Here is a 288,358-nt window from a genome sequence, read left to right as displayed (position 1 = left end):
CAGGATTCGCCCATGGGGGTGAATCCGTGAGGGATTGCATTCGCCAATACTGTAGAGATGGTTCTCAGCCGAACAGGGAAGGTAAGATCAGTATTCGAGATGTCACTGACTGGTCCTTGAGGACTATCTTATTCACCTTTGCTAGATTGGCTGGAAGCATGACTCTTCACTTGGCCAACATGTCCTATATGCAGTATGCCTTGGAATGCCTTGAACCAAAGGTATTCAACTGGTGTGATGCAGTACTTCCGGTGATTAAAGAACAACTTACCGAGGTGAAGAACAAAAGGTATAAGAACTTTGGTTATGGTTCTATTCTGACCACTTTCACCTTCGAGAGGATCCCACTAATGTAGCCACAGTACATTTCACTCAGAGTGCCAACACCGAAAGAACCACAGATGTAGAGATGGGTTGATCTTATGGCCAGACATGCTGGTCAGTCATAGATTTCATTCTTTGATTCCTTCTTTGAGTGGTTCAACCGTCAGCAGATGGTTTATGCCGAGTATCCATATGTTGGGATGGATTTCCGGGGTGACCCAGATTTGGTGCTGTCGACTAGTGAGCAGTGGGGTATTATAGGTAAAAAGATTTGACTATATCTCTGTTTATTGTTTTTATAATGTTCTTATGTTTTTTACATGTTATCAAGACTAATTAAACTCATATATTCGTGTAGATATTGGACCAGTGCAACCAGCAGTGCGCCCGAGGGTAGCAACTGTCGCTCCAGCAGGAGAGGCTGTAGGGAAGGCTTTCCTTCGCGATCTGGATGTAGCTAAGACCCTTGCAATATTGCAGGATCAGATTGACGGCCTCACCCTTGGTATTCCAGATGTGAGGATTGATGAGTTACCTCTAAGATTACAGCGCCATACCACTGGTGTGTCGAGTCGATGGACTAGGCTCTTACATATGATCACACAGTCGGTGACTTGTTATCACCAACACCATTAGTCTAGGGTGATTTCTTGCATTTCTGAGTTTTTGGGTGATATGACTGATTTTGTCCTAGACACGGAACATTTTGTAAACACTATAAACAGTTGTATATATTTTTTATTTTCAAAGCTTTATTTTGGTTAAGTTATATGATCCTGATGCAAATGTTGATGCTTTTTCTTTGATAAATGCTGCAAATGTCTATCTAACGCATAATTTTCTAATAAATCAGTTAATGTGTTTAAGTTTCTGGAAAGATGTTGATATTGAATAGAATCAAACTACCTTTCCAAAATCCTGACCCTTAGGAACATACGATAGATAGCCGCATTCCGAGTGGAATAGATGCCAGTAAGTTGTAGGATGACGAGTTGTGAGTCTAGTCTGACAACAAGTTGGCGTATGCCATGTGCGATGGCTTCAGAGAGAAGTTCTATCAATGCGCTATATTTAGTGATGTTTCTTGTTGACCGACCGATACATACCCCTATGAAACTCATTAATTCACCACTTGCATCAAAAATGGCCCAGGCTGCACAAGATAGGTTCCACGTACTACGACTAGCTCCGTCGGCATATCCAATGAATGATTCCAATAGGTTTGACATCTGCAACAAATGAAAAAGTGGATTAACTAACCAAAATGATCACTCTTGACAAAAAAAAGCCGGAACAAAAGCATATGAGGAGATTACTACACTTAGTCAAGCATAGTAACGTTTAAGATACAACTCGTTTCAGGGTTGCGACAGTGGAATCCCATCGTAATCTACTAGCTCATAGGCTCCTTTTGATAATACACGCTTAACAATGTAGGGCCCCGTCCACAATGATTGGAACTTACCTACTCCCAATTTATCAGATTCCTGATCGTAGAGTAAGACCAGGTCACCTTCTGAGAAGACAGGGGGCTTCACATTCTTGTCAAATTGCACCTTGACTCATTTCTTATGAGCTTCGTTAGCCAAGGTGGCATAACGACAGGTTTCATCCAGTTGGATTAATTCCAAGAAACGAGCCTCTTCCTCTGAAGTTCCGGGGAGAAGGTCGACTGCGAGCTTGAGAGATGAAATTTCACACTGAACCGGCAAGACTGCCTCCAGGCCATACACCAACTGAAAGGGTGTAAATCCGGTTGCATTTCTTACCGATGTCCAGTATGCCCATAAGGTTGAGTATAGGATTAGGTGCAAACTCCATTTGTGGACTCCAATCATCCTTTTTAGCATGTGCTTCAGGACTTTGTTGATGGCTTCGACTTGTCCGTTAGCTTGCAGATAATATGGAGTAGAACTATCGTGGGACAGTCCTAACTTGGTAGCCAATTCAACCATCATGTGATTGCAAAAATTTGATCCATGATCTATGACTATAGCATGTGGAACACCGAATCTAGAGACTACATGATTGAAAAAGAAAAGAACAACCATTTCACCATTGTTGTTTAATGTAGGCATCACCTCGGCCCATTTTGTAAAATAGTCAACTGCGACTATGATATACCCTTGTCCCCTAGCCGAGTTGGGGTTACATGTCATGAAATGTATGCCCCATTTGGTGAATGACTCAATAAAAACTATTGGATGCAGAGGTGCGGGTGGTATTTTGGTTTTGTAGTCAAAGATTTGACAAGCATGGAAACTTCTCACTGCGATTATGCAATCTTTGAACATTGTTGGCCAAAAGTAACCTGCTCGTAAGATCTTTTGTGTCGTAGCATAACATGATTGATTCCCCCCACACGCACCTGAATGGTAATAATTCAGGACTTTTTCGGCCTCCTCATGGGTGAGGCACCTTCACAGAACTATATCGATACTGCGACGGTAAAGTGTATCACCGACGATCATGTAGTCTTTTGCTTGGTATCGAGTACGCTGTTTTTCTGAGCAAGAGGTATTAGGCCTATATGTTTGGGTTTGGAGATAGATGATTATATGATTCTCCATACCACAGATCGCTTGACAATATCAAAAACAAAGATTCATCCATGTTTGATGCTTTAGAAGTTGAATCGTTGGACGACAATGGGAAGTTACATAGTAACTCTGCGAAAACTAGGGATTTCTTTGATTTGGATTTTACGAATTCCATATCAAACTCTGGAAAAATGGCTATCCATTTCAAATATTTTCCCCCAAGTAACTAACGTAACAAAATGTAAGTCATAGGGTTGCAATCTGACAAAATGGTAGTTTTGCGAAAGAGGATATAGTGTCGAAATCTTTGTACTACATGAACAACTGCAAGAGCTAGCTTTTCAACATAGGAGTACTTGCTTTCTGTACCATTTAAGTTTCGACTTACATAATAGACAGGATGTTCAATTCCTTTGTCTTCTTGAACTAAAAGCATTGCGATGATCATATCTGCTGCAGCTAGATACAGGTTAAAGTGTTTTTGATAGTCAGGAGAATACATTAATGATGCTTTTGTTAGGTATTCCTTTAGAGCATCAAAGGAAGCTTGCACAACTTGATCCCAGTTAAAGGGCACTTCCTTTTTCAAAAGATGCGTATAACCTTTACCAAGTTCGGCATAATTTGGAATGAACCTCCCCAAAAAGTTTGCTTTCCCTGTGAGTTTCTGAATCTGAAGTAAATTTGAAGGCGGAGGCATATCTATGATTACCTAAACCTTACATGGGTCAAGCAAAATCCCATCCTTAAAGAGTACGAAACCATGTAAACGACCAGAACTGACACAAAACACACACTTTTGTGGATTGAGTCATATCTTGTAGTGTCAGCAACGTAGAAATATAGCTCTCAAATGCTGCAAATGATCAGTTCACTTTCGCTAATGAGACGGTAGATCGTCGAAATATGGTTGAACGATGTTCTTGATGTCATGGAAGGCATAATTCGTAGCCGTCTGAAAAGTTTCCCCTACGTTCTTTAAACTGAAAGGTAGTTTACATACTCGAATGTGCCCCACGGACATATAAATGCAGTCTTCGACTAGTCCTATGGGTGGATATTTATTTGATTATACCCAGAAAATCCATCCATGAATGAAAAGATTTCGCATCTGGCATATTCGTCAATTATCTAGTCAATTAAGGGTGTAGGATAGTTGTCCTTTGAACAAGATTGATTTACATCCCTGTAATCAACGCACAGTCTAATCGTTCCTTGCTTTTTCATCATAGGAACAATATTCAATATCCAATCACTTAGAGGAACCGGGTAAATGAAACCAGCATGTAAAATTTTTTCAACTTCTACCTTGATGGCAATGGTTTTCTTCAGGTGTACCTGTCGAAGCTATTGTCGTACCAGTTTGACATCTGGATACATCTTCATTTCATGTTCAACTATGCTTGAGTTAATGCCTTGCATTTCTTCATATGAACATGCAAAGACATCTCTGAATTCGCGAAAGAGAGCGCAATATATTTCCAGTTCTGAAGAAGAACAAGATTTGCTGACATGAATATTCTCTACAACATTAGGTTTGGTCAAGATATTTATGGCGATAGTTTCTTCAATATTGGATAGATTTCACTCGAAATCCATCGTATTTACAGTATCTGATAGAAAATAAAAAACTGAAGGAGGATTAAGGTCACTGGAATAATCTTCGTGGTAATTCGGAAGATGGGAACGATGGTGGTAATCTTCCCATGGTGCTTCTCCTATCATCATTGGTTGAATGATTCCTTCATCTGTAGAATGTACATGCGACCATGGATCTGAAGAGGTGCCATATTCCTTAGACCTATCTATCCAAAGAATCGATGAAAGTTGATTTGGGTTTTCCCCCCAGGCCAAGAAACGTGATTGCTACAATATTTCTATTGGGCTTGGAGGCAATACCTGGCGATGATCCATGCTAAGAAAATTTTTGGGAATCTTCTAAATTCTTGTAGATATACAAGATATCATATTGCAGACTTCCACCGAGGCCACTTCTGGCAAATTACTTGGAGGCGGTAGGGCAAAAGTACCCATTAAGGTAGGGTTTTTTAGGAGGTCTACTCCGATATTTTGAAGCAATTGAGAGCTTCCATGGATCATTGGAATACTTACCGTAACTTTTGAACCATTTGGGAGGAAGGTTTGTTGGTCAATGATTGTAATTCCTCCTTGGAAGGGAAATTCAATATTTCTAAAATAAGTTGACTCAATAGCAGCCATATCATAAATCTAGGGCCTTCCTAGTAGGATATTGTAATCGAGGTTTCCATCGATAACTTCGACATCAATTTCTACTGTCTTCCCCCCCAGTTCAACTTAGAAGTTACTTAAAATCCCGTACGGGGTGTATGTTCATCCATTGAATGCTTTTAATGTCATTGATGATCTTGACAAGGCTGGTGAGCATAAAGTTTTCTAGTAACTCATTGACATAATGCAGGTAGATGCTCCCTCATCAATAATTGTTCGATGAACAGTTTTTGTCAGGCTAGGGTAACTCCAATACATACGCAGAAAAGACTAATTGATTATTTCATTAGATAACTATTGTTTATATACATAAATGAGACGGATCAGTTCATCTTCTTGATGACTGTTCACGTTCCAGTTTACCCAACCGCTGAGGATTAGGTGTGAACATTCCCCCCTTAATCTGAAGGGATGTTTGTGAGTCCAAGCATCGTTCTGAATCTTTCAAGCTTTTCTCTTCCAAGCGCTTTGGTGAAGATGCCTGCAATTTGCTCATTTGTGGAACAATGACGGAGATGGATTGTTTTGGCCTCAACATGATGTCGGATCAAATGATATTTAGTATTGATGTGCTTAGTACGATCATGGAACTTTGGGTTCTTGGCCAACTTTATTGTAGAGGTGTTATCAATCATGAGTGGAGTTGATTGTACTTGTTTTACCTGCAAATCTTCAAGAATTTTCCTGAGCCACACAATTTCTTTCGTTGCTTCAGCTGCTGTCACGTATCCTGCTTCTGTTTTGGAATCTGATGGAACTGATTGTTTGTGTGATCTCCAGGAGACAGCTCCTGATCCAAGACTCATAGCATATCCTGAAGTAGATACCCTAGTTTCTTTGTCTCCATCGAAGTCTGAATCAGAGTATCCAATCAAGATGAAGTCGTCCACCTGTGTATACTTGATTCCAAGGTCTTGAGTTCCCTTAAAGTACCTTAGAACTCTTTTTGCAGTAGACCAATGTCCCTCACAAGGCTTTTGCATAAACCTGTAGAGGATTCCAACAGCAAATGAAATGTCTGGTCTGGTAGTAGTGAGGTAGATGCGACTTCCTACAAGCTGTCTATACTTTATTGCATCCTCAAATTCCTTTCCTTCAATAGATGTGAGCTTCAAGTTTTGTTCCATTGGAGTAGAAAGAGGATTGCACTCTGTCATGCCAAATCTGTTTAACAAATCTCCAATGTATTTCTTTTGAGAAAGAAATATGGATTTTGGATGTCGGGTTACTTTAATGCCAAGATAGTAATGAACATAGCCCAAATCAGTCATTTCAAAACTTTTTTCTAATTCTTTCTTTATGGATGCAATATAGCTTTCATTGTTCCCTGTCATTAAAAGATCATCTACATATACCACAAGATATACAACTGTTTTGCCAACTTTCTTGACAAATAAAGTTGCATCATCAAGATCAAAATGATTGAAGTTGAGTTTCAGAAGATGCTCAGTTAGTTTTTCATACTAGGCTCGTGGTGCTTGTTTGAGGCCATACAAGGACTTCACAAGTTTGCATACTTTATGTTCATGTCATTTCACAGAAAATCCTTCAGGCTGGGACATAAAAAAATTCTCTTTTAGATCTCCATTCAAGAATGCAGTTTTTACATCCATTTGATGGACTTTCCAACCATTCTGAGCAGCTAGTGCAAAGAGTGTCCGGATGGTGGCCCATTTTGTTGTGGGGGCAAAAGTTTCCTCATAATCGACCCCTTCCTTCTGTGCAAAACCTTTTGCCACAAGCCTAGCTTTGTGCTTGTCAAGTGAGCCATCAACTTTGTATTTGTTCTTGTAGACCCACTTGCAGCCAATTGGTTTGGTTCCAAATGGAGGATCAGCCAGCTTCCAAGTTGCATTCTTTATGAGGGCATCATACTCCTTCTGCATCGCTTCTTTCCATTCATCATGCGAAGCAGCTTCTTTGAAGGAAGTTGGTTCAAAATCTGTAGACAAGTTCAATTCACAATCATAAGTAACATCCATATCAACAGGTGAATTAGAGTTATCTACATCACCTCCATCTTGTTGGTTTGTATTTCTGGTTCCTGTTTTTCCAATTTCATCAGGATGAACACTTTCAAGTGTCTTTGTCAGCCACTTTGGGGGACCTTTCTGAGATGGTCCAGGCTGCTCTGTTGATTGAGTTGGGTCTGAATCAAGATTGAGTCTCCCAATTCTATCAATTACATCACTTAAAGGATCATCTGGTGTTGGAGTTTCATGCAAGGGAGATTGTTCTTCAGAAGAAGATTCCACATGTTGATCTAGTATAGGAATCCCCCCTTCAAGATGTGGAATATGATTATCAAACTCTTGAAATGATTTCGTTTTTGTGAATCTATCCAAGCGATCAAGTTGCCGCTCAACAACACTGTCAGATTTGGATGATTCAAGAAAAATGACATCTCTAGATACAACAAACTTTTTATTTACTTCATCATAGAGATGGTATGCTTTAGAGGTGTTTGAATACCCCAGGAAGATACACTTACGACTTCTAGCACCAAGTTTTTTTCTATGTACCTTTGGTATTAAAGCATAACAGGTGGAACCAAAAATCCTGAGATGTTTTACCGAAGGAACATGTCCATACCACAATTCATAAGGAGTCTTGTTTCTTATAGCACTAGATGGAAATCTATTCTTTATATATGCAGCACATAGAACAACATCAACCCAAAACATTATCTTTACATTTTTGAAGAAAAGCATGGATCGTACCATATTCAAAATTGTTCTATTAATTCTTTCAGCTACACCATTCTGTTGGGGATTATAAGGCACAATTGTTTGATGTTTGATCCCATGTTGGCGAAGATAGTTTTCAAATTCATTTGATGTATATTCTTTTCCATTATCAGTGCGAATAGACTCAATATGAGATTGTGCATCATTTTCAATCCACTTATGAAAATTCTTGAATGTTTGAAAAGCATCAGATTTGTTCTTCAATAAATAAACCCAACACATTCTGGTGTAATCATCAATAAATGTCATGATATATTTATTTCCATTTGCAGAAGGAACAGGCATTGGACCACATAAATCTGAATGAATGAGTTCAAGCTTCCTATGTGCTCTTGAATGTGAATCATGAAAAGACTGTTTGCTATGCTTTCCTAGAATGCAAGCATCACATTGCTTATGTTTTCTAGGAATTGTAGGCAAACCAGCAACACCATTTTTCTTTAATAAGCGAAGACTGTCATAGTTTAAATGTCCAAATCTAGCATGCCATAATAAACTTGATGGAAGTGTACCTTCTTCATGATGAGAAATATATGAGAAATGTTGTGCATGAGAAGAGGTTCCTTGCAGTTTAAGAAGTCTTTCTTCTTCTATTCCCCTCATGACAAGTGAGTGGTCAGATGCCTTTCTTACCTCAAGCTTTCCATCAAAAATATGAATGGAGTGACCTTGCTCGTGGATGTGGACCAAGGACAACAAGTTTCTCTTGAGCTGTGGGAGATATAGAACATGATCCAGAAGAAAGTCTGGAAGACCAGGCAGTTTAAGCCTGATTGTGCCAAACCCTGATGGCTTGATTTTTGACTGATCTGCAAAGTATACTACTCCATCAAAATTGTGAGTGAAATCTTCAAAAAAATCTTTCCTATGAGTCATATGACAGGTTGCTCCTGAATCAAGCAACCAATCATTTTTCGAAGAAGCAAGTGAAGCATTAAACAAATCTTCATTTACTCCAATGTTACATTGTGCCTCAATATAGTGAGCGGATTTAGGTGCTTTACCCTTGTCTGTATCATCAATTTTACCTTTCTGCTGGTTTCTTCTCTGCTCAATTTTGTCCCATGGTAGCTTACATGTAGAAGCATCATGTGATCCATTTCGTTTGCAGCAAATGCAATGCAGATCTTCCTTTTCTCCTTGAGAATGTCTGCCCCCCTGCCTCTGAAGTATCTTCCTCTTCCTCTTCGTCCACCTCTTCCTCTTGTAGAATCTTGAGCAGGATGCTTTTCTTTATGAGCAAGGCAAACAGTCTCTTCAGAAGATTCAGGGACTGTCTTCTTTCCAAAGGCTTTCTCTCTTTCAGCAAACTTTTTCACAAGGGAGTCAAAGGTTATATCTTTAAGATTTCCATTTGCTTGTAATGACTCAAGATAATTGGAGTAAGTAGGATAGAGTGCCTTGAGAAAAGCAGTAAGAGGGATATCCAGCTCAACCTTAGTGGATTTAATATCATGCATTATAGACTTTACTTCAGATGCAAGAGCAAGAGGATCATTATTTTTCAGTTCAAGAGTGAAGAGTTTAATCATGAGCTGAACAACTTCAAGTGCAGAATGTGAGTCATAGAGTTCTTTCAGCTTTTGTAAAGCTTCAAAGGCAGTGGAATAAGATGAAATATGACGACTTAATTCTTCATTTACAGATGCTACGATCATTGCATAGGCTTTGCTGTTCTTTTTTTCCCAAATGACAAGTTCTTTATCTGATGTAGGCTACAGAGGGTCTTTGTCTTCTTCTCCGACACACACTCCTTTCCACAACTCATTGTAGATGAGGGTGTGTTTTACCATCCGGGACCATTCAGGATAGTTCTCCTTTCCAGTGAGAACTATTCCTACCATAGAGACGATTGAATGCATTCTGTAAAAAATTACTTCTGCTGATAAAAAATCCTTACGTTACAACCTTCAAATCCCTCTAATATTTGCTAAAGGCATCAGCATTTCATTGTACATATCACTGCAATACTACTATGTTTTGAAAAAAATTCGCAAGGGATCACTTCAATCACTTCAATATATCAATATATCATGCAATACTACAGATTCTTTGATATATAAAATACTCTGAAAACACCGCAATACTTGAATGATATATAAACGCTTTGAATCAAATAAACTGCGTAATACCATGAATTCAACAAATGTTTATACTTTGACTCGACTGCTCAACACTATACCAAAACTGCTATCAGAAATATACACTGAAGAACTGCTCAACACTATACCAAAACTGCTATCATAAATATACACTGAAGTTAAAATCATCTGTGCAACACTATACCAGAACCGCCATACTGAAGTTAAAATCATCTCTCTTGTCATATATCGGCATTCTCAAACTTAAGGGACACGTTATACCTCCTCGTAGAAGACAAATGCAAGCCTTTTCATGTGGAGTCTCTGCCTTGTCGAGTGCTAAAGTCCAGGCAAAAATGGTATGGCATCGGTCTCACATCTCAGTCTTGGGATACCACAGTTCAGTTGTGCACCACGGTCTCACATCTCAGTCGTATGCGGAGTCGCCAGCGTTCTTGGGATTCCACAGTTCAGCTGCGCACCAATGCTTCACACAACATATGTGGAGTGGCCAGCACACAGCGTATGCGGAGTGACGCATAATTTTCAGTGAACAAAATGGATAATTCTGAAGTTAGATTGTTTCCCTTAGTACTCTAGAAAGGATGCTTGGCAAATATATCATAATTGAGAACTTTGAACTGAAACAGTATTCTAATAGCAGATTCTCAGGTTTTCAAATGTGCATTCGAGAATATAGATTTCTATTGCATCAAGAGCAAGTGAGATGCATTCACAATGCTGGTAGGAGTCAGCGTGGGTTCCTATACAGACAAGCACAAAAAAAAATGAAGGATGAGCAATGGCTCTCGGGCTCAGAAAATGAGTAATGGCTCTCGGGCTAGGGCGCGAATACTGTGATGGTTTAATGCATGTACAGTAAACGGTAAAAACAAAGAGATCAGTGCTAAAGCATTGATATTCAATGGGCATGCAAAGAGTTATCATGCAGAGGGCATTGAAGCCGTTGAGACAGAAGAAATCGGCCTGCGTAGGAGCTAATTCAAAATGTGAATGAACCTCTCACCGTCTCTGTCGATTCTGACAACGGAATCCTTATCATCTTTGGGAAAATGGCGGAGCACCTAGGTCAGTGAGCATGGAGTCTTTATGCACGCACAGAGTCAAACGTTCAGGCAGAGGCGTTATGGACAGACAAACGTTCAGGCAGAGGCGTTATGGACAGAGGAGTTACAAGGAATCTGGGACCTGCGCTCTGATACCATGTCAGGCCAGGGTAACTCCAATACTTACGCAGAAAAGACTGATTGATTATTTCATTAGATAACTATTGTTTATATACATAAATGAGACGGATCAGTTCATATTATTGATGACTTTTCACGTTCCAGTTTACCCAACCGCTGAGGATTAGGTGTGAACAGTTTTTGCTGATAATAGAGGCTGCTTTTGGGAGGGGCAATTTTGCAGTACTTCAAGCATCAACATAGCGGATGGAAATTGGGCTAGATCCTCTACTATATTGTAATTCTGTGCTGCTTGAGAACGAGGATTAAATGTCGATTTGTGTAATACTCCCTTTTGGCAGCTTTATTGTTAGTTTAGGAATGATGGGTGGCACAACTTCGGTTGAAGTTGTTGTCGAACTACTAGGTTGATTTGCAGCCTTGTTGTTCAACATTTGTGGATTCCCATAATCTTTATTCCTTGTCGATATCAAAGCATCATTTTTATGCTTCAAAATGGACAACATAAGCACTTGGGACAGGGAAGCATTGTCGCTAGCAACCAGATTGGTTTCTGGGTTTGGAAACAGATCAGTCAATATCGTTGAGGTTTTTGAACTCTTAAAGAACTTCTTAATCTCAACTTTATGCAGACAATCTCTCCTCCAATGGTCCTCATCACATATGAGACATGGATAATTAGGTTTCTTTTGCCCAGAAGGGTTCTTAGAAGATTCTTCAAGACATGAATCATCCTGTTTCTTCTTTTTGCTTTTCCCTTTCTTCTTGCCCCTTGGTTGCTTCGGTTCTTTGCCTTTGTCATTTGACATGGCATTAACCTCCGAGGCAGGAAGTTTGTCATTTGGATTTTTACTAGAAACTGCAAGGGCTTTACCAAATGGGGCCTTTGCGGTTTGCATACTTGAGGTGACAATCACACAGTCGGTGGCATGAGAGTCCCTGTTTGATTTAGGAGGAGGAGGAATGAAAAACTCTGGTCTAGGAGCATCAGGAATTTTGTTGTAGAGCATGCCAGACTGAGTACAGATCAAGTCTAAATATTGCACACGAGCAATGACTTGCTCTTCAGTGACAACTCCTCCATTGGCCGGATCTTCTGTAATAGAAGGTAACAATGACTTAATAAACCATTCAGCTAGGAGTTGATCAGGAACATATATCTTTACCATTCAACAACGACACCGCCACTCATGAATATGATTATATATGTGAGTGGCTATCATCTACTTAAAATTGGTAAGAAGCTCCATTCCTATTTCATACCTTATGGGTAACTGAAAATGGGTTAAAAAGATGGTGGAGAGGGCGCTGAAGTTATCGAATGAAGCTCTAGGCAATTCGATGTACCATTTCACTACTGGACCAGTTAACATTCTCTGAAAAAGGCAAAGCCTAATCCAATCATCATTGAGGGTGTTGGACGAACACCATAGATGAAAGGTCATCACATGATTCAATAGATCCTCACCTGTATTTCCATTGAATTTAGGAATATCTGACGGAAGTTTATGAGGAATCACCAGCCACCAAAGGGAATAAGCAATTGGATCATTTGTTATTCGATTCAGATCTGGTAATTCTAAAATTTCTACAAAAGGCAACTGTTGATTCAAGTTTGGCAAAGCATACCCAGGATAAGACGGGATCGCCTGAGCAGTGGGTCTTTGTGTACCAACATAATATATTTGATGTTGATAACTTTGATAAGGTTGATGGGCATAACCATTATAATATGATTCTTGATAACCATTTTGAATGTATGGCTGCCTATTACCCGCAAAGCTTTGTTGCTCAGGTCCTCGGTAAGCTTGCTGGAATTGCAGTTCTTGATATTGCACTAGCCATCGCTGTGAGACCATTTGCTATTGTCCAATACTGGATGTTTGACCAAGATGAGGGGTGATTGTACCTATTTGAACCTGACTCGCTTCAGTCAAGGAGCCATTAATCGGTGGTTGTGACTGAGCCGCTGAGACAAGAGGCTGTTGTATTACGACCTGAGATACTTGAGGTTGACATACAACCGGTAACGCTTGTACTTGCGACACCATCACAATAGTCGGTGTAGTGGGGATGTTAGACACAGGTTGATTTTTTTTGCATTGAATATACAACTCTTGGCTGTTGAGGCAGTATTGGCACCCAACCACTAGATGCAATTCCAACTTGACCTGAATTTTGTTGTGAACTCTCATATGGTTGCTCTCCTGGAGGGAACAATGAAAAGGCATACTGCCCACCATATGGCGGAAATCCAATGTTCAAAGGGTAAAATGGTCTTTGGAGACTGGATTGCCCAAATTGATGTTGTTTTGAAGGATCAATTTGCTGAGACTCAACATAAGATATTCCAAATAAGATTCCAGATGAAAAAATAGGAATAGACCATGCCATCAAAACAGTCCCTGGGTGGACTCCATCTAGCGACTGAGAGCTAGTTGGGACAGATGGTATACCAGTGAAAATTATCAGAGTAGTAGTAGGAAGTTCTACTACTGCTATATCAAATGACACAGTCCTAGATGTCGATGGTTGTTCAGACATATCGAGTCTATCCAAAAGATTTCCGAGTGATTCTACAGGAACTTGTGGTGAAGGGTGACTAAAGTAGAAGGATATAGGTGGATCCTAGTTCCTAAATGAAATGGGGTACTATATGGAAGCTCCTCCACAATCTCTTCTATCATAATCAGTCCAGGTGGAAGAGGTAGACCGTCAGGTCCGTAAAATATTTCTAGTGTCGAAGAAGGTATAGACTCTGCAGCGACAGATGTTGGAGGGGTGACACCTTCCGAATCAGTCCTAGACGGAGATGGTTCAGGAATAGAAGTGTTTACCATTACACTAGGATCGATTCTAATGTCCTATTGTAACTGTGGAACTTCTTCTGTAGAGGCAGGGGTTGCAGAAATATTTGGAGTAACTGGAGTCTCTCATGATGTTGAAACACAAGTTTCAAATAAACCAGGAGACTTTGACCCAGTTCAACAAGATCGCTTGGCCTGAAATGGTTTTGTTTCCAGAGTCAAAGATGGTTGACTCATTAGTCTCCGTGAATGATAGGGTTTTGATTGACTTTCTTCCACGATTGCGGATTACTTGATCAACTCAAAGTAAAAAGGGGAAAATGTTATTCTGTTTTAGATGAATTTTATGACGCTTTGACACAACTTGCTTTTTCAATTTTTAAGAGTCGAGAAAAAGCTAAAGATGACTCTAGTTGCCTTCGATTTTTAATGAGCCTAAAGCAACAAGTGCTCAGATGGACCTTTTCTCTTAAGGAGTCTGAAAAGGAACGAAAGTGACTTCTCTAGAAATCTAGACAGAGGGATTACCAAACCAATCACAAAATTGCAATATACTTTTACATATGGCAGTCAATCTTCCTGAATGTTGTGTTTAGTGCATTGTGATCTATAGGGCAGTAGACATGGCTTCCTAAGGATAAATGATATAGCTTATTGTGGTCTCCCAACATATACTCGATGGTACGTGGGAGCACAAGTCTGTACTGGTACTTGTCATTCAAAGAGGAGGAATCACCCAACCTACGATGAAAACGATAGTTACCAGGCTTTACGACGCTGGAATATGTCTCTAGCCTAGACTTCTAGATGTTGTGCGTTAGGTTCCAAAGCATTTTTATGTTTATTGAGGTCTATTTTACAGTTGATCTTTCTTAAGAAGTTTACCTTTCAAGGTTCACCGCGTGATGTAGATATACAATTCCTAAAGATGCAATCTAAGATGATAAACATTCATTTATTTTCTTTTAGCAGTGAAAATCCTAGCTACTAAGGAAAGAAGAGTAAAATTCTTTCAACATAGAGCAGAGAGCACACACTAAATGCACTTTTCCTAAATCAATTTCCACATGCAGTCTAAATGCAATTGCACATGCATGTATTTGTTTTTCCATTTCCTTAATGTGAGAACGACAAAAAGAAAATTAAGTATAGATCTTAATTAATTTTCTTCAAAGTGACACTTTAGCAATTTCTTTTCAATAACGAAAGGAAGACTATGACGACACTTTCAATTTCGAAAGGAAAATTGTTTTCAACACTTCGAAGGATTGATGACTCAAATCAAATACAATGGCAAAAGTGTAATCAACTATCTAAAAGAGGAAGATATTACGACACTCTTTTTCTTGACTGAAAACGACAGTTGCGACACTTTCAAATCAAAAGATGACAGTTTGATTAAGCTACTATTTGCACAGGAGGGTTGTAAATGATGAAAAATACATAAAAACACATTTACAATTCCTTATCAATGGAGGCTGAATAATGTAAAGGAAGAAGGTTTCAACAGTGATATATTGATCATAGACAACAAAACTACTGAATAGAGCTGAAAACAATGAAGAAAAAACCAAAATCTGGAGGCAGAAACAGTCTCACTCAATCATCACACCTATCCTTAAGGGAAATAGGGATGCATCTCACCTGTATCACATGGGAGTTGCGATGCATCTAGACTACCAATGAGAGATACTACGATGGTCCAGGACGAGACTGAGCTCGATTTTTACTCGTAATTTGCAGCTAAGTTCAGGGGTTTAGGCTGAGCTTATGATAGGTAGTAAACACAAAGTATAAGGGCTGATCTAATGAGGTTATTGAGCTACCACTAGGGCTCTTAGGATGTTTGCAAGTCAGATGTTCAGTTCATAAACTAACCTGGAGATTGACTGAAGCAGCGTTGATCTACTTTGCAGTTACATAGAAAAAGCAGTTCGAAGGCTAGCTAGCTTAACTTCAAGCTTTGTCTCTAGTTTATAAAGCAAACAACAATGACAAACAAACAAACTATTCACTCCCATTGTGGTCAACATTTTGTTTCCGGGAAAACTAGTGTCCATTTAGAGCTGCTAGTCCCACTAAGACGGGTAGTGATCTTAGAAACAAACAATTCGAAGTTACTTGTGTTTTCCTTTATGAGAGATAGATGAGAGAGAAGCAGAGAGTACCAAACTCAATCCTTTTCTTGGCTCCTTGCTTGTTTCCTCCCTCCCTTGATAGAGCTTTCGCCACTCCTTTCTCACTTGTCCCACTTCAAAGAACACCTGTAGAGTCAAAGTAGTAAAATACCATCAAAGCATAAAGATCTATAACCATAAACAATATAGGATCAGATGTACATTAACCATACACATGCATAAACAAATAGAAGATTCAGAGATATACAAGAATATGGAGGAAAAATCAAATAGATTTATTGATAGAAGTAGTAGAAGAGAGGATTAAAACTTGACTGTCTGTTCCAATGCCATCCTCCTAGCATGAAAGCCCTCTTCACCTCATGAAAATACTAGATCACCCAACAATACAGTGTTTCATAGAGAAACCAACAACACTTCCTTACAAATTACAAAATTACAGCCTCTGGATCTCTAGGATGAGGGATCCATATATAGAAATTTGTAGGGCGGTGAGTCAGCTTCTGGGATTTTGATTAGTGTCATTTCTCTCATATTTCTTGGTTCCACTTAGAGATTTCATGATATCTTACTCATCCCTGGGTGAATTCAGAGAGGCAAGTGTCAAATGAGCAATTTCTAGAAGATTCTTTGGGTTTCCACCTAGCAAACCGCCTCTGCCATTTGTCTGCTCTCGCTCATTGTACCCTACAGAAATGATTTTCAATATGCATCGCACCTTCTATGTGTAACAGGTGAAATGCATTGCACCCTCACCATGGAGCAGTCTATATGGTCTAGTTTTGACCAGTTCTGAGCAGTTTTTCAGGGAGAACTTCTAGGAAATGATGTAATCAATTGACCTTGTTCCTTTAGGGTATGAAACAACACTTTTAGGGGTTTAGAGGCCCTTGGTTTATGGACATATTTGATTGGGGTTGCAGTGCCCAAATATGTCTATAACAAACTCCTCATGCATGCAGCTGCTCAACTACTTGAGAAAAATGTGCATTTCTCGTTGGGAGCTGGGCAGATTTCCCAAGAGGTTTGCACAATTTCTTGGTACATCAACTGACTGTTGCCAAGATTTGTGAACATTCTTGGGTGAGAAACGTTGCTGGGGAAATTTACACAATTTCTTCAGGGAGTGTTGGCTGGCAGAATTGCAAAATCTAGGAGCCCAACAGGCTACCATATAGAATTGCGCAATTTCTTGAGGGAAGGTTGGTTGCACTCTAGAAATGCGCAATTTTCTTGGAGAATCTACTCAACCTGCTACTAGACCATGTCCAGGTGAAAAACCTGTGAGGGAAGTGGATCATGCTGTGATCGATAGGCTACCTTTGTGCATGAAAAACAATGAAGCTCGTGTACTTGACATAGCAAGAGAAAGTGCTGTGAAAGGTTGGTAGGGAGGCTCCTAAACAGACTAAGGAAAAATCTTGGATGGTGGTTGTAGCCACTACAATAGGTCTCATAGTCCCTCCAATATGATTTCCCTCGCCTTGGCAACACACTTCTTCCATTATGCTAGATCCTTAACATCAAATGTTGTTGGTTTTATAATATCATTATCAATGAATTCTTTCAACCCATTATCCTCCAATACTACCTCCTTGTAGTCCTTCCTTACACCATAATTCAAGCTTCCCTCAAGGGCATACTCGAGGCTTATTCTATTGAAATCTATCTTCTCACCCCTGAATAAAACCTACAACCCTAATCTTCAAATTCGAACCTCCTCTAATAACAAATTTGAAATATCTACTCTATAGTGATTCCAAATATGATACCATGTAGAAATTAATGTGTATATTCAATACTTCTCATTAAATTTACTAAATCACAATACTTGAAGCTACTCTACTAATGTGTGGAAAGTAATTGATCATCTAGAATAAGAACCATAGACATGCAAAAGGAAACATTACACATCCACATGGATTTATCTAGGAGAAAGCAACTACTCAAAACCCCTTATTATATATCTTGCATTTATTAGAGAATAAAGATTAAATACATATTCTTGGTCAATCTCGAAACTTGCAGCTTTTCTCATCCTCCATGTGATCAACAATCTTCCTCTTCCCTTTGTCAATCATTCCTATGCTTGGCTTTGCTACCATTGCTACTACTACTGGTGCTCCATGTGATGTTTCTTCACGCTACTTTGGTAACCATTCCACAACGAATCTAACTAGTTTATTGGGTCTAGAGAAACTGTAGCAATATCTCCATCGGTCCTCCTCAGCCCAATGAAATTCCCTGTAGATCCATTGGGACTAAACTCTCATGCAGTGATCCTTCACAATGTAATGTGGGTCATATGGATTGTAGCTTCGAAGGTCGAATGGCTACTTCTTCATCATTTCTACTTTGAAATCCACTTGCTTGATACTTTGGATATCATATAACCCAATCTGCAATAGAAGAGTGGGCCAAGGTGCCTTCTTCTTCTACTACAATCTAGTTGTAAGTCCTACCATGATTGTATATGCTACTTCCTGGATGACAAGTATGTCCAAGGCAAACTCTGGCAGAACATGCAGAGGCTTCTACGCACTGAACATTCGGATGAAAGTACCAGACAGTGAGGCATACCAATCTGCAATGCCTATCAATGCCTCCATTACTTCCTTTGAGATGCAGGGTGGATCGTGTTCGAATATCGTCTTGTACAAAGGGACAAAAAAATGACTCGACAGTCGTGTGATTACTCCTTTGAAGGTGCATTAGGAGAACAACTTGAACTATGTGTTCACAACAGTCTTCGTCGGTGACCGTCCCCACTCCATTCTTGGGAACTCCTGGCGGGCATAGACTGCATCTAGGATGTAGGTGGACATGTAAATCTCTGCATGCATTCTTCCAGGTGACTTTCAAGCCTTTATGACTTGCTCCTTCGGTTGATGAGCTAGTATGCCAAACCAGTTACATGGTTTTCCTTCTCTATCCACATGGTCTAGTGCAACTACCCAAATTTATGGGAAGGTTTCTGTGCTTGCTTGACCATATAGTCAACAAAAAAATATGATCAAGTATTGGTATGACTTCCTTAGTATCCTTGTCTTGTAGACCTAGTTGGGTTTCATCCTGAAACGAGCTAGCTCCTTTACCCAATCCTTTAGAATGTCTTTGGAGTTAGCACTGCTATTGGGTAAGCTGAATGGGGTCTCCATGACAGTCACGGGCTTCCACATCTGATACATCTCATTATAATCCTATTCCCATAAGGTTGTAAGATCCATCCCACTAACATCGCTCAAGGTCATTGTCGCGGGATTTGTGTGAGAGACGATCCAGTGTATCATGTCCATGCATGGGAACACAGGATATCTGCATGCAATTTGGTACAAGCTGGACTTGTGAATGTTCATGTACACCTGATAGTCTTCGAGATGTTACCCAAAAGTGCCTGAAAATGTTTCATTCGCTTCTTGCAACTTCAGTTTAATGGTCTTATCTAGATACAATTTTGTATCTTCATAGATCAGCAGACTAGAAGACACTTGTTCAGCTGCTTCTCCAGTTGAATTTCCATAAGTGTCCTGAGATCCTATTCTCTTAGAAGTCATTGAGATAGATGAACACCTAAGAGAGCTGGAGACAAGCAATATGCATGGCAAGAAATCTATCAGCGAAAATAAAGAAAATTCTTGGGAGTGACACAACACATACCTGGGAAATGGATGAGCAAGATTGCGTAATTTCTTCTAGGAGGTTGGGTGATTGGCTGCTAGAACTACACAAAAGGTAGTATGGGCTATCTAGGAGGTAGGACTGGCTACTGGATCTGTAGAATGCACAATCCAAACTCACTGTTGGTTGCTGGTACTGCGCAATGTGCAATTCCAGTTTGGAAGGACTGTAGGCCTAGGAACTGAATTGCGCAATGTCCTAGGCTAGCAGTCACTGTCCTCTATAAATGTGCAAAATATTCCTAGAGGCGAGTGCTGTGAAAAGATGCACATTTTTGGAGAGGAAGTTAGAGCCTTCCTCCCCCAAATTGTGCAATGCAACCTTAGTGAAGCAGAATCTAGGCGAAGGTTGGCCTGACTTGCCGACAGGAAACTACAAGAAAATAAGACAGTGACTGCATGGCAACACTAATTGAGAGCAAAAGTTATTGACAGTGCATGCAAAACATTAATGAAAGATTCAACAATTAGATCAACATGCATGTTGGTGAAGCAATTCAATGGTTCGGCGAACATTTGTGCAAAACAGTTTCATGCATGCAACAACAGTGAGATAGCAACAAAAACTAAAATAGAGCTATGAAAAGATAGTATACATGTAAAAGATTGTAAGCATCCAAAGAAATGAAGAAAACATCACTCACACAAGTGAATACACAAAAAGCAACAAAAATGCTTAAAAGACAAGTTGAGGCCACTTACACAAGAATAATTGAGTTGGATGCGTCAAAGAGTCCTCGATGCACTATGGGCTATCAGAGCTCCAAGATCGATGTGAAAGAATGACCTCTGATGCATCGAATAAATAATTTTGGGCTCATGACACGCATGCCGTAAATCAAGGAAAAAGAGACATTTGGAGGGAAAATTCTAAAATAACTTTGCATGTAACCTCCGGCTACTAAAAATAGCTACCTGAACCATGGGATGCCTTTGCATTTTTCCTTTTTCTATTCTGGGAAGAACAAGTCATGCATGCATACAAGTCAAGTTTCCTTGATCCTGGGTAGAACTGGTCAACTTGAATGCTCATGCATGCAGCTACTCAACTGCCTGAGCAAAATGTGCATTTCTCATTGGGAGTTGGGCTAACTACACAAGAGGTTTGCACAATTTCTGGGCAAAGCAACTGACTACTACCAAGATTTGCACAAATTCTTGGCTGAGAAACCTTGCTGGGGAAATTTGCGCAATTTCTGCAGGGAGTGTTGGCTGGCAGATTTGCAAAATCTAGGAGCCCAGCAGACTACCATATAGAATTGCGCAATTTCTTGAGGGAAGGTTGGTTGTGCTCCAGAAATGCACAATTTTCTTGGGGAATTTGCTTAGCCTACTGCTAGACCAAGTCCAGGTGAACAACGTGTGAGGGAAGTGGATCAAGTTGTGCTCAACAGGCTGCCTTTATGCATGAAAAACATTAAATCTTATGTACTTGATGAAGCAAGACAAAGTGCTGTGAAAGTTTGGTAGGGAGGCTACAAAATAGGCTAAGGAAAAATTTTGGAGGGTGGTTGAGGCCGCTACAACAGGTCTCATACTCCCCCAAATATGATTCCCCTTGCCTTGGAAACACACTTCTTCCATTATGCTAGATCCTTAACATCAGATGCTCTTGGTTTTATAATAGCATTATTAATGAATTCCTTCAACCCATTATCCTCCAGTACTTCCTCGTTGCAGCCCTTCCATACAACATAATTCAAGCTTCCCTCAAGGGCATATTCGAGCCTTATTCTATTGAAATCTATCTTCTTAGCCCTGAATAAAACCTACAACGTTGATCTTCAAATTCAAACCTCCTACAATAAGAACTTTGAAATCTCTTCTCTACAGTGATTACAACTATGATACCATGTATAAATTAATTTGTATATTAAATACTTCTCATTGAATTTACTAAATCACAATACTTGAAGCTACTCTACTAATGTGCGGAAAGTAATTGACCATCTAGAATAAGAATCATAGACATGCAAATGGAAACATCACACATCCACATGGATTTATCTATGGGAAAGAAATTGCTTAAAACCCCTTACTATATATATATATATATATATATATATATATATATATATATATATATATATATATATATATATGCATTTATTAGAGAATAAAGATTAAATACATATGCTTGGTCAAACTTGAGCACACCCTGCAAGTGTATAGTCTATCCCTATGCCTAACTGACTGACTCTGTCGAACACTTAGCCAATTTTAAAGCCCTCCAATCTCCTATTTCCTTGTGATGTTTCCTTGGGAAATTGGCCCCTATTATTTAGGAATTTCCCACTATTGAATTGCACAATTCACTAGGGTCCTTCCTCTGACTCAATGCACCACCTGTACACATTGGAATATGCTACAACTGATAGTGCATTGCCTTGGATTCTCCATCTCAACTCGGTAAATCAAATTGTATGCATGAAACAATTATTTTGGGTTGATTGATCAATTAACTGGTTGATCACTAAGTGTGGTTGAATTTCTACTTCCACATCTTGACCTCCACTAGTTCTTCTGACAGTTAGAACTAGTTAAACTAACAATAACTCAACTTAACTAAAATAAGTAGCTACAAATTAGCAATCCAACATGCTGAACTAAACTCAAGCTTCCCCAACTCGAATTAAATGAGTTCACTGAGTGAAAAGATCCATGTGACCTTAGTTAACTATCTCCAATATTTCTATTGAAATAGAAATTCAAATTTTCTCTAGTTTGACCAAGGCAAAGTCAAACTGAGACTTTCTTGCTGCATTTTCAACATAGATGGATGCCCTATCCCACATGTTTAAGATAACTAGAGACAACAATTCCACTACCCTCCCACTTGATAACTCGCCATACGCGGTGCACACCCTCATGAGGGACATCCTCTCTTAACTATCCAATTCTTATTAATGTGGTTTCCATTCGTCCTAGTTATTGTCTAGTCAAGGAGAGGAAATATATAAAGTGGTCTTAGAGGATTTCACATTAGCTGACATATAAACAATTTTCTTTCCAATGCATCTCACATGAGAGGGAATGATAACAGAAATTTAGTATAACCGACTATTGATATGGGAGACATAGTTTTCTGATCTCCACATCTCCTATCCACTAGAGCACTTTCAATAACATGGCGAAGACTATCCTTCCACCACTACTTAATTGTATGTATTCTTTATGGCTATGTGGAGGCCATTTTCCATAGTATTTTTTTTTCTTTACTATTAATTGCCATGTATCTAATGAATAAGGATTGAGTTTTTATTGGGTCATCTTGGAATTATGATGTTATTACTTTCCACAGTTTCTTATGGTGAATCCTAGATGATGCATGGTGAAGTATGTTAGTTTATTTTCATCATCTTGGTATAATATTTTGTTACATGAATGTTGATGTGTTAAGTTAGTTTATTTTTTAGTTTTTACATTGTTCTTTTTAAACTAAACCCTTCCTCAAAGAATTAAAGGGACAAAGACACATTTGTCTTTCCCTTAATCATCTTGAGAATTTAAGAACCATGATTTCACATTGTAGGGTGAGTTTGTTTATTTTTCCTAGCTTGTTTGGATCTTGTTATCATTTCCAAGGAAACCCTAGAATAGTTTAAATCCTACACTCTATATGCCATAGAGAGAGAAGTCCCTAGTACATATCTCATGAAATTCATTTTAATTCATAGAAACATTTTTTTATTTTTTTTGCTGCGTGGTAAATTAGGGATAACTTACAACAAAATTTCATATTTTCAACATTTAATGAATTATTCATCCATGTCTTGAGGTAAAATATTGTTGAAAAGCTTATTGGGTAAGTGAAATTATTGTGTTAGATGCATTTTCAACCATTCTCTAATGTTGACCTCAACTTTTATGTGATTTTATATTTCTTACTATCAAAATTTGTTCTAACCTAGTTCCTAGTTTCCTCTCCAATTTATCCTTCACTTTAATTTTCTTGTTCATAAATTATGGGATATATTTATTGCTATATAGACAATTATATTGCTACAAATCGCCAAAGTGAAACCATATTTTATAGCAAATTTGATTTTTTTCCTTATTTGGTGTGTTTGGGAAGCCTCTTTGAGCTTCTTTAGGTCAACCATGGCCTCTATATTGAACGATACTTACCGTGAACCCAAATATAAAATTTCTACTTCATTCTCATCAAAACATAAATCTATATAGTTATATGTGGTGGATTCTCATTCGAGGAGCCCTAGGGGACCATTAGCTTACTATCCTTGGTTATATGATATTAGGCCCTACTAGTGAAGCCTACATTGGGTTATATTGTGTTTATCACTAAAATGAGGGGAATAATTATTGACATGATAGTGGTTACACTTCCAAGTGTTACTCATTGTCTAGATTTCTAAGTGAGGATATATTCCCCACAAGTCCATGTGGTAACCACATGAATGATTCATCTAAAGTTATTAATGTATCAAATTTAAACAGATACTTATATAAGCATCATGAGAATACAAAAGATTAATATTATTAACTAAGATGCAATATATTCACTCATTGAACTAATGGCATAGCCATTCATTTATGGAATATTAAAGAATACCAATAATTTCAATAGATATTGATAAATACCTCTTAGGATACCTTTATTGGAAACCATCCTAATTTCTCTCTAATAATAAAACTCTTTACTTCTACTATATACCAGTTTTTACACCCCCAAATATCTATAAATGCCCTCACATCCCAAACCCCCTTACTTATACCTACAATACACTGCCTTTATTTTTCACAATTAAAACCCCGTTTATGAATGGACATGAGAAGCTATTATTCAACAAGATGAAGCCCATGTGGAATAGGAAAGATTATTAAAAATTGAAACAAAAGGATGAAAAATGGTTCAACTCCTATTATAGTGACTTTATGTTCTATAAAAGAGGATCCACCAAGAAAAGGAGAGAGATATATGAATGGTTGAAAAAATAATAAGTAGGGAACTATACAAAATTGTAGTGTCTATAGTTATACAATTAATTTAATGAACAATACAAATTTCCTTGTTCTCTCCTTTTGTTAAGAATAAAGGTATAGTCCTACACATTTTTGTAGGGTTTTATCACATAATTTTTCAAGGTAAATGGTGTGGTGATGTAGTCCAATCTACTTTTTTAGTATGTAGTTAAAAAGTTTAACTGGTCCATCTATTTGTAGGCAAGGATGAAATATTCCTCTCGCTCACAAAAAGAGTTCATGTCACAAGATGGATTTATATTTGAGTGGGGTGGACTATTGGTTTTAACCCTATAAAATTCATTGTTGGAAATAGAATCTTAATGAAATATAAAAGATATAATGACAAACATGCAAGATAAAAAAAACGATTCTAAAGTAGTTATCCATGTGGCACAAAGGCTACAATAATACCATTAGAGTTATGATCCATTCAAATATTTGATTTTTTTTTGTTAAGCTTGCCTCGACCTTTCATTTTCTATTTATACTTGGCAAATTTACACCACATAGGTTGGATAGGTTGCCTCAACTTGCCCAATGGGAAACCAAGTTTGTTGGCCACATATCCTCATTGTAAGCCATCCAAAAACAATAAAGTTTCAATCTCTCTAACCAAGCTAAGTATGTATATGTTTCATGACCAGACTCTATATGTCTAGCTATCCTTAAACATATTATGTAAAGTAAATTCTAACCGCATATAAAACAAAAGAAAAAAGGTAAAGTGATTAACCCTTCTGCTCTTCCGATGTTGAATCTATTAGTGTCAGATCCTTGACAGTTTCTATAGGCATCTCAGCCAATTATATGATGCATGGGATGTGCCTTTGAATTTTATCCAATCTCGTGTACTTCTTATGGTGTTGAAACTAGATTCTCTATAGATCTTGCTTGTAATTCGACATGCCTTGGAGAGAGAGAGCCATCCCCACTAAGATCTATTCCATGGCCTTCCCCAACATGATTTTCATTAACCATTAGAGGTATAAAGTCTACTTGAATTGGGTTCTCCTTCCTATGGTATTCCTAGGGTCCAAGACCAATGTCCTCCAATTCTTGATCTCCTACTCTGTCTCACTGCCCTGATTGATTTCTTCCTCCCATTCTTCTAACAAATTATGAATGTGTTCATCTGTTCGTTCCCAGTATGTCGCAACTACATCAATGATAAGATGCTTTACTGATTTTCTTCCTCTGCGGGGTTCTGACGTGCCCGGGTCCTTAGCCTTTCCAAGCTCCCAACCTCATCTTCCACCACCCCATCCTCTTGCTGGTAAAACCATATTCACAAGGTTCGATACCTGTTCATAAGAAAGACATGTTATCCACAAGCATTGTAGCACATTACTATCTTGGTTGGAATTTTCCATGCCGACATTCTCCTCATTCTTTGTCTTGTCCCGTTTATGAGTAGAACAAGGGCATGATGGGCATATGTCGATCTTGAGACATGATCGGTCTCCATACACCTTCTAGCTTTTCACTCCTCCCTCTTCATTGCCTCACATACCCAGTATGGTTGACAGGCCCCTACCGAGGCTATGAAAATGGGCTTAGCTTTAGCCCGACAATGTTCTTCCATCGTATGCCATCACATCCCCCTTTGCCCAGTGACCCACAACCATTCCTTGGCCCTTATCATCCCTGTCCTCCCCCTTACATATCCTAGCTGGTTTCTTAGGGTAGTTATTACTCTTAGTTCCCCATAGCTTGTGGTAGTTGTAACCATTGGTCCATCTGCCTACCCAACATGTTAACTACTCTTTGCTACCCTCAGCCTCCAATGTTGAGCGGCTACCTACCCATCACCAACAACCAGCCTCTCTCATCCCACAGAATGTGAAGCCTGGGCTCCCAATGCCACCCATAGAAAGGTCTGCACAACCGCAGGCCAAAGCAAATCCTAGCAGGCTCAAAATAAAGACGCAAATCCAAACTAGTACAACACGATGTCTTCGCCAATTTCCCCTACATTTTCCCTAATTTCCCTTTCCAGGTATCTCCCTCCCCCCCTAGAAAGAATTAAACTAGGTCAACATTGCAAAGGAGGCGAAGAGCCAAGATACATTGCCATTTCCGCTCCAAGGTTGTTGTTGCTGCTGCACCGCCTTCCTTCTCTGTTGTTCTAGCTCCTTACTACACAAACCGTATTACAATGCTTATGCGCCTGTCTTAGATTAATTACTATGCATCTCACCTCCCCCCTCCTATCTCTGCCCCCTTTCCCACCACCCTTCCATGTACTCATGTGAAGGGCCACAACACCCATCGCTTTGAGCATGTGGGGGGAGGTGGGACATACCTCTCCTCTACTCGTCATTATTATTTGCATGCACTACCATCCTCTGGCACACACCCTGATTGGGTTTTTGGAAAATAAATTTTTTTATAATATTGAAAATAAATATTTTTTTTTCAAAATTTAACACTAAACTAATAATAGTCAAAAAGAAAATATATTGCTAGAGTCCTTCCATGAAAAAGATTAATAATACAAACATAATAAAATTATACTATACATATTAATGTATTATAAATTTTTTAATTTTTATATCAATTGATTTCTATTCTCAATTTATATTATAACTTATTAATATATCTATATATGTGATTTTTAAATATTAAAAAACACACTTGTATTTTGATTAATTTTATTTGAATAATTTATTCACCAAACATATAAATATGGCTTATTTTTCCATTATAAAATATTTTAATAAATTTTATTTTAAGCCAAAAAAACATATTTACCCAACACCATATCTAATTACAAAAATTTAATTCAAAATAATTCGATGAAAAAATTCTTTTATTTAAATCCCATGCTAAAAGAGCTAATAATTTCCCGCACATTAATCCAATATGAAAGATGAAAATATGCTCTGCCTTTATTAGGATTAATAACAAAGTAAATTATAGATATAAATTTTATATAATATGATTATAATATAAATTTATAATATAGAAAATAAGCTATGCCTTTCTTAGAGTTAATAAAAAATAAACTATACATATAAATTTTATATAAAAATGATTATAATATAAATTTATAATATAATATAATTAATTAATATTATCAAAAAATAGTAAGTCATAAATTTATTTAAAAATAAATAAATTAAAAAAAATTGTATGACAAACCAATAACATAAATATTATCAATATTTATGATTACCTCATCAATTAATGAGTGACAGGGATATGTAATACATGGTTGTTTCTTTTATTTACCAGAATATAAAGTTATTAAAGAAAAGGTACAGGTGATCTCCACTTTTGTTCAGGTACTTGTAATATTTTTTATTTATTTTTTAATCAATTTCATTTGTAATATAAAAACATAATTATGAAATGCATTCTAATATTATGTTTTGTTAAATTGGTGCTTTGGTATTTTGAGTTGGACTTTCTTCTCTCATGTGTAGAAAGAGCATATGTATTTGAAGATTTTAATGAAACTATCTTGACAAAACTTATTTTACTCAGAGAGAAATAATAAATGCATTAATTTTGGGCATTTTATATTTATCTCGAGTTGCAAGTCTAACTATATGAAATGTAGAAACACATAATAAAATATTCGGGACTTAATTTAGACAAAATAGAAAGGATCAATTGACTTTCCTGCTTGGATTTATTGATCCTGCGATCTTGTAATTGAAAAAGAGATGATTTGAATTTCATAAATAAATATTGAATGTTCTCAAAGTTGTTTGGATCTAAGGAATTTAGCTCACTTTCGAGAATATGAGCCCGCATCTATCCCACTTTCCCAATAAATTCTCCAAGGTTTTGCAAACTTGATTCAAAGCGCTGCATATGTCCATATGGAAACGAATTGTTGGAGATATGGTCAACATAGAAGACCAAAAGCCTCATCCAAGTAGTTCAAGTATTTGGATTTTTCAATGGCAAAATTGGGTTCAATTTTCATATCCATAACTATCTGATATAAGCCTTTTCCTTTGAGGTGAAGCAAAATGTTTGGCTTCTATTGGAAGTAGTTATACAGAGTGAGAAGAGCTAAATATGGGAACTCAATTATTTTACTTTGCGGCTATAGCGACAATTGCGACAAATCAAATATACCAACAATTTCCAATTCTTTGATCTTAAAAACTGCAAAAGAAATTTCATGCACCTTTTCGAGGCCCTTGTAACTATCGTACCATATAAAATTATTATAGCACAAATAAGGATCTAACTGAAGAATAAACTTGCAAGAACTTAAAAGAAATTTTGGAACAGAGAATGAATTTAATTACACAATATTGATTTGAAAATCAATTCATAAAGAAACTAAGTTAACCTTAACTGTATGCAAACACTAAGACTAATTAAAGATAACTAAAGCTAAGTGTGATTTATGTTATGTTAATCATGCAAGCACTAGAGTTAAGTATCTAAAGCCAAGTGCACACCACATGTAAGCACTAGAGTTTAAGCAAAGCTAATTAAGGCTAAGTGCATGTACACCAACAATAACAATGGGAGAAATTGAGCCCCCTCCACCTTAGCTAATGAAGCATAAAATATTTTTGGCATGCTTGGAGTTGTAGTTTTTTATATATATATCAATACTCAGATTGCAAGATATATGGATAGGACATGAAGCACATTTGTGAGGGTTTTGTCTCTAGAAGGGTTCATTATTGGAAATATTTGAAAGCTATACATGATGCCAAAGCTATGTGGAATCAATTTGTTTGAATGAGAAGCTTCAAGATTACTTAAGGAAATGATGATAGAGATGTGGAAATTATACTTGGTGGTGACAAGTAGAGCTTCGATCTATCATATTTGAGTACATACAAGGAGTTGCTCCAAGAATTTAAAGTGACAACAAGTATAAGAGAAGGCCGCCATGAGTATATTTAGGATTTTGAGTAACGACAATAAGATACAAAAATCACAACAATGCCAAGAATATGAGTGTGTGTAGAATGAAGAGACTGAGAGTACATGGAGAAACAACAATATTGATTAGAACAACACACAAAAAAGAGTGTGGAGGGAATGAAGAGATCTAAGAATGATCTTTATCTAAGCCCTTAGAGTGGACCATGCTTATGGACCATCAGATTAGATTCTGGAGGTCACGGAGACGATATGAAAACATTACATATGTGCAAATTATGCAACGATATGGTAGCCATGATAAAAGACAATGGTGATAACTAGATTGATAAAAGGTTTCCTTATGAGAGATTTGTGAACCAAGCGAGTGCAAGTTATTGAAAGAAGGACATATTCACTTAGTTTACAACATCTAGAATGATTAAGCAAGGAATGAGGTATGTTAATGATTGCATCAATCATCAACATCTTAAGGGAGTTTATAAGATTGATTGTTTTTGTGGGAGAAGTTATAATGGAGAGATAGGACACTCTTTAGAAACAAGACTAAAAGAGCACGAAGTGGAAATTAAGAATGGAATATCATGCACCTCGGCCCTTGTTGAACACTCCTCAAAGACCAAGCATCATGTTTGTCTAGAATATTTCAAAATTATCTCTAGGGAGGAGCACTATCAAAGGAGGAAAATTAGAGAAGTCTGTGAAATTATGAAATATCCACACAATCTAAACAAAGATGGTGGGAGTGAGATCAGTGGAAATTGGTTTCCCCTCATTAGACATATCATCTCCTTAAGGTCTATTTTAGAGATATAATATCCCATGTATAACTTTCTTTCCTTTCCTTATCTTGAATTTCTTAAATATTTTGCTTCTTCATTAACATTTTTTATTTAATAAAAAATTAGGTTTAGTTTCTTATTAATTTATTAGCTAGTTGTTTATTTATTTCATTTATAGTTAATAATTATTTATTCATAATAATAATAATTTTTATCTATTATAAATAAATAAAAAATTATTATTAATGGGTGAATTAGGTAATTATTAATGATATGTTATTATTTGTTTATATTTCTGGTTTATTGTTTAGGATCTTTTAACCTTTCTTTTTTTATTAGATGTTTTATTAGTAAATTGGTTAACTAATTAATTATTATTTATTTATAATAATATTTATTTATTTATTTCCATAAATAAATGAATAAATTATTATTCATAAATAAATAAATCAATTAATAATAATTAATTATTATTATTTATTTATTGGTTATTACTAAGGCATTTATTTCATTTGTAATGGATTACTTTAGTTTTTTCTAATTTTAACAGTTTAGTTGGTCTTTTTTAATTTTTGTTCGTTCATTATTTATTCACCTTCTCTGGCTGGTTTGACCGTTCTTACAATCAATCGCTCAATCACTCATTTGTGTCCTAAAGATGGATCCCCTCTAGGGTTCGAAACGTTGACAAGATGTATAAAATATTGTGGATAATCCAAACTATATTTTTCCAAAAGAAAGCCACAAAAAGCTTAAAATCTAACACATTGAATTATTTTTAGTTATTTATAGGGCAAGATAAATAGGTTGATAGAGTGGTCGTATGGATGAAAAGAACAGAGACAGAGTAAATGGTGTCGATGTTTAGTGAAGGAGTTGATGTGTGTTGTGTGTAACACCCTATGGGTTTTAGTCCCAGGCATTTCCCTAGGAAGTTGTATGACATGATGCTCAGGAAGATAAGTTTCCTGGGAACACTCATAGTTATAAGGCCTTAAGAGCTTACTTAGGCATACATGCAGTTTAGTGGTGCATGGAGTCATCAAGTTCTGCAATGGACCACTTGGAGAGGTATGAGGGAGGTAGGTGTACTGGTATCCTAGCTTGAGGGTGGGAATGTGAGATCTGAGATGTGATATGGTTAAAGAATAGGATAAGGTCAATCTCTCGTATTCAAGTTTAAGGGGGTGATTGTTAGGGTTGTTCAAGCAAACTTGACCTACTCAAGTTACCGGTGGTTTCAAGCTTGAGGTATACGAGCACCCATGGTTTTTCCTATGGTATTAATCTTTGATGCAACCCATATAAAGGTCAAATAAAATCATTATTATTTGTCTCAATGGTTAGTGAGATCAAGCAGTGAAGTCTTTAGATACCACCATCTCTATCGGTTCTATGTGAGTTGAACAAGGTTACAGGTGTTAAGCTTCAGGATTTTGGGTGCCCCTAGGGTTCTTTATGGTGTTGAATCCACTTTCCCCATTAAAAAATTGATTAAACACTCCCACAATAGGATTTCTTGTAAAAAAATCACCAGATTTGGACAAGAAATTTTTCGTCTCAGTAAAATTGTGGCCTCTTTAGATAATTCCCTTATGGTGTAAAATAATTTGGGATTTAAAATTTTCATGAATGAAAAGGATATACAACATAAATAAAGGAATAATTAAAGAATTAGGTTACCTTATTCTTGTTTACGTTAAATGGACAATTAAAGAATTATTTCTGGTCGCTTTTTTGGAATGTTATATTCTCTTATACTTTAAATCATGAGGGTATGATTGGGGGATAGAAAAGAAGTTATGTCAAATATATTGCTATAGTTTTTACTCTCTGTATGGTACTAGGATTTTTTCCAAGATTTTAGGTCGACACTCCATCCATTCTCAGTGACCAAGCTAAGCTAAATTATTAGAAAATAGTACAGATCAAATTATATATGTGTTAGGAGGAAGGACTATTAGAGGTAAAATGCCAAACTAATCAATGAAAACTATTGGATGGAAATGAAAACTAGATTTAAATTTAAATGATTATAAATTTGAATTTTCCAATTTAAAGAGTGGGCATAGGACTCTTAGAGGTCAAATGTTTAAAAATGGGGTTAGGGGACATTCAGACAAGCGAAGGGAAATTCCTAGATATTAGGAGAGAGAGAAAGAGTTGCGGGGGGAGGGGGTGAAAGAAAACAACCACACACGGTAAAAGGAAAAATAAAATGAAAATATTTATGATGATAAGGAGGAATATAGGTTTAAAAATAAATCTTAATTGATTAAAGGAATTTAGACATAGAAAAAGAACAAGAAAAGTTGGCGCAGGGAGGAAGACTTAGAGATTCAAGTTTTGAATGAGAGGTTTCTATAAATGGCTTAACAACTTGAAGTCATCTTCACAATTAAAATTATTTTGGTGCTTTTCGATTTCAATGGCTTCTCGAATAATCCAAGTGGAATAGAAGGGAGAGGGGGCAAGGATTTTTTTTTGATTAAAGCATATAAGGTTCTTAGACTTATAGGAGTGTTTAACAAGGGCTGATTTTGAAAAACTATTATGATGCATATTGACTATGTGTTCTTTTGTTTGGGTTTTAATGGATCTACCAATTTTTCCTATACACAAATATCCATAAGAGCATGAAATTTCATAGACCTCAAGACCTTCCAATGGATCCAATTGATCTTTGGGATATTTGTGTATTTGCATCAATATCCTGCAGGTTTGAAAAGGGATTTACTGTTTTTCTTGGCTAAAATTCTAAAAGTGTGGTCTATGTTCCCTCTTAAATAGGGAGGTGAAACCATAGCTCTAATGGGGAGGGTTGCATTTTATTTAGAGGAATGGAATTTAGCAACTAGAAAATCCTTTTTGATTTGCCTAGAGAAATGACCATTTCCTTTAAGGGATTTCATAAGACGGGATTTTTCTTTGTAGAGGAACTAAGGATCATAAATGTGAATAGCCTTGGTAAAGTCGGTCTTTAAAACAACAACTTTCTAGGGTTAATGGTGATAGGATTAGGCATGTAGGTATTTGTTAGTGTGGTCTTATTTATGGAACACTTGATGGAAAGGTAAACCATCAGGACGAAAAGAGACAAATACATCTAGAAATGCAAAAGAGGAGTTTTGTTCTAATTCCATAGTAAATTGGATGTGAAGGGACATGATGTTTAGGTGGTTCAGGAAGCCATGAAGAGTAGGAATCGTGTTGGGCTAGATAACAAAGGAATTATCCACAAATCACAACCAACATTTAAGATTTAGGTGTCAATATTTGATGGCTTTAACTTCAAAATGTTCCATAAATATATTTGTGATCACTAGAGATAGTGATGATCCCATTGCAATCCCTTCGTGTTCCTCGTCATATGTTCCATGGAAGGAAATGAAGATGGATTTGAGGCATATTTTAATGAGATTTAGGGTTTCAGGATAAAAACGATTTGTGATTAAGAGATAAATAATACTTGTTTCAGGCCTTTCGCCCCATTCTCTCTTTCATGTTCTTCTTTTCTTCCGCTTCCAAAGCTCTAATATCCTAACTACTTCAATTGTCCCCAACTGTTTTTTTCAAAATTAGCTTCGATGGAGCATCAAAGGTGACTTCAGGGTTGTTTCATAGGAGTATTTTGATATGAGTTAAGAAATATTTAATTGATCAGGGAAAATTTTAGGGGCTAATATTTGCATATGGGCTAATTTTCCATGCTTTTTCCAAAAAAAAGATTCGTCAATTTCCATTTTTTTTCTAAAATAATTCTCCCAAATTTTATAGTACACCATTATTTTACATTTAAAATCGCCAAACTATTATCAACTAATATAAAATCATTGGAAATCTAAATATTTCTACAAAAATATCACCGAAAATTTCCAATCGAAATCCTATTCGAAATCCTTTAAATTTAAAAGGAGGTACATGTAAATATTTTGGAGGAAAAAGAAGAAAACCTAATTTTTTTCTAAATTATATTTTTGGCTTATCTCATCAAAGATTTACTCAAATTTTAAGTGTAAACACTTTTATGCATACTTTTGAGGAGATCCAAATTGATAAAAAAATGAAGATACAATGAAACAATGTGTTTCAACACACTTTTCCAATGTATCTTCACTTTTTATCAATTTGGGTCTCCTAAAAAGTATGCATAATGGGTACTTGTTGGATGTGGAATTTAATTCCACATCTAATGATGTATACACTTGAAATTTTAGTAAACATATAGGGAGATAAGCCAAAAATACAATTAAAAAAAAAATATCCTTTTACCTCCAAAATTCATAACTCTTATTTTATTATTTTTCCTTATGAGGCCAATTTTAGACTGAAATTTCCTCTAACGTGGAATTCACTACTATGGAAAATGACTTGTGCATAGCCGTAAAGACTATATATAATAGAGTAATGATGGAAGGAGATTCATAGTTAGCAATCCACACCGTTTGCCAACTTATTTAAAGTGCTCCAATGGACAAGATATGTGAAAATTGGAGATTGGAAAACTAAATCTCCGATATCAGTAAACTTCTAAACTTAATTTCATTTATAATCCCCTTGCATATCAGACTCACTAGCAACAAAATTGTCAATATGCTAGCTAATGTTGGATGCTTTATGACCACTTTATATATCACCTCTCCTTGGCTAGATAATAGCTAGGAGGAATAGAAACTATAACTGGAAGATTTGGAAAGTTAGAACAGTATATCCTTGATGGGGTGCGGATGATGAATGATGTGATGCCAAGTCAGAGGGTGGTGGTATTGCCGCCTCATGGTGGATTAAACATGTGGGATATGACATCCGCCTACCCTCATTTGCAATCTTCTATGTTTTATTATGTTTGCATTGATCACATGCGTGCAGGGAAACTTCTAGTTTAGTGCAACCTTAATAAAGTTATTGTCATCACCTAAACCTCAAGCAACCAATTTGTTTTTGAAGAAATTGGGTAATATATAATGTAAGTTAAAAGGAAAGTTCATTGGGGGTTAGAAGTGATGCCCCACTAGCCTACAACTGCGTGAACTCTAAAAGAAAGGTCCAAGTTGCCTGAACATAGACCTCACCCTCACACTTAGTCTTTTATGCTAGCATTTTGATATCATGTATTTTCTTTTGAGATTGGAAATCATTTATGTGCATGCTTCCCCCAAGGTATTCTTTTGGGTTCTCCTATTTCACTTTAGTATATATTTTGTTTCTTTTTCCAAGTGAAGGATTAGTGGTTTGTATAATTCATATGATACACATGCAAGATACCGTGACCCTTCGTATTCTCTAGTTTAGCATACTTCCTTCCTTATTCAATTCGATCATGGAGTTGATTCTTCCTCGACATAGGATTCTTCAATTCCTCACAGTTTTGCTTCAAGTGGTATGTGAATAAGCTACTATTGTTGGTCCATTCTCTCTTTGACTTTTTGGGTATGCTCCCACTCTCTTGTGAAATCCATGATTGGTTTTACTATTGTCATAATTACTCAGGTGATTTCAATGTTGTCGATATTTTTGGGGTTGTTTTAGGGAAGTGAAAATTTCTCATGTTGTTTTAGTGTTGGTGGAATTACTCTAACTTACTTGCATTCTCTATCGAATAGTATCGCCATGCATAGACATATAATGCATCTCAACTGAGGCACAAGAAACCAAGTGTCTAAGGGGAACTCCAAAACAATTGAGGAGGACACACATGCAACAACCCAAGAAATCATGTAGGGAAAAAATCCCTCTCTGATTCTAAAGTCAATGCTACCACTATGAGTTGGCTTTTAGTTGTAGGTCACATTAGATTTAAAATAAACTAGTATCTATAGGAAATTTGGTTTTATTGGCACACAAAAACCTTGATAGGAAGAGTGATGCATGACAAAGGAAAGAAGCATGCAAAGGTGGACTCCATGCTAGAGGATATCCATCAAGAATTCAAGCACTTGCACACTCACCTCATGAGCATGAGCTTGAGGATTTCTCACCTATAAGTACAACTTAATTGCAAAAAGTCTAAGAGTGCAAATTCCACTAACCCTGGTACTCTTCATATCGAAATATCTAGTTCTTCATGATGATGTAGAATCTTTTTATGTTATATTTTTCCTAGTGTTTTTATTTTTCATCATATATTTTATCTGAAGGAAGTCCTATATTAACACACTATATCTATTTTTTGGACATTAACTATTTTCTTAGAATATTGACATATTCTTGATCTCCCTTGATGAACTAGTCTAACTGAGATCCAAATGGAGATATGACCATTACTAGCCACTTGATTCTCTTTGGGTTTCCTTTCTAAAAGAGGGAAATAAAGGTGAGTTTGGTATCTATGTAATTTTGTGTTTTGGTGATCCATTCTTATGGAAAATGGATGTGACTTTCTATATGAGAGAAAAATGGTATGAGTTGGTTACAAGTAGTCAATCCTACATCATTTAAGCACATAGAAAGAAATAAAAAGCATCACTAGTGTAAACGGAACAAGGGAAGGTTAGTAGCTCAAATAAAACAAACAAGCAATAATTATCCTTCATAATTAATAGCCTAATGGAATTGGAGAAATGAGAGGAACCATGAATTGATATGGTGGCATAACAATATGAAGAAGGAAGAGAATTAGAGTTAGGAAGGTGAATACGGGTGCTTGTCCTTTTAACTGATCTAAGTAAAGAATTCTCAAATGCATAAAACTATTATAAGTAGATAGTAAGAATATGCATGATTGAGTCACGAATAGAGTGCTTGTGTACAATATTACAAGAAATATAATAACTCAAATAGTCTTAGACATAAATGAATCATAAATAGAAATAAGAGAAAAGGAATCATAAATATTCTTATGAATAAGTAAAGATGCCTTATGAAGACAAATAATTGGATTCCAATCCACTAGTGCAATTCATTATTATAATTTTTGCATTCTAAAACTTTTAACATAATTTACAATTCCAAAACAATTTTGAAATTTGTAAAAAAATGATTGACAAAATAACATTTATCAAATTTGTAATGAAGTGCAAAGGACTATAAAAAGAGCATTTACTATGTTGTTATTGACTGCATGTAGTAACATGTGCCAAATAAATAGTGTAAAAAACATTATCAAAATTTGTTATAAACAATAACTTTATAACATACAATCAACGGCCTCAAATTTAACATAAGTCCATGTTAAATTGTTATACATATTAGATAACTCATCATATAGTACTTTGTCTTTTATGTAAGAAACGCACACAATAAAAATTCTATATAATTGCGGATACCATTTACATAGTATTTCTTTTTTAAAAACTAATTTATCTAAACTTAAATTTAATATAAAATACATCATCACTATTCTTAATCTCAAAAATTAATAGAAAGATAATCACCATTATTCTGAATAACAAAACAAATTAACATTCAATTGCGAAATGTAATATTATAAAATTTAATCATCATTGCTTTTATTAATATTACTAATAAATAGAAAAACGCCACATATCATAAAACCATCACCACGTTAAAAAATATAAATATATAGAGAGGTTTAAAAACATAAATATATCTAAATTGTTTTTTTTATATTTTTATAGTTAAAAAATTTGAATTCAATAATAACACATTACAAATATTGATACCCGGTATTGATCTACAACTTATAAATATCACTTATTAATCTATAGAATCTATATAGAATCTATATTTATATCATTGCCTTCTAGAATTCAAGACACTCTATAAATACTATTCTCAAAATAATCTTGAGTATGATTTCCCTTATCCTTTTATTCCCTTCAATAAACTATTTAAAAAAATTAATAAACTATTTAAAAAAATTAATTTATATCAGTATATACAAAGGGAAAAAAATATTTTCTTAAAAAACTTCCATAATTCACTTTCCAAATTTCAATACCATATTTGACTTAATTAACTTGTATCAATACAAGAAAAAGAAGAAAACCAACATTAATTATCTACACCATAATCATAAATATTTAAATTAAATAAAAACAAAAAATTTTAAATTTATTTAAAAATATACCAGTTTGCGCATTTCATCTCTCAGTGTGAACTTATAATCCCCCACCCCAAGCCCATGCCTGTTAAGAAACTCCGTTGTCAGCATGAGAAAGAAATGATCAAGATGAAAAGGAAATGATCGGAGCCTAAAGTAAAATGTCTATATATTATTACATTTCAATAGAGTTACAACTTACAGGTATTTTCCAATACGTACATTTTGCTCTTGCTATTAGTTCAATATCTGCAATCATAATATTTGATATTTCATTTCAAATAAAGAAAAAATCACATGATTTACGGCTAAGTTGAGGAATATATACGGATAGGTGCAGCTGAAAAGTAACATATGAATGTTATCCTTTAGTAAGACATACCTGAAGGGATGATCATCAACTTTTGATTTGATTTCCATTTTTCCACTTACACAGCTCCGTGATGCTCATGCTTATCTATTCCAGCATTGAAATCTAGATTAAGTTGAAGGTTGTTGGCAGGCCTCATGCAGCTGTATTCCTGAACAATATCGGTGCTTTGGGTAAAAAGCAGAGGTCTTGACTCTTGACCAATTATCATAGAGTGAAATATCACAACCACCTTCTTATCTACATCGGTGCTTTAGGTAAAACGTTCAAGGTGAAGTTGGTGCCTAGAGCTTGCCCAAGAATGGTTAGCACCTTCTGATCTTGTTGTCCATGTTGTAATTGTTGAATGAACAGGCTAGAGCTTCCATTTCCGGTTACTCTGTTTCTTTCATACAGAGACAGTAAGCTTGCTACCATAGCATATTCCTCCTGCATGGCCATAAGCAGTTTTTGCAGTTGTTCACAAACCTTAGGAAGTTATACCTATTTCCAACTACTGCACTCAAGACCCATAGAGTTGACACGTCTACGTTGTCATGATTGTAATCTGCAAACATATATCTGGTTCCATTCCTTCTAATGTTTCAGAAGATGCTTGGTGGCCTTACTTTCCAAAGCAAAAGCTGGAAAGCCAGCTTCATCTCTTTCTCTATGGTCCCATGAAGCCAATTGTAATTGTTGAATGAACAGGTTGAAGCTTCCATTCCTGATTGCCCTGTTTCTTTCACTCATAGACAGTAATCTCGCTGCCATCACATATTCCTCCGACGAAGGCTATCAACAGATTTTGCAGTTGTTTACAAGCCTTGGGCAGTTGTACCTATTTCAACATCTGCACTCAAGGTCCATTGAATTGACTTCTCTGCCTTCTCATGATTGTAATCTTCTAATGTATATCTCGTTCCATTTCTCTCCCCATGTTTCAGAGCATGCTTGGTGGCCTTGTTGTCCAAAGCAAAAGCTAGGAAGCCAGCTTCATCCCTTTCTTTGTGGTCCCATCAATCTGCTTTGTTCCATTACTAACGGGCTTATTGGATTTCCCAGTACAATCACTGCAACACTGCCCTGGGTAACTAATATAAATTCTAGGTTGGCCTCACAATATATCCTAAACATGAGTCCTTGTAGGCTTGTCATTAACTTGATGGAAGGAGGAAATCTACTTATCCCGTGGTGGATAGGATCCATTTGAAGCACCCAGTAATGGGATGATCATCAACTTTTGATTTGATTTCCATTTTTCCACTTACACAGCTCCGTGATGCTCATGCTTATCTATTCCAGCATTGAAATCTAGATTAAGTTGAAGGTTGTTGGCAGGCCTCATACAGCTGTATTCCTGAGCAATATCGGTGCTTTGGGTAAAAAGCAGAGGTCTTGACTCTTGACCAATTATCATAGAGTGAAATATCACAACCACCTTCTTATCTACATTGGTGCTTTAGGTAAAACGTTCAAGGTGAATTTGGTGCCTAGAGCTTGCCCAAGATCATTATAAGCAGTGTTGTGAAAGATGTTAACAACTTCAACAACTAATCACTTTAAAAGTGACTGGACATATAAGCTAAATCCAACATCCAATAAAAACACACTCACCCTGCTGGGTCATGGTGAAGTTTGAGTCCAAGACACCAAAGCTCTGGTCCATGTTTTGAATTTGTAACCAATTACCACTATAAGCAGTCTTTCAAAAGATCATGACCAACTGCGCTGGTAAAACATTTTAAAAGAAACTTGATGGCAGCAGGGTAAATCCAACACCTGGAGTCTGGAGACACCCCCCCGAATGCCCTGCAGGTGAAAGTTCTTCCTCAGTGTGTGAACTAGTAACCATTTATCATTACAAACAGTGTTGTTAGAAATCATAACCAATTCCATAGATAAATCATTTTGAAAATGACTCAATGACAGCAGGTTAAGTCGAATATCCAGTAGACACACGGACCCGTAATCAATTACCATTATAAGCAGTGTTGGGTTAAATATTATAACCACCTCCACCAGCGAATCACTTTAAGGATGACGACAGGCTAAGTCTAACACCCAATGGACGCAGGCATCCAGCTGGCTCACGATGAAGCTGGTAGCAAGGAGGTCGAAGGTCCTGCTCAGTCTTTGCACAGTTTTTGCATAGCATCATAGCAACTATCTTTTACATGGTAAAAAAGTTTGGCTGAATCAAGGAAAACATTCGAAAATCTGGAAGAACTTTGGTACAGCCAAATAATTCGGTTCAGTTGGGATTCGTATAGTCAATCTGTTGTTTGTCCAAAACTGAACCAAACCAAATCCAATTTTAACCCAAAAAAATCATCTTCCCAAGAAACCCTAAAGAATTCTTAAGAAAATGCATTTTAACTTTCAAGCCACCAATGAATATGATATTTGCCCATTTCTTCTCCCTGTCCTATCAATGCCTGTCACTACTCCCTCATTTAGGAAATAGCCATGGGAGATTTCAGGAGACTATGTTGCTGCTGATGCCTAGAGAGGTTTGTCTATTCTGTTCATGTGTGAAGTCTCGAGGAGACTGCATTTGTAGTTGGCAAACTGTTACCTGCACCTTAAAGGCCTGCTTAGACCTTCATAAACAAAGTTACACTCAAATGAAGCATGCCAACCGAGCCAACATACTAAATAAGTAGATTCCACTAGCTATTTAGTCATATATTCTCTGTTTGCTATGTGCTTATTTAATTTTTATTTTTCAACTTGAAAGGGTGTACCTAATGTCTGTGCATATCCTTCTTACTTCCAAAGCACCTAGAACAGGTTACATGACCTGCATTATCAAAAGTAGAATCACAACACACGCAAACAAATACATACGCCCACCAAGCACAAGAAAATAGTGTGATGGCTATCAACTTTTAAAAATCAAACTTGTAATAATCTCAATAATAAATCTAATGTTCTTTAGAGAAGACCTGCTACTTTTTGCTGGGTTTCGTACAGTTTATTGTGTATGATAAGGAAATACATTTTCTTGAAGGGATTGCATCAGAAGGCTCAACGGACCTTTGAGCATTTTTGTAGGGGTTTATGTTATCCAATCATTAAAATTTTTGATCAAATTAGTCTGGACTATCCACATACCTATTTTTTTCAATAAATTTGAAGAAGTTCATGTTTTTGCTTTAATAATATGTATACTCTTGAATTTTCTGAACTCTAGTTCTGTGGGCCAATTGTTTTCTGTATTGTATGGTATCCACATTTTAATTTAGATTCTATCTTGATAACTATCATTTCTTAGTATGTTTTTATGAATATATTGCATTGTAAGTGTTCTTTCTCTTCTTACATTGGACAAGAGAATACGACTGTCTTTGACAATGTGAAGTTGTTGAAGATGCAAAAATTCCCTTGCTTTACATGAGCCAACTTGACCTTCAATAGAAACGTTGCTAAACACAATGAGAAGTTTCATGTTTCTTTAGAGAGCATCCCGAAAGGCTTGTGTAATTCCTGCATTGTTTTGGTTGATGCCTTGCTGAGGAATCATTGAGACTTGTCATGGTTTTGTGGTCCAATCAGAACCTATTCAATACTCACCTTCATTGACTATATTAGTTGGACACAAACCCTGTCAAAACTCTCAAGCCAGTAGGGCTCGGGCACAATGTTAGTTCCTCAATACGGTGATCAAAGTCTGTCTTCAACATTACAATTGTCTTCACGCATCCTTTTTCTAAATAAATCTATATTACATGCGCTTGAAGGACTAGCTTTGAAGTCTCTATTCTCCGGCAATGTTCAGGGCTAAGTTCATGTAGGCAATTCTATGTTGAAATTATACTTGCATACCGGAATCTTATATTGGCAATGTTCAGAGCTAAGTTCATGTAGGCAATTCTATGTTGAAATTATACTTGCATACCGGAATCTTATATTGGCGGAAGACCGTTACTCAAATGTCTGCCAAAAAGAGCACCCATTCTGACACACCACCTATGCAAAGGAAGAAGCCTCACAAGTGTTTGGGCTCCTTTTCTCTATCATGGTTGGGGAAGTAGCCAAGAGTAAATATCTCTGCAGGCATGAAGTCCAATAAAAATAATGTATAAGACATATTTGACAACCAAACAATTGCATCTAAAATGAAAAATATGTTCCCGGCCTTTCAGAAAATGTGGAGTCTAGCAGAATGTGAGGCCAACACTATCATCGAAATTCCAACCAGATATGAATCTTTCAGTCTTATGGTATTATGGGACAATAACATCACTGATATATGAACTATATATCAAGCTTTCAATCCCAAAATATAAGTGTTGGATGCTTCACTGCAAAGCCGAGAAGCCTTCTTTCAAATGTAACAACTGGATGATGCACAAAAGTTGATGCTAGTAGAAGTCCGTATGGAGCGACCAACCCTTAACATGGTGGTGGGCTCTTGTACGAGAAGCCTTCTTTCAAATTTAATAACTGAATGATGCACAGAAGTTGATGCTAAAAGAAGTCAGTATGGAGCGACCAACCCTTAACACGGCGGTGGGCTCTTGTACGAGACTTAGTCAACTCAAATTCACCTCCTACACAAACTTTGATATGGTTCAAGCAAGAAATGCAAGATAGGTTATACCTGAAGGGGAAAGCAGAGGAAATCATGAAGCAATGGATTCACGTAAGGCAAGTACGTGGTCAAAGGCATCAAACAATATTTTTGATGGCTTCAAGTCCATGGTGATGAACTTGGAAGTTCCTCGACTCACTTCTCAGAGGACTCTCAACCAAAATATCCAAAGAAAAATGGACCTGCTTAGTATAAATGCTTTGGAGAATTCTTTACAAGTAGCTTTCGAGTTTGAGGCCAAAGCTTCAGAAGAAAATGTACTAAGCCTCCACCAACTAAAGCAAGGTTCTCGAAGCCTTATCTTTTAGAACTGTCTCTATTAGTAACTCAAAGCAGCCTTTAATTCAGGGAAATGATTACACAATAGATAAAATTGGCCAGCACTTATCAAAAATTCCATCCAGCCAGATAGTCGATGCTCAATCCTACTTTATATTTTCTAAGGACAACCAATAACTCCACGAGGATAACATGATCCCTATTTAGCAAATACACCTGCTGCCCGCTCAAATGGCTGGTACCTATAATCATAGCCCTGTATGGATAAAAACTGATGACTACGAGTTACATTGGCTCTATATATTGATGATAGTTTCTTTAGCTTTGCCAACAATCATTGTACTCTAGTATAGACTAAATGGACACTGGAATTTCCATTATCCAGAAGATGGAATCTTACCCAAGGCATTCACAAAAGTTGTTGCCAACCCACAACTGGTTGAAAATAATCTCCATCATCATAATAAACTTTATGCCCATAATATGCACAAATGGTAACACATGATACATCTCCCAAACCAATGGAGTCCAACTAAAGTCTAATCCGAGATCCTCCATTCTCAACACCTTCAGCAGGGAAGTGTGTTGAGAACCCCATGGTTTCTTTTGGATAGCCTTGTCAATCTTCTCACTTTATACATAAAAAAACTTGTATGTAATCGGCCTCTCTTTGCACTTTTTGGGGCAATTGCTAGTTATATTAAGTTACTTGAAAAATCGGTCTCCTACAATGTATTTTAAGTATCAGAGGAGGGAAACGGTTATTTCCATTGATTGAGGAATCATTTAGGCAATTTCAGTCTTGTAGAAAAGATTTGTGTTGGTTCAGCCTGGGCTCGAAACTTTTTCGTTGTCATCTAATTAATGAATGCATTAGGTTGACCATAACAAAATATCCATTTTCAGAATACATATTATCGTCCACCCTTGCTTTCAACAATGCCCATTCACATGTCGTTATTCTTCCTCACTCTATGCCTTACCACTCTATGCCTTACGGCGTTTCCTTTGCAACATAAGGTGCAAATGCTAGTTGATATTTCATTTCAAATAAAGAAAAAATCACATGATTTACGGCTAAGTTGAGGAATATATACGGATAGGTGCAGCTGAAAAGTAACATATGAATGTTATCCTTTAGTAAGACATACCTTAATCTGAAGCGCCACACTTGAGGCAGCGTCATGTCCTCTACTTCCATTATGATACTGTCTCTAATATCATCCAGGGAGGGAAGATGAGCGTCTGCGTCTTTCTGAGCATCATAGTAATATTTGAATATTCAAACCAATTTCTCAAATGGAGAGATAGATACAGTGCAAAAAAAGAAGTGGTGCAACAAGCTCTTCTAAATATTTTAAATATTTATTAGTTATGAGCAATGTGAAATGGTGTTGATTTTATTGTGACTTTTCGGAATTTCAAAATCTGCCATTTAAATAAAAACAAAAAAATATTATTATATTTCAAAATTTGTTGATAGTCAAAATATTCTGATATTCCAAGCAGATTCAAAATTTATGAAATGTTCTAGAATTTAGGGTTAACATAAAAATACTCCCATATCTACCTATATTCCAAAATGATTATACAGTTTGAGATAAAGATGGGCAGTATAGTATAAAGAGGTGTGTACCTTGGGAAGAACCATTCTTCCTAAGCTACCTACATCGTTGTACCGAAGCTGCTTCCGTAGTACTATGTCAAAAATCTTGTCACACTTATCTTCCTGCATAAATAACCTTATGTTCGGTTGTGTTGAAAAAGCTACTAAAAGTGAAAGGCATGGGATAATTAAATAATTAACACACCTTATTCTTGATTGTGTAATGTGAAATTTTCTCATGCTTTCGAATTCAATTGAGTGGTTTGTTTGGAGGAAGAGGTGGGTGGGTCATAGATTTTGACTGCTTCCACTCTTTCACAATATTTAGCTTTTTACTGTGAACTTCTTTGGCAAATTCGACAAGTTAGCCTATAGTTTTGGTTGCTTCTCACCCAGACATGATAGTCTATTTATCATAGATTTCCATTGAATTGAGTGGAAAAATAGTTGGGCCAAGTCAAATTAGATGCGACATACAACGTGGGACCAATGCGTCGCTTTGAATTCACACATAAAACATGAGCTGCTATTCTTCTATTGGTCACACAAAACATGATACATAAAATCAACCCAGTGAAAGGTATTTAACCTTTTCCAACTAGCGACTTGCCTAAAATAACTTGACATGCATCCACATGCAACCACACACTAAAATTCGTCTATGACTTGACTTGACTCGACACTCAAACACTCAATCACCCAGTCGCTCAGTTAAATAACTCTCTATGTTTAGCCAACTCCACATGCGGGAGTAATTATAGTTTCTAACACCCCCCTTAATTACGACTGTATGACTCAACATGAATCGACATGACTTAACTATCACATAAACATGCTTGCTAGTCTATATCTCAGTTAGGCTTTTAATGACTCAAGAATTTTACAATTTTGCATTTTATTTTCTCTACTTCGAAATTGCTTCATTCTCTATTGAACTTTTTTGTTGTAGGATTTATTGACTTGTTGTTTCTTCAATTTTTCTTTGACTTGTCTTGAACTTGTTCTGAAAGACAATTGGATCATGTCTACTACATCATCTTCTTCAAAAATTCATTCAACCATGAATTGTTTCCATAACATTACATCTTCAAAAATGGTTTCAATGCATTCATCTTTGTCTTTCATATCATTCTGTTCACTTTCATCATCACGTACTACTGCTTTTTCCTATAATCTGCACATTCAACATCAATATTCACCATTTCATTCAATTCTTTTATTCCAATTGCTTCTTTAAGACTCACATCAATTTGTTCTATTGTTTTTTGAATCCATTCTTCAATGAGCTTCAAATCTACATCAATTTTATTAACAACCTTGCTTTCAACTTCTGCTCCCATGCTATTTTGAACACCTACATATTCAATAACAATGTTAAAAACATCTTTCATGTAACTCTCTTTAGTGAGGGCTTCCTGCTCTACATCTACCTTCTTTTCAACTACATGGAGGTTATCTTCCACTATTATGTTCTTAGTGGATATTCTCATTGAAAACTCTTCAATCACTTTATCATGATCTTCATCATCAACTGCTACTAGATGACATACTACTTCATGAGCAGTTCCAATTGCTTCATATCTTGCTGCTATAGTGGCAGCTTCAACCTTCAATATTTCCTAAAAATTGTTCTTACCATATTGTCACAATTAATACATGTTTCAAAAAAAAGAAACCACACATATCATCAATATAATGTTCATCTACACTATGGTGGGATATCTGAGCCTGCATGTGTCCATTGTCCATTTCATTGACAATTTCAACTTCACCAAATCCATCATTTGCGGCTAGATTCACCAATTCACATATAACTTTATAGTCATCATCCACATGTGGCTCATCATAGTGGGATTCACAATCATGTGCATCATCCACGTTACAGTGGAGTCCTTCAGAATTTATTTTTTCTTTCTCTATTTCACACATAGAGGCTACTCCTTCTCTCTCTACAATCTTTGTTGCATATTCTTCATCAATATGCATGCTTGCATAATGGATTTCAATTTTATGGTCTTGACAACCATCATCCACTTTTCAGTGGGGTTCTCCAAGCTCTGCTTTCCTCTCAGAGTCTTGGTCATCTACTCTCATATCTCCAACTGACTTCTTTTCATGTAACATAGCCTGCTGTTGCATGTCACTCCCCCTTGCACCAAACTTTGCTTCTAGGAATTTCCATGCTTCCTTGGAAGTTGTAGCTTTTGCTACCCTGCACAAACACTTCTCATCCAATGTTTGTTTTATAAAATTCAATGCTAAAACATCACATAGTGCATCATATCGGTTATTAGATTCATACTCAATTAACTCTTTAGCTCTAAGACAAGCTAACATCTTGATAACCCAATGATCAAAATATGTACGTGTAAAACATAGGATGTGGTAGTAGATTAAAGCTACACCAATCACCCTCGATTTCTTCTTTGTCTTATGCTAGACTTCGCAGTTTCTCGGTTATGGCTTGAACCTCTCTAACCATGGCTATGATATGTACCTCTTCCTTTTTATTCATTTTCTTAGTCTTCTTCAGTCGCGCTTTACGACCCATGATGTTGTCTTTCTTTTTCTTATAGCTTCTTTTTTGATTTCATGAGGTTGTCTTCCATATCACCCCCGAAAAAAAATATAATTTTCAATATGCACCCTCGTAAGGCACAACCTTCACCCAAAACACTGTCATGCTTGACAAAAAAACCAAATAATTTTGTAGATGGACAAACTTTTGCAAAAGACCTAAACTCTCTTGTTGAATAAAATTTCCAAAAAATGTATTATCCCCAGAAAATTCTGTCGCAATACCCTTTAAACATAAACCTCTCATTATAACATGCCCTTTTGGTTTAAAAAAATCCTTTAATATGCCTCCTTAAACCTCTTATTATACCATGCACTTTGGGTTAATAAAAAATCTTTAATATGGCTCCTTAATAAACAACCCTTATAAAAATTTATAACCTCGTAAAAAATCTTTTTCAAAAATAAATTCACCCGAATTAAAAAAGAAAGCTCAAAAATGCTTTAAACTTACTCTTTACTTTTCGAAACAGCGGGCATATTTTGTTTTGTTGACTTTTCTTGGAGTCCGTGGCAACTATCGAGGCCTTATCGATTCTCTGAGGACTTGGTGACAGTTGCTGTCAGCAGACACCGGGTGGAAATTCTTTTTTGTGACTTCTCTTCTCACACACATCTCCTTGAATATTTTACCACACACTTTAAAACTTTGAGGACTTGGTGACAGTTGCTGTCAGCAGACACCGGGTGGAAATTCTTTTTTGTGACTTCTCTTCTCACACACATCTTCTTGAATATTTTACCACACACTTTAAAACTTTAGCCAAGCTCTCTTCACATTGGCTACGGACGATTCACAATAGCAATAGATCACAACAAATAAATGACCCTGTAAAGGATGGCTACCTGCGACTCTGCTTTTCTGCGGTTTTTTCTTTTCACAAAATAATCTACTTAATTGGATCAGCGGCAAGCTTCCACTTGATAGCACCAAATGGTGGTTGACTGCAGCTGCGGCTGCTCACAGTTCCTCCATAGATAATAAACATATAATTTTCTCTGCAAGTTGTCGCTGCAGTTCAGGGTTTGAAACTTTTGGTTTAACCTGGCTTTGATACCAATTTGTTGAAAAGGAAGAGGAGACAAAGCATGCATTCACACATAAAACGCTCTGATACCAATTTGATGAAAAAGCAGAGGAGACAAAGCATGAATTCATACATAAAACACTAGTTGATGCTCTTCTATTGATCACACAAAACATGATACATACAATCAACCGAGTGAAGGGTATTTAACCTTTTCCAACTAGCAACTTGGCTAAAATAACTTGACATGCATCCACATGCAACCACACGCTAAAAGTCATCTATCACTTAACTTCACTTGATTCAACACTCAATCACTTAGTTAACTAACTCTCTATGTTTAGCCAACTTCACAAAATAATCTACTTAATTGAATCAGCAGCAAGCTTCCACTTGATAGCACCAAATGGTGGTTGACTGTAGCTGCGGCTGCTCACAGTTCCTCCAATAGATGATAAACAAGTAATTTTCTCTGCAAGTTTTCGCTGCAGCTCAGGGTTTGAAACTTTTGGCTTAACCTGGCTTTGATACCAATTTCTTGAAAAGGCAGAGGAGACAAAGCATGCATCCACACATAAAACTCTCTGATACCAATTTGATGAAAAAGTAGAGGAGACAAAGCATGAATCCATACATAAAGCACTAGTTACTGCTCTTCTATTGATCACATAAAACATGATACATACAATCAACCCAGTGAAGGGTATTTAACCTTTTCCAAATAGCAACTTGCCTAAAATAACTTGACATGCATCCACATGCAACCACATGCTTAAAGTCATCTATCACTTAACTTGACTTGATTCAACACTCAAACACTCAATCACTTAGTTAACTAACTCTCCATGTTTAGCCAACTCCACAAATTAATCTACTTAATTGAGTCAGTGGCAAGCTTCCACTTGATAGAACTAAATGGTGGTTGACTACAACTACGGCTGCTCACAGTTCCTCAAATAGATAATAGACAAGTAATTTTCTCTGCAAGTTGTCGCTGCAGCTTAGGGTTTGAAACTTTTGGTTTAACCTGGCTTTGATACCAATTTCTTGAAAAGGCAGAGGAGACAAAGCATGCATTCACACATAAAATGCTCTGATACCAATTTGTTGAAAAAGTAGAGGAGACAAAGCATGAATTCATAAATAAAACACTAGTTGCTGCTCTTCTATTGATCATACAAAACATGATACATACAATCAACCGAGTGAAGGGTATTTAACCTTTTCCAACTAGCAACTTGCCTAAAATAACTTGACATGCATCCACATGCAACCACACGCTAAAAGTCATCTATCACTTGACTTGATTCAACACTCAAACACTCAATCACTTAGTTAACTAACTCTCTATGCTTAGCCAACTCCACATGTGGGACTAATTACATTTTCTAACAGGAAAGGAGTTGGTAAAGAAGTAGGGCATTGAAAAGACTGGATGCCACTGAGTAGTTTAATATTTTCATTACATAAGTGAAGAATTATAATTAAAATCCACCTACATTGGGGATTGATGAGGATGAGTTCCATTCCATCTCTTGACACAATAGGATGATGACCTCCATCTCCATTGCTAGCTGGCATAACAATCAAATCAAAGGCAATAGGCCACTTCGGTGTCGGTGCATCGTTAGGAGGGAAAGGGGCTGGTAAAGAAATGGGGCATTGAAAAGACTGGATATCACTGAGTTGTTCAGTATTTTCATTACATGGCAAAAAGGAAGAATTAGAAGAACCCATTGAGTTGTATTATTAAGTTGTTATTTTACTCAATGGGTAATGGAGGTGAAACTTATGATGTTGTGACAACTCAAAACTTTAATGCACTCTAAAATGCAAAAGGAATTTTCAATTTTCAATGAAATTATATTTAGAGAGAAGAAAGAGTTTTATTTGAGTTTTTAGAAATAAAAGGCAACGAATCACAACTTTTCAACTCTTCCAAAACAACCAATTTGACTATTTTGTAATGAAAAATGCAGCCAACAAACTGATTTCTAGATTTCCCTAATTGTCAAAATAAACTAACAAACTCTTTTCTTCTAATCACTTGAAACTTTCAAGCACACAGAAATCAATCAATAAGATGGCGAAAAGGCATATTATCCTATGAATGCTTTTGATTCTATGATAATAACAATGCAATCGCAGAAATTTTTCCAAGATGAAAGCAACAACTTCTTTTATCAAGCAAAAATAACTATGACTCTTTGAAAAATCACAAGGTCTTTAGAAACCCTAACTTGTAATCCAAAGTAATTTTTACTACAAATAAATAATTTTTAAAGCTTAACCATTGAATTTGACAGAACAAAATAAGAATATCAATGAAAAATACATTCAAACTTGTTTTGATCAATCAACAAATCAACCAATCAAAACCCTAGGGTATTCTTCCAAAAAGACCCAATCTTCAGAAAATCATCAACAAAGCAATCAAATGAGTTTAGAAAAGACAACACAGTCTAAACAAATAGAATGACACTTTTAGAAAGGCAAATTCAGGTCTCGGTTGAAGCTATAATGAAATTTTCTAAAAAAATTCAAGGACTATGTGGGTTTCCAGTAGGCAACAATGCGCATGCATTCAGTTTATACAGAAAAAAGGGCATGGATCTGCACTTTGTGTACAAACAAAAATGATGCAAGGAAGAAAAATTAAAGAAAAAATAAAAAAACTCAAAAGTCAACCAATCGAATCTAAAAGGCCATTAATTTATGCAGACTTAGGGTTGGATAAATCAGAAAAAATCAGAAAGCGAAGCTAAGGAAAAAGACGAGAACAAAGGCGTTCCCTAGTATGATCGCCAGTTTGTTACACCAAAAAATCCCTCTTGCAGATAAGAGCGATCTCCCTAGATCCTAAATGGAGACTAGAAACAATCATGACAAATGAACTGACCCTTTCCCTAAGCTATATTTAATCGAGTTACAAGCAACCTAATTGTTGTTGGGAAAAGTATCCAATACGGAATGACCCTATCCCACTCTAAGGGTGATAGTACCTCAGCAACAACTGAATGTAAAGCTATCCAAGATTACTTCTTTATGAGATGAGAGAGAGAAGAGAAGGATGGTCTACTAACCGTTATCTTGCGCTTAATAGTCGATCCAGTCTTCACTCCTTGCAGCTTGCTCCTAGCTCCTTGCTCTTTCACCGGCCCAGCTACACAAAGATCCTGTAAAAGCACAAGAAAAGGAAACTACAAGAAGCATACATCCATAATCGATTCAGGGATTAGCATAAATCAAATATACAAGCATCTATTCACCATAAAGACACATGCATATAGAAGAACCTCAAATACTTTATTAATAGAAGAAGTAAAGTTCCGAGAGAGTTACAACCATAATAGGCCCAATCCAGCAACACCTCCCAACAGAAAGAAATCTCCTCTTCACCTCCTTCAAGCAATCACCCAATAGTTCTATACACAAACCAACAACACTTCCTTACTTGCACAAAATTCCAGCCCCCCTAGACCTCATGAGAGAGCTCTATATATAGGAGATTTGGAGAAAGGATGAGTCAGCTTGAGGCTGGCATGAAGCTGACTAGTGTCCTCTCCCACTTTAGTTAATCTTCAGTTCTTGAGTCCACTTGGATATTCTTGCTTCCACTTGGAGATCAAGACCCTCTTACTCATCACAAGGCGAATTCCTTGACCCAAGTGTCAGTTTGGAAGCTTCCTGGGCAGTTGACACCTTGCAGAATGACTGTGCCACTTGGCCAATCTCGCCCAGCGCAGGTAGCCTTCATTAGTTTTGACATTCAGCGCAGGTACAGAGTGGATCAGTTGACATTCAGCGCAGATGCTCAGTGGAGCAGCTGACATGATCCAGAAACTGCTTGTTTTTGAGTGTTTTCAGGTGGAGAACTGATTTTCAGTGCTGTGGTTTGCTGACCTTGTTCCTCTAGGGGTAAGAACAACATGTTTAGGGACTTTGAATCCCTCAGATTATTGACATTTCATGCTTCATGCTGTTAGGCACAAAAATGTCTATAACAGTTGCCCCCTAAAGTATGAGGTCGTTTATCGGGTGAAATGCTTTATAAGGAGGATCCGAAGTTCATTCAATCGCTGAGAGGTGCCCTGTAATAAAATACAATACAATACATTATTTTTCATTCTGCTTTCATGATCTAGCTGAGGCAGGCATTCCCATGCTCAGCTTTATAAATTCATTTTGGTACATAGAACAGACGATCGTCTGATGGTAGACTGATAATTCTCTGCTGAAATTATCATCCTTGGAGTAGGATGATCATCTGCTGCAATGATGTACATAACAAATGTCTTTATATTTCGTGAATATATATCGCAGCCCGGATGGATGAAACTAGATCCGGGGTCTTCAAACTCGTTCGATCTTCACTCTAAGTACAAGTCGATCCATGTGAGAATTTCGCTGAAGTCGAACATGGAAAGACATCGCTTGATTACCGGTCAATAATGTAAACCGTTAACAAGCGCGAGAGGAATCACCAATAATGACAATGACCCTCAAGGTACTGCAGTACAATTCACGTGGTGTGAATAAAGGACTTGGTGTCGAACACCACGCAAAATCTTCTGGTCGAAGGTCATTGATGTATACCTGTCGCCGGAAGTGAGAAACTTGCCATTGAGGCATGCAAGCTTCAAAGTACTGGGGGGTTTGTTCCTAGATCAACTTCTTGGATAATGAGCTGAAGTCGACAAGAAGCGATCCGTCAAGGAGGGCCTTAATGAATCCCACATCGATGACACAGAACGGAGCTAATGATTTTAGTGGAGGCGAAAACAATCTATGAAATATGATTCAGGGTGGCGATCATGGGTGGATGAAGGATAATGTATGGCAGTGGATGGGACACGGTTGACTCTTTCTGAACAACATCTCTTGAACATATAACGACACATATGTGATGGATCGGTAGCATTACCCCAAATGTGGATGGTTTGGCGGGGACCATGGTGATGAGACCGGTGAATGAAACAACCCAACTCGATGTGATACGGAGGACAAAGTGTCATGTTCAAGAGCGACTTGCTACCATTAAAGCTTCGAGGTTCTCCCAATTTTTCCCCAGTCATTTCTGACCAGTACCTCTTTATTTTTGTCAAGCTTGAGGAGGATAACATATGCTTGTTCTATAACCTGCCCTTCGGGCAAGCCCATCGCTATGTTTTAACGAGCCTAGCGATAGGGAAACTCGTTCTCGTCTAAAGACAAGTTTGTCGCTATTTAATCATTTTAACGAGTTTAACGACAAGGAAAACTCAGTCCTTTTCATTTTTAGAGAGTCTGAAAAGGTACAGAAAGTTAACTCCAAAATTCATTTTTCGTCATCTAATCCCTTAAGTCCGAAAAAGTATAAAACAATACAGAAGGGATGAGTTTTCGATAATTTTAACGAGCCGAATAAAACAAGCGCTCGACCTTTTTGTGTAATAATCCCTCAGGTCCAAAAAGATTAAAATCTAGAGGAGGGATAGCTCTTCCGGTCACTTTTAACGAGCTGGAAGGCCAAAACTCGGCAAACTTTTCATATTTTACGAGTCAGGAGAAAAGAGCTCAAAGAAGACTCGTCTTTTGAGGAACGAGTGATAAACAGGGATAGCAGCAGATTCTAGGTACAGGTTGGAATTTCCAATCACGGCAGTGTCACAAGGATGGCTAAGTGAAATCACTCTTCGCAGCTATTCCTCAAAATGGGTAAACAATCATATGGAGGTGAACGATAGGCCAAATGAAATGGAGGTGGCGGGTGCAAACACGACCAAGGCTTTTATGGCTAATAAATTTACGATCACAATGGTTATTTACTGGGAAGTCCTTGCTCAAAAGCTTATGTTTATTTTTTAACGAGCATGAACTATGACGCTAAAACTGCTCGGTTCTCGCTTTTCTATTTTTTAACGAGCATAAATTCCGCGGTAAAACTGCTCGATATACCAGTCATAAGATAAGAAATGTCTTCCTGCAAGATTCCAATTTTTATAGAGCTTGCACCTCACATAAGCTATGCTCCAAATTTGGCAATTTTTGACCTTTGCCCCACATCCTTTCTTTATGTAAGTTAGGAAACGATCAATGACCGCTCTTTGCTTACACTCTAAGGTTTGCATGCCCCCAGGTATAAAGTACAATTTAAAGGCTGCCCCTACTTATCCGATAAAACATTTGTTTTAAAGGGTGAGGCTTGCCTCTTTCAGGTTACCCAAAAAATGGTTTTATTTGTTGTCGCAAATGAAACTCTCTCTTCGGCGATGTCTATCATTAGGTTACTCAAAGATGGTTACTATTTGTTGCAGCAAAAGAATCTCTTTCTTTGGAGGTTGCCCCTACTTATCCTCTAAAACATTAGTTTTAATGGGTGAGGCTTGCCTTTTACCCAAAGATGGTTACAATTTGCTGCCGCAAAAGAATCCCTTTCTTTGGTAGCCTACTTATTTAGACAAAGGTGAATGACTAGAAATCATCAAACACATATCTTTGACAAAAGAATCCTGTTCTAGAACAACACCTCTTCCTTCCACGGACGGGGTACGGACTAGTCATATTCTTTCGCGGAAATTCTACTTTATACCCAAGGTTTCCTCTGCCCGAAGCAGACCAGGATGCATGCCCCCTGGGTTCCAGTTCTATCTTTCCGAATCACTCGCATTCATCGGGAAGGAGGACTGGGGGTGGAGACATTTCTTGGGTGAATAGACCATTGAGGGTTGGTATTTGACTATTTGCGATGCGTGATCCCGGTAATGAAAGTTGGTCTACGAGCTTGACCACCCTTCCTTCGTGTGGAAAACACATTACTCTAAAGAGTGAGGAGACTATAGCTCCCATGCAATATATATAGTCTCGTCCAAGGAGTAGGTTATAATCCAAGGGTCCTTGAACGACCATCACGTTCAATGAAACGGTCTTCCCTTTCAATGTAACAGGCACATTGGGGAGGATCCCAAACGGTCGACTGGTTCCTTTATCAAAACCCGAGAGATTCCTCATCTCAGGCAAAAGCGCCGGGGAACCCAGTGCTTTCCAAGCAATAGAGGAAAGGATACTCACAGATGCCCCTTCATCAATGATAGTTCCAGCCATTACCATCCTGTAAATTTGGACGATGATTCTGAATGGTATATTGGCTGGTAACCGGGGTCTGCCTAGTTGGTTCCAATCAAAGGACACAACCAGGTTGCTTGGTGGTGGGACCGAATACACGGCCGGATACGATCCTGACGATGTTCCTTCCTGCGATAAAGAAATGGGCACATTGCCCTGATGCTCATCAGAATCTGTGTTGATGAAAAGAATCTGGATGGTGTCATCCTTATTCTCTTCAGTGAGGGTGTCATTTGAAGATGAATCTTCAGTGACGGTGTCATTTGAGGATGAAACCTCTGAAGGAAGAACCGGGTCAACTGCCGCATCGACCTTTAGACTTTCGTCTGGTCTGGATTCAGTAGGTTCATTTTCAATGACTGACGCTTCAGCTGACCACTTGAGCAGGCCAGCTGTATTTTCAACCAACGAAGGACTTGGCACGAGTTTTTTGTATCCAGGAGGAAGTATTACCGGCGAAACCGGACGATCTTCCAAAACTCTCTTTGCTTCGTCTAAGAAGGGACAACGGTGGATGGCGTGACCGCCTTCACACAGTCTGCAGGGGGACCTTGATCCCCCTCTTCGTCTTGAACCTTCACTTTCGCTGGTTGACGGTAAGCAATCAACATGGCTATTAGAGGTTGATGCTCCCGAATTGTGCAACCGAGGGGACCAGTCCCTTAGTATCCGGGGAATACAGGGACAATCTCTATGGAAGTGGTCCCCTCTACATATGACACATGACGATTTAGGCCCGGTCTGTGCTGTGTGTGGATTTTTGTCAGATGTCTTTTGCTTGCCCCCAGTCGCCTTAGGCTCCTTCTTCTTCTTCTCTTTCTTCTTATTTTCCTTCTTCTCCATGGGAGCTTGGCTTTTGCCAGCCCTACCTTGCGAAGATGGAGGATTAGAGGAAGAGTTATAAGAAGTGGAAGGCTGGTGGGCAGCTCTAGACTGATCTAACAGTTGACTCGACTGTTCAGGAACCATGGTGGTCTGAACTACATTAGTTGAGAATAGCCAAATAGGCAGGCCAATTGTCAGTCCTGGAAGCGACAATGTGGCCATGTGGGGCGCACCAACTTCTCCCCAAGAGGAGAATGGACTAGGATTTCCATCATGTGGAGTTCTTGGTTGGGGCGTTCCATGTTCTCAACTTAAGATCAACGCGGGAATGGGAGGTGATTATGTTCCGTTTAAAATAAATTTTATAACGACGCTTAGACACAACTTGCTTTTTCACTTTTTAAGAGTCGAGAAAAAGCTAAAGATGACTCTAGTCTCCTTCGATGTTTTAACGAGCCCGAAGTGACAAATGCTCGGATGGACTTTCTCAGTTATAGAGTTTGAAAAAGGCCAAAAGAAACTGCTTTGGAGTTCTAGGCAGAGGGTGTGCCAAACTTTTCACAAAACCACAGAATACGTTTTACGGTACGGGTGGTCGATCTTCGTGAATGCTGTGTTCACTGCATTGCGATCAGTAGGGCGGCCGACACGGTTTCCTATTGGATAAAGGCTTTGTTCCTATAGGGGTCTCCCAATATATACGCGACGGTACGTGGGAGCACAAGTCCATATTGATACTTATCGCTTCACCGTGGAGGAATCACCCAACCACTCAACGATAAGATATCACGTTTAATGACGCCGGAACACGTCTCTAGCTTAGACCTCTAGATGTTTGCGTTATGTTTCAATGCGTTGTTATGTAAATTCAATTTATTTTAAGGTTGATCTTGTTTAGCAATTTGCCTTTATGGATCACCATGAGATGTATGATAACACTCCTAAATGCAGCCTAAGATGATAAGCAAGCTTTTCAATCTTTCAACTTTGAAAACCTTAACTACTGAGGGAAAAGGAAGATAACACCTTTTCACACAGATCATAGAGCACACACTAATGCACTTTTTCCTAAATCGACATGCAAACTGTCACGATGTATATGCACAATGCAAGTATTTCTTTTCTCTTTCTTAATGTTGGTGAGATGCAAAAAGAAAGCTGTTGTATAATTTTGAATTCTATTTCAAGTGAAAGCAAACAAGCTTGTCCAAAATCAAAAGACACCTTAAGATTTACTTGTTTCGACACTAGAAATATATAAACTCAAACCAATATGACGAAAGCAAAAGCTCAATCAGCTATGAACAATAAACAAACTAACTCTTAACATCAAAACGACACTTTATCACAGGTCTAGATCTAAGAGGCCACACCAAGACTAGTTTACTTTCGTTATGGGAAACTGTAAATGTATAAGAAATACACAAAGAAAAAACACAGTTTCTTTATACAACCGAGGCGGAATAATGATAAGGAAAGTTGGTTTCAGATAGGCCTACTGACTGGTTACAGACAACAAAAACAAGAGTGAAAACAAGGCAAGACACAGCAGGAAACCCCAGCAGCACAAGGCAGGACTGGTCCAGCGCAGGTGGAACACTGCCTGTTTGACCTTCAGCGCAGGTAGCCCCTTCGGGAACTGTGCTAAAATGCAAACAGCCTTTGTACAGCCTGCACTGAAGAACGAAACTTTCGTTTTTGGTGGTTTCCGGGTCACAGATTGCTAAAAAATTCACAGTTTTTGCTCAAATCAGAAGCCATCAGTCAAGGACACACTAAGGAATGATAAGGAAGATGAAAAGCTATCACTAAGAGCTTATTAGAGTCCTTGTGGATCAGCTCTTCAAATTATAAACTTGCCCAGAAACTGAGCTAGAGTAGCTGCCCTCTACTTTGTATTCGAAAGATTCAAATACAGTTCGATTCGGTACTCCCTTTGTTTATAAAATGAATAGCAAAAAACACAAGTAACCAACAAGATACGATCCCCAGTGGAGTCGCCAATTTGTTGTTGGGAATAGTATCCAATACGGAATGACCCTATCCCAATCTAAGGGTGATAGTACCTCAGAAACAACTGAATGTAAAGCTATTCAAGATTACTTCTTTATGAGATGAGAGAGAGAAGAGAAGGATGGTCTACTAACCGTTATCTTGCGCTTAATAGTCGATCCAGTCTTCACTCCTTGCAGCTTGCTCCTAGCTCCTTGCTCTTTCACCGGCCCAGCTACACAAAAATCTTGTAAAAGCACAAGAAAAGGAAACTACAAGAAGCATACATCCATAATCGATTCAGGGATTAGCATAAATCAAATATACAAGCATCTATTCACCATAAAGACACATGCATATAGAAGAACCTCAAATACTTTATTAATAGAAGAAGTAAAGTTCCGAGAGAGTTACAACCATAATAGGCCCAATCCAGCAACACCTCCCAGCAGAAAGAAATCTCCTCTTCACCTCCTTCAAGCAATCACCCAATAGTTCTATACACAAACCAACAGCACTTCCTTACTTGCACAAAATTCCAGCCCCCCTAGACCTCATGAGAGAGCTCTATATATAGGAGATTTGGAGAAAGGATGAGTCAGCTTGAGGCTGGCATGAAGCTGACTAGTGTCCTCTCCCACTTTAGTTAATCTTCAGTTCTTGAGTCCACTTGGAGATTCTTTCTTCCACTTGGAGATCAAGACCCTCTTACTCATCACAAGGCGAATTCCTTGACCCAAGTGTCAGTTTGGAAGCTTCCTGGGCAGTTGACACCTTGCAGAATGACTGTGCCACTTGGCCAATCTCGCCCAGCGCAGGTAGCCTTCATTAGTTTTGACATTCAGCGCAGGTACAGAGTGGAGCAGTTGACATTCAGCGCAGATGCTCAGTGGAGCAGCTGACATGATCCAGCAAGTGCTTGTTTTTGAGTGTTTTCAGGTGGAGAACTGATTTTCAGTGCTGTGGTTTGCTGACCTTGTTCCTCTAGGGGTAAGAACAACATGTTTAGGGACTTTGGATCCCTCAGATTATTGACATTTCATGCTTCATGCTGTTAGGCACAAAAATGTCTATAACACTAATTGATAGATAGACCTCTTACTGGTTTTATGAAATGCCTGATGAAGATCCCTGGTCGTGACTTGGTGCATCTCTTCAATGCTTAGTATAACCTACAAACATAAACCATAGAAAAGAGAAAAAACACATGTGATATGGTAATTCAAACAACTTAGCCTAATGATCAAGGAAATTAGGGATTGAACTTGCCTTAATGAACATAATAACCAATTGCAAACTATTCATCATTCATAAAAGATAAAAATCAATGGGATAAAGTGCTCATTTGTATTAATCATAAGATAAGAGGATCCTTACAACCTTCTCCTTGATGTCTTGAGGTCCCTCCCAAATGCCTTCAATTTTCTCCTTAGGTAACAAGCTCTCTAATCTCAAACTAGCAGTGTAAGTTTGTATTCTTTGAATTCTGACCTCTTTCATCCCTCAGCCCTCTAGTCCTTTTATAGATCAAAGAGGGGGAAGTTTGAGATCCCTAATAAAAGGATGAACCTCCTTTAGTGAAGGATTAGGTTACCCTGAGAAAAGGGATGAAGATGCATCTTATGAGGGTTATAGTTTGAATAGTCATCACCTCGAAGCTTTTAGTTGGGAAATATTCGACAAAATAGGTTTCTACAATGTACTTTTTATTTTTACTTGCTAGAATTCACCTGCGTGGCTTTATATTTACAAACAAAGTGCAGTTCTACACTGTTCTCAATGTAAATTTCAGAGCATGCGACGGAAACATTAGAAAAATTGGTTTAGGTGGAACTTAACAAGGTGTCAGAGCTATTTGACCCAAATTGCTCATGGACTTTAACATTTTTTTTGAGTTTTTTTGAGTTAAGAATTCCGTTATCCATAATAATTTTAACATCATCTTTTGGAAAGAATCACATAATAGATATTTTGAGTTGTTGGACTTCTGAGGGAGATAGTTTCAACATGTTCACGGATGGTAATAATATCCATAAACGGATCAAGTGTCATGGTAACAAATTGATTTGTAGAAATAATGAGCAATGGAAAAACTCCATATGACAGCAACACTAAAATGCAATACATGGCAAGTGGATCAAAACATATGGCCTCCATGAGCAATGATATAATTTGTCAATGTGTAGTAGCTACAAGAGAGTCACTATCCAAAACATATGCTAGTGCATGGTCACTCAACATCTTGGCCACCACCATCTCAACAATGAAGATCATGCAATAAGATCACGAAGAACACTAGAAAATTCTACCATGCTCCACAAATGCATCAACCATAGCAATATGTCATAGAAGCAACAACATTATAAATCCTCATCATGCAAAAACATCATAGCAGCAATAAACATGTGCTAGTGCATGGCCACTCAACATCTTGGCCATCATCATCTCAATAATGAAGATCCTACAATAAGATCGAGAAGAACACTAGCAAATTATACCATGCTCCACAAATGCATCAACCATAGCAATATGTCATAGAAGCAACAACATTATAAATCCTCATCATGCAAGAACGTCATAGCAACAGTAAATACTTATCCTCATCATAGATGAGCAACATACCATCAATGAGGCATAAGCAATAGATCAGTGAGAAACAAAACATGTATACTCCATGTATGAGTAACAAAATATAAATCATCATGACTACACAACATCTCATCCATCAACATGCATCAAACTATCACAAGAAACAAAAGTCATCTTCCTTTACCATATTTCGTCCATCTAACAATACATAAGCATCACTATGATTTTTCCATTTATGAGCAGCAATATAACTCATCATATCTCAACCATGTAAACGCATACTAGAAGAAGAAACATATTCTCTTCATGTAGCTACAACACATGAATCATCCATCTAGCACATATCACCAACTTGCATGGTTCATCTAGAAATGAAAACATAAGGAATGATGTGCATAATCTAGGTGTACTTTCTCCAACACAACATCAATTTCCCATGGTAGCAATAAGTATAATGAAGCACGACTATGATCTAGAAATGAAAATATTACTAAAAAGCTAAATTTTCCATGCAACCATACTATCTCATCCAACATGCAATGTGTGGCAGCAACAACAAAAATCTAAGTGAAGCAAAATGCCAACACATTCCAAAATAATTTGGAAGCACAAATGCTCCCCCTGAATGTGTGATCCCTCATCACACCTAGAAAATGCACATACAAATAAATATATGGTTTCCATATCAACAAAAACATCATCAAAACTCGAATATGTAGTTGTTACAAGAACCATTAGTAACAACATAGCTGATCCAACTAGTCAGAACAAAATAGATCAGAAATAGAAATGCACTCCCGAACCTTAAGGAATCACTGTGAAAAAGGATCATAAATAGAAATGCACTCGAGAGCCTCAAGAAATCACTGTGAAAGAGGCCTATCCTTAACTGGTTGTGCTAGTGGGACTTGAAAAAAAATCACAACCTATCTATTCAACACTAGACGTAATTATAAATGCACTTGAATCCTAAACTTATTTCTACATCAAATAATTTTTTATTTTTATTTTTTATTTGACCAGAAGGATATAAAATTTGAATAAGATGGATTTACATAATAGTTCGTAACATAGCAATTTCCAATTGAGCTACACTTATAGGCAAAATAAAAACTTGTATTTAAAAAAATGATAATAATTTTGAAAAAGTTATAACGATTCACAATAAAAATTATTAATATATGTTTATTTTTTTGGATATACAAGTGGAATTAACATTATTTATTTTTCTTTGCTTTATTTATCAACAAAATCAATAAGTCAATTGCTACCTCTCCTATCATGGCTCATACTCAAGGGACACATGGTTGATGATTATAACTACCACTATAATCTCATACATACCTGAGTGACACACTAGGGATTACCATAGCTACCATTACAACATCCTAGTATATCCACATGGTTCTACACATGAAGCACCAACTAGTTAAAGTTTAAACATATAAACAAAAGTCTTAATAATGCATGCTATGACAAATTAATTTACACATTTGAAATAACATTATATCTATTTTACATCAAATTAATATTTTATGTTCAATTAAATTGATATACAAGTATATGGCATAAAAAGATATTTAGTTATATTTATATTATCTCAAATAATATTAAAAATTGTTGAAAGAATATTTAAGATTTAAAATTAACTAAATTATTGAGGAAAAATCTATATAATGGAAAATATAATAAGTGGTATCTTTTTTTAACTATTTTATGTAAACTTAAATCTAATATAAAGTACATCACAACTATATATAATCTCAAAAGTTAATATAAAAATAATCAGCATTAATACTACTCATGGCTAGGAAAAAAATTAACATTCAATTGCAACATGTAATAATATAAAAATAAATCATCATTAGCTTTAGTAATATTACTAATAACTAGAAAAATGCCACACATTATAAAATCATCATCATATTTTAAAATATAAATATATCTATATAGCATGTTTTTATTTTTTACTTTTATAGTCAAAACTTTATTTTTAACCATAGTTAATTACAAATATTGACACTCCATAGTGATCTACAACATAAAAATATCACTGGATATATCTATATCATCTATATTTATATCATTGGCTTCTCTAGAAATTTGAGAAGCCATAATTGTTATTCTCAAAATAAGCTTGAGAATGATTTGCCCAGTCCTTTTTCTGGCCAGAAATTTGAGGCATTCCATAAATGCTATTCCCATGATAGCCTTGAGAATGATTTTCCTAGTCCTCTTTCTTGTCAGAAATTTGAGACACTCCATAAATGCTATTCTCAAAATAATCTTGAGAATGATTTGCATGTTTCTCTTTCTTCTCTTCAATAAACTGTTTAAAAAATAATTATTTATATCAGGTTATGAAAAGGAAAAAAAAAAAGTTATTTTCAAAATAAAATTTAAAAGAACTTACCTAGTTCACTTTCTTAGTTTCAATAACCTATTTGCATAAATTAACTCATATTAATACAAGGAAAAGGAATAGAAACCAACATTAATTATCTACACCATAATCATAAATATTTAAATTAAATAAAAATAAAACAAAATTAAATTTATTTAAAAATATACCAATTTCCCGGTTTCATCTTTCAATATTAACATATAATCTCCAACCCCCAGCCCATGCGCTTTAACAAACTCCGCTATCACAGGCATAAGAAAGAAAGGATCAGAGATGGAAACGAAATGATCAGAGCCTCTAAGTAAACTGTCTATGTAGTATTGTATTTAAAATGGCTATGTAATGTTGTATTTAAATAAAGTTACAATTACATGTATTTTCCAATACGTACATTCTGCTCTTGTTATTGGCCCAATATGTGCAGTCATCATATTTTATGTTTGGCCCAATATCTTAAGCACCACATTTGAGGCAACGTCATGTCCTCTACTTCCATCATAATAGTGTGTCTAATATCATCTAGTGAGGGAAGATGAACCTCATATTAGATTCAAACCAATTTCTCAGATGCAGAGATAGATATATGCAGATTGAACTTATATGATACAGTGCAAAAAACGAAAGTGGTGGAGCAAGCTCTTCAGAATATTTTGAATATTTATTACTTATGAGCGATTTGAAATGATGTTGATTTTATTATGAATATCTAGAATTTCAAATTCTGTAATTAAAAAAAAAAATATTATTATATTCCAAAACTGGTTGATAGTCAAATTATTCTGATATTCCAAAAATTACAGAGTTTAAATTTATTAAATATTCTAGAATTTAGGTTTAACATAAAAATACTCCCATATCTACCTATATTCCAAAATGTATATACAGTTAAATGTATATACAGTTTGACATGAAGATGGGAAGTATAGTATAAAGAGGTGCGTACATTGGGAAGCACCATTCTTCCTCAGCTACCTACATCGTTGTACTGAAGCTGCTTCCACTCTTTCACAATATTCACCTTTGTAGTGCTAACTTCTTTAGCAAATTCGACTGGTTGACCTATAGTTCTGGTTGCTTTTGACCCGGACATGATAGTTGATTTATCATAGATCTCCAATAACTTTGTGGAAAAATTGCTTCTGGCCCAGACATGATAGTCAATTTATCATATACTTCCAGTGACTTATTGAGTGGAGAAATAGTTGGGCATTGTGGAAATGGAAGATTACCAATCAAATTAGATGCGATGGGCAAAGTGGGGAGCGGTGCATCGTAAGGAGGGAAAGGGGTTGGTAAAGAAGTAGGGCATTGAAACGACTGGGTGCCACTGAGTTGTTTAATATTTTGATTACAATCCATAAATATTTTAAAATCACATTTGTGATAAACATTGTCTTAATGCCACAATTATTTTGTCAATTTCATGTTACATAACAATGCAATCTATTAAATTTCTCAATGCTATATTGAGGTTTAATGTTAAGGTTTGTAATATTAGGGTTTGTAATATTGAGTTTATAATATTAGAGTTTATAATATCTCTTTTTATAGTCCATTTTTAATATTAGGGTTTAATATTGAGGTTTTAATGTCTCATTTATAATATTGTGTGCAATATTAGGGTTTGTAAGTTTGGATTTTTAATATTGAGGCTTATAATATTGGGTTCAATATTATGATTTAATATTGGATTTTATAATATTAGGGTCTATAGTATTAATGCAAAGGGTTTATATTGGGTTATATAATCTTCGGTTTAGTAATCCTTGGGTTTATAATATTAATCCCTTTGGTTGTTAATATTTAACCCTTGGCTTTCTAATATTAATCTCTTATGTTAATTCATTTTTTGGGTTTATAATATTAATAATATTTTGGGTTTAAAATATTAAGCCATTTAGTTTATAATATTTATCCCTTTGGCTTATTAATCCCTTAGGTTTATAATAATAGGCCCTTGGGTTTCTAATATTCATAATCTCTTAGGTTTATAATACTAATCACTTGGGTTTATTAATCCTTTGTGTTTACAATATTAGTCTTTCGTGTTTGTTAATCCTATGTGTTTATAATATTAGTCCGTTAGGTTTATTAATCCTTTGGGTTTATAATATTAATATTATAATAATTGCACTAAGAGACACTCTATAACCCAATATAGGGTAGATGTGTAGTGGTTACATGTAATGTAAGAAAGATTGTATGTCAAGATTTTAATGTGAGCTATATTATAACTAACAATAACAATAATAATAATATAAAAAAATAACACAATCTTCCATGTTTTCTTTAGTCTTTCTTGAGCCAAGTAATAAACATAATAAATTTAATTTTGCTATATTTAAATTTTGTTTTTATTGATAAAATTACGAAAATTTTTCACATAAAAAAAACATGATACCATGGGCCAATACTAGACTTATCGATACCACATGCCCAAAAAACATAAATTATTTCATAATTAAAATATTTTATAAATATTTTATTTTTAATTTTATTTTATGACATTTTTTAATAAATCTGAAAGGAAAAAAAATTATCAATAGTTTTGATATATATCTAAACAATCCATCCTCACGAATACTAAAAATATTCTCATTGATATTAAATTGAGGTTTTAATAAAATAAAAAATTAGAATACTTTTTATATATACATTTGTGAAATTTATATACTATAAATAATATTATAAAGAACCGTTATAGATGCATATTAACCAAGGATCCAAGCAAAGAGACAAAGGAAAGTGACTATTAAGGATAGAGGAAAGATAGTGCATGATTCTTTTAAGTTTTTTATTATTTTATTTTCTTTGACATGATTGATCCAAAATATACGTTTAATATTTTACAACCAATTACATTTTTTTAATGTAGACACTTTCTTAAATATAGTACAATGGAATCGAACTTAAGAGAGAAAGGGGGGGGAGAGAGACAGAGGTGAGAGAGAGGGAGAGAGATGAAGGAAGAGAGAGAAGAGGGGGGAGAGAAGGAGAGAGGGAGGGAGAGAGAGATGGATTTGGAGGAGGAAAGAGAGATGAAAGAAGAAATAAATTGAGAGATAAAGGTCGAGAGAGAAAGGGAGTGACAAGGGAGAGAAGAAGACGAAATGAGGAAGAGAGGAGACAAGGGAATAGAGAGAAAAGGGGTGGATAGAGATAGGGAAAGAAGGGGAAGAGAGAGAGAGAGAGAGGCGGGGGGGGGGGGGGCATAGCTAAAAGGAGAGAGGGAGGGAGATAGTGATAGAGTTGGAGGGTGGAGAGAGAGTGTGTGATGGGGGAGAGACAAAAGGAGGAGAGAGAGAGAGAGAGAGAGAGAAGGGGAGATAAAGATGGAGTTGGAGGGGGTGAGAGAGGGAGGGAAGAAGAAAGACATAGAGAGAGAAAGGTGGACAACAAGAACTAATACTAATAAAGATGAAAAAACTAATAGGTGTGACAAAAAGGACAATAGAAGAAAATAATTTGAGATTGATCAAAATGAAGATTGTTTGTAATTCACTACATTCTTATTTTTCACATTTTCTATCATTCGACATTGTTACATTATCAATTTGCATTCAAAATATTTATTTCATCATTTTTCGTCATTCAAGCTACTAACAGTATCACATCTCAACAAACTGTAGTAACTAAGAAAATTTAAAATTAAATTGACCACATTAATATTAGAAATATTTAGCATATTTAAAATGAGTGTAATAATTAGATGTCTAACAAATTTTTTATGGCCACAAACAACTAAAACTAGCCTAGATCCATCTTAAACCCACATCTATCAATTGTTGAGAGGGATCAAATCTCTTGAGGTTCAAACCTTTCCTCAAGTTTTGCACTCAAATAAGGGCTTTGCACCTCGAGAGATTTGATCTATCTCGACACTTGATAGATCCAATGTTAAGATGATCAGCTATAATATATAATTCTATTATATTCTAATTTAATACACAATATATTTAATATTATTATAATATTACTATAATATTACTATCATAAAATTATTAATAATACGGTGGGTTTACAATATCAATCCTTTGGCTTTATAAACTAATATTAATATTAAGATGCTCAATCAATATTAATATTAACATTATTAAACCAAGGATTAATATTATAATATTTTAGTTTAATATACAATATTATTTAACATCATTATTATTATTATTATTATTATTATATAGTTAATATTATTATAATATTATCTAACTATATCTAAAACACATGGATAGTTCTATTAATAAATGTATATCAATGATTAATATAATTAATATAATAACGAAGGATAAATAAGTATTATTAAGAATAATTATATGTTATTTTTATATTTTCAAACCATTATGTGTGGTTCATAATAAAGACAAGATGAAGAAGCAAATCATGACACAAGATTAAATAGAGAGTAATGAAGAGACCATTAAAAATGTTAACGAATATTCATAGGTTTTTACTAATTTTTATTATTTTTCATAAAAAAAAATATTGTATTGATTATTTCATTGATTTTTCTTGGATTCGTAATTATTTGTAGGGCCTTAACTCTTTCTTTTTTTTATGTCTGACTTTGTAAATTTTTAATTCAAAAGTTTTTACTAATTTTGAATATTTTTAATTATATTCTTGGAATTTTTATTATTTTGATCATGCCATTGATTTTTGAAAAAAAAAAATTATTATTTATTACTAATGTCTTGAGTCCATTAATTATTTTGAGGGCCTTAGCTCCTTGTTTTAAGTTTGGCTTTGAATTTTTAATTATTTTTAAACTATTTATTCAACTATATACTGGACCATAACTTAATATTAGATTTCATTTAATATAATGTGATCTTAGTAATTGATATTTGATGATATTTATGGGATTGCTGAACTGAGAAACGTGTCGGGGAAAAACGAACAACCAGGGTTTCGACTGGTTGCGGGAATCTTCATCCATGGATGGAGGCAGAGGAGGGAGCTCTTCTCCCTCATACGAGGAGGTCGTGGCCAACAAGGGCAAGAAGCCCCTAGAAAAAGTCAGAAGACTTGTGGAAGAAGGAAGGAGTAACATGGAAAACGAAGCAGAGGAGGTCAAAATAAGGGAGAACAACAGCACTAAAGACAAGGAGGAAGATGACAAAAAACAGGAAGCAAAAGAGAAAAAACAAAAGGGGCCTTGTAAACCCAAAGCGGAAATAACACCCAGAGTAGTTTTAAATGATCCTGCACTGCAAGCACATAGGGAGCACATGCAAAACCTACACAATCATTTGAAAATTCATGGGACTCTGGCCTACAGTAAAAGCTTTACAAACATGGATCAAGTACCACTAGAAACCGAGAGGGAGCATTGATCTACACCTTGGGTCAAAGGGTTTCTTTATCGTGGTGTTCAAAAATATTGAGAATAAAGACAGAGTGTTTTAAGGAGGGCCCTACTTCTATGCAACAACATGTCTCTATATGAGGCCATGGAAAATGAACTTTGTCCTGAAACATGAAACTTTCATATCGGTCCCGGTCTGGGTAAGACTCTATTCTCTACCTCTTGATTATTGGCAACCTGAATCGTTAGCTGCCATAGGCAATAAGTTAGGTAGGTTTCTCAAAGCTTCATACGATACTAGAAAAGGAAAATATACTTCCTTTGCTAGGATATGTGTTGAGATGGATCTATCAGGAGCTCTTCCGGATGAGGTGATAATGGAAGTTTTTGATGAAGAGTGGGTTCAAACGGTGGACTATGAGCATATTCTGTTCAGATGTCATAGATGTCATTAACATAGGCATATTCGCAAAGACTTCCCTCTTGGTAAAATGGAGAATAAAAGCAAAACTAATACAATGAAAGACCTGAAAAGCTTTCACAAGGTGGTCCATAAAGGAAAAGGTGGTAAAAGAGGGCAAAAGCTACAGCAAAAGGAGTGACATCAAGTTAGGCAGAACCAGTTCCAAGTACTGGTAGAGGATGAAGAAAGAATAATAGAAAATCAGGCAAATGAAGGGAGTACCAGAGAGAAGGAGAAAGAAGGAAACCGTGAACAAACACAGTAGAATGATAAGCAAAAAGAAATAACGATGAGTGACATAGAACGAGAGATGGACCAAGAAATGACCCAAAGTGAAATGGAATTGGAAGAAATTGAGCTATAGGAGATTCTAGAAAGAGAAAACCTAGACCTAGAAGGGTTCTTAATTTAGGGAACATCTGGTGGGGTAGAATCGTTACCCGAGGAAGAACTCAATAGAATACAATACTTGTATTTATGGAAAATTCAGGAAAAGGGTTCGATGGGGGAAAAAAACAGGAACAGGCTGAGTAGCGAAGGAGTGAAGACAATAAAATCTACTCCGTGATTAGCACCCAGAAACCCAGGAAAAAAGAGAGGCAGAAGAAAACAGGATGAACTATTGATGGAGTGTGGAAAGCTCATGATAGATTCAAGTAAGATGAAAGATCTTACGAGCCACTCCTTCACAAATATTTAATTATGAAGTTCATTTCTTGGAATATTAGAGGCCTAGGCAGTAAAAGAAAGTAGAGATTGCTAAGCAATAGAATGAATCAAGTTGCTCCGGATATAATTTTTATCCAAGAAATGAAATGTTCCATTCAAAAATTAAGACAACTTCATAGAAAGTGGCTCAATAAATTTGAATATCTAGAAGTTAAAGCAGAGAATATAGCAGGAGGTATTCTCACTCTTTGGAACACCCAAAGAATTCATATAATTGATGCCGAAGCTACAAAGAATTATTTATCAGTAGTGATTCAGCCTATAGGGGATAGGAGTACCTACCTAGTCACGAATGTGTATGGCCCTAAAGGAATAGACGACAAACTGAAGTTTACAGAATCCCTAGCGAATCTCAGGGAGAGACATGCCGGAATACCCTGGATCATGGGAGGGGATTTTAATATGATAAAATCACTTTCTGAAAAAAAGGTGGAACCAGAGCATTCGGTAAAGACTCTTTAGCTTTTCAAATCTTTTCAGATAACATGAAAATAGTGGATGTTGAAACAAATAATGGCCTCTTCACCTAGAACAACAAGAGAGAAGGAGAGTCTCAGGTAGCATCCAAGTTGGATAGATTCATTATCTCGGAGGATCCCATGCTTTTAGATAAGGAAATAATAGCTAGTGTTCTTCCTGTGGGAGGCTCAGATCACTAGCTAATACAAATGGAAATCCAGGGTATAGGCAACCCTCGGAATAGACCTTTCAGATTTGAGAATATTTGGCTTTCACACTCAGATTTCATTAGTAATATTGAAAAATGGTGGGAAGAAGATCTACAGATTCAGGGAACTAGAATGTTCATGCTTCATAAAAGATTAAAGCACATAAAAATAAGGCTCAAAGAATGGAATAAGAAGAAATTTGGCAATATTTTCGTAGAAAAGAAATTGGTGAAAATTAAAATGCAGACACTCAACCAAGCTATGATCTTGGAAGGTTATAATAAAGACAAAAATGATCTAGTGGGGAGATATCATCAAGATTGGGAGAATTGGTGTAAACGAGAGGAATTTTTTTGGAGACAAAAATCTAGAGTCTAATGGCTAAAAGAAGGAGAGTGTAACACTATATTTTTTCACAAATCCACCATGGTGAATAGAGCACACAACATAATATATTCAATAAAAAAGGAGGACGGACAACTTCTTCAATCCCATGAACATATAGAGGCGATGTTGGTTCAACACTTTTGTGAAATAGCCCAGGAAAATAATCCAAAAAGAGAACATTACATCAGGGACCTAACTAAGCATATACCTAAGCTGGTGACCACAGGGGACAATTTCAATCTCAACAGACCAGTGACTGAAGAAGAGGTCAGTCAAGTTCTCAAAGACATGCAGAATGGCAAAGCACCAAGCCCGAATGGCTTCAATGTAGATTTCTTTAAAGCTTGCTGGAATATTGTAAAAAAAGGATATTTTGAATGTTGTGGAAGACTCCACGATGAACAGAACCATGTTGAGAGCGCTCAACACCTCCTTCATCTCCCTGATCGCTAAACAGGAAAATGCACAAACACCATATAGCTATAGACCCATAGCACTTTGCAATCTGGTTTACAAAATAATATCCAAGGTAGTGGCCAACAGACTCAAACCTCTGCTTCCTTCTATGATTTCAGGGGAACAATCAGGTTATGTTGAAGCAGACAAATTCTGGATAACATTATTCAAGCACATGAAGTGGTTCACTCATTAACCAACATAAGGAAAGCGGGTATGATCTTGCAACTGGACATAGAAAAAGCTTATGAAAAAGTCAACTAGACCTATATCAGGAAAATGCTAAAGGCATTTGGTTTTGATCACATCTGGGTAGGATGGGTCATGGCCTTGGTTACCTCTTCCAGCTTTTCAATTTTGGTTAATGGCTCTCCTTCTAAGATTTTTCTTCCTTCCAAAGGGCTAAGGCAGGGGGATCCACTTTCACCCTTTCTCTTCATTCTCGTGATGGAAGGTCTTGGTTGGTCTATCAATCATGCCAGAGTAATGGGTAAAATTCAAGGTCTTACACTGAAGGAGAATGATCAGGATTTGACACATCAACAATTTGTAAATGAAACCATGTTACAAGGTAGCCCCACTGTCAAAGAGGCTCGGGTGTACAAACAAATACTATATGACTTTTCCATGGCCTCAGGTATGGAAGTCAACATCTCCAAATCCAAAATATTTTTCTTTAATACCAATATTGCTATTGAGAGAAATATCTTCAGAATTTTAGGCTTTCGGAGGGATTCACTCCCTTCAAAGTATTTAGGAGTTCTTCTAACTGTGAAACCCTTGCACAAGAGCATTTGGGAACCCTTGATCAACAAAATGCAGGACAAAGTCAGAAAATGGACGAGTAGATCTTTAAATCTGGCAGGAAGACTCGTTTTGACAAAGGCGTGCTCCAATCAATTCCAATTTTGATGTTTTCAGCACTACCTACCCCTATAGGAGTCTTGCAGCAATTCAAAAACATCCAAACAGACTTTCTCTAGCATAGGGAGGAGGCTAGGAAGAAATGGGCCTTGTTGTCTTGGGAAAAGATCTGTAGACCGAAGTATCATGGAGGCCTAGGTTTAGATGACCAGGAGATCCTAAGTAATGTTCTAGGGGCCAAACTCTGGTGGCGTTGGGTTAAAAATCCCAAGGCGCAATGGGCAAGCATATGGAAAGAAAAAAATGCCAGCTCTTGGCATCACACTGATCTCATAAGGATGTCTGGAAATATAAAGGGCTCTGCTATCTAGAACAAAGCCTAGGAGAACAAAGGTTTAGTACAAATAAATAGCTTTTGGGAAATCAGAGAAGGAGACCTGGCTCTTTTCTGCGAGGACAAATGGAAACAAGAACCAAGACTGTTAAAAGAAGATTTTTTTAACCTCAAGCATGAAACTCACACCCAAGGTTTGAAAAGAGTGAAAGATTTTTGGGATTACACCAACAATATTGGAAAATGGAGAATATGGAAGGATATAGATTACACGAATGATAGAATTCTGAAAACAAAAGTAGAGGCTCTTGGAAAAATGTTGGAACAAAGGATGATCTTTGTTTCTGGAGGGTAGGACCAACTTAGATGGGGAAAAAACAATGAAGGCATCTTTAATATCAAGGAAGAAAAAAGTATTCTCCTTGAGCTGGCTTCCCACGCTTCGAACCGAACTTGGCAGAACCTTTGGAGACATCAAGGTTGGATGGAGATCAGACTCTTCATGTGGTTGGTTCATCACAGGAAAATCTTGACTTGGGAAAACATTATAAAGAGGGGCATGCTAGGACCTTCCATCTTCTAGCTCTGTGAAGCCCAAGAGGAAACTATGGAACATCTTCTCAACAGCTATAATTTCACTTCCGGGCTATGGGATGCTTTTTCCGACATTTTTCAACAGTTTGACAGGGACAAATAGAGTATTACCAACACCCTAAATAGATGGAGAAGAAACTTTTCAGATAATGAAGTTCTCAACTAGCTTGGGCTCTCATGCCAAGTTTTATTATTTGGAATATATGGAAAGAAAGGAATAAGAGAAACTTCAAAAATGAAAAGAATCCCACTCTTAGTCTATTTGATCAGATCTTAAAACAGATCATGGAAACGATCAGCTCAACAATCAGGAATCTTCCCAAAAATCCTCCCTTAAGAGCTGACTTACGAACTCTCAGGTTGTTAGGTATGCAAGGGATCATCCTATCTGGCTAGAACAGAACAATAAACAAAAAGGATTCTGGAAAGGAGTATTGACAACCTCCTCCAAGAGGTTTTTTGAAATACAATATATATGGGGCCTCAAAAGGCAACCCCGGTATAGCTGGCTATAGGGGGGTTCTGAGGGATGAAGCAAGTAACATCCTCTCCCTCTTCCATTGTCATTTAGGAAGAGCCACCAATAACATGGCCGAATTAATGGCGATGGAGCAATGCGTAGATTTTTTGAAGCAAGAGAACTGTCACAATGTGATCATTGAAGCTGACTCTGAGTTAGTTATTAACTCGGTAAAAAGAATTAATTGCGGATCAGAGACAGAGAAAGTCTCTCAGCACTGGAAATTAGTCCAGGTTTTCGAGAGAATTCAGGGTCACCTTCAGGGGCTTAACTCAGTCAAGTTCAATCATGTTCGCATAGAGGCTAACAAACTAATGGATTTCTTGGCCAACCAAGGTGTTAGCTGCAAGGAAAGTAGAGCTTCGACAGGGTGGCGAGCAATGCCACAAAGCATTTTGAAAACTCTTAGTCATAACCTAGCGGAAAAGGAAAAAGAGGTGTTTTGGAATAAAATTAAAAAAGACAGGTAACAATGATTAGTTCTTGGCCAGTTTCTCGCATTTGGGTCAAACAAGTGGGAGGCTGGCCCTGGTTGGTAATGGCAGATAGGATTATCTCAACTTCAAAAATCCCCAGTATTTGGTGAAAGTTTTTCTCAGTCCACAGAAAAAATTTGGGGAAAAACTGATGGCAACAAAGAAGGTGGCAACATTATCCAAATTTCTATAGTCCGGTGATAAAATCGTCGGCCGAGTGGTTTTTAGGTGATCGCACCGCTTGAAAGAAAAAAGTGGTTTTGGAGATTGGGCTATGATGCCATACGAAGCCTGACACGTGGAGGAGGGTCGAGACCGAAAACCACCCTCATCGCACATTAAATTTCAAGGGCATCTGGCTGTGCAATATTCAGCTCAATCGTCCATTCTTGTAAGGCCGATCAATGATTTGGATTTATCGTGCGCTTTTTTGGGGTCGGGGGGTTAAACATCATGTATCTTCTAGGAGCGATATGTATCTCCGTCATCAGATTAAGAAAGGAGTATGGAAGGCAACGATCAAAGAGGCAGGTTAAAGGAATGTTTACATGGGAATTTGTTGGGATGACTCACGTGCCTTGCTTTTCCCGTTGCATATTTTTTTGTAAGTACCTTAATGGGTTCGGGTGGTACATTTTCAGGGTGGGTGTGCTTTATTACAGTCAGGAAACTTTCTGTTTTTCCTTAGTCCACAGAGTATGGTGGACATTTGTATATATTGTAAAAATGCCTGATTCAATGAAATAGAAGGTCTGCCTCTTGCTTTAGCGAAAAAAAATATTTGATGATATTTATTAAAATATTAATTTTAAAAAATTAGCAGTTTATTATAGTCGTTAACTTTTTTAATGGTCTTTTCATTTCTCTCTATTTAATCTTCATCTTATAATGACAATGAACCACACTCGATGATTCTAAAGACATCAGCAAAACTTCTCCTATGTGATTAATACAGAAAGTATTTTCTTAATTGTTCAATATGGATCATAAAAGCCAAAATTCAGAAGTTAATATATTAATATAATATTATATAATAACATAATATTGTAATACAATATATGCGTGTGGAGTTATTATTATTTATATAATTATTGATAATCACATATAGTGAATCTTTAATAGTCTTATTTACAGTTCGTACTTGATAATTATTAATGTTTATTTTCTTATAGATTTATATCAACCACATTTATTAATGTAAAAGTGATTTATATAAATCTATTGACTTATATAAATCACATTAGTAAATGTAATTGTTCTAATATAAAATGCATCATCATTATTCTTATTAATTTTACTAATAAATAAAAAAACACATTTCATAAAATTTACATAATATTTAAAAACATAAATATATCCATATAGTATTCTTTTATAATCAGACAACTTTAAATTTAAAAATAATACATTAAACTATTACAATTATTGATACGCTATATTAATCTACAACTTACAAATATCATTTATATTATATTATATTATATTATATTATATTATATAATTAATATATATATAATTTTATTGGTGCAAAAATTTCACACACTCCATATACGTTATTCTCAAAATAAACATGAGAATGGTTTACCCCATTCTCTTTATTGAAGATCGATAAACTGTTTTAAAAAATTAATTTATATCTATACACCAAAAAACAAAAACTAATTTCAAAATAAAATTGAGAAATATGTACCTAGCTCACTTTCCTAGTTTCAATAACCTATTTGAATAAATTAGTTTATATCAATATAAAAAAACTAAAAAACAAAAACATCAATTATATTTGTTCCATTATCTACAGAGTAATCATAAATATTTAAATTAAATAAAAATAAAACAAAATTAAATTTATTTAAAAACATACCATTTTCCCCTTTCGTCTTTCAACATGAACATATAATCTCCCGCCCTAAGCCCATGCCTTTTAACAAATTCCTTTGTGACGAGATGGAAACGAAATGATGAGGATCTCAAGTAATGCCGTAATAATATTTTATATTTCATTTAAAATAATGCAAAGACTACATGATTTATAGATAAGTTAGACTAAAAAAACATATAAAATATAAAGGAATATATAAAGATAGTTTATGCATCTTTTCTGGGACCTACAACTTAGTGTAGAATATATAAGAATATAGCTGAGGAATAATTGCATAAACTTGCAAGAATTGAAAAGAAATTTTGAATAGAGAATGAATTCAATTATACAATATTAATTTGAGAGTAAATACATAAAGAAACTAAGTTAATCTTAATTGTTTGCATATACTAAGCCAATTAAAGATAACTAAAGCTAAGTGTGCTTTATGCTATGTTAATGTGCACATGCTCCACATGCAAGGACTAGAGTTAACTAACTAAAGCCAAGTGCACACCACATGTAAGCACTAGGTTTTAAGCAAATATAATTAAGGCTAACTAAGTGCATGTACACCAACAAGAACAGTGGGAGAAATTAATCCCTCTCCACCACAGTTAATAAAGCTTAACATATTATTGGCACGCTTCGAGTTATAGGTGATTTTTTCATATCAATATTCAGATTGCAAGATATATGGATAAGCCATGAAACCTATTTCTAAGGTTTTTTTTCCTTTGAAGGGTTCATTATTGAGAATATTTGAAGGTTATACCTGATTCCAAAGCTATATGGAATCAATTTTCCTGAACAAGAAGCGTGAAGATTAATTAGGGAAATGACAATAGAGGTGTGGAAATTGTACTTGGTGGTGATGAGTAGAGCTTCAGTGTGTAATATTTGAGTACGTACAATGAATCGATCAAAGAATATAAAGTACAAGACACTACAACAAAACCAACGATTAGCGTCCCTTTTTACTTCTTTTTTTGCATCTAGAGCCCATTTTTGGTGCTATTTGCATCCATTTATCAAATATGGTGCAAAACTTGACACAAAATTTGCATCAAGTTTTGCACCAAATCTTACACCAAGTTTAGCACCAGGTATTGCAATAGGTTTTGCACCAAATTTTATGCCAAGTTTTGTGTCATCCTTTGCACCAGGTTTTGTACCAGGTTTTGCATCAATTTTGGCATCTATTTTTGTTTGACATACTTTTGCATCCTCATTTGCATCCACTTTTTGCACCTACACTTGCATCAACTTTTGCATCGAATTTTGCATCCTTTTTTGCGTCCTTTTTTAAATCATTTTTTGCATCCGTTTTTTCATCCATTTGTGCATCACTTTTGCGCCACGTTTTACATCGAGTTTTGTGTCTAGTTTTGCATATAATTTTGCATCTACTTTTGTTGCATCCACTTTTCCATCTTTCTGGGCATCCATATTTACATCCTCTTTTGCATCTATTATTGTACCCACTATTGCATCTAATATTTTTGTGCCACAATTGGCGCCTAGTTTGGCACCTCCTTTTGCACCCACTTTTGATTATAATTTTGCATCCACGTTTGCATCCTCATTTGCATCTAGGTTTTCATCAACTACTACATCTATTTTTGCATCCCTTTTTGTATCCAATTTTGGACCAGGATTTGCATCGGGTTTTGTGTCTCTTTTTGCATCTACTTTTGCATCGACTTCTATTGCATCCACTTTTGCATACAATTTTGCATCCACTGTTACACCCATTTTAAATTTCACTTTTTGCATCCCTTTTTACATCTTCATTTGCATCATACTTTGATTCTTTTTTTTCATCTATCATTACATCCACTTTTGTTATGCCATAATTTGCACCATGTTTTGCACTCACTATCGTATCCACGTTTGCTTCCAATTTTGCATCCATGTTCACATCCTCTTTTGCATCAAATATTGCATCTATTTTTGCATCCACTTTTGTGTCAGGTTTATGCATTGGGTTTTGCATCTCGTTTTGTATCTACTTTTGCATCTACTTCCATTGTATCCATTTTTTTCATCCAATTTTGTTTTTCCTGTTGTATCAATGTTTGCTTCCACTTTTACATCCATTTTTGCATCTTATTTTGCATATTTTTTGTCTATTGTTACATCCACTTTTGTTGCACCATATCTTGCGCCTACCATTGCAACCACATTTGCTTCCATGTTTGCATCCACATTTGCATCCTCTTTTGTGTTCAAGTTTGCATCAGATATTGTGTATGTTTTTGCATCCTCTATTGTATCCACTTTTGTTTCATCCATTTTTGCATCTACTTTTGTGTTCGTTGTTGCATCCACATTTGTTTCACCACAGTTTGTGCCAAGTTTTACACCTACCATTGGACCCATGTTTGCTTCCATTTTTGCCTTCATGTTTGAATCCAATTTTGCATTGACAACTGCATCTACTTTTGCATCCACTTTTGTGTTAGGTTTTTCATGTTGTTGTGCATCTACTTATGTTGTATCCACTTTTCATCCAATTTTACTTCTATTGTTGCCCCCATTTCTATGTTCGCTTTTGCATCCCTTTTCCAACACTCATAATATTTTCTGCATTGATGATATTCCTTATGGCATTGACAATTATGAACAATTGATGACAATGTCAATAATATTGACAATAATGAAAATGAAGATGATGGCGATGACATGAATTGTGATTATGATGATAAAGACGATAGTGGTTACAATGACATTAATGATGATGATGGCAATGATTATGATGATGACGACGCTAATGACCTTGGCGAATATTCCCAATTTTAGATGTTGTCATTGTCATAATCATAAGCATTATCTTTGGTGTCATCATCATCATTTTCATCTAGGGTCATAATAGGTCTCGGGTGTCCCTTGCAGTTCCTGCTGGTAAGATCTAGGTCCATGCGGCCAACTTTGGTTCATGTAATAGAATGATTCAGTGGCTCCGTTGGCTCTCTGGTATGCAGCTTTGATTCTGGGTAAGGAAGGGCACTGATCTGTAGGATGGTATTCTTCACAGATGAAACACACTTCTAGGGAGTGCATTGGAAATTCGTTCCTAGGATGCTTTCTAGTGCACCTAGGACAAAAAATGACCAAAGCCCTCTTGGCTTCTTCTTGCTTCTTTTGGATCCGCAAGGTATCTAGTTGCATGGATTGAAACTGCCTCATATCACTCTTGAAATCTTTGATCTCATTTTCAAATTCATCTTTCGACAAGATGTTGCTCCCAACATTTCTGGTTGTAGCCATTCGCTTAGAGGAATGTTTTCTTCTTCTTCTCCCCTAGAGGTTCTTTAGATATGTCTTGATGTCCACCCAGGGGTTCTTCTTAGTCACATCCATCGAAGAAGAGAGAACGTTGGCTGTGTGAAGCAAAGGGGGGTGTTGTGCAATCATTTTTCTAACTTATCTCTACTCCTACAAGGCATGAAATGAAATCTTTTTGGTTGATTTTTGTTTTTTTTTTTCTACTTCTACTGCAAAACTGAAATAGATTGAACTGCAACTAACTATCTTGCGAAAATGACAATGCGGAATTGAAATGAAAGCAGGAAATGACTAATCTATTTTGCTCAAATGAAATTGCAGGAATGAAATGTTAGGCTACGCTTGCGAAATTGAAATGCTAATCTACGCTTGCAGAAATGAAATTGCGGAATTGAAATGCTAATCTATGAAAGCGAGAAATGCTAATCTATGAAAGCGGGAAATACTAATCTACTTTTGCATAAACGAAATTGCATAATGGAAATGAAATAAACTACTTAGAAGAAGATTGTAGTGGAAAATAGAAGAAAAGCGACAATCACCAATACTCTGACGCTTCCCCGGCAACGGAGCCAAAAAGATGGTGGACTCCAGTATTGTAGCAATAATGCTACAGCTCCTGGAGCTTCCTTCTTTAATTTTATCAACCTGGTAGTTCGTAACAAACTTGGAAGCGACGGTGCTGTATGCACAAGTACTAGCTCTTGCCGCAACTGTCAGTTGGTCAGCTGGCACAAGTCCGCTAGGAGCTTAAGCCAACTTCTATGAGCTCTTAGAAGAAGATTTTTAATTGATGGATGAAAGCTAACTCAAAGGAAGCTAATCTACTTGCGGAAAGAAACTGAAAGCCAAACAGAAACACAAACCCTAGCAAACCCTAATTCTACCAGCTAGTCCTACCGATGCAAAGGAGAGCATGCAAACTACCGAAAGAGATGCCATTACTTCTAAGAAGGTAAAATGCATGTCTCTAAGTTATCACTATCTGAAGAAAACATCTTTTTGTATTTTTTGTTTAAGTTATTAGAATTATCATGCATGTGCTTTTAACTAGTTTTCCACTGTGCAGGGATGGATCAAGGGATGAAATGCTTTGGGAAAGGTTGGGATGGTACAGAGAGGGTCTAAGGGATCCCTAACATTCTTTCTGAGAGTTTCACAAAGTCTGGATGCCATGCAACCATGTTTATGAACTTCTACAGGAAGTCTGCAAGGGTTTCTACAGGATGTTTTGTAATACTTCTACATGATGTTTCAAAATGGGATGTTTGAGGATGGATGGTTGATGGAGGATGCATGGATGGTTATGGAGGTAGGATGGGGGTCTGAAGTGACCCAGGAACTGATGGATGGAGTGGTGAGATGATGTGGAAGGCTGACTTGCATCAACGAAGGTGTAGGCAATGGAAAAGCAAGAAGGTAGGGTTTCATGGCAAAAGAGCAGATGGGAGATGAGGAAACAGACTTGGTGATGGAGGAGCTGATCTGGACGAGGCTCAGATGATCGAGGAGGTGATGAAGGTGATAGAGATGCCCTGCACAATGCTCATTCAAACGAATCAATGAATCCTTGCAAACAAACCAAGTCCTAGCTAACTTAATCCAACTCTTCAATGAAATGAATAAACAACAGCTTTGTTTGGAAAGAGAACCATGTACATCACGTGAGTAAGAACATTCAAAAAGATATAAATGCATGACAAACTCCTACCAATCGATTCTAACCATATAAAGCTACTTTAACCATCACAAACAACCAAAATAACAAAGCAAGATCTAAGAGCAGATTTCGTTTTAAGAACGCAACAAACACATAAAGATAAGCAAGGGAGGTACTGAGCGCTTGAGATGGGCCCAACCCCAAGAGCTACAGCCTCCCAAGAGGGATTTAGAGCTGGTGCAAAGCTGGATTCATCTTTATTAATCAAGAATGAAGAGTTACATCAAAACTGTCCACAAGGAGAACTTGAAAATGAGCTGACAGCAAAACTAATCTATGGCCTAAAAATCGAACTACAAAATGACTACAACAAGACTATGAAATGACTAACTATTGGCTACAAAAATTACTAACCACTAGCTACAAAAATGACTACCAACTAGCTAACCCAAATGAGGCCCTAATCCTTCTTATTTATACAATTTGAGGACCCAACAGTCCTCCTAAAATTTAGGGACTTGGCTGCCCAAGACTTGTAGTTAACAGCAGTCCTACTTGACTTGCTTGGCTGCCCTTGTGCTCATTGATTTGGTGGACTCAAAGATGATGGACTCAAGATGGTGGACTCAAAGACCTATTTTAGTGATTGATTATTGTTTTCCTGAGCATTTTCTTTTCTAATTAAAACATAAAAAAACACCCCCACCATTCCATGAGGATTCATAATGGGAGAAGAAGGTGAACAAAAAAGCCAATGATGAGGGAGCACAAATCATTCAAGCAGAGGGCAAAACAAAGGCAGAACAGAGAAAAAAGGCCATAGTAGAGAAGGCAGAAGCTAAACAAGATGAGAAGAAAGCCAAAACAGAGCATGAGGAAGCAAGCTAACAGAGGCAGAAAAGACCAAAGAAGAGGAAAAAAGGAGGAAGAGACACACCATGAGAGATCAGTGACAGTAGACTGAAACAGTTTCTACAGGAAGCCAAAAAGTGGCCACTACAGGACTTTCTACAGGAAGTCTGGAAACGGAGCAGCAAAGGGAGAAATCGCCTGAGATTTTGGCCAGGGAGGCGGTAGCAGATCTAGATGCCCTAAGCACATCTCCAAAGCAAAAAGGGAAGCAAAAAAGGAGCCTTCCATGTACTTTAAGGAAATAAGGAGCATGTGGATAAAAGCTGGCAGACCCTAGCCACAGTGAGAGGAGCCAATTACAATTGAGGACACCACAGCTAAACAAAAGGAAGAGTCTCCTTCAAGGAGATCCATCATCTGTGAATGAGGAAGCTAAAAACCTTCACCTAAAGAGAGAAAATCAAGATGATGGACTCAAAGACACTAGCTTTCCTGGAAACAAAATGGCGACTCCACTGGGGAGCGAATAGATGTTTGTGTGTTATTGTTGTTTGCTTCATAAAATATAGATGGAGCCTGAAGTTAGCCAAATAGCCTTCGAACTGCTCTTGCTCTGCAATTGCATAATAGATGAATTTTGCTTCAGTCAATCACCGGTTTAGCTTATGAATTGAACATTTGACTTAAAAGCATTCAAGATGCCCTTTTGGTAGCTCAGTAACCTCCTAAGATCATTCCTCTGTACTTTTCTCTTTACTGTCCACATAGCTCAACTTAACTCACTGAAATCAGCTGCAAATTTGAGCCAAAACCCATCTCAGTTGTGCTCCTTAGCCCATCGCACTGTCTATCACTTCCACCAGTATGCATCGCACTTCCTGAGTGTAGTAGGTGTGATTCATACTTGTTTCTATGAAGCATAGGTGCGATGACTGGCTGAGCCTATTTCCCTTCTTGGAATTCAAGTTTTTTTCCTTGTTTTCAGTTCTGTTTAATTGTTTTGCTGCTTATGAATAGTACATCATTACAGACGCTTGCTTTCTTTACATTTATCAGACTCTATTGATTAGGATTAGTAAATTTTTTTACGTATTTGTCCATCATTTACAATCCTTTCTCGAAACGTTTCCTAAATCGATCTGTTGTTTTGGTACAAAGAGTGTCGTAACTGTCGTTTTGTGTCAAAAAGAGAAGTGTCGTTGAGTCTTCCTTCTCTGAATAGTTGATTTAAATTTTTTTCATGTATTTAATTTTATTTGTTGTTATTAAAAGTGTTGAAATCATTTCCTATTCAAAATTGAAAAGTGTCGTTCAGTATTCCTTTCTATTTTTCAAAAAGAAATTGTTGAAATGTCGCTTTGAGTGAAATGTTTTAGATCTATACTTAGTTCTCTTTTTGGCATTCCTGACATTAAGGGAACAGAAAACAAATACATGCATTTGCATTTGCATTTAGCTTGTGTGTGAAAAAATATTTATGAAAGTGCATTTAGAGTGTTCTCTTTTCTCTTTGTTTGAAAGAATCATAATTTTCTTTCCCTAGTAGCTAGGATTTTCATTGATCAAAATAAACAACGATTGCTTATCATTGTAGATTGAACTTTTAGGAATTTTACATCTACATCATGTGGTGAACCATTGAAAGGAAAAATTGTAAACAAGATCAACTCTAAAATAAATTTCAATGAACTTAACAATGCTTTGGAACCTAATGCAACACATCTAGAGTTCTAGGCTAGAGACGTGTTCTGACGTCATAAAATCTAGTAACTATCGTTTTCATCGAAGGTTGGATGATTCCTCCTCTTTGATACAACAAGTGCTAGCACGGACTTGTGCTCCCCGTATCGTTGCATATATATTGGGAGACCACAATAGGCTTACATCCTTTATCCATAGGAAGTCGTGTCTGTCACCCTATAGATCACAATGCACTGGACACAGCATTCAGGAAGATTTACTGTCGTACATAAGTCCTTGGTAATTTCTCTTTAATTTATCACCAAGGTGTATATTGCAGTGTTGTGATTGGTTTGGTAATCCCTTTGTCTAGATTTCCAGAGTAGTCACCTTCATTCCTTTTCGACTCCTTAAAAGAAAAGGTCCATTTGAGCACTTGTCACTTCAAGGTCATTAAAAGTCGAAGGGGCTTAGAGTCATCTTTAGCTTTTTCTTGACTCTTAAAAATTGAAAAATAAAAGTTATATCAAAACGTCATTAAAATTTATTAAATTAGGAACAACATCCCTATTCCTTTGTTGATCTTAGGTAGAGATATATGGAGACAAATCCGAGAAACACCAATCAAGGAATCCCTCTTGAGGGGAATCCTAGTCCATTTTCTTCTCGGGGAAATATTGGTGCTCCATATATGGCTACATTGTCCCTTCCAGGAGTCACAATTGGCCTGCCAGTATGGCTATTCTCAACCTCGGTCTTTCAAAATACTATGATTCCTTAGCAATCGAATCAGAAGCCAGTTGATACTGAAGTTGACCCTTCGCCTTCTTCTTCATTTGCTTCTCCCTCTCCTCCTTCCTCTCTACTTGGTGAAAGTAGCAATGCTAGTAACTGGGTGACTTAGAAGAAGAAGAAAGGGAACGAGAAGAAGGAGAATTCAGTGAAGCAAGGGGGAAACCATGCAGAATTTGGTGAAAATTCACACAGTAAACTTTCCAAACCTAGACATCCATGCATAATTTGAAAAGGAAACCATTTTCACCTAGAATATCTGTGCATTCCTCAGATCTTGAGAGAATGCTCCCCCCATTCGCACCAAGTGGTGTCGTCAACCTTTGGTGATCATGTTGACAGTACACCATCAACCATTAATAGTGGATAGAAAGGAAGAGTCAAAATTCCATGTAGCTTATGTGAAGGGGACCATACCCTTCCCCATTGTCCTTTTTTGGATGAAGCCAAAAGAGTCTTGCACAACCGTCCTACTTTACCACAACGACTTCCACCTAGATATGGGAAACTATCCCCAAGTCCTTTACTAGTTGAAAATCCGACTGACTTAACCATCGGTCGAAGCACCTACTGCTGAAAGTGAATCTTTTGAGTCCATACCAGACCAAAGTCAACAGGTCAAGATGGTAGTCGACCCAGTTTTACCTTCAGAAGATCCACCTTCAGATGATACCATTCCTAAAGAGAGTGAGAACGATACTATTAAAATTCTTTTTGTTACTTCAGAGTCCAATGAACTTGGGGGAAATCTGCCCATTCCTTCAAAACAGGAAGAGAATCCCCCAGTTCCCGCTACTCAAGGGGTTATTTCAACCATTTATTCGGTACCCCTCCCAAGTAGTCTAGTCACTTCCTTCGATTGGAATCGGCTAACAAGATCATGCCTTCCTTCTAATGTACCATTCCAAATCATAGTACAAGTTTACAAAATGATCGTGTTTGTCACTATCATGGACGAAGGGGCATCAATGAGTATCCTTTCCTCAACTGCTTGGAAAGTGCATAGTTCACCATCGCTTATGCCTATTACTTAGAATTTGTTAGCCTTTAACAAAGGAGCTAGTCGACTGTTAGGGATCCTTCCTAAGTTACTGATTACTTTGAGAAGGAAAAACGTTCACTTGAACGTGATGGTAGTCCAAGGGCCATTAGATTACAATCTATTCCTTGGGTGTGACTATGTTTACAAGATAGAAGCTATTGTCTCAACACTCTTTCAAGTGATGTGTTTCCCACATGAAGGCAAAATTGTCAATATTGACCAGCTTTCATTTCCCAGTTCAAACATAGCTTCAATTCAAACATGATCCCTAAAATATCCTTTTGCATCAAGAATGCCTCTTCAACCTTCATTCCATCCACCTAATTGTTGTGATTAGTCTAGTGAATGTAACAAAGCTTGGGGGCATGCACCCTTGTTTGCTTTGGTGGACAAACCCAGCTGAAAAGATAGGTTTCCCTGTAAGTTATGTGATTGGAAAAGTTATCTCACACCATTCACCTTTGTTGATTTGATGGACAAAGCCAAGAAATTATTTTCTCTAACTGCTAACAAAAAGAATCCTGCTTAACCATAGTGATTTCCATGTGGTTACTGGAGACTCTCCTTTTCTCGATGCCTGCGGGCATGCAAACCTTTTTATGCAAACTAAAAATGAACATTTTAGTTTTTTTAGCTTTTAACTTCTTAGGTTAGTTGATTGGTCTGACACACAATTCACCTTTGTCTATTTGGTGGATGAAGCAAAGGAAGTGTTTTTTTTCTCCGCGGATGAAACCATCCTACCTAACCTCAGTAGTTCGTTAGCTTTCTAGTTTATCTAGCTTTTTAGCTTTTTAGTTTTGTCGTTTCTAGCTTACATAAAAAGAAAACTAAAAACTGAGCAATGTTATCACATGGTTCAAGCTCGTTAAAAAATAAACCTACCTCTGAGCATATTTATCACATGGTTCAAGCTCGTAAAAAAATAAACCTACCTCTGAGCATAGTTCCCCACGGTTCAAGCTCGTTAAAAAATGAACATGCCTTCGGTAAATAACATTTGTGATTGCCATGATATCAACCTTTTGATCCTTGGTTGTGTTCCTGCCATCACCTCCATCCTTTTGGCCGATCATACGCTTCCACTTGATTGTTTACCCTTTTGAGGAATAGTTGTGACAAGTGGTCCTATTAGCTAGCCTCTTCACATCACCTTGTTTTGAGAAGTTCCAAGCTTACCTGGAACCAGTTGCTACCCTAAATATCACTTGTTCCTAAAAAACGAGCCTTCTTTAAAATCTTTTCAGACTCGTTAAATATGAAAAGATTGTCGAGCTACTGGCCTTTCCAGCTCGTTAAAGTAATTGGAAGTGCCATCCCTCCTGTATATTTTAATATTTTTTGGACTTGAGGGATTATCTCATGAAAAAGTTCGAGTGCTTGTCCTTTAGGCTCGCTAAAGTGATTAAAAAGTCATCCCTTTTGTATTATTTTATCCTTTTTCGTACTTAAGGGATTATGCTACGAAAAAGAACTGTTGGAGTTTCCTTTTCATCCCTTTTCAAACTCTCGAAACATGAAAAGGACTAAATTGTCTTTTTTTATAAACTTGTTGAAATGATAGCGACAAACTTGTCCCCTAGATAAGAGCGAGTTTCACTGTCGCTAGACTCGCTAAAACATAGTGACAGGTTTGTCCAAAAGGAAAATTATAGAACAAGCATATGTTATCCTCCTCAAGCTTGAAAAAAATAAAGAGGTACTAGTCAGTAATGACTCGGGAAAAAGGGAAGAAAACTTGAAGAATTTTATGGTAGTAGGTCGCTCTTGAACATCATACTTTCACTCCATCACCATGATTGAGTCAGGTTGGGTTATTCCATTCACCAGTCATATCGACATTGGTCTTCCACGCCATCCATATTTTGTGGTTAACGCTACCAATCCATCTCAGTGTCGCTGATATGTTCAAGAGAAATCATTCAGTTGAGAAACCATGATCCAATTAATGCCTCATCCACTGCAATACCTTCACCCTCCATATTTCATGACTGCCATTCCTGAACCTTCTGTCGCCAAATCATTTTCACCTCCACAAATCATTTGCTTCGTTTTCTGTCATGGACGTGGGATACATTAAGGCCCTCCTACAATGAGTCACTTCTTGTCGACATCAGCTCATTATACAAGAAGTTGACTTAGAAACAACCCTTTCAGTACTTTGAAGCTTGCATGCCTCAATGGCAATTTTCTCACTTCCGATGATATGTTGACATCAATGGCCTTCGACCGAAAGACTTTGCGTGGTGTTCGACATAAGATCATATATTCACACCATGTGAATTGTACTGTAGTACCTTGAGGGTCACCATCATTATCAGTGATTCCTCTCACGTTTGTTAACAGCTCACATTATTGACTCGTAATCAGGCGATGTCTTTCCATGTTCGACTTCAGAACATATATTCACATGGATCGACTTGTACATCGGGCGAATATTGAACAAGTTTGAAGACCCTGGATCTAGTTTCATCCATCCGAGCTACGATATATTCAGGGACATAAAGACATCAACTCTACACAAAAGCTGCACATATAGTCATCTGAGCCAGGGATGATGACTCCACATATAAAGATTCACCAGTCTGCAACTGTAGATGATTATCTGTCTTATGTACATGGAAATGAATTTATAAAGTTGAGCATGGGAATGCTCGCCTCAACTAGATCATGAAAATTATATTATGATTATGATCTATTGTATTGTATCTTATATAGGTCACCTTCTAGTTTCAAAAACCTCGGATCCTCATGACAAAGCATTTTACCCGACATCAAAAGATTTATAAATTCATGCTTTAGGGGGCAACTGTTATAGACATATTTGAGCACTTCAACCCCAATCTTATATGTCAATAAACTAGGACTCTTTAAACCCTAAAAGTTTTGTTTCATACCCTAAAGGATCCTCGTCAACTGATTACATCATTCCCCAAAAGTTCCACCTGAAAAACCATCAAGAACCGGCCAAAACAGGACCATACTGGCTGCTCCACAGTTAGAGTGCGATGCATACTGACTCCTACACTAGCTAGGTGTGATGCATACTGAAGAGGCCTTCTGTAGGGTGCGATAAGCGAGAATGGACAAATGTCTAAGACAGTTTGCTAAGTGGATGCTCATGGAATCTTCTAGAAACTTCTCTTATGACACTTGAGTCTCTGAACTTGCTCAGGGATGATTAAGAGATCAAAGAAATCTCTAAGTGGAACCAAAAACAACAAGTGGAATGACACTAATCAAAAACCCAGAGATGACTCACACCCTTGCACACATCTATAAATGGATCCCTCATCTGAGAGATCTAGAGGCTGGAATTTTGTAATTTGCAAGGAAGTATTGATAGCTTGTGGTTGAGAAAGAGCATTGTATTGTTGATGTGATCTTGCTTTTCATGAGGTGAGGAGGGTTTTGATGTTGGGAGGATGATGCTAGATCAGACAACTAGGTTGTAATTCTCCCTTCTATTTTAATAAAGTTCTTTGATTTTTCCTCCATACAATTATGTATTTGTGAATGCCATTGTATGTTCATTGTATCTCTGATTCTGCAATGCTTATGATATAATAGATTGAGATGCTTTGATGGTATTTTGTTACTTTGTCTCTACAAGTATTCTCTAAGCAGGATAAGTAGGAGGAGAGTTGCAAGCTCTATGGAGGGGGGAGAGAGATCAAGAAAGGAGTCATGCGGAAGATCCAGCTTGGTTCGTTTACCTCTCTCTTATCTATCATACATTGAGGAAGTCCCAAATTGCTTTGATTGTTTGTTTCTAGGATAACTACCAATCCTTGAGGGCTAGAAGATAAAAAAGACACAAGTTTTCCCAGAAACACTTAGCCACAAAATTTGCTACATCCCTCTTTAGTATCGGCCAATAATAGAATTTATTCATTACAATTAATGTCTTCTAGTAGACTGGGTGACCTGAATATTGTTTCATGTGAAACTCCCTCAAGATCACCTTCATGAGCTCACTACTATCTATATCATATATCATGTCCCTAAATCTAACCAATCCATCGGTTGTAAGGCAATAGTCCACATCCTATGCACTTGTACTTGTACCTATACTCTACTGCAACCTATGTACAATCTTCATATACTAGACATCTCACTGACGTGCCTACAATATATTATCATGTAAGTCTGTCTGATAGGAACTCATAATTACTAAGTGATTTACATATACCCACCCACTAAGAGTATCTTCCATCCCATTCTCCTTCCTTTGATGTACCTAATCTCGAAGTCAAACTCATTGATCGTGGACAACCATCTAGCTTGTCAGGTGTTCAGATTTGATTAGTCAAAAAAATACGTCAACCCAATGTGATCACTCATTAGCACAAACCTCCTACCAAAAAGATAGTGCCTCCACATATTCAATGCATGTATAATTTTTGCTAACTCAAGGTCATGTGTCAGGTATTTCTGCTCATTCTCATCTAGATTTTATGACTCATAGCATACCATCTGTCCATCCTACATAAGGACTCCACCAAGCCCTCTTTTCTAAGCATCTGTACATATTACAAACTCTTTTTCTGGATCTACAATCTATAACAATGGTGCATGTGTCAGCAAATTCTTAAGCTACCCAAAACTGGCCTCACACTTCTCTATCCATTCAAACTTCTTACCTCTCCTATGCAATGATGTAATAAGATAAGAAATCTGTGAGAAGTTCCTGATGAGCCTCCCGTAATAACCTATTGATCCCATGAAATATCTCACCTTGCCCACATTCATAGGAGCTACCCACTCCATGATGGCCCTTATATTTTCTATATCCATTGTTATTCCTTCCTTGGAAACATCATGTCCCAAGTAGTGTACCCCAGTCTGAAATAAACTGCACTTCCTAAGCTTAGCATACAACTGATGCTCTCTCAACAACCTCAAAACTATTGCTAAATTCTTAGCTTTCTCTTCCTCATTTATAGAATATACCAATATGTCATCAATTAAAACAATAACAAACTTATTCAAATACAGACACAATGCACTATTCATCAGTTGCAGCATTAGTCAAACTGAATGGAACTAAAAAAAAATCATAATTCCCATACCTGGTTCGGAAAGTTGTCTTGTAAACGTCCTCCTCTTTGATGCACACCTCGTGGTATCTAGATCTTATATCAATCTTTGATAACACTGTTGCTCCCTTCAACTAATTGAACAACTCATCAATCCTCGGTAACAGATACCTGTTCTTGATAGTCACTTTGTTCAACTACCTATTGTCAATTCATAATTTGAAAGTACCATCATTCTTCTTCATAAACAATATTGGTGTGCTCCAGGTGATACACTTGTCATAATGTATCCCTTGTCCAACATTTCCTTCAACTACAACTTCAAATCTACCAACTTGGGTGTGCTCATCCTGTGCGGTGCTTTTGATGTTGGAGGTACCCCTGACACTAACTCAATAGAAAATTCTAGCACTGTATGAGGTGGAACCTCTGAAATTTATTCAGGAAACACATCCTAAAACTACTGTAGAACTGGGTACCTGCTCAAAACATATGCATCCTCAACTTGCTTACCTTTGTCACTAGAAACGTGCATGACAAATAACGCGGGCTCTTTCCTATGACTATGCTTTGTCTGCATAGTTGTCACCATCCTAGCTCATGTGGCTCTCTTATTTCCCTCAAATACTCTTGGTTCCCCATTTTCATACACACACTCAATGGATTTTTCATAGCAATCCACCTTTGTCTAATGAAGGTACAACCACTCCATTTCTAACAACATATTGTATAATCCCAATTGTAATACATTCAGATGTACTGCAATAGGCATACCGTTCAAACCAAATGCATTACTTTATTAAAACCACAGTTATCCACAAATTCAGGTCTAACATAGCTATAATTAGATCTAGGTACAATCAAAATAGAAATAACTTGATCACAAATCTTACCGTCCATCTCAATTATAGATGCATGATGGTCTACCTATTTTTTATCCAATGTTGCATGAATATGAGAAATGTTTTATCCAACATCGCCAACAGTCTATGCCTACTGTGCACTATATATTTGAGGCCTACCACCCTGATTATGTGGACAATCTCGCTTAAGGTACTTCTTACTGTATTTCCAACACTCCAACTGATCAATACCCTTACCTCTATGTTGTTGCTGCAACCCATGTCCCTATCTAGCTCAATTGAACATCTATTGTGGTGCCACCTTTTCTTTTTCTTAGCATTCTAAGGCCTTTTTATTTTTAGCTACCATTTACCTTTACCTTTATCCTTATCCTTCCCTTTCCATCCTTGCTGAGATGCATTATTACACTTTGACTATTCTTAGCAATGCTTTAATTTCCCAATAACTTCTTCAAGTGACTAAGGCTCATCATACTCAACTTGATCTCTAAATTATAATTGAAATCCACAAACAAATCGCTAAAATTTGGCCTTCTCATATTTAAGATATGATACATACCTCAATAGCTCCAGGAACTTAGTCATGTACTCATCATCTATCAATGATCCCATCTTTAGCTCATAAAATTCTTTTTCCTTACTCTCATAGTACCTTTCTGACAAGTACTTCTTCCTGAAAAGCCTCTGGAACTCATGCCAAGTCAAGTCATCTATCCAAATGTTTCTAATCCACTTCACATCTTCCCACCAGGTGTCTTCTTTACCTCTCAGGATGAAGATAGTTGTTTTGGCCTTCATATTATATGTGTCCTCATGTAGCTCAAAGAATTTCTTCATACCAGGTATCCAAGCCTATGCATCTTCTGAATTCTTCACATATCCACTAAAATGAGGTGGCTTTGCTTTCTTAAACCCATGTGGAAAGTATCCTCTATCACTCCTCTTGTACGAATGACAATGACGACAATCATGATGTCTATAAGAACTAGAACTATAATGATTCATGTATCCATCACCTCTCCTATCCGAAGTATCCAAAAATCTACCATCTCTAACAATGTCATCTCTATCCAATATGTCACCACCATGAGACCTACTACCATCTACCCCATTATTGTTTTCCTCTTTTCCATGGCTTATCTGAAGTGGTCGTTGTCACTGCAATTGAGACAAACTTTGAAGGAGTATAGCATTAACCTTTGTTTTTTTCTCTTGTGCCTGCATGATTTTATCATTGTCTACCTTACAACTCCTTATTTATTCCTTCAATATTCTCAATGTGTCTTCCAAATCATAAGACTTCCCAAAAGCATGCTGCTCATTTGATACATAGGGAAAGTCTTTGTAGTGTACAATCTTTCTAGTCATTCGATCTCTTTCTTGCAAGGCATACTATGTCAGCTAAACCAAATCACAAAAAAACAATGTGCCTTAGAATAATTTAGGGAGGATACATCATCTACAATAATAAGCAATAAATGTACTACATGTATAACATATTCATAAGAACATATAGACATATAATATGTAAGCACACAACCATGTAACCTTTAGTCTAGATAGACTCCAATCATCAATGCAGGACCATATAAAATACACATACCATGACCTCATGCATGAAAACACAACCATACCAATGTTTACTAAAAATATGCAAGGATAAACAACATGTAGAAAATCATACACTCATGATGACACACTTTACAACAACAACATTCTTTTTCACATGGCGACATCACTACAACCATTACAGACACCATGCATATGAAACAAGCAAATATATCACAAGAATGTATAACACACATGAAAAAAACATTAATGCATGCCCAACACACCGCCTATAGAGTCGAAGGGCTGAACCATGCTTTGATACCACTCTAGAACACCCTCCTCCCACATCTACCCAAGTAACCGACCAATCGAGGTAAACATATGATGAGATGCTACTATGATTGGATTCAACCTCCTATGTTACCTTAAGGAAGTGATATCAATTGAAACAAAACAAATAAACCTTCCACATCAGCTACAAGACTCCCGGGAACCATCCCAACCACTCAAGTAGCTAGCCTTTGGGTCCCACTGAGGTTTTAGACCACTTGACCTCTAGAGGCTCCCATGTTGTGGGCTTGATAGTGTCTAGGAGCCTCTACTCTCTCATGACAAGGCATGCTAGCATCCAAGGACTATTTCTCTCAGTGTTGTGCTAACGTCCTCTGGATTTGAGCCACTTTTTCAAGCCCAGAGCCTAGGTCACTCCCCAAAATTGAATGACACCTTGAGAAAATAAACATAACAAAGAAACAATGATCCAAATGCAAATACTTGAGCAAGCCCTTAACCAGACCCCTACTAGCCATGACAAAAATGTCGTCAAACATATCACGAATATGTAATCTATAGGTGTAAATAACATATTTAAGCATAAGGGTCTAATACTTATCTGAGAATCACTATGAAGCATTGTTCCCTTATGTCATTTGATGCATTATCATATATTATGTCATATATACATTGTTCATTCATTTACAAATAAAAACATGATGAGATCCATACACAACCACTATCATAAAAAAATACATAATTAGCGTAATAGGAACATAAATACCGAGGGAATCATAGCCATATGATCCACATATAAAACAATATAATACTCATAGAAATACAAGGAGAAATAACCTCATATTGATGATGGAAAATCCAAACCTGGGATGGGACTATCATGTTCCACCTGACTATAGATTGGTTGAGCCAAATTTCTCTTTAGCCATGCACCCCCATGCCATATTCTAAGCATGAATTTGGGACTCAAACCAAAATAACCAACCAGGGAATCCTAAGTCTAAACCACGCCACCCTCATCAATAAAAGCATGGCTTTACCATAATCAATCTCGGATCACTAAGCCAACACAATAAGCATGTAATAATAGGCTTTACCATGATCACCACCATATCCCTAGGAAAAATAAGCATGGATACCACTGAATTTCTCCACCTACATCGTGAGGGATTTTCTAGTATCCTAGCCTCTTAGGCTTTATCACAATCCACAGTCTAGTCCAGGGATCACTAGGCCCTAAACTGAGACCCACTCTCCAGGCTTTACCATATATCCCAACTTGGGATTACTCAGCCAAACAAAGAGAAATCCACCTCTTGGCTTTACCATATATCTTGTCATTCACTAGTAAGGATTCTGAGGCCCACCAAAGAACACAATCTTGGATTTACCGCAACCCAGATTCTAGCTTAGGGGTTACTAGGCCAATGGCTTCACCATGATCCATAGTCTGGTTCAAGGACCATTAGGCCATGTGTTTATAATTCAGAGATCCACCTCACTCAACTTTGAATCCATACAGAAATCTTTCTCAACCAAAACATGAGAACCCCATCACACCATGGCTATCCATAAATTGAAAGGCTATGTTGAAAACACCATCACACTTGAAAAAAATGTATACCATAACAGCAAAAGAACCGCATGCAATACCATGCCTCCCAAAATCTAGCAAGGAAAATAAACATGCAAATCGATACCTACAAATATTACTATTGTAACTGCTTGATCTTGCTCCTCCTTGCTTACTCCTTCCTTTCTCTTGCCTTCTTTCCTTTCTTGATCCAATGCCAAAGTGCTCTAAGAAAACTCTAGGTGTCTAAGAGTGTGAGAGAGAGAGAAAATAATGAGAAAGCTCGAAAGTTGAATTGGAAAAAGGTTATAAATTGATCCTCAGAAGCATTTTTATCAATTAGGCCTCTATTTTCTTCATTTACCATTCTCTTCCTTCATTTTCCTCCTCACATGAAACCTGTGACTTTTCACCTTCCTTTCCTCATAATTTCCATTATTTTCATAAATAAATGTGCCAAAAATGCCATTTTGCCTTTCCAAATCCTTATCCGTTTCCTTTGTCAATTTCCTTAGCCATAATAAACCAAATGAACACCCACTAGGATGTTTTTCCCAACATTCAACATGGAATAAGTGTCACATCAACCATGGTTATTATTTTCTCCTTTATTAACTTTTATTATATGGAATTTTCACCAAGGCTATTACAAGAAGCGATGCCCCACTAGCCTACAACTGTGAGAACTCTATAAGAAAGGTCTAGGTCCCCTAAACATTGACATCACCATCATGCTCAGTCTTTTGCACTAGAATTTTGATATTATGTGGGTTCTTTTAAGACTAGAAATCATTTATGTGCATGCCTCCTCCAAGGTATTCTTTTGTGTTCTCCCATTTCACTTTAGTATATCTTTTGGTTATTTTTCCAAGTGTAGGATTAGTGGTTTCTACAATTCATATGATACACATGAATGAGACCCTCACACTTCATTTTCTCTAGTTTAGCATACTTCCTTCCTTATTCAATTTTCTCCTTCGGTTAATTCTTCCTGGACGTAGGATTCTTCAGTTCCCCACTCGATTGCTTCAAATGGTATGGGAATAAGCTACTAGTGTTGTTGAGTCTCTCTCTATTTTTTTTTCTATGCTCGAACTCTCTTGTGAACTCCCTGATTTGTTTTAGTATTGTCAAAATTACTTAGGTGATTTCATTATTTTCAATATTTTTGGGGTTCTTTCATGGGAGTGAAAAGTTTTTAGTTCGTTTTAGCATTGGTGGAATTACTCCAACTTCCTTGCATTCTCTATTCAGCAATACTACCATTCATAGACATAGAATGAATCTCAAATGAGGCACAAGAAACAAAGTTTCTAAGGGGTACTCCAAAATCACTGAGGAGGACACACATGCAGCAACACAAGCCATGAAAGAAGCCAATAGATTTCATGCAAGCACTCCATCTTACATTAGATTTGAAATTAAATCAACTAAGGAAGAAATCATGTAGAAAATTAGACGCATTTCTGATTCTAAAATCATTACTACTATTGTGAGTTTGGTTTCATTTTTAGGTCACATTAGAGTTAAAATAAATTAGTATCTATAGGAAATTTGGCTTTATTGGCACAAAAAAACCTTGATAGGAAAAGTGATACATAAGGGAGGATAAAAGCATGCAAAGGTGGACTCCATGGTAGAGGATATCCATCAAGAATTCAATGACTTGTACACTCATCTCTTGGGCATTAGCTCAAGGATTTATCCCCTAGAAGCACACCTCAATTGCGAAAAATCTAACAGTGTAAATGCCCCTAACACCAATACTCTCCATATCAAAATATCTAATTCTTCGAGATGATGTAGTATCTTCTTATGCTATATTTTGCCCAATTTTTTTTATTTTTCATTATATAATCTATTTGATGGAAGCCACATACTATTAGACTATATCTCTCTTTTGGAAATTTATTACTTTTTTAGAACCTTGACATATTCTTGATCTCCCTTGATGAACTATTCTAACTAAGATCTAAATGGAGATATTGCAATTACTCACCCCTTGATGCTCTTTGGGTTTCCTTTCTATGGGAGGGAAGTCAAGGTGACTCTAGTATCTATGTAATTTGTGTTTTATATAATGGAAATGTAATTAACCGAAAATAAAATAAACAAACAAACATTGATTATGTTGAAAAAGTAGAATGTGAATTTACATCACTAGAAGCTTATGAAGTGATGTTTGGTGGCCCATTCCTATGGAAAATGGATGTGACTTTCTATATGAGAGAAAAAATAATATGAGTTGGTTATAGATGGTCAATCCTACATCGTTTAAGCACAAATAAAGAAATAAAAAGCATCACTAGCTGAAATGGAACAAGGGAATGCTAGTAGTTTGAATAAGACGAAAAAGAAATAATTATCCTTCATAATTGATAGACTAATGGACTTGGAGAAATGAGAGGAACCATGAATTGATATGGTGGCATAAAAATACAAAGAAGGAAGAGCATTAGAGTTAGAAAGGTGAATACTTTGGGGTGCTGGGTCTTTTAACTAATCTTAGTAATGAATTATAATATGCATAAAATTATTATAAGTAGATATTAAGAATATGCATGATTGGGTCATGAATAAAGTTCATGTGCACAATATTACAAGAAATATAATAGTTCAAATAGTCATAGACATAAATAAATCATAAATAGAAATAGAAGAAAAGGAATCATAAATATGCTTAAGAATAAATAGAGATGCCTTGGGAAGACATAATTAGATTCCAAGAGTTCCGCATGTGCAATTCATTATTAGAATTTTTGCATTCTAAATTTTTTAACCCAATTTACAATTCCAAAGGAATTTTGAAAATTTAATAAATTCAAGTCAAAATACCATTTATCAGATTTGTAATGAAGTGCAAAGAACCATGGGATTTAACGTTTATTATGTTGTTATTGACTTCATGTAATAACATGTGCCAAAGAAATAGTGTAAAAAAATGACCAAAATTTTTATAAACAATAAATTTATAAAATACCATCAACAACCTAAAATTTACCAAAACTCCATGTTAAATTGTCATACATACTAGATAAATTTGTTGGAAACTAGATCACGACTGAGGGCGGTGGGGGTGAATCAGTAGTGTGAGAAATTATACAAATTTTTCTTCAATTATTTAATATTTTAATCCATTCACAGCAGAAACAAAAAACCATAGATTAGAGCATCAAAATAAACATGAAATTAAAAAATCAATCAACACATGGATATTAGTGTTTTTGGTGGAAAACCTATCGCGGGAAAAATTCACCCTACTACTGCTATGCTGCTCAATTCTTTTATTAATTTTTTACAAAGATTATACTTGGATCAAATCACTCTCATGAGATGAAATAATTGAGTTCTTTCATAGTATGTGGGAACTATTAGACAGGAAATTGTTTCTCTCTCATATCTTCAGACTACCATTCGCTAAAGGCTCCCACAATCGTTCAATCCTCACCCGATTACTCTTGAACTAAGAACACAAATCTATAGACTTTGATTTGCTGGTCACCACCATCACCATTGAGCCTCGCCCAGTTTCTTCCAAACTATCCCACCACCATTGGATGGAGAAATTTCTTCCATCTACTAAATCCATCAATCACTACATACATAAAGCCTCCATGCCTTCACTTCCTCCATGTGAGCCTCGCTTCATGTATTTTCAAACTAGAATCTAAAAACTTGCTCAACATTAGCACTACAACAACATAACATTAGAATCTAAATCAAAACTCCAAACACCAATACTACACAAGAAACAATAAAATATCCTTGAAACACTATCCAAACCACACATCAACACCTCAATCACTGCATAATATGATGGGTGAAATAAACTTCAGTTTTCTACTACTACATGTAGCTTATAGGCTCCTCTCGACATACACGCACTCACTCAAACACTAGTGTAATCAACCATACTACCAATGAGTTATCTCCAAATTAAATATTAAGTCAAGTGCTCTATTCAATAATTAATCACAACTACTTTTCTTCACAACTTGGTTTATATGTTAGATTAGATCAGGATTCAAACAGCTCATTGACTCAATTAACCACTAACTCCACTAGACGTTTTTATCTTTTCAACTTTAATCAACTTTTGGAGGTCCCATGAACTTTTCCAACCATATTTCGAAACTTTTTGACTAAGGACGTTGTCATAAACTAAAAATTAGCTCAAAAACACGAGCAATGCATAGAAATGTTAGTGAAAACACCCTATTCGCTCGTCTAACACTATCCTCCAAGCGACTGGAGCTATAAACACCCTCTTGGGCCCACCTCCATGTTAATGGCACTCTCCAACCACTCCCTAAAATCACCAAGAATACAATTGGGGCTTACAATAAGTGAAATCATCTATCCTTTAGTCTAGAACCTATGCCACCTTTTGTACTATCATCCTAAATTATTGAACACTCCTTTGAGCATCTACAATATGTTTTCAAGTGATGAAATAGGCTAAGAATAAGTCAGTGACATGCTAGACCTATTGTGCCAACTTTAGTACCAAGACAAACACCTACAGCTCCTCAAGCAACAATCTCAACATCTCTAACACCTGCAACAACATCTCCATCACCTATAACAGTAACCTCATCACCTACAATATCAATATCATGTCAAACTAACTCCCTCCAACACTAGTGGAAGCACCCCCAACTCAAGCATCCAAAACACAACACCTGAAGAAACAATCGAATTTATCCAAGAAATGTAGGGACATATGAAGCACCAAGAGCATCTCTCTAGCCTCCTACAATAGAAACATCTCCAACAAAATCAACATTATTGGAATCCATCTCCTCAACACCCATAACATCATCTAAACTAGGTCTAGTCATAGGTATGTTGACATCAATTCCAACTAACAAGACCATCAACCAATCATTCATCACCAAGTCCTCATCACTCATACACATGACAAGCATCACCTCCAATCATGTTGACATCAATTCCAACACTGCAATGCAAAAAAACTCCCCCTTTGGAATTGATTTCAATCTCCATCCAACACGTGATGCTGACTCACAAATCCAAAATATTTCCATCTTCCACATAAATGGAAAAGGGCCATATCAAAACTGACGAACACTAATAATGTCGAATAAGAGTAGGCCCCCCCCAGGTCATTAACAATGCCATGCTGATGCAACCCATAAAGTATTCCTAGAAGATAAGCAAAAAAAGAAGGAAACAAGTTTCCAAAACCACTTGCCAATGCAATGTCATCACTAAAGATTGAAACATGCTCCTCATAAGCATGTAATGGAGATGCAATCAACATTCCTCATGTTGAAGCAACACATCTTCCAGCTGCAATAAGCCTTCTTTCAAAGTGCAGGACACTACTCCTCATGGACCATGACTCTAACTAACATTGGACATGATGTACAATACATTACAACATAATACTTCATGGAGAAAATACATGGTTGTGACATATACAAAAGACTCATATGAATCCTCTACACCTATCACCAACCATGACTCTATGGACCCAAGTTTATATCATGCACCAAATATCTGGGGCTACATCAATGATATACAAGATGAAACATGACTTTGACTCCCATTGACCGATACATAGCTAATGACGATACATGTTAAAAACTAAGTGTCTCTCCATGAGAAATGTGCCCAAAAGATGAAACAATGCTAGTATGTGAATTTTTCATATGCACACAATGGTTCGTTCATGAATACATGCCCAAAATAAGAAATATCATTAGTACATGCAAATAATGAGCAATTAATATGCTCCATATGGCAACAACATTACAATTCAATACATGGCAAGTTGATCAAATCATATGGCCTCCATGAGCAATGATATAATATATGAATGTGTAGCAGCTACAAGAGAGGCACTATCCCAACAATATTCTAGTGCTTGTCCACTCAACTTCTTGGCCATCATCATATCAATAATGAAGATCCTGCAATAAGATCATGAAGGACACTAGAAATTACTACCATGCTCCACAAATGCATCAACCATAACAATATGTCATAGAAGCAACAACATTATACATCCTCATCATGCCAAAACATTATAGAAGTAGCAAATACTTATCCTCATCATAGGTGAGGAACATATCATCAATGAGAGGTAAGCAATAGATCAGTGAGAAACAAAACATATATACTCCATGTATGAGTAACAAAATATAAATCATCATGAGTACACAATATCTCATCCATCAGCATGTGTCAAACTATCACGAACAAAAGAAATCATCTTCCTTTCCCGTATTCCATGCACCCAACATTACATAAGCATCAATATGATTTTCCATATATGAGAAGAAATATAACTCATCATCTATCAACTATGTAAATGCATAATATAAGAATAAACATGTTCTCTTCATGCAACTACAACACATTACTCATCCATCTAACACATATCAACAACTTGCATAGCTCATCTAGAAATGAAAATATAAACAATAATATGAATAATATAGATGTAATTTATCCAACACATCATCAATTTCCCATCGCAGCAACAAGTATAATGAAGCATGACTATGATCTAGTAATGATAATATTACTAACAAACGAAATTTTCTGTTATGGAACTAGCTCACAAAAAGATATAAAAGATAGATGAACGTCTTAGAAATAAGCCTCTTCGAGGGGAAAACCTCCTTTACATTACACAAATGAAGAATGCTTGGATGATTCAAATGACAAGACCTTCTTTCTATATATAGGAGTCTAAGGGGTCATAATATAATTAGAGCCAACATAACAATAATAATGTAAGGGCACAATAATAACAATAGTGGGCTTCTATGGGGCACAATGGTAAGAATATGGGGACTACAAGGTACAACAATATATAATAAGCGGGTTGTTATAATAACAATAAGGGGTTATGCTAGAATTAAAGGGGCCTAACATGCCCCTCTCCTTCAAAAAGTGTTGTCCTCAATGCTTGAGTAGTTCTTGATGCTTCTGTATAAAATTCTTGTCCTCCCATGTGCAATAATCAGTTGTTAAGTTCTCCCACTTGATGAGATAATCTAAAATTGATCGATTTCGTAGCTGTCAGGTTCTTGTTTCTGTGACTACTCCAGGTTCCAATATGATTTTTCCTTCCCCTTCAAATTCTAGCAATATTGTTTGAATTTTGATATTCTGCAACTCTTGAATGAGTGGCCACACTTCTCTGTCCTTCTTCCATTCATCCCTTGCCTTGTTTATCCAATCTGGTTGCATAATAGAAATACCAAAAAATAATGCTTACACATCCTCATCCTTTCTTGAGAGTACATTTGCAACAAAATTTTGCTTCCCTTTTCTATAGATGATGTCAAAATCATAACCGAACATATATGTGACCATTTTTTCTATTCTTCTAAAGATAATAGTTGTTCTAAAAAGTATTTAAGACTATCATGATCCATTTTTACCTTGAAGTGTCTTCCCATTCAGTAAGGTTGCCATTTCTTAAGTGTAGGTAGTATTGCCAACATTTCCTTCTCATAAATAGCTTGCTTGAGATGTAGTCGTAAAAATACCCAATCACCTACATCAAATTTTTTTTTACTGCGATGTTGATCTACCTGTTGTTTCATTTGATTCTGCACCAAAGTGGCATTATCCTTTAAAAGTTGGAGAACTTGTTGTTGATGCTCGATGTGATCTTTCACTGCTTGAACCTTTTTCTTCTTGATATGTCCTTTTATCTTGAGAGTTTGAGGAGTGGTAATTTCTTCCAATGCTTTACAAGATATGGTCAGATTCATTTCCTGATGCTCGATGTGACCTTTCACTTCTTGAACATTTTTCTTCTTGATATGTCCTTCTATCTTGATATGCTCTGATACCAAATGTTATGGAACTATCTCACAAAAAGATAGAAAAGATAGATGAACTATAAATAAGCCTCTTCGAGGGAGCAACCTCCTTTACATTACACAAGTGAAAAATTCTTGGATGATTCAAATGACAATACCTAATTTCTATATATAGGAGTCTAAGGGGTCATAATATACTTAGAGCTGACATAACAATAATAATGTAAGGGCACAATAATAACAATAGTGGGCTTCTATGGGGCACAATAGTAACAATATGGGGACTACATGGATACAACAATATAATAAGGGGGTTGTTCTAATAACAATAAAGGGTTACACTAGTAGTATAGGGGCCTAACATTTTCCATGCAACCATACTATCTCATCCAACCTGCAATGTGTGGCTACAACCACAAAATCTCATTGAAACATAGTGCGAACACATTCCAAAACCATTTGGAAGCACAAATTCTCCCCTTGAATGTGTAATCCCTCACCACACCTAGAAAATGCATATAAGAATAACTATATGGTTTTCATATAAAAAAAACACATCATAAAAGATGCAACATGTAGTTTCCCCAAGAACCATTAGTAACAACATAGATGATCCAACTGATAAAATAGATTGGAACAAGATAGTTTAGAAATGAAAATGCACTCCAGAACCTCAAGAACTCCCTTTGAACACATGCATCTCTGAAAATGTAGATTTATATTTTCAAACACTTTCTCATATGGATGCACAATTAGAAATTTCCATGAAACTCATAATGCAATCATATGCTACTCATGAGACCATGCATGCCTCATGTTTTGGTGGGAGGTCCTTGCTGCTCTTTCCTCCTCCCAAATTTCATTTGTTTATCCTTCTTCTTCTTATATGGATGAGCTTTCATAATATCCTCTTTCTAATTGAATCTCCTGAAACACCTAGGAAGTTTTAAATCTTTGGCCTTATGGCTAACATTTTCACATACAAAACATCCAATGTGACTACGGAATCAAGGAATAGCTCGATATCTTCTGTTGATATGAATCTTATTCCTTGCATGTGCCATACAATCAATAGCCATATCGCCAAAATCATTGCATGAGAAAAAATAACCACAAAATGGGCTATTATACCTGACGGATGGATATTCTCTTTGCATGAATGCTTGATGTTGCTTCTCCTTTAGTTGCTCCTTTTGATGAGAGAGACTGATCCATCCATTTTTGCAATTTGTTGTTATGTGTCCACGAACTCCATAATTAAAACACTTTCCAATTATGTTTTTCTTCTTTAGACTCCTCTTATTTTTTTGTTTCTTACATGCCTCATGGATCTAATTATGTTTGTTGCAACTTGGTGCTCCAATGATTTTTAATTTTCTTGTAGACGCTTGAGGACTAATTTTGAGCCTCTCCAATTCGGCCTTCAAACTTTGGCATTCATCCTTCAACTCTTTGAACTTCTTCCTCATTCCATTTTGAATCTTCATTCCTTTTTCGATATGAAATTTTAGATATGAAATTTCTTCTTTGAGTGCACACTCCTTTTCATCACAAATTTACAGCAACATCTGTTGATCTCTATTGGCAGCCTTGAGCCTTTGAATCTTCACTTCTAGTGCCATTATCTTTGATTTCTTGTCATATTTTCAATGGATGCTTGATCTAACACTGCAATCACTAGTTCCTTCATCTTCTTGTGAGGATGATTGATTCTGCAATAAAATTAGAATCCTTTGCATTTTTCTCCATTTCTGAAAAATGCAATTTTTCTCAAGATACAATTCCTACAACCTGTCAAACATTTCTTTGATAGTTTCACAATGCTTCACATACAAATTATTAGATCTTAGAATTCCATGCAAAATACTCTTTAGCTCTTTCATAAAAATATCTCTAACTCCATACTCTACGGACAATAAAATATTTTCATCAAGAGATAGAAAATATGAATCCAACCTTTCTCTCCAAGTTGCAAATTTACTTTCATGAAGCACTGGAATTCCTTACTGATCCATTTCGAAGATAAAAATAAAATAAAAAATAAAAAATCTGCCAAAATCTCTAAGATCCACTCTCCAACTATGTAGCTCCACCTGAGAGCCCCACTCTGATACTAATTGTTGGAAACTATATCACTACTGAGAGGGGGTGCATGGGTAAATAAGTGGTGTGAGCACTTACACAAAATTTTCACCAATTATTTATTCTTTTAATCCGTGCAAAACTGAAACACAAAACCATATATCAAAGCATCAAAATAAATATGAAAGAAAAAAATCAATCAACACATGGACACAAGTGTTTCTCGAGGAAAACCCATCCTAGCGAGATAACCACTTTTTTGTTGTTTCACTACTCAATTATTTTATTATTTTTCCTAGAAAATTATACATGGATCAGCTCACTCCCATGAGTCAGAAGACTCAACTTGCTTCACAGTATGCTGACACTATTGTACAGGAAATTGTTTCTCTCTCAGATCTTTGGACTACCATCCACTCAAGGCTCCCACGGTTAATCGATCCTTGCCTGGTTACTCTAGAAATAACAACATGACTCTACAGACTTTGATCTGCTGGTTAGCACCATGAACAATTATCCTTATTCAGTTTCTTTCAAACTATCCAACCACCATTGGATGGAAAAATATCTTCCATATACTACATCAACCAATGATTGTATACTCAAATCCTCCATGCCTTAACTTCCTCCATGTGAACCTCATTTCATATCTTTTCAAACTAGACTCTCAATACTTGCTCAACATGAGTACTCCAACAACATAATATTAAATATCACAAATTTGAATCAAAACTCCAAACATCAATAATCCATAAGAAATAATACAATCTCCTCAAAACACTACTCCAAACCACACAATAACACCTCAATCACTACATAATATAATGGCTAAAATAAACTTTAGCTATCTATAGCTACATTTGCAAATTGCTTCAGAAATTATGCACTAGAGAACACATGCAGCTTACATGCTCTTCTCAACACACACAAACACTCACTCACACACCAACATAATCAACCATACTAACAATGAGTTATCCCCAATATAAATATGAAATCAAGTCCTCAAATCTATAATTACTCGGAACTACTAGCTTCACAACTTTTTTCATATGCTAGATTAGTTCCACATTCATATCATTGACTCAATCAACCATTAACTCCACTAGCCTTTTTGATATTTTCAACTTTAATCAACTTATGAATGTCCCACAAATTTTTCTGACCATATGTCAAAAAGTTCTGATCAAAGAAGTCATCATAAACCAAAAATTAGCTCAACAATGCAAGGAATACAGAGAAATTTTAGTGAAAACACCTTAGTCTCTCCCTTAGAACTATCCTACAAGCGACTGGAGCTATAACTAGTCCCTTGGGCCTTCCTTGATGTGACTAGTGCTCTCCAATCACTCCCTAGACTCAGCAATCATGCGACTGTGGCTTAGGATTAGTGAAATCATCCATCATTCAGTACAAAACCTTTACAACCTATTGGACTATCATCCTCAACTCCTGAACACTCCTCCAAGTGTCTGCAATAGGTATACAACTAATGAAATATGCCAAGAAAAAGTCAGTGACATGCTAGACCTATTCTGCTAACATTAGCACTAAGATCAACACCTCCAAATCCTCAAGGAACAACCTCAACATCTCTGAAACCTACAACAACATCTCCATCACCTATAGCAACAACCACATCACCTACAATATCAAGATCATATCAAACTAATTGTCTCCAACACTGCTGGAAGCACCTCTAATACAAGAAACCACGAAAAAACACATCAAGTAGAAATCCAATGTATCCAATACATGTGGAGACATATGCAGCACCAAGAGAAACTCTCCAACCTCCTATAGTAGCAACATCTCCAACAAACTCAACGTAACTGGAATACATCTCCTCAATAGCCACAACATCATCTTGACTAGGTCTAGTCATAGGTATGTTAACATCAACTCCAAATAACACACCCATCAACCAATCATTCATCACCAAGTGCTCATCACTCATACACATGAAAAACATCACCTCCAGTTATTTTGACATTAATGACAAAACTACAATGCCAAAAAAATCTCATTTTTGCATTGATTTCCACCTCCATCTAATAAGTGAGACTGACTCAACAATCCAAAATATTCCCCCCTTTGACATAAATGGAAAAGGGCCATATCAACAATGAAAAACAATGTTAATAATTTCGAATAATATTAGGTCCCCTTTGTCATGCACAACACCATGTTGATGCAACCTATAAAGTATTTCCTAGAACATAAGCATGAGAAAAAGGAAATGGGTTGTCCAACCACCAACCAATGCAATGCCATCACTGAAGATTGAGAAATTCTCCCCTTAAGCATGTAATGGAGCTACAATCAACGCTGTGCCTATTCACACAACATATCTGCCAACTGAAATAAGCCTTCTTTCCAAGTACAAGAGACTACTCCTCATGGACCACGACCCTAACTGTCTTTGGACATGATATACAATAAATTACAACATATGCTTCATGGAGAAAATACCTTGTTTTGACATATACACAAGACTCACATTTGAATCATTTACACCTATCAACAACCATGACTCTATGGACCCAAGATTACATCATGCACCTAATTTATGGGGCTACATCAAGGATATACAAGATGAAACATGACTTGGACTACCATTCACCCATACATAGCCAATGACAATACATGATAAATACCAAGGGTCTCTCCATGAGAATGTGCCCAAAAGATGAAACAATGATAGTACATGAATGTTTCATATGCACGGAATGGTTCTCTCATCAATACCTACCCAAAAGAAGAAATATCATGATTACATGTCAATAATTGTTACAACAGACAATCCCTCCTGCAGACAAGAGCTATCTCACTAGATCCTAAATAGAAACTAGAAACAATCATGACAAATGAACTAATTCTTTCCCTAAGTTGAATTTAATTTAATTACAAGTAGTCTAACTGATAGATAGACCTCTTATCGATTTCACAAAATGTCTGATTAAGATCCCCAATTGTGGCTTGATGTAGCTCTTCAATGCTTAGTAGAACTTGCAAACATAAACCATAAAAAGGATCCAAACCACATGTGATATAGTAATTCAAACAACTTACCCTAATGATAAAGTAAATTAGGGATTGAACTTTCCTTAATGAACATAATAACCAATTGCAAACTATTCACCATTCGTAAAAGACAAAAATCAATGGGAGAAAGTGTTCATTTATATTAATCAGAAGACAAGAGCAGCCTTATAACCTTCATCTTGAAGTCGTGAGGTCCCTCCCAAATTCCTTCAATCTCCTCCTTAGATAAAAATCTCTCCAATCTCAAACTAGCAGCATAATTTTGTATTCTCTAAATTTTTACCTCTTTCATCCCTCAATCCTCTAGTCCTTTTATAGATCAAAGAGCGGGAAGTTTCAAATCCCTAAGAAAAGGATGCACCTTCTTTAATCAAGGATTAGGTTACTAGGAGAAAAGAGATGGAGATGCATCTTATGAGGGTTATAGTTCGAATACTCATCACCTAGAAGCTTTCAGTTGGGAAATATTCGACCAACTATGTTTCTAGAATATACTTTTTATTTTTACTTTCTAGAGTTCACCTACCCGGGATTATAGGTATAGACAGAGCACAACTTTGCATTGTTCTCAAAGTAAATTTTAGCACATGAATGAGAAACACTAGAGGAATCGATGCAGGTGAAACTCAACAAGGTGTGAGAGCTATTTGTCCCAAATTTCTCATGGAATTTAACATATTTTGAGTTCTTTGACTTCTAAGGGAGATAGTTTCAACATGTTCTTGGATGGTAATTGTTATCACCCCAAGAAACTCTCCTAGGTTGTATATCAGAGATGCTTGGGAACATTACAAACTCAACAAAAATGTTGGAAAAATGGTGGATGAATGAAAGAAATGCTTCATATTCAAGCTAGATAACCACTTCTACTATGCTTGACCCCAGACATGGGTGAACACCCCCAGACTACAAGGCTTTAGACCACCAATTATTCACATTTTAAGGAAAATGTGATGACGGAGAATACTGACCACACCAACAGATGCACATGACCCTGTCATGGCTAGCTGCAACCAGTTAAAAGGTCTGTAAATCTGTTTTCTAATAAACAGATAGGATGACAGTTCTCTGGCATTAAAATAACAGGAACCTGCATACAAATTCAATAATACATGTTAAATCCTAACAAAGAGGTGGGATGACAGCCCCTCTAATGCTAAACATTAACAGCACATGAATAAATGCAAAACAGGCACAGCCTGGAATAAGAAGAAGAAGTGGATAGTGAGCAATTAACAACGAAAGAAGCTTGAATTAGTTGAAAATGAAGACCAGACACTGCAGGTATCACAACAGTTACAATCTCCAGAAGTTGAACCTTACAGCCAAATAACACTCATCAACCATTACATTTGTCTTCTAGATATATATAGAGTCTGTTTACAAAATTGCTCTCCTAGTCTATGCGTGGAGGTGTCTTAACAGACCACCAACCGCATTTACAATCAAATATGGTGCTCTACTGAAATCTAAATGTTTAAATGAACAAAATCGGCCTTTCTGGATATTCTGTTGTCCTTCTCTGATCAGGCAGAGTGAAATATAAATGAAACCCACAATCATTGAATGCTTTGAACTGCTCAAGGTTGTCATGTTTGTCCTTCGGCCATTCTGTTGTTTAATGTGGCTGCTGAGATATTAACTGTGTAGGTACAGGGTGGTTGATCGCTTTCTTTCTCCTTCACGCACATGGGACAGGCCAAAAACACTGAAAAATGCATGGACAATGAACTAGGAGGTGAGAAAGAATGCTAGCCGTCAGATCGCTTAGACGGATGGCCGATATCTGATGGCGGGCAGTGATGGGAAGACACAAAGGCGCGATTAAATATAAGCCGTTGGATCTGTCAAATGAATGGTTGAGATCGTATCAGGAGGAGCTATCGGGAGGCGAGGTGGAAGAGAGCTGTGAGCCGTTGGATCATAAAAAACAACGATGAAGATTTGATTAGAGAGGCTATCGGGAGATGGCGCGAACAGGCGATCGTGGACCGTCAGATCATATGATGGACAATCGGACGGCTATCGCATGAGGAATATGCTTGACAGTTAACGAGCGGAGGATCAGTGGTTTCACGGGCGAGCAGTTTCCCCGCACCGCTTATCCGGTGCAATGGTTTACGTACAGGGTGGAGCAATGCAATCAAACAGTGACACGTGGCTGTAGGGTCTGGCGAGAAACCGCCTTCCCCACGGGCTATCATGTGTGCAACTTGTGGGGAGAAGACTAGCGAACACCGTTGGATGATGAGGTGGGCGCGATCAGACGGTCAAGGTAATAAACTAATGCTCCAGGGTTGATGTGACACGTAAAGGTCTCGGCGGTAGCATTTTTTCGGAGGCCCGTAGTTATATGCGTTAAAACATTAGCGCCTGGGGCTTAAACAAAAAATGTATTAATACGGGGTTTACAGTTATTTAAACAAAAATAACGCATAGGAGTCTTGGGAAAAAGGGCTTATGCGGGGTTTTGTGAAAAATACAAGGATAGAGGGGTTTAACGGAGAATAATGATTCTGAAACAGAAAAGGAAAACAACCTCTGTGAACCTTCATAAAACATGAAACAATGCTGCCACCTCTGCTCTCCATCCATCAAATGTCACAAAATGTAGTAGAGCTAATAGTAATAATATCCATAAATGGGTCAAGTGTAATGGAGACAAATTGATGTGTAACAGATTCCCCCCTAAAGTGAAAAGTGTGAAAATCCATCCATAAAGGAAAAAAATTCATTTCTCACACAGTCGTCAACAATTTGTTCAATGTACGGAGTTGGATAATTGTGCTTGGGACAAGCTTTATTGATATCTCAGTAATCAACGGACACTCGAATGGTTCCTTTCTTTGTATTACTAGGCACATTATTTGATACCCAATCGGTTAAAGAAACATGGTGAATGAATCCTGCTTTCAACCATTTCTCAACCTCAATTTTGATAGCAACATATTTTCACAGATGTATAGGATGTAATCGTTGTCTAACTGGCTTAGCATCCAGATTGGTTTTTATTTCATGTACAAAAATTCTGGGGATGATTCGTGGCATCTCTTCACAGGACCAAGCAAAAATGTCACGGAATTCTTGAATTAGGGATTTGTAAGTTGAAATCTCTTGTAACGAACAAGAGGCTCCTGTATGAATATTTTCAATTATTCTAGGTTTCACTGAGATATCAATAGGTATTGTTGCCAATATGTTGCCTAAATTCTTTTCAGAACTGGAAGAAAGGGTAGATATTTGAATTTGAGGATTGCTAAGGGTCTCAGATGAAAATAATGATGAAAAATTATTCTCAATTTTATCAAAAGATGGTAATAAAGTTGAACAATGATGAGTATCATCCCGTGGCATTTCATCCAAGATCATAACCTCCATAATCCCTTCATCAGTTAAAAATTTGTTGTTAAACGGATCAGGTATAGAGATGAATTCCAAGTGTGACAGATGAAAATATTCATCAATGATCATATTCATTTGATCATCATCAGATGTTGATGGATTTGAAAAATACTGAATGGCCTCATATGCTGTAGAATTTCCTGCAAATTCTCTACAAATCTACCTCTGAGATCTATGTAGAAAATCTGACTATAGATTAACTGGATAATGCAATATACCAAAGCAAAATACTATAATCTACCTCTACTATCAAACTTGTGGAATCTTAAATATCGAGTTGAAACAGAGCTGAACACATATAACCATAAGAAGAAGAATCAATACACATGAAACATATAAAATACTCAGGGGAAAGCCTAAGATAAAAATCCCACTATTTGTATTATCATACAAAGTGGAAATACATGAAGATTATACAAAGCCTTAGCTCTCATAGCTAGCCAACTCTCAGTACAATCCTCCTAGGTGCTGACAGGAAAGCAAATCTTCTCACAAGCCTTCTCCTCTACCCTCCAAGCTCCTATTTCCTTGCGCAGTTACCTCTTGGATGCTCTCCTTCACCTAGTGTAACACTGCTCTCACGCACTACTCTAACACACTGTCAGAACTGCGCAATCCTCAAGGAACCTTTCCTTGACTGCATGGATGAGTTTCCTTTATAGGAAAACACATGGAACCAATAGTAACCTATCCTTGACATTTAGCTCAACTGGGTCTTTCTCAAAATAGACATGAATGAGTTTCTGATGAGAGAATCCTTAGTTATCTGGAGTACACTTGTTGAGTGCATGCTTGCATCGACCAACTCATAACCCACAATTAGTTCCAAGTAAATAGTTTGGAACTAATTTAACTGGACTTAACTCAGTAAATTGAGTTAACTAATTACAACTCAAATATAACTCAATCTTATCTCCTTAATTAAGGGATAATATCCTTAGTTTAAGGGATAATTATTTCATGATTGAAAAAAGGCTTCTGACTTGAATTTCTCCAACTAATTATTCCATAATGAATTAATTAATTAATTTCCAAGCAGCTGGTGAGACTGAATTCGAATTTGATTCACAATATTGATTCAATGACAAATTAAAATTGGAATATTCTGGATTCTATTTTTATCATTTCTTATTGTTATTTCCAACATATGCTAATTTAAAAGGACTACGAGGAATTTCATCACCATATAAGATCATTTATTATTCTGATGGTACTTTCCATGTATCTCCCATTTCAAAAGTACTTGATGTAATCATGTTGATCTGTGCCTCATCTGAAGAAGAATGGGTGGATTGAATGTGAAATCTCCCATCAAAGATGAGTCTTTAACTAGGCGAACACCAACTTCTTCATATGGAGTGGTTTATTTTCCAACAAATGGGATACTATTGGTAGAATTCGGTTAGAGGTATAGTAGGATAATTGATCTAATTTCACAATTATTCCTTTGTGAAGAAAAATAATCATCCTAAAATATGACGAGACTACTGCCGCCATGGAATAAGTCCAACTCCAGCTAAGTAAAAGGTTGTAATAAATTTTAGCATCAACAACCTCAACATCTATTGCAATTTTTTCCCCCTAACTCGATTGGAAAATCATTTAAAAGTCTGTATGGATGAAAACCTTCTTCACTGAAGGCTTTCAAAGTCGAAGGATATTGATTAATTGTTGGAGAACCTAAATCTTTCCAATAGACAATGGACATAATACATGTCAATGCTCCTTCGTCAATCATTTTTTGAAAAACTCATTGAGTTTTGACGTGAACTAATATCCAGAAAGCCAGTTGGTGTGGGAGATTCTAGACATGATTCTTGAGATAAAAAACAATCAAATGGGAGTCTTGAGGATCTACAACTCCTATCACTAGTAATAATAATTTCCTTTACGCTGGACAAGTTTTCCACACTTGAAGGGTAGACATCGCCGAAGGTGACACAACTAGATCTTTAACCATGTTATAATTCTAGGGAGCCATGCATGAGGATTAAAGGCTGACTTACAAAGCATACCCTTCGGAGGTGGACAAATTACCATATCAGGATTTGTGTTTTCAAAGTGTAATGGTTCAGAAGAAGAAGGAGTAGATGTGGAAGTTTGACCAGATGAACTCGAGTCATCTCCATTTTCAACAGGACTCTTTGATGCATAATCTTTGGATATCATTTCTACCATAACTCTGGACGACATCATCATGATATCTGCAGATGAGGATGAGGAGGATTTGTCGTGAGAAACCATTTTACTGTCTTAACGAAAAGGGTACTTCAAAACAGCTAGTGTGGGTGAACTTTTAATGAATTTGGAAACTTAGGCACGATGAGGGCACTCCTTAGTATAACAATCTTTGTCAAAAATCAAGCAAGGATATCGATTTTTCCTCTTTTCATTAGATGGTTCATTCTTTGCTAATTTCTCCTTAGAGCAGTTGTCTTATTTAGTTTTGTGTTTTCCCTTTTTCTTATTTCCCGATGATTTACCTTTTCTGGTAGATGCATCTATGGCGTTGAGTTTGGAAGTAATTCCAAGAGAATCATCTTTGTCAGGTGAATTAGATAGAGCCGAAACTTGAATATTCTTAGAAATTTTCTTTTTGTTCTTAGTCTTCTATTTCACAGAACCAATCATGCAATCTATGGCATGTGATCCTGGAAGAGGTGGATTATTTGGATTAGACCAGGGTAAATAGGGGATATTTTCATACAAAGTATCAGACTGAGTATAAAAAAAATTAAGATATTGAGTGCGAGAAATTACATGCTCTTAAGTTATGACACCCCCTTTGGCCACATCTTTAGTTATTACTAGTAAATGTGATTTTATAAACCATTCAGCTAGAATCTGGTCTATAATGTAAACATTAACCAGGTGACTTCTTTGTCTCCATTCATGAATGTGATATGAGATATGGGTAGACATTGACTTCTTTAAAGAAATCAAAAGTTTAGTTCCACTGTCATACCAAATGGGTAACTGAAAATCAGTCAAAAAGACTGTAGCAAAGGCATTGTACATGTTGAAAGAAGCGTGTGGTAATTCTACATACCATTTGATTGCCGAACTGATTAGGGTTTCGTTGGAAAAGTCTTAATCTAATAGAATTAACATTTAATGAGTTGGATGCGCACTAAATATGGTAGGTCATGACATGGTTAGACGGATGTTCACCCGATCTACCTTCAAACTTAAGAATATCACTGGGAAACATAGTAGGAATAGTCAACCAATATGGTAAATAAAGAAGTGGATCATTTGTTAAATGAGAGAGGTTAGGAAAATCCAAAGTTGCAATGAAATGCAACTAGTAATTGGGGTTCTACGATGGATATTGATAACCCTGAGGGGCGATTCCCGTACCGAAAGAAGGATATCGAGGATATCATGGGATAGTCTGAGCAGTTGGGATTTTCATACCTCTTGAATATCGAGGATAAGTCATACCATATTGTGGTTGAATCGTTTGCTGAAATGTATGATCTGGGTACGGTTGATTCTGGAAGGTGAGATTCTGACCCATTTTACCTTGAACAAACTGTCCTTGAAAGGGTTTGCTTTGAAAGAGTTGACCTTGAAGAAATTGATTTTCAAAAGGTGTCGCTTAAACAAAATGACTTTGGGGTATACCCTAGAAAGATAGCCCTTGAAAAGGTTCTTGCATATATGGAACAATAGGTTGAACAACAGGTATTTGAGGTGCTGATGCAATCATAGGAATGGATTGAACATAAGATGCCTGAGGTAAAGACTGAACAAGAGGTTGCATAGTAACCTGTGACGTAAGCGTTACAGTTATTTGCGATACTCCTGGAATTGGCATTCTAGGTGAACTTAAACCTAGGTTCTGAATAGACATTTCCATAGTAGACTTCCCTATAGTTTGATGAGTACTTTGGGTGAGCTACTAATGCGATTATTGGGCAAGTGTCGATGAGGTAGCGTGAATGACTGGTTGAACTTGAGAAGACATACCTTCAAAAGGAATTTGATGCATAGCTTGTTCAAGAGGTTGGCTAGGTTGATACAAAAGCACTTGAGAAGAAACAAGAATTGACTATTGAGAAGGGTTCCAGATTGTATTCAATCCATGGTAAGGAATTCCATAGGTGGATTGAGGCACAAGAGGTTGACAAAAACTGGTTTGAGGCATTTGAGCTTAGTTAAAGTAGTTTTCGGTGGGGGGTTGGCCCCCAGATGTAGAGTAAGGTCCACCAAAAGGTTGTTCTCTAGGTGGAGGATATGATGGTTGCTCCCCAAGTGGATAATAACCACATGTTAGGTTAGCTTGTGGATTACCAACAATAATAGAAATCATATTAATGGCTTGCTCAGATTCCAAACCTTCATTAGTAGGGTTAATTACACCAGTTGACATGTTTGAAGATGGGTTCAAGGAAGAAGCTCCCAAATAAGCTCATGCAAGAGAGTGATATCTAGGTGGTAAAAGACCACCATACAATGTGGACTCCAGAGAAGTGGAATACATGGATGTATCTGGCACAACGCTTCTAGGAATCATTGTGGACCAGTCAAAACTAGGTACGGTAGGATAAGGAGTCATGTAACACAGAATCCCTTGCTCGAAAAAGTTCAAGGGTGTAAAATACTGAGGGTCAATGTGAAGAGATCAAAACAAAAGCTTTGAGATATATGTAGGCTCACTGGTAGAATCTAGAGGTTCTTCCTCCTAGTTTGAAACAAGTTCTTTGATGATAATAAGACAAGGAGGAATACTATCAATAATGATAAGTTTCACACGCGGTGAAAGTGGAGAATATGCAATATCTATTGTAGCAGGTGTATGAATTTCAGGCTCATAAATATCAGACTCAGGTTCGTCAATATCTGGTTCAAAAATGAGATTTCTATTATAAGATTCAACAGTATCTGATTTAGTTTGAACAATTTCAGTCATTTGTAAATCATTTGTTGCTAAGTGTGATGTTAAATTCTCATTTTGATCAAATTCAGTGTTTGTTACTTCAATGCCTAAAATAGTAGATTTAATAGGTTGATTAACTTCAGTTCCTCTTACATCAGAATCTATAATAGTAGAAGTTACAGTTTCTATTGGATTTAAAGTTTCAGATGATTTAGATTTTCCCGCTTTAATGTTTTCTAATTGACTCGGTGTATACTCAAAGGGATCCCTAAGTATCCTACGTGATTTTCTTGGTAGTTCTCCCACAACGAAAAATATTTAAATTATTAATCACCGAATATCTAAATTACACCTAAAGTCTCTAAAAAGTAAAAAAAAAAACAAGAAAGTAACACGCGCTAAAAATCTAGGAGTTGAAACCACACAAACTTACTCTTTATAGAAATCAATATATATTAGTTGGCGATGAAATCCAACATCGAAGAGATCAAGGTGAAAAGTTTTATAGAAAATGAATATTTGTAACAGTTACCCTAACAATCTACCTAATCAAATGGTCTGGTGTAAGTAACTCTGTTATAAAACATCCCAAGCAATGATTACCATTCAAAGAGTCCAAGTGATTCTAGCCAACATCTGTTACAGGTACAACAAGACCTTCCCTTTGCCATCACCTTATGTAGAGCCCTAGGATTACAGTCATTATGTTCACCAAATACAAAAATTTTACATGAGGGGACAGTCGTAGATCAGATGTACACGCAAGGATAGAGTACCAAGCTCAATCCCCTTGAAGGCTTCTCCACATAATCAATTGGAGGTTTACTTTCAAGTGACCCAAAGTACCTTTTGACATCATTGTAAAACGTGTAAATCACTATATCTAAGCCAATGAACTGGGTTGAATCACTTCACCAGAGTTGACACAACATCGTGCTTAACTCAGTATAAGAAGAGCTTCACAGAACAAAACATAAATACTTGGATTTTCTCTCCCTACCTCAAGATTATATTGTTTGTTTGTAGCTTTGGAAATTTTACTTCCTTCCCTATTCCAAAGCCCTGCACTTAAGCTAACGTAGGTGAAAAGGTCCCTAAAAAATATAAAATTCTAAGTGAATTTTAATTAGCATTGTATTATTAAGCTGTCCTTTTACTCAATGGGTAATGGAGGTGAAACTTATGATGTTTTGACAACTCAAAATCTCAATGCACTCTAAAATGAAAAAGCAACTTTCAATTTTCAATGAAATTCTATTTGGAGAAAAGAAAGATGTTTCTTTGATTTTTGAGAAATAAATGCAACAAATCACAACTTTTCAACTTTTCCAAAACAACCAAGCTCACTATTTTGTAACGAAAAATGCATCCAACAAACTAATTTCTAGATTTCCCTAATTGTCAAAATAAACTAACAAAATATTTTCTTGTAATCACTTCAAACTTTCAAGCACACAAAAATCAATCAAGAAGATGAAGAAAAGACATATTCTCATATGAATACTTTTGATTCAATGATAATAGCATTGCAATCGTGAAAATTTTTCCAAGATGAAAGCAAGAACTTTTTTTTATCAAGAAAAAATAACTATGATTCTTTCACAGAAGCACAAGGTCTTTACAAACCCTAACTTGTATTTCAAAGTAATTTTGACTACAAATAAATCAGTTTTGAAGCTTAACTAGTGTATTTGATAGAACAAAATAAGAATATCAATGACAAAAATACATTCAAACTTGTTTCTATCAATCAACAAATAAACCAGTCAAAAACATAGAGTATTCTTCCAATAAGACCTAATATTCAGAAAATCATCAACAAAGAAATTAAAGGAGTTTAGAAAAGACAATGCATAGTCTAAACAAATACAATGACACTTTTAGAAAGAGAAATTCAGGTCTAGGTTGAATCTATAATGAAATATTCAAAAACAAATCAAGGACTGAGCGAGCTTCCAGTAGGAAATAGTGTGCATGTGCTCAGTTTCTAAAGAGAAAATGGCACATGTCTTCACTCCTTCTACAAACAGAAACAACATAGGAAAGAAAAATTAAAGAAGAAAGAAAAAAATAAAAAATCAACCAATCAGATCTAAAACGAAATTAATTTATGAAGACTCAGGGCTGGATAAATCAGAAAAAATCAGAAAGCGAGTCTAAGGAAAAAGACGAGAACACAAACGTTTCCTAGTATGGTATCTATTTTGTTACAGTGGACAATCCCTCTTGCGGGCAAGAGAAATCTCACTAGATACTAAATGGAAACTAGAAACAATCATGACAAATGAACTGACTCTTTTCCTAAGTTGAATTTAATTGAATTACAAGTAGTATAACTAATATATAGAACTCTTACCGGTTTCATGGAATGCCTGATGAAGATTCTCGATTGTGACTTGATGCATCTCTTCAATGCTGAGTAGAACCTACAAACATAAACCATAAAAAAAATCAAAATCACATGTTATATAGTAATTCAAACAACTTAGCCTCATGATCAAGGGAATTAGGGATTGAACTTGCCTTGATGAACATAATAACCCATTGCAAACTAACCATCATTCATAAAAGAGAAAAATCAATGGGATAAAGTGCTCATTTGTATTAATCGGAAGATAGGAGGAGCCTTACAACCTTTTCCTTGATGTTGCGAAGTTCCTCCCAAATGCCTTCAATCTTCTCCTTAGATAACAAGCTCTCTAATCTCAAACTAGCAACATAGGTTTGTGCTTTTTGAATTCTGGTCTCTTTCAATCCTCAACCCTCTAGTCCTTTTACAAATCAAAGAGGGAGGAGTTTTAGATCCCTAAGAAAAGGATGGACTTCCTTTACAGAAGGATTAGGTTACCTTGAGAAAATTGATGGAGATGCATCTTATGAGGGTTACAGTTTGAATAATCATCACCTCGAAGCTTTGAGTTGGGAAATATTCGACCAACTAGGTTACTAAAATGTACTTTTTATTTTTACTTTCTAGAATTCACTTGCGCGGGTTTACATTTACAGATAGAGCATAGTTGTGCATTGTTCTAAAAGTAAATTTCAATTCATGCACAAGAAACACTAGAGAAATTGATGCAGATGAAACTTAACAAGGTGTGAGAGCTATTTGACACAATTTTCTCATGGATTTAACATATTTTGAGTTGTTGGACTTCTAAGGGAGATAGGTTCAACATGTTCACAGATGGTAATAATATCCATAAACGGATCAAGAGTCATGGAAAAAAAATTGATATGCAATAATAATGACCAATGAAAACGCTCCATATGACATCAACAATAAAATGCAATACATGGCAAGTGGATCAAAAAATATTGCTTCCATGAGCAATGATATAATCTATCAATGTGTAACAACTACAAGAGAGCCACTACCCAAACCATATGCTAATGCATGGCCACTCAACATCTTGGCCATCATCATCCCATGAACAATGCCATGGGACGATGATGAAATCAAGTGCTCAACTCGATAATTACTCAAAACTACTGAGTTCACAACTTTGTTCATATGTTAGATTAGATCTACTTTCAACGTATTGACTCAATCAACTAATCACACCACTACCCTTTTTGATATTTTCAACTCTAATAAACTTATGGATGTCCCAATAATGTTTCTGACCAGATGCCAAAACGTTGTGAACAAAGAAGTCACCATAAACCAAAAGTTAGCTCAACAATGCAAGGAATGCAAAGCAATTTTAGTGAAAACACCCTAGTCACTCCCTTAGCGCTATCCTACAAGAAATTGGAGCTATAATAGCTCCCTGGGGCCTACCTCCATGTGACCTGTGCTCTTGGACTTCTCCTTAGACTCACCAATCATGCATCTGTATCTCAGGCTCAGTGAAATCATCCATCTTAAAGTCCAAAAGATCCTCTATCACCTATTGGACTATCATCTTCAACTTGTGAACACTCCTCCAAGCATCCCCAACATGTATACAACTAATGAAATAGGCCAAGAAAATGTCTGTGGCATGATAGACCTATTATGCCAACTTTAGCACTAAGACCACCACATCCAACTCCTCAAGAAATAACCTCAACATCTTTGACATGTGCAACAACACGTCATCACCTATGGCTGCAACCTCATCACCTACAATATCAACATCATTTCAAACTAATTGGCTCCAACACTGGTGGAAGAACCTCGAATACAAGCAACCAAAACACAATACATGAAGTAGCAATCCAATGTCTCCAAGACATGTAGATATATATATATATATATATATATATATATATATATAGATAGATAGATAGATAGATAGATAGCACCAAGAGCAACTCTCAAGCCTCTTTCAGCAACAACATCTCCAACCATCTCAACATGACTGGAATCCATCATCTCCAACCAACTCAACATGACTGAAATCCATCTCCTCAGTAGCGACAACATCATCTCAACTAGGTATAGCCATAGGTATGTTGACATCAATTCCAACTAACACGACCATCAACCAATCATTCATCACCAAGTCCACATCACTCATACACATGACAAGCATCACCTCCAATCATGTTGACATCAATGCCAACACTACAAGGCCAAAAAACTCTCCCTTTGGCATTGATTTCAACCTCCATCCAACAAGTGAGGATGACTCAATAATCCAAAATATTGCCCCCTTTGACATAAATGGCAAAGGGCCATATCAACACTAAAGGACAATTCTAATAATTTCAGATGTGTGCAGGTCCCCCTTTTATGCACAACACCATGTTGATGTAATGTATAATGTATTTCCTAGAAGATAAACATGAAAACAAGGAAACAGGTTTCCAAACCCCTAGCCAATGCAATGCCATCACTAAAGAGACTGAAAAAGCCCCCCTTAAGCATGTAATGGAGCTATAATCAACACTTTTCCTATTGAAACAAAACAACTATGAGCTGCAATAAGCCTTCTTGCCAAGTGCGAGAGACTACTCCTCATGGAACATGACTCTAAGTGACTTTGGACAGGATATACAATACATTGCAACATATGCTTCATGCAGAAAATACATTGTTGTGACATATACACATGACTGACATATGAATCATCTACACCTATCACCAACCATGACTATATGGACCCAAGTTTACATCAGGCACCTAATATCTTGGGCTACATCAAGGATATAGAAGATGAAACATGACATGGACTACCATTGACCCATACATAGATAATGTAAATACATGATAAACACCAAGGGTCTCTCCATGAGCAATGTACCCAAAAGATGAAACAATGATAGTACTCAAATGTTTCATACGCACAATGGTTCTCTCATCAATAAATGCCCAAACAAATAAATATCATGATTAAATGGAAATAATGAGCAATAAATGTGCTCCATATGGAAGCAACAAGAAAATGCAATACATGGCAAGTGGATCAAAACATATGGCCTCCATGAGAAATGATATAATCTATCATTGTGTAGCAGCTACAAGAGAGGCACTATCCAAACCATATGCTAGTGAGTGGCCACTGAACAACATGGCCATCATCTTCTCAACAATGAAGATCCTGCAATAAGATCATGAAGAAAACTAGAAACTTCTTCCATGGTCCACAAATGCATCAAACATAGCAATATGTCATAGAAGCAACAACATTATACATCGTTATAATTCAAAAACATCATAGCAACAGTAAATACTTTTTCTCATCATAGGTGAGCAACATATCATCAACGAGGCATAAGCAATAGATCAGTGAGAAACAAAACATGTATACTCCATGTATGAGTAACAAAATAAAAATCATCATGAGTACACAATATCTCATCCATCAACATGTATCAAACTATCATGAGAAACAAATATCATCTTCCTTTCCCATATTTTATCCATCTAACAATACATAAGAAACAATATGATTTTTCCATTTATGAGCAACAATATAACACATCATCTCTCAACCATGTAAATGTGTAGTAGAAGAAGCAACATATTCTCTTCATGTAGCTACAACACATGAATCATCCATCTAACACATATGAGAAACTTGCATGGTTCATCTAGAAATGAAAACATAAGGAATAATATGCGTAATCTACATGTACTTTCTCCAACACAACATCAATTTCCCATGGCAGCAACAAGTATAATAAAGCATGTCTATGATCTAGCAATGAAGATATTACTAACAAGGTACATTTTCCATGCAGCCATACTATCTCATCCAACATGCAATGTGTGGCACCAACAACAAAAATCTACCTGAAACACAATGCCAACACATTCCAAAACAATTTGGAAGCACAAATGCTCCCCTTGAAAGTGTGATCCCTCATCACACCTAGAAAATGCACATAAGAATAAATATATGGTTTCCATATCAACAAAAAAAAATCATAAAGACTTCAACATGTAGACTGGAACGAAATAGAACAAAAATAGAAATGCATTCCAGAGCCTCAAGAAATCCAAAAGAGGCCTATCCTTAACCGGTTGTGCTAGTGGGACTTGACAAAAATCACAACCTATCTATTCAACTCTAAACATAATTATAAATGCAGTTGAATTCTAAACTTATTTCTATATCAAATCTTTTTTTTTTGTTAATTGAATCCCAAGGATATGAAATTTGAACAAGATGGATTTACATAATAGTTCATAACATAGCAATTGCCAATTGAGTTACCCTTATAGGTAAAATGAAAACTTCTATTTAAAAATATGATAATAATTTTGAAAAAATTATAACAATTCAAAATAAAATTATTAATGTATGTTGAGTTTTCTGGATATACAGGTGGAATTAACATTATGTATTTTTATTTTCTTTATTTATCAAGAAAATCAATAATTCAATTGCTACCTCTCCCATCATGGCTCATACTCAATGAACACATGGTTGATGATTATAGCTACCACTATAATCTCATATATACTTGAGTGACACACTAGGGATTACCATAGCTACCATTATAACATCCTAGTATATCCACTTGGTTCCACACATGAAACACCAACTAGTTAAAATTTAAACATCTCAGCAAAAGCCTTAACAATGCATGCTATAAAAAATTAATTTACACCTTTGAAATAACATTATATCTATTTTACATAAAATTAACATTTTATATTCAACTAAATTTTATATACAAGTATATGACATAAAAAAATATTTAGTTATATTTATATTATATCAAATAATATTAAAAATTGTTGAAAAAATATTTAAGATTTAAAATCAACTAAATTATTGAGAAAAATATATATAATTGAAAATATAGTAAGTGGTATCTCTTTTTTCAACTAATTTATCTAAACTTAAATCTAATATAAAATACATCACAACTATTCCTAATCTCAAAAGTTAGTACAAAAATAATACTACTCATGGCTAGGAAAAAAATTAACATTCAATTGCATCATGTAATAATATAAAATTAAATCATCATTATCTTTACTAATATTACTAACAAGTGGAAAAATTCCACATATTATAAAATCAGCATCATATTTTAAAATATAAATATATCTATATAATAATTTTTATTTTTATAGTCAAAAACTTTAATTTTAACAATAGTTAATTACAAATATTGACACCCCATATTGTTCTACAACTTAAAAAATATAGTTTGATATATCTATATCATCTATATGCACTATATCTATATCATCTATATTTATATCATTGGCTTTTGAGACATTCCATAATTGCTATTCTCAAAATCACCTTAACCTTGAGAATGATTTGCCTCCTTCTCTTTCTGGCCAGAAATTTGAGGCACTCCATAAATGCTATTCTCAAAATAATCTTGAAAATGATTTACCTCGTTCTCTTTTTGCCCAGAAATTTGAGACACTCCATGAATGCTATTCTCATGAGAATGATTTGCCTCATCCTCTTTCTGGCCATAAATTTGAGGCACTCCATAAATGCTATTCTCAAAATAATCTTGAAAATAATTTATCTCTTTGTGACCAGAAAGTTCAGGCACTCCATGAATGCTATTCTCTAAATAAACTTGAGAATCATTTACCTCTTTCTCACCAGAAATTTGAGACACTCCATGAATGCTATTCTCATGAGAATAATTTGCCTCATCCTCTTTCTGGCCAGAAATTTGAGACACTCCATAAATGTTTTTCTCAAAATAATCTTGAGAATGATTTGCCTGGTCCTTTTTCTTGCCTTCAATAAACTGTTTAAAAAAGAATTATTTGTATTAGCTGATGAAAGCAAAAAAAATAAGAGCTATTTACCAAAAAAAACTAAAAGGACTGGCAAATTCACTTTCTTAATTTCAATAACCTATTTGCATAAATTAACTCATATTAATAACAGACAGGAAAAAAAACCAACATTAATTATATGCACCATAATCATAAATATTTAAATTAAATAAAAACAAAACAATTTTTTTTTTTAAATATACCAGTTTCTCAGTTTCATCTTTCCATATTAACATATAATCTCCAACCCCAAGCCCATGCCCTTTAACAAACTCAGCTGTCACAGGCATAAGAAAGAAAGGATCAGAGATGGAAACGAAATGATCAGAACCTCTAAGTAAAATGTCTATGTGGTATTGTATTTAAAATAGCTATGTAATGTTGTATTTAAATAAAGTTACAACTTACATGTATTTTCCAATACGTACATTCTGCTCTTGTTATTGGCCCAAGTTCTGCAGTCATGGTATTTTATATTTCACTTAAAATAACGCTAAAATCACATTTACAAATAAGTTGTGGAAAAATAAGATAAGTTGCTGAAAAGTAGCATATGAATGTCATACGTGTATCTTAAGCGCCAGATTTGAGGCAACGTCATGTCCTCTACTTCCATTATAATACCCTGTCTAATATCATCCAGCGGGGGAAGATGAGCCTCTGCGGCTTTCTGAGAGTATTTTGAATATTTATTAGTTATCAGCAATGTGAAATGATGTTGACTTTATTAGGAATATCTAGAATTTCAAAAGCTATAATTTAAATAAAATTAAAAATAAAATATTATTATATTTCAAAATTTGCTAATCTGATATTCAAAAAATTACAGAGAATCAAAATTTATTAAATATTCTAGGGTTAACATAAAAATACTCCCATATCTACCTATAATCCAAAATGTATATACACTTTGACATAAAGATGGGCCGTATAGTATAAAGAGGTGCGTACCTGGGGAAGCACCATTCTTCCTAAGCTACCTACATCGCTGTAGTGAAGCTGCTTCCGTAATAGTATGTCAAAGTTCTTGCCACACTTATCTCCCTGCATAAATAATAGTTTGCATAAATAACCGTCTGTTCTGTTGTGGCTACTAAAACTGAAAGGCATGGAATTATTAAAGAATTAACACACCTTATTCTCGATTGTGTAATGTGAAATTTTCTCATGCTTTCGAATTCGATTGCGCGGTTTGTTTGGACGAAGAGGTCGGTGGGTCACAGATTTTGACCGCTTCCACTCTTTCACAATATTCGCCCTTGTACTGCGATTTTCTTTGGAAAATTCTACAGGTTGGCCTATAGTTGTGGTTTCTTCTGGCCTGGACATGATAGTCGATTTATCATAGATTTCCAGTGACTTGTTCAGTGGAAAAATTGCTTCTGGCCCGGACATACCAGTGAGTTGCTTAATCTTTTCATTACTTGGCAAAAGGGAAGAATTAGAATTACAGTCCAACTGCATTGGGGATTGATGAGGATGATTTCCATTTCCATGTCTTGACACAATAGGATGATGACCTCCACCTCCATTCCAATTCCAGGACATAACAACATCAGAAGAAGAAGAACCCACCTGCCTTTGGGATTGATGACTTCCATTCCAGGGCATAACAAGAGAAGAAGAACCCACCTGCGTTTGGGATTGATGACCTCCATTCAAGGGCATAACAGAAGAAGAAGAACCCACCTGCGTTTGGGATTGATGACCTCCATTCCAGGTCATAACAAAAGAAGAAGAAGAACCCACCTGCGTTTGGGAGTGATGAACTCCATTCCAGGGCACGACAGAAGAAGAAGAAGAACCCACCTGCATTTGGGATTGATGATCTCCATTCCAGGGCATAACAAGAGAAGAAGAAGAAGAACCCACCTGCGTTTGGGATTGATGACCTCCATTCCAGGGCATAACAGAAGAAGAAGAAGAACCCACCTGCGTTTGGGATTGACTACCTCCATTCCGGGGCATAACAGAAGAATAAGAAGAACCCACCCGCGTTTGGGATTGAAGAGCATGAATTGCAATACCATAATTGATGAGGAAGAATTCCATTTCAATCTCTTAACAATATATAAAAGACGAAGTGTAATTTACCTGATGAGGATGTTGATATTGATGAGCATGGAAAGGCATAGAAGAATAGGGATGATGACGATGAATTCCTGCATGGACCGGTTGTCTGCCGCATTTGGGATCGTTGTCAAATTTGGAACCATGCGGCCAGATGAGCGCGGAGGTACACTGACCAACAGCATGGTCAACTCCGATCCTTGAAAGCATATAGTCCATGATTTCTACGATCCTGAATGGAGCACCATCAATTCCAAATCTTGGGACGACGGCATCAAGATGGATCATCCGATTGAGATCAACGTCACTATAATTGAAATCGATCGTTGAACAGTTAATTGAAATCGACCGTTGATCATCGTTCCTATCCTTTTCTAATTGTTGTCGAACATGTTGTAAAAAAATCAGAATACCTAGTTTCCCGCCTCCACATAATAGGGTCTTCTTCTTAATCCGGTAACCATCGAGCTTGAGCCGCTTTATTTCAGAAATATGGAAATCGAAACCAGATAGCCTACACCAGAGGTAGATAGCGCGTTCAAGCCAACTAAACAAATAATCCTTCTGCGCTGCAACTGGTTGTCTCTTTATATCACGAAATATTATATCAAACGGATCCATATTCGCTCCTTTAATCGGTAAACCTTTCAAACGAAGTTGAGGATCGGACGCTTGCAGGCTGGTATGACGAATTCAGACAGACCTGTTGGAAGTAATTGAGATTTTATCGAGACCAACAAGGCAGACTACTCCACCTCTGTATTTGGCTAATGGAGTTGTCTATAATGAGATTTTTTGGAGATTCCGGTGACGGAATCCTGCGGAAGAAATTGAGGCTAAATCTTGATTTGTTGCAGTTAAAATGGTTTTCTAACTGCATATTTGGATTCAGCACCCTGGAAAACCCCTGGGACGCTTTCATTGTGCAGAAACTAGCTATCAAACTTGCGATTCCAATAAATTCCTGCCGGATTTCGACCAGAAAAACCCGCCGAAAAAGCTTTCAAAAAGTAGCGTTATAGACAACTGCTTTGGCTAATTCCAATGGTGCCGCCTGCTTGTAGGTTAGTTGGTATCTTTTCTATGAAATTTGCTTCCAAAATCGGGGGTTCTCATGGCGCACAGAAGTGGAATCAGTCAGTCCAAATCTCTGACAGAATAAAATTCGGAAGACTTCACCTTAAAATTCGGAAGACTTCACCTTTGAAGTGAAATCGAGCTCTCTCCGGTGACCGTGTTCCTAAAACATGAGTCGGTGTTTTAAACTTATATAAATTTCAAAGACATTCAATGACTTGAAGTTGAAAACACGTCATAAATGGACGTCCTCCCAATTTCCAGATTTTCCAACGAACTGAGACAAAGATCAATAAAAATAGATCGACACCGCATGATTACCTTAAATTTCGGAGAATTTTATTATTCGATATTTTATATCGAATTACAGTTATTTTTAAAAATAAGTTATTTTTAGCATTTAGTTATTAATTAAAAATATTTTAAAAATAGATCAAGAAGAAATTAAAAGCACTATCAATTAATGTCAAGCTAAACTACAGATAATATATTTTTTAATTTAATAAAAGTAATTTTCCAATGTAACTAAAAATAAAATAAAAAACAATTAAGAATATAAGATTTTAAGTGGTGATACCTATAGGTTTTCTCACTTAAAATTAAACATTCCATTTTTATTTTTTTTAATATGTTTTATTTTTATTTTTTTAATAAGTTTTAATAAGAAAATGATTATTACTACCAGTTATATTATAGGGCATATAATATTAAATAAAATGAAAAAAATATTATTAAATTTGAATTATTATTTATATTATAAACCAAATATTTTTTCCCTAATATTTTTAATAATTATTTATAATATTATATAAATATTATATTTTTAAATAAATATTTAAATAATAATTTTTATATGTATGTTATCTCTTAATTTATTACTAAACATAAAAATAATTTCATATTTTTTTATTTTTATTTTGAACACACTAATAAAAATAAATATTTTAATAATAAGAAGTTTTTATTTTTAGTTACATTATATTTTATATACATAATTTATATTAAAATATCTTTAAATAGACATTTCTATGTGTGTATATTTTCTTATTAGTATATCTATATCATAGAAATATTTCTCTCTCTATTATGTATTAGAAAACCTGGAAAAACTCTCTCTCTACACACAAATACAATGTTTTTTATTATTAGAATTCTCCCTCATACTCTAAATTAGACATCTCTCTTACTTACTTTTCCATGCATTAAGTTCATATAAATTTATTTTACAAAAGCTGCAATATTTTATTGATTGTGAGCACTAAAATATTTTGTTTACTTTCTCTCTATGTCTATAAGTTGTAACACCTATCTCATTCAATCGAATTAAAAAAAAAATAAAAATTGTTTTGCCTTCTTATTATTGATCTCGTTTTGCATTACAATTTCCAAGGCTTACCTATAACACTGGCTCAATGTATAAATATTAATGTGACACATTGATTTACATTTAATGAATCATGGGAAAATAAAATAGAATCGATATACATAAGTCATTATTGCACATTAATTAATTTAATAGAGTTATTGATAGCAGTACTATGCTATGCGTTATACTCACATGGTTAATGCTTCTGCATGAAATCGCTAGAAGGCTATGGTGGCATGCGACAACTCGTCTAATCTGTCCCCTACGATCTAGGGAGTACCGAATCGAACTGTGTTTGAATCTTTCAAATGCAAAGTAGAGGGCAGCTACTCTAGCTCAGTTTCTGGGCAAGTTTATGATTTGAAGAGCTGATCCACAAGGACTCTAATAAGCTCTTAGTGATAGCTTTTCATCCTCCTTGTCATCCCTTAATGTGTCCTTGACTGATAGCTTCTGATTTGAGCAAAAACTGTGAATTTTTGAGCAATCTGTGACCCGGAAACCAAGAGAAACGAAAGTTTCGTTCTTTAGTGCAGGCTGTACAAAGGTTGTTTGCATTTCAGCGCAGTTCCCGAAGGGGCTACCTGCGCTCTTAGTCACCGCATTCGGCGAATTTAATCAAAAAAATTCGAAATTCGGCGTATTTAATGGACAGTCGAATTTATTCGTTTCAATTCGGCGTATTTAATGGCGTATTCGAATTTGAATGCGTATTCGAATTTTTGTCGAATAAATTCGACATTAAAATCGATTAAATTCGTTTTAATGCGTTCAAATTCGTTTTTCGGGCATGCGTGTTGGTAAATTGCTGTTTTAGGCTTTAGATTAGGTTTTATTGTTGTTTTCATTGCCGCCGCACGACAGAGACAGAGAGACTACACTGTAAGTCTGTAACACGACGCGTCGACACCTTGACGGCTCGGGCTAGGGTTTCATTGCCGCCGCAGGCCCGCACACGCTGTAACTTGTAAGTTTTTCATGAAATACATATATTAGCTACCCATTATAAATGATCAAGGCTCTTAGTATGAGTTTGTTTCAATATGAGGATCGAGGCTCTTGCTACGAGTTTGTTTTTTATCGAGATTTATCAAATGCACCCTTCCGAGGAAAAAACAAAGATGCAAATGTATTGTCGTCTTGCTATATAGAGTATACACAGTGAAGCACGAACCTTATTACACTCTTAAAGGTTTGCAGATATTGACGAGTCATACGCTGAAATGAGACAATCTCATAGAAGTTTATACGGATATACCACTGGAACAGCATCCTAAAATTTAAATAGCTTTGATGAAATAGATATACGGTATACCCATTAGTAATTACCCACTGGAACAGCATCATTCGGGAGCTTTGAAGAAATAGATATACCCATTAGAACATTATTATTCAAGCTCATGCTTTTAAAGTTTTACCTTAATAAAATAGATACACGGGTGTATGCAAGAGATGATTTTTGCTCAGTTTCTTTGTTTTCCATAAGTATTTGCTCATATTGAATCAAAACAAATCTTTGCACTTAAAATTTTAACTTGTAGACCCTATTCGTGTGGAATTTTATGATCTGTAATTCATATCACAGCATTCAAGTTCATCTACGCGGAGGGAAAAGAAGACTGATAAATTTAATAACTTTTGAGCCCAGAAAACTTTATAATTCAGTTTTGAGAACTTGAAAGTTGAGGTAAGGTTCACCGAGGAAAAGGGTTGATTGTGCTAGTAATTGAAGTAACATTTATCTGGAAAAATATTCAGCAGATTAAACGTGGAAGTAGCTGGAAACTAGCATCCCATATCATACACCCACTAGAACAGTCTTAAATCAGGCTCATTCTATTCACTCAATAGACAGAAAGGTAGTTTATTCTAGGCTCAATTCCAGGCTCATTCTAGGCTCAAATTTCAATGTATTCTATTACTAATTTACTATACAGAAAGCCTGAAAGGTAAGCCAGAAACAAGCTGAACAGAAAGGTAGTGTCCACTGTCCAGTTCCACTGTCTTTCACTGTTATTTCAACAGTCATAACAAGATCAAACCTCTGTAATTTTATGTCAAGCCACTGTTCTGTAATAAATTATAATGATATCAGCCACTGTAATTATGTTCTAACTTCTCACTGTGTTGAAGGCTGAAGCCTGATTTGACTGTGTTGAATATGACTAACGAAAATGTAATTTCAACACGAATTGCAGGCATTTCAGACATTGAACAAACTTCTAAATTCCAATGGCACCCCCAAAGTCAACTGCTGTAGCTTGGACTTTTATCCAAAAAGATGGTTCTAATCTTTCATGTCAGCTGTGTGGACATAATTTCAAGGGCACTTTGACTAGAGCAGTGGATCACCTTCTCGGTATTACCAATGGAAGTGGAGGTGGTGTTGAAGCCTGCAGTAAGATCACTGATGAACAAAAAGCCAAAGTGGATAAAGACCATTCCAGTTCACAGATGCAAAGGCAGAAAATGGTGAATAAGAGGCAGCGAATTGAGAGGGAGATTGCCATGTCTTCCTCCACCATTAATTCAGTTTCAAACATTGGTGGATCTAGTTCTACAACTCCTCAAGCAAAAACAGGTGTGCCGAAAAAATTAAATCAATTCTGGAAACCTGTTGAGAAACAGGAAGTTGATGACGTTGTTGCTGAGTATTTTTTATGCATGTGCAATTCCCTTTAATGTGGCGACGAGTCCATTTTTTACAAATGTAATTAAAAAGGCCATTGATTTTGGGAAGGGCTATGTTCCTCCTGGATCTGAAGCTTTAAGGACAACTTTGCTAAAGAGAGCGAAAGACAGAGTGACAGAAAAGTTGGCTGATATTAGAGAGTCCTGGAAGCTTACAGGATGCACAATTTTGAGTGATGGTTGGTCAGATTTGTGTCATCGCCCATTGATCAATGTGCTTGTTTATTGTCCTCAAGGGGTAGTTTTCTTGAAGGCAGTGAATGCAATGGATCAAGTGAAGACATCAGAATTCATTTTTGGAATTTTGGATGAAGCGATTCAAGAAGTTGGGGTGGAAAATGTTGTCCATGTTGTTACAGATAATGCATCAAATTGTGTTGGTGCAGGGAAGCTGATTATGGAAAAAATATGGGCAGATTTATTGGACCCCTTGTGCAGCTCATTGCTTGGATTTAATGTTGCATGACTTAGCCAAATTTCCTTGGGTCAATGAAACAATCCGAAGAGGCAAATCAATTTCAAACTTCATCATCAACCATCGTCTCACTTTGAGCATATACAGGAAGAATGCATCAAAAGAGTTGTTGAGGCCTTGTGATACAAGGTTTGCCACTTTTTATATTACTCTGAAAAGAGTTGTTGAGGAAAAAGCGAGCCTAAGAGCTGTTTTTTGCAGCACTGAGTGGGAGAGATCTACTCTCTCAAAAGAAACTAAGGGGAAAAATGTTGAACAAATAGTGCTCAGTAATGGCTTTTGGGAAAATGCAAACAAGGTTTTAAAAATTTGTGGCCCAATTGTTAATGTGCTCCGCATGGTTGATGGTGACAAACCTTGTATGGGTTTTGTTTATGAAAGCCTTGATCGTTGCAAAGAGGCCATTGCAACTGCTTTTGATAATGTGGAAGCTGATTACAAGGAGATATGGGATTTAATTGATAATAGATGGAAGAAGATGCATAGTCCATTACACGCAGCAGCATGCTATTTGGACCCTAGATTGTTTGGGTTGCCAAGACATAGGGACGAAGAAATCATGAATGGACTTATCCAATCTATTGAGAAGCTAAATCCAGATCTAGAGATTGCAGGTTTGATCAGAAGTCAGTTGAGAGCATACAGGTAAATGTCTATTGAATTATATTCCTTTGCATGCAATTATATGAATCTTGTTGTTAATGTCTTGCAATTATATGAATCTTGTTGTATATGAACTGATTGAGACTCTCAACTTGAATGCATACAGGTTAGAAGAAGGATTATTTGGAACAGTATCAGCAAAGTATGATAGGAGCAAAAGTGATCCAACACTATGGTGGGAATGGTATGGTTCAGGGGCACCAGAATTGCAAAATTTTGCAATGCGTATCTTAAGCCAAGGAGCAAGTGCATCAACATGTGAAAGGATTGGAGTTCCTTTGACCACATTCATTCCAAAAAAGAAATAGACTGTCATCTCAAAAATTAGAAGATCTTGTTTATGTTCGTAGTAATTTGCAGTTGGCATTGAAGAATGTGGCTAAAGAGTCATCCAATTCTTCTACTCCGTGGATCGATCCTGTTCCAAATGCAACAATGGGTGATGCTGATTTGTACATTGATAGTGACAGGGAATTCGCTGATGAATCTGGTGCTGAAGCATCTAGCGGATCCATATCTCATACTGCTCTTGATGACATAGAACTTTTTGATATAACAAGTGGGCAACAGGAACGTCAAGAATAAAACTTGTGTTCCTGTTTTAGAGTTCTAGTTTAGTTTTTGCATGAACAATTTGCTAGAGCCTAAAACTGCCAAGCTAGCTGCTACTTTAAAGTTTAAAGTTTAAACTCTCTTTTTATCTAATGTGGAAGCTGTTCACTCTTATTTGATGACTATTTACTCAGTACTGTTCTATTCGCTTTGATGGTTACATGGTACATCATATTTTGGTTGGTGATCAAATGGTATCTTTTAGAAATTTTCATTATTTCTTTGTCAATATGGTTGACTCATTAGAAATTTTCATGTGCTACATAAGTTATAAGTTATAACTTGCTGATTTTTCCTATACATTTCAAGCTTTTCATCGAATTATGCTTTGACTCCATTATTAATATAATTTCTAACAATAAGATAGTCTTTATAATTGTATAAATCTGCCCTCTATCTTTAATATACATTTTTTTTTTTCGAATTTCTATATGTCGAATTTTATGTCGAATTTTAGACAAAATTTGAGTTGCCGAACTTTATTCGAATTTCAAGGTCCTCGATTTCGAATTCGAATTCGAACCTGGTGACTAAGCCTGCGCTGAAGGTCAAACAGGCAGTGTCCCACCTGCGCTGGACCAGTCTTGCCTTGTGCTACTGGGGTTTCCTGTTGTTTCTTGCCCTGTTTTCACTCTTGTTTTTGTTGTTTGTTACCAGTCAGTGTGCCTATCTGAAACCAACTTTCCTTGTCACTATTCCGCCTCGGTTGTATAAATAAACTGTGTTTGTTCTTTGCGTATTTCTTGTACATTTACAGTTTCCCATAACGAAAGTGAACTAGTCTTGTTGTGGCCTCTTAGATCTAGACCTGTGATAAAGTGTCGTTTTGATCTTAAGAGTTAGTTTGTTTGCTGTTCATAGCTGATTGAGCTTTTACTTTCGTCATATGGTTTGAATTTATACATTTCTAGTGTCGAAACAAGTAAATCTTAAGGTCTCTTTTGATTTTGGACAAGCTTGTTTGCTTTCACTTGAAATTGAATTCAAAATTATACAACAGCTTTCTTTTTGCATTACGCCAACATTAAGAAAGAGAAAAGAAATACTTGCATCTTTGCATTTTGCATATAAGTTTGTATGTTGATTTAGGGAAAAAGTGCATTAGCGAGTGCTCTTTGATCTGTGTGAAAAGATTTTGTCTCTCTTTTCCCTCAGTAGTTAAGATTTTCATAAGTCGAAAAGATTGAAAAAGCTTGCTTCTCATCTTAGACTGCATTTAGGAATTTGTATCAATACATCTCGTGGTGAACCTTGAAAGGCAAACTTTAAAAAGATCAACTTAAAATATATCGAATGAACCTAACAACGCTTTGAAACATAACGCAAACATCTAGAGGTCTAAGCTAGAGACGTGTTCTGGCGTCGTTAAACGTAGTGACTGTCGATCTCGACGAAGGTGGGTGATTCCTCCTGAGAGTCGGTGGCACTAATACGGACTTGTGCTCCCACGTACCGTCGCGTATATATTGGGAGACCCCTATAGGAATAAAGCCTTTATCCATAGGAAACCGTGTCGACCGCCATATTGATCGCAATGCAGTGAACACAGCATTCATGAAGATCGACCACCCGTACCGTAAAACGTATTCTGTGGTTTTGCGAAAGGTTTGGCACACCCTCTGCCTAGATCACCAGAGCAGTTTCTTTTGGCCTTTTTTCAAACTCTATAACTGAAAAAGTCCAACCGAGCATTTGTCACTTCGGGCTCGTTAATACATCGAAGGAGACTAGAGTCATCTTTAGCTTTTTCTCAACTCTTAAAAAGTGAAAAAGCAAGTTGTGTCTAAAAGCGTCTAATAAAATTCATTCAATTCGGAAACAAAAATTTCCCCTTTTAATATTTTAGTTGATCGAGTAATCCGCAATCGTGGAAGAAAGTCAATTGAAACCCCGTCGTTCGCGGAGGCTTACGAGTCAACTGTCTTTGTCCCCGGAATCGAAAACAGTACGGGCAAAGCGAACTCGTTTAACCGGTTCAAAATCCCCTTTGAAAGTTAGAACAAGTGTTCCGACTGCATCTGAGGTTCCGGTTACTCCTTACATTTCTCGAAACCCTGCCTCTATAGAAGAATTTCAACAGCCACAGAAGGACAGTAATACTGATCCTAGTCTGGGGGCAAATACTTGTGTAACTGAACCAGTTCCATCTGTAACCGGTCCAAAAAGTTTTGTTCCCCAAACAACTGTCGCTGTCGAAGCAACCACTTCTTCGGCACCAGAAATATTTTACGGACCTGACGGTCTTCCTCTTCCACCGGGTTTGATTGCGATAGAGGAAATCACAGAGGATCCGCAAGCAAGTACTCCAACTCATTTTGGAGTCGGGGTCACTCTATTTCCTTCATCAGAGGTTAATCCACCACAAGTGGAAGTTCCTGTAGAATCGCTAGGCAATCTATTGGATAGACTTAAGATGTCTGAACAACCGTCATCGTCTAGGACTGTGTCAAATGACATAGCGACCGCAGAAGCCCCTGCCGTCACTCCAACGATGTTTGCCAGCATACCAGCTGTCCAAACTAGCTCTCAACAGCTAGAAGGAGTCCACCAAGGGACTATTTCGACAGTATGGTCTGTTCCAGTTTGTTCATCCGGAGTAATACCCGGTAATTCTTATGTTGAAACTCGACAAATTGATCCTCATGGAGGTCAATTTGGGCCATCTAGTCCTCAAGGACAAACAATCCCTCTGAGTTCCGGATTGCTACCATATGGGGGGCAGTATGCCTTTTCATTACCTCCTCCGGGAGGATATCCATATGGCAGTTCTCAAAAGTATTCAGGTTATACTAGAATTGCATCAAGTAGTTGGGTACCTATGCTACCTCAACAACCAAGGATTGTATATTCTATGCAACAGTGCGTGCCTGTGACGAACATCCCAACCACACCGGCTATTGTAACCGTGTCGCAAGTTCAAGCGCTACCTGTTACATGTCAACCTCAGATTTCTCAGGTTGTAATGCAACAGTCGCTTGACCATGGGTCACAACCACAATCGCCAACTGGTGGGACGACACAAGTACAAACGGGTACAATTACCCCACACCTTGGTCCAATGATTAGCATGGCGCAACAAAACATGGCGTCACAACCATGGCTTGTACAATACCAACAACCGCAGTTCCAGCAAGTGTACCAAGGTTCTGAGCAGCAGATCTTTGCGAATAGTGGACAACCGTATATCGAAAACGGTCAAAACCAACCACTTTACAGTGGTCAAGTCCACCAACCGTATCAGTCATACCAACATCAATTACATTATGCTGGTATGCAAAGGCCCACTGCTCAAGCGATTCCATCGTACCCTGGTTACGCTTCGCCTAACCTGAATCAACAGTTACCATTCGTGGCAACTTTAGAGTTACCCGATTTACACCGTTTAACCAACGATCCGATTGCTTATGCCCCTTGGTGGCCAGCGATTCCTCATAAACTTCCATCTGACATTCCTAAATTCAATGGAAATCCAGGTGAAGACCCGTCGAATCACGTGATGACTTTTCATCTGTGGTGTTCGTCGAACACCCTTAACGACGATTCGATAAGACTTCGCCTTTTTCAGAGGACATTGACAGGTCCAGCGGCTAAATGGTATATTGAATTGCCAAGAGCCTCTTTCGACAATTTTAGTTCCCTAGCCACGACTTTCTTAACCCACTTTCAATTACCGATAAGGTATGAAACGGGAACAGAAAAATTAACCAACTTCAAACAGACAACCGCTACCCATATATCTGATCATATACATGAGTGGCGTCGTCATCGTAGGATGGTGAAAACATATGTTCCCGATCAGCTATTAGCTGAATGGTTTATAAAGTCATTACTTCCGGCTATTACGGAAGATATGGCCAAGGGGGGAGTCGTAACAGAGGAGCAAGTGATTGCTCGTGCACAATATTTGGACTTAGTTTATACTCAGTCCGGCACACTCTATGACAAAATACCTGACGCCCCTAGACCAGAGTTTTCAATTCCTCCCCCTCCTAAATCAAATAGTGACTCTCATGCCGGTGATGGCGTGATTGGCACAACAAACGCGAAATCGATAAAGGCTTCGTCAAAGAAAGCCCGTAAGAATTCGGATCAAAATGCAAAAGAAGAAATTCTTGCTTCGAAAGTAAATGCCGTATCGGAAGATAAAGGCAAAGAAACCAATCAACCAAGAAGCAAGAAGAATCAAAACAAAGGGAAGAAGAAGGAACAAGGAGAATCATCTCCTAAAAGATCTTCTTCAAACTCTCCTAGGAAAGGAAAACCAAAAAGTCCATGTTTTATATGTGACGAGGATCATTGGACAACAGACTGTCCATACAAAGCTGAAATAAAAAGATTCTTTAAGAGTCCGAAAAATCCAGCTGTGTTGATTGATCCATTTCCCAACCCAGGTCAAAATATGGTTGATAGTGGAAATGCTTCCCCAAGCCAGGTTCTGATGTTGTCGACCTCCAAGAAACAGAATGATGCTTTGATTTCGACAGGGAACAAAGATTACGGCAATCCGAAGTTGTCGAACGGTAAGGGAAAAGATCAACCAAGCAGTTCGACGACAACTTCGACAGAAGTTGTGCCATCATTTATTACAGGAAGCATTCCATTGATCCACGGAAGGAATCATTCTCTCCAAAATATTGGAGTAATTTTCCTAAAAGACCCTACTTCCATAGGTACTTTTGCCTTACCGCCTCAACGGCCACAGTGGAATATGAAACCTTCTATTTCTAATGGATCTAAAGCTTCGAGGATAGTTCCTATCTCAGGTCAACCTCGTTAAAAAATGAAATAAAGAGTCAAGAGGATAGTTCTTTACGACGTCAACCTCATTAAAAAATGAAACGACCCCCTAAAGACTAAGGGGTATGTGCCTCGTTTGCATTATTATGCTGGGGGCATACAACATAAGTTCGAGCAGTTTTACCGCGGAATTTATGCTCGTTAAAAAATAGAAAAGCGAGATCCGAGTAGTTTTAGCATCATAGTTCATGCTCGTTAAAAAATAAACATAAGCTTTTGAGCAAGTTTAAGCTCGTTAAAAAATGAACCTATTCCGGTAAATAACCATTGTGATCGTAAATTTATTAGCCATAATAAGCCTTGGTCGTGTTTGCACCCACCACCTCCATTCGATTTGGCCAATCGTTCACCTCCATATGATTGTTTACCCATTTTGAGGAACAGCTGCGAAGAGTGATTTCACTTAACCATCCTTGTGACACTGCCGTGATTGGAAAATTCCAACATGTACCTGGAATCTGCTGCTATCCCTGTTTATCACTCGTTCCTCAAAAGACGAGTCTTCTTTGAGCTCTTTTCTCCTGACTCGTAAAATATGAAAAGTTTGCCGAGTTTTGGCCTTCCAGCTCGTTAAAGTAACCGGAAGAGCTATCCCTCCTCTAGATTTTAATCTTTTTGGACCTGAGGGATTATTGCACAAAAAGGTCGAGCGCTTGTTTTATTCGGCTCGTTAAAGTAATCGAAAACTCATCCCTTCTGTATTGTTTTATACTTTTTCGGACTTAAGGGATTAGATGACGAAAAAGGAATTTTGGAGTTAACTTTCTGTACCTTTTCAGACTCTCTAAAAATGAAAAGGACCGAGTTTTCCTTGTCGTTAGACTCGTTAAAATGATTAAATAGCGACAAACTTGTCTTTAGACGAGAACGAGTTTCCCTATCGCTAGGCTCGTTAAAACATAGCGATGGGCTTGCCCGAAGGGCAGGTTATAGAACAATCATATGTTATCCTCTTCAAGCTTGACAAAAATAAAGAGGTACTGGTCAGAAATGACTGGGGACAAATTGGGAGAACCTCAAAGCTTTAATGGTAGCAAGTCGCTCTTGAACATGACACTTTGTCCTCCGTATCACATCGGGTTAGGTTGTTTCATTCACCGGTCTCATCACCATGGTCCTCGCCAAACCATCCACATTTGGGGTAATGCTACCGATCCATCACATCAGTGTCGTTATATGTTCAAGAGGTTTGTTCAGAAAGAGTCAACCGTGTCCCATCCATTGCCATACATTATCCTTCATCCACCCATGATCGCCACCCTGAATCATATTTCACAGATTGTTTTCACCTCCACTAAAATCATTAGCTCCGTTCTGTGTCACTGATGTGGGATTCATTAAGGCCCTCCTTTGACGGATCGCTTCTTTTCGACTTCAGCTCATTCTCCAAGAAGTTGATCTAGGGACAAAACCCCCAGTACTTTGAAGCTTGCATGCCTCAATGGCAAGTTTCTCACTTCCGGCGACAGGTATACATTAATGACCTTCGACCAGAAGATTTTGCGTGGTGTTCGACGCCAAGTCCTTTATTCACACCACGTGAATTGTACTGCAGTACCTTGAGGGTCATTGTCATTATTGGTGATTCCTCTCGTGCTTGTTAACGGTTTACATTATTGACCGGTAATCAAGCGATGTCTTTCCATGTTCGACTTCAGCGCAATTCTCACATGGATCGACTTGTACTTAGAGTGAAGATCGAATGAGTTTGAAGACCCCGGATCTAGTTTCATCCATCCGGGCTGCGATATATATTCAGGATATAAAGGCATTTGTTATGTACATCATTGCAGCAGATGATCATCCTACTCAAAGGATGATAATTTCAGCAGAGAATTATCAGTCTACCATCAGACGATCGTCTGTTCTATGTACCAAAATGAATTTATAAAGCTGAGCATGGGAATGCCCGCCTCAGCTAGATCATGAAAGCAGAATGAAAGATAATGTATTGTATTGTATTTTATTACAGGGCACCTCTAAGCAATTGAATGAACTTCAGATCCTCCTGATAAAGCATTTCACCCGATAAACGACCTCATACTTTAGGGGGCAACTGTTATAGACATTTTTGTGCCTAACAGCATGAAGCATGAAATGTCAATAATCTAAGGGATCCAAAGTCCCTAAACATGTTGTTCCTACCCCTAGAGGAACAAGGTCAGCAAACCACAACACTGAAAATCAGTTCTCCACCTAAAAACACTCAAAAACAAGTTATTTCTGGATCATGTCAGCTGCTCCACTGAGCATCTGCGCTGAATGTCAACTGCTCCACTCTATACCTGTGTTGAATGTCAAAAGCAATTAAGGCTACCTGTGCTGGGCGAGATTGGCCAAGTGGCACAGTCATTCTGCAAGGTGTCAAATGCCTAGGAAGCTTCCAAAATGACACTTGGATCAGGGAATTCGCCTTGTGATGAGTAAGAGGATCTAGATCTACAAGTGGAAGCAAGAAACTCCAAGTGGACTCAAGAACTGAAGTATAACTGAAGTGGGAGAGGACACTAGTCAGCTTCATGTCAGTCTCAAGCTGACTCATCCTTTCTCCAAATCTCCTATATATAGAGCTCTCTCATGAGGTCTAGGGAGGCTGGAATTTTGTGCAAGGAAGTGCTGTTGGTTTGAGTATAGAACTATTGGGTGATTTCTTTGAAGGAGGTGAAGAGGAGATTTCTTTCTGCTGGGAGGTGTTGCTGGATTGGGACTCTTATGGTTGTAACACTCTCAGAACTTTACTTCTTCCATTAATAAAGCATTTGAGGTTCTTCTATATGCATGTGTCTTTGTGGTGTATTGATGCCTGTATATTTGATTTATTCTAATCCTTGAATCAATTATGGATGTATGCTTCTTGTAGTTTCCCTTTCTTGTGCTTTTGCAGGATCTTTGTGTAGCTGGGCCAGTGAAAGAGCAAGGAGCTGGGAGCAAGCAGCAAAGAGAGAAGATTGGATCAACCATTAGCGCAAGACAACGGTTAGTGGAATCCTTTTCCCTCTCTCTTACATCTCATAAAGAAGTAATCTTGAATAGCTTTGTATTCAGTTGTTGCTGAGGTACTATCACCCTTAGAGTGGGATAGGGTCATTCCGTATTGGATACTTTTCCCAACAACATCCTCCAAGCATCCCCAACATGTATACAACTAATGAAGTAGGCCAAGAAAATGTCTGTGGCATGCTAAGCTATTATGCCAACTTTAGCACTAAGACCACCACCTCCAACTCCTCAAGATGCCAACTTTAGCACTAAGACCACCACCTCCAACTCCTCAAGAAATAACCTCAACATCTCTGACATGTGCAACAACATCTCATCACCTGTGGCTGCAACCTCATCACCTACAATATCAACATCATTTCAAACTAATTGGCTCCAACACTGGTGGAAGAACCTCGAATACAAGCAACCAAAACACAATACATGAAGTAGCAATCTAATGTCTCCAAGACATGTAGATATATATATAGCACCAAGAGCAACTCTCAAGCCTCCTTCAGCAACAACATCTCCAACCATCTCAACATGAATGGAATCCATCATCTCCAACCAACTCAACATGACTGGAATCTATCTCCTCAATAGTGACAACATCATCTCAACTAGGTATAGCCATATGTATGTTGATATCAATTCCAACTAACATGACCATCAACCAATCATTCATCACCAAGTCCACATCACTCATACACATGACAAGCATCACCTCCAATCATGTTGACATCAATGCCAACACTACAAGGCCAAAAAACTCTTCCTTTGGCATTGATTTCAACCTCCATCCAACAAGTGAGGCTGACTCAATAATCCAAAATGTTGCCCCCCTTGACATAAATGGCAAAGGGCCATATCAACACTAAAGAACAATTCTAATAATGTCAGATGTGTGCAGGTCCCCTTGTCATGCACAACACCATGTTGATGTAATGTATAATGTATTTCCTAGAAGATAAACATGAAAACAAGGAAACATGTTTCAAAACCCCTAGCCAATGCAATGCCATCACTAAAGAGACTGAAAAAAGCCCCCCTTAAGCATGTAATGGAGCTATAATCAACACTTTTCCTATTCTTGCCAAGTGCGAGAGACTACTCCTCATGGAACATGACTCTAAGTGACTTTGGACATGATATACAATACATTGCAACATATGCTTCATGCAGAAAATACATTGTTGTGACATATACACATGACTGACATATGAATCATCTACACCTATCACCAACCATGACTATATGGACCCAAGTTTACATCAAACACCTAATATCTTGGGCTACATCAAGGATATAGAAGATGAAACATGACATGGACTACCATTGACCCATACATAGATAATGTAAATACATGATAAACACCAAGGGTCTCTCCATGAGCAATGTGCCCAAAAGATGAAACAATGATAGTACTCAAATGTTTCATACGCACAATGGTTCTCTCATCAATAAATGCCCAAACAAAGAAATATCATGATTAAATGGAAATAATGAGCAATAAATGTGCTCCATATGGAAGCAACAAGAAAATGCAATACATGGCAAGTGGATCAAAACATATGGCCTCCATGAGAAATGATATAATCTATCATTGTGTAGCAGCTACAAGAGAGGCACTATCCAAACCATATGCTAGTGAGTGGCCACTGAACAACATGGCCATCATCTTCTCAACAATGAAGATCCTGCAATAAGATCATGAAGAACACTAGAAACTTCTTCCATGGTCCACAAATGCATCAAACATAGCAATATGTCATAGAAGCAACAACATTATACATCATTATAATTCAAAAACATCATAGCAATAGTAAATTCTTTTTCTCATCATAGGTGAGCAACATATCATCAACGAGGCATAAGCAATAGATCAGTGAGAAACAAAACATGTATACTCCATGTATGAGTAACAAAATAAAAATCATCATGAGTACACAATATCTCATCCATCAACATGTATCAAACTATCATGAGAAACAAATATCATCTTCCTTTCCCATATTTTATCCATCTAACAATACATAAGAAACAATATGATTTTTCCATTTATGAGCAACAATATAACACATCATCTCTCAACCATGTAAATGTGTAGTAGAAGAAGCAACATATTCTCTTCATGTAGCTACAACACATGAATCATCCATCTAACACATATGAGAAACTTGCATGGTTCATCTAGAAATGAAAACATAAGGAATAATATGCATAATCTGCATGTACTTTCTCCAACACAACATCAATTGCCCATGGCAGCAACAAGTATAATAAAGCATGTCTATGATCTAGCAATGAAGATATTACTAACAAGGTACATTTTCCATGCAGCCATACTATCTCATCCAACATGCAATGTGTGGCACCAACAACAAAAATCTACCTGAAACACAATGCCAACACATTCCAAAACAATTTGGAAGCACAAATGCTCCCCTTGAAAGTGTGATCCCTCATCACACCTAGAAAATGCACATAAGAATAAATATATGGTTTCCATATCAACAAAAAAAAATCATAAAGACTTCAACATGTAGACTGGAACGAAATAGAACAAAAATAGAAATGCATTCCACAGCCTCAAGAAATCTAAAAGAGGCCTATCCTTAACCGGTTGTGCTAGTGGGACTTGACAAAAATCACAACCTATCTATTCAACTCTAAACATAATTATAAATGCAATTGAATTCTAAACTTATTTCTATATCAAATCTTTTTTTTTTGTTAATTGAATCCCAAGGATATGAAATTTGAACAAGATGGATTTAGATAATAGTTCATAACATAGCAATTGCCAATTGAGTTACCCTTATAGATAAAATAAAAACTTCTATTTAAAAAAAATGATAATAATTTTGAAAAAATTATAACAATTCAAAATAAAATTATTAATGTATGTTGAGTTTTCTGGATATACAGGTGGAATTAACATTATGTATTTTTATTTTCTTTATTTATCAAGAAAATCAATAATTCAATTGCTACCTCTTCCATCATGGCTCATACTCAATGGACACATGGTTGATGATTATAGCTACCACTATAATCTCATATATACTTGAGTGACACACTAGGGATTACCATAGCTACCATTATAACATCCTGGTATATCCACTTGGTTCCACACATGAAACACCAACTAGTTAAAATTTAAACATCTCAGCAAAAGCCTTAACAATGCATGCTATAAAAAATTAATTTACACCTTTGAAATAACATTATATCTATTTTACATAAAATTAACATTTTATATTCAATTAAATTTTATATACAAGTATATGACATAAAAAAGTATTTAGTTATATTTATATTATATCAAATAATATTAAAAATTGTTGAAAAAATATTTAAGATTTAAAATCAACTAAATTGTTGAGAAAAATATATATAATTGAAAATATAGTAAGTGGTATCTCTTTTTTCAACTAATTTATCTAAACTTAAATCTAATATAAAATACATCACAACTATTCCTAATCTCAAAAGTTAGTACAAAAATAATCAGCATTAGTGTGATTAATACTACTCATGGCTAGGAAAAAAATTAACATTCAATTGCATCATGTAATAATATAAAATTAAATCATCATTATCTTTACTAATATTACTAACAAGTGGAAAATTTCCAAGTATTATAAAATCAGCATCATATTTTAAAATATAAATATATCTATATAATAATTTTTATTTTTATAGTCAAAAACTTTAATTTTAACAATAGTTAATTACAAATATTGACACCCCATATTGTTCTACAACTTAAAAAATATAGTTTGATATATCTATATCATCTATATGCACTATATCTATATCATTTATATTTATATCATTGGTTTTTGAGACATTCCATAATTGCTATTCTCAAAATCACCTTAACCTTGAGAATGATTTGCCTCATTCTCTTTCTGGCCAGAAATTTGAGGCACTCCATAAATGCTATTCTCAAAATAATCTTGAAAATGATTTTCCTCGTTCTCTTTTTGCACAGAAATTTGAGACACTCCATGAATGCTATTCTCATGAGAACGATTTGCCTCATCCTCTTTCTGGCCATAAATTTGAGGCACTCCATAAATGCTATTCTCAAAATAATCTTGAAAATAATTTATCTCTTTCTGACCAGAAATTTCAGGCACTCCATAAATGCTATTCTCTAAATAAACTTGAGAATCATTTACCTCTTTCTCACCAGAAATTTGAGACACTCCATGATTGCTATTCTCATGAGAATAATTTGCCTCATCCTCTTTCTGGCCAGAAATTTGAGACACTCCATAAATGTTTTTCTCAAAATAATCTTGAGAATGATTTGCTTGGTCCTTTTTCTTGCCTTCAATAAACTGTTTAAAAAAGAATTATTTATATTAGCTGATGAAAGCAAAAAATATAAGAGCTATTTACCAAAAAAAATTAAAAGGACTGGCAAATTCACTTTCTTAGTTTCAATAACCTATTTGCATAAATTAACTCATATTAATAACAGACAGGAAAAAGAACCAACATTAATTATATGCACCATAATCATAAATATTTAAATTAAATAAAAACAAAACAATTTTTTTTTTTTTTAAATATACCAGTTTCTCAGTTTCATCTTTCCATATTAACATATAATCTCCCACCCCAAGCCCATGCCCTTTAACAAACTCAGCTGTCACAGGCATAAGAAAGAAAGGATCAGAGATGGAAACGAAATGATCAGAACCTCTAAGTAAAATGTCTATGTAGTATTGTATTTAAAATAGCTATGTAATGTTGTATTTAAATGAAGTTACAACTTACATGTATTTTCCAATACGTACATTCTGCTCTTGTTATTGGCCCAAGTTCTGCAGTCATGGTATTTTATATTTCACTTAAAATAAAATAACCCTAAAATCACATTTACAAATAAGTTGTGGAAAAATAAGATAAGTTGCTGAAAAGTAGCATATGAATGTCATACGTGTATCTTAAGCGCCAGATTTGAGGCAACGTCATGTCCTCTACTTCCATTATAATACCCTGTCTAATATCATCCAGCGGGGGAAGATGAGCCTCTGCGGCTTTCTGAGAGTATTTTGAATATTTATTAGTTATCAGCAATGTGAAATGATGTTGACTTTATTAGGAATATCTAGAATTTCAAAAGCTATAATTTAAATAAAAATAAAAATAAAATATTATTATATTTCAAAATTTGCTGATAGTCAAAATAATCTGATATTCAAAAAATTACAGAGAATCAAAATTTATTAAGGGTTAACATAAAAATACTCCCATATCTACCTATAATCCAAAATGTATATACACTTTGACATAAAGATGGGCGGTATAGTATAAAGAGGTGCGTACCTTGGGAAGCACCATTCTTCCTAAGCTACCTACATCGCTGTAGTGAAGCTGCTTCCGTAATAGTATGTCAAAGTTCTTGCCACACTTATCTCCCTGCATAAATAACAGTTTGCATAAATAACCGTCTGTTCTGTTGTGTTGAAAAGGCTACTAAAACTGAAAGGCATGGAATTATTAAAGAATTAACACACCTTATTCTCGATTGTGTAATGTGAAATTTTCTCATGCTTTCGAATTCGATTGCGCGGTTTGTTTGGACGAAGAGGTCGGTGGGTCACAGATTTTGACCGCTTCCACTCTTTCACAATATTCGCCCTTGTACTGCGATTTTCTTTGGAAAATTCTACAGGTTGGCCTATAGTTGTGGTTGCTTCTGGCCTGGACATGATAGTCGATTTATCATAGATTTCCAGTGACTTGTTCAGTGGAAAAATTGCTTCTGGCCCGGACATACCAGTGAGTTGCTTAATCTTTTCATTACTTGGCAAAAGGGAAGAATTAGAATTACAGTCCAACTGCATTGGGGATTGATGAGGATGAGTTCCATTTCCATGTCTTGACACAATAGGATGATGACCTCCACCTCCATTCCAATTCCAGGACATAACAACATCAGAAGAAGAAGAACCCACCTGCCTTTGGGATTGATGACTTCCATTCCAGGGCATAACAAGAGAAGAAGAACCCACCTGCGTTTGGGATTGATGACCTCCATTCAAGGGCATAACAGAAGAAGAAGAACCCACCTGCGTCTGGGATTCATGACCTCCATTCCAGGGCATAACAAAAGAAGAAGAAGAACCCACCTGCGTTTGGGAGTGATGAACTCCATTCCAGGGCACGACAGAAGAAGAAGAAGAACCCACCTGCATTTGGGATTGATGATCTCCATTCCAGGGCATAACAAGAGAAGAAGAAGAACCCACCTGCGTTTGGGATTGATGACCTCCATTCCAGGGCATAACAGAAGAAGAAGAAGAACCCACCTGCGTTTGGGATTGACGACCTCCATTCCGGGGCATAACAGAAGAATAAGAAGAACCCACCTGCGTTTGGGATTGAAGAGCATGAATTGCAATACCATAATTGATGAGGAAGAATTCCATTTCAATCTCTTAACAATATATAAAAGACGAAGAGTAATTTACCTGATGAGGATGTTGATATTGATGAGCATGGAAAGGCATAGAAGAATAGGGATGATGACGATGAATTCCTGCATGGACCGGTTGTCTGCCGCGTTTGGGATCATTGTCAAATTTGGAACCATGCGGCCAGATGAGCGCGGAGGTACACTGACCAACAGCATGGTCAACTCCGATCCTTGAAAGCATATAGTCCATGATTTCTACGATCCTGAATGGAGCACCATCAATTCCAAATCTTGCGACGACGGCATCAAGATGGATCATCCGATTGAGATCAACGTCACTATAATTGAAATCGATCATTGAACAGTTAATTGAAATCGACCGTTGATCATCGTTCCTATCCTTTTCTAATTGTTGTCGAACATGTTGTAAAAAAATCAGAATACCTAGTTTCCCGCCTCCACATAATAGGGTCTTCTTCTTAATCCGGTAACCATCGAGCTTGAGCCGCTTTATTTCAGAAATATGGAAATCGAAACCAGATAGCCTACACCAGAGGTAGATAGCGCGTTCAAGCCAACTAAACAAATAATCCTTCTGCGCTGCAACTGGTTGGCTATTTATATCACGAAATATTATATCAAACGGATCCATATTCGCTCCTTTAATCGATAAACCTTTCAAACGAAGTTGAGGATCGGACGCTTGCAGGCTGGTATGACGAATTCAGACAGACCTGTTGGAAGTAATTGAGATTTTATCGAGACCAACAAGGCAGACTACTCCACCTCTGTATTTGGCTAATTCCAATGGTGCCGCCTGCTTGTAGGTTAGTTGGTATCTTTTCTATGAAATTTGCTTCCAAAATCGGGGGTTCTCATGGCGCGCAGAAGTGGAATCAGTCAGTCCAAATCTCTGACAGAATAAAATTCGGAAGACTTCACCTTTGAAGTGAAATCGAGCTCTCTCCGTGACCGTGTTCCTAAAACATGACTCGGTGTTTTAAACTTATATAACTTTCAAAGACATTCAATGACTTGAAGTTGAACACACGTCATAAATGGACGTCCTCCCAATTTCCAGATTTTCCAACGAACTGACACAAAGATCAATAAAAACAGATCGACAACGCATGATTACCTTAAATTTCGGAGAAGTTTATTATTCGATATTTTATATCAAATTACAGTTATTTTTAAAAATGAGTTATTTTTAGCATTTAGTTATTAATTAAAAATATTTTAAAAATAGATCAAGAAGAAATTAAAAAGCACTATCAATTAATGTCAACCTAAACTAAAGATAATATATTTTTTAATTTAATAAAAGTAATTTTCCAATGTAACTAAAAATAAAATAAAAAACAATTAAGAATATAAGATTTTAAGTGGTGATACCTATAGGTTTTCTCACTTAAAATTAAACATTCCATTTTTATTTTTTTAATATGTTTTTTTTTTTTTTTTTAATAAATTTTAATAAGAAAATGATTATTACTACCAGTTATATTATAGGGCATATAATATTAAATAAAGTTAAAAAAATATTATTAAATTTGAATTATTATTTATATTATAAACCAAATATTTTTTCCCTAATTTTTTAATAATTATTTATAATATTATATTTTTAAATAGATATTTAAATAATAATTTTTATGTGTATGTTATCTCTTAATTTATTACTGAACATAAAAAGAATTTCATTTTTTTTATTTTTATTTTGAACACACTAATAAAAATAAATATTTTAATAATAAGAAGTATTTTAATAATAATAAGTTTTTATTTTTAGTTACATTATATTTTATATACATAATTTATATTAAAATATCTTTAAATAGACATTTCTACGTGTATATTTCTTTATTAGTATATCTATATCATAGGAATATTTCTCTCTCTATTATGTATTAGAAAACATGGAAAAACTCTCTCTCTACACACAAATACAATGTTTTTATTATTAGAATTCTCCCTCATACTCTAAATTACACATCTCTCTTACTTACTCTTCCACGCATTAAGTTCATATAAATTTATTTTACAAAAGCTGCAATATTTTATTGATTGTGAGCACTAAAATATTTTGTTTACTTTCTCTCTATGTCTATAAGTTGTAACACCTATCTCATTCAATCGAATTAAAAAAAAATTGTTTTGCCTTCTTATTATTGATCTCGTTTTGCATTACAATTTCCAAGGCTTACCTATAACGCTGGCTCAATGTATAAATATTAATGTGACACATTGATTTACATTTAATGAATCATGGGAAAATAAAATAGAATCGATATACATAAGTCATTATTGCACATTAATTAATTTAATAGAGTTATTGATAGCAGTACTATGCTATGTGTTATACTCACATGGTTAATGCTTCTGCATGAAATCGATAGAAGGCTATGGTGGCATGCGACAACTTGTCTAATATGTCCCCTACGATCTAGGGTTGGTGATTCGACGGCTCTAAGCAGCTAGGGTTTAACCTTGTAACTATCCCTCTCGCGTTCGACCGTTAGTGGAGTCATTTGGGCGATGTTGTGTTCGGGTTCCTTTGCTTTGCAACTGAGCTGGTCTTCCACTACACTGAGAGGATTTATGCTTGCTCCTTTCCAGTTTTGATGGGGTCTTTTGCTCTGCTCCATTTAGGAGGTACTCGATCACATCTGTGTCCTCATTTCTCTTGTATTTTGTGATTCCTTTTGTCGCATTGGGATTATTTAGATTAAGGTCTCATTATTCACTCAACTGTACATGGAGCCTTCGCCATCTTACCCATGCTATGGAAGGAAACCTAAGCAACTCTCAACCTCGAAAACGTGAGTAATGGAAGCCTCAAAGAAATTCATTTATGGTCTGCTTTCTTGTATGAGTTTGGTCACCGATATTTATTTTATGTGTTTGTTTGGCACAGGTGGACTACCCTCTTCAGAAATTTCCCTATCTCACGTATTCTTTGGCAACATCTTCAGCGATTTGACCTTTAAGCTTGACAAATAGGATTTTTGATTTTCCAATTTGGTTTCTAATCTAGTTTTGTGTTTTAGGTAGGTATTAATCAATGTTGGGTTCACATATTTCGTGGCCATGGTGACTTCCAGTGCATCCTTAACACTTATGGGCCTATGTCTTTGTTTACAAGTTGGTTATCATGCAAAGCCCCACAGAGCTAACTCTATTCCACTGGTTTCTTTTAGATGCTTGGTTGAAATTCTCACTGGCTGTTAATCTCATGAAAGTTCTTGATTTCAGGCATAGGCTATACACCTTTCACAATCGGTTCATAACGTGTTATTAATATGGGTTCTAATAGTTTTGGCGAACTGAGTTGACACCAATTATTTACAGCATAGTGTGTGTGATTTTGTCAAGGGTTAACTTGATTAAATTTTGTGGATTAATGTTTGTAAAGATGTTTAGTAACGCAATCTTAAGGTGATCCGCTATCAAGGGCACAATTTAAATGTTATAAGGGTATATCTATCTTTCCTTTGAAAACATAAATAGCTTCCAAAGCCAGACTTATATATGTTCATCTCGACGCTGATTTATGGTTTATTGTTTTTCATTAATAACATGAATAGGCTATCGCCTTGTTTATTCCATTCTAGCATTGAAAGATAGATGCTCTGAATCATTTCATTTGTTAAAGAGAAAGAATGTAATATGTTCAAAGGCAGTAACTGGGTTCTTAGAGAATGTTTGTTGACTTTAGATTATTTAGCTCTTTTCATTTGACATATATTCAAGAAGATTTGAACCGGTTATCATAAATTTTTGTCACCTAATATAACAATATCGTCTTGAAGAAACTATATGATATAAGTAATAATCTGTTACAACAATTAATCCTTTCTGTTAGAAAACTATACCGAGTATACAAAATACTAGCATTTTTTGTCTCAATATCTATTATATCAACTTTCCACTTTCTAGGGTATTCAATACAGTTCTTTCAGTTTGAATAACATGCATTACCCTCGTTACACATATCTATCCTCTATTCAAATCATAGTTAGTTCTTTTGGATGCACATCTCTAATTAATTCAATTTGTAGAAATAGTAATATCATTTTTTATTAATGTTCCTTAAGGACAGAATTAGACTACTTATATGTTCACAACATTAGGAATCATGTAATTTATGTTCCTACTTGGAAGGTCTTACTACCCAGCCGTGAGCCTAGAAATTATGTCGAGACTCTCCCCTACGATCTTCCTTCTCCACACAGTCAATTAAGTCTGTTACAGTCAAGTATCTTGGGATTTAGGACTCATAGTCTAGCCTAAGTCACATACCTCTCCAACTGTATTCAAGTCTTTCCCACTAGTTTATTCCACCCAGATCAAGGAAATCTGCAATCTGTCCCCTACGATCTAGGGTTGGTGATTCGACGGCTCTAAGCAGCTAGGGTTTAACCTTGTAACTATCCCTCTCGCGTTCGACCGTTAGTGGAGTCATTTGGGCGATGTTGTGTTCGGGTTCCTCTGCATTGCAACTGAGCCGGTCATCCACTACAATGAGAGGATTTATGCTTGCTCCTTTCCAGTGTTGATGGGGTCTTTTGCTCTGCTCCATTTAGGAGGTACTCGATCGCATCTGTCTGCTCATTGCTCTTGTATTTTGTGATTCTTGTTGTCGCATTGGGATTATTTAGATTCAGGTCTGATTATTCACTCAAATGTACACGGAGCCTTCGCCATCTTACCCATGCTATGGAAGGAAACCTAAGCAACTCTCAACCTCGGAAAGGTGAGTAATGGAAGCCTAAAAGAAATTCATTTATGGTCTGCTTTCTTGTATGAGTTTGGTCACCGATATTTATTTTATGTGTTTGTTTGGCACAGGTGGACTACCCTCTTCAGAAATTTCCCTATCTCACGTATTCTTTGGCAACATCTTCAACGATTTGACCTTTAAGCTTGACAAATAGGATTTTTGATTTTCCAATTTGGTTTCTAATCCAATTTTGTGTTTTAGGTAGGTATTAATCAATGTTGTGTTCACATATTTCGTGGCCATGGTGACTTCCAGTGCATCCTTAACACTTATGGGCCTATGTCTTTGTTTACAAGTTGGTTATCATGCAGAGCCCCACAGAGCTAACTCTATTCCACTGGTTTCTTTTAGATGCTTGGTTGAAATTGTCACTGGCTGTTAATCTCATGAAAGTTCCTGATTTCAGGCAGAGGCTATACACCTTTCACAATCTTTTCATAACGTGTTATTAATATGGGTTCTAATAGTTTTAGCGAACTGAGTTGACACCAATTATTTACAGCATAGTGTGTGTGATTTTGTCAAGGGTTAACTTGATTAAATTTTGTGGATTAATGTTTGTAAAGATGTTTATTAACGCAATCTTAAGGTGATCCGCTATCAAGGGCACAATTTAAATGTTATAAGGGTATATATATCTTTCCTTTGAAAACATAAATAGCTTCCAAAGCCAGACTTATATATGTTCATCTCGACGCTGATTTATGGTTTATTGTTTTTCATTAATAACATGAATAGGCTATTGCCTTGTTTATTCCATTCTAGCACTGAATGATAGATGCTCTGAATCCTTTCATTTGTTAAAAAGAAAGAATGTAATATGTTCAAAGGGAGTAATTGGTTTCTTAGAGAATGTTTGTTCACTTTAGATTATTTATCTCTTTTCATTTGACATATATTCAAGAAGATTTGAACCGGTTATCATAAATTTTTGTCACCTAATATAACAATATCGTCTTGAAGAAACTATATGACATAAGTAATAATCTGTTACAACAATTAATCCTTTCTGTTAGAAAAGTATACCGAGTATACAAAATACTAGCATTTTTTGTCTCAATATCTATTATATCAACTTTCCACTTTCTAGGGTATTCAATACAGTTCTTTCAGTTTGAATGACATGCATTATCCTCATTACACATATCTATCCTCTATTCAAATCACGATTAGTTCTTTTGGATGCACATCTCTAGTTAATTCAATTTGTAGAAATAGTAATATCATTTTTTATTAATGTTCCTTAAGGACAGAATTAGACTACTTATCTGTTCACAACATTAGGAATCATGTAATTTATGTTCCTTCTTGGAAGGTCTTACTACCTAGCCGTGAGCCTAGAAATTATTTCCAGACTCTCCCCTACGATCTTCCTTCTCCACACAGTCAATTAAGTCTGTTACAGTCAAGTATCTTGGGATTTAGGACTCATAGTCTAGCCTAAGTCACATACCTCTCCAACTGTATTCAAGTCTTTTCCACTAGTTTATTCCACCCAGATCAAGGAAATCTGCGTAGCATTTTTTCTACCCCTTCACTCATCTCATTTCTCATTCTGCCCCCCTAGGCATTTCCTCCCTTCCTCCACTTGAGGAAGTAGATGAGTAATTGTTTCTTTTATTTAACTATTTCTCGAGGTTAACAACTGTTTCTTTCAATTCTTGTTAAAATAATTTAACTCCTAATTATTCATTAATCAGGTAACAAAATATGTCATGGCCCCTCAGCCTCAATCATTTCACGTTCCATGTCAAAATAAAGTATAAAGCTAATACAACAGAAAGCTAAAGTAATAAGTAAAACTTAGTAACCCCAGTAATTGTTCATGTAGTATGGGGTGTTACATCTTTTCCCCATGTGAGGAACACCGTCCCTAGTGTTATTTTGATTTAAGAAAATAATGTCGAGTAAGATTTTCTTATAAATTCCTCTTCTTCCCAAGTGGCCTCTTCCACGCCAAAGTGCTTCCACTACACTTTAACCTGGGTGATGGCTCACTTCCACAAGGTGGTTTCTCTTCAATCGAGAATACAAAGAGGTTCTGCAAGAAACTCTCCTTTCGGTTTGACCTGCACATATACAATTTGTCGTCAAAAATCTTCCAAAACAATTAATTTAGAAGTTATATATTCTATTAACTTATTACCTGTATATTTTCTGAGTTAATTATATGTTGAGGGTTGTACACATATCTTTTTATCAAGGAAAGATGTAAAACACTATGGAGCTAGATATGGATTGGTAATGCAAGCTTGTACGATATAGGTGCAATCCATTCTAAGACTTGAAAAGGTCCACAGTACCGGGGTGCTAACTTAGCACAACCCCTCCACTCTAAGTTACTTTTTCTGTGCTTTACCCTCAGGTATACATGATCCCCCAACTAGAATTCCTTGTATGTTCTCTTTTTATTTGCATAAATCCTCTGTCTATCCTGGGCCTCTTTTAGATTTTGATGAACCTTCTTAATAGTCTCCTACAATCTATGGGCACCTTGCACTTTCTTCTATACAAAACCTCAAAGGGACTCATGCCTAGTGATTCATGGTGTCCCTTATTATAAGAAAATTCCACTAAGTGGAGGGAATCTTCCCACTTATGCAGTTGTTGCATCACAAACATTCTTAATATATCCTCCAAAACTTGATTCACTCGTTCTATTTGAATATCTATTTGTGGATGGTAGGTAGTACTAATTTGAATTTTGGTACCCAACCCAAAAAAGAGTGTTTTCCAAAATGTGGATATAAATTTTACATCCCTATAAGAAATTACCACATTGTGTATTTCGTGCAAACGAAAAATTTCCTTCATAAATATGTCTGCAATTTCCACAGTTTTGTAAGTGGATTTCATAGATATGAAATGAGCAGTTTTTCTTAGCTTCTCCACCACCACTATAATTGACTTGTGCTTCTTCTTAGTGTGAGGTAAACCGTTGATGAAATCCAGAGTAATTGTCTCCCATTTCCACTCCGAAATGGGCAATGGTTGCAATAGCCCAACCGGATGTTGATACTCTGCCTTCACCAACTGACACTCCAAACATTTGGATAGGTACTTAGTGATATATTTTCTTAACCTAGGCTAGAAACAAGATTTTTTTATGGCAGCAAATAGCTTCTTGTACCCTGGGTGCATAGCATATAGTTTCCTATGAAATTCATCCAATTGTTTGATGGAATTTTGATTAGGAACATATATTCAGTTTATGAAGGTTAGGATTTTATCTAGATTTATTTCATAATACAATGTTTCTCCCTTCATTTGAGCTTCCCTTGCATGCTGCCAAAGGAAGGCATACTTTGGGTCCTTAAGGGAGGCTTCCTTAATTATTTCAAGGAGGTTTGATTGTACCTAGCTAAATTGAACTTCATAAATAAAATGTAATTTTCTGCTTAATGCGTCAGCCACTCAATTTTCTTTCCCTTTAAGGTGCTTCATTTTGAAATTAGATTCGCTGAAAAATGTTGTCCATCTACCCTACCGAGCATTTAAGATAGATTGGTTAAAGAAATTTGTAAGGCTGTTGTGATCTATTAATAACAGAAATTTCCTCCCCAATAAGTAGCGTCGCCACATTTTAAGTTCATGCACTATTGTTGTCAATTAAAGATCGTAGGCAGAATATTGTTGCTCATATTCTTTCAACTTATGTGATTCGTAGGCTATAACTTTCCCTTCTTGAATCAGCACTCCACCAACACCTTCTTTACTTGCATCTGTGCAAACTACGAAAGATTTCTCTAGATCTGCTACCTTTAGCATGGGTGCAGTGGTAAGTAGTTTTTTTAATATTTCAATGTTTCTCTAACATTTAGCTATCCATCGGAAGGTGCATCCCTTCTTCTGTAAAGAGGTCATTGGAAAAGCGATTTTCGAAAATCCTTCAATGAACTGACGATAATAACTGGCCAAGCCCAAGAATGATCTAATATTAGCAACATTCCTTGCGGTGGTCCATTCCATAATAGTTTTAATCTTTTTCGGATTCACTACTATTCCCTTTTCTATTATAATGTGACCCAGATACCGTATTTGGATTTTGAAAAAGTCACACTTGCTATATTTAGCATATAACTCATTTTCTCGTAGAGTTTGCAATACTATCGTCAAATGATTTTCATGCTCCTCCTAATTCTTAGAGTAAATTAAAATGTCATCAATAAAAATTAATACAAACTTATTTAAATATGACTGAAAAATATTGTGCATAAGACTCATAAAAGTCGCTAGGGTAATTTTAAGACCGAAAGGCAATACCACAAACTCATAATAACCATAACGAGTTCGGAAAGCAGTTTTACAAATATCTTCCTCCTTTATCCTTATTTGGTTGTAGCACTTGATCAAATAAATCGTCAATACGTGGTAAAATGTATTTATTTTTTATGGTTAGTTCATTCAACTAACGATAATCAATGCATAACCTCAAACTTTTGTATTTCTTCCATATGAATAGTATAGGGGCTCCCCATGGAGACACGTTGGGGTAGATATAAAACTTATCCAAAAGTTCCTGAAGCGACATTTTGAGTTTTGTTACCTCATGTATTCTCATGCAATAAGGGGCTTTGGACATGGGGGCTACACTGGGAACTAATTCAATGGTGAAATTCATATCACGCTTAGGTGGCAAACCAAGAATGATTTCAGGGAATACATCAAGCAATTCTTGAGTGACAGGGATATTTTCTAAGGAAGTCATTTTACTCTTGGATTTTTTGTATCCTACATGGGTAGCATAAATATGACAGCCTTTCCTAATACATTTTCCTAGCTAACTAGTGGTAATAGGATGCAACTTAATATTTTTATTGATTCCATGTATTTCCTTTCTTTGTCCTAACTTAGTGATATAACTTATAGTTTTCTCCTTACAATCAAATAGGGACCAATTTCCATCCAACCAATCCATCCCTCTTAAAATATTGTATTAACCCAAAGGGAGTATATTAAGGTCAACATTAATTGGTTGTCACGAAATTGTTATCGGACAATGTTTTGTTTTTGCAGTTACCCTTCTCTTTGCCCCTGTGGCTAATTGAACTAGCCAAGGTTTTTGGAATTTACTGCTCTGCAGTTGACAAATCTCTTCAACCTTAGGACTAACATAGCTTAGGCTAGCACCTGGATCGAACAAAACAGAGACAAGTCAATTAGCAATCATACCTTCACACTCAATCATGGTGGGCTGGTATTTCGCTTGATGATAATCTAAGGTAGCATTAATTCTAGGCATACTCCTTTCCACCTCCCCAACGAGGGAAACTTCTTGCATATTTGAGAGTTGTTTTGTTCTATCTTTATGCGGGTAATTTTTGTAGTAGTGGGGTTCTCCACATCCCCAACATTGTAGAGTTTTTTTTGCAGCTGATCATTAATAGGGTTGTTAACCCCTTGTAACTGTCTATTTTCAAAGTAGGAAACCTTGGGCTAGTTCCTTGCTAGAAATTTACCGAAGGGTTTTTGTTGTATATTCCTACCATTAGTAATTTTTGTCTGTTTGTTTGAGGGTAAATTCCTCCCTGTCACGCCCCTACACCTGCGGTAGTCTTCCAACCGCTTGTAGCAAGGTGCGGCACCACCGAATGCTTTCTTTTCACCAATACTAACATTTGTGGACTATGCCTACTTTCACATTAACATACTTAGCTTGTGTTTCGCAACTAAGTAAAAAGCCATTATCCTTTATACTTAATGAAGCCCATACTCATTCGTTATCATCATGCAATTATACCGAGAACAATAACAATTGCAACAAGTATAAAGAGGAGGGGCAACTCCCCGTAGTGTGAGTCTGCCCGACAATTTTATTAAGAATATCAGATTTACAACACAAGTGTGTCTTGGCCAAACCAAGTCTCACACTTAGACAAATTAACAAAGATAAGAAACCTGCGTTTACAATCATGTGCAACCTTGCACAAAGAGAAGTGCTCACCCGAGCCACTTATTCCTCTCTACCAAGTCCTGCACAAATCTGCATACAAACCGAACCCCGTCACACTTTCCTACACCTCAACCGACACAAGAATATACCAAATCTGCACTTCTATAAAGCGCATGAGATATGCGCATATACTATCTCTCCTTGCGCAGATTTTACCCCTCTTCTTTATGCGTAGAGATGATGAGAGTTTGTTGTTCAAATGAGCTTAAAGCTCCTCACATATATACCAAACCTTGCGTAGGTTTCAAGGGGTGTGCAGCCCCATGGCCGACCCCCAAAGTTGTCAACCAATGGCCACATGTTTATGTTTACAAGTCGGCTTTGCACATTCTTTAACCATCGTATATATATGCGTTAGTCCAACACTTAGTCGCATAAGTGTCTCATACATCGTCGCATATATCGTCGCATTCCTTCGCACAAAATGTCGCACTCGTTGCACATTTCCTCCGCGCGCCCGTGCGCCTGCCCACGCGCCCGCTCTCGTGCACGAATCGCCGGTGCCCGTCGCACTCTTCTCCCGAAGGCCTTACATCCTCCTCCACCTGAAATCGTTGTCGTCCTCGACAACATACCATCTCGGTAGCCATCCACCAAGATCATCACTCATCTGTGATGTGAACTCTTCTTCGTAAGGCAAACATCCTTGCAACATATGTAGAGACTCTTCTCCACTATGTCCCGACTCAATGACCAGCTACCACCAAGCTCACCATACCAAGGCATGCACCTCCACGGTATGCTCTCCATCAGATATCTTCTTGATCCATGATTGCTGACCTCTTGTCTTCATCATGTGTCCCTCCTCCATGTAGTCTCCCTGTCAGATGGCAACACATATGTGTCACCATGTCTCGACTAATGACAACATATCTCTGCACAATGGTACCCCTCATGACTTGAACTAGTCAGTTGATCAGTCCAACCATACACCCAAACCATAAGAATGTACATCCTTATGCCATCACAAGTCTTTCCCTGACTTCTGCCACTTTTCAGACTCCTCAAGAATCTATCAATCATCCCATGCTCAGGTCCATGGAAACTCCATCTCTTCTACAACATGCTCCATATAACCAACCTGATGTCCATGACTCTAGCTGTCCATGATGTCCAACCCATGTAGACTCCATCTCAACCTCTAGCCATCTTCACCCAAGTCTGCATCTGTCATAAAGAAGCCTCCTCCAAGGCCCCTTGCAAAGTTGGTGTGGTTCCTTCCTACCAAGGCCTCCACACCAACCTTCCTCCAAGGTTACCTATAGAGAAAGGAAGGCCAGGAAGTTTCCTCCCTGACTCTCATCCACCCATGTGTCAGATTGATGTTCTGTCCTCAAGTATCTATGCACAACTTCAATCTCCTCACATGTGCATCCAAGCTCACCTAGCTTGTTCTTTGTCAACTGAAAGTCATATATGCCGATAGCATATCTACAAAAGTCCACTATCACAGGAGGATCTCTACCTCCATAATCCTCATCAATCACTGCCTCTGAAGTAGCACTCAGGATCCCTTCACTTGTAGCTCCATTATGAAGATCATCAGTAGAAGATGCTCCCAACAAGTGTCTCCATGTTCGTGAGGTTTTCTTCTCACTTCCTTCATTCTTCTTTCCAGCCCTTGCAACGAAGTCTACAAGCTTCCTTTCCTTCGTTGTTTGAGTCACACTCCCAAGTCCTCTTTGCTCCACATCCTCATGCTTCACATTCGGGTCTTTGGGATACAAAGTCATAGAAGCCATCCTTGGTCTATACCCCAAGCAACTTCTTCTATTCATCGGTACCATCATGGTCTTCCCTTCAGCTGTGATCAAGAGAATGTCCCGGTCCACCATTGGTATGGCTTGTGCAAGCTCCATAAAGTCCAGCCCCGACACCATAGAATGGTCATCCATGTCCACAACTCTCAAGTCCAACTTTCCAAACCACGATCCCACTTTCACCTGAGTGTACTTCAACACACCATCAACAGCTCTAATGGCAGAGTTGACTGCTTTGAAAGCACTCCATTCCCTCTCTATCTTTGCTTTCTTCCCAAAAGACTTTGCTACCTTCCTGCTCACGAATCTATGAGTAACCCCAGTATCCACCAAAGGTGCAAATCCCTTGCCCTTCACGGTCACTTGCACAAAACTTAGCTTCAGGTAATCACCTCCCTCTGTTGGCTTTGTCTTGCGCCTCACATCAGCAACCTTATTCAAGAATTCGACCTCAGAAGTGTCAATTGGCTCATGCTCCACCTTGACATTCCTCCAAAGGTGCTTCACCTCCTTGCTTGGCTCCTCTAAGCAACCCGATCCTGGTCCAGCTTGACTTCCTTCAAACTTGTCCTTCATCGCATCTTGCTTGAGTACACCAACCAAGTGTCCACTGACCAAGTTCATAGAACTAAACTTCCAAATGTCCTCTGGATGCTCTCGGTAGTGAGTTCCCAACCTGTCAATGTAGTCGAGCTCTTCCTGCTCAATCACAACAACCTTCTTACCAAGAAGCTTCTTCTTTATCTCTTCCTCAATTTGCTTGATTTTGGCTTCCACCCTGACACTTTCTTTCCTCAACCGGGCTCTTTCATCAAAGAGCTCTTGAAGATCAAGACCACTTCGTTGGATCTCCTCATCAAGTTCATTGAGTTCAACATCTGTCGTACTTCTCCATTGGCTCTTGAGTTCTTCAAGTTCCTTCTTTAGTTCCGAATAGCTCTCTCGAATCTTCATGTTCTCGGCCTTCATCGAAACCCATTCATAACTCCATCGACTCATATGTTCCAACACTTCGTACCAGAGACCCTTAACTGCACTATGGCTAGATTCACCTTTCATAGGTTCATCTACCAGCACTGCCTTTTCAGCCTTCTCCATGTTTACCGAGTCACTTGGAACCTGAACCAACCCCTGTTCCACTTCGTGTGAAACAACTTTCTTCACCTGCAAGTACCCTTCCCACTGTCACGAGCAACCGTGCTCACTGGCTCTAGACCGAGCTCTGATACCACCTGTGATGCCCCTACACCTGCAGTAGTCTTCCAACCACTTGTAGCAAGGTGCGGCACCACCGAATGCTTTCTTTTCACCAATACTAACATTCATGGACTACGCCTACTTTCACATTAACATACTTAGCTTGTGTTTCACAACTAAGTAAAAAGCAATTATCCTTTATACTTAATGAAGCCCATACTCATTCATTATCATCACGTAATTATACCGAGAACAATAAAAATTGCAACAAGCATAAAGGGGAGGGGAAACTCCTCGTAATGTGAGTCTGCCCGACAATTTTATTAAGAATATCAGATTTACAACACAAGTGTGTCTTGGCCGAACCAAGTCTCACACTTAGACAAATTTACAAAGATAAGAAACCTTCTTTTACAATCATGTGCACCCTTGCACAAAGAGAAGTGCTCACCCGAGCCACTTATTCCTCTCTAGCAAGTCCTGCACAAATCTGCATACAAACCGAACCCTGGCACACTTGCCTACACCTCAACCGGCACAAGAAAATACCAAATCTGCACTTAGACAAAGCGCATGAGATATGCACATAATCCTGTCTCTCCTTGCGCAGATTTTACCCCTCTTCTTTATGCGTAGAGAAGATGAGAGTTTGTTGTTCAAATGAGCTTAAAGCTCCTCACATATATACCAAACATTGCGTAGGTTTCAAGGGGTGTGCAGTCCGATGGCCAACCCCCAAAGTTGTCAACGCATGCCCACATGTTTATGTTTACAAGTCGGCTTTGCACATTCTTTAACCATCGTATATATATGTGTTAGTCCAACAGTTAGTCGCATAAGTGTCTCATACATCATCGCATATATCGTCACATTCCTTCGCACAAAATGTCACACCCGTAGCACATTTCCTCCGCGCACCCGTGCGCCTGCCTGCTCGCCCGCTCTCGTGCATGACTCACCGGTGCCCGTTGCACTCTTCTCCCGAAGGCCTTACACTCCCCCTCCTGCTCAATCCTCCTTTAGGTCCCTCACTCTTTTGCTTCATTTGCTGATAGTAAATGTGGGATCTCCGTACCGCATCATCTATGGTTCTTGGGTAATCAAACTCAAGTTTCTCCTTCGTAAAATTGGGTAGGCTACTACTAAAACATTGAATTTTGGCCTCTTATTCCTGCATATATGGTACATATTGCAACAAGAAGGTGAATCATTTCACATATTCATCCATGGTCAAGGTTCCCAATCTTAACTCATGGAACTCCTTCGCTTTTCATCATAATAACATTCAATTAAATACTTATCCTTGAAATGATTTTGAAATTATTTCCACGTAACTTGTTCTTTGTCAATTTTTCTCACAGTTCTGATTTCCTCCAACCAAAGGCTAGTCTTACCCCTTAACTAAGAAACTACCAGATGTGCCTTAAGTTTATAATTGTAGTCATAAATCTGAAAGTATTTACTCATGTCAATTAGCCAAGATTACGCTACATCTTCAGATTCTCCTTCAAAGAGTGATGGCTTTATCTTTTTGAATTCCCCTTGTAATTTTGATTTCTATCCTTTTGCCTTGAGTTGGTCGGAAACACTGTCCGAACGTCCTTCTTCATATTCCCTATGTATTTTAGCTGACTCATCATTATCTTCTCCTTGATGGGTCATCAGGGTTTTCTCTCTATCTTCAACACTCAAATCTGGTTCCTGTTGATTCTATTGATTAGATAGACTTCTAAGAATTATCTCTTGTTCTTGTTGTAATCATTCATTATATGTCCTTAGATTTTTCATCTCAGCATGTAACTATTGAACGTTTTCAAGTAGGGCAGCATTGGCTTTTCGAGATTCCTCTCCTAGTTGTATCCATATGTCAGCGTTGGCTTCCACATAAGTTTCCTCTGGTTGGTTCGATGGTCTAGGGCTCCTGTGCATTCTACTCTTTTGGTGCTGGTCTTTGTGTTCACATTCACATTTACTTAGTCATTTATTACATTATATATATACCCCAAAATGTCTCAGTGTGCAAACTTGAGATTTGATACTGTTTGTAACACCTACATCATTCAATCGAATTACAAAAAAAATAATATTTTTTTTACCTTGTGATTACCGATCTTACCGTGCATTACAATTTCCAAGGCTTACCTATAAGGGTGGCTCAATGTATAGATATTAATGTGACACATTGGTTTACATTTAATGAATCATGGGAAAATCCAACGGAATCGATATACATAAGTCATTGTTGTACATTAATTAATTTAATAGAGTTATTGATAGCAGCACTATGCTATGTGATGTACTCGCATTGTTAATTCTCTACTTGAAATCTCCAAAAGGCTCTAGTGGCATGGACAATTGTCTAATCTGCCCCCTCCAATCTAGGGTTGGCAATTGAATGACTCTAAGCAGCTAAGGTTTAACCTTGTAACTATCCCTCCGGCATCTGGTCATTAGTAGAGTCATTTGGGCGATGCCGTGTTTGGGTTCCTCTGCTCTGCAACTGAGCTAGTCATCCACTACACTAAGAGGATCTATGCTTGTTCCTTTCTCGTTCTGATGGGGTTATGTGCTCTCCTCCATTCAAGAGGTACTCCATCGCATCCAATTCCTCATTTCTCTTGTATTTTTTGCTTCTTGCTATCGATTTCACGTCAAGATTATTTAGGTTTGGGTTTGATTATTCACTCAACTCTACAAGGAGATTCCGCCAACTTACCCATCCTGTGGAAGGCAACTTGGGAAACTCTCAATCTCGAAAAGGTGAGTAACATAAGCCTCAATGGAATTTTTTTATGGTCTGCTTTCTTGTATTAGTTTTGTCACCGATATATATTTTCTGGGTTTGCTTGGCATAGGCATACTACCCTCTTTCGCAATTTCCCTATCTCAAGTATTCTCTAATAGCATCTTCAATGATTTGAACTTTAAGCTTGATGAAGAGAATTTTATGTTTTCTAATTTGTTTTCTCATCCCGTTTTTGTGTTTTGGGCAAGTATTAATCCATGTCGGGTTCACATATTTCGTGGCCATGGTGACTTCCATTTCATCCTTAACACTTATGGGCCTATGTCTTTGTTTACATGTTGGCTGTCATGTAGAGCCCTACAGAGCTAGCTCTATTCCACTAGTTTCCTTTAGATGCTTGGTTGAAATTCTCACTGGCTGCTAATCTTGTGACTGTGCTTGATTTCAGGCAGAGGATATACGCTTGTCACATCTAGTTCATAATGTGTTATTAATGTGGGTTCTAGTAATTTTTGCGAACTGAGTTGATGCCAGTTCTTTATGGCATAGTCTATGTGATTTTATTGAGGGATAAGTTGATTAAATTTTCCTGATGAATGCTTATAAAGAGGTTTAATAACACAATCTTAAGGTGATCCACTCTCAAGGGCACAATTTAAATGTCATAAGGGTTTATGTATCTTTCCTTTGAAAACTTAAATGGCTTTCAAAGCTAGACTTATATCTATTCATCTCGACACTAATTTATGGTTTACTATTTTTCATTAATAGCATGAATAGGTTATTGCCTTGTTTATTCCATTCTAGAACTAAATGATAGATGGTTTGAATCCTTTCGTTTGTTAACAAGAAATAATGTAATATGTTCGAAGGCAGTAACTGGGTTCTTAGAGAATATTTGTTTGACATATATTCAAGAATATTTGAACCAGTTATCATAAGGTTTTGTCACCTATTATAATAATACAGTCTTGATGAAACTGTATGATATAAGTAACAATAATTTATATCTATTAATCCTTTCTGTTAGAAAACTATACCGAGTATACAAAATACTAGCATTTCTTGTCTCAATATCTACGATATTAACTTTCCACTTTCTAGGGTATTAGTACAGTTCTTTCATTTTGAATAACATGCATTGCCTTGGTTACACATATCTATCCTCTGTTCAAATCACAATTAGTTCTTTTGAATGCACAACTCTAATTAATTCAATTTGCAGAACTAGTAATATCATTTTCGATTAATGTTCCTTAAGGACAGAATTAGACTACTTATCTATTCACAACATTAATAATAATGTAATTTCTATGCATGCTTGGAAAGTCTCACCACCCAACCATGAGCCTGGAAGTTACGTCCAAACTGTCCCCCAAGCTCTTCCTTCTCCACACAGTCGATTAAGTTTGTTACAGTTAGGTATCTTGGGCTTTAGGACTTACAGTCCAGCCTCAAGTCACATACCTCTCCAATTGTATTTGAGTCTTTCCCACTGGTTTATTCCACCCAGCTCAAGGAAATCTAGGTAGCATTGTTTCTACCCGTTCACTCATATCATTTCTCATTCCGACCCCCTAGGCCTTTCCTCCCTTCCTCCTCTTGAGCAAGCAGATGAGTAACTATTTCTTTTATTTAACTGTTTCTGGAAGTTGACAATTGTTCCTTTTAATTCTTGTTATCATATTGTAACTCCTAATTATTCATTAATTAGGTAACAAAACATGTGTTGAGCCCTCAGCCTCAGTCATTACATTCCATGTCAAAATAAAGTAGAAAGATAATATAGTAAAAAGCTAAAGTAATAAGTAAAATTTAGCAACCACAGTAATTGTTCATGGAGTATGGTGTGTTAGATCAGTATTTTATGGTCGAACTTGTTTTGAATCTGTTTTATTTATTGATTACTTTTCTTTGAATTTATATTTATTGGGAATGGTACATGATATTGGATGATATTGAAAGTGATGAGGATGAATGCCATGGACCGACTTTCAAATTTAGAACCATGAAGCTAGATGAACGAGGTACAATCACCAATAGAATGATGAGCTTTGATCGTTGAAAGCATATACTCCATTATTTCATTGTTTAGGTTGGGATTAATAGAAATATTTAAATTATGATTATATATCTATATATATATATATATAAATAATAAGTATAAATTTATTTTAATGTGAGGTGCAAATTTAAAACCATGAAGCCAGATGAACGAGGTACAATCACCAATAAAATGATGAGCTTTGATCCTTGAAAGAATATACTCCATTAATTCCTAATAAGCATTGTTTAGGTTGTGATTAAAGGAAATATTTAAATTATGATTTTATATATATATGTATGAATAATAAGTATAAATTTGTTTTAATATGAGATGTTATAAAATAGTAAGATGATTTATATAAATTATTATTATTTATCGTTATTAAAAAATTTAATGTGATATATTTATGAATATAATTTGTTTATATATATATATATATATATATATATATATATATATATAATGAGTTGATATTTAAATGTTTACCATCATTTATAATTATAACAATAATTTTTTATATTGAAATTTAAAGTATTTTTTAGAATGATAAAAATCAATTAAATTAATAATAGTTATCAATATTAAATTTTAAATTGTTGATTTCTCAAAAACAATTTTGAGAAATATTTTATTATTGTTTTCTTAAAACATATTCTAATCGTTGATTTTTCAAAACAGTTACAGAGCTATAATTGTTAATTAGGTCTAGTTTATATGGTTAAGAAAAAGAATAGCTTTCCACCTCACTCATTTTTAAATCTATTTTATGGCATGTGCTTTCTTTGTGAGACATGAGGAATATCCCACATGTGTCTACAAATAAATAGTTTACATAGATTTTTTGACTACTAAGAAATAATATTCACCCATATTACCAGAAGATTTACCATGAAAAAACTTATGTGGGAAAACCCAATAAGAATATGAAAGATATATCTTTATCCTTAATCAAATGAGAGCTAGATTTCACTACCATCATTGTCAAGCTATGGGACATTATGGTTTGTTATCGTGCCCTATTTAATACTTTTCTAACCATACACATAATTCTATACTTCTCTTGGTGGATCCTCCTTTACAGACCATAAAATCACTACAATAGGAAAACCATTTACCATCCTTCTTATACAAGTGTTAGCAACCCTTCTTAGCTTGTGGGGGTTTCACCTTGTTGATTGATATTTTATCATGTTCTTTCATAAAGAAAGCTTTAAAATTTTGAAAAATAAAGTCAATATATTATAGGTATAGTAGAAAGGTGTTGGGTACCAGGGGGTTTATAGGTATTGGGGTGTATAAAAAGGGGTATCTAGTAAAAGTAAGGTGTTTTCTTATTAGAAAGTTGTATTGTGAAGGAGCTCCAACAAAAGTAATTTGAGAGATACTTATCAATATCAAGTGAATTAGGGGTAATCTATAATATTCCATGAACACAACTATTATGTCATAGGTTCAATGAGTGAAGATCATGATTCTTGGCCATTAATATTAAGGTTTTGGATTTTCATGACACTTATATAAGAATCTATTGAAATTCCATACATTACTAACTCCAGATGAATAATTATTCTGGTTTGCACATGGAGTTATAGGGAACAATTAAACCTATTACAATAAAATATAACAGCTACTGCAAAGCTTCACTAAGTGATCTAGGCAATGAGAAACACCTATGAGTATCATCACTTGTTACTTGTCATTTTTTCACCATTAGGTAAATGAATGCCAATTAGTATTTCTCATTATCTGATGAAGTGTTTTGATCATTCCCCTACAATGTTGGAAGCAATACAATCCCAAATACAACACGAATTTTGGGTTAGATTTCTCTAAAACCTATTTTTAAGCACTTGTGCAATTTCCCTAGCCATTTCTTGCACAACCACAATTTTTACCATTCTGGCCTACTAATCCAGGTGGCTCCAGAGACACACAAGATAAAGAGGGCTTATGAACACTTGAAAATCAAAGTGCTCAGAATGATTTCAACCCAAGACTAGAGCGTAGATCTCGTCGTCCTGATCACGGAGGTGTAAACTATTCATCAATCTAAGCTCGTATGAGGGAGAATGAGCCAGTCAAAGTTTTGGTGAAAGTTGGGCTGTAGCCTAGGTTTAAGTGTCCTACAATTTGACCAACCCCGAGGCATGAAACCTAGCTCCTGAAATCGGTCGAAATTGTAGCCTCGTTAATTTGCCCAATCTCCTTTATTTTCTAAAAGTTTGAAAATTATCCAGTCTTTAAAAACTATATATATATATATATATATATATATATATAATATATATATATATATATATATATATATATATATATGAGGTGGTGAGCCACCACCCCCACCACCCGAAAAACTACATAACAAAAGTATATTTAAAAAAGGGTAGGCAGTGACGACCCCACTGCCCTCGGAACCTTAACATTTAAATTCGGCTCGGCGGCCATCACCCCGCAAAGCCCTCCACCCGTACCACATACATATTAACCAAATGTTAAGGGGTTGGGTTGGCTACCTCTAGTGGACTCGGCCCACACCCCAACAAACATCACACTAAAAAAAGATGTGACGAGGAAGATTGGTTAAGGGAGCCAACAGGGGTCAAACCCGCCTGACCCACATGGCCGGCCCCCAAGCGGGTAGCCCCATGACATGTACCATGTACCATATACAACGGTAGTCCATTCAATGCAAAAAAATGTGCCTCCATTTATGGCACAACAACCAAGCACCATTTAATAATGTATTCCATCCAATAGCATTTACGCCAAGGTTAAACATGGCACTCCTAGAACAATATATATGCATGTGATTTATTAATGTATAAAGAAAAGAGGGACGAGATTTGACCACCCGACCCCTCCATAACTAATGCCTAAACTTAACCAATGCACCAACCATTTTATTGGGTAATCTACCCAAAAGCTTTTATAAGAACAGAGTTTTCTCAAGTGCACGGGCAGATGGAGGAAACAAGACCGGGCACGGATTTCGAGATGAGTGGAAGGCAGTACACATCGTTCGAGGCATAATTTTGCAGGAGGGTGAATCTTTCTTTGTCATATTTTGACAAATTTTATATGGTTTTAGCACTTCTCGATGCCACAAACGCACTCGCGTTGTCCATGTATCCATCGGAGTTCTGCATTTTTTGGCCATTTTCAGTATGAGGGTGGAACCATGACTGCTACAGAAATAGGGAGCGCAACCATGATCCATGAAATTTTCCCGAGGAGGTAATTTTTCTCCATGCCAGAATATTGTCAAGTTTATAGTCCTTTTCATGGTTTTCCATAGGGATCAAAATGCTGAGATCAGATTTACCTTCGGAGTTGTAGATTTCCAGTCCATCCATGGAGCAAAATCTTTGAGGAATGTAGGGGGAATCTAAAATATTCCTTAAGCCCCAGATTTTCATCTTCTCAGAATTCAAAAATTGGGCAATAGATTTTGGACTATTCGATGCCACAAATTTGATGCTGCATTCAGATTTCTCATTTTCACATTCTATTCTTTGGCCACTTTTCTAAGTGGAATAAAGGTGTCAGCATTCATCTGCGAGCAACCATTTCCATGCAATTGATGTCATGAGATCAATGGTCCAAGAAGCTTCAGTAGTTTGACATCTGCTTCTTCAGATGGCACTTGGTTGTGAGGTATATGCAGTGTATTCATGTACTTCTTTTGCTATGCATTGTGCTGCACAAGTCCTTGTTTGATGTTTGATGAGGGATCTTGTTTATTACTTGTTTTCATGATTCTTCTTGATGTGACGCAGAATTGTCTATGTGATGTACTCGTTGTCATGATTTGTCATGTGTTCTGAGATCCCCTTTTTGTATGTTGATGGGATACTCATGTTTTCGTAATGCATGTTTGCATTGAGATCCCTTTTATATCATGTGGGTAGGATCCTCATCATGAATGAGTTTGTGTCATACTGATAGGAGTCTTTTGACTAAGAGTTCATGTAGTGGAACATCTCTTGGAGCCACTTCTACATGAGGGAATTTTCCTTGTATGATAATGACATCACCTCCATATACATCATCACTATTGATAGCACTTAATGCAGTGGCCTACACCATCTTGACACTGGGGCCCGGAGATGTAGTCCCTCCTGGACGAACTCTCTTATCAATGAATTATGTTATTTTATGTTACTGATGATTGACATGTTCCTCTTCTTTACAACATGCACATGTATCCACTTATGTTCTTTTAAAGATCCAATTTAATGCATCATGAAAGTAAAAGGTCTTAGAAGGGTCCTTCGTCACACTCGGACTTGGATCAAGTTGTATCAAAGTGGTCCTTGCGTGGATGTGAATTGTAGCGTGAACAATCGAACGTGTAGTGATAGAGGATTAAAAAGCAATGTTCAAGACCATGCTCAAAATTTCCAAAAGAGTGGAAGTAATGTATGAAACTCTATAAAAAGAGACAGAGGAAAAGGAGTGATTGTAGCTTCAGTTGCAAGCCATGGAAGAGGCCTTGGAAGCCCTGAAGCACAACAACCAAAGTCTTCAAATAAATAACTTCGAATTGAAGATGTGTCTACATGAAGTGCAAGAGGAGAAACAAATTTTTCTATGATAGCTGCAAGCTAAGGACGAGGCCTTGGAAAAACTGTAGTGTGACCCATGTGAGGTAAAAAGTAGTTCTCCATCTTCATGTATATTTCTTGATGATGATTTAAATGTTTTTGAAAATCATACCACAAGAATTGGCTCCAAACTATTGAAGAGAATGGGGTATGAAGGAAAAGGCTTGGGGTTCAATGGCGAAGGCATTGTCAACCCCATCAAAGTAGAGGAATTACTGTGTCGAACATGACTTAGGTATGTCAAAAAGGAAGTTGGGGAATGCACTGAGACCAAAAACAAACCACCAAAAATAGATGATGAATAATCCTCATCAGTTCTTTCCAAATCAACAGAGGAGGTAAAAGATGTTGATTTCCTTTCAGTTTCATCTTCACATAGTATGATTTCTGTTTGAGATGTGGAGATCCCAATTATAGGGACAAACATGAGGCTCCTTACCAGGATGAAGCATGAGAAGGAAGAAGAAATTGATGTTAATAACCAAGGCATAACTCAACCATTGGAGGTTGTGCAGAGACCTCAATTTGCAATCTCGAGATACACCAAAGGAGAATGCTCGAAGGTGGCATGTGCTTCCGAGACATTGTCAAAATCATCGAAGAAAGAGAATGATGGGGACACATCCCCATCATCCCATGGTAGTTTCCATTGTAGGGAAAGAGATGAGGCAAGATCTCATCTCCATACTTACACCAAAGGTCGCAAGGAAAGGTATAACCATTCTCGACATTCTAATGTTCATTTCGATTATAATCATGTTGTTAAAGATGAATGTAAAACATGGGATCGAAAAAAATGTACCTTTTGTGGATTACATAACCATACATTTTCAAGTGTTGGAAATGAATGGCAACACACAAAAGGATGAGGTGTGAAAGACCCTCTCAACAACATTTAAGGAAACAGGTTAAGAAAATCTCGAGGAAGAAGATGTATTCCATTCATTGCAATAGAAATGGCCATCAAAGAGCCACTTGTTGGAGGCTCCATCCAGAGCAAAGCCTTAAAAACAAAGTGTCAGTGCATGAACCAGGTGAAGCAGTTGTTCGACCAGTAAAGCCACCACAAGGAGGTGACCCATTCACATTGATAAGTGAAAAATGGTTTCTAGACATGTTGTCATTTCATGGTTGTGCTTTTGTAAATCATTTGTTTCATTTTAAGATGTAAAAGTGATGATGTGTTTTCCATCACTTGTTCAACAACAATGATATCTGGTGTTACTTGGTGTCACATGTTAAACTGTGAAAGCGATGTCTTGTTTCCATCAATTGCTGAAAGCAAAGATAGTGTTGGCTTTATCTTTGTAAATCATGTGTTGAAGTGATGATGTGTTTTCCATCACTTTTTGAAGCAAAAATGATAGGTTGGCCTTGTTTTCATAGCTGGGGTCTTGCATCCATCTTGATGTAAACTTGAACACCGAGTATGTGTTATAAACTCATGGAAAGTATGGGACGTTTGGGTCATTAGTTGGTCATGAAATTCAAGCATATAATTTGCAAAACAATGTACTACAGGTTGCAGAGGTAGCAGGTGTCGGATCGTCGCTTAAGGCTTTGTAGAACAAAGGTGAAGGAGATGTAAGTGAGGCGTTTTTAGGACGCTTGTCATGCAGGCAAGGTACAAAGAAGTTGCAGATTATTTTTCATGCTTTTGGAGGAACAAAAGCTCCTCAGTGGGGAGGATTGATGCAGATGGCTCCAGACACACAAGACAATGAGGGCTTATGAACGCTTGAAAGCCAAAGTGCTCAGAATGATTTCGACCCAGGACAAGAGTGTAGATCTCATCGTCCAAATCGGGGAGGTGTAAATGGTTCATTAATCTGACCTCGTATGAGGGAGAATGAGCCAATCAAAGTTTTGGTCAAAGTTAGCGTGTGGGCTAGGCTTAAGTGTCGTACAATTTGACAGACCCTGAGGTATGAGACCTAGCTACCAAAATCGGTCAAAATTACGACCTTGCTAATTTGCCCAATATCCCTTATTTTCTAAAACTTTGAAAACTTCCCCCTCTTTAAAAAAAATAAAAAAATAAAATAAAATTATAAATGAGGTGGTGTGTCACCACCCCCGCCACCCCAAAAAACTACATAAGAAAAATATATTAAGAAAAGGGTGGGTGGCCATGACCCCGTCACCCCCAGAACCTTAACATTTAAATTTGGCTTGGTGGCCATCACCCCACTGAGCCCTCCACCCACACCACATACATATTAACAAAATGTTAGGGGAGTGGGCCAGCCACCTCTGGTGGACCCAACCCACACCCCAACAAACCTCACACAAAAAAAAGATGCAACGGGGAAGATTGGTTAAGCGAGTCGGTGGGGGTCTAACCCACCCGGACCACGTGGTTGGCCCCCAATTGGGCAGCCCCATGAGATGTACCACATACCATATACAACTGTACTCCATCAAATGCAAAAGAAATGCACCTCCATTTATGGCACAACAACCAAGCGCCATTTAATAATGTATGCCATTGAAAAGAATGTATGCCAAGGTTAAACATATCACTCCTAAAACAATATATATGCATGCGATTTGCTAATGTATAAAAAAAAGAGGGGCGAGATTTGACCACCCGACCCCTCCATAACTAATGCCTAAACTTAACCAATGCACCAACCATTTTATTGGGTAATCTACCTTAAAGTTTTTATAAGAACACAGTTTTCTCAAGTGCACGGGTAGATGGAGGAACCAGGAGTGGGCACGAATTTCAAGGCAATATGAAGGCAGTACACGTCGTTCAAGGCAGAATTTTGCAGGGGGGTGAATTGTCGCTTTGGTAGATTTTGACAAATTTTATATGGTTTCAACACTTCTTGATGCCATGAACGCAATGGTGTTGCCCATGTCTCTATAAGAGTTCTACACTTTTCAGCCATTTTCAGTCTGAGGGTGGAACCATGACTGTTGCGAAAACAGGGAGTGGAACCATGATCCATGAAATATTCCCGAGGAGGTAATTTTTCTCCATGTCGGAATATAGTCAAGTTTATAGTCATTTTTCACAGTTTTCCGTAGGGATCACAATGGCAAGGTTAGATTCACTGTTAGAGTTGCATATTTCTAGTCCAGCCATGGAGCAGAATCTTTGAGGAATCTAGTGAGAATCTAAAAGATTCCTTGAGTCCCAGATTCTCAACTTTTTAGAATTCAAAAATTGGACAGTTGATTTTGCACTATTCGACACCACAAATATGATGGTGCATTCATATTTCTCATTTTCTCATTCTATTCTTATACCACTTTTCTAACTAGAATGCAGGTGTAGGCATTCATGTGTGAGAAACCATTTCCATGCAATTGATGTCGTGAGGTCGATGGTCTGAGCAGCTTCAGCAGTTTGACATCTACTTCTTCAGATGGCCCTTGGTTGTGAGGTATATGCAGTGTGTTCATGTGCTTCTTTTGCTATGCATTTTGCTACACAAATCCCTGTTTCATATTTGATGAGGAATCTTGTTTATTACTTGTTTTCATGATTCCTGCATGATGTGACGTGGAATCATCTATGTGATGTACTTGTTGTTACAATTCATCATGCGTTTTTAGATCCCTTTTTTGTATGTTTATGGGATACTCATGTTGTCATTATGCATGTTTGCATTGAGATCCCTTTTATACCATGTTGGCGGGATCCTTATCATGCATGCGTTTGTGTCATACTAATAGGAGTCTTTAATTGAGAGTTCCTGTAGTGGAACATCTCTTGGAGCCTCTCCTGCATGAGGGCATTTTACTTGTATGATAACGATATCACTTCCATGTACATCATCACTATTGACAACACTTAGTGCGGCAGCCTACACCATCTTGACACTGGGGCCCAAAGATGTAGTCCCTCCTGGAAGGACTCCGTTATCAACGACATATGTTATTTTATGTTGCTGATGATTGACATGTTCCTCTTCTTTACAACATGCACATGTATCCACTTATGTTCTTTTAAAAATGCAATTTAACACATCATGAAAGTAAAAGGTCTTGGAAGGATCCTTTGTCACACTCAGACCTAGATCACCTATGCAATCCTTCAGTCTATTTTCCTATAAAAACTCCGAAAATCTCTTAATGAGGCTAAAAGTAAAAGTAAAATTCTAGAAGCCTTATTGGAGGAATATTTCTCAACCAAAAGGCGTTGAGCCCCTACATACTTTGGCGTCATTCCTTGGTTCATGAATCAAACTCCCTCTTTGTGGAACCATAATCTCTATCTTTATGGATCCCATCCCTTGAGAAGAGGATCTCAAATCTCCTCCTCTTTGCCTATAAATTCAACAAATACGAGAGTGTAAAGGAGGACTTGGGAATGTACACTTATGTTGTCGAATTAGGGCTGAAAGCTTTTCACCTAAAGGGAGGATTGGATACTATTGGGGGGAGGCTTACGTCATAAAGGCTAAGGCTGTACTTCTCCTTCTTGTTCAATATTAATACAAGAAATTTTTTTGTTCCTATTTTCACTTGTTATGATGCTCTTTGCAAAAATCCTTTGTATTTTGCAGAGCTTATAACTGCATACTGGATTAACATTGTGACGTATGTTATGTTACAACTTCCATTCATTTTGTGTTTCACTTTTTATCTATGTTATGCTTTTATTCCTTCTTTGGTTATGTTTATGCAAATATTTTATTGAGGAAACAAGGAAATTCTTTTGAAAGCATCGAAAGGACATCCACAAGAACTTTGTAGAAAGGTACGACACTCTTCCACATTTCATACATCATATTTCAGTTATATATTAAGGAAAGGTAGTAGTTACTTCTTTGTTGGTTTCTAAATTTTTCTTTGAATCTAGGGAGATCGCTCTTGTATAAAAGAGTGATTTGTCCACCATAAAAAATTGGTGATCATACTGGGGAACATTTAATTATTCAATGTGCCTTCTTGTGCATTCCAATGCCTTGGTTGACAACATTTTGAACCTTGAAAGTTTAGATTTTTGGACTTGTGACTTTATTTTTTATTTTTCTTATTTTTTGTCAATTTGCACAATTTTTATTTATCAATAGTAAGAAAGTTGTGTAGTATCCATTTAGAAAAACTGCATATGCACACTGAAACTGACTGATTACCTACAAAAATTTCTAAAAAAATAAAATTTAGGGGTTTCTGAGGTCTTCCCTATCTTGGTTACTACTTAGAGTTTTGTCCAACTTCTTAACAATTTTTAGGTGTTTTTTTTCTTGTATTTTTGCCAAAAAAAAAAGCCCCTCAATTGGGGACGGGGCGTTAAATTGTGTATAAGTGATAATTCCCTTTGAGTGTAACCTATTTTGATCTTTGGAATTTTAAGGAATTTTTGTTTGAGCTCCCTCTTAATGAAATCTAATATTACATTTGATTTCATTTGAGGAAATTACTTATTTTTTTGCATGAAATTTTCATGCATTTACTTACATCTTGAAGAATTTCATTTAGATCATTGTGCTTGATTTTTTGTTTTGATAAAAATCACTTATCTTTACATATTAGGGTTTGTGAGTTTTTGTTGGTTTGTTGATCTATTAAAAAAGAGGTTTTCACTTCTAGAATTGGTTGTGTCAGTCTCTTTTCTTTCAGTGAATCTAATCATATATTCATTTATGCATCTTTTAAAGAGTCATTTCATCGATTGAAAAGCTAGTGTTTCTCACTGAAAGATAGTCCTAATTTTAATTTGTATATTTTTATGCTTGTTTTAAACATAAAATGAAACAAATTCTTGGAATTTATTTGTGTTAGTATTTTCCTACTGAAAATTAATTCATTAGAGAATTTGTTGTGTTTTCTCTTATTTATCAATTCTTGCATTTTTGGAAGTGAATGAAACCTCTCTCCTTACTTGAGTTAGGATTTGTCAAAGTGAAAAGGTTACATTATCATATTCAATTGCATTCAGTTTTGAGTCAAATTATAACATAACTAGTTTTATATCCATCAAGCTATTGAGTAAACAAAAGCTTAAAAACAACACTAATAAAATAAATTAGAGTTTTTACATTTCTAGACGGCCCATTACACCTACATTAGATCATATTGGAGGATTTTGGAATAGGAAGGTGAGTTAACTTTCCAAAGTTGCTTGAATCTTACAGTAGGGAGTAAAACCAACTATAAAGGTTTGACTCTGGGAACCTCATCTTATACGTGAGTTAAGAATGAGATCATATCGGACCTAATGAAGTGATTGACCCCACTTCATTGGTTATAGTATCACGATTTTCACACATTACAAATGATGTTGAAATGTACTTGGTTGTCACTTGAAGGATAAACCTCATATTGACCATGTTAAGGAACCTTCAAGGGTATTGAGCTTTGTTACTCTTCCCTTGCGTGTACGTCCAATCTACAACTGTCCCTCGAGTCAAGTTGTTATATGTGGTAACCTTAGAGACCATTATCTTAGGGAATTTTACCCAAGGTGATAGCCAGGGGAAGTCCATGTTGCACCAGGAGAAGACGTTGATTAAACTAACTTGGACCTTTTTGGAGGGTTTTCTTCACTCGAGATCGAATAAGTGAAGTTACTTGAACTAGATCGTGCCCATTAAGTAGGTTGTAACGAGTTCAGACAGACCAACAAGGCAAACTTCTCCACCTCTGTATTTGGCTAATTCCAATGGTGTCGACAACTTGTAGGTTAGTTGGTATCTTTTCTATGAAATTTGCTTCCAAAATTGGGTTCTCAAGATGAGCAAAAGTTGAATCACTAAGCCCAAATATTCGATAGAATAAAATTTGAAAGACTTCACATTCAGTCCAATCTTTGAAGTGAAATTGAGCTCTATCCGGTGACAGTGTTCCTAAAGACATGCGTCTGTGCGTTAAGCTCGTTCACTAAACTTATATAACTTTTAGAGACATGCAATGACTTGAAGTTGAACACATGTTATAAATGGACATAGAAGGTGTTCCAGATTTTCCAAAGAATTGATACAAAGATTAATAAAAATAGATCAATACCACATGATTACCTTAATTTTGAAGAAATTTATTTTTCGATATTTTATATTGAATTAAAATTACTTTTAAATAAATATAAGTTAATTTTAGTATTTAGTTATTAATTAAAAATATTTTAAAAATAGATGAAGAAAAAATTAAAACCACTATCAATTAATGTTAAAGTAAACTAAACATAAAAATATTTTTTATATTTAATAAAAGTAATTTTCCAATGTATCTAAATGTCGAAAAAAATTAAGAATATAATATTTGAAAAAAAAATTAAGAATATAATATTTTAATTAGCGATATCTATAGTTCTGTAAGTTAAAATTAAACATTTTATATAAATTTTTTTAATCTTTTATTTTAAATTTTATATTTTTTAAATGATTTTTAATAAAATAATAAATATTAATACCAAATATATTATGGTATATATAATTAGATAAAATGAAAATAACATTATTAAATTTAAATTATTATTTATAATATAAATTAAATATTTTGTTTTTTAATATTTTTAATAATTATGTGTAATATTATATAAATATTATTTTTTTTAAATAAATATTTAAATAATAATTTTTATATGTATGGTATGTATTAATTTATTACCTAGTATAAAAGGAATTCCATATTTTTTTTGAACTAACATACTAATATAATAAATATTTTAACAATAAGAGTATTTTAATAATATGATTTTTTTTATTTTAGTTACATTATATAATATACATAGTTTATATTGAAATATCTTTAAACATATTTAGACACAAATTCAATGTTTTTTGTTATTAGAATTCTGCACAAAGCCCATGTTTTTTGTTACTAGAATTCTCCCTTATACTTTAAATTAGAAATATCTCTTAATTTTCTGCTCATTAAGTTGATGTAAATTTATTTTACAAAGATAATTTATTTATTGATTAATTTTATTTGAGTATATATATATATATATATATATATCTTTTGACTTGTCTATATTTTTGTTTTATTGTATTAATTATTTTTATTTATTAAATGATCTTTGTCTCGATGTGCCTTGACTCTTTTTTATAATAATTTTTTACTTCTCTCTTTGTTTGGAGTTTGACTTTGATTTTTTTATTGTTGTTAGGTATCTTTTTGGATTCTTTTCCATTAATAATTTTTTTAATAATATTTTATTTTAATAAATTAATTTAAATATTTTTTTAAAACTAATATACCAATTACTTAATAACATTTGTTTTTAATAAATTAATATCATAATTTAAATATTATTGTTCAAAAATAGTTGTTACTTGAAATTATTATCTCTACATTGCTCTCTCTCTACCTCTTCATTTGGTCGTGATGATGAACCACATTTGTTGGTTCTAAACAACACAGAAACTTAAATTCAGAAATTAATAAAAAATTATTAAATTATTTATAATTTATTAGAAGGAAAAATTATATATATAAAACAGGTCAAAAAATTGGAAAAAGAAAATTAAAAACACACACACACACACACATATATAATAAAACTCCAGAAAATAAATACCAAATTAAAATTAAGAATAATTTTGTATAAAAATAAATATAAAATTGAAATAAATATACAATATTATTGAAAATTAACATAAATTTATCTTAATTCTAAATTTACTAAATTTATAAGGGAAATCAAATCTCTTTCCAGATACAAAATTTTCCTTAAATTTTTTATCTTAAATAAACTTCTCTTGATCTATGTAGTTATCCAAAACCAAAATAAACATATACTAATTCTTTGCACAAATAAAAAATGCATATAAAAAATCATAATTTTAATAGACGTTAAAAGTATAATATTGAATTAGTAATTTTTTTAAGCTATTGTATATTACTTAATTGTCACACCCTCATATATATATATATATATATATATATATATATATATATATATATATATATATATATGCAAAACATATATATATATATATACATGGTAACTCTTTAAACCATATAAACCCTTCCCTAACATGTTGCTGCATGTCACTTTATATTATATGTTGACCTATGTCTTACTGCATAGTGATTATATGTTGCATTAATTTTTATATGCTGCATGATGGTCGGATTATGGTTGGTTGTAAGATGTTATTTTAACATTAATCTCACCAACCCCTCAGTACGTGACTTATATAAATGGGCGCAGAGATCTTTGGTCCGGCAGCTGTCTTTTCCGGCGCCGGGTCACCGGTTGCTTTTATGGTTTGGGCTCATATCCTCACAGGTGGCATGACTTACCTGCGGGGCCATGTGACACCTCGGGCTTCGGCTTCTCGTCCTCCCCGCTCCAGTTTCCCATGCTGCATCGACGACCGAGATCTACCTTTCAGATCGAAGGGCTGGGGTGAGCCCAAGGGTATTAGGTTACTACTTAAGCCCTTTGCTGCAAGACGGGGTTCATTTGTTTCAACAAGTCACTCTCACTCCGTTTCCTCAGACACTGGTTCGAGTCTTGTTGATCTTCCGGATGCCATGGTATACCCATCAGAAACTCGCTCAGGTTTCGTAATACCACTGCCTGCATAATTATCTGCTACCATTTTGTGTTTGTTTGGTTGTTCGCACTCAGGGATTGAATTTGTCTGCTCGTTTTTCTTTTAGAAGCTCATACTAATTTTTCCCCCTTTGCTGGTAGTGCATGCAGGTGGATCCGCTCGAGCCCCTTAACAGTGTAACCTCAACGCCTCGACTTCCTCAACATTTTGCAGGTATGGTTACTTCTTGTTTCAATGTTCCTCCTAGGTGCGAGAGCTCTAAGGCTCCTTCGACCCTAATGTGTCCATATTGTGATTGTTGCAGTCTGGTCCCCTGATGCTGGTTCCCTTTCGTTTTCGTGCTGAAGAGGTGTTTCCCAATGGAATCCTCACAGTTTATGGATTTTGGTTGTCAGGCTTAAAGCCATGTCCGGCTCCGGCGAGATATGATACACAGTGAAACTTGTGTGCTCGATTTCGTTTAACTGTGACTTAGTTTTGGACTTTCTACCCATTGCGGGATCTTGGGCACTATTGCCTCTGTACTTAATTTTAATGGAATTTGTATACGAGCTGGCTATATGCCAAACTCATTGGTTAGCGGGACTAGTCTATACATTTTCATGTTTTCAGTTATATAAATGAATGTTACATTTTCAGGGTTATATTATCTGAGTTTTCCTAAATTGCATTCGTAGTTAATCATTCAGTATGAGTTTTGTTCTGGGTTGCTTGCGTTCTGAATGTTATAATATGGTTTTCCCATTATCATTGTTGTTAATGGTTATCCGCCTCCGGCTATGATTTCGCTGTCCGTCACTGTGACGGCAGGATTCTTCAAGTTTACTTAAATCCTATTAACTGTCTGCGAGTATATAGAATCATAACCTCTGAATAATTTTCCATTGAATGATTCGGGTATTGATGTTTTCGTTCTGTTTATATAATAGCGCCATAGTTATTCCCCTTTCCTACAGAGGTTAGATATATTTCATGTAAAGGTTTACTCGGAAGCATGTACAGTTATTTATTTGATATGGTTTACTCCGGAGATAGTTCCTCACAGCTGGACTCACAGCTGTGTTAGCGCATTCTCTGAGTTGTTAACAATATTATGAACACTGTTTGATGCCTTATTTCCGTAAATTTGTATGTATGGAATTCCTCTGTTGGCTGTAAGCTTCAATCATTACTTTTACGGAATTGGTTGAATCTGGTTACCGTATAGTTCCATCATCTCATGCGATTTCAGGGTTTGTTTTCTTTTCCTGAAGGATATGTTATTTTCCGAAGTTCAACATTCTCTTGTAACTTAAAGTAGGTTTATCTCCTTTCTGTCGATGTTTAAGAAGAAATTTATTGGCCTGCATTCCTTACACGGCTCAAATGTTTCTGATGTTACTTTCGGTACATTGATAACTGGTTAAGTTCTATGGCATTCTGGCTGCTCGTTTCTTTGTACGCTTTTGCTTTACTAGAGACCATTCCTGTGTCTCTGTTTGTTCTTTAATATATTTGTCGATTAATGGTCTGTTATTAAGTTAAACTACCCTCTGTTCAACTATATTATCTTCAAGATAGTCTGGCATTTAAGTTAAACTACCACCTATTTAACTACATTAATCATCATGACAGTAATTAAAGAAATAGAACACACAATCATTTCCCGACTACTATGAGTCCTCTGTGCATTCAACATACATTATTCATTTAGATTCTCTGCAGTATGAATTCGTACATGGTTTGCCAGTGTCGTAAATGGGTACTTTAGTAAATTCACCTGCTAGCAAATTTGCTCTTCCACCCAACCATGAGATCCATCTATAAGACTGGGTTCTCCCCCCGAGCCATCTTGCAGGCCTTAAGCCCTCAACAAGATATGTGCACCTTGTGCCTGGTTATCTGGTCGTCACCAGACTTAACCAGTTTTCTCTTGTGTTTTCCTTTTTCCTTTTTCCTCCTGGAAAAGATTCCTCTGTCTGTCCCAACAGCACAGAGCTTCCTCCCCCCTACCAGGACTTTTCCTGTTTGGGAGGGTAGTTTCAATCAGTTATTACAACTTTCAATCAATTATCTTTGAAATCCTCCTTTAAGAGGCTGCCAACATTTCAAGAAAATATTTAAGTTTCTCAATAAAGTAGTTTATCAGAGTTTTTTTTTTTTTTTTTTAAATAAAACAACAACTACCATACTATCTTTTACCATAGTAAAATTCCATATTTACATCCTCTGGGGTCATTACATTAATCATCTCATACCTTAAAGTTAAATATTATTTTATTTTCTTTATGTTTTTAAAATTTATTTGTATTAATTTTTTAAATATATTTTAATATAATCTATATTTTTATTATTTTTCCTATATTTATTTTATATAATTTATATATTTTCACAAATGATTTTATTTTCCAAGGTTACCTTGGATAACAGAGGTTTTAATTATTTATTCATCAAATTTTAAAATATTTTTTATTTCACTATTAAGTACTAAAGATAACATATGACAACTTTCAAAAAAAATAAAAAATTAATTCAATATAAAATACTAGAAATAATTTTCATCCTTTATCGTTTGGAAAATCAATCCTGAATAGTAGTAGTTTTAAGACGGGCACTCGAGTTTTACGTGGGTAGAATGAGATGCCACTCAAGCTTCCTCGATGCAACTTCAGAAGTCGCCCTAATTTGAACAGCCCACCTTCAACTTCAAGTCAAGACATGTACTTGAAAGTCTCAGTTCGGAGCACGAGAGTTGAACAAGACTTTTCAGTATCAATATCAGTTCAGAGGTGTTTGGAAGTATCAGTTCAGAGCCGTTAGAAAGTATCACTTCAGTGGACGAGCATAAAACACAATAGTATAAGAACCAGATCCATGTAATTAGGGTTATGGTTTAGGGTTTTCAATTTTATGAGCGAGGCTCCCTGTAGTAAAGCGTGCCATTGTGTAGAGGGTGAACCAGATGGATAACGCTTAGTAGCAGCAAGAACAGAAGCAGAAGTATCGGGTGAATTCTTCCTCATCTGCTCTGCCTTTCCATTCTTATACATTCGGGTTTGATGAGGATGAATTCCATGTGCATCTGTTATTGGAAAAGAAGAAGAACAGGATATGGAAAGACAGAACAGATGAAGAATAATTTACGTACATGATTTCGAGTTTGGGTGGATGTAAGGTTGGGGATTTTTATTTTTTTTAAATCAACAAACACGATTCAATATTCGCTGAATATGCTTCCTCTGATTATTGGATTTATGATTTATGGCTGTAATTTATGGGAGCCCTGTGGTCGTGTGCTACCAGATAAAAATAAAATATTTGAATAATGGTATTGAATAGGCCCATCGCTGCTGCAGCTGGCAGTTGAGAGAATTAAAAGGATTTTACCATGTCGCTCAATTTTAACCTATCCCATATGCCGCTCAGGTCCTATACTATAAAGAAATATTTGAAATAATACTTGTTTACATGATTTCGTTAGCTAAATAAAAAATCACAGTAGTGGTAGTATATCATTATTATGATATACTGTCTACATTTTAGTGAAATAAAGTTAAGAGAAGCCCAAAAGAAGCCATTGTAAATCTAATGCAGTCTTTATATCTCAATTCACTTTCATTATTCAATCTGATAGATTTATATGAATTAATATTTAAATGTTTACATGTGTTTATAATTATCATAATAGTTTTTTATATTGAATTGTAAAATATTTTATAAAATGATAAAAATAAATTAATTTAATAATAGTTATCAATATTGAGTTTTAAATGGTTGATTTCTCAAAACAGTTAATGGTTGATTTCTCAAAAACAACCAAGAGGATTATTTTATGATTGTTTTATCAAAATATATTTTAATGGTTAATTTCTCAAAATTGTTATAGAGTTATGTTGGGATATTAATTCATACTTGTCTTAATTGTGACTTTCTATGTAAAGAGTTTGTTCCTATTCTATAAGAGTGGTTTCCCTAATTGGGTGTGTGGTTGAAATATTCTCTCAACCAACAGATTGTGTCTCCAAGGTAGTTTTCATATCTTGAGAAAATACTCCTGTATATATGTAATATCATATCTGATTAATAAAATATATAGATTTCCTTTATGGAAACTTAACATGGTATCATAGTCCCTAAGGGCTTGGCCCCTCTTGAGCTTGGCCCATCCTGAGCTGAAGGAAATAAAATTTTTGATGTTGTTGTTTGTATTGTTTGTCCATTGTTTTTCGGTTTCTTTAAGTCCATGTGTCGCTAATTCAAAAGAAATCATGTTATGTGTGTTGTTGGTCTCGATCGTGGAGACTTTTGTGGTGAACCCGACATGCTAAGCCAAGGAAAATAGAACCTAGTGTGCAAGCCCACAACAACAATGGTGCATGTCTGTAGATGCCCACAAACCCCAATCTCAGAGGTTGCCTGTGCAGTGCAAATGTTATGCTTGGATCGTGAGCCTAGGATAGGGCTGCCTACACATTCCATTTTTTATGCTTTGGATAGTGACCATATTTTGTTGGATCGTGAGATTGGGCCATTCCTTGCACTGTCGGCACTCTGTGTGCTGCTGTAGAGTCTGCATTTTTAGCAAATTTTTGTGGTTTTTAGGTGAATTTTCCACAACGATCCCAACATCAAGATTAGTCAAATCCCAGTCGGCATTTGGAGGCAATGTGGCTACACGAAGATGTGTTTGGAGAATCATCCGTTGTGTCTGAAATTTGATGGGTTTGTGAGTGGAACGATCTCAAAGTGATCTATTGGCAATATAGAAGCATGGAGAAGTTTATTCATGAGTGCAAGAAAGGGAGCTGAAGCATGTTGTTCATGCCCATGTATGAGGGCAGCATCATTGGTGCTGGTGCATATCGGAAAGTGTGAATATGCATAACGGATGTTTGTCTATGTTGTTGCTTCAGATTGGGGCATTGATCTTAAGGCTCATTGATGTGAGCTCATTGACTTGCATGGGCTTTTGATCTCAGAATAGGCTTTGAAGAGGTATGAACCCTATAATTGTTGCCAGATCTGAGAGATGCAAGCTTTGTTGACTGCATGGAGGAGTAGTGTGGATTGTGCTTCCAGATTGTGTAAATATGTGTAGATCGTGGCATCGTGGCTAAAGGTCAAAGGTATTGGTGTGATGAGCGTGGATCCAACATGAGTAGGGTCTGAGCATTTAAGTGGCAATGTTGATGAATTAAGCAATGCCTATCTGCACTTTTGATGAGGTTTTTTCTTTGTGAGCAATCAAATTTCAGTGACACAGCGCATAAAGATTGGAGTGCATACCCCATTGACATGGTGGCATCCCCTATCGTAGTGGTAAACTGTGGCCTGTGTCTCCTTGGGCAGTGAGCTCTAGAAGTTCGCGGGTTCTCCTATTTACTACACACCTTGAAAGAAATTTAAAGGTGGCAGCAGTAGATTAGTGAGGAGGTCAAGGTAAATCCGGTGAGAAGGAAATGTTGTGCATGTGGCTAGGCGTGAGCCACTGTTATTTGAATTCGCTCAATGTAATGTGCGTCTAGTCTCTGCTGCGTCTGACAGAGGGAAGAATGTATAGGAACTGCCTACAGGAGGATGTGAGATTGATTTTCATCATATTTCCAAAATTTTTTGATGTTCCATCATGAGTACCACAAACCTCCAAGTCATGGAAGAAGATATTGAGCATTGAAGTCATGGAAGAAGAACATCATGCATGATCTGGTCATCAAGTCATTAAATAAGAACACATTCTTATAGGAAAATGGGATGTTTTCTCAGCACACATCCTCTTCGCATTTGTATTGACTAGAGAATATAGACAAAAAGGAAGTTCTCCCCAGTTTGCCATTGTTTAAGATTTTTTAGAAAGTATTATGTAATTAATGTAATTCTAGTTAAAATTAGATGTTTACATTTAGTTTGGACAACTATTGTCACACATTCGTGTCTGTGTTGGAACTGGCCATTCTAGCAATAGACAAATTATTTTATAGGAATGCTTAACAACCAGATATAATGAAGACATGACAGTGAAGATGGCATTAGAGGAGCTGCATCACAGATTGGAAGATGATGGAAAATCGAGTTTGTCTGAATTAGTGTGAGTTTATGGGACATATTCATGGTGTAGTATGAGTCACATATTGTAATTAGAAAAAATCTACATGGCATATACTCTTTTGTAATGGCTAGTTGTGGTCTTGAAATGTTTTATGTACGTATTGTAATTCCCAGAGAGGCATGCATACCCTTTGTTATGTGTTCCCTTTGTAAGAGAGTTTTAACACCCTAGAAGAGCGTGTCATGTCGGATGGATACAATTAGGTGGGTCGTATTGGTTTTAGACTCCATAAGGTGAAATTTTATAGCTAAGGGGAGTTCATTGAGACGTTGGATGAACCATCTATGTGAAGGAATTCCTAGGAGACTAGTGGTTGTACCAGTTGGGAACCCATGCATTCTGGTAGATGGTTGTTCTTTTGTATGGACATTGACAATTGCATGAACATGCTACAAGGTGTAATTATGAGACTATACCAGATGTAGATCTTGTAGATTGACATTGAAATAGGTAGTCATTAAGGGGGAGTGTTGAAATATTAATTCCTACTTACCTTGGTTGTGACTTTATATATAAAGAGTTTGTTCCTAGTTTGGTGTGTGGTTGAGATATTCTCTCAACCAAAAGATTGTGTGTCTAAGATAGTTCTCCTATCTTGAGACAATACTCCTGTATATATGTAATATCATATTTGATTAATGAAACATACAGATTTCCTTTATGGAAATTGAACAAGTTATAATTGTTAATTAAGTCTATTTTATATGGTTAAGGAAAAGAATGGATTTCCACCTCACTCATTTTTAAATCTATTCTATGGCATGTTCTCTCTTTGTGAGTAATGAGGGATATCTCACATTTGCCTACAAATAAATAGTTTACATAGATTCTTTGACTACTAAGAAATAATATTGACCCAAATTATCAGAATATTTAGCATGAAAAAACTTATGTGGGCGAACCCAATAAGAATATGAAAGATATACTTTTATCCTTAATCAAATGAGAGTTGAAGGAAAACTATAGACTTCATTACCATCATTGTCAAGCTATGGGACATTATGGTTTCTTATAGTGCCCTATTTAATATTTTTTTTAACCATTCGCATAATTCTATACTTCTCTTGGTGGATCCTCCTTTATGGAGCATAAAATCACTACAATAGCACAACCATTTTCCATCCCTCTTATTCAAGTGTTAGAAACCATTCTTAGCTTGTGGGGGTTTCACCTTGTTGATTGATATTTTATCATGTTCTTTCAGAAAGTAAGTTTTAAAATTATGAAAAGTAAAGTCAATATATTGTAGGTATAGTTGAAAGGTGTTTGGTAGCATGGGATTTATATGTATTGGGGCGTATAAAAAGGGGTATCTAGTAAAAGTAAGATGTTTTCTTATTAGAAATTTGCATTGTGAAGGGGTTCCAACAAAATTAATTTTAGAGATACTGAACAATATCTAGTAAATTAGGGGTAATTTGTAATATTCCGTGAACACAACTATTATGTCATACGTTCAATGAGTGAATATCATGTTTCTTGGCCATTAATATTAAGGTTTTTTATTTTCATGATGCTTATATAAGTATCTACTGGAATCCCATGCATTACTAACTCCACATGAATCATTATTTTGGTTCCCAGATGGATTTATAGGGAACAATTAAACCTATTACAATAAAATATAACAACTATTGCAAAGCTTCACTAAGTGATCTAGGAAATTAGAAACACTTATGAGTATCATCGCTTGTTACATGTCATTTTTTCACCATTAGGAAAATGACTACCAATTTGGATTTCCCATTATCCGATGAGGCGTTCCAAGCATTCCTCTACAATGTTGGAAGAAAAATGATCCCAAAGACAATAATAATTATGGGTTACATTTGACAAAAACATATTTTTAAGCACTTTTACAATTTCCCTAGCCATTCCCTATGCAGCCATAGTTTTGATCATTGAGGCATATGCAATCCTGCGCTCTATCTTCCTATAAAGACTACACAAATCTCTTGACAAGGGTAAAAGTAAAAGGAAAATTCTAGAAGCCTTGTTGGAGGAATATTTCTCAACCAAAAGGCCTCGAGCCTCTACATACTTTGGCGTCATCCCCTGGTTCATGAAACAAACTCCCTCTCTTTCTGGAACCCTAATCTCTATATTTATGGATCTCATCCCTTGAAAAGAGGATCTCAAACCTCCTTTGATTAGCCTATACATTTAGCACAGACGAGAGTGTAAAGCAAGTCTTTGGAATGTAAACTTATGTTTTCGAATTAGGGTTGGAAGCGTGTCACCTAAAGGGAGGATTGGATACTATTGGGAGGAGGCTTACATCATCAAGACTAAGGTTGTACTACTCCTTCATGTTCAAGATTAGTACAAGAAAATTTTTCTTTCCTATTTGCACTTGTTATGATGCTCTTTGCAAAACTCCTTGATCTTTTTCAAAGCTTATAACTAAGTACTACATTAACATTGTGATATATGCTATGTTGCAGTTTCCATTAATTTTTTGTTTCACTCTAATTATCTATTTTATGCTTGTATTCCTTGTTTGGTTATGTTTATACATATATTTTCTTGAAGGAACAAGGAAATTATTTTTCCAGCATTGAAAGGATATCCACAAGCACTGCGTAGAAAGGCAAGACACTCTTGCACATTTCATACATCATATTTCAGTTATAGATTAAGGAAAGGTAGTAGTTACTTATCTGTTTGTTTCTAAATATTTATTTGAATCTAGGGAGATCACTCTTGTCTGCAAGAGCGATTTGTCTTCCATAACAAATTGGCGACCATACTAGGGAACATTTAATTGTTCAATGTGCCTTCTTGTGCCTTCCACTACCTTGATTGACAGTGTTTTGAACCTTGAAATTTTAAATTTTTAGACTCGTAGATTTATTTTTTGTTTTTCTTAACTTTTTCTCAATTTTCACAATTTTTCTTTAGAAGCAATAAGAAAGTTACAGATTTTCTGTTTAGAAATAATGCATCTGTGCACTAAATCAGAATGGTTACCTACATAAATTTCTGAAAATTTGAAAATTTAGGGATTTTTCAGGTCTTCTCTGTTTTGGTTTGTTATAGACATTTTTGTGCCTTATAGCTCTAAGCATGATATGTCCATAAACCAAGGGCTCCTAAGTCCCTAAAAGTGTTGTTCTAACTCCTAAAGGAACAAGGTCAACAAATTACAACATCTCCCAAAAGTTCTCCACCAGAAACTGCTCAGAATAAGTCAAATCAGGATCATTTCAGCTGCTCCACTAGCCAAGTGTGTTGCATAGCACCTAAGTCCACAAGCTAGGTGCGTTGCAACGCACCTAAATGCACTACCAGGGTGCGTTGAGCGGGAAATGACAAGTGGCAGAGTCATTCCACGAGGTGGAGAGACAATGGAAGCTTCCAGAATCTTCTCCAATGACACTTGCCTCACTGAATTCGACCAAGGATGAGTAAGAGGCTTTCAGTCTCCAAGTGGAAGCAAGAACTGACAGAGAGAAGCCACTAATCAATTCATGAGCTGACTCATCCTCCTTGCATACATCTATATATGGATCCCTCATCCCAGAGATCCAGAGGCTGGAATTTTGCACATTGTAAAGAATTGTTGTTGGTTTTGAGATACAAATCAGAGAATTGGATGATCTATGCTTTGTTGGGGTTGAAGAAGGGACTTCTTTGCTGGGAGGTTGATGCTGGGTCAGGAATTATCGGTTGTAACTCCTCCTGGATCTTCTTGTATATCAATAAAACTATTTGAGTTTCTTCTCCATGCTTGTGTTTCATTGATGCTTGTTACATTTGTATGGTTAGCTTAAATCTGATCCTAAGTTATTTATGAATATAAACCCATGTCTTTGTATAGTTTCCTTCTTCTATGATCTTACAAGTACTTGGTGAAGCTGGGCAAGTAAGGGAGCAAGTAGCTGGAAGCTTTCAAAGAGGAGAGAGATTGGATCAAAGGACTAGCGCAAGACACAGGTTGGTTCATCATATTTCTCTTTGTTTATAGTTCATAAAGAAGAATACAAAAGCAGTTTTCTCTGTTTGTTTCTAAGGTAGCTATCACACCTTAGTGGGATAGAGTTGTTCTAAATAGACACTTTTCCTGATAACAAAATGGCGACTCCACTGGGGATCGTGTCTAGTTATTTGTTTGTGTTTCTCTTGTTGTTTATTTCATAAACTTAGAAGTAGCAATCAAACTGCATTTGCCATTAACAAATGCAAAGTAGACATCTGCTGCTTCAATCCATTCAGTGGATCTGTTTATGATCTGAACAGCTGATTCATACACCAACTAATTGCCCTTGTGATAGCTCTTGGAACCCCCTTTAGATCTACCTCTGATTGTGCATTACTGATTGCATTTACTCGGCCAAAAACCAAAGATTAAACTGCAAACTGTGACCCAGAACCCAGATAGAATTCTCGTTTCTGCCCCAGCGCAGGCTCTATGAAGAGGTTCTGCGTTTCAACGCACTTCCCAAGAGGGCTACCTGCGCTGCAATGCAGTTTCTCTGTGTAACAGGTGCGCTGATCAGCCTAGCCTTATGCAGCTGAGTTTCTTTGCTTCATTTTTTCTAGTTTTGTCTCTGATTTTTGCAGCCTGTGATCAATATTTCACTGTTTCAAACCCCTTTTCCTTACTGATATTCCGCCTCAGTTGTACAAAAGAAACTGTAGATATTTTTATGTGTTTGTTGCGTCATTTATAGTTTTCCATTGCAAAAGTAGAATAGTCGTACTGTCGTCCTTTGATTTAGATCTGTTGCAAGTGTCGATTTTGATCATAGGAGAAAGTTTATTTGTTGTTGATAGTCGATTATGCTTGTACTTTTGCCTTTGGTTTGAGTTTGTGACTTTCTAGTGTCGAAACGAGAATTTATTTCAAAATCATAAAGTGTCGTAATCATCTCTACCTTTTGATTTCGAAAAGAAGCTTGTTTGTGTTTGTCACTTGAAAGCAAATTCATATTTGTACATCAAATTTCTTTTTAGGCATCAATATTAAGAAAGTGAAAAACAAATACATGCATGTGCATTTGCGTTTGCATATTGACAGTCTGTTTGGCTTGATTTACGAAAGTGCATTTACAGTGTGCTCTTTGCTCTTTGCGAAAATATTGTGTGTTTCTTTTCCCCTAGTAGCTAGGATTTTCATTGCTGAAAAGAGATAAAAGTTTGTTTATCATCTTTAGATTGCATTTTAGGAATTACATCTACATCTCGTGGTGATCCAAAAAGGTGAACTTCATAAGAAAGATCAACTTAAAATAAATTCAATGAACTTAACAACGCTTTGGAACTTAACGCACAACATTTAGAGGTCTAGGCTAGAGACGTATTCCGGCGTCGTAAAGCCTGGTAACTGTTGTCGTCACTGATGGTTGGGTGATTCCTCCACTTTGAGACGATAAGTGCCAGTACGGACTTGTGCTCCCACGTACCGTCGAGTATATATTGGGAGACCCCTATAGGCCTTAAACCTTTTATCCATAGGAAGCCGTGTCGGCCGCCCTACTGATCACAATGCACCGAACACAACATTCGGGAAGATTGACTGCCGTACCATAAAAAGTATTCTATAGTTTTGCGATTGGTTTGGTACTCCCTCTACCTAGACCTCTAGAGCAGTCCCTTTCGTTCCTTTTCAGACTCCTTAACGGAAAAGGTCCATCTGAGCACTTGTCACTTCATCTAGAGTCATCTTTTGTTTTTTCTCGACTCTTAAAAACTGAAAAACAAGTTGTGTCAAAGCGTGTTAAAATTTATTTTAAACGAAGTATTCATACCCTTTTCCTGCGTTGATCTTGGGTTGAGAAAATGGAGCCTACCAACCAAGGAATTCCCCTTGGTGGAAATCCTAGTCCCTTCTCCTCTTGGGGAGATGTTGGTGCGCCCCATATGGCCACATTATCGCTTCCTCCTAAAGGAACAAGGTCAACAAATTACAGCTTCTCCCAGAAATTCTCCACCAAAAACTACTCAGAATAAGTCAAATCAGGATCATTTCAGCTGCTCCACTAGCCAAGTGCGTTGCATAGCACCTAAGTCCACTATCTAGGTGCATTGCAACGCACCTAAATGCACGACCAGGGTGCGTTGAGCGGGAAATGACAAGTGGCAGAGTCATTCCACGAGGTGGAGAGACAATGGAAGCTTCCATAATCTTGTCCAATGACACTTGCCTCACTGAATTCGACCAAGGATGAGTAAGAGGCTTTCAGTCTTCAAGTGGAAGCAAGAACTGACAGAGAGAAGCCACTAATCAATTCATGAGCTGACTCATCCTCCTTGCATACATATATATATGGATCCCTCATCCCAGAGATCCAGAGGCTGGAATTTTGCACATTGTAAGGAATTGTTGTTGGTTTTGAGATACATATCAGAGAATTGGGTGATATATGCTTTGTTGGGGTTGAAGAAGGGACTTCTTTGTTGGGAGATTGATGCTGGGTCAGGAATCATCGATTGTAACTTCTCCTGGATCTTCTTGTATAACAATAAAACTATTTGAGTTTCTTCTCCATGATTGTGTTTCATTGATGCTTGTTACATTTGTATGGTTAGCTTAAATCTGATCCTAAGTTATTTATGAATATAAACCCATGTCTTTGTATAGTTTCCTTCTTCTGTGATCTTACAGGTACTTGGTGAAGCTGGGCAAGTAAGGGAGCAAGTAGCTGGAAGCTGTCAAAGAGGAGAGAGATTGGATCAAAGGACTAGCGCAAGAAACAGGTTGGTTCAGCCTATTTCTCTTTGTTTATAGTTCATAAAGAAGAATACAAAAGTATTTTTCTCTGTTTGTTTCTAAGGTAGTTGTCACACCTTAGTGGGATAGAGTCGTTCTAAATAGACACTTTTCTCGATAACATGGTTACTACTTAGAGGTTTGTCCAATTTCATAACGATTTTTGGGTGTTTTCTTCTTGCAGTTTTGTAATAAAAGATTCCTCGTCAATTGGGGGGGTGGGGGTGTAAATTGTGTATGAGTGATAATTCCCTTTGAGTGCATCTCTTTTGATCTTTAGAATTTTCACAAAATTTCTCTTTGAGCTCTATGATAATGAAATCTCATATTACATTTGATTTCATTTGGCTTGCACATTTTTTGTGAAATTTCCTTTACTTACACTTGATTGGTTCTTTTATTGCATTAGTGAAAGAAGGTATGTTTGTGCATAGGTAGTCTTGTTATATTTTTCCTTTTTTTTTATCTAGAATCATCTTGTGTTAGTTTTGAAGAATTCTCTTGCACAGTTTACATTTGCATGGTCTTGTCCATAGATTACAATTACATGATTTTGCATCAAATTGTGGATAGTTTACATTCTTGAAAATTCAATCGTAGATTTAGATTAGTGCATTCAATTGCCATTTTGAGAAAAATCACTTACTTTTATAGGTTGGGGTTTTGACTTTTCGTTGGTTTCTTGATCTATCAAAAAAGAGGCTTTCGCTTCAGGAATTGGTTGTGTTAGTCTATTTTCTTTTAGTGAATGTTATCATATATTCATTTATGCCTCTTGTAAAGAGTTATTTCATCGATTGAGGAGCTAGTGTCTCTCATTGAAAGATAGTCCTAATTTGAATTTGTATGTTTTTATGCTTGTTTTAAACATAAAAATGAGAAACATTCTTGGAATTGATTTGGATTAGTATTTTCCTACTAAACATTACTGCATTAGAGAATTTGTTGTGTTTTCTCCTATTTATCAATTCTTTCATTTTTGGAAGTGAAAGAAACCTCTCTCCTTACTTTAGTTAGGATTCGTCAAAGTGAAAATATTACATTACAATATTCGATTTCTTTTGGTTTTGATTCAAGTTATAACATAATCAGTTTTATATCCATCAACCTACCGAGTAAACAAAATCTTAAAAAACAAGGCTAGTAAAATAAATTAGACTTTTTTATATTTCTAGGGCCCGTTACATCTACATTAGATCAAATTGCAAGGCTTTGGAATAGGAAAGTGAGTTAAATTTCTAAATTTGTAAATAAATAATAAAATCTTATGGTAGGGAGTAAATCCAATTATTACAGTTTGACTCTAGGAAGCTCCTCTTACATGGGAGTTATAAACGAGATCATATCAGACCTAGTGAAGTGATTGACCCCACTTTATTGGTTATGGTAGCGTGATTTTCATAGATTACAAATGGTGTTGAAAGGTACTTCAGATTCACTTGAAGGATAAACCTCATATTGACCATGTTGAAGAACCTTCAAGGGCATTGAGCTTTGTTACTCTTCCATTGCGTGTACATCCCATCTGCGACTCTCCCCCCATGTCAAGTTGTTGTATGTGGTAACCTTAAAGATCATTATCTTAAAGATTTTTACCCAAGGTGATGGCAGGGGGAAGTCCCTGTTGTGCTAGAAGCAAATGTTGATTAGACTCGCTTGGACCTTTTTGGAGGGTATTCTTCACTCAAGATGGAATAAGTGAAGTTACTTGAACCAGATCATGCCCATTAAGCAAGTTGTCAATGTAACTGATTCCACCTACTCTATCTCTAGCCACTATTCACATTGATCTCTATGATGTTGGGTTTCATCACCAACTAGTGATTTCGTTGTGAAAATGGTGTTTGTATTGTTTGAATCCTTAGATTTATTAGTGCGCAATATTTGTTAGCCTCTCCTCTTAGTACCATGCAGCGAGATGAACGAGGTATAATCACCAAGAGAATGATGAGTTGTAATCCTTGAAAGCATGTAATCCATTATTTCTAACATCTTGTTATTTCTAACCTCTTGTCTAAAGCACCAAGAATTCCAAATATTGCGATGACAACATCAAGATTGATCTTTTGATTGAGATCATCATCGCAATCGACCATTGAAGGGTTGAGCTGCCTCTCCTCTTCTAAGTGTTCAGGAATATAATCTAACAAAATAAGAATACCTTGTTTCCGGTCTCCACGAGCTAGGGTGTTACTCTTGATCGAGTAACTATCTGATAAAAAGATTTGAATTTTTGTCATAAGTATTTATTAGATTTTGATGCAGTACTAATACTGATTATATTGTAATTTGAATTTTCCTAATAAGCATTGTTTAGGTTGTGATTAATAGAAATATTTGAATTATGATTTTTTATATATATTTTTAATTTATATAATTAATAATTATAAATTTATTTTAATGTGAGATGTTATAAAGTATTAAGATTATGAATATAAATTATTATTATTTATCAATTATTTTTAATGTGATATATTTATGAATATAATCTGTTTATATATATATATATATATATATATATATATATATATATAGATATATATATATATATATATAATAAATTGATATTTAAATGTTTACAAGTATTTATAATTATCACAATAGTTTGTTTTTTATATTGAATTCTAAAGTATTTTTTAAAATCATAAAAATCAAGTAATTTAATAATAGTTATCATATTAAATTTTAAATGGTTGATTTCTCAAAACAGTTATAGAGTTATAATTGTTAATTAAGTCTAGTTCATATTGTTAAGGAAAAGAATGGCTTTTCACGTAACTCATTTTTAAATTTATTTTTTGGCATGTTATCTCTTTGTGAGTCATGAGGGATATCTCACATTTGCCTACAAATAAATAGTTTACAAAAAGAGATCTTAATAACAAATAAATTAATTTATAAAAGAAATAATGAATAAACTTACAATAATAATAAAATCTCATGTTAATCAATTAAGTATAGCATCAAAATATCAAGAAACATGAACCATAATTAATAAGCAATAATTTAATTATGAGACATAATAAAATAAGACAAATTATAAATTGTAATATTAATATAAAAATTAAAAATTAACTACAAAGTAGTTATTGAAATAATTAATAACAATTAAAAAAATTAATTAAATCATCAATGAGGCAATGAGTCGGCCAGTTGTCTTCACAAACCTGGGTTTTCATATTTATATTTCATTTCCTTCTTTCTCCTCCTTTTCGTCCTGATGATGAGTCTAGTTTCAGACTCGAAAGTCGACTGAAAAACATGAACACTGTGGAAAATCCGAACCCCATTCAAAAATCACAACACAGTAATCTGCAATCGAAAATAGTTTACATATATTTTTTGACTACTAAGAAATAATATTGACTGATATTATCAAAAGATTTACCATGAAAAAACTTATTTGGGAAAACCCAATAAGAATATGAAAGACATACTTTTATCCTTAATCAAATGAGATTTGAAGGAAAACTATAAAGTTCACCACCATCACTGTCAAGCTATGGGACATTATGGTTTGTTATGGTGCCCTATTTAATACTTTTTTAACCATTCCCATAATTTTATACTTCTCTTGTTGGATCCTCCTTTATGGAGCATAAAATCACTACAATAGGACAACCATTTTCCATCCTTCTTATTCAAGTGTTAGCGACCCTTCTTAGCATGTGGGGATTTCACCTTGTTGATTGATATTTTATCATGCTCTTTCATAAGGCAAGTTTTAAAATTATGAAATGTAAATTCAATATATTGTAGGTATAGTTGAAAGGTGTTGGATACCATGGGGTTTATAGGTATTGGGGCATATAAAAAGGGGTATCTAGTAAAGTAAGGGGTTTTCTTATTAGAAAGTTGCATTGTGAAGGGGTTCCAACAAAAGTAATTTGAGAGATACTTATCAATATCTAGTGAATTAGGGGTAATATGTAATATTCCATGAACACAACTATTATGTCATAGGTTCAATGAGTGAATATCGTATTTCTTGGCCATTAATATTAAGGTTTTGGATTTTCATGATGCTTATATAAGTATCTACTGGAATCCCATACATTACTAACTCTAGATGAATCATTATTTTGGTTCCCAAATGGATTTATAGGGAACAATTAAACCTATTACAATAAAATATAACAACTACTACAATGCTTCACTAAGTGATCTAGGCAATGAGAAACACTTATGAGTATCATCACTTGTTACACGTCATTTTTTCACCATTAGGAAAAATGACTACTAATTTGGATTTCCCATTATCCAATGAGGCATTCCAAGCATTCCCCTACAAAGTTGGAAGCAAAAAAATCCAAAAGAAAACAAGAATTATGGATTACATTTCTCAAAAACCTATTTTTAAGCACTTGTATATTTCCCTAGCCATTTCCTATGCAAAAACAATTTTGAACATTGTGGCCTACGCAATCTTGTGCTCTGTCTTCCTATAAAAACTATGAAAATCTCTTAACGAGGGTAAAAGTAAAAGGAAAATTATAGAAACCTTATTGGAGGAATATTTCTTAGCCAAAAGGCCTCAATCTCATACTTACTTTAGCGTCATCCCTCGGTTCATGAATCAAACTCCCTCTCTTTGTGGAACCGTAATCTCTATCTTTATGGATCTCATCCCTTGAGAAGAGGATCTCAAACCTCCTCTGCTTGGCCTATAAATTCAACATAGATGAGAGTGTAAAGGAGGACTTTGGAATGTAAACTTATGTTTTCAAATTAGGGCCAGAAGATTGTCACCTAAAGGGAGGATTGGATACTATTGGGAGGAGGCTTACATCATCAATTCTAAGGTTGTACTACTCCTTGTTCAAGATTACAAGCATTTTTTTCTTTCCTATTTGTACTTGTTATGATATTATTTGCAAACCTCCTTGACCTTTTATAGATCTTATAACTACATATTGGATTAACATTGTGATATAACCTATGTTGTAGTTTCCATTCATTTTGTGTTTCACTCTAATTATCTATGTTACGATTTTCTGCTTGTTTGGTTATGTTTATGCAAATATTTTCTTGAAGGAACAAGGAAATTCTTTTGAAAGCATCAAAAGGACATCCGCAAGCACTTCATAGAAAGGTAAGACAGTCTTGCAACTTTCATACATCATATTTTAGTTATAGATTAAGGAAAGGTAGTACTTACTTGTCTGTTTGTTTCTAAATTTTTCTTTGAATCTAGGGAGATCACTCTTATCTACAAAGAGTGATTTGTCTGCCATAACAAATTGGAAACCATACTGGGGAACATTCAATTCTTTAATGCACCTTCTTGTTCCTTCCACTGCCTTGATTGACAGTGTTTTGAACCTCGAAATTTTAAATTTTTAGACTTGTGGCTTTATTATTTTTTCTTAGCTTTTTTTCAATTTGCACAATTTTTCTTTAGAAATAGTAAGCAAGTTGGGGAGTTTCGATTTAGCAACGGTGCATCTATTCACTGAACCTGACTCATTACCTACACAAATTTATGAAAAATTGAAAACTTATGGATTTTTAAGGTCTTCTCTTTTTTGGTTACTACTTAGAGGTTTTTTCAATTTCTTAACCATTTTTGGGTGTTTTTTCTTGTACTTTTTCAAACCAAATATCCCCCTCAATTGGGGGGGCGGGGGGGCAGGCGGGTGGGCGTAAATTGTCTATGAGCGATAATTCCCTTTGAGTGTCATCTATTTTGATCTTTGTAATTTTCATGAAATTTCTATTTGAGATCCTTGTTAATGAAATCTCATATTACATTTGGTTTCATTTGGCTTGCACATTATTTGTGAAATTTCCTTTACTTACACTTGATTGGTTCTTTTATTGCATTATTGAAAGAAGGTACTGTTGTGCATAAGTAGTCTTGTTATATTGTTATTTTTCTGATCTGGAATCATCTTGTGTTTGTTCTGAAGAATTCTCTTGCGTAGATTACATTTACATAGTCTTGTCCATAGATTACGATTACATGATTGTGCATCAAGTTTTGCATAATTTACATCCTTCAAAATTTAATCCTAGATTTAGATGAGTGTGTTTGATTGTCATTTTGAGAAAAATCACTTATTTTTATAGGCTAGCGTTTTGAGTTTTTGTTGGTTTCTTGATCAATCAAAAAAGACGTTTTCACTTTAGGAATTGGTTGTGTCAGTCTCATTTCTTTTAGTGTATGTAATCATATATTCATTTATGCATCTTATAAAGGGTTATTTCAACAATTGAAAAGATAGTGTCTCTTATTGAAAGATAGGCCTAATTTGAATTTGTATGTTTTTATGCTTGTTTTAAACACAAAAATTAAACATTTTCTTGGAATTGATTTGCATTAGTATTTTCTTATTGAACATTAATACATTAGAGAATTTGTTGTGTTTTCTCTTATTCATCAATTCTTGCATTTTTCGAAGTGATATAAGCCCCTCTCCTTACTTTATTTAGGATTCATCAAAGTGAAAAGATTACATTATCATATTTGATTTCATTCAACTTTGGTTCAAGTTATAACATAACAATTTTTATATCCATCGACCTACTGAGTAAACAAAAGCTTAAAAAACAGTGCTAATAAAATAAATTAGACTTTTTATATTTGTAGGGCCCATTACACCTACATTAGATTAGATTGGAGGGATTTGGAATAGGAAAGTGAGTTAACTTTCCAAATTTGCAAATAAACAATACAATCTTATGGTACCGAGTAAATTCAACTATTACAGTTTGACTCTAGGAAGGTCCTCTTACACGGAAGTTATGAACGATATCATATCAGACCTAGTGAAGTGATTGACCCCACTTTATTGGTTATGGTAGCATGATTTGCACACATTACAAATGGTGTTGAAAGGTACTTCGGAGTCACTTGAACGATAAACCTCATATTGACCATGTTGAAGAACCTTCAAGGGCATTGAGCTTTGTTACTCTTCCCTTACATGTACGTCCAATCTGTGACTCTCCCCCCAAGTCAAGTTGTTGTATGTGGTAACCTTAGAGACCATTATCTTAAATATTTTTACCCAAAGTGATGGCAGGGTGAAGTCCCTATTGTACTAGGAGCAGACGTTGATTAGACTCACTTGGAACTGTTTGGAGGGTATTCTTCACTCAAGATGGAATAAGTGAAGTTACTTGAACCAGATCGTGCCCATTAAGCAAGCTATTAATGTAACTGATTCCACCTACTCTATCTATAGCCACTTTTCACATTGATCTCTATGATGTTCGGTTTCATCACCAACCAGTGATTTCACTGTGAAAATGGTGTTTTTATTGTTTGACTCCTTAGATTTATTAGCGTGCATTATATTATTTTTTTACTGTTTGCAGCTCTTAGGTGTGGATTGTGAATTTGGATTGTTAATATTGTTAAAATTCTTAATACAATCCACTTTTCAATAGACCTATGAGAATATGATGGCAAAAATACCATAATTTATCAACCAAGGAAACCGTCTTAACAGGGATCCTAGTCCTTTTCTTCACTTTGGAAATGTTGATACTCCTTATATTGATACATGGTCATTGCCTGGATTTACGATAGGTTTACTTGTATGGTTGTTTTAAACTTCTTTAGTCCCAAATACTCAAACAATTCCACTTCAACCAAATTCTTCACCTTAACTAAGTTCTCCATTTCAATAACTCTAATCGTTTGTTGACCCTTTACCTTCTTCACGCACCATGTCTTCTTCCCTTTATTCTTCTTCACCTGGTAAAGGTCTTGATGTTAGTAACCTAGTAACTAAGAAGAAGAAGAAAAGGATTAATGTGAAGAAACAAGATAAGAAATAGTCTAGTCAACCAACCATTTCTTTGAGTATGGATATTGTTGAGGAATCGTCCAACATATGTCACATGCCCAAATACCCTTGCAAGATTTTTAACGGTGACCACCTTCTTATTGATTTTTCTAGTATTCCTAAGATGTTAGAATTATGGTCTAAAAACTCTTATCAACTTACTATTGATCCATCAACAAGTGATTTTCAGGTTTCAGGGAAAAAGGGGAAAGTTAGGTTTCCTTGTAGGATATGCGAAGGGAGTCATCAAACTCTCCTTTTCCCCCAAATGGATGAAGCCTAAAAATTGTTGGAAAACCTTATTTTTTTCTCAATAGAAACTTCTAACAAATTACCATAATCTTTCTCCCAACCTATTGTCAGTTGATGAAGTGATTGATCTAATTCCAAGTACAATCAATCCCACTCTTCCATTACAGAGTGAAACACATATCACTCAAGTTTATGAACCATTGGTTGATCAAGTAGTCTAGTCAATTCCATCTTCATTCAATCCCACCCTCCCATTGGAGAGTGTAGTAAATACCACTTAGGTTCTTCTTGTTACTTCATATTCTACCACAAAAGGGGGATTTCACCTATTTCCATGAAACCCCATCGAAGTACTCAAGTTATTTCCTTTGATTCGAGTAGACAAACAATGCCCCATCTCCCTTCTTCCACACTTTTCCAAATCATTATGAAGGCTTATTGTAAGAATGTGCGTCACACAAATGTAGATGAAGGTGCTTCTATTAGTATTTTATCCTCAACTACTTGGAAATATTTGGGTTCCCCCTAAGCTTATGTATGTTACATAGAATCTTTTGGCTTTTAACAGAAACAACAATGAACCTTTAGGGATCCTTCCTAAGCTACCCATTACCTTGGAAGGATAAATTTTCTGTATTGTGTTATAGTAGTCCAAAGCCCCTTGGATTTCAATTTGTTCCTTAGGTGAGACTATGTCTATGCCATGAAAGTTATCGTGTCCGCACTCTTTCATGTGATGTATTTCCCTCACAATGGAAACATTGTGACTATTGACCAACTTTTGTTTACTATTCTTTATTCGACTACCAACCATTCAACATTCCTTAAAGTTCCTTATATGAAAGTGGTATCCACCCAAGCACAAGTTAATTATGTGGCAAGTAGTCCCATGCATTCACTTACTGATAGACATTAGGGGATTTTTGAGGTCTAAAATGGGCCTCCTAAGAAAAAAGTACAACAAAAGTAAACTTTATAATAACCAATAGGATTCAAGATGATGATGTCAACCATGGGGGATGATTCACCATTTTTGGAGTAAGAAAGTAAAAAAATTATAAAATAATAAAACCACATTTTCAACTTGTATTTTTAACTTATCTCCCTAAGTTTTTACTCAAATTTCAAGCAAGAGTACTCGTTGGATGAAAAAATTGATTTCTCATGCAAGGAGTATGTATGTTGCATACTTTCAATGGACCCTGCTACACAAAAAATGAGAAATACATGAAAACATGTGATTGCAACCACACTTTTCATGTATTTCTCATTTTTTGTGTAGTAGGATCCATAGAAAGTATGCAACATGGGTACTCCTTGGATGAGGAATCAAATTCTTCATCCAACGTGTGTTTCCACTCGAAATTTGAGTAAACCCATAGGGAGATAAGCTGAAAATACTAGTTGAAAAAATAGTCTTTTCTTTTTTCCCTCTAAAATTTGATGATGTAATCTAATATTAATTTATTATTACACTATTATTTTATAATTTCCTCAGGAGGTCCATTTTAGACCTCAAAAATCCCCTAATGAATGAGCCTCTCACTATATGTTCATCTTCTTTTGATTTAGATTTGTTAGGTGGCATGGTGAACCCTTCAATGGGGACATTTGAACCTTATTTTCATATCCCTATTGAGTCCTTTGACATGTGTTCCTTCCAAAGAATTATTCTTCCTTCTAATGAAGACCTCTTCGAATCCACGATCAAGATGTGTCCCTTGGCATGTATTCCTCCAAGAGCATTGTCCTCTTCGAATTCATAACAAGGTCCCTATGACGATGGTTCTTGTACTGTGTCAACCTCATTAAAAAACGAAACAAGTCCTTATTAGGATGGTTCTTTTACTGTGTAAACCTCGTTAAAAAATGGAAAAGGTCCTCATGGGGATGGTTCTTGTACTATGTCAACCTCATTAAAAATGAAACTAGTTCCTATCAAGATGGTTGTTTTACTATGTGAACTTCATTAAAAACTGAAAAAGGTCCTCATGGGGATGGTTCTTTTACTGTTCCAACCTCGTTAAAAAATAAAACAAGTCCCACGATCATAGTTCATTTTCTTGTGTCAAACTCATTAAAAAATGAAACAATGTGATTTACTCATAATTCCTTTTCTTGTGTCAAGTTCATTAAAAAATGAAAAAGGTTCTGCGAGAATAGTTTTTTTCATGTGTCAAGCTCATTAAAAAATGAAACAAATCCCTCTCTAATTCAGACTTGAGTCTTTGACTAGATCTCATAAATGTTGAGTCGAGTCTTTCATTTGATCTCGTAAATGAACCTTCATTTCATCCACCTATTAGTAACCAATAGTCTACTTAGGTGAGTGAAATGAATCTCGGGGACCATGTACCTAGAATTAAGTCATTATGTTGGAGGCATGAAAACTTATCTCAAGCATAGTTTTCTTTTTTTCAAGCTTGTGTAAAAATGAAACCATTCTCAAGCATAATTTTTCTCTGTTTTGAGATTGTATAAAAATGAAACCTATCTCAATTTCATCTAGAGTTATTATTTTCAAGGCTCATTAAATTCATGAAAATCCCAAGCTTCCTTTTCTATATTTTCATGCTCGCAAAGCGTACATGAAAATGCCAAGTTCTTTCCATCTTTTCCTACTCATTAATTAAATTGAAAGTCGGTGATGTGAGTACACTTTTATCACTTTTTCGAATTTGTTAAAATTTATGAAAAATAAAAACCCTAGACTTATCTTTAAGCTCTTTTCTGACTCTCGAAAATGAAACGATTGTCGAGTATGATTGTTTATTTCCAACTCAGCAAAAGTAAAAGAAAAAATATATGTCTAGTATAAGTTTACCCCTTTTACGTACCATGTAGACTATTTACAAAAAAGGTATACTTTAACCAATCATGGTCAAAAGAGTTCTCTCCTACATTATTTTACTCTTTTCTAGGTTTGAGAGACTAAATTTACAAAAAAGGACATTTTTTATGTTGATTATGTTTTTCTCCTCACTCATTAAATATGAAAAACACTGAGCTTCACTTTCTTCGGGCTCGTTAAAACTTTGCATTGAAATAATTGCATGAGTTTGCTTTTTGTTACTTTTCAAACTCTTTAAATATGAATACTAGATCAGGTTACCCCTTCAATGGAATCATAAAATGTAAACAATGTAGGACTCATCAACATGATGAGACCGAACCACTCCTTCCTAGGTTTGGTTAAAAATTACTCCGAAGGACTTATCTAAAGAATGAGGTTATAGGAAAAGCATATGTTATCCTCCTCAATCTTACATAAAAGTAAAGAGGTACTTTCTATTGTAACATTATTTGGTTTTGATATGTTAGAATATTAGTCAAAAATAAATTCAAAATTTTATGTGAGGATATGGATGAAAAAGAAAGAAAAATTACAATGTTAGGACAATTTTATATTTTATAGCCTTTCATATCAAAAAAATGATAGGAGTTAGATGCCCGAAAGAAAGAAGGAAAAATAAAAGTAAAATGTTATGGAAGCAAAAAGAAAACAAAGGCTTCATTTTGATATAAAAATAAATGCAAAGGCTGCTATTCTAAATCCACCATGTTAGAAAAATGTTAAATTTTGTTAATTTATGATTGATTCCTTAATCAAGATTAATTCTTTGGTTATAAACATTTGGAATTTGAAATTGTATTATAAAGCACATATTTGATTAGACCCAAGTCAATAAACAACAAAAAGTCTTGTTGGCTTTCAATAAGAAGAGCGCATGATTCAACAGTGGATCTACTCCCCACCCAGATCAACGGCGGGGAGAGACTTCTCACCCCCCTTGACCATTTCTCATTAATGCGATGGGGGGTCCACAAAGTGGTTTCCATGGAAGACGCTCCAACCTCTTATGTCACCACCATATCACTCTGCACCTGCCCCCCTGCTCAAAACCACAAACTACTCACCACCACCCCCGCAAACCATTTGTGGTTTCCCTCCGCCAATGACTTTTCCATCCCGCACCTTAACCATTATCCCTCAACCAATCCTAAGTTGCCACCTCACATACCCATTGCCTATTCATCCATATTTTTCCACCTCACACGCTCACTGCCGTGTTTTCATACCATTGTAATCACCCATTTTAGCTCTGCACTTGTGCATTAAAGTAGCTACAATTATGAATTAAACCATTACCCCTTCCCGACATGTTATAAATAAACCTATTCTTATCTCTTTGTTACTTTCCTATAAATTTTTATACTATTCATTGGTAAATAATTTCTGCAAAAATTTTCTTATTCACTTAGTCTGTTGCCAGCATTTCATTTCCTTTTGTCTACCAGTATGGCCCCAAAAAGGAAATTCAAAATGTAGAGTGGAGATGAAAGTTCTTCCACTCCAACTCAGCTCAACCTTGACCATGTTACTCTCGTAGAATCACTGTTCAAAATCGTAGAAGCCAAGTGTGAGTTCGATTTCTATGAACTGCACTTGATTTATTTTCTGCAAAATAAATCAACCACAAATGCAAAAGAAGTTGATAAAGCAGTTCACCCCCTCCAGGGCTAAATCTGCTGGGTCCAAAGCTCTCAACCGGGCTTGTCCTTGTTTTTATTAAATGCTCAAATTGAAAATATAGCTAAATAGAAGCATATACAGGAGAAATAGATGGTAAAAATGGATTCAGAACACTTGAATCCTTCAGGATTGACTATTGGATCACCTCCAATGGATACTTGCAACCCTATACAGTCTTCACCAAACTGGGACCTAGTGGCTCCTAGAACTTTCACGGCTCCAAAACCTCTGCAAATAACCTCAGATGGCTGTAAAGCCTGCACCACTGGCTTCAGAAGGTCGAGAATACCCAAAATCAAAAAAAAATTCGTCCAAAACTGACTTTCCTAGCCAAAGTTATGGCCATTTAAAGTTTCTCCAGTTTTTCCCTAGAAAAACTCCAGCTAACTTTAGTTAACTCCAGATAGCTCGGCCAATTATGGCAGGTCCGCCAAATTTGGTGCTCCTACAAAAATTCTGCCAACTTAACTGCAGTTACATTTAATGTTTGGTGGTTGCCTTGGATTTCGTGCCTGACGGAATATTCCTTTTTTTTTTTTTTGAAAAATTAAAATTTCTAATGTTATGGGCAAATTCTTCTTTTTGCCATAACTTCCTCATACGGCGACCGTTTTTCGAACCGTTTGCGGTGCTGGAATTGGGAAGACGAGAAATTTCCAGTCATTCAACTTTGAACCAGTTCTAAGCACTTTAAATTTTGAGCATTTTACGACACTTAGGACATGAGCACCTGATCACGCCTCCCCATTGGGAAGCTTTTGGACCCCAAAAGCCTTCAACTACCTGTTAAAGAGGTGAGGGTACAGCTCCCTCACTCTATCCACCTCCATCCACTTTTCCTTGTTCGGTTTGCTGCCTTTGAAACCAACCCTAACATAATCTACACTACCCCTCCTTGAAGTGTGTGTCCTTTTGTCAAGGATTGTATCTTCTTTCATCTCATCTGAGAATTCTGGCGAGAAATCTTCTATAGATGGCAGCTGAAAAACACTTTTATTATTAGCAATCAAAGGAGGTTCATACAAACGTAAGTTCTCCACATTGACAACAGAATACATTTGCATGTAGGAAGGAAAATCTAATTGAAAAGCATTATTTCCAACCTTCTTGAGGATTTTGAATGGACCATAACGAATAGGCTTCAACTTTTTACCTTCTCCTTGCATCCTTTCCTTACTAATGTACAGCCATACCTCATCCCCTTCTTGAAACTTGTCATCGACTCTATGCTTATCGTGTCTTTCCTTGTACTTGCCTTGACTCTTCTCAAGTTGTTCTTGAATTTGCTGATGTATTTTCTGAATCCTTTCAATGAATGAAAGAGCTTTTTCAATGTCACTATGTCCCTCAATGGAAACATCTTTATCAAGAATGAAATCAAGAAGTGATTTTGGCAAATAACCAAAACAAGCTTCAAATGGTGAGGTGTTTGTGGAAGACTGCTTGGCACGATTGTAAGCATGCTGTATGTAGTGCAAATGTTCATCCCAAAGCTTGGGATTCTTGCTGCAATAACCTCTCAAGAGGTGAACAATGGTTCTGTTCACAACTTCGGTTTGTCCATCTGTTTGCAGATGGAAAGAAGTACTTTTCTTCAACTTTGTGTCCATCATCTCCCATAGGTTGGACCAAAAATTCCCCACAAATCTGGAATCCCTGTCACTAATAATGGAAGTAGGCAAACCAAAGTGAATCCATGCATGATGAAAAAATAATTTAGCAATTTGTTCAGTAGATATATTTTTCTTACAAGGCATAAGTATACACATTTTGCTGAAACGATCAACTACTACATATAAATAATCATGTTGCTTTCGAGATTTTGGCAAACCTCCTACAAATCCATAGAGATGCTCTCCCATGGTCTAGAAGGTACCGGAAAAGGAGTATACAAACCAAGCTTCCTGTTGCTAGGCTTGCTTGTAGCACATAATGAACAACCTCTTATGAACCTTGAAACAAAATCTACCATGCGAGGCCAATAGCAATACCTCTGTAGATGTGCAACTGTTTTGCTCACACCAAAATGGCCAGCAATAAGACAAGAATGAGCTTCTCTTATGACATTTATCCTCTCCCCTGTGGTATACACAACTTGCCCAAATGAAACAGCAAATTGTTATGCATGTGATAGTCATTTTCCTCTACATGATTCCCTTTACTCAAGTTAGCATACACATCTTCAAAGTCATCATCAGATGCATATTGTTCTATGTAACTATCATGTACAATGGAATCATTATTAAGTAAAGTAACAGCACCAATAATAGGCCTTGAAAGCATATCAGCAACCTTATTCAAAGTACCTTTCTTATACCTTATTACCAAATAGAACTGTTGCAAGAAGCCCATCCATCTGACGTGTCGTGACTGTTCTAACTTGCTTTATGATTTCAAGTACTGTAAGGGCTGATGGTCGGTATGTATAACAATTTCTTTGCCCATCAAATAGTGTTTCCACTTTTTGACGCTTTGTACCAACGCATACAACTCCTTATCATATGTAGGATAATTTACAACAACACAATTAAAAGTTTCAGAATGAAAAGCAATAGGCTTACCATGCTGTAGAAGAAATGCACCCATAGCATAATCACTAGCATCAGTTTGTATCTCAAATGGCTCTCTAAAATCTGGTAATGCAAGGACTGGAGCTGAACTAATCTTCTCTTTCAAAGATTCGAAAGCTTTTTGCTGCTTGACCAAGTCCTCTGATATAAGGTTTTCTTGTGACCCACTATCAAAAAGTGTGTCAATTTTAGTATGTTTTGAAATCACCCTCACATGAAACAATCCAATTCTTTCTTCCTCATTAGGAGCTTGTACATGGCAGTTTGAGGTACTAGTGCTGGCTTGAGTTTCAATTTCTTTTCCCTTCAAGTTTTTCAAACCCATGGCTGCAATTTTGGCTTCATCACCTGAATCTTCCCCTAAATCTTGTGGTGTAGATGTAGTAGTAGCAGTTTTCTGTTTCCCTTTGGATTTGTTAAATTGAGGTCTTTTTTCAGGATATAATTTCCGACAGTTTTTCTCCTCATGGCCTGGTTTAGAACAGTGTTTACAGATCACTTTCTCACTCTCCTGTTTGACAGATGCATTCTTTTTTCCCTTTCCCTTGGAGGTTTTCTCTTTGTTTTTCCCCTTGGGGGGCTTGTTTCTACCCTCTAAATGGGTAGCTTGGAAACAAACCTCGTCCAGGCTAGTAGGGTTAAACATCAAGATGGTATGTCTAAGGTAGCTAAGCAAGCCACTGATGTATTTCAGCAAGGTTTCTTGGGTCTGTAAATCTACCCCTAACAAGAGAGCTCTTCTCCTGAATTCTTGGGTGTAGTCTTGGACACTCTGACCCTTAAGTTGTCTGAAATTTTTCCAATTCATAATGGCCTTCTGCATGTGAGCAAGAGGATAAAACGTTTTTTTAATGGCTAACATAAATTCAGGCCATGTTAAGGTAACCTTACCAAATTTCTTGATCTCCTCTTTAGTCTTGGCCTCCCACCAGACCAATGCTGCTCCATCCATTCTCAAAGAAGCCAACTGAATTTTTGTGGCATCATCATGCATATTTTGGATCCTCAAGTAAACTTCCAACTGCCTAATCCAGTTGTCAAGCTTTTCTGCATTCACTTCACCATTAAACATAGGTAATTCAAATTTTACATCAAGCTTCAAAAAAGGACTTTTTCCAGAGGATCTATGCTTATGAATAGAAGAAGACGAAGATGAAGAGGAAGAAGGTGAAGATGGGGGTGGTGGATCACCATTTCCTCCATGTCCTTTATTGGAATGATCATCATCCTTCCTACGTCCTGAAGAGCCCTCTCCTTCATGTGGATGTTTGGACCCTTCTCCAGCCAATTTCTCATTTCTTTCTTGGTACAATACCCTCACCATTTCAGTGAGGTCCAAGAAAGCCTTTCTGAAGACTCTTTCTTCTTCTCTTGGATCTGTCTCTGTAGGAATTTATCCTTCATGTTCAGACATCCTTGAAGCTTCTGCTGAGATTCTTGAGGGTGAAATTGAAGGTGGAGGTGATGGCTCTCTGGCCTTCCTTGACTGAGGATTCTCTCATTCTCTAGTCAACTGTCCTTCCCCTCTTTTAAGTTTCAACCTGGTAAGCATCAATACTTTGCAAGACAGTTAGAAGATCTGTGCACAAAACCATGAGTTCTGATACCAACTTGATCTGAATTTGAAACTTGAAATTTGTTTGCAAGGTGTTCAATTCAGAATTAAACATGTTTAAAAGATTTCCATGTCTTGCAGAAAGAAAACACATGAAATTTTCAGCTGTTCATTACCCATTTAAGCATAGGAGAGTTATTTCCTTTTACTATTTAACACATTAAAACGAATTTGTTCTGAAAAATAAATCAACCACAAATGCAAAAGAAGTTGATAAAGTAGTTCACCCCCTCCAGGGCTACGTCTGCTGGGTCCAAAGCTCCCAATCGGGCTTGTCCTTGTTTTTATTAAATGCTCAAATTGAAAATATAGCTGAATAGAAGCATCTACAGGAGAAATAGATGGTAAAAATGGATTCAGAACACTTGAATCCTTCAGGATTGACTATTGGATCACCTCCAATGGATACCTGCAACCCTATACAGTCTTCACCAAACTGGGCCCTAGTGGCTCCTAGAACTTTCACGGCTCCAAAACCTCTACAAATGACCTTAGATGGCTGTAAGACCTGCACCAATGGCTTCAGAAGGTCGAAGATACCCAAAATAATAAAAAAAAAAATCGTCCAAAACCGACTTTCCTAGCCAAAGTTATGGCCATTTAAAGTTTCTCAAGTTTTTCCCTAGAAAAACTCCAGCTAACTTTAGTTAACTCCAGATAGCTCCGCCAATTATGGCGGGTCCACAAAATTTGGCGCTCCTACCAAAATTCCGCCAACTTAACTGCAGTTACATTTAATGTTTGGTGGTTGCCTCGGATTTCGTGCCCGATGGAATATTCCTTTTTTAATTTTTTTTTTGAAAAATTAAAATTTCTAATGTTATGGACAAATTCTTCTTTTTTCCATAAATCCCTCATACGGCGACCGTTTTTCGAACCATTTGCGGCTCCGGAATCGGGAAGACGACCACCTTTCGGTCATTCAAATTTGATCTAGTTATAATCACTTTAAATTTTGATCATTTTACGACACTTAGGACATGAGCACCTGATCAGCAGGATATGTAGGAGGATAGTTGCAAACTTTGTGGAGGGGGGAGAGAGATCAAGAAAGGAGTCAAGCGGAAGATCCATATTGGTTCCTTTACCTCTCTCTTATCTATCATACATAGAGGAAATCCCAAATTGCTTTGATTGTTTGTTTCTAAGATAGCTACCAATCCTAGAGGGCTAGAAGATCAAAAAGACGCAAGTTTTCCGATAAACACTTAGCCACAAAATTTGCTACATCCCTGTTTAGTATCAGCCAATAATAGAATTTATTCATTACAATTAATGTCTTCTAGTAGACTGGGTGACCTAAATATGGTTTCATGTGAAACTCCCTCAAGATCACCTTCATGAGCTCACTACTATCTAGAACATATATCATGTCCCTAAATCTAACCAATCCATCGATTGTAAGGCAATAGTCCACATCCTATGCACTTGTACTTGTACCTATACTCTACTGCAACCTATGTAAAATCTTCATTTACTAGAGATCTCACTGACGTGCCTACAATATCTTATCATGTAAGTCTGTCTGATAGGAACTCATAACTACTAAGTGATTTACATATACCCACCTACTAAGAGTATCTTCCACCCCATTCTCCTTTCCTTTGATGTACATGGTCTAGAAGTCAAACTCATTGATTGTGGCCAACCATCTAGCATGTCGGGTGTTCAGATTTGATTAGTCAAAAAAATACGTCAACCCAATGTGATTACTCATTAGCACAAACCTCCTACCAAAAACATAGTGCCTCCACATATTCAATGCATGTATAATTTCTACTAACTCAAGGTCATGTGCCAGGTATTTCTGCTCATTCTCATCTAGATTTTACGACTCATAGTATACCATTTGTCCATCCTACATAAGGAACCCACCAAGCCCTCTTTTCTAAGCATTTGTACATACTACAAACTCTTTTTCTAGATCTACAATCTATAACAATGGTGCATGTGTCAACAAATTCTTAAGCTACTCAAAACCGGCCTCACCATGTCCCAAGTAGTGTACCCCAGTCTGAAATAAACTGCAATTCCTAAGCTTAGCTTACAAATGATGCTCTCTCAAAAACCTCAACACTATTTCTAAATTCTTAGCTTTCTCTTCCTCATTTTTAGAATATACCAATATTTCATCAATGAAAACAATAACAAACTTATTCAAACACAGACACAATGCACTATTCATCAGTTGCAGCATTATTCAAACTGAATGGAACTAAAAAAAATCATAATTCCCATACCTGGTTCGGAAATTTGTCTTGTAAACGTCCTCCTCTTTGATGCACACCTCGTGGTTTCTAGATCTTATATCAATCTTTGATAACACTGCTGCTCTCTTCAACTGATCGAACAACTCATCAATCCTCGGTAACAGATACCTGTTCTTGATAGTCACTTTTTTCAACTACCTATTGTCAATCCATAATTTGAGAGTCCCATCATTCTTCTTCATAAACAATATTGGTGTGCTCCACGGTGATACACTTGTCATAATGTATCCCTTGTCCAACATTTCCTTCAACTACAACTTCAAATCTACCAACTTAGGTGTGCTCATCCTGTGCGGTGCTTTTGGTGTTGGAGGTACCCCTGACACTAACTCAATAGAAAATTCTACCACTGTATGAGGTGGAACCTCTGAAATTTATTTAGGAAACACATCCTAAAACTAATATAGAACTGGGTACCTGTTCAAAACATATGCATCCTCAACTTGCTTACCTTTGTCACTAGAAACATGCATGACAAATAACGTGGGCCCTTTCCTATGACTATGCTTTGCCTGCATAGTTATCACCATCCTAGCTCCTGTGGCTCTCTTCTTTCCCTCCAATACTCTTGGTTCCCCATTTTCATACACACACCCAATGGATTTTTCATAGCAATCCACCTTTGTCTAATGAAGGTACAACCAATCCATGTCTGACAACATATTGTATAATCCCAATTGTAATACATTCAGATGTACTACAATAGGCATACCATTCAAACCAAATGCATTACTTTATTAAAACCACACTTATCCACAAATTCAGGTCTAACATAGCTATAATTAGATCCAGGTTCAATCAAAATAGAAATAACTTGATCACAAATCTTACTGTCCATCTCAATGATAGATGCCTGATGGTCTGCCTATTTTTTATCCAATGTTTCATGAATATGAGAAATGCTTTATCCAACATCGCCAATAGTCTATGCTTGCTGTGCACTATATATTTGAGGCCTACCACCCTGATTATGTGGACAATCTCTCTTAAGGTACTTCTTACTGTATTTCCAACACTCCAGCTGATCAATACCCTTACCTCTATGTTTTTGCTGCAACCCATGTCCCTATCTAGCTCAATTGAACATCTATTGTGGTGCCACCTTTTTTTTTTCTTCGCATTCTAAGGCCTTTTTATTTTTAGCTACCATTTACCTTTACCTTTATCCTTATCCTTCCCTTTCCATCCTTGCTGAGATGCATACTTTCACTTTGAATATTCTTAGCAATGCTTCAATTTCCCAATAACTTCTTCAAGTGACCGAGGCTCATCATACTCAACCTGATCTCTAAATTATAATTTAAATCCACAAACAAATCACTAAAATTTAGCCTTCTCATATTTAAGATATGATACATACCTCAATAGCTCCAGGAACTTAGTCATGTACTCGTCATCTATCAATGATCCCATCTTTAGCTCATAAAATTCTTTTTCCTTACTCTCATAGTACCTTTCTCACAAGTACTTCTTCCTGAAAAGCCTCTGGAACTCATGCCAAGTCAAGTCATCTATCCAAATGTTTCTAATCCACTTCACATCTTCCCACCAGATGTCTTCTTTACCTCTCAGGATGAAGATAGTTGTTTTGGCCTTCATATTATCTGTGTACTCATGTAGCTCAAAGAACTTCTTCATACCAAGTATCCAAGCCTATGCATCTTCTAAATTCTTCACATATCCATTAAAATTAGGTGGCTTTGCTTTCTTAAACCCATGTGAAAAGTATCCCCTATCACTCCTCTTGTACGAATGACAATGATGACGATCATGATGTCTATAAGAACTAGAACTATAATGATTCATGTATCCATCACCTCTCCTATCCGAAGTATCCAACAATCTACCATCTCTAACAATGTCATCTATATCCAATATGTGACCACCACGAGACCTACTACCATCTGCCCCATTATTGTTTTCCTCTTTTCCATGGCTTATATGAAGTGGTCGTTGTCACTGCAATTGAGACAAACCTTGAAGGAGTATAGCATTAACCTTTGTTTTTTTCTCTTTTGCCTGCATGATTTTATCATTTTCTGCCTTACAACTCCTTATTTATTCCTTCAATATTCTCAATGTGTCTTCGAAATCATAAGATTTCCCAAAAGCATGCTGCTCATTTGATGCATAGGGAAAGTCCTTGTAGTGTACAATCTTTCTAGTCATTTGATCTCTTTCTTGCAAGGCATACTATGTCAGCTAAACCAAATCACAAAAAAACAATGTGCCTTAGAATAATTTAGGGATGATATATCATCTACAATAATAAGCAATAAATGTACTACATGTATAACATATTCATAAGAACATATAGACATATAATATGTAAGCACATAACCATGTAAACTTTAGTCTAGATAGAGTCCAGTCATCAATGCAGGACCATATAAACTACACATACCATGACCTCATGCATGAAAACACAACCATACCAATGTATACTAAAAATATGCAAGGATAAACAACATGTAGAAAATCATACACTCATGATGACATACTTTACAACAACAACATTCTCTTTCACATGGCGACATCACTACAACCATTACAGTCACCATGCATATGAAACAAGCACATATATCACAAGAATGTATAACGCACATGAAAAAAATATTAATGCATGCCCAACACACCGCCTATAGAGTCGGAGGGCTGAACCATGCTTTGATACCACTCTATAACACCCTCCTCCCACATCTACCCAAGTAACTAACAAATCGAGGTAAACATATGACGAGATGCTACTATGATTGGATTCAACCTCCTATGTTACCTTAAGGAAGTGATATCAATTGAAACACAACAAATAAACCTTCCACAGCAGCTACAAGACTCCCAGGAACCATCCCAACCACTCAGGTAGCTAGCCCCTGGGTCCCACTGAGGTTTTAGACCACTTGACCTCTAGAGGCTCCCATGTTGTGGGCTTGATAGTGTCTAGGAGGCTCTACTCTCTCATGACAAGGCATGCTAGCATCCAAGGAATATTTCTCTCAATGCTATGCTAACGTCCTCCGGATTTGAGCCACTTTTTCAAGCCCAGAGCCTAGGTCACTACCCAAAATTGAATGACACCTTGAGAAAATAAACATAACAAAGAAACAATGATCCAAATGCAAATACTTGAGCAAGCCCTTAACCAGACCCCTACTAGCCATGACAAAAATTTCATTAAACATATCACGAATATGTAATCTATAGGTGTAAATAACATATTTAAGCATAAGGGTCTAATACTTATATGAGAATCACTATGAAGCATTTTTCCCTTATATCATTTGATGCATTATCATATATTATGTCATATATACATTGTTCGTTCATTTACAAATAAAAACATGATGAGATCCATACACAACCACTATCATAAAAAATACATAATCAGCGTAATAGGAACATAAATACCGAGGGAATCATAGCCATATGATCCACATATAAAACAATATAATACTCATAGAAATACAAGGAGAAATAACCTCATATTGATTATGGAAAATCCAAACCTAGGATGGGACTATCATGTTCCACCTGACGATAGATTGGTTGAGCCAAATTTCTCTTTAGCCATGCACCCCCATGCCATATTCCAAGCATGAATTTGGGACTCAAACCAAAATAACCAACCAGGGAATCCTAAGTCTAAACCACCTCACCCTCATCAATAAAAACATGGCTTTACCATAATCAATCTCGGATCACTAAGCCAACACAATAAACATGTAATAATAGGCTTTACCATGATCACCACCATATCCCTAGGAAACATAAGCATGGATACCACTGAATTTCTCCACCTACATCGTGAGGAATTTTCTAGTCTCCTAGCCTCTTAGGCTTTATCACAATCCACAGCCTGGTCTAGGGATCACTAGGCCCTAAACTGAGACCCACTCTCCAAGTTTTACCACATATCCCAACTTGGGATTACTCGACCAAACAAAGAGAAATCCACCTCTTGGCTTTACCATATATTTTGTCATTCACTAGTAAGGATTCTGAGGCCCACCAAAGAACACAATCTTGGATTTACCGCAACCCACATTCTAGCTTAGGGGTTACTAGACCAATGGCTTCACCATGATCCACGGTCTGGTTCAAGGACCATTAGGCCATGTGTTTATAATTCAGAGATCCACCTCACTCAAATTTGAATCCATACATAAATCTTTCTCAACCAAAACATGAGAACCCCATCACATCATGGCTATCCATAAATTGAAAGGATATGTTGAAAACACCATCACCACTGAAAAAATGTATACCATAATAGCAAAAGAACCACATGCAATACCATGCCTCCCAAAATCTCGCAAGGAAAATACACATGCAAATCGATACCTACAAATAATATTGTTGTAACTGCTTGATCTCGCTCCTCCTTGCTTACTCCTTCCTTTCTCTTGCCTTCTTTCCTTTCTTGATCCAATGCCAAAGTGCTCTAAGAAAACTCTAGGTTTCTAAGAGTGTGGGAGAGAGAGAAAATAATGAGAAAGCTCAAAAGTTGAATTGGAAAAAGGTTATAAATTGATCCTCAGAAGCATTTTTATCAATTAGGCCTCTATTTTCTTCATTTACCATTCTCTTCCTTCATTTTCCTCCTCACATGAAACCTGTGACCTTTCACCTTCCTTTCCTCATAATTTCCATTATTTTCATAAATAAATGTGCCAAAAATGCCATTTTGCCTTTCCAAACCCTTATCTGTTTCCTTTGTCAATTTCCTTAGCCATAATAAACCAAATGAACACCCACTAGGATGTTTTTTCCAACATTCAACATGGAATAAGTGTCACATCAACCATGGTTATTATTTTCTCCTTTATTAACTTTTGTTATATGGAATTTTCACCAAGGCTATTACAAGAAGCGATGCCCCACTAGCCTACAACTGTGAAAACTCTATAAGAAAGGTCTAGGTCCCCTAAACATTGACATCACCATCATGCTCAGTCTTTTGCACTAGAATTTTGATATCATGTGGGTTATTTTAAGACTAGAAATCATTTATGTGAATGCTTCCTCCAAGGTATTCTTTTGTGTTCTCCCATTTCACTTTAGTATATCTTTTGGTTATTTTTCCAAGTGGAGGATTAGTGGTTTCTACAATTCATATGATACACATGCATGAGACCCTCACACTTCATTTTCTCTAGTTTAGCATGCTTCCATCCTTATTCGATTTTCTCCTTCGGTTAATTCTTCCTGGACGTAGGATTCTTCAGTTCCCCACTCGATTGCTTCAAATGGTATGGGAATAAGCTACTAGTGTTGGCCGAGTCTCTCTCTATTTCTTTTCTATGATCGAACTCTCTTGTGAACTCCCTGATTTGTTTTAGTATTGTCAAAATTACGTAGGTGATTTCATTATTTTCAGTATTTCTGGGTTCTTTCATGGGAGTGAAAAGTTCTTAGGCCGTTTTAGCATTGGTGGAATTACTCCAACTTCCTTGCATTCTCTATTCAGCAATACCACCATTCATAGACATAGAATGCATCTCAAATGAGGCACAAGAAACAAAGTGTCTAAGGGGCACTCCAAAATCACTGAGGGGGACACACATGCAGCAACACAAGCAACGAAAGAAGCCAATAGATTTCATGCAAGCACTCCATCTTACACTAGATTTGAAATTAAACCAGCTAAGGAAGAAATCATGTAGAAAATTAGACCCATTTCTCATTCTAAAATCATTACTACTATTGTGAGTTGGGTTTCATTTTTAGGTCACATTAGAGTTAAAATAAATTAGTATCTATAGGAAATTTGGCTTTATTGGCACAAAAAAACCTTGATAGGAAAAGTGATGCATAAGGGAGGATAAAAGCATGCAAAGGTGGACTCCATGGTAGAGGATATCCATCAAGAATTCAATGACTTGTACACTCATCTCTTGAGCATTAGCTCAAGGATTTATCCCCTAGAAGCACACCTCAATTGCGAAAAATCTAACAGTGTAAATGCCCCTAACACCAATACTCTCCATATCAAAATATCTAATTCTTCGAGATGATGTAGTATCTTCTTATGCTATATTTTGCTCAATTTTTTTATTTTTCATTATATAATCTATTTGATGGAAGCCACATACTATTAGACTATATCTCCCTTTTGGAAATTTATTACTTTTTTAGAACCTTGACATATTCTTGATCTCCCTTGATGAACTATTCTAACTAAGATCTAAATGGAGATATTGCAATTACTCACCCCTTGATGCTCTTTGGGTTTCCTTTCTATGGGAGGGAAGTCAAGGTGAGTCTAGTATATATGTAATTTGTCTTTTATATAATGGAAATGTAATTAACCGAAAATAAAATAAACAAACAAACATTGATTATGTTGAAAAAGTAGAATTTGAATTTACATCACTAGAAGCTTATGAAGTGATGTTTGGTGGCCCATTCCTATGGAAATGGATGTGACTTTCTATATGAGAGAAAAAATAATATGAGTTGGTTATAGATGGTCCATCCTACATCGTTTAAGCACAAATAAAGAAATAAAAATTATCACTAGTTGAAATGGAACAAGGGAATACTAGTAGTTTGAATAAGACGAAAAAGAAATAATTATCCTTCATAATTGATAGACTAATGGACTTGGAGAAATGAGAGGAACCATGAATTGATATGGTGGCATAAAAATACAAATAAGGAAGAGCATTAGAGTTAGAAAGGTGAATACTTTGGGGTGCTTGGTCTTTTAACTAATCCTAGTAATGAATTCTCATATGCATAAAGTTATTATAAGTAGATACTAAGAATATGCATGATTGAGTCATGAATAAAGTTCTTGTGCACAATATTACAAGAAATATAATATTTCAAATAGTCATAGACATAAATAAATCATAAATAGAAATAGAAGAAAAGGAATCATAAATATGCTTAAGAATAAATAAAGATGCCTTGGGAAGACATAATTAGATTCCAAGAGTTCTGCATGTGCAATTCATTATTAGAATTTTTGCATTCTATATTTTTAACCCAATTTACAATTCCAAAAGAATTTTGAAAATTTAGTAAATTCAAGTCAAAATAACATTTATCAGATTTGTAATGAAGTGCAAAGAACCATGGGATTTAACGTTTATTATGTTGTTATTGACTTCATGTAATAACATGTGCCAAATAAATAGTGTAAAAAAAATGATCAAATTTTTTATAAACAATAAATTTATAAAATGCCATCAACAACCTAAAATTTACCAAAACGCCATGTTAAATTGTCATACATACTAGATAAATTTGTTGGAAACTAGATCACGACTGAGGGCGGTGGGGGTGAATCAGTAGTGTGAGAAATTATACAAATTTTTCATCAATTATTTAATATTTTAATCCATTCACAGTGGAAACACAAAACCATAGATTAGGGCATCAAAATAAACATGAAATTAAAAAATCAATTAACACATGGATATTAGTGTTTTTGGTGGAAAACCTATCGCGGGAAAAATTCACCCTACTGCTGCTACGCTGCTCAATTCTTTTATTAATTTTTCACAAAGATTATACTTGGATCAAATCACTCTCATTAGATGAAATAATTGAGTTCTTCCATAGTATGTGGGCACTATTAGACAGGAAATTGTTTCTCTCTCATATCTTTGGACTACCATTCGCTAAAGGCTCCGACAATCGTTCGATCCTCACCCGATTATCTTCAACTAAGAACATAAATCTATAGACTTCGATTTGCTGGTCGCCACCATCACCATTGAGCCTCGCCCAGTTTCTTCCAAACTATCCCACCACCATTGGATGGAGAAATTTCTTCCATCTACTAAATCCATCAATCACTACATACTTAAAGCCTCCATGCCTTCACTTCCTCCATGTGAGTCTCGCTTCATGTATTTTCAAACTAGAATCTAAAAACTTGCTCAACATTAGCACTGCAACAACATAACATTAGAATCTAAATCAAAACTCCAAACACCAATACTACACAAGAAACAATAAAATATCCTTGAAACACTATCCAAACCACACATCAACACCTCAATCACTGCATAATATGATGGCTGAAATAAACTTCAGTTTTCTACTACTACATGTAGCTTACAGGCTCTTCTCGACATACACACACTCACTCAAACACTAGTGTAATCAACCATACTAACAATGAGTTATCTCCAAATTAAATATTAAGTGAAGTGCTCTATTCAATAATTAATCACAACTACTTTTCTTCACAACTCTGTTTATATGTTAGATTAGATCAGCATTCAGTTCATTGACTCAATTAACCACTAACTCCACTAGACGTTTTGATCTTTTCAACTTTAATCAACTTTTGGAGGTCCCATGAACTTTTCCAACCATATTTCGAAACTTTTTGACTAAGGACGTTGTCATAAACTAAACATTAGCTCTAAACACGAGGAATGCATAGAAATGTTAGTGAAAACACCCTATTTGCTCGTCTAGCACTATCCTCCAAGCGACTGGAGCTATAAACACCCTCTTGGGCCCACCTCCATGTTAATGGCACTCTCCAACCACTCCCTAAAATCACCAAGAATACGATTGGGGCTTACAATTAGTGAAATCATCTATCCTTTAGTCTAGAACCTATGCCACCTATTGTACTATCATCCTAAATTCTTGAACACTCCTTTAAGCCTCTACAATATGTTTTCAAGTGATGAAATAGGCTAAGAATAAGTCAGTGACATGCTAAACCTATTGTGCCAACTTTAGTACCAAGACCAACACCTACAGCTCCTCAAGAAACAATCTCAACATCTCTAACACCTGCAACAACATCTCCATCACCTATAACAGTAACCTCATCACCTACAATATCAATATCATGTCAAACTAACTCCCTCCAACACTAGTGGAAGCACCCCCAACTCAAGCATCCAAAACACAACACATGAAGAAACAATCCAATTTCTCCAAGAAATCTAGGGACATATGAAGCACCAAGAGCATCTCTCTAGCCTCCTACAATAGAAACATCTCTAACCAACTCAACATTATTGGAATCCATCTCCTCAACACCCATAACATCATCTAAACTAGGTCTAGTCATAGGTATCTTGACATCAATTCAAACTAACAAGAACATCAACCAATCATTCACCACCAAGTCCTCATCACTCATACACATGACAAGCATCACCTCCAATCATGTTGACATCAATTCCAACACTCCAATGCCAAAAAACTCCCCCTTTGGAATTGATTTCAATCTCCATCCAACACGTGAGGCTGACTCACAAATCCAAAATATTTCCCTCTTCCACATAAATGGAAAAGGGCCATATCAAAACTGACGAACAATGCTAATAATGTCGAATGAGAGTAGCCCCCCCTGGGTCATTAACAATGCCATGATGATTCAACCCATAAAGTATTTCCTAGAAGATAAGCAAAAAAACAAGGAAACAAGTTTCCAAACCACTTGCCAATGCAATGCCATCACTAAAGATTGAAACATGCTCCTCATAAGCATGTAATGGAGATGCAATCAACATTCCTCATGTTGAAGCAACACATCTTCTAGCTACAATAAGCCTTCTTTCAAAGTGCAAGAGACTACTCCTCATGGACCATGACTCTAACTAACTTTGGACATGATGTACAATACATTACAACATAATGCTTCATGGAGAAAATACATGGTTGTGACATATACAAAAGACTCATATGAATCCTCTACACCTATCACCAACCATGACTCTATGGACCCAAGTTTAGATCATGCACCAAATATCTGGGGCTACATCAACGATATACAAGATGAAACATGACTTGGACTCCCATTGACCGATACATAGCTAATGACGTTACATGTTAAAAACTAAGTGTCTCTCCATGAGCAATGTGCCCAAAAGATGAAATAATGCTAGTATGTGAATTTTCCATATGCACACAATGGTGCGTTCATGAATACATGCCCAAAATAAGAAATATCATTAGTACATGCAAATAATGAGCAATTAATATGCTCCATATGGCAACAACATTAAAATTCAATACATGGCAAGTTGATCAAATCATATGGCCTCCATGAGCAATGATATAATATATGAATGTGTAGCAGCTACAAGAGAGGCACTATCCCAACAATATTCTAGTGCTTGTCCACTCAACATCTTGGCCATCATCATATCAATAATGAAGATCCTGCAATAAGATCATGAAGGACACTAGAAATTACTACCATGCTCCACAAATGCATCAACCATAACAATATGTCATAGAAGCAACAACATTTTACATCCTCATCATGCCAAAACATCATAGAAGTAGCAAATACCTATCCTCATCATAGGCGAGGAACATATCATCAATGAGAGATAAGCAATAGATCAGTGAGAAACAAAATATACATACTCCATGTATGAGTAACAAAATATAAATCATCATGAGTACATAATATCTCATCCATCAGCATGTGTCAAACTATCACGAACAAAAAAAATCATCTTCCTTTCCCGTATCCCATGCACCCAACAATACATAAGCATCAATATGATTTTCCATATATGAGAAGAAATATAACTCATCATCTATCAACTATGTAAATGAATAATATAAGAATAAACATGTTCTCTTCATGCAACTACAACACATTACTCATCCATCTAATGCATATCAACAACTTGCATAGCTCATCTAGAAATGAAAATATAAACAATAATATGAATAATCTAGATGTACTTTATCCAACACATCATCAATTTCGTATGGCAGCAACAAGTATAATGAAGCATGACTATGATCTAGCAATGATAATATTACTAACAAACGAAATTTTCTGTTATGGAACTAGCTCACAAAAAGATAGAAAAGATAGATGGACGTCTTAGAAATAAGCCTCTTCGAGGGGGAAACCTCCTTTACATTACACAATTGAAGAATTCTTGGATGATTCAAATGACAAGACCTTCTTTCTATATATAGGAGTCTAAGGGGTCATAATATAATTAGAGCCGGCATAACAATAATAATGTAAGGGCACAATAATAACAATAGTGGGCTTCTATGGGGCACAATGGTAACAATATGGGGACTACATGGGTACAACAATATAATAAGTGGGTTGTTATAATAACAATAAGGGGTTATGCTAGTATTAAAGGGGCCTAACATGCCCCTCTCCTTCAAAAAGTGTTGTCCTCAATGCTTGAGTAGTTATTGATGCTTCTGTATAAAATTCTTGTCCTCCCATGTGGAATATTCAGCGGTTAAGTTCTCCCACTTGATGAGATAATCTAAAATTGATCGATTTCATAGCTGTTGGGTTCTTGTTTCTGTGACTACTCCAGGTTCCAATATGATTTTTCCTTCCTCTTCAAGTTCTAGCAATATTGTTTGAATTGTGATATTCTGCAACTCTTGAATGAGTGGCCACACTTCTCTGTCCTTCTTCCATTCATCCCTTACCTTGTTTATCCAATCTGGTTGCATAATAGAAAAACCAAAAAATAATGCTTCCACGTCCTCATCCTTTCTTAAGAGTGCATCTGCAACAAAATTTTGCTTCCCTTTTCTATAGATGATGTCAAAATCATAACCGAACATATCTGTGACCATTTTTTCTATTCTTCTAAAGATAATAGTTGTTCTAAAAAGTATTTAAGACTATCATGATCCATTTTTACCTTGAAGTGTCTTCCCATTCGGTAAGGTTTCCATTTCTTAAGTGTAGGTAGTATTGCCAACATTTCCTTCTCATAAATAGCTTGCTTGATATGTAGTCGTAAAAATACGCAATCACCTACATCAAAACGTTTTTCACTGTGATGTTGATCTACCTGTTGTTTCATTCGATTCTGCACCAAAGTTGCATTATCCTTTAAAAGTTGGAGAACTTGTTTGTTGATGCTCGATGTGATCTTTCACTGCTTGAACCTTTTTCTTCTTGATATGTCCTTTTATCTTGAGAGTTTGAGGAGTGGCAATTTCTTCCAATGCTTTACAAGATATGGTCAGATTCATTTCCTGATGCTCGATGTGATCTTTCACTTCTTGAACATTTTTCTTCTTGATATGTCCTTCTATCTTGATATGCTCTGATACCAAATGTTATGGAATATCTCACAAAAAGATAGAAAAGATAGATGAACTATAAATAAGCCTCTTCGAGGGAGCAACCTCCTTTACATTACACAAGTGAAAAATTCTTGGATGATTCAAATGACAATACCTAATTTCTATATCTAGGAGGCTAAGGGGTCATAATATACTTAGAGCTGACATAACAATAATAATGTAAGGGCACTGTAATAACAATAGTGGGCTTCTATGGGGCACAATAGTAACAATATGGGGACTACATGGGTACAACAATATAATAAGGGGGTTGTTCTAATAACAATAAAGGGTTACACTAGTAGTATAGGGGCCTAACATTTTCCATGCAACCATACTATCTCATCCAACCTGCAATGTGTGGCTACAACCACAAAAATCTCACTGAAACATAGTGAAAACACATTCCAAAACCATTTGGAAGCACAAATTCTCCCCTTGAATGTGTAATCCCTCACCACACCTAGAAAATGCACATAAGAATAACTATATGGTTTTCATATAAAAAAAACACATCATAAAAGATGCAACATGTAGTTTCTCCAAGAACCATTAGTAACAACATAGATGATCCAAGTGATAAAATAGATTGGAAAAAGATAGATTAGAAATTAAAATGCACTCCAGAACCTCAAGAACTCCCTTTGAACACATGCATCTCTGAAAATGTATATTTACCCTTTCAAACACTTTCTCATATGGATGCACAATTAAAAATTTCCATGAAACTCATAATGCAATCATATGCTACTCATGAGACCATGCATGCCTCATGTTTTGGTGGGAGGTCCTTGCTGCTCTTTCCTCCTACCAAATTTCATTTTTTTATCCTTCTTCTTCTTATATGGATGAGCTTTCATAATATCCTCTTTCTAAATGAATCTCCTGAAACACCTAGGAAGTTTGAAATATTTGGCCTTATGGCTAACATTTTCACATACAAAACATCCAATGTGACTACGGAATTGAGGAATAGCTCGATATCTTCTGTTGATATGAATCTTATTCCTTGCATGTGCCATACAATCAATAGCCATATCGCCAAAATCATTGCATGAGAAAAAATAACCACAAAATGGGCTATTATACCTGACGGATGGATATTCTCTTCGCATGAATGCTTGATGTTGCTTCTCCTTTGGTTGCTCCTTTTGATGAGAGAGATTGATCCCTCCATTTCTGTAATTTGTTGTTATGTGTCCACGAACTCCATAATTAAAACACTTTCCAATTATGTTTTTCTTCTTTAGACTCCTCTTATTTTGTTGTTTCTTACATGCCTCATGGATCTAATTATGTTTGTTGCAACTTGGTGCTCCAATAATTTTTAATTTTCTTGTAGACGCTTGAGCACTAATTTTGAGCCTCTCCAATTCAGCCTTCAAACTTTGGCATTCATCCTTCAACTCTTTGAAATTCTTCCTCATTCCATTTTGAATCTTCATTCCTTTTTAGATATGAAATTTTAGATATGAAATTTCTTCTTTGAGTGCACACTCCTTTTCATCACAAATTTACAGCGACATCTCTCGATCTCTATTGGCAGCCTTGAGCCTTTGAATCTTCACTTCTAGTGCCATTATCTTTGATTTCTTGTCATATTTTAAATTGATGCTTGATCTAACACTGCAATGACTAGTTCCTTCATGTTCTTGTGAGGATGATTGATTCTGCAATAAAATTAGAATCCTTTGCATTTTTCTCCATTTCTGAAAAATGCAATTTTTCTCCAAGATACAATTCCTACAACTTGTCAAACATTTATTTGATAGTTTCACAATGCTTCACATACAAATTATTAGATCTTAGAATTCCATGCAAAATACTCTTTAGCTCTTTCATAAAAAATATCTCTAACTCCATACTCTACGGACAATAAATTATTTCCATCAAGAGATAGAAAATATGAATCCAGCTTTTCTCTCCAAGTTGCAAATTTACCTTCATGAAGCACTGGAATTCCTTACTGATCCATTTCGAAGATAAAAATAAAATAAAAAATAAAAAATCTGCCAAAATCTCTAAGATCCACTCTCCAACTATCTAGCTCCACCTGAGAGCCCCACTCTGATACTAATTGTTGGAAGCTATATCACTACTGAGAGGGGGTGCATGGGTAAATCAGTGGTGTGAGCACTTACACAAAATTTTCACCAATTATTTAATCTTTTAATCCATGCACAAATAAAACAAAAAACCATATATCAAAGCATCAAAATAAATATGAAAGAAAAAAATCAATCAACACATGGAAAAAAGTGTTTCTCGAGGAAAACCTATCCTGGCGAAAAAAAACCACTTTTTTGTTGTTTCACTACTCAATTATTTTATTATTTTTCCTAGCAAATTATACATGGATCAGCTCACTCCCATGAGTTAGAAGACTCTACTTGTTTCACGGTATGCTGACACTATTGTACAGGAAATTGTTTCTCTCTCAGATCTTTGGACTACCATCCACTGAAGGCTCCCACGATTAATCGATCATTGCCTGGTTACTCTAGAACTAACAACATGACTCTACAGACTTTGATCTGCTGGTTAGCACCATGAACAATGATCCTTATCCAGTTTCTTTCAAACTATCCAACCACCATTGGATGGAAAAATATCTTCCATATACTACATCCACCAATGATTGTATACTCAAATCCTCCATGCCTTAACTTCCTCCATGTGAACCTCATTTCATATCTTTTCAAACTAGACTCTGAATACTTGCTCAACATGAGTACTCCAACAACATAATATTAAATATCACAAATTTGAATCAAAACTCCAAACATCAATAATCCATAAGAAATAATACAATCTCCTCAAAACACTACTCTGAACCACACAATAACACCTCAATCACTACATAATATAATGGCTAAAATAAACTTTAGCTATCTATAGCTACATTTGCAAACTACTTCAGAAATTATGAACTAGAGAACACATGCAGCTTACAGGCTCTTCTCAACACACACACACACACACTCACTCACACACCAATGTAATCAACCATACTAACAATGAGTTATCGCCAATATAAATATGAAATCAAGTCCTCAAATCTATAATTACTCAGAACTACTAGCTTCAGAACTTTGTTCATATGCTAGATTAGATCCACATTCATCTCATTGACTCATTCAACCATTAACTCCACTAGCCTTTTTGATATTTTCAACTTTAATCAATTTATGAATGTCCAACAAATTTTTCTGACCATATGTCAAAAAGTTCTGATCAAGGAAGTCATCATAAACCAAAAATTAGCTCAACAATGCAAGGAATACAGAGCAATTTTAGTGAAAACACCTTAGTCTCTCCCTTAGAACTATCCTGCAAGTGACTGGAGCTATAACTAGTCCCTTGGGCCTTCCTTGATGTGACTAGTGCTCTCGAATCACTCCCTAGACTCAGCAATCATGCGACTGTGGCTTAGGCTTAGTGAAATCATCCATCCTTCAGTACAAAACCTCTACAACCTATTGGAATATCATCCTCAACTCCTAAACACTCCTCCAAGTGTCTGCAATAGGTATACAACTAATGAAATATGCCAAGAAAAAGTCAGTGATATGCTAGACATATTCTGCTAACATTAGCACTAAGATCAACACCTCCAAATCCTCAAGGAACAACCTCAACATCTCTGACACCTACAACAACATCTCCATCACCTATACCGACAACCTCATCACCTACAATATCAAGATCATATCAAACTAATTGTCTCCAACACTACTGGAAGCACCTCTAATACAAGAAACCACAAAAAAACACATCAAGTAGAAATCCAATGTCTCCAATACATGTAGAGACATATGCAGCACCAAGAGAAACTCTCCAGCCTCGTATAGTAGCAACATCCCCAACCAAATCAACGTAACTGGAATACATCTCCTTAGTAGCCACAACATCATCTTGACTAGGTCTAGTCATAGGTATGTTAACATCAACTCCAAATAACACACCCATCAACCAATCATTCATCACCAAGTGCTCATCACTCATACACATGAAAAACAGCACCTCCAGTCATTTTGACATCAATGCCAAAAAAATCTCCTTTTTGCATTGATTTCCACCTCCATCCAACAAGTGAGACTGACTCAACAATCCAAAATATTACTCCCTTTGACATAAATGGAAAAGGGCCATATCAATAATGAAAAACAATGCTAATAATTTCGAATAATATTAGGTCCCCTTTGTCATGCACAACACCATGTTGATGCAACCTATAAAGTATTTCCTAGAACATAAGCATGAGAAAAAGGAAATGGGTTGCCAAACCACCAGCCAATGCAATGCCATCACTGAAGATTGAAAAATTCTCCCCTTAAGCATGTAATGGAGCTACAATCAATGCTTTGCCTATTCTCACAACATATCTGCCAACTGAAATAAGCCTTCTTTCCAAGTACAAGAGACTACTCCTCATGGACCATGACCCTAACTGACTTTGGACATGATATACAATAAATTACAACATATGCTTCATGGAGAAAATACATTGTTTTGACATATACACAAGACTCACATTTGAATCATTTACACCTATCAACAACCATGACTCTATGGACCCAAGATTACATCATGCACCTAATATATGGGGCTACGTCAAGGATATACAAGACGAAACATGACTTGGACTACCATTCACCCATACATAGCCAATGACAATACATGATAAATACCAAGGGTCTCTCCATGAGCAATGTGCCCAAAAGACGAAACAATGATAGTACATGAATGTTTCATATGCACAGAATGGTTCTCTCATCAATACCTACCAAAACGAAAAAATAGCATGATTACATGTCAATAATTGTTACAACAGACAATCCCTCCTGCGGACAAGCTCTATCTCACTAGATCCTAAATAGAAACTAGAAACAATAATGACAAATGAATTGATTCTTTCCCTAAGTTGAATTTAATTTAATTACAAGTAGTCTAACTGATAGATAGACCTCTTATCAATTTCAAAAAATGCCTGATTAAGGTCCCCAATTGTGGCTTGATGCAGCTCTTCAATGCTTAGTAGAACTTGCAAACATAAACCATAAAAAGGATCAAAACCACATGTGATATAGTAATTCAAACAACTTACCCTAATGATAAAGTAAATTAGGGATTGAACTTACCTTAATGAACATAATAACCAATTGAAAACTATTCACCATTCGTAACAGACAAAAATCGATGGGAGAAAGTGTTCATTTATATTAATCAGAAGACAAGAGCAGCCCTACAACCTTCATCTTGATGTCATGAGGCCCCTCCCAAATTCCTTCAATCTCCTCCTTAGATAACAATCTCTCCAATCTCAAACTAGCAGCATAATTTTGTATTCTCTAAATTTTTACCTCTTTCATCCCTCAACCCTCTAGTCCTTTTATAGATCAAAGAGGGGGAAGTTTCAGATCCCTAAGAAAAGGATGCACCTTATTTAGTCAAGGATTAGGTTACCATGAGAAAAGAGATGGAGATGCATCTTATGAGGGTTATAGTTCGAATACTCATCACCTAGAAGCTTTCAGTTGGGAAATATTCGACCAACTATGTTTCTAGAATATACTTTTTATTTTTACTTTCTAGAATTCACCTACCCGGGATTATAGGTATAGATTCTCAAAGTAAATTTTAGCACATGAACGAGAAACACTAGAGGAATCGATGCAGGTGAAACTTAACAAGGTGTGAGAGCTATTTGTCCCAAATTTCTCATGGAATTTAACACATTTTGAGTTCTTTGACTTCTAAGAGAGATAGTTTCAACATGTTCATGGATGGTAATTGTTATCACCCCAAGAAACTCTCCTAGGTTGTATATCAGAGATGCTTGGGAGCATTACAAACTCAACAAAAATGTTGGAAAAATGGTGGATGAATGAAAGAAATGCTTCATATTCAAGCCAGATAACCAGTTCTACTATGCTTGACCCCAGACATGGGTGAACACCCCCAGACTACAAGGTTTTAGACCACCAATTATTCACAGTTTAAGGAAAATGTGATGATGGAGAATACTGACCACACCAGCAGATGCACATGACCCTGTCATGGCTAGCTACAACCACTTAAAAGGTCTGTAAATATGTTTTCTAATAAACAGACAGGATGGCAGCTCTCTGGCATTAAAATAACAGAAACTTGCATACAAATTCAATGATACATGCTAAATCCTAACAAAGAGGTGGGATGACAGCCCCTCTAATCCTAAACATTAACAGGACATGAATAAATGCAAAACAGGCACAGACTGGAATAAGAAGAAGAAGTGGATAGTGAGCAATTAACAACGAAAGAAGCTTGCATTAGCTGAAAGTGAAGACCAGACACTGCAGGTATCACAACAGTTACAATCTCCAGAAGTTGAACCTTACAACAAAATAACACTCATCAACCATTACATTTGTATTCTGGATATATATAGAGTCTGTTTACAAAATTTCTCTCCTAGTCTATGCGTGGAGGTATCTTAACAGACCACCGACCGCATTTACAATCAGATATGGTGCTCTGTTGAAATCTGAATGTTTAAATGAACAAAATCGGCCTTTCTGGATATTCTGTTGTCCTCTGATCAGGCAGAGTGAAATATAAATGAAACCCATAATCATTGAATGCTTTGAACTGCTCAAGGTTGTCTTGTTTGTCCTTCGGCCATTCTGTCGTTTAATGTGGTTGCTGAGATATTAACTGTGTAGGTACAGTGTGTTTGATCGCTTGCTTTCTCCTTAACGTGCACGGGACAGGCCAAAAACACTGAAAAATGCATGGACAATGAACTAGGAGGTGAGAAAGAATGCTAGCCGTCAGATCGCTTAGACGGATGGCCGAGATCTGATGGCGGGTAGTGATGGGAAGACACAGAGGCACGATTAAATATAAGCCGTTGGATCTGTCAAATGAATTTTTGAGGTCGTATCAGGAGGAGCTATCGGGAGGCGAGGTGGAAGAGAGCTATGAGCTATTGGATCATAAAAAACAACGATGGAGATTTGATTCGAGAGGCTATCGGGAGATGGCGCGAATAGGCGATCTTGGACCGTCAGATCATATGATGGACGATCAGACGGCTATCGCATGAGGAAGATGCTTGACAGTTAACGAGCGGAGGATCGGTGGTTTCGCGAGCGGGCAGTTCCCCGCACCGCTTATCTGGTGCAATGGTTTACGTACAGGGTGGAGCAATGCAATCAAACAGCGACACGTGGCTGTAGAGTCTGGCGAGAAACCGCCTTCCCCGCGGGCTATCATGTGCACAACTTGTGGGGAGAAGACTATCGAACATCGTTGGATGATGACGTGGGCGCGATCGGATGGTTAAGCTAATAAACTTATGCTCCAGGGTTGATGTGACAGGTAAAGGTCTCGGCGGTAGCACTTTTGCGGAGGAACGTAGTTATATGCATTAAAACATTAGCGCCTGGGGCTTAAACAAAAAATGGATTAATACGGGGTTTACAGTTATTTAAACAAAAATAATGCACAAGAGTCTTGGGAAAAAGGACTTATGCGGGGTTTTGGGAAAAAGACAAGGATAGAGGGGTTTAACGGAGAATAATGATTCTGAAACAGAAAAGTAAACCGACCTCTGCGAGCCTTCATAAAACATGAAACAATGCTGCCACCTCTGCTCTCCATCCATCAAATGTCACAAAATGTAGTAGAGCTAATAGTAATAATATCCATAAATTGGTCAAGTGTAATGGAGACAAATTGACGTGTAATAGATTGCCCCCTAAAGTGAAAAGTGTGAAAATCCATCCATAAAGGAAAAAAATTCATTTCTCACACAGTCGTCAACAATTTGTTCAATGTACGGAGTTGGATAATTGTGCTTGGGACAAGATTTATTGATATCTCGGTAATCAACGGACACTCGAATGGTTCCTTTCTTTGTATTACTAGGCACATTTCTGATACCCAGTCGGTTAAAGAAACATGGTGAATGAATCCTACTTTCAACAATTTCTCAACCTCAATTTTGATAGAAACATATTTTCACGGATGTATAGTACGTAATCGTTGTCTAACTGGCTTAGCATCCAGATTGGTTTTTATTTCATGTACAAAAATTCTGGGGACGATTCCTAGCATCTCTTCATAGGACCAAGCAAAAATGTCACTGAATTCTTGAATTATGGATTTGTAAGTTGAAATCTCTTCTAACGAACAAGAGGCTCCTGTATGAATATTTTCAATTATTCTAGGTTTCACTGAGATATCAATAGGTATTGTTGCCAATATGTTGCCTAAATTCTTTTCAGAACTGGAAGAAAAGGTAGATATTTGAATTTGAGGATTGCTAAGGGTCTCAAATGAAAATAATGATGAAAAATTATTCTCAATTTTATCAAAAGATGGTAATAAAGTTGAACAATGATGAGTATCATCACGTGGCATTTCATCCAAGATCCTAACCTCCATAATCCCTTCATCAGTTAAAAAATTGTTGTTAAATAGATCAGGTATAGAGATGAGTTCCAAGTGTGACAGATGACAATATTCATCAATGATCATATTCATTTGATCATCATCAGATGTTGATGGGTTTGAAAAATACTGAATGGCCTCATATGCTGTAGAATTTCCTGCAAATTCTCTACAAATCTACCTCTGATATCTATGTAGAAAATCTGACTATAGATTAACTGGATAATGCAATATACAAAAGAAAAATACTATAATCTACTTCTACTATCAAACTTGTGGAAGCTTAAATATCGAGCTGAATCAGAGCTGAACACATATAACCATAAGAAGAAGAATCAATAAACATGAAACATATAAAATACTCAGGGGAAAGCCTAAGCTAAAAATCCCACTATCTGTATTATCATACAAAGTGGAAATACATGAAGATTATACAAAGCCTTAGCTCTCATTGCTAGCCAACTCTCAGTATAATCCTCCTAGGTGTTGATAGGAAAGAAAAGCTTCTCACAAGCCTTCTCCTCTACCCTCCAAGCTCCTATTTCCTTGCGCAGTTACCTCTGGGATGATCTCCTTCACCTAGTGTAACACTGCTCTAACACACTGTCAGAACTTCGCAATCCTCAAGGAACCTTTCCTTGACTGCATGGATGAGTTTCCTTTACAGGAAAACACATGAAACTAATAGTAACCTATCCTTGACATTTAGCTCAACCGGGTCTTTCTCAAAATAGACATGAATGAGTTTCTGATGAGAGAATCTTTAGTTATCAGGAGTACACTTGTTGAGTGCATGCTTGCATTGACCAACTGATAACTCACAATTAGTTCCTCAAACAATTTGGAACTAATTTAACTGGACTTAACTCAGTAAATTGAGTTAACTAATTACAACTCAAATATAATTCAATCTTATCTCCTTAATATCCCTAGTTTAAGGGGTAACTATTGCATGACTGCAAAAAGGATTCTAACTTGAATTTCTCCAACTAATTAATCCATAATGAATTAATTAATTAATTTCCAAGTAGCTGGTGAGACTAAATTCGAATTTGATTCACAATATTGATTCAAGGACAAATTAAAATTGGAATATTCTAGATTCTTTTTTTATCATTTCTTATTGTTATTTCCAACATATGCTAATTTAAAAGGACTACGGGGCATTTCATCACCATATAAGATCATTTATTATTCTGATGGTACTTTCCATGGATCTCCCATTTCAAAAGTACTTGATGTAATCATGTTGATTTGTGCCTCATCTGAAGAAGAATGGGTGGATTGAATGTGAAATATCCCATCAAAGATGAGTCTTTAAGTAGGTGAACACCAACTTCTTCATATGGAGTGGTTTATTTTCCAACAAATGGGATACTGTTGGTAGAATTAGGGTTAGAGGTATAGTGGGATAATTGATCTACTTTCACAATTATTCCTTTGTGAAGAAAAATAATCATCCTAAAATATGACGAGACTACTGCCGCCATGGAATAAGTCCAACTCCAGCCAAGTAAAAGGTTGTAATAAATTTTAGCATCAACAACCTCAACATCTATTGCAATTTTTCCCCCCTAACTCGATTGGAAAATCATTTAAAAGTCTGTATGGATGAAAACCTTCTTCACTGAAGGCTTTCAAAGTCGTAGGATATTGATTAATTGTTGGAGAACCTAAATCTTTCCAATAGACAATGGACATAATACATGTCAATGCTCCTTCGTCAATCATTTTTCGAAAAACTCATTGAGTTTTGACGTGAACTAACATCTAGAAAGCCATTTGGTGTGGGAGATTCTAGACATGATTCTAGAGATAAAAAACAATCAAATGGGAGTCTTGAGGATCTACAACTCCTATCACTAGTAACAATAATTTCCTTTGCGCTGGACAAGTTTGCCACACTTGAAGGGTAGACATGGCAGAAGGTGACACAACCAGATCTTTGACCATGTTATAATCCTGGGCAGCCCATGCATGAGGATTAAAGGCAGACTTACAAAGCATACCCTTCGGAGGTGGAAAAATTACCATATCAAGATTTGTGTTTTCAAAGTGTAATGGTTCAGAAGAAGGAGGAGTAGACGTGGAAGTTTGACCAGATGAACTCGAGTCATCTCCATTTTCAACAGGACTCTTTGACGCATAATCTTTGGATATCATTTCTACCATAACTCTGGAAGACATCATCATGATATCTGCTGATGAGGATGAGGAGGATTTGTCCTGAGAAACCATTTTACTATCTTAACGAAAAGGGTACTTCAAAACAGCTAGTGTGGGCAAACTTTTAATGAATTTGGAAACTTAGGCACGATGAGGGAACTCCTTAGTATAACAATCTTTGTCAAAAATCAAGCAAGGATATCGATGTTTCCTCTTTTCATTAGATGGTTCATTCTTTGCTAATTTCTCCTTAGAGCGGTTGTCTTATTTAGTTTTGTGTTTTCCCTATTTCTTATTTCTCGATGATTTACCTTTTCTGGTAGATGAATCTACGGCATTGAGTTTGGAAGTAATTCCAAGAGAATGATCTTCGTCATGTGAATTAGACAGAGCCGAAACTTGAATATTCTTAGAAATTTTCTTTTTGTTCTTAGTCTTCTAGTTCACAGAACCAATCATGCCATCTATGGCATGTGATCCTGGAAGAGGCGGATTATTTGGATTAGACCAGGGTAAATATGGGATATTTTCATACAAAGTATCAGATTGAGTGTAAAAAAGATTGAGATATTGAGTGTGAGAAATTACATGCTCTTCAGTTATGACACCCCCTTTGGCCACATCTTTAGTTAATACTAGTAAAAGTGATTTTATAAACCATTCAGCTAGAATTTGGTCTATAATGTAAACATTAACCAGGTGACGTCTTTGTCTCCATTTGTGAATGTGATATGAGATATGGGTAGACATTGACTTCTTTAAAGAAATCAAAAGTTTAGTTCCATTGTCATACCAAATGGGTAACTAAAAATTGGTCAAAAAGACTGTAGCAAAGGCATTGAACATGTTGAAAGAAGCGTGTGGTAATTCTACATACCATTTGACTGCCGAACTAATTAGGGTTTCATTGGAAAAGTATTAATCTAATAGAATTAACATTTAATGAGTTGGATGTGCACTAAAGATGGTAGGTCATGACACATGTGGTTAGACGGATGTTCACCCAATCTACCTTCAAATTTAGGAATATCACTGGGAAACATAGTAGGAATAGTCAACCAATAGGGTAAATAAAGAAGTGGATCATTTGTTAAATGAGAGAGGTTAGGAAAATCCAAAGTTGCAATGAAATGCAACTAGCAATTGGGGTTCTACGATGGATATTGATAACCCTGAGGGGCGAGTCCCGTACTAGAAGAAGGATATCGAGGATATCCTGGGATAGTCTGAGCAGTTGGGATTTTCATACCTCTTAAATATCGAGGATGAGTCATACCGTATTGTGGTTGAATCGTTTGCTGAAATGTATGATCCGGGTATGGTTGATTCTGGAAGGTGAGATTCTGACCCATTTTACCTTGAACAAACTGTCCTTGAAAGGGTTTGCTTTGAAAGGGTTGACCTTGAAGAAATTGATTTTGAAAAGGTGTCGCTTAAACAAAATGACTTTGGGGTATACCCTAGAAAGATAGCCCTTGAAAAGGTTCTTGCATATATGGAACAATAGGTTGAACAACAGGTATTTGAGGTGCTGACGGAATCATAGGAATGGATTGAACATGAGATGCCTGAGGTAAAGACTAAACAAGAGGTTGCATAGTAACCTGTGACGTAAGCGGTACAATTATTTGCGATACTCCTGGAATTGGCATTCTAGGTGAACTTCAACCTGGGTTCTGAATAGACGTTTCCATAGTAGACTTCCGTATAGTTTGATGAGTACTTTGGGTGAGCTACTAATGCGATTGTTGGGCAAGTGTCAATGAGGTAGCGTGAATGATTGGTTGAACTTGAGAAGACATACTTCAAAAGGAATTTTATGCATAGCTTGTTCAAGAGGTTTTCTAGGTTGATACAAAAGCACTTGAGAAGCAACAAGAATTGACTATTGAGAAGGGTTCCAGATTGTATTCAATCCATGGATCTTTAAGAGTCCGAAAAATCCAGCTGTGTTGATTGATCCATTTCCCAACCCAGGTCAAAATATGGTTGATAGTGGAAATGCTTCCCCAAGCCAGGTTCTGATGTTGTCGACCTCCAAGCAACAGAATGATGCTTTGATTTCGACAGGGAACAAAGATTACGGCAATCCGCAGTTGTCGAACGGTAAGGGAAAAGATGAACCAAGCAGTTCGATGACAACTTCGACAGAAGTTGTGCCATTCATTTATTACAGGAAGCATTCCATTGATCCACGGAAGGAATCATTCTCTCCAAAATATTGGAGTAATTTTCCTAAAAGACCCTACTTCCATAGGTACTTTTGCCTTACCGCCTCAACGGCCACAGTGGAATATGAAACCTTCTATTTCTAATGGATCTAAAGCTTCGAGGATAGTTCCTATCTCAGGTCAACCTCGTTAAAAAATGAAATAAAGAGTCAAGAGGATAGTTCTTTACGACGTCAACCTCATTAAAAAATGAAACGACCCCCTAAAGACTAAGGGGTATGTGCCTCGTTTGCATTATTATGCTGGGGGCATACAACATAAGTTCGAGCAGTTTTACCGCGGAATTTATGCTCGTTAAAAAATAGAAAAGCGAGATCCGAGCAGTTTTAGCGTCATAGTTCATGCTCGTTAAAAAATAAACATAAGCTTTTGAGCAAGTTTAAGCTCGTTAAAAAATGAACCTATTCCGGTAAATAACCATTGTGATTGTAAATTTATTAGCCATAAAAAGCCTTGGTCGTGTTTGCACCCGCCACCTCCATTCCATTTGGCCAATCGTTCACCTCCATATGATTGTTTACCCATTTTGAGGAACAGCTGCGAAGAGTGATTTCACTTAACCATCCTTGTGACACTGCCGTGATTGGAAAATTCCAACATGTACCTGGAATCTGCTGCTATCCCTGTTTATCACTCGTTCCTCAAAAGACGAGTCTTCTTTGAGCTCTTTTCTCCTGACTCGTAAAATATGAAAAGTTTGCCGAGTTTTGGCCTTCCAGCTCGTTAAAGTAACCGGAAGAGCTATCACTCCTCCAGATTTTAATCTTTTTGGACCTGAGGGATTATTGCACAAAAAGGTCGAGCACTTGTTTTATTCGGCTCGTTAAAGTAATCGAAAACTCATCCCTTCTGTATTGTTTTATACTTTTTCGGACTTAAGGGATTAGATGACGAAAAAGGAATTTTGGAGTTAACTTTCTGTACCTTTTCAGACTCTCTAAAAATGAAAAGGACCGAGTTTTCCTTGTCGTTAGACTCGTTAAAATGATTAAATAGCGACAAACTTGTCTTTAGACGAGAACGAGTTTCCCTATCGCTAGGCTCGTTAAAACATAGCGATGGGCTTGCCCGAAGGGCAGGTTATAGAACAAGCATATGTTATCCTCCTCAAGCTTGACAAAAATAAAGAGGTACTGGTCAGAAGTGACTGGGGAAAAATTGGGAGAACCTCAAAGCTTTAATGGTAGCAAGTCGCTCTTGAACATGCCACTTTGTCCTCCGTATCACATCGGGTTAGGTTGTTTCATTCACCGGTCTCATCACCATGGTCCTCGCCAAACCATCCAAATTTGGGGTAATGCTACCGATCCATCACATCAGTGTCGTTATATGTTCAAGAGGTGTGTTCAGAAAGAGTCAACCATGTCCCATCCACTGCCATACATTATCCTTCATCCACCCATGATCGCCACCCTGAATCATATTTCACAGATTGTTTTCACCTCCACTAAAATCATTAGCTCCGTTCTATGTCACTGATGTGGGATTCATTAAGGCCCTCCTTTGACGGATCGCTTCTTGTCGACTTCAGCTCATTCTCCAAGAAGTTGATCTAGGGACAAAACCCCCAGTACTTTGAAGCTTGCATGCCTCAATGGCAAGTTTCTCACTTCCGGCGACAGGTATACATTAATGACCTTCGACCAGAAGATTTTGCGTGGTGTTCGACGCCAAGTCCTTTATTCACACCACGTGAATTGTACTGCAGTACCTTGAGGGTCATTGTCATTATTGGTGATTCCTCTCGTGCTTGTTAACGGTTTACATTATTGACCGGTAATCAAGCAATGTCTTTCCATGTTCGACTTCAGCGCAATTCTCACATGGATCGACTTGTACTTAGAGTGAAGATCGAACGAGTTTGAAGACCCCGGAACTAGTTTCATCCATCCGGGCTGTGATATATATTCAGGATATAAAGACATTTGTTATGTACATTATTGCAGCAGATGATCATCCTACTCAAAGGATGATAATTTCAGCAGAGAATTATCAGTCTACCATCAGACGATCGTCTGTTCTATGTACCAAAATGAATTTATAAAGCTGAGCATGGGAATGCCCGCCTCAGCTAGATCATGAAAGCAAAATGAAAGATAATGTATTGTATTGTATTTTATTACAGGGCACCTCTCAGCAATTGAATGAACTTCAGATCCTCCTGATAAAGCATTTCACCCGATAAACGACCTCATACTTTAGGGGGCAACTGTTATAGACATTTTTGTGCCTAACACCATGAAGCATGAAATGTCAATAATCTAAGGGATCCAAAGTCCCTAAACATGTTGTTCCTACCCTTAGAGGAACAAGGTCAGCAAACCACAGCACTGAAAATCAGTTCTCCACCTGAAAACACTCAAAAACAAGTTATTTCTGGATCATGTCAGCTGCTCCACTGAGCATCTGCGCTGAATGTCAACTGCTCCACTCTGTACCTGCACTGAATGTCAAAAGCAATGAAGGCTACCTGCGCTGGGTGAGATTGGCCAAGTGGCACAGTCATTCTGCAAGGTGTCAAATGCCCATGAAGCTTCCAAATTGACACTTGGATCAGGGAATTCGCCTTGTGATGAGTAAGAGGATCTAGATCTCCAAGTGGAAGCATGAAACTCCAAGTGGACTCAAGAACTGAAGTATAACTGAAGTGGGAGAGGACACTAGTCAGCTTCATGTCAGTCTCAAGCTGACTCATCCTTTCTCCAAATCTCCTATATATAGAGCTCTCTCATGAGGTCTAGGGAGGCAGGAATTTTGTGCAAGGAAGTGCTGTTGGTTTGAGTATAGAACTATTGGGTGATTGCTTTGAAGGAGGTGAAGAGGAGATTTCTTTCTGCTGGGAGGTGTTGCTGGATTGGGCCTCTTATGGTTGTAACACTCTCAGAACTTTACTTCTTCCATTAATAAAGCATTTGAGGTTCTTCTATATGCATGTGTCTTTGTGGTGTATTGATGCCTGTATATTTGATTTATTCTAATCCTTGAATCAATTATTGATGTATGCTTCTTGTAGTTTCCCTTTCTTGTGCTTTTGCAGGATCTTTGTGTAGATGGGCCAGTGAAAGAGCAAGGAGCTGGGAGCAAGCAGCAAAGAGAGAAGATTGGATCAACCATTAGCGCAAGACAACGGTTAGTGGGTTCCTTTTCCCTCTCTCTTACATCTCATAAAGAAGTAATCTTGAATAGCTTTGTATTCAGTTGTTGCTGAGGTACTATCACCCTTAGAGTGGGATAGGGTCATTCCGTATTGGATACTTTTCCCAACAACATGCTCCAAGCATCCCCAACATCTATACAACTAATGAAGTAGGCCAAGAAAATGTCTGTGGCATGCTAACCTATTATGATAACTTTAGCACTAAGACCACCACCTCCAACTCCTCAAGATGCCAACTTTAGCACTAAGACCACCACCTCTAAGTCCTCAAGAAATAACCTCAACATCTCTGACATGTGCAACAACATCTCATCACCTGTGGCTGCAACCTCATCACCTACAATATCAACATCATTTCAAACTAATTGGCTCCAACACTGGTGGAAGAACCTCGAATACAAGCAACCAAAACACAATACATGAAGTAGCAATCTAATGTCTCCAAGACATGTAGATATATATATAGCACCAAGAGCAACTCTCAAGCCTCCTTCAGCAACAACATCTCCAACCATCTCAACATGAATGGAATCCATCATCTCCAACCAACTCAACATGACTGGAATCTATCTCCTCAATAGTGACAACATCATCTCAACTAGGTATAGCCATATGTATGTTGACATCAATTCCAACTAACATGACCATCAACCAATCATTCATCACCAAGTCCACATCACTCATACACATGACAAGCATCACCTCCAATCATGTTGACATCAATGCCAACACTACAAGGCCAAAAAACTCTCCCTTTGGCATTGATTTCAACCTCCATCCAACAAGTGAGGCTGACTCAATAATCCAAAATATTGCCCCCCTTGACATAAATGGCAAAGGGCCATATCAACACTAAAGAAAAATTCTAATAATGTCAGATGTGTGCAGGTCCCCTTGTCATGCACAACACCATGTTGATGTAATGTATAATGTATTTCCTAGAAGATAAACATGAAAACAAGGAAACATGTTTCCAAACCCCTAGCCAATGCAATGCCATCACTAAAGAGACTGAAAAAAGCCCCCCTTAAGCATGTAATGGAGCTATAATCAACACTTTTCCTATTCTTGCCAAGTGCGAGAGACTACTCCTCATGGAACATGACTCTAAGTGACTTTGGACATGATATACAATACATTGCAACATATGCTTCATGCAAAAAATACATTGTTGTGACATATACACATGACTGACATATGAATCATCTACACCTATCACCAACCATGACTATATGGACCCAAGTTTACATCAGACACCTAATATCTTGGGCTACATCAAGGATATACAAGATGAAACATGACATGGACTACCATTGACCCATACATAGATATTGTAAATACATGATAAACACCAAGGGTCTCTCCATGAGCAATGTGCCCAAAAGATGAAACAATGATAGTACTCAAATGTTTCATACGCACAATGGTTCTCTCATCAATAAATGCCCAAACAAAGAAATATCATGATTAAATGGAAATAATGAGCAATAAATGTGCTCCATATGGAAGCAACAAGAAAATGCAATACATGGCAAGTGGATCAAAACATATGGCCTCCATGAGAAATGATATAATCTATCATTGTGTAGCAGCTACAAGAGAGGCACTATCCAAACCATATGCTAGTGAGTGGCCACTGAACAACATGGCCATCATCTTCTCAACAATGAAGATCCTGCAATAAGATCATGAAGAACACTAGAAACTTCTTCCATGGTCCACAAATGCATCAAACATAGCAATATGTCATAGAAGCAACAACATTATACATCCTTATAATTCAAAAACATCATAGCAACAGTAAATTCTTTTTCTCATCATAGGTGAGCAACATATCATCAACGAGGCATAAGCAATAGATCAGTGAGAAACAAAACATGTATACTCCATGTATGAGTAACAAAATAAAAATCATCATGAGTACACAATATCTCATCCATCAACATGTATCAAACTATCATGAGAAACAAATATCATCTTCCTTTCCCATATTTTATCCATCTAACAATACATAAGAAACAATATGATTTTTCCATTTATGAGCAACAATATAACACATCATCTCTCAACCATGTAAATGTGTAGTAGAAGAAGCAACATATTCTCTTCATGTAGCTACAACACATGAATCATCCATCTAACACATATGAGAAACTTGCATGGTTCATCTAGAAATGAAAACATAAGGAATAATATGCATAATCTGCATGTACTTTCTCCAACACAACATCAATTGCCCATGGCAGCAACAAGTATAATAAAGCATGTCTATGATCTAGCAATGAAGATATTACTAACAAGGTACATTTTCCATGCAACCATACTATCTCATCCAACATGGAATGTGTGGCACCAACAACAAAAATCTACCTGAAACACAATGCCAACACATTCCAAAACAATTTGGAAGCACAAATGCTCCCCTTGAAAGTGTGATCCCTCATCACACCTAGAAAATGCACATAAGAATAAATATATGGTTTCCATATCAACAAAAAAAAATCATAAAGACTTCAACATGTAGACTGGAACGAAATAGAACAAAAATAGAAATGCATTCCACAGCCTCAAGAAATCTAAAAGAGGCCTATCCTTAACCGGTTGTGCTAGTGGGACTTGACAAAAATCACAACCTATCTATTCAACTCTAAACATAATTATAAATGCAGTTGAATTCTAAACTTATTTCTATATCAAATCTTTTTTTTTTGTTAATTGAATCCCAAGGATATGAAATTTGAACAAGATAGATTTACATAATAGTTCATAACATAGCAATTGCCAATTGAGTTACCCTTATAGGTAAAATAAAAACTTCTATTTAAAAAAATGATAATAATTTTGAAAAATTATAACAATTCAAAATAAAATTATTAATGTATGTTGAGTTTTCTGGATATACAGGTGGAATTAACATTATGTATTTTTATTTTCTTTATTTATCAAGAAAATCAATAATTCAATTGCTATCTCTCCCATCATGGCTCATACTCAATGGACACATGGTTGATGATTATAGCTACCACTATAATCTCATATATACTTGAGTGAGACACTAGGGATTACCATAGCTACCATTATAAAATCCTAGTATATCCACTTGGTTCCACACATGAAACACCAACTAGTTAAAATTTAAACATCTCAGCAAAAGCCTTAACAATGCATGCTATAAAAAATTAATTTACACCTTTGAAATAACATTATATCTATTTTACATAAAATTAACATGTTATATTCAATTAAATTTTATATACAAGTATATGACATAAAAAAATATTTAGTTATATTTATATTACATCAAATAATATTAAAAATTGTTGAAAAAATATTTAAGATTTAAAATCAACTAAATTGTTGAGAAAAATATATATAATTGAAAATATAGTAAGTGGTATCTCTTTTTTCAACTAATTTATCTAAACTTAAATCTAATATAAAATACATCACAACTATTCCTAATCTCAAAAGTTAGTACAAAAATAGTCAGCATTAGTGTGATTAATACTACTCATGGCTAGGAAAAAAATTAACATTCAATTGCATCATGTAATAATATAAAATTAAATCATCATTATCTTTACTAATATTACTAACAAGTGGAAAAATTCCACATATTATAAAATCAGCATCATATTTTAAAATATAAATATATCTATATAATAATTTTTATTTTTATAGTCAAAAACTTTAATTTTAACAATAGTTAATTACAAATATTGACACCCCATATTGTTCTACAACTTAAAAAATATAGTTTGATATATCTATATCATCTATATGCACTATATCTATATCATCTATATTTATATCATTGGATTTTGAGACATTCCATAATTGCTATTCTCAAAATCACCTTAACCTTGAGAATGATTTGCCTCATTCTCTTTCTGGCCAGAAATTTGAGGCACTCCATAAATGCTATTCTCAAAATAATCTTGAAAATGATTTGCCTCTTTCTCTTTTTGCCCAGAAATTTGAGACACTCCATGAATGCTATTCTCATGAGAATGATTTGCCTCATCCTCTTTCTGGCCATAAATTTGAGGCACTCCATAAATGCTATTCTCAAAATAATCTTGAAAATAATTTATCTCTTTGTGACCAGAAATTTCAGGCACTCCATAAATGCTATTCTCTAAATAAACTTGAGAATCATTTACCTCTTTCTCACCAGAAATTTGAGACACTCCATGAATGCTATTCTCATGAGAATAATTTGCCTCATCCTCTTTCTGGACAGAAATTTGAGACACTCCATAAATGTTTTTCTCAAAATAATCTTGAGAATGATTTGCCTGGTCCTTTTTCTTGCCTTCAATAAACTGTTTAAAAAAGAATTATTTATATTAGCTGATGAAAGCAAAAAAAATAAGAGCTATTTACCAAAAAAAATTAAAAGGACTGGCAAATTCACTTTCCTAGTTTCAATAACCTATTTGCATAAATTAACTCATATTAATAACAGACAGGAAAAAAAACCAACATTAATTATATGCACCATAATCATAAATATTTAAATTAAATAAAAACAAAACAATTTTTTTTTTTTTAAATATACCAGTTTCTCAGTTTCATCTTTCCATATTAACATATAATCTCCAACCCCAAGCCCATGCCCTTTAACAAACTCAGCTGTCACAGGCATAAGAAAGAAAGTATCAGAGATGGAATCGAAATGATCAGAACCTCTAAGTAAAATGTCTATGTAGTATTGTATTTAAAATAGCTATGTAATGTTGTATTTAAATAAAGTTACAACTTACATGTATTTTCCAATACGTACATTCTGCTCTTGTTATTGGCCCAAGTTCTGCAGTCATGGTATTTTATATTTCACTTAAAATAACGCTAAAATCACATTTACAAATAAGTTGTGGAAAAATAAGATAAGTTGGTGAAAAGTAGCATATGAATGTCATACGTGTATCTTAAGCGCCAGATTTGAGGCAACGTCATGTCCTCTACTTCCATTATAATACCCTGTCTAATATCATCCAGCGGGGGAAGATGAGCCTCTGCGGCTTTCTGAGAGTATTTTGAATATTTATTAGTTATCAGCAATGTGAAATGATGTTGACTTTATTAGGAATATCTAGAATTTCAAAAGCTATAATTTAAATAAAAATAAAAATAAAATATTATTATATTTCAAAATTTGCTGATAGTCAAAATAATCTGATATTCAAAAATTTACAGAGAATCAAAATTTATTAAATATTCTAGGGTTAACATAAAAACACTCCAAAATGTATATACACTTTGACATAAAGATGGGCCGTATAGTATAAAGAGGTGCGTACCTTGGGAAGCACCATTCTTCCTAAGCTACCTACATCGCTGTAGTGAAGCTGCTTCCGTAATAGTATGTCAAAGTTCTTGCCACACTTATCTCCCTGCATAAATAACAGTTTGCATAAATAACCGTCTGTTCTGTTGTGTTGAAAAGGCTACTAAAACTGAAAGGCATGGAATTATTAAAGAATTAACACACCTTATTCTCGATTGTGTAATGTGAAATTTTCTCATGCTTTCGAATTCGATTGCGCGGTTTGTTTGGACGAAGAGGTCGGTGGGTCACAGATTTTGACCGCTTCCACTCTTTCACAATATTCGCCCTTGTACTGCGATTTTCTTTGGAAAATTCTACAGGTTGGCCTATAGTTGTGGTTGCTTCTGGCCTGGACATGATAGTCGATTTATCATAGATTTCCAGTGACTTGTTCAGTGGAAAAATTGCTTCTGGCCCGGACATACCAGTGAGTTGCTTAATCTTTTCATTACTTGGCAAAAGGGAAGAATTAGAATTACAGTCCAACTGCATTGGGGATTGATGAGGATGAGTTCCATTTCCATGTCTTGACACAATAGGATGATGACCTCCACCTCCATTCCAATTCCAGGACATAACAACATCAGAAGAAGAAGAACCCACCTGCCTTTGGGATTGATGACTTCCATTCCAGGGCATAACAAGAGAAGAAGAACCCACCTGCGTTTGGGATTGATGACCTCCATTCAAGGGCATAACAGAAGAAGAAGAACCCACCTGCGTCTGGGATTCATGACCTCCATTCCAGGGCATAACAAAAGAAGAAGAAGAACCCACCTGCGTTTGGGAGTGATGAACTCCATTCCAGGGCACGACAGAAGAAGAAGAAGAACCCACCTGCATTTGGGATTGATGATCTCCATTCCAGGGCATAACAAGAGAAGAAGAAGAACCCACCTGCGTTTGGGATTGATGACCTCCATTCCAGGGCATAACAGAAGAAGAAGAAGAACCCACCTGCGTTTGGGATTGACGACCTCCATTCCGGGGCATAACAGAAGAATAAGAAGAACCCACCTGCGTTTGGGATTGAAGAGCATGAATTGCAATACCATAATTGATGAGGAAGAATTCCATTTCAATCTCTTAACAATATATAAAAGACGAAGAGTAATTTACCTGATGAGGATGTTGATATTGATGAGCATGGAAAGGCATAGAAGAATAGGGATGATGACGATGAATTCCTGCATGGACCGGTTGTCTGCCGCGTTTGGGATCGTTGTCAAATTTGGAACCATGCGGCCAGATGAGCGCGGAGGTACACTGACCAACAGCATGGTCAACTCCGATCCTTGAAAGCATATAGTCCATGATTTCTACGATCCTGAATGGAGCACCATCAATTCCAAATCTTGCGACGACGGCATCAAGATGGATCATCCGATTGAGATCAACGTCACTATAATTGAAATCGATCGTTGAACAGTTAATTGAAATCGACCGTTGATCATCGTTCCTATCCTTTTCTAATTGTTGTCGAACATGTTGTAAAAAAATCAGAATACCTAGTTTCCCGCCTCCACATAATAGGGTCTTCTTCTTAATCCGGTAACCATCGAGCTTGAGCCGCTTTATTTCAGAAATATGGAAATCGAAACCAGATAGCCTACACCAGAGGTAGATAGCGCGTTCAAGCCAACTAAACAAATAATCCTTCTGCGCTGCAACTGGTTGGCTATTTATATCACGAAATATTATATCAAACGGATCCATATTCGCTCCTTTAATCGATAAACCTTTCAAACGAAGTTGAGGATCGGACGCTTGCAGGCTGGTATGACGAATTCAGACAGACCTGTTGGAAGTAATTGAGATTTTATCGAGACCAACAAGGCAGACTACTCCACCTCTGTATTTGGCTAATTCCAATGGTGCCGCCTGCTTGTAGGTTAGTTGGTATCTTTTCTATGAAATTTGCTTCCAAAATCGGGGGTTCTCATGGCGCGCAGAAGTGGAATCAGTCAGTCCAAATCTCTGACAGAATAAAATTCGGAAGACTTCACCTTTGAAGTGAAATCGAGCTCTCTCCGGTGACCGTGTTCCTAAAACATGACTCGGTGTTTTAAACTTATATAACTTTCAAAGACATTCAATGACTTGAAGTTGAACACACGTCATAAATGGACGTCCTCCCAATTTCCAGATTTTCCAACGAACTGACACAAAGATCAATAAAAACAGATCGACAACGCATGATTACCTTAAATTTCGGAGAAGTTTATTATTCGATATTTTATATCAAATTACAGTTATTTTTAAAAATGAGTTATTTTTAGCATTTAGTTATTAATTAAAAATATTTTAAAAATAGATCAAGAAGAAATTAAAAAGCACTATCAATTAATGTCAACCTAAACTAAAGATAATATATTTTTTAATTTAATAAAAGTAATTTTCCAATGTAACTAAAAATAAAATAAAAAACAATTAAGAATATAAGATTTTAAGTGGTGATACCTATAGGTTTTCTCACTTAAAATTAAACATTCCATTTTTATTTTTTTTAATATGTTTTATTTTTTTTTTTTAATAAATTTTAATAAGAAAATGATTATTACTACCAGTTATATTATAGGGCATATAATATTAAATAAAGTTAAAAAAATATTATTAAATTTGAATTATTATTTATATTATAAACCAAATATTTTTTCCCTAATTTTTTAATAATTATTTATAATATTATATTTTTAAATAGATATTTAAATAATAATTTTTATGTGTATGTTATCTCTTAATTTATTACTGAACATAAAAAGAATTTCATTTTTTTTATTTTTATTTTGAACACACTAATAAAAATAAATATTTTAATAATAAGAAGTATTTTAATAATAATAAGTTTTTATTTTTAGTTACATTATATTTTATATACATAATTTATATTAAAATATCTTTAAATAGACATTTCTACGTGTATATTTTTTTATTAGTATATCTATATCATAGGAATATTTCTCTCTCTATTATGTATTAGAAAACATGGAAAAACTCTCTCTCTACACACAAATACAATGTTTTTATTATTAGAATTCTCCCTCATACTCTAAATTAGACATCTCTCTTACTTACTCTTCCACGCATTAAGTTCATATAAATTTATTTTACAAAAGCTGCAATATTTTATTGATTGTGAGCACTAAAATATTTTGTTTACTTTCTGTCTATGTCTATAAGTTGTAACACCTATCTCATTCAATCGAATTAAAAAAAAATTGTTTTGCCTTCTTATTATTGATCTCGTTTTGCATTACAATTTCCAAGGCTTACCTATAACGCTGGCTCAATGTATAAATATTAATGTGACACATTGATTTACATTTAATGAATCATGGGAAAATAAAATAGAATCGATATACATAAGTCATTATTGCACATTAATTAATTTAATAGAGTTATTGATAGCAGTACTATGCTATGTGTTATACTCACATGGTTAATGCTTCTGCATGAAATCGCTAGAAGGCTATGGTGGCATGCGACAACTCGTCTAATATGTCCCCTACGATCTAGGGTTGGTGATTCGACGGCTCTAAGCAGCTAGGGTTTAACCTTGTAACTATCCCTCTCGCGTTCGACCGTTAGTGGAGTCATTTGGGCGATGTTGTGTTCGGGTTCCTTTGCTTTGCAACTGAGCTGGTCTTCCACTACACTGAGAGGATTTATGCTTGCTCCTTTCCAGTTTTGATGGGGTCTTTTGCTCTGCTCCATTTAGGAGGTACTCGATCACATCTGTGTCCTCATTTCTCTTGTATTTTGTGATTCCTTTTGTCGCATTGGGATTATTTAGATTAAGGTCTCATTATTCACTCAACTGTACATGGAGCCTTCGCCATCTTACCCATGCTATGGAAGGAAACCTAAGCAACTCTCAACCTCGAAAACGTGAGTAATGGAAGCCTCAAAGAAATTCATTTATGGTCTGCTTTCTTGTATGAGTTTGGTCACCGATATTTATTTTATGTGTTTGTTTGGCACAGGTGGACTACCCTCTTCAGAAATTTCCCTATCTCACGTATTCTTTGGCAACATCTTCAGCGATTTGACCTTTAAGCTTGACAAATAGGATTTTTGATTTTCCAATTTGGTTTCTAATCTAGTTTTGTGTTTTAGGTAGGTATTAATCAATGTTGGGTTCACATATTTCGTGGCCATGGTGACTTCCAGTGCATCCTTAACACTTATGGGCCTATGTCTTTGTTTACAAGTTGGTTATCATGCAAAGCCCCACAGAGCTAACTCTATTCCACTGGTTTCTTTTAGATGCTTGGTTGAAATTCTCACTGGCTGTTAATCTCATGAAAGTTCTTGATTTCAGGCATAGGCTATACACCTTTCACAATCGGTTCATAACGTGTTATTAATATGGGTTCTAATAGTTTTGGCGAACTGAGTTGACACCAATTATTTACAACATAGTGTGTGTGATTTTGTCAAGGGTTAACTTGATTAAATTTTGTGGATTAATGTTTGTAAAGATGTTTAGTAACGCAATCTTAAGGTGATCCGCTATCAAGGGCACAATTTAAATGTTATAAGGGTATATCTATCTTTCCTTTGAAAACATAAATAGCTTCCAAAGCCAGACTTATATATGTTCATCTCGACGCTGATTTATGGTTTATTGTTTTTCATTAATAACATGAATAGGCTATCGCCTTGTTTATTCCATTCTAGCACTGAAAGATAGATGCTCTGAATCATTTCATTTGTTAAAGAGAAAGAATGTAATATGTTCAAAGGCAGTAACTGGGTTCTTAGAGAATGTTTGTTGACTTTAGATTATTTAGCTCTTTTCATTTGACATATATTCAAGAAGATTTGAACCGGTTATCATAAATTTTTGTCACCTAATATAACAATATCGTCTTGAAGAAACTATATGATATAAGTAATAATCTGTTACAACAATTAATCCTTTCTGTTAGAAAACTATACCGAGTATACAAAATACTAGCATTTTTTGTCTCAATATCTATTATATCAACTTTCCACTTTCTAGGGTATTCAATACAGTTCTTTCAGTTTGAATAACATGCATTACCCTCGTTACACATATCTATCCTCTATTCAAATCATAGTTAGTTCTTTTGGATGCACATCTCTAATTAATTCAATTTGTAGAAATAGTAATATCATTTTTTATTAATGTTCCTTAAGGACAGAATTAGACTACTTATCTGTTCACAACATTAGGAATCATGTAATTTATGTTCCTACTTGGAAGGTCTTACTACCCAGTCGTGAGCCTAGCAATTATGTCGAGACTCTCCCCTACGATCTTCCTTCTCCACACAGTCAATTAAGTCTGTTACAGTCAAGTATCTTGGGATTTAGGACTCATAGTCTAGCCTAAGTCACATACCTCTCCAACTGTATTCAAGTCTTTCCCACTAGTTTATTCCACCCAGATCAAGGAAATCTGCAATCTGTCCCCTACGATCTAGGGTTGGTGATTCGACGGCTCTAAGCAGCTAGGTTTTAACCTTGTAACTATCCCTCTCGCGTTCGACCGTTAGTGGAGTCATTTGGGCGATGTTGTGTTCGGGTTCCTCTGCATTGCAACTGAGCCGGTCATCCACTACACTGAGAGGATTTATGCTTGCTCCTTTCCAGTGTTGATGGGGTCTTTTGCTCTGCTCCATTTAGGAGGTACTCGATCGCATCTGTCTGCTCATTGCTCTTGTATTTTGTGATTCTTGTTGTCGCATTGGGATTATTTAGATTCAGGTCTGATTATTCACTCAAATGTACACGGAGCCTTCGCCATCTTACCCATGCTATGGAAGGAAACCTAAGCAACTCTCAACCTCGGAAAGGTGAGTAATGGAAGCCTAAAAGAAATTCATTTATGGTCTGCTTTCTTGTATGAGTTTGGTCACCGATATTTATTTTATGTGTTTGTTTGGCACAGGTGGACTACCCTCTTCAGAAATTTCCCTATCTCACGTATTCTTTGGCAACATCTTCAACGATTTGACCTTTAAGCTTGACAAATAGGATTTTTGATTTTCCAATTTGGTTTCTAATCCAATTTTGTGTTTTAGGTAGGTATTAATCAATGTTGTGTTCACATATTTCGTGGCCATGGTGACTTCCAGTGCATCCTTAACACTTATGGGCCTATGTCTTTGTTTACAAGTTGGTTATCATGCAGAGCCCCACAGAGCTAACTCTATTCCACTGGTTTCTTTTAGATGCTTGGTTGAAATTGTCACTGGCTGTTAATCTCATGAAAGTTCCTGATTTCAGGCAGAGGCTATACACCTTTCACAATCTTTTCATAACGTGTTATTAATATGGGTTCTAATAGTTTTAGCGAACTGAGTTGACACCAATTATTTACAGCATAGTGTGTGTGATTTTGTCAAGGGTTAACTTGATTAAATTTTGTGGATTAATGTTTGTAAAGATGTTTAGTAACGCAATCTTAAGGTGATCCGCTATCAAGGGCACAATTTAAATGTTATAAGGGTATATCTATCTTTCCTTTGAAAACATAAATAGCTTCCAAAGCCAGACTTATATATGTTCATCTCGACGCTGATTTATGGTTTATTGTTTTTCATTAATAACATGAATAGGCTATTGCCTTGTTTATTCCATTCTAGCACTGAATGATAGATGCTCTGAATCCTTTCATTTGTTAAAAAGAAAGAATGTAATATGTTCAAAGGGAGTAATTGGTTTCTTAGAGAATGTTTGTTCACTTTAGATTATTTATCTCTTTTCATTTGACATATATTCAAGAAGATTTGAACCGGTTATCATAAATTTTTGTCACCTAATATAACAATATCGTCTTGAAGAAACTATATGACATAAGTAATAATCTGTTACAACAATTAATCCTTTCTGTTAGAAAAGTATACCGAGTATACAAAATACTAGCATTTTTTGTCTCAATATCTATTATATCAACTTTCCACTTTCTAGGGTATTCAATACAGTTCTTTCAGTTTGAATGACATGCATTACTGTGGGCTAGTACTCCCTTCTTTTATGCTCTGTTTTCCTTTTTCTTTCTTCTTTGCTGTAGCAGCTTGTTTTCGAAGATGCACTAGTCTCTCAGACAATGTTTGATAGTCTTCCTCTATAGATGGCTCTGGTGATTGGTAGACTTCTTCTATGTTCCTTTTTCCTTTCAATTTTCTCTGTTTTCTATCCTTAGTTCTTTCCTCCTTTTCTTTTTGACCAACTTCTTTAGTTTTGCTAACAGGGGAGTCTTGGATTATGGCACTCTTTTCTTTTCTCCTACTCCTTCTCGGTGTCTTTGGTGTACTACTTTCAGGTGCCTCAGATGGCTCTTGAAAGTAATTTCTTACTAAGAACTGTTCTCAGGTATCTTTGTTTTTATTCAGTTGGTCTTCAATGAGAATCCTTACAAGTCCATGATGATATAAATGAGGTTCTATGTCTCCTATGTTCTTTTGGACTGTGGTACTCATCTTTTTCAAACTCAACAGTAAGAAATAAGGTAGATTAAGGGTTTGACTCTCTAAGAAGTTCATCAATAACCTAGCATGATACATGTACATTGCTCCAAAGAATCCTTTGCAAGTGATAAACTTTTGGATGATTAACAGTAAGCTGGCCCATTCTTCTTTCAATGCATGAACAAGAATTCCTTTTGTAAATACAATAACGTCTATACCTGGGTTTCGTAATATGATTCTCCATGCCTGCTCGTCCACACTTTTGTTTTTAAACCAACGCTCACCTTCCTAGGGCAAGTCTGTGGCAGCTGCTATTGATGCTTCAGTGACCGTGAACTTCAGGTATCCAATTTCTACCATTTGACCGTTGAAAGACCGTGCAAAGGCTTTTGTTACCTCCTTATTATGGCCTTTAAATTTTTGAATGAAGCGTAGCCATTTGCTTTCTTCAGCAAATCTTTTACTTGAGGGTAACCTTCTAAATACTTAGGTCCTTCCGGTTCTGCCCTTAATAATCATCCCATCCTTTCCTCTGTTTTGAAATTCAACTGAAATTCAATTGCATGTAAGGGTTTAGCAGAGGTAAGATGGCTAGGTTGCAGGGTTTATGGAAAAAAACATAGTGGTTGCAATTGGAAGATGGATAACAGGTAACGGGAGTGTTCAAAAACTGCAAGCGGAAACAGAGGATGAGCAGCCGAGGTGAGTTCGCAAAATGAAGTGTAGACGTATATGAGCGAGGTGGCTTTAACAAAATGGAAGGGTAGTGAAGTGAAGTCAAAATTTTGAATTGAACGGTTGCGTACGAGATGTTACACGTTTATGGAATGGTTGTGAAAAATGCAGTGGAGAGGAGCCATAATGAAATAGGTCACATCTCATGATTACAAGTGGAATACGAAAGTGCAGTCATCTACGAGTTAAACCTGAAAATTAATCATGAGACCGTTTAGGGAATAAATGCATGGTTTATGGAATAGTGTCGTGGATGGGTAATGGAGCTATCGTGATAATCATTGCACATAGTAGAGCTTTAATGTTTAATAAGTATGCAAAATTGTTCCTTTGATTGCTATTTGAAAGAAATTTTTGCTCATGCCTTGGAATCCTTGTCATTTGTTGTCCATTAGCCTTTAATCAACTGCTCCTTATTGATTTCTGTAGATGATCTATGTCTTCATATCATATGCTCAGTCACACCTGCATTTTCATGATTATTGCACTAACATTTTGACTGTAAATTTGAAAAACAGAGTGCTGGCTGCGGAAACTGCTTCTGGCTGCGGAAACTGATTCCAGCTGCGGAAACTGACACAACACCCACTTGGATGAATAAATATAGTTATACAATAACTAACTGAATGGAAATGGTCATGAAAGAGACATTTATTGATGAAATGGATGAGATGGAGTGAAATGAAGTGGAGTGGAGTGAAATGAAAATGAAATGGAGATGGAGTGGGATGGAAATGAAGTGAAGTGAAATGGGAAAGAAGGAGAGATTTTTTTTTTTTGGAAAATATAGAGTTTTAGGTGTCCCTAATTTTCACTCTACATTTTCTGTATAAGACTACCAATCAGTGATTGGTTTTCAGGCTTATACAATATATATATATATATATATATATATATATATATATATATATATATATATATATATATACAGAAAGGAACAAAGGCTAGGCTGGTGGGGAAGAAGAATTCTTCTTCACCAGCCTTATTGTAGAATTTTCTTGAAACATTTTGACAAATTCCTCTTTTGAGAGTGGCTTATGATAAAATTTCAATCTGTGGCCATTCACAATAAGAGGAGTTTGAAATTCATCAATGGTCTTGATTCTTACTGGCCTAAGCCAATGGGTCTGAAATTTACCTTTGAAGTCTTTAAACTTGGAATCAAATAGTAATGCCCAATCTCCCTCTTGAAACTTTTCCTCTTTGACGTATCTGTTATGCCACTTAGCTATTTGATGTTGAACTAGATCAGTTCTTAGGATTGCTTCTTGTCTGATCTCATCTAGCTCATTTAGCTACTCCATTCTGTGCTTTTGGGCTTCTGATAGATCCATCCCCAACTGAACTGCCATCTTGAAAGTTTTGACTTGAAACTCAATGGGGAGCAGGACTTATTTCCCATAAACAAGTTCATAGGGAGAATGTCCTATTGTATTCCTCCATGTAGTTATGTATGCCCATAAGGCTTCAGGAAGCCTTTCTGCCCAATCTCTTTTGTGTAGATGAACAATTTTGGTGATGATGCTTTCAATAACTTTGTTTGTAGACTCCACTTGGCCATTTGATTGCGGATGGTAAGGAGTATATTTTCTGTGCTTGATTTTGTATTCTTCCATCAGCTTCTCCATCATGTTGGATGTAAATTGACTTCCTTGATCTGTCACAATTTCTCTTGGGACACCAAAGCGAGTAAAAATATCCTCATAAAGAAAATTAACAACTGAATTTTCAGTAGCAGAAAGTAATGCTTTGGCTTCTACCCATTTAGTGACATAATCAGTGCATACCAATATATACTTCTTCTGTTTAGATGGTGGATTAATGGATCCAATGAAATCTAAAACCCATTTTTCAAAGGGTTCGATGAGTACCTGTGGTTGTAATGGAATTTCATTTGAAAGAGTCGGTTTCCCTACTCTTTGGCAGCTGTCACACCTTCTGACATATTCTTTTGTATCTTTGAAGAGGGAAGGCCAATAATATTCTAAAGAAAGGATGTTATAGGCCATCCTTTTGTCAGCAAAGTGTCCACCGCATGGTTCATCATGACATGCCTTAAGGATGTCAGGAATTTCATCTTCCCGAACACATCTTCTGATCACACAATCTGGCCCTGTTTTAAACAATTCGTTAGAATCCATCAATATTTTGAACTCTCCTAAATAATTCTTTTTTTCTCACTAGGAAATAGATGTGGAGGTAGCTTCCCTATAACCAAATAGTTATAAGTAGAGCTTCAACGTAAATCACATATAGAAAGAGCTTTGTCGACGCGTTTCAAACCAACTAGTGTGGTTCATAAATAGTTAGCAATATCTGCATACCAAGGAGTCTTAGTGGTTACTGCAAATAAATATTCATCTGGAAACTTATCCTCTACAGGAGAATCTTCGTTAGTATTTTGGATCCTAGACAAGAAACCAGCTACTGTATTTTGTTTCCCTGGTCTATCCAACACAGTAATATTGAATTCCTGTAAAAGTAAGAACCATCTTGTAACTCTGCCATTAGTAACAGGTTTGTTCATTAGATATCTAATTGCAGAATGATCAGTATGGAAAAAATTTTCATAGCCTGTTATATAATGTCTAAACTTATTGATTGCATGAACAACATCTAAGAACTCTTTTTCAGTCACAGTATAGTTCAACTCAGTGGGAGTCAAATTTTTATTGGTATAGTAAACGGCATAAAGAACTAAATCCTTTTGACCCAACACAGCTCCTAGAGCTGTATTTGAAGCATCTGTAGAAATATGGAAAGGAAGTTTCCAATTTGGTCCTCTCAAAATGGGTGCTTCAGATATTCTTGCTTTCAAAGTTTCAAATGTTGATTGACAATCAGGATCCCATTTGAATTCACAGTCTTTTGTAAGTAATTTGAAGAGTGGAGATGCTATTTTGGTGAAGTTTTCTATAAATCTTCTATAGTACCCAGTAAATCCCAGAAAACTTCTAACATCTTTTTGACATTTGGAATAGGTAACTTGGAGATGACTTCAACTTTTGATCTATTAACTTTAATCCCATCCCCTGAAATATGATGTCCTAAAACAATACCTGCAGTAAACATCATAAAGCATTTTTCATGACTCAATGAAAGGTTTGTTTCTTTACATCTTATAAGTACTTTTTCCAAATTCTCTAATGCCTCTTCAAATGAATCACCATAAGCTGTAAAATCATCCATATAAACCTCTACACAATCATGGATTAGATCAGAAAAGATTCCTAGTACTGCCCTTTGAAATGTTGCGGGTGCATTACATAATCCAAAAGGAAGCACTTGGTAAGCAAAAGTTCCCCATGGACAGGGAAATGTGGTCTTATCTTGATCTTCAGGTGCTACCTGAATTTGATTATAGCCACTAAAACCATCGAAAAATGAAAAGTACTTTTTGCCTGCTAGAGTATCTAATACCTGATCGCTAAAGGTTAAAGGAAAGTGATCCTTCAAAGTTGCTTTATTCAATTCCCTGTAATCAATGCATACCCTCCATTTACCATTCTTTTTAGGTACTATAACCAAAGGAGAAACCCATCAGCTATCTGAAATTGGATAAATGAAGTTTACATTGAGTATTTTTTGGAGCTCTTCTTTCACTATCTCCCTAAGGTTTGGATTCATCCTTCTTTGAGGTTGTCTGATTGGTCTACTATTTTCCTCGATGTAGATGTGATGAATGCAAGTCTTAGGGTCAATACCTTTCATATCAGTATACTCCCATGCAAATGCAGTAGAATGTTTTTGAAAGATTTTGGTTAGCTCTCCCTGTTGTGATTTTTCCAAGTTTTTGTTGATATTCAATGTTTTACCTGAAAAGATCTCAATGGCGGAACTACCAAACTCTTCCATAGAGTAAAGAGACATTTGTCTAGATGATAGATACTCAATGTCAGAATCTAACTGAAATTGTGTGTGGTCATATTCTCAAGATGTTTCAAAATTTTCTAATGTGTTCATAATTTGGCTATCTTCACTGATTTCAGAAATGGTAAAGACAGGTTGTATAGTGTCCTCATCATCGACCCATTCATTATCTCCTACTTCTGTAATTGCTTTTGCTGGAGGATATAGATTGAATTTCTTTGTCAAATTACCATTAGAAATATACATATCCCCGGATCTACAACTGATAAAAGCATCAGCTGTGGCTAGCCAAGGTCTTCCTAAGACGAGTGGGTGCCCTCCTAGATTACTCTTGGGAGTTAAAATCATGAAATCTACTGGATATTCCCAAGAATCTAAGGAGACCGAAATGTCTTCTAATACACCATCTGGTTTGATAATTGATCAATCTGCAAGTTGCAGTAAAGTAGGTGTAAGAAGAAGATTAGAAAGTTTTAGCTGTTCCATAGTCTGTCTACTCATAATGTTGATAGCAACCCCTAAATCAATCAAAGTATTTGGAATTTCTACTCCATTGATATGTGTTTTGACAATTGGACTACGGGGATCTACATACTTCTGCATGGTAATTTTTCCCATCATGATATCTGCAAATTTTCGTACCAGGTGGATTCTTCTTGTATCTCTTGGTTTCCTTCTTGGTCTTTTGAGACTCAAATCCTTTATTGTTTTTTCTAGAATAGGAATTTCTCTAATGTCTTGTAGCAAGGGAATCTTGATACATATATTCTTTAATTCATCTAGGAAATCATAGTCAGGCAACAAGATTTGTTTTTCCACTCTTTTATCAATTTGTAATCTTTCAGGAAAAGGAGGTGTGGATGAAGATGCAGGTTGCTCAACTATAGGAGTTGTGGGGGTTGACTCTTTTTCTTTTTCTTTTTGAGTGCTTGGGTTTTGAAGAGATGCTTCAGAACCTTTATTAGCTTCAAGAGAATCTTCCTCAGAAATGCTTTGCTTTTGAGCATATATAGAAGGCTTGTATAAAACTCTACCAGATTTGAGTTGTACATCATTGAGAGGAACAATCATATAGGTAGGAAATTGTTGTCCTTCTACCATGTAAGCATTTTGAGGGTTTTTATTATTGGGATTTGGCAATGGCTGGGAAGGTAGTTGATTTGTATTTTGTTGGAATGGAAGCAAGAGTTGGGAATTTGGATTCTGTTGAGAAGGTTGTTGTTGTTGTGGAAATGGCAATGAAAGTTATGGATTTTGATTTAGAAGTTGTGGAGCTTGTTGGTTTTGAAAAGATAGAGGATATTGATAAAATTGAGCAAATCTCCCATAAGTATTTTGCATACCTTGTACCCATGATTGAAATGGATTTTGAGGTTGGGACCAAGGTTGTTGCCAAGGATTACAATTTGGTGGGGGTTGAAAGTTCGTGGGGTTGTTAAACCCTTGATTTTCTTGCCCCTACCAAGGTCTCCTTGAAACAAAACAGAGAGACTCAATTGAATTTGGGCCTTCTTGAAAGACAGCTTTGAGCCCAGAAATTGAAGGACAATCCTTGGTTTCATGGCTTTCTGAACAAATCACACATGTTTCTACAACTTTTGCATCCAAGGGACATTCCCTTAGAGCCTGTTTCTTCCTACATTACAGACAAAAGATGGCCAAAGCTTCAGCTTCAGCTTTCGGCTTGTTTTGTATCTTAAGGGTGTCTAGTTGCTCACTAAGACTCCCTAAAATATCAGTTTTAAACTCATCAAGCATATTGCCAATCTCAACCCTACTTACTGATCCAGTTGCAGATTTGTTTGCTCTAATGAGAGAAGGATCTCTAGGCCCTTTTCCAGTTTTAGATTTTCCCCTTGAGAGATGGACACATAGCTCTGCTATATCATGAAGTGGAAGTTGAGATATATCTCCTTTTCCCATCATGTTCAAAATATCTATCCATTCATCTCTAATGGCTTTTAATAGAAGGGCTTTCAAGGTTTCCTCATCTAGGTTATTCATTTTTTGCTCTTTCCAGGTTGTATTGAAATCTTTCAAGTAAATCCTCCAAGTTTTCATCTTCTTTTTGCACCATTTTGAATACCTCATCCTTGTGATTGGTGGGCATACAATAGTCCAGGCACCTATCCAAAAATGTTTGTTTCATATCATTCCAAGTCCTAATAGATTGAGTGACTAATCCCATGAACCATTTTAGAGCAGCTCCCTTCAATGTTGAAGGAAACAATTTGAGCTTTTGAGAGTCTTCCATATAATCATAAGTTTGACACACAACTTCAAACTCAAATAGAAATGTTTCAGGATCCTCACTTCGCAACCCATAAAAGTTTGGGAGGATAGATGGTAAGATTTTTTTCATTGTTGTTCGAGATTCCTCATCAACTATAGGAAATCCAAATGAGTTATCTCCATCCCTATTTCCCCCATTGTTACCTCTACCTCCTCCATTGTTTCCTCCTCCTCTACCTCTACCTCCTCCAAATACGTTTACTACTTCCTCTGTCATGATAGTTTCCTCAGAGATTTCAGATACCTCTGGTTCTTCTACTAATGGCGAACGAGGAGGAATTTCTCCCTCTTCTTCTTCAGGTGATTCTACTTCCTCTATTACAATGTGTTTTCCTGTAGAAGTAAAGAAAGGGTCTTTCCTAACTCAGATTCGGTGGATAGTATGGGAGAGTCTCCTAATTCAGCTACTGCCTCTTGAATTCCAGGAATCCTAAGGCTAGGAGTGTGAGTTGGAGATGTTGGAGGTGTATCTTTTCTATACCTTGAAGTAGATGGAGTTGTAAAAATCAAACTCTTGGCCCTAGCTATAAACCTTCCCCTAGAATCTCTTGCTCTATGCATGTCATTCTTTTATTTTTCTTCAAGTCGGGCTAATAATTCTCTTTCTGATCTTCCAGATCACTCTAGGTGCAAGAAGAGATCATACTCAAGAAATTATTGAACCAATAACTCTCTTTTCTGATCCTCCAGATCACATTAGGTGCAAGAGGAGAGCATACTTTGAGAAGTTATCAATTTTTTACCTTCCTTGAATTTTTCTTGTTGTTTTTTTCTAAGAAATTGGCTACCTAGGTTCACTTCCCCAGCAACGGCGCCAAAATGTTTGGTCAATTTAGTGTGTCCTAAATTGCTATATAAATTGTCAATCCGGGAGTCGTAAACTGCTGAAGTGAAGTGCACTGTATATGCAAGATAACCGATTTCTTAATTCTTTGTCATTTTTTATTTTTGGTTTGTTTTTGGGTTTATCTTTTGTTGATTCCCTAATGTGAGATGGCAAAAGTCAAGTATGGATATAAGTGTTCAAGGAAATGGTGACCTCTAAAATAATTTCCAAACTTCAAAATTCTCAAAAAGGTTTTAAAACTTGCAATGATGAAATCAATTCCTAAGAGAAAATAAAAATGTACCAAATAGTGAGCTAGTGACAATGAAGCCTAGTATCCTTGTTGCTGTATAAAAAGAAAAAAAAATTGAACTCAAAGCAATTTAAAAACTATAAGCAAAGTAAACTAAATCATACTACTTCAACTCATATTCTGACCCCTCACCATTCGACTCGCTCTGGCTATAGGAGGTAATCATAAACAAATTGAGTAATCTGATATCTAAATTGCATAAAATAAAACTAAGATCAAACTACACATTCATCCTTCAATCCCTCACCATTCGACTCGCTCTGGCTATAGGAGGTAACTGAAAATGACATGAGTAATCTAATCACTAACTTACAGAAAAATAAACTAAATCATATCACATCAACTCATATTCTGACCCCTCACCATTCGACTCGCTCTGGCTATAGGAGGTAATCATAAACAAATTGAGTAATCTGATATCTAAATTGCATAAAAGTAAATGAGCAAAATAAAACTGAAAGAAATAACAATGCTGGAATTAGAACTCAGAAAATAAATCAGCAAAAGGACAAGATGATTTCATGTCATTAGTCATTAAAAAGCTATGTGAAATTTCCCGGGCTGTCTACAAGAACCTGAAAGAAAAACACTGATCAGTTAACAATCATTAGAAAGCGTAAAAGAAAATATGGACAGCAGTTAACATGAACATCAAAAACAGTGTAATATATACAAGCAAACGATTATGGCAACAGTAACATAAAGGAAGAAAGAAAGAAACTATACAGTAGTTACAGAGCCTTGGTGTACAGGGGCCCTCTGCAACCTCGGCCAATCAACAATCAGTCACAAATTGAACTTAAGAACACTGTCTTCTCATATATTAAAATGTAGTCACAATATAAAGATAGAGCACGACACAGTGGTCTCATAAAACAGTCAAAATTACATATACCAAGCTAACTAATAAGCGTATGATAACGCATTATTTATAACTGAGGATGCTACAACTACTTCCTAAATTCTGCGCTACTAAACAGACACGTGAATAACCACGTCCGGAGATCTAGCAATATGGTAGCCGTGACAATTAAATCCAAGGAGTGGTGGCTATTAGATTTGGTTCACGGAGCTGTCCACGGGTGTTAGCACACCTCCTGAGATTGAGGAATTTTCCACGCAAGTCTTCATGTGGTGAAAAACAGAGCCTTGCCACCGTAAAACTCTTAGGTTGACCATCGCTTTGACTGTCCTTGACCATGGCCTTTTGTGAGTGATTCGGCTGAACCAAGGGGACACGTTCCATGTCCACATCATTTGCAGCTTTCCCATGTGGCCGGATTCTCCAGTAGACACCTGTAACATAGACTTCAACAAAAAGGCTGCGGAAAGTTGAGCTAGCTGTGGAAACTGACAAGATTCCGCAGCTGACTAAGAAAAATCTAAATCAAACAGCAGTCACAAGACATAGTTAGGAAACCATTTTATAAGCTCTTTTTAAACTAATATGCAATGATTTGACAGCTTGGTGGTTCAAGTAACTGGAAAAGAAGGCTAAAAAGGTGTATAGGGGAGATGTAAGTTTGGGACTCAACATGATACGGTCAAAATCTACACCATTTGTACGAAAGATCACGTCACAGAGAGCTGCCCATCACTCCCAGGACTGAAAGCAGTCTACAAAGAAGGAGAAGAAGAAACAGAACCGATTTACCTACTAAATCAGCACCGCTAGTGGCAGCCACAACAAATAGGTATGCCCTTTGTTCCATCCTCTTCTTTTCAGCCTCCTCAGTATAATGCTCAGTAGTATAATGGAATGTGGTAGAATCAACCACCTTTCTCCAGCTGGTCACAACAGCCATTCCCCATATCACCATGGCCAAATCAAAAAATCAAACCAATTGGCCGAACTTTCCTTACTGTCCACCATTTTGGCAAAATAATGCATATTCAACATAATGGTCACCCTCCACCTCACAGAGTCAAACCTGGCAGTCGAACTGGTAAAGACCTACGAATCAGCCAGTTGGAATGATTCCTCTCCCTCAACATACACTACCAACACCTTATACATTGCAACAAAATCCCCAGACCAACTTAAGACCGCAGCTCCCAGCCCAACCCAACCCGAACCCCAACAATAGACCTGTTCAATCTGTGCAAATAATCAAAGGACCAGAACCAGAAACCAAGTTAAGGGAGTGCAACGACCTTCAATTAAGATCTGTGCGTATAATAGAATCACAGGGAGATAAAAATGTTCAAGTTGAAAATTCATTACCTTTAGAACAAACACCACAAGAAGAGAATTTGGTTAGACAACAAACTCATGAACAAGCAACCACTTCTTCTCCACCATTCCCAGAGTGACTGATCATACCTCTCCCAATATAACATCCTAATTTTGATCTTCTGGGAGAACTAAAAAATTTGTGTATAAAAATTCTACTCCTCTAGGCTATACAAGACATCTCGATTTACGCAAAAACTATCAAATAATTATGTATAAAAAAGCCAAAGAGGAAAATAACAACTAATCCAACTGTCCAAGTAGTCGGTACCTTATTTGACTTACTATCAGGAATGGAAGCACCTGTAAAATATGAGGACCCATGGAATCCTATAGTCACAGTGCAAATCAATGGATGCTCCTTCCCCAATGCCTTAGTTGATTTAGGAGTTGCAATCAATATTCTGACAACCAACACTTGTCAAAACCTTGGCATTACATCATTAGACCCAACCACAACCTTATTGGAGTTGGTTGACCGTAGTCAGACCAGAAGACACATTACATGATGTAATGGTATTTGTAGACTCCTGGGAGTACCCTGCAGACTTCCTGATCATTAATCCTAAAAACTGACTAGATGGACACCCCTTAATTCTAGGTAGGCCTTGGCTAGCAACAACTGACTCTTACATTGGTTGCCGACAAGGCAACATGACTATAGCAAGAGGAAGCAATGTAAAGAATTTAGCCTTGTACCCTCCAGTCCAGGCAAGCTTAACAATAATCAAAACAAGAAAACAACCTGTATCATACCTAACTGAAAACATTAGATCACCACTAACCATAGAATATGCCCCCGAATTTAAAGACCAAACAGAGGACGACATCATTAACTCCTACATTAACCAATCGGAAACCAGATCCCATCTACAATGTCACATGATCGAGGCAACATTTGATAATGAAGTAGAAGAATATCCCCTAAAAGATACTCATGATCAATCAATACCAACCACCTCTATTTATAACAGCAAAACCATAGAAATTGACTCAGGGAAAACTTTGAACATTAACAAAAACCTAACCACTGAACAAGAAGAAAATTTGGTTCAACTCCTGAGAAAATATAAGGAAGCCCTTGCATGGGATTACCCGGACATGAAAGTAATTGATCCCCAGTTGTGTACGCACCACATCTATACAGAAAAGGATGCTAGACCTTTTCGCCAACCCCAATGGAGATTAAACCCTCATCTTAAGGATATTGTGAAAGTTGAATTGCAAAAACTTTTAGATGTAAACTTTATTTACCCAATATCTGACAACAAGTGGGTCTCTCCATTAGTAGTGGTGCCAAAGAAGAATGGAAAGTGGTGGATATGTGTAGACTACAGAGACTTGAACAAAGCAACCTAGAAGACCACTTCCCCCTTCCATTCATTGATCAGGTATTAGACACATTAACAGGAAATAAATTATTTTCTTTCCTATATGGCTTCAGTGGATACAATTAGATTTAGATTGCCCCTGAAGATCAGGATAAAACTACTTTTACCTGTCCTTGGGGAACATTTGTTTACAGGGCCTTACCCTTTTGACTATGCAATGCACCTGCCACATTTTAGAGGGCTATCCTCAATATTTTTTTAGATTTAGTAAACGAAGGGCTCAAAGTATATATGGATTACTTCACACCTTATGGGGATGATTTTGAGCCAACATTACAAACATTAGAAAAAGTGCTGCAAAGATGCATTGCCACTAGGATCTGTTTGAGCCATGAAAAGTGTCATATGATGATGACTGGGAGACTCATCTTAGGTCATTATATTTCAGTAGCTAGAATACAGATAGATACGGCTAAAATTTAGTTAATTTTGTTAATACCTACTCCTACCACACAAACATCGGTACACAGTTTTTTGGGATTTTATGGTTATTATAGAAGATTTATAAAGCATTTTTCTCAGATTGCTGCACCTTTATACACACTAACAGAAAATATTCATTTTATTTGGACAGATAAGTGTGACCATACTTTTGAGGATCTAAAAACGCTTGTATCAATAGCCCCAGTGCTAAGGGGCCCAAATTGGGATTTTCCATTCCAAATTTCATCTGATGCTTCAGACACAGCAATCGGAGTAGTTCTTGGACAGGAAGAAGATAAAAAGCCATATGCAATATATTATATCTGCAAAAATCTATCTGTTATAGACATTTTTGTGCCTTACAGCATCGAGCATGAAATGTCCATAATCTAAGGGATCCAAAGTCCCTAAACATGTTGTTCCTACCCCTTAAGGAACAAGGCTAACAAACCACAGAAATTCACAAAAGTTCTCCACTTGAAACTGCTCAGAAACAAGTCAATTCAGGATCATTTTAGTGGCTACACTAGCTGTCTGCGCTGAATGTCAAAGCCAACACTGGCTACCTGCGTTGAATGTCAACTGGAACAAAGGCTACCTGCGCTGAATGAGAGTGGACAAGTGGCAGGCTCATTTCTCAAGGTGTCAAGACCCAGGAAGCTTCCAAAATGACACTTGCCTCAGGGAATTCGACTGGTGATGAGTAAGAGGTTCCAAATCTCCAAGTGGAAGCAAGAACCTCCAAGTGGACTCAAGAACTGATAGAGGGTAAGGACACTAGTCAGATCTCAAGCTGACTCATCCTCTCTCCAAACATCTATATATGGATCTCTCCTCCATGAGATCTGGAGGCTGGAATTTTGTTATTGCAAAGAATTGCTGTTGGTTTGAGACTGGAATCATTGGGTGCTTAATGCTTTGAAGGGGCTGAAGATAGGAATTCCATTTGCTGGGAAGGAGATGCTGGATTGGAGCCCTCTGGGTTGTATCTCTCCCTGAACCTTGTTATTCATCAATAAAGCTATCTTGGTTTCTCCTATATGCTGATGTATTTTGATGTATGAATGTATTAGTGTATTTGGTTTATTTCTAATCCTAAACTAGTTATGAATGTGAACATCTGTCTTTGTGTAGTGTTCTTCTCTTGTCTCAAGTAGCTGTTCTCTTGTCGCAAGTAGCTGTTCTCTTGTGATCTTACAGGAAGTTGTAGCTGGATAAGCAAGAAGGAAAGTAGCTGTGAACACCCAAAGAGAAGGGAGATTGGATCGAGGGACGAACAGAAGACACTGGTAAGTCTATTTATCTCTCTTCTTTCACATTTCATAAAGGAAGAAACCAGTATAGCTGTACTCGTTTGTTGCTAAGGCACTGTCACACCTTAGGTGGATAGGATCGTCCTGCATAGGCATTTTTCCCCACAACAAATTGGCGACTCCGCTGGGGACATCTGTTTAGTCATTTTATTTGTGTTTCTATCATTGTTTGTTTCATAGACTTGACATCAACAATCGAACTGCATCTTTCCGGGATGCAAAGTAGACAGTTGCTGCTTTGATCCAATTACTGGACTTGTCTATGATCTTAACAATGGATTCACAAATGATTTGATGATCCTTGTGATAGATCTTAGTAGCCTTTCAAAGCATCCCTTTGATTACACCTTGCTTGTTGCTTTTATTTGGCCTAAAACAGTTGATTAAGTAGCAATCTGTGACCCAGAACCTGAGGGAAACGAGAGTTTCTCCTTCAACGCAGACCCAGTGAAGGGATTCTGCATTTCAACGCAGGTCCCGTGAAGGCTACCTACGCTGAATGTCAAAACCCCTGTGTTGAGGTTGCGCTGAACCAGTTTGCCCTTGTGCAGCTGGGGTTCTCTGCTCTGTTTTGCCTTGTTTTGATCTCTGATTTTTGCAACCTGTAACCAGCATAGGTACCAGTTTGATAACTCCTTTTCTCTGCTTAAATTCCGCCTCCTTTTGTATAAAAGACTGTGAGTGTTTTTATGTGTTTGTGGCATCATTTGCAGTTTTCCTTTGCATGAGTGAAATAATCATCCTGTAGCCCTTGATTTAGATCTGTTGATTGTGATCTTAGAAGAGAGTTCATTGGATGTTTGCAGTTGATTATACATTTACTCTTGCTTATTGGTTTGAGTTTGTCTCTTTTAAGTGTCGAAACAAGTATTCATTTCGAAAATCGTTAAGTGTTGTAATCTCTTCTACCCTCTCTGATTTCAGAAAAAGTAAACTTGTTTGTATTTGTCATTTAAAAGCAAATTCAAAGTTGTACAAAAAGCTTTCTTTGTAGGCATCAATACTAAAAAAGCGGAAAACAAACACCTGCATTGTGCATTTGCATTTGATAGTTTGCATGTTGGATTTAGGAAAAGTGCATTAGAGTGTGTTGATTGCTCTTTGAGAAAAGATGGTGTCTTTCTTTTCCCTTAGTAGCTAGGATTTTCAAAGTTGAAAAGATATAAAGCTTGCTTATCATCTTTAGACTGCATTTAGGAATTTGTATCATACATCTCGTGGTGAACCTTGAAAGGCAAACTTTAAAAAGATCAACCTAAAATAAATTGAATGAACTTAACAACGCTTTGCAACATAACGCACAACATAGAGATCTAGGCTAGAGACGTGTTCCGGCGTCGTTAAGCCTGGTGACTGTCGATCTCGTGGATGGTGGGTGATTCCTCCTGAGGGATGATAGCGCCAGTACGGATTGTGCTCCCACGTACCGTCGCGTATATATTTGGAGACCCCTACAGGCATAAAACCTTTATCCTTAGGAAGCCGTGTCGGCCGCCCTACTGATCGCAATGCACTGAACACAGCATTCAGGAAGATCGACCGCCCGTACCCTAAAAAGTATTCTGCGGTTTTGCGAAAAGTTTGGCACACCCTCTGCCTAGAACTCCAGAGCAGATCCTTTTGGCCTTTTTCAGACTCTATAACGGAAAAAGTCCATCCGAGCATTTGTCACTTCGGGCTCGTTAAAACATCGAAGGAGACTAGAGTCATCTTTAGCTTTTTCTCGACTCTTTAAAATTGAAAAAGCAAGTTGTGTCCAAGCGTCGTTAAAATTTATTTTAAACGGAATAATCATCACCATTCCCTCGTTGATCTTCGAAGTTAGTCTACCTTCATCACAAAGTTCTTGTAGAATCACTAGAAAATCTTTTGGATAGACTAAATATGTCTGAACAACCGTCGACATCCAGGACTGTGTCATTCGACACAGCAGCGGCAGAGCCTCCTGCCGCTACTCCAACGATGTTCGCTGGTATACCATTTGTCCCGGCAAATTGTCAACAACAAGCTGGAGTCCAATCAGAGACTGTTTCGACGACATGGTTAGTTCCTATTTCTTCATCCGGATTATCATCTGGTATTTCTTATGTTGAAACTCAACAAATTGATCCAATGTGTCTTCAAAGGCCAATCTACCCTTTAAGTACTGGATTGCCACCATATGGAGGGCAGTATGCCTTTTCATTGTTCCCCCCCGGAGAACAACCATATGGGAGTTTACAACAAAGTTCAGGTCAAACTGGAATTACATCCAGTAGATGGGTACCGATACTGCCTCAGCAACCAAGGGTTGCATATTCAATGCAACCAGTCCACCCTGTGTCGAATGTTGCCACTATACCTGGTATGGTGATTGCGTCGCAAGTACAAGCGCTACCTGTTGTATGTCAACCCCAAGTTTCTCAGGTTGCAATACAACAACCTCTTGTCTCGACGACTCAATCACAACCCCAGGTTAGTGCCTCCTTATCTGGAGCGACTCAGGATCAAACAAGTACTGTGACTCCTCATCTTGGTCAATCATCCAGTATTGGTCAACAACAAATGGTTCAACAACCAGAGCTGGTTCAAACTCAACAACCCCCATTCCAGCAATCATATCAAGGACCTGAGCAACAAGTCTTTGTAAGTTATGGGCAATCGCATTCCCAAAGCGGTAATCAACAACCATATTATAGTGGTTATGCCTATCAACCTTGTCAAAGTTGCCAGCATTATGCTGGTATGCAAAGACCCACTGCTCAGGCGATTCCATCTTATCTTGGGTATGCTTCACCTAACCTGAATCAACAGTTGCCCTTTGTAGCAACTCTAGAATTACCAAATCTAAACCGACTGACGAATGATCCAATTGCTTATGCCCCTTGGTGGCCAGTGATTCCGCATAAACTTCTGTCAGATATTCCTAAATTTAATGGAAATCCGGGTGAAGATCCGTCGAATCATGTGATGACATTTCATATGTGGTGTTCATCAAACACCCTAAATGATGATTCGATTAGGCTTCGCCTTTTTCAGAGGACGTTAACTGGTCCGGCAGCAAAATGGTATATCGAATTGCCTAGAGCTTCATTCGACAACTTCAGTACCCTAGCCACAACCTTTTTAACCCATTTTCAGTTACCGATAAGGTAAGAAACGGGAACCGAACTTCTTACCAACTTCAAATAGACAACGACCACTCACATATCTGATCATATACATGAGTGGCGACGTCGTCGTAGGATGGTAAAAACGTACGTTCCCGATCAGCTATTAGCTGAATGGTTTATCAAGTCATTACTTCCTGCCATCACGGAAGATGTGGCAAAGGGGGGAGTCGTAACGGAAGAGCAAGTCATCGCTCGTGCGCAATATCTGGACTTGGTTTACACTCAGTCTGGCACGCTCTACGACAAAATACCTGATGCCCCTAGATCGAAATTCTCAATTCCTCCTCCTCCTAAATCAAACAATGACTCTCATGCTGGCGATGGCGTGATTGGCGCAACAGACGTGAAATCGACAAAGGCTATATCTAAAAAGGCCCGTAAGATTTCCGGTCAAAATTCAAATGAGGAACTTCTTGGCTCGGAAGTAAATGCCATGTCGGACGACAAGGGAAAACAACTGAAGCAACCAGTGGGCAAGAAGAAAAAGAAAGGGAGAAAAAGGAAACCCCCTGCGGGGTGTCATATATGCGATGAGGATCATTGGGCAGCAGATTGTCCATACAAAGCTGAGCTTAAAAGATTCTTTAAGAGTTCGAAAACCTCATCTGTGTTGACTGTTCCGTTTCCAATCCCGGGAACCGAACTGGTTGCTAATCAAAATGCTTCCCGATCCCAAGTGCTTATGTTGTCTGTATCAAAGCAGCAAAATGATGCTTTGACGAGGAATAAAGATTACAGGAATCCAAAGCTGTCGAACAACAAGGCTAATGAACAACCTAGTAGTTCGACAACAACTTTGACCGAAGTTGTGCCACCCATCGTTCCTGAGCCAATGATAAAGTCGCAAAAGGGAGCAGTACACAAATCGACATTTAATCCTCGTGCAAAAACAGCATAGAATTATAATATAATAGAGGACCTGGCCCAATCGCCGTCCACTATGTCGACACTTGAGGTACCGCAAAATTGCCTCTCCCAAGAGCAAGCTTTATTATCAGCGATAGGTGGGATTGACCCAATGGATTCCAATCTTGTGGACTTTAATCATAAAGGATATGACCCTCAGTTACCAGCTCAACTAGCTTTCCTTATTCAAGTGAAAGCCCTCAACAAAACTGTTCATCGAACAATTATTGATGAGGGGGCATCTACATGCATTATGTCGATGAGTTGCTGGAAAACTTTAGGATCTCCAACCTTGTCGCAATCTTCAACGACATTAAAAGCATTTGATGGACGGACATATACCCCATACGGTATTCTAAATAACTTGAAAGTTGAACTAGGAGGGAAAACAGTAGAAATAGATGTTGAAGTCATCGATGGGAATCTTGATTACAACATCCTACTAGGAAGACCGTGGATCTATGCCATGGCCGCAGTCGTGTCGACCTACTTCAGGAAGATTGCATTTCCCTTCCAAGGAGGAATTACAATCGTCGACCAACAAACTTTTCTCCCCAACAGTTCACAAGTTACGGGAAGCATTCCAATGATCCATGGAAGCAATCATTCGCTCCAAAATATCAGAGTAGGTCTCCTAAAAGACCCTGCCTTAATGGGTACTTTTTCCCTACCACCTCCGAGTAATCTGGCGGAAGTGGCCACAGTAGAATATGAAGCCTTCTATATCTAATGGATTTGGACTCCGAGGACGGTTCTTATCTCGTGTCAACCTCGTTAAAAAATGAAACAAGGAGTCATGAGGATAGTTCTTTTACCGTGTCAACCTCATTAAAAAATGAAACAAATCCCCTTTTCAAATCTCAAAGGTAAACCTTCATTCCAACCACCGAGTTGAATGCAATGAAGCTTGGGGGGCATGCACCTCGATTTGCGTTATTATGTTGGGGGCATGCAAACTTATCATCGAGCAGTTTTAGCACACAGTTCATGCTCGTTAAAAAATAAACGCAAGAATCGAGCAGTTTTAGCACAAAGTTCATGCTCGTTAAAAAATAAACGCAAGATCCGAGCAGTTTTAGCGCATAGTTCATGCTCGTTAAAAAATAAACATAAGACCGAGAAAATGTTTCCACCCATGTTTAAGCTCGTTAAAAAATGAACTATCCCGGTAAATAACCACTGTGAATGTAATATAATCAGTCGTTAAAGCCTTGGTCGTGTTTGCACCGTCACCTCCACTTTTCATTTGGCCGATCGTTCACCTCCATATGATTGTTTACCCATTTTGAGGAACAGCTGCGAAGAGTGATTACACCTAGCCATCCTCGTGACACTGCCGTGATTGGAAAATTCCAACCTGTACCTGGAATCAGCTGCTATCCCTGTTTATCACTCGTTCCTCAAAAGACGAGTCTTCTTTAAGCTCTTTTCAACTGACTCGTAAAATATGAAAAGATTGCCGAGTTTTGGCCTTCCAGCTCATTAAAGTGACCGGAAGAGATATCCCTCCTCTAGATTTTAATCTTTTTGGACCTGAGGGATTATTGTACAAAAAGATCAAGCACTTGTTTTGTTCGGCTCGTTAAAACTATCGAAAACTCATCCCTTCTGTATTGTTTTATACTTTTTCGGACTTAAGGGATTAGATGACGAAAAAGGACTTTTGGAGTTAACTTTATGTACCTTTTCAGACTCTCTAAAAATGAAAAGGACCGAGTTATCCTTGTTGTTAGACTCGTTAAAATCATTAAATAGCGACAAACTTGTCTTTAGATGAGAACGAGTTTCACTATCGCTAGGCTCGCTAAAACATAGCGATGGGCTTGCCCGAAGGGCAGGTTATAGAACAAGCATATGTTATCCTCCTCAAGCTTGAAAAAAATAAAGAGGTACTGGTCAGCAATGACTGGGGAAAAATTGGGAGAAACCAAAGAAAACTTTGATGGTAGCAAGTCGCTCTTGAACATGACACTTTTCCTCCATACCACAATTGGGTTGGGTTGTTTCATTCACCGATCATCACCATGGTCTCGCCATACCATCCATATTTGGGGTAATGCTACCGATCCATCGCATCAGTGTCGGCATATGTTCAAGAGAAGTCGTTCAGAAAGAGTCAACCGTGTCCCATCCACTGCCATACATTATCCTTCATCCATTCATGACCGCCACCCTGAATCATATGTCACAGATCGTTTTCACCTCCATTAAAATCATTAGCTCCGTTCCGTGTCACTGATGTGGGATTCATTAAGGCCCTCCTGTGACGGATCACTTCTTGTCGACATCAGCTCATTATCCAAGAAGTTGATCTAGGAACAACCCCTTCAGTACTTTGAAGCTTGCATGCCATAATGGCAAGTTTCTCACTTCCGGCGACAGGTATACATCAATGACCTTCGACCGAAAGATTTTGCGTGGTGTTCGACACCAAGTCCTTTATTCACACCACGTGAATTGTACTACAGTACCTTGAGGGTCATTATCATTATCGGTGATTCCTCTCGCGCTTGTTAACGGTTTACATCATTGACCGGTAATCAAGCGATGTCTTTCCATGTTCGACTTCAGAACATTTCTCACATGGATCGACTTGTACTTAGAGTGAAGATCGAACGAGTTTTAAGACCCTGGATCTAGTTTCATCCATCCGGGCTGCGATATATATTCAGGAAAGATAAAGACATTGACATGTAGATCATTGCAGCAGATAATCATCCTACTCAAAGGATGATAATTTCATCAAAATTATCAGTCTACCATCAGACGATTGTCTGTTCTATGTACAGAAAAATGTATTTATAAAGCTGAGCATGGGAATGCCCGCCTCAGCTAGATCATGAAAGCAGTATGGAAAATAATGTATTGTATTGTATTGTATTACAGGTCTCCTCCCAGCATTGGATGAACTTCGGATCCCCCTGATAAAGCATTTCGCCCGATAAACAACCTCATACTTTAGGGGGCAACTATTATAGACATTTTTGTGCCTTACAGCATCGAGCATGAAATGTCCATAATCTAAGGGATCCAAAGTCCCTAAACATGTTGTTCCTACCCCTAGAGGAACAAGGCTAACAAACCACAGCAATTCACAAAAGTTATCCACCTGAAACTGCTCAGAAACAAGTCAATTCAGGATCATTTCAGTGGCTACACTAGCTGTCTGCGCTGAATGTCAAAGCCAACACTGGCTACCTGCGTTGAATGTCAACTGGAACAAAGGCTACCTGCACTGAACGAGAGTGGACAAGTGGCAGGCTCATTTCTCAAGGTGTCAAGACCCAGGAAGCTTCCAAAATGACACTTGCCTCAGGGAATTCGACTGGTGATGAGTAAGAGGTTCCAAATCTCCAAGTAGAAGCAAGAACCTCCAAGTGGACTCAAGAACTGATAGAGGGAGAGGACACTAGTCAGATCTCAAGCTGACTCATCCTCTCTCCAAACATCTATATATGGATCTCTCCTCCATGAGATCTGGAGGCTAGAATTTTGTTATTGCAAAGAATTGTTGTTGGTTTGAGACTGGAATCATTGGGTGCTTAATGCTTTGAAGGGGCTGAAGATAGGAATTCCATTTGCTGGGAAGGAGATGCTAGATTGGAGCCCTCTGGGTTGTATCTCTTCCTGAACCTTTTTATTCATCAATAAAGCTATCTTGGTTTCTCCTATATGCTGATGTATTTTGATGTATGAATGTATTAGTGTATTTGGTTTATTTCTAATCCTAAACTAGTTATGAATGTGAACATCTGTCTTTGTGTAGTGTTCTTCTCTTGTCTCAAGTAGTTGTTCTCTTGTCGCAAGTAGCTGTTCTCTTGTGATCTTGCAGGAAGTTTTAGCTGGATAAGCAAGAAGGCAAGTAGCTGTGAACACCCAAAGAGAAGGGAGATTGGATCGAGGGACGAACGGAAGACACCGGTAAGTCTATTGATCTCTCTTCTTTCACATTTCATAAAGGAAGAAACCAGTATAGCTGTACTCGTTTGTTGCTAAGGCACTGTCACACCTTAGGTGGATAGGATCGTCCTGCATAGGCATTTTTCCCCACAACACTATCTCCTGCTGAATTAAACTATACTGTGACTGAAAAAAGAATTTTTAGTTGTAATATATGATGTAAATAAATTTAGACATTATATAACTGGTTATCATGTAGTTTTATATACGGATCACTCTGCCATTAAGTATGTTAGTGCCTAAATTTACCTCAGGCTGAAAAGGTAAGGTCTAGGGCCAACATCAAACCACGCTCAACTTGGTAGCTAGCCCTACCAGGTCAAGAGAGGGCTCTCTCCGGGTCAATCTCAAAAGATAATAATCTATGGGGCTTGAGATGACTGAAATATCTTCTTATTTTAGGCTAGGTATATGTGCAAGAGATTTTGATTTGATAAAATGGAGTTTTTTTGGCTCAAAGGGAAAGACACATTTTGGGGTTGCGGGGATTGAGGCTCAGTTCTGCAGAGATCTCGATGGGGCAAGGTAGGAAATCATTTTGGCACTTAGATTTTAGTGAGATCGAAGGAAAAGACAAGTGAGGTGTTGAAGGGGGCAAGAGCAATCAAGAAGCCTCCCCAAACAGCTGAAAACATCAAATAACTAAAGCAAACTTCAAGTAGAGCATTGCAATTTCAATGAATTCTACTTACACTCTTGTTTGTTTAGTTGAGAAGAAATAAGATAGATAATGCAATCACATAAACAGATTCACAATCACAAGGAGAAGCACTGTACCAAGACAAAGTGCCACATGAATCCCAAAGAGTGTTGCAAATCCTGATCTCAATTCCTTAGCCAAAATACTGAAAATGAATGTACAATGAAGCTCAAGGCTTTCTCAAGAATCCAACCATGCTAATGACTGAAAAATAACATAATATAGACAAACATAGCTCATCCTTGCCCCTAGGGGTCTATCTCACAAGTTTAGGGGCTGATCCAACTGATTCTAAACTGAGAACTAGAAACTAGGCAACATAACAACATGCCTCTAGAAACAAGAGAACTGATTCATTCAGTTTCAAACAACCTCTAAACTGATGAATCTACCTCTACAAGTGAAAATAAAACATATTTACATCATAATCCATTAATTTTCATCAAGTTACATCATAAATTTTCCATTAGGAAAGTGAAAAAGTCAAACTAGGCGAAGCTAGGCGAAAAACAGAGAAAAACTTGGTCAAACTGGCAATTTTTCCTCTATGCATTGCGCCTGATTCTCTATGCGTAGTGCCTATTTGGACCCACTTTTGGAGGCCTTCCCAATGTCCAAATGAGCTCTAGGTGTGATTGCTGGAAAGGTCTACCTGTATACTTTCCAACCCAAGTGGAATTTTTCAATTTGGCCTCCATTTTCTCCACCAAAAGTCCATTCTCCCAACACTGCTTCCTGTGTGTCAAAATAGGGGTAGTGAGGTCATTATTTGAGTGTTTTTTGACCTTTTGAGGGCTCAAAACCTGCCCAAATTTCTTGGCCATGGGTAGAAAAGTGTAATTTTGCATGACAAATCCAAAAATGCTAAGTTTTTGAGATTTGGAGGCCTCTAGCAAAAGTGAGCGCCACGTGGCACGACGCATAAGGCAGAAAAACCTATTTTTTGTGCCAAAAATGCAAAAATTGCTCCAAATTTCTTGAAATTTGGGTTGAGTCTTCTCTATCAAGTGTTGTGATGGGAAAAGGAAGCCTCAGCCAAGATCTAAAGTCCTTCATCCTCTTTTTGCCTCCTTGATGCTCTCTTCAACTTTGCTTTCAAATTCCTGATTCTTGCTTAGCACACCAAGTTTCAGGACAAATAATGATATGAAAAATTTCTAAGCATATTCTTCTCATTTATCTCTTTCTCCGGCTTCCTCTCTAAGTGGATATTGAATCTTTCGAGCCATGACTCCGTATCAGCATTGATCTCTTGCTCCAAGGAAGTGAACTCCACCCTCCTCTTTCGGGCAGCTTGGTGGTTTTGTTGAATGTTTTGTAACTCCATAACCACTTGCAGATCCTCAAGCTGCTTGTTCCTCTGCTCCAAATACTGTATAGTCCATTAGGCTCTATCCAAGTTGGTAGACAAGGCATCAATGTTCGCCTGCTGCTCCTTGATGATCTCTCTAAGGTTTTCACTTTGTGGGCCCATGTCAGTATCATCACCCTCAATGAGGATGAAATCAATCTCTCGCTCACCTGATGGTCCTTCCTCCTATAGAGGCCTCTTGCCTCGGTCCTGAACCTGTTGTTCTGATGAAGGAAGCAAGGCCCCTTCCACCCCGGGTGGAGATAACACTCGTTTTGCTGCTGCAAACAACTCTCTAGTGCCTCTCTGATAGGAGATGAACACCGGCACACTAGCAGTCTCATGGCCCTCATGCTGATAAGGAGGTCCACATATCTCATGCCTAGCCTCTGAAGGTCCCTGTGAATCTCTGAAAAACTCACGAGAGATGAAGTCATCCCAAGTGATGCCCTGTAAACCAAGCTGATGAACGACCACAATTTTGATGAGAGCAAAATGATAAATACTGTTGAACTGCTGCTGAGGGGTCTTGTGCTGCACAAGAGTGGTCATCTTCTCTATGTTTCGGCATATGAAATGAGGAATTTTCATCATCCGTACCTGAGTAAAATGCATCAGCAACCTGATGTGATAAGCATACAAGCGGGAGAACCAGCCCTCACAGGTGAAATACTTCATGATGAGTTTCATTAAAGGAGCATATTCATCCTTGAGGTACCGAAAAGGAAACACTCTCTTGAGCTGTCTCAAAAAACCAAGTTTTATGTATGGTTCATAGTGCCGCCGGTCAATTTTTTTCCTCTTGTTCCATGGTTCTCCAATGTTTGGTATGTCGGTTTCCAATGAAATGGTTTCTGGTGTTAATGTAAAAGTGACACCGGCAAGAGTAGCTTGATCACCATGTAAATGCAACACAAATAAGCGGGCCAACTCATGATGAAACTGAAAATTAGCAACCTTCTCGCAAAATTCATAACATGATTGATGCTGGAAACATAATATGGCAAGAGGGCAGCCTGTAACTCAGCAAGAGTGGTTGGTTCTTCTCTGATATGTATACCACCTCTATGAGGCCTCCTGGGTGCATGTCCCTCCGTGGGTGAGTCACTTTGGGTCTCCTCTTCATAATCATATGAAGGATCAGATGCCATAACTGCTGGTAGAAAAACTGCCTTGGAGAAATAGGTGCGGATGTGTCAAATTGTGTTGGACTGCCTTTGATGATTGTTTGACCTCTACTACCAAGGGAAAACAGTGAAATGAGGGAGTATAAGAGGAGGGAAAAATAGTGGGAATTTTGGGACTGTTGGGATAGATTTAGTTAGGGAAATATGGGATGTTATGGGATTTTTTGTATAGGGTTAGGGTTTGGGGTTTGTATTTGGGTTTTAGGAAATAGGAATAGGGGTATATGGTTAGTGAATTAAGGGGTATGTAAACTTGGGAAATAAGGGAAGCAAAGGGAGTATGGAACTCAGGAGTGATGAGGTGGGGGGATACTTGGTAGTAAAATGACCAACACAAAACCCTAGCAGCAATCTCCTTTGACAACTTTGAAGGGATAGGGTTTGCTTTCCTTAACAAAATTCACCATTCATCAAACACCATCAACAACCATCAATCTTGGATGAAAAACTATGAGAGAAGTTCAACCTACTTGTATCAATGGAAATGCATGCGTTTTGAGTGATTTTGGAGCGAATTTGGAAATTTTTGGGCTTCCTGGCTGTGTGCCCCATGTAGCATACACAATGCGCTGCGCCTAGTATATGCTCCGTGCATGTGCAAATTTGACTGCAGTTTGAGGCCCAGTGTGTCGCGCCGGATGTATGCACTGTGCCTCCTGCCCAGTGCACCGCGCCGGTCACTAGGAGTGATTTTCACCCAATTTTCTCTCTTGCTCAACAAAATCAATTTGCCTTGCTTCTCCTTTGAAAATGAACTCTTCAAATGATAAAATGTCTTATAAACAAAGAGCTTTTAAATTTTTGGCTCATCAAACCCACTTTTACAATGTTTTTAAAAATCACTTTATTTTGAACTCTGTTTTTTGGACTTTTTCACTGCATTTGGGCTTTGTGATGAACAAAATAACCTCTGCTTTGCTTGTCTTGCAGGTGTTGAAGCTTCTGAGGCTAAGGAAAGAAACCAGGGTGCAGATGAAGAAATTTACAATGCGGGAAACAAAATTTTCATGATTTTTTACAATAAAGGCTAAATACTCTGTTTTTTTCCTCAAAACAGAGTTTTGAGGAAAAACACATTTTCGAACACTTGGTGATGAGATTTATTGATGTTACAACCTCCTCATGGCCCGCTGGTAATTATTGGACACTTTAACACATTTTTTGACGAAACCCTAATGAAACCCTTGACCTAATCGACCATGAAACCCTAAATACAACTTTTGCAATTTTCGAGATAAAAGGGAGACGGTATATGTTTTTAAATGAACAAACATGAGCCAACAGGTAGATAGCATGAGGGAAACCGTAGGAATTCTACTACCGTTAGATGATCTATGCACCTAATGGAATGTGAATGACTGGGCGGGACACCTAATATGAAATGCAACAAGAGGATTTGATCTCTGATGGAGGGATGGAAATACCGACTCTAACGAAGTATTTAGCAAATAAACCAGTTACAAATGGAAGAGTGACAAGATGGTTGGTTCTCTTGCAGGAATTTGACATCACAATTAAGGATCGACCTGGAAATGAAAACCCTGTAGCTGATTTTCTCTCACGAATGCCAAAGCTAGCGGACGCAACAACAATCAAAGATCCATTTCCTGATGAACATTTATTTGCCATCACCGTCAGAACACCATGGTATGCGGAAGTTGCAAACTACTTAGCAGTAGGCAAATTACCCAAGCATCTAACGCTTAATGAAAGAAAACATATAGTGCAACGCAGTACCTGATTCTCTTGGATTGCGAGCTACTTATTTCATACAGGGGAAAATATGCACATCAGAATATCCATCCGAGAAGATGAAGTATTTGACATTTTAAAAGCATGCCACGATGGGCCGTGTGGTAGACATTTTGTAGGCCACACGATCGGTCACAAAGTTTTACAAACATGCTATTACTGGCCCATTATTTTTAAGGATGCTAAAAAGTTTGTTCAAGCCTGTGATAGCTGCCAGAGGGTGGGATGCCCTGGACAATATGATGAGATGCCTCTGAATCCGTAGTTAGTAATCGAGCCATTTGAGTGATGGGCACTCGATTTTATTGGTCCTATTAATCCATCATCAAATCAGAAAACATACATACTGGTTGCAACGGAGTATGTTACTAAATGGGTTGAAGCAGAGGCACTGCGAAGAGTTACAAAGGATTCATTAATACATTTTATTTTCCAATTATTTGTTCGATATGGCCTTACGAGGGACATAATTACAGATGGAGGACCACAATTTGTATATAATAAGATTGCTACAACATTAAAAAATTACCACATTCTGCACAAAATTACAACTCCATACCACCCACAGGCAAATGGCCAAGTACAAAGAACTAATAAGGTAATTGAGGCAATACTTACAAAAATAGTTACATCACACAGATGTGACTCAGCTTTAAGATTTCCGAAAGCCTTGTGGGCATACCGAACAATGTGGAGAAACACCATAGGGTATTCACCATATCAATTAGTATTTGGAAAAGAACCCATCTTCCCAATCGAATTCGAAATTCAAACATTAATAACAACGCAGGAGGTGGGTTTGAATTTAAATGAAGCCCAGACCAATAGATTACAACAAGTTAATGAGTTAGATGAAACAGGCTCTCAGCTTTTCAACACACTGCATTAATCCAACAGCAGAGAGCAAAATGGCATGACACCCTTATTAAAAACAAAATCTTCCACGAAGGAGATTGGGCACTCCTATACGATTCTAAGATCCAGGATTTCCCCAGAAAACTCTAGACCAGATGGTTAGGACCTTATGAGATACAGAAAGTGCATGACAATGGCACCATTACATTGACAACCATTGATGGATCGGGATATTCTTTCAAAACGAATGGTCATTGAGTGCGACTTTATCACAAACTGCTTACCAGAGAATCCTCTTACCAACAGTTACTGGAAGATTCCACTATGCAAATTCTCGCTAAGGAAGATAACCCCTCAGAATTAATTCACTGAACAATTCCTTTGTTTTTGAATTTTGTATATAAACTTTTCTCTTTAAATTTGCTTGTATAAACTGTTTTTTTGTACAGATTTTAGTGTTGTTCCATTTAAGGAACAGTTGTTGTTCTTCTTAAGGAACAGAAGCTGTTCCATTTAAGGAGCAACAATTGTTCCATTTAAGGAACTGTAGAGGTTTCTTTATTCAATTTTCGTGTTGTTCCTCTTAAGCAACAATACACGTTCCTCTTAAGGAACAACAATCTTGCGTGATCATATTTTTGTTGTTCCTCTTAAGGAAGAACTATTGTTCCTCTTAAGAAACATCAGTTGTTCCTCTTAAGGAACAACATCTTTGCATGTCCATATATTTTTGTTTTTCCTCTTAAGGAACCACTGCTATTCCTCCTAAGGAACAACAGTCATTCCTCTTAAGGAACAACCATTTTGTGTATGTCTTATTTCTTTGTTGTTCCTCTTAAGGAACAATTGTTGTTCCTCCTAAGAAACCACAACCGTTCCTTTTAAGGAACAACCATTTGACACTTTATATTTGTTTTTCTTCTTAAGGAAAAACTGTTGTTCCTCTTAAGGAACAACAGCCGTTCCTCTTAAGGAACAACACTTTCGCGTGTTTCTATTTTTGTTGTTCATCTTAAGGAACAACTGTTGTTCCTCTTAATGAACAACAACCATTCCTCTTAAGGAACATCAACCATTCCTCTTAAGGAACAACACTTTCACGTGTTTTTATTTTTTCTGTTCCTCTTAAGGAACAACTGCTATATTTCTTAAGGAACAACTGTTGTTCTTCTTAAGGAACAACAACCTTCCCTCTTAAGGAACAACAACTTTGCGTGTTCATATTTTGTTGTTTCTCTTAAGGAACAGTTGATGTTCCTCTTAAGGAACAACAACCTTGCATGCTCTTATATTTGTTGTTCCTCTTAAGGAACAACAATCCACTTGTATTCTATTTTTGTTGTTCCATCTAAGGAATAGCTATTGTTCCTCTTAAGGAACAACAACTATTCCATTTAAGGAATAGCAATATCACTTTCTTACATTTGCGTTGTTCCTCTTAAGGAATAGTTTCCGTTCCTTTTAAAGGAATAACAATTTCATTTTTTTTTACTTTCTGCCATTCCTTCTAAGGAATAACAGTTTCGATTTGGAGTGTTTTTATGTTGTCCCACCGAAGGATCAACACTTTATTTTGCGTTTGTTTTGCTTGCTGTTCCGCTTAAGGAAAAACTGTTGTTCCTCTTAAGGAACAATAGTTTCGTGTGATTTTTTTTTTCCTCCCTCTGCCGTTCCTCTTAAAGGAACTATAGTTTTGCATGCAACTATCTTTTTGTTGTTCCTCTTAAGGAACAACAGTTGTTTCATCTAAGGAACAACACTTTTTGAGTGCATTTTTTTTTTTGTTCCTCTTAAAGAAAAACACTTTTTTTTGAGAGTTTTTGTGAATAATGTTTCACTCTTCATGATCCTTTTAAGGCAAAGATACAAATATATGTAAGGACACAAAAATTAGAGGTTACTGAAATAAGAAAATAAAAGAAAAATTATCATCTTTAATGAGATTTCTTTGTATTGATAAGAAAAAGGAAAGGACACAACTATCTATATCACTTTGTTGTCCTTATCTTCACTAAAACTCAAATTGATTGATTATTTTTATCATGTTGGTTCTTCCCTAATTCTCATAATTCTCTTTGATCATTATTATTGAATAAGAATAAGGGCATATTTTCTTCTATTGATATCTTCAAACTTCTTCCACCATCCCTACTCTTAAGGAGTGTTGAGCCATCCTCTATATATAAGTATTAAGTGCTATATAAAAGAAAAGAAAAAGAAAGAATATATATATATATATATATATATATATATATATATATATATATATATATGATTACTAAAAATTCTATGATTTGTCAGATGGAGGATATTCAAGAGCCAGCCTACCATGATCATAAGAGAGCAGTGAAGTGGCATTCCCACTATGGCCACCACACCAGGGATATGATCCAATGGACACATTAGAAAAATAAAAGTCCTTGGAACAGGAGGTCTCATCACGAGCCAGCCTGTCCACCTTTCACTCGTTCCCAATGAATGGCATTGTGATTCATCTGGTTACCAAGCCAGCACAATGGCCCCCATTCTAACATCACAAGGCACTTTCCTAGGCATACATAAAGGATTATGGTTCGAAAGGGTGAAAAATAAACTTTGTCAAGGTTATAAACACCTGTGGGAAACAGAGCTCTGCTAATGGTATTGGAGTCATATTTTTCAACATCAATAGTAATTATAAACCCTTTTCTTATTTCTTTATCTTTATTTCAGACGAGATTATGTTCCCAATTCCTTTTGAACCTTTTATGCATGAAATATCGTTTAAAAAGTCAATCATAACGGTTTAAGTGGAATGATGACAGCATAGCATTTTTACCTACGTCAACTGTCCTTTTCTCTTTTTCACATCATTCCATAGCATCTCCATATCTATTCATGATTTTCATCTTAAGCCTCGATTTCAGCAACTCAATACTTTTTGTGATCTTGTCATGAATATGTACACCTTGCCCTTTTTACACTGTATGATTGCCGTCAAGTACGTCGCTCCTCCATTTAACCGGTCGAGGATTACCTATCATTTTTTAGGGGGGCACGGGCGACTTCCAAAATACTCCTGCATACATGTCAATCTTTTATTTGGGTGTACAAGACTGCATCAGATCCATTAATAGCAAGTTTTAACGATATTGATATTAAAAGAAGGGTATTATCTGATATGCACAGTTTGTTCTTCCATTGTTATCTCTGTGTATTGTTGTGTAAAAATAACAGTGTGCAGAACTTAAATGAAATGGGAGAACGATTAGTATGCAACGAGCCACAAGTACTAGCAGTTTCTGATGCTGCACAAGAAATTTTAGTAAGGGCTAGATGGGTTGCATATTTTACACAACTGCAGCAACCCCATGAAATTGTGGCTATCGAATTTTTGTAGAATTTGCAGGATGATCATTCCATAGTAAGAGGAAGACGAATAATAATGACGGATAAAGTAATAGCTAAGGTATATGGACTACCTGTTATCGGGAAATATAGTGTCTATGCAGAGCTGCTAGTCCCACTAAGGTTGGTAGCTACCTTAGAAACAAACAAACTAAACTACTTTCGTTTTCCTTTATGAGAAATAGATAAGAGGGGAATAAAGGAGACCAACCTCTGTCTTGCGCTTGGTTCCTTGCTTGATTCCTCTCCCTTCTGATAGATCTTTGCCACTAGCTTCCTTGTCTACCCAACTTCAAAGAGTACCTGTAGAATCAAAGCAGCATAACACTATCCAAGAACATAGATCTATTATCATAAACAATATAGGACCAGATATATATTGACCACACAAATGCATATATCATCAATCATACAAGAATGTGGAGGAAAACTTGAATATATTTATTGATAATCAAGAATAGCAAAGAGGATTACAACCAATTGTTCTGACCTAGCATCATCCTCTCAGCAAGAAAGCCCTTCTTCACCTCATGAAAAGCTTAGATCACCCAACACTATGATTTTGCACCAAGAAACCAGCAGCACTTCCTTACAAGATCCAAAATTCCAGCCTCTTGGATCTCTGGGATGAGGGATCCATATATAGATGTTTGCAAGGGGGGTGAGTCAAATTTTGAGATTTGATTAGTGTACTCTCTCTGATAGTTCTTGATTCCACTTGGAGATTGATGATCTCTTACTCATCCCTAGGTGAATGCAGAGAGGCAAGTGTCACAGGAGATGTTTCTGGAAGATTCCATGATCCTCCACCTTGCAGATTGACCCTGCCATTTGTCCACTTTTGCCCATCGCACCCCATAGAAGGGCTTTTCAAGATGCATTGCACCTCCCGTGTGTATTTAGGTGGGATGCATCGCACTTTGACCATGGAGCAGGTGAGATGGTCCAGTTTTAACTAGTTCTGAGTAGTGTTTCATGGAGAACTTCTGGGAGAAGATGTAATCAGTTGACCTTGTTCTTTTAGAGGTTGGAAAAACACTTTTAGGGATTTAAGAACCCTTGGTTTATGGACATTTATGATTGGGGTTTTAGTGCCCAAAAATGTCTATAACAGTTTCCCCCTAAAGCATGAGGTCGTTAATCTGTTGATGTCGGGTGAAATGCTTTATCATGAGGATCTGAAGTTTTTTAAACCTGGAAGGTGACCTGTAATAAGATACAATACAATACATTATCTTCATAATATTTTCATGATCTAGCTGAGGCGTGCATTCCCATGCTCAACTTTATAAATTCATTTTCATGTACATAAGATAGACAATCGTCTGAGCGTAGACTGATGATTCTGGTAGAGCCATCATCCCTTAGGTTGGATGATTATCTATGAAATAATGATGTACATTTGATGTATTTATTTTCCTGAATATATATCGCAGCCCGGATGGATGAAACTAGATCCAGGGTCTTCAATCTCGTTCGATCTTCACTCAAAGTACAAGTCGATCCATGTGAGAGATGTTCTGGAGTCGAACATGGAAAGACATCGCCTGATTACCAGCCAATGATGGAAGCTGTTAACAACCTGCGAGAGGAATCACCGATAATGATGATGACCCTCAAGGTACTACAGTACAATTCACGTGGTGTGAATAAGGGACTTGGCGTCGAACACCACGCAAAATCTTTCAGTCGAAGGCCATTGATGTAAACCTGTCACCGGAAGTGAGAAACTTGCCATTGAGGAATGCAAGCTTCAAAGTACTGAAAGGGTTGTTCCTAGATTGACCTCTTGGATAATGAGCTGATGTCAACAAGCAGCGATCCGTCATAGGAGGGCCTTAGTGAATCCCACATCAATGACATGGAACGGAGCAAATGATTTTAATGGAGGTGAAAACGATTTGGTGATATAAGGTTTAGGGTGGCGGTCATGAAAGAATGGAGCGTAAATGTATTGCAGTGGGTGAGACACAGGTGAATTCTCTGAGTGACTTCTCTTGAACATATAGGTGACACTGACATGATGGATCGGTAGCATTAACCCCAAATATGGATGGTGTGATGGAACCATGGTGATGTGACCAGTGAATGGAACAACCCAACCCGACTCGGATGCGGAGTGAAAGTGTCATGTTCAAGAGCGACTTGCTACCAATAAAGTTTCTTCAAGTTTTCTTCCCAATTTTCCCCAGTCATTGCTGACCAGTACCTCTTTATTTTTTTCAAGCTTGAGGAGGATAACATATGCTTGTTCTATAATTTTCCCTTCGGGCAAACCCATCGCTATGTTTTAACGAGCCTAGCGATAGTGAAACTCGTTCTTGTCTGTATGGACAAGTTTGTCGCTATTCGGTTTTAACGAGTTTAACGACAAGGATAACTCGGTCCTTTTCAATTTTAGAGATTCTGAAAAAGGGACGTAAAGAAAACTCCAATAATCCTTTTTCGTCATATAATCCCTTGAGTCCGAAAAAGTATAAAATAATACAAAGGGGATGAATTTTCGTTACTTTTAATGAGCCGAACAAGACAAGTGCTCGATCTTTTTGTGTAATGATCCCTCAAGTCCAAAAAGATTAAAATCTAAAGGAGGGATAGCACTTCCGGTCCCTTTAACGAGCTGGAGAGGCCAATGGCTCGACAATCTTTTCATATTTTACGAGTCAGTTGAAAAGAGCTTAAAGGAGACTCGTTTTTTGAGGAACGAGTGATAAATTCGAGTAGCAGCTGATTCCAGGTAAGGTTTGGAATTTTCCATTCACGGCAGTGTCACAAGGATGGCTCACAGGATCACTCTTTGTAGTTGTTCCTCAAAAAGGGTAAACAATCAAATGGGGGTGAATGATTAGCCAATACAGAGTGGAGGTGATGATGAGAACACGACCAAGGCTTCAAAGGCTGATGGTAATACATTCACAATGGTTATTTACTGGAAAATGGTTCATTTTTTAATGAGCTTAAACTCTAGGGGAACATTTGCTCATTGCTTATGTTTATTTTTTAACGAGCTTGAATTCCACGTTAAAACTGCTTGATCCAGTCGTATAATAAGGATGTCTCATATAAAAACGACATTTTTTCAAAGCTTTGCCCCGCATCCTTTCTTTATGCAAGTTAGGAAACGACCAATCCTACGAGTTTAAAGGGTTAGAGGACCTACAAATTTAAAAAATAAATGGTTGCTCTTCGCTTGCATGTCAAAAGGTTTGCATTCCCCCTGGTATAGTGAAATAGAGTTTCCAGGTTACCCCTCAATTTGTAGACAAAACATTTGTTTTATCGGGAAAGGCCTACCTTTTCTAGGTTACCCTTCAATTTGCAAACAAAACATTTGTTTTATCAGGAAAGGCCTACCTTCTCACAGAGGTATCTTATTCCAGTCTAATCCCATTTTCCTAAATGGACGGGTGTGTCAGCCAATCATATATCCTTTGCGGAAACCTACCCTATACCCAAGGTTTTCCTGTTGAAACAGGCTAGGGTGCATGCCCCCTGGGTTTCAACCATATCCTCCAAATCACTCGCGCTCATCAGGGGGATGGACTGGGGATTGATGAGACATTCCTTGCGTGAAAAAACCATTCAGGGATGGTATATGACTATTTGCTACATGTGAACCAGGGAATGAAAGCTGGTCTACGAGCTTGACCTCTCTTCCTTCATGTGGAAAACACATTACTCTAAAGAGTGAGGAGACAATGGCTCCCATGCAATAAATATAGTCACGTCCAAGGAGTAGATTATAATCTAGGGGTCCTTGGACTACCATTACATTCATGTGAACGATCTTCCTTCTCAATGTTATCAGCACATCAGGAAGGATCCCTAACGATCGACTGGTTCCTATGTCAAAGCCTGTTAGATTTCTCATCTCAGGCAAAAGCGATGGAAAACCAAGCGCTTTCCAAGCAGTTGAGGAAAGGATACTCACAGAAGCCCCTTCATCTATGATGGTACCGGCCATGACCATTCTATATACTTGAGCAATGATTCGAAATGGTCCACTAGCCGGTAAACGGGGTCTGCCTAGTAGATTCCAATTGAAGGAAACAACTAGGCTGCTTGGAGGTGGGACCGAATAGACTGCCGGATATGACTCTGACGAACTTCCTTCCTGTGGTAAAGGAACGGGTAGACTGCCCCCATGTTCATCGGAGTATGTGCTTACAAAGAGAATTTGAACGGTGTCGTTCTTGTTCTCTTCGGTGACTGTATCATCTAAAGATGGATCTTCTGAAGGCAAGACCGGGTCAACTGCCACCTCGACCTTTTAACTTTTTTCTGGTGTGGATTCAGATGGTTTATCTTCAATGATAGACGCTTCGGCCGACCACAAGGGCGTGCCAACTGGATTTTCAACTAGTGACGGACTCGGCAAGAGCTTCTTATATCTAGGAGGAAGCCATAACGGTGAAACTGGACGGTCGTCCAAAACTCTTTTAGCCTCGTCTAAGAAGGGACAACGGTGGACGGCGTGATCGCCTTCACACAGTTTACAAGGAAATTTACATCTTCCTTTTTGTCCAGGGGCTTCACTTTCACTAGTTGACGGTGTAATTTCAACATGATCAACAGAGATTGATGACACCGGATTGTGCAGACGAGGAGACCAGTCCCTTAAGATCCGAGGGATGCAAGGACAATCTCGATGATAGTGGTCTCCTTTGCAAATGACACATGGCGATTTAGGCCTGGATGGTGCAGTGTGTGGATTTTCTCTAGAAGATGCTTGGTTGCCCCTTTTCGCCTTTGGCTCCTTCTTCTTCTTCTCTTTCTTCTTCTTCTCCTTCTTCTTCTCGGTTACTTGATTGTTGGCTTTACCAGCTTTATCAAGTGAAGAGGAAGGAGGAGAGGAAGAATTGGACGAAGTAGAGGGTTGGGGGGTAACTCTGGTATCGTTTAGTT

General features: G+C 36.6%; 2 protein-coding genes across 2 annotated transcripts; both read left to right on the top strand.

The window, feature by feature from the left end:
- Window positions 1-131,183: 131,183 nt before the first annotated feature.
- LOC149251428 (uncharacterized) lies at window positions 131,184-132,108 on the top strand. The gene is made up of 2 exons (XM_089453880.1): window positions 131,184-131,461; window positions 131,580-132,108. The coding sequence occupies exons 1-2, from the start codon at window positions 131,184-131,186 to the stop codon at window positions 132,106-132,108; spliced, it is 807 nt and encodes a 268-aa protein (XP_089310006.1).
- A 53-nt stretch (window positions 132,109-132,161) lies between these two features.
- Window positions 132,162-133,365, top strand: LOC149251427 (uncharacterized). Its single transcript, XM_089453879.1, has 3 exons — window positions 132,162-132,762; window positions 132,887-133,052; window positions 133,141-133,365. The coding sequence occupies exons 1-3, from the start codon at window positions 132,455-132,457 to the stop codon at window positions 133,363-133,365; spliced, it is 699 nt and encodes a 232-aa protein (XP_089310005.1). The 5' UTR covers window positions 132,162-132,454.
- The last annotated feature ends 154,993 nt before the right edge of the window (window positions 133,366-288,358 follow it).

Source organism: Pinus tabuliformis, chromosome 7, assembly GCF_031772625.1.
Source record: "Pinus tabuliformis cultivar Carrire ecotype Pingquan chromosome 7, CPIR1, whole genome shotgun sequence".
NCBI lineage: Eukaryota > Viridiplantae > Streptophyta > Pinopsida > Pinales > Pinaceae > Pinus > Pinus tabuliformis.
This window is presented reverse-complemented; position numbering and strand designations above follow the sequence as displayed.

What these genes read in the sequence shown, in the direction of transcription:
- LOC149251428 (XM_089453880.1), top strand. Translation starts at nt 131,184, where the DNA reads ATGGCACCCCCAAAGTCAACTGCTGTAGCTTGGACTTTTATCCAAAAA. An exon ending in ATTGAGAGGGAGATTGCCAT is followed by an intron (nt 131,462 to 131,579) that starts GTCTTCCTCCAC and finishes GTTGAGAAACAG; the next exon opens with GAAGTTGATGACGTTGTTGC.
- LOC149251427 (XM_089453879.1), top strand. Translation starts at nt 132,455, where the DNA reads ATGGTTGATGGTGACAAACCTTGTATGGGTTTTGTTTATGAAAGCCTT. An exon ending in AGTCAGTTGAGAGCATACAG is followed by an intron (nt 132,763 to 132,886) that starts GTAAATGTCTAT and finishes GAATGCATACAG; the next exon opens with GTTAGAAGAAGGATTATTTG. An exon ending in CAACATGTGAAAGGATTGGA is followed by an intron (nt 133,053 to 133,140) that starts GTTCCTTTGACC and finishes AGTAATTTGCAG; the next exon opens with TTGGCATTGAAGAATGTGGC.